The sequence below is a fragment of the Peromyscus californicus genome, unplaced genomic scaffold (genome assembly GCF_007827085.1).
Source record: "Peromyscus californicus insignis strain IS unplaced genomic scaffold, ASM782708v3 Scaffold_19__1_contigs__length_69161282, whole genome shotgun sequence".
NCBI lineage: Eukaryota > Metazoa > Chordata > Mammalia > Rodentia > Cricetidae > Peromyscus > Peromyscus californicus.
Window position 1 is genome coordinate 65140137 of NW_026294491.1, and position 288358 is coordinate 65428494.

The following is a 288358-nucleotide window of genomic DNA, read 5'->3' on the forward strand; positions in this document are numbered from 1 at the left end:
TGTGTCTCTGTGTGTGTGTGTCTGTGTGTCTCTGTGTGTGTGTGTGTGTGGTATTAGAAGGAAACAGTGATATGAGGGGAGTGGGAAAAATGGGGGACTTTAAGTGGGAATGAGAGAGGAACGTGTACAAGGAGAGAGAGGGAGGAGGGAAGAACAGCTCTAGGGATGTTTTAAAAAGTCAAAAGGAATGATATTCTTGTTTATCTAACTAAAATTACATACAATACAATTAGTCTATGTGCATAAGTATTTTTAATGAAGCTATGTCATTTAGACTGACAATACTCCTAAGAGCCATATACACTCCACCAAAACCGCAATTACCAAACACGAAAGACACTCTTTGAAGCTGGTGGTCAGGGGAGTCCAGGAGACTCACAAAATAACATCAGCGGCTGCTGCTGCCTTCGGCTGCTCCCAGGTGTTGAAGGGAGGTTCCCACTGTTAGAGACACGATGCACTCTGGATATGGGACTCGGAGATCTCAGTGGGGTCAGACCCCACAGCCTCATCTCCGAGAAGGTGCTGTGTAAACTGCCAAGCGAGAGGGGCGACCGATAATCCTACCCAGCTGTGACACCTATGACCACACCAATGACCGGCCCTGCACGGTGCTCCCAGAAGGGGCAGCAGTGGCATTCATCTTGGTGGTAACCAACAGCATTCTAACCACACTTAACATCCACTCAACAGGAGGGAAAACATGCCTGGTGCTGGAAACGTAGCCAACTACCCAGGGCTGCTGAGGTCATCTTGGAAGAGAACCTACCACTGCCGCTTTACTAGGACAACATAATTCTCAACTGCAGTCTAAATTCTTATCCTCATACCCACAGGTCAGTGCAGCTCAACATAATTCTCAACTGCATTCTAAATTCTTATCCTCCTACCCACAAGTCAGTGCAGCTCAACATAATTCTCAACTGCAGTCTAAATTCTTATCCTCATACCCACAGGTCAGTGCAGCTCAACATAATTCTCAACTGCATTCTAAATTCTTATCCTCCTACCCACAGGTCAGTGCAGCTCAACATAATTCTCAACTGCAGTCTAAATTCTTATCCTCCTACCCACAAGTCAGTGCAGCTCAACATAATTCTCAACTGCAGTCTAAATTCTTATCCTCCTACCCACAAGTCAGTGCAGCTCAACATAATTCTCAACTGCAGTCTAAATTCTTATCCTCCTACCCACAGGTCAGTGCAGCTCAACATAATTCTCAACTGCAGTCTAAATTCTTATCCTCATACCCACAAGTCAGTGCAGCTCAACATAATTCTCAACTGCATTCTAAATTCTTATCCTCCTACCCACAGGTCAGTGCAGCTCAACATAATTCTCAACTGCAGTCTAAATTCTTATCCTCATACCCACAAGTCAGTGCAGCTCAACATAATTCTCAACTGCATTCTAAATTCTTATCCTCCTACCCACAGGTCAGTGCAGCTCAACATAATTCTCAACTGCAGTCTAAATTCTTATCCTCCTACCCACAAGTCAGTGCAGCTCAACATAATTCTCAACTGCAGTCTAAATTCTTATCCTCCTACCCACAAGTCAGTGCAGCTCAACATAATTCTCAACTGCAGTCTAAATTCTTATCCTCATACCCACAAGTCAGTGCAGCTCAACATAATTCTCAACTGCAGTCTAAATTCTTATCCTCCTACCCATAGGTCAGTGCAGCTCAACATAATTCTCAACTGCAGTCTAAATTCTTATCCTCCTACCCACAAGTCAGTGCAGCTCAACATAATTCTCAACTGCATTCTAAATTCTTAGCCTCATACCCACAAGTCAGTGCAGCTCAACATAATTCTCAACTGCAGTCTAAATACTTATCCTCCTACCCACAAGTCAGTGCAGCTCAACATAATTCTCAACTGCATTCTAAATTCTTATCCTCATACCCACAAGTCAGTGCAGCTCAACATAATTCTCAACTGCAGTCTAAATACTTATCCTCCTACCCATAGGTCAGTGCAGCTCTCAGCCCTCATCAAAGATGTTTCTCTTTGAAGTAGATAGAGGCCATTACAGAAAACCACAACTGGTCAAAATGCAGAGAATGAGTAATGGTGGGGTTCTCAGGCCTAGTGGACACCTCTGCAAGAGGTTCCTGCACCTAGCAGTCAGGGAGAAGAGAGGACAAGATAGGAAGAGCCAGAGGACAGCTGCTGAGACTGTGCCTCCTAGAAATGCCAGGGAAGTTTCACCCACAAAACTGCAAGGCCGTGGCTGCCGACACGAGACCTGCACAAGGAACACCAAGAGAGACACTGACCTTGCAAGGGGAAACCTCACGAGCCCACCCCTAGACAAAGAACTATAGGAAACTAGGGGCTGCTGAGAAGGAGAGTTCGTCTTCCCCAGGTATGAGCTCCCAGGTTAGTTACCAATACCAAGTGGCCAGCCCTGAAATCATACATACATGTAATCGCAAGTAAACTCAGCAGGTAGGTTTCACATGTGGGTTTGTATACATGTAGCAATAACAATTTTATTTCTTTTAATTTTTTAATTTTTTTTTTGTTTTTTTGAGACAGGGTTTCTCTGTGTAGCTTTGCGCCTTTCCTGGAACTCGCTTTGTAGACCAGGCTGGCCTCAAACTCACAGAGATCCGCCTGTCTCTGCCTCCTGTGTGCTGGGATTAAAGGTGTGCGCCATCACCTCCTGGCTAACAATAACAATTTTAAAAGCAGTGCATGGATTTGAAAGGGAGTGTGGGGGACATGTGGGTAGGGTTGGGGGGAGGAAAGGGAAAGTGAAGAATGATGTAACTATATTTTTAAAAAAAGATTATGGAAGCAAACTTGATAAATTTATTTTCACGTGTGATTAAAGGTTTTAAAACTTTCTATAATTCTGAATTAATAAACTTAGAAATGTTCTGTGCAGAAAAAATGAAGAAAGAAAAGGAACCCAGATGATTTTAATTACATTAGACATGGAGTCAATAGATGAGACAGGATGATACTGCATCTTGTTTTTCAATATCACCACATTTTAGTGACACTGGACTATGTACTGATATTCATGTACAAAACATAATGCGTTTATATGGTTTTTGTTAATTGCGCCTGTTTTTCCAAAGTACAGCTAGTTTGAGAACTTCCATGATACCGTGACACCTGCCAGAATCAACAGGGTACAAGGGAGAAGAAAAAACACAAAACCCTGAAGATAGCCCAGTATTATCTGTTAGCCTGATACTGGAACAGTATCCCTAAAGAATTCAAAAGTGTCCCCCCCCCCCCCCCCCCCCCGCAGTAAATAAAACATCAATGTTACTTATTGAAACATGTACCCAAAACCAAAACCCTCCAGCCTCAGAGGCTCCCAACCATCTGTAACTCTAGTTCCAGGCATCTGACACCCTTTTCTGGCCTCAGCAAGTTTCAGACATGCAACTGGTGCGCGCGCAGCGCGCGCGCGCGCACACACACACACACACACACACACACACACACAAAATACCCAGACACATAAAGTTAAAAAGAGATCTCTGCACAAGGCTTTACAGACTTTATTTTAATAAACTTGGAAATGAAAAAGGTTTTCCTCATTAAATAACTTACTTGACACCTTAGAAATCACACTTCTGAATCAACGCTGTTGTTAAAGGAGTTTGATCACAACTCACTTGTGCTCTCTTGCTCACCTGGTGGCGTCTGAATTCACTTTGCACGTCTTTTTAAGCAAAGCCCGAAACCCCAGTGTGCTTCGGTGACTCGGCTGTTTGCCACAGCCCACCACACTGCCAGGAGTAGAAAACGCGACGGTGACCAGGGCATGAGGGTGGAGTTCTTCTACACCAGGCCAGGGCCTCTGACAAGGTAAATACTTCTCACCACATACTGAACTCAGAGGGTTTATTGCTTTAAGTAACTAAACAAGAAAGAGACAGGCTGTTTCCACCGAGACAACGGTATTCTCTCTCCAAGGTTTGCCAGATGCGTCTACTTAAAGCCTTAACAACACTTTATGAACAGTAAAAACAAGTGACAGGCACAGCACACAACTCAATGACACATGAACCAAAACAGCACACAAGGGCACCCAATATCAACCGCCCAAAACAACAGAATGTATTCATAGAAGTGGAATACAAAATTTAAAAACAACATTTTTTGGCATTAATATCAATACAGAATACTTTCTTGAACATCCTGCAAGAGCAGGAGTGTAAAGAATTACCTGTTTGTTTCCAGATCACCAGTATCTATAGAACTACTGTGGGGAAGACAGGAGGCTTGGGCACCTCCCCTTCCCCAACATCATCACCTTCCAAAACAGCAGGGTCTCCAGGGTTCAGGTGGAGAAGGGCAGCTTGCAGAGCTGCAGGGTTAAAGTTACTAAGTACTCGCCCAGAGCAGCAGCATGTAGGAGTGAGCGAAAACCTTGGTTTATAGCGAAGGATGTCCCAGAAGTTGACCCAGATGTGCCCTGGAGCCCTGTGGGGCAGTCTAAGTACTGTATGGTCCATGCCCTCCCTCGGGGAAGTGGTGGGACCAGGCCTCCAACCCTGAGGTCTAGAAGGAACAGCCCAACTTTGCACTCTAACGTCAGTGGATCATTAAGACAGCTTTCCAGTGGATGTTCAGAAAACACCACCATTGGACACCAGCCCTCCCAGGGCCCGCTGGGCTAACAATGGGTCAAGCCAAAGGATAACACAGAACGAACCAGCTGCTAGCAAGCTCCCCAAGGTTTGCCATCACATTGCAGGCCTCGCACAAATCACGGACTCAATTTGCCTCTGCTGGAGCGGGCTCTGCAGCAAGGTCATCTTCCAGGGTGGGGTCTGAGCGCCTGGGGGCCTCCGAGTCCCTGCTGTGGCCAGCAGGGCCATTCTGCACAGCCCCCAAGCCCTGCCTTTGCTCCCTGACCTCAGAGGCTCTGCCTGACTGCTGTGTCCCCAGCACACAGTTTCCCACATCCCCAGCCTTGGGAAACTGGTCTTCTAGATTCTTCTCATTCTCCTCTGCTTGCTGCTTGTCTCTGGCGCTGCGTTTACCTTTGGATTTCCTCATCTGCCTGCTGCGTGTCTCTTCCCGGGAGAATCGCCACTGGAACTAGAAAGCGGAGAGGGTGGAGATGAGTAACCAGGTTCTGGGAGTCATCTCATCTCTTACATTTCTCACCTCCAAACCCAGCAGTTCCCAGATTCCCAGACACCACCAAGCCAAGATCAATTCCAAGCCATCTTCCCCATCCCCAGCGCCTGTTTAACACCTTCCATGTGTACGCTCTAGATTTGCGGGAACTGTGGAGGGAGGAGGCTGCGTGGGTCCCATGGCAAAGGAGGCAAGTGCTCCTGAAGTGGTATCATCTGGAGCTTAAAAACAGAAGATGGGAAGCTGCCCTCTCCAGACATCAGGCCTACAGTCCCATTGGGACAGTGAGTACTGGGCAGACATTCTCTCCCCAGTTTCCATGAGTTAGCCAGAGGCACATGGCTCAGGTGCTCTGCTGCAGACCCCAGACATTCCTGCAGGACTTGTGGGCTCCTTCCCACAGCTTCAGGGGTGATGCCCTCTCTGACAAGCTGACGAAGGTGCCCAAACAACCTGCAAACCTATGACTCATCTGGGTGGTTCCTAACAACACAACTTTCCAACTGAAAATCTGCCCAGCTCCCTGTGCCCTGGAGATGGAGCCCAGCTTCTCCCTCTGCCCTTCCCACTGGGGTGCTGTCTCTGAGAGCCCCCTCCACCCAAATCCATCCTCCACCTGCTCCACAGACAGTTCTGCAACTAAGATTTGCTCATGTGAAAGGAAACCAACAGAGACTCAGAGTCCTAAGGTCGTGTACCCAGTGACAGCGCCAGCAAGAGCTTTGATCTTACGGTAGTTTCTGGAAAGGGACTCACTGGCCAGATTGCTTACCCTCTTTTGTGATCCAAGAGACATACAGGGACCTTAGCTTTTAAGTTCTCACTAGTCTCCTTCTTCCATTTCAGTTGTACCACAGTAGTTATGCCAAATATGCACTTAAGTATTAAAGAAAATAAGCTAGGAGTGTGTCTGTGTTGCCCCAGTATTCAGGAGGCCAAGCTGTCTTACTTTTCTACTGTTGGGATGGGATCAGACACCATGACTAAGTCAACTTACAAAAAAAAGCACTGAGTTTGAGTTTAATTTGGGGGCTCACAGTTTCGGAGGGTTAGAGTCCGTGCCATCACGGTGGGGAGCTTGGCACCAGCAGATAGGCATGGCACCGGAGCAGTAGCTGAGAGCTCACATCTGATCCACAAACACAAGGCAGAGAGAGAGAGAGAGAGAGAGAGAGAGAGAGAGAGAGAGAGAGAGAGAGAGAGAGGAGAGAGAGAGCGAGCTAACTGGAAATGGCATGGGCTTTTTAAACCTCAAAGCCCATTCCAATGACATACCTCCTCCAACAAGGCCACACCTCCTAATCCTTCCCAAACAAATGGTTCCACCAACTGGGGACCAAGTAAAATGAAAAGAAAAAACACACAGTCTTTTGTTTTTAGAATGTCCTAAACATTGACTCTCACACTTCTGGACACCATGCTTCTCTGGTTTGATCCCCACCCAAATGGATGTTCCCAATCAGAGCCTCCTGACATTTTCCATACTTTTGTAAGAAGTTGCTTATGCTAGCCTGTATTTTATCCCTGGAGCTGCCGGCTGTTGGGGGACTCAGAGGAAGTTGTACTTTTGCCAAAAGAATAGCAAGATTGTCTTGGCTAAGAGGCTTGCCATCAGACACACCAAAGCACTTCCAGGTTGCTGAGCCCACGTCCTGGCTCCGGCGGCACCGGGTGGCTGTCATTTTCTGAGCAAGCTCACATCTGTTTGATACTCCTCTCACAGTCGTCCCTGTCCCCATACACTGTAGCTAATGTGAACAGGGTCTTCTGTGGACACATGGTGTCCTATCAAGGACAGTTCTGCCAGCCTTGAGATGTGCCACTTTCTACCACGAGCCCAGATTTTCTCAGCATCTGCCTGTGCCAAATACACCAGAAAATGTCCACAGTCTTTGTGAAAGCCTGGTCATGAAGTGTCTTGTAGAAGGCCATATTTTGTTGACCCAAAAAAGATAGGAGCTTATAGATAACAAGGTGGGCATCACAGTTGCTTTCTCTAGCACCCTTTCAGGGTCACTGGAAGGCTTGGCCTGTCACTGTGAGCTAGGTAAAATCCTTTTCAGTCACTTTCTGTCCTTCTGGGTCATCACAGAGGGATCTACCCAGCCAGATAGGGCCTTCTAGGACTATACTGCTTCCTGTGTCCTCATATGGGTTTGGGAATTAACTCAGGACTTCTGCTGCTGTCTGGACCCCCCAGCAGAAACAGAACCAGATTCCTAGGGAGGTATGGGTCAGGCCTTGCCACTTTCTTTTTGGCAGGGGAAGTAGTTGGAAACTGTGTAAGGAACAGTGGCCCACATTCAAAACTTTAACAGGCAGGCTGCCTGAGAATATGGGGACCTATGTCTCATGCTTGATAGGAGTTCACATTTCCCTGAATTCCCCAAGTAAAACCATAAGCATTATTAATGCTATTTTACACACAATACCAAGAAATTTAAAGAAGATGGCTAACGTGTCCCAAATCACACAGCTTGAAAGCTACAGGGCCGAAGGTCAGCCACCTTCCCAGCCTTTCTTTCCCGGCAAAAACAAAGGACAAAAACAAACAAAAACAAAACACAAAACAACCTTGTTCTGGAGGATCAGGGCAGCCGCACCTTTGGCTCAGCTCTGAGCATAAGCGCCTTGGCCTCCAGGCTTTCGGAGGTCAGGATGAACCTGTCAGGTCAGTTGGACCATGCTACAAGTCACAGGAAAATATAATAGAATTCAGCTACTATCACAAAAGATACTACTTGGAAAAGTCAAGGATTTTTCTGAAGGTCAACCATGGCTTAAAAAGTCTTGGTGATATTTTAGCTTTTGTATGTATATTAGCTGGTTCCTACAGTGATTTTCTTGTAATGTTATGAGTGCTTCCAAGAACTCCTAACAGTGTATTTATCTAAAATACCTACCAAGCATCCAAGGCCAAATGATCTCCTGAACTAAGGTAACACCCCTGTGGAAAATGCCTGTTCCCTAGGTCAGGCGGATAGCTTTATTTCTTGTGCTACCTGAGACCCTCCTTTTCTATTACTAACATTATAGACTCCTAACTTCTTACCTAAGTACTTCCAGGAATGTAGACTGAGCACACAAATCCCCTTCCTGATATACTAACCCATCATTAGCTCTCTATTGACCTCCTCTTTTACCACTCCCCTTTTGGATTGTAAAAGAAAGCCTGGTGGTCACTGCCTGAGGAAAATTCTTACCTGCCTATGACCCCATAAGAATTCAAGTCTGGTGACCATGCTCTGCCAGAGGATTGCTATTGCTTGGGTTTATAACTGGATTCCTGAGAGACTTAGAGAGAACTGAGAGAATAAGGAGACTGAGAGGAGGAGAGAGAGAGAGGGAAAAAGAGAACAGAAGAACTAGATGGGTAAGAACTGGAGAGGAACAGACTACATGGGAAGAGCTAGATTGAAGGGCTAAAAGAGAGTACTAGAGGAACGAGATGGAAGATGAGGAAGAGCTAGATGGGGAAGAACAAGATGAGAAAGGAGGAGATGGGAGAGGAGCTGATATGGGAAGGAACTAGATGAATGAGAACCTAGATGGGGCAGAACCAAGATGAAGGAATTAAGATAGAACCTAGAGGGGACAGCAGATAAATGTAGAGAGAAATCAGGCAAGAAAGAAGCTAAAAATGAGAGCAGAACTGAAGCTGTGTAGAGAGAGAACTGACTCAGAAGAATAAAGTATAAGGACTAAAGAATTTTGTGTATGTAGATTCATTTCCTATCATCAAAGATTAATTATCAGCTGGTTGTAGATTCTTCCTGGACCCTGGGAGGGGATTATCGAGGGGCTGGACCCCTTTAGTCCTTAGGACCATTACACCCATTTACCAGCTAATGGAAGTCCAGACTCAATGGCAATGAATGATGCTTTGGTTTGGCTTATTAAAAACAAAGAGCTTTGCAGGTGGTGGTGGCACATGCCTTTAATTTAATCCCAGCACTTGGGAGGTAGATGTAGGAAGATCTCTGAGTTCGAGGTCAACCTAGTCTACAGAGTAAGTTCCAGGACAGTCAGGGCTACACAGATAAACACTGTCTTGAAAAAATATTTTTTTTAAATTAAAGACAGACAGAGCTTCCTGTTTTAAGGCTCCCTGACATCAATTATGAGAAAATATGAGTGAAGGCTCACCGGTCCTTGGTCCCAAGCAAGCATCGGCATCACTGAGGGCTCCATAAAACACAACTATTCCAGAGCACCCCACTGAGTGGGCAAGAGGATGGGGACCGACTTGGCACTTTGAACAACCTCTCAAGTTTGCTGTGGCTGCTGGTGGTTTTCAGACCACATCCTGAGACCTGCTTGCCCAGAAAACACCTGGAAGAACTTCAGTAGTAGAGAACCATCTGAGAAGAAAGATCAGCTTCCTCAGCCTCTCACCCCCGCACCTCACACTTGTCTCAGGCAGGCCTCCTTATAGAAATGGAGTCACCACATAATGAACAGCACCAGCAGCTTCAGATCCCAAGACTCCAAAAGGAAACACACAGAAGCAGGGGGTGAGGCCAGGAGCACAGCCTCAGGTCAGCCTCACACCTCCTCAGCGTGAGGAGTGGCAGGAGTCTCACAGGCTACATAGAGCCAGGGTCCTTCTCAGCCACCACATCTGTGGCACTGGGACTGCTCAATCCAGCTAGACTACCCAACTCAGCATTGCGTGTGTGTGTGTGTGTGTGTGTGTGTGTGTGTGTGTGTGTGTGTGTGTGTGTGATGAGGAGGAGGATGCTGGGCCTGGTGGAGCACGTCTGTAACCCCAGCCACCAGGGAGGTGAAGGAAATCACAAGCTTAAGGCCTTCCTGGGCTACAGAGTGAGTTCAGGTCCAGCTTGGGCAACCTACTTATACCTTGTCTCAAAAAATATAAAGAAGGCTGGGGGTGGAGCTCACTTGACTGGCATACATAAGAGCCTAGGTTTAACCCTAGTAGTTGGAAAAGGGAAAGAATGGATGGACAGATGACTGTGGGAAGGACAGAAAGCCTTCACTTTGTGGTTCAGTTGTGTCAACTGAGGTGGGTGGGTCTAAGGGAACCCTTTAGAAACTTGTCCAAGTTAACTGCACGAAGCAGAGTAAAGGGAAGGAGGATGGCTCTGGAAGTCTGCTTCCTAGCACCCCTGTCAGGGTGCTCACAGTTATCTCTAAATCCAGCCCCTGGGGCATCTGATCTCCCTGGTCTCCATGGGCACTGCACTCACATGCACAGATCCACACTCAGACATGGAATTAAAATAAAATCTTAGAAAGGAAGGAAGGAGTTTAGGTGGAAGGAAGACTCCTCCAGGGCAGTGAAATCACCTGCCCGCTTTGAAGTTCAGTATTTCTTTGACAGTCACACCCACAGAAGTGGCAGCACTCAGAAGAGGCCAAGAGGTCTCGACTTGAGAATCTCGTCTGCATTGCGGACTGACCAGACCGACAAGGTCACATCTTTGGTGTACCAATTCTGCAGTTCTATCCTTTCAATTCTGATGCATGGTATGTGTTCTGGGCTCAGAAGTTGATTAATCAGTCAGCAACTCAGCAGGTATCTCCTGAGCATCACCTACCATCCAGGCACCATGAGAACAATAATCAGAGGGAGACGTGCTTACTCTGAGGACGTAGGCAGGCCACAATACAGGGATCACAGGCAATGAGAGCCAGGCAGAGGTCCGCGAGGGGAGGCTGGGGTTCTCTCCCAGTGTGGCACTGGGATGGTTAGACCTAAGGGGTCTCCCCCCAAAAGCTCCTCAGTCTCCAGATGGGGAACTATTGAGGGGTGACCAGAGAGTGAGAGCCTTCATTAATGGGTTCGTCCATTGATGGTTTGTAGTACCACGCCATTAACCAGGAGGTGGTAGGGAACTGGGTGATGGGGCCTAGCTGGAGGAAGTAGGTCAACGGAAATCCCCTGCCCTTTCTGGGCTCAACCTCTGCTTCCTGGCTGCCACATGCTGAAGACTCTCCTCAGCCTCAGGTCCCCAAGACCATATTCTGCCATGTCCCTGGCCCTGAACAACAGGGCCAGCTGAGCCTGGGCTGAAACCTTGAGCCAAGAGCCTTCCCTCCTTTAACTGTCTGTCCTGGGAATTTGTCACAGCAACACAGAGATGACTCATGTGCTCGGCCTCAGTGGGAGAGCACTGCCCTGGGCAAGGAGGCTGGGTGGAGAGAGAATGGAGAGGAGAACCCAAGCAGGGGTGCAGCCCAAAGCAGGGGTGCAGCCCAAAGCAGGCCCTGGGGCAGAGGCAGTGGAGGACCACGGAGGCCGGTGACTCTGGTGTGTGGAGGAGGGCCTGTGGTCACAGGACAGATCTCCATCTTTACGATGACAAAGCTGACTGTCGTAACCATGGGTGACACGGTCCTGCTGCTGCTCACGTTTACTTTCCTTGTAATTTCTTCTTGTGAGCACAGGTCTCATGTAGTCCCAGCTGGCCTCAGACTTGCCTCTTATCAAGGATGACCTTGAATTTACTATCCTGCTTCTACCTTCTAAGAGACTAGATTACAGGCATGAGCAACTGTGCCAGCCTCAAGGCTAGAACCCCAGTGCCTAACACCGCATTGCTAGTCTTGGTGTGATACAGGACATGGAAAGGGAGAGCATCCCAGCCAAGCCAATCAGGGTCAGCTGACTGACTAGGAAAAAAAGGGCTTCTATCTTTTCCCTGAGGAAAGTCAGTTCTACCTTCATTTAAAAAAAAAAAAATCTACCCCTCAAATCAGGTTACCACTGCCATGTCCCCTCTGTGGGATGCCAAAGAGAGCCAAGGTGCCCCACAGGGAGACACCTGGCAAGGGATTCGAGAGCCATTTCTATCAAGGTGCTAAAGCCCAGTCTCCCCCGTGTCTAGGAGTGGATCTTGTATGTTGCTCATCGAATGTCACTTTCCGTGGCGGGTGACATCCTGAGAGCCTGTGACTGAGCACTTCCTGATATCAGTCTCCGGCCATCCATCTTCCAGGTGGTGGCTGACTGCTCCAGGTGGTTAACGGTGACTGGCAGCTGCTTCCTGGTCCACCTCTGTTGTCACTTGTCACGTTACTACCTCAGAGCCTGCAGAGTGGCTGTCCTCTGCACCCCAGCCCATCTGGCTTCTCGTCCTCACCACCTTGGCATTCCTTCAATGAATGGGCAACCCACAGGGTTCGTTGGCTGGTGAGGGCTACTGCAATCTGTTCAGTGGCTAGATGCTCCTGCCTGGACTCTGGGTCCAAGGAACACTAGGGACAAAGCATGGGAATGTGGGGGTGGTGCCAACTGTGGAGGGCTAAACAGGCTGCCAACTTTTGCCTGAGTGTGGCTGTGGCCTTCAAAGTGGAGCACAGCGGGTCCAGGGGACACCAAAAGGAGCTTGGGACTCGCTCAACATGCTGGCCTCTTCCTGAGAAGCTAATAGACACGTCTACAGCATGCTAATCCATGTTCTTCTGCAGTAATAAAATAAGGTCAATGTAAGGAGGCTGGAGGGAGAGATGGCTCAGCCCTTGGTGCTCTTGCAGAGGACCCAGGTTCAATTCCCGGCACCCACAACAAGCAGCTCACAACCTCCTGGAACTGATCCTAGGGATCCAATGCCTTCTTCTGGCCTCCACAGGCACTGACATGCAAGTGATATGTGTAGGCATATGACACATGAAACAAAAATAAAGAACTTTGAAAGACAGTCAAGCGAAAAGAAGGGAAGGTCTAGCTTGGCTAACAGTTCAGGGGATCTGGTCTGTCCTTAGTTGGCTCCTTTGCCTTTGAGTCTGTGGTGAGACAGCACAGGATGGTAGGGCGTGGGCGGTGGAGGCTGTCTGCCGATGGCGACATGGAAACAAACCCCCTTCAAGAGCAGACCCTCCACGGCCTGGCTTCTCGCCACTCTGCCCCAGCCCGTAAACATCTGACCACACTTCATAACAGTATCACCAGGTAGAGACCAAGCCAGGAACCTTTGAGGACATTACAGATCCAAACTGCAGCACACAGGAGAAGCTCCCACATCAAAGACAGCGGGCAGAGGATCTGAATCACCCAGCAGATGCTAGGCTGTTTCAGGGGACACAGAGAGAACCCCGAGAAGCGCCAGCGTCCCTCTGTGATGACGTGCCCAGGCTAGGTAAGAGTACAGCAAGGAGAAAAGTGCCTGGCGACCCTCCAGCACAGACTGACCTGGGGACAAACTGCCGCAGGCTATATCGGCATCCGTCTACATCACCAACTGCCAGTCAAAGACCTTTGGCTCAGGTCCCAGCAAGAAGAGGCTGGCAGTTCCTCTGCTGAGATTAGCAAACTTCTGGTTATGTTTTAAAGCAAAGCCTCCTACATAGCAGAGGTTGGCCTCAAATTTATCTTCCTGTCTCCACTTCCCTAACACAGGGATTACAGACACACACTATCACACCAGGCCAGGACCAGTGAACGCCAACGTCCTAAGGTGTCTGTCTAATAGGCAGGCCAGAGCTCCAGCCAGCTTGTTTGAGATCAGGAAGGGCATCTGACCATGAGCTCAGGCCATCCCAGGCCTCTGTCAAACTGCAGCTGATGTTGTCTCCTAATTTTAGCCTTGTGGGATTCTCTAGCACAGGCTGGCAAGCAGAAGTCTATGTCGTTTGCCCAGATGGTCAGGCCAGCAGGAAGCCTGAGGACCAGCTCCTCAATGGTGCATTCCAGCATCCTCTTCTATGACTCAATGTGGTCCCGTGTCTTCACTCGGCCCCAAGAGCCTTTGGAATGGGAGAGGCCCAGCTCACACAGACCCAACTGAAGCCGAGACGCTCAGGGAACAGGGAGGGTGGGGTAGGGAAGTCTCATGTCTCTTACCTTAGATTCCCTCTTCTTGGTTTTCTGAGGTAGACATGGTCTCTGAAGAAACACAATCTGCTTGGTGGACACGTTCCCTTCCCTACAACACAGGAGCTGAGGATGAGCATGGGCCCCCTGGAGATACAACCTACCTCACCCCACAGGTACAATCCTGAACCTCCTTTAAGTGAAGGAAGGTTGCTGCCGACGGGGACGTCAGAGCTCCCCTTCTCTACATTCCCACCCCTACGCCAGGGCTACCTCAGATGCCAACCTACGCTGCCTGGCTATCCCTGGCTTCCTGGCTACAAATTTCCCTACCCTTGATGGGCAGCGGCAGCTGATGCCTTGGCTGAGTGAGGGTACGCTAGCGCTTAAGGAGCCCCAATAAGAACAGAGTGTCTTCCAGTTCTGTCTTTGGTACGTATGGTATGGCTGAGAATAAAGATGGGTGGTGAGGGCCGGGTGGTGGTGGCGCACGCCTTTAATCCCAGCACTTGGGAGGCAGAGCCAGGCGGATCTCTGTGAGTTCGAGGCCAGCCTGGTCTCCAAAGCGAGTTCCAGGAAAGGCGCAAAGCTACACAGAGAAACCCTGTCTCGAAAAACCAAAAAAAAAAAAAAAAAGATGGGTGGTGAGCTTAGCCCGCCAGTGTGACGTGAAGGCGGTAGAGGGGAGAGCCGATAAACAGGTCAGCGGCTGTGTAGCTCCTACAGGCATGCTGAGGTCAGGAGTGCCAGGCTAGCAGTGAGATGGCACATGGTAACCAGTCCAACCCACTGATGGAACAAGTGATAGCTAGCTTATATGCTATGAGTCCGAGAAGGCAGGACGCCATGCTGTACCTTGACCGAAATATCAAAGGTAACCATGGTTCTCTCCCCATCTACCCTTTGTTCACCTTGTTTTATTTTATGTGCACTGGTATTTTGCCTGCATGTATGTCTGTGTGAGGGGGTCAGATCCCTGGAACAGGAGTTACAGACAGCTGTGAGCTGCCATGTGGGTGCTGGGAATCGAACCTGGGTCCTCTGGAAGAGTAGCCGGTGCTCTTAACCACTGAGCCATCTCTCCAGCCCCTTGTTTACCTTCTTCCCTCCCGCCCCCCCCCCCCCCATGTTTCGAGACAGAGTGTCTCTGTGTAGCCCTGGCTCTCTTGGAACTTGCTCTGTAGACGCGGCTGGCCTCGAACTCAGTTTGCCAGAGGCTGGACTGGTGATTTCATATCTATGGGCTCATTTCAGACTCAGCACCCTGCTGCGGAGCACCCCACTACCACTTTGACAGACCACAAGCTCAGCTCAGCTCATGAGTACCCTCAGGTTCACACAGGGAGGGTCAGATAGGCCTGCTCAGTCCCAGGAGCCGAGATTCACCAGCACTGAGATGTTTAAGGAGTACGTGTGTGTTTCTGAGACAGACAGACAGCCCTGTGAACCCCTGGCTTCACATCTCTCAGAGCACTGGGTCTTCCTGTCCAATCTCATTCCCATCACGGTTGTGTCCTCTGGAAAGTAACTAGGAAACGGACTCAGATAAGCTGCAGGGCTTGGCCAGGACGATGGAGGCAGCAAATGGCAGACTTGGGGTGTTTCCTGCTCTACTGCATCAGCCAGTGCCAGGGAAGTTCTGGTCTTCAAAAGAGCACATCGTTCCCAGTGGCCAAGCCAAATGTTGCCACAGACAGGCAGGGATGCTGAGGACCCAGGGGTGCCAGAGGAGGGGCCCAGGAAGGCCACGGGCTGTCACGGTCCTTTCTCCACGGTCAGCCAGCCCAGGCCATCAGTCTTGCTAGCTGCTGTCGCCTTGCAGTGTGAACTGTGCAGTGAGTTCAGTAAAGCAGAAGCCCAAGGGCCAGTGGGTAGGGAGATGAGAGAGGGACTCAGTACAGGTCAACAGAGAGGCAGCCAGCTGCGGCACAGGGGTTTGACACTCCATACGGAGGTCCTAGGCCTTGTTTCTGCTACCTACTGCCCACTGGGCCTCAGGCCCGTGACAGACCTACTTGAGTCAGCTTCACCATGAAATGGGAAATGCAGCTATACAATATAATTATAATATATATAATTATAGCCCCAAGGAAAGTCAGGAGGGCCCAGAAGAGAGATAGGAGGTCTTTTGGGGTTGGTCTCACAAGGCTCAAGGACAATGGAGAAGCATCCATGAACCTGAACTTGTGAAGAATACCACAAGTAAGGCCTAGGACTCTGGGTCTGCATATCTGCCTCACAAGGGCATTGATGAGCACTGCGGTCTTGGGTAAATCCCTTATTCCAGGGCACACTTTCCTTGACTGAAAAATGGATTTAAAATAATAATATTAATAGCGGGGCGGTGGTGGCGCACACCTTTAATTCCAGCACTTGGGAGGCAGAGCCAGGTGGAACTTTGAGTTCGAGGCCAGCCTGGTCTACAGAGTGAGATCCAGGACAGGCACCAAAACTACACAGAGAAACCCTGTCTCGAAAAACAAAACAAAACAAAAAATAATAATATTAATAAATCAGCTGGGTATGGTGGCACATGTTTATCATCCAGGAGGCTAAGGCTGGAGGAGTGTAGGTTCAAGGCCAGCCTGGGATAGAGGGAGATCCTATCTCAAAGGCAAAAATCTACCTCACAGGTCTTAATCTCAGTCTCTCTGAGTCCCTCCCTCCCTCCCTCCCTCCCTCCCTCCCTCCCTCCCTCCTTCCCTCCCTCCTTCTCTACCTCTTCTTCCCCTCTCCTTTTCTCTTCCCCCTGACTCCCTCTCTTATTTCTGAGGTTCTATGCACACAGAACTACCAAGCCCAGAGCCTGGAGTAGGTATTGAACCGCATTACATCTGTTGGTACAGTGTCCCGCCAGCCCAGGTCCCGCTAACCTCAGTCCCCCAGGGCAACCCTGACTCGCTGGTCAAGGCTCTTCCATGTGAGGAAGGGGAAAGGAGAGTAAGGAGAACCCTGGCCCTGGCAGCCCAAGCCAGAGAGGTGCAGTGCCGGCCCACAGGCCTGTCACAGGACTAAAGAGATGACCCACAGATCGGGAACACGACAGCAGTCATCACAGTTACCATTCCTGTTACCTGGTAGTCTTGAGTACGGGAGTTGGCAGCACACAGGTGAGCTGCCATCCGTAGGCCGCCAGGGAGTTCAGCAGGGGCATGTAGTCCGTCTGCACCTCCGCACCCTGCAGGGAAAGGCCACCATGAGCACTGTTGCCGCCACTGGAATCAATCCTCCCATCGATCCAACCAAACACAGCAGAGCAGGGTCTCTGAGGACACGAGCTGAAGACTGGAGAATGTGGAGCCAGTTTCTTCCTAGGCCAACGTGGGCCATGCAGTCGGTAAGGAATTAGAGCCCAAATATGAATTTGTTGTGTTTTATTCTTGTCTGGACAAATAGTCTCCAGTGAGTTTCACTGAAGAAGCACATTACCTTCCTCCAAGCCCCATACCTAGCATATGCTAGCAGAGAGGCTCTGGTGTCCTGGGGAGTTAGATTACATTTGACAAATGATTAAGTCATTTACATCCAGGTACTGCAGCTACACACAGAGCAGCCTTGCCGGGTTCTGAGCCCTGTCACTCAGGGGTAAATGAATTCCGGTTGTGCTTTACTTCTAATTAGGGCCTGAGGACAAATATTTGTTTTACAATTTGAAAATACAGCCCCTCTGTTACAAAGGCACTGGGAATCATCATGGGGACATCTTGACCTCACAGGTCTTGCTTCTAACTCTGGGTTCCTCACCAAGAATGAAAGTGTGGCCCCCAGTCCTGCCCTGGGCATGCACTGGACTCCCCATCTCAATTAAGTGGCTTAGGAAAATGACATCTATCCCAGTTCCTTCACCCTTAGCTGTGAACAGAACTCCTGAAAGGAAGCTGTGTCTGCTGAGGCTGACTGGCCAATTAGAACTCCAGTACTGTAGTGGGTAGCTGTTCCAGCTTTGACCTGGAAGTACTACCCCTTGTGAGGCTTCCGGTAACCGCCACGCCTACTACCCCTGGGGCAGGTCCCAGATGGGAGCCCTTAAGACCCAGGTTCCGGATGTGCCAGCTCTCTGGGTTCCTTGTGATCCTGGATGCTAGATGGTAGACCACACAGAGTTCTCCAGAGAACCCTGCTGGACTGCACCGCAACTCTCCCGGATCCTGTAACCAACCCCCTTACTGGCTGTAAGTTACCCCAAAATAAACCTCCTTTTAACTACGTGTAGTTGCCTTAATAAATCCCCCAATACAGTACTGTAGAAAGGTTGGAATGTCGCAAGTCTCGGGCTAATTACCTTATCTTGGGTTAGGTCCAGCCCTCTGGAATAGCCATTCCTTGCCCATCACTGTGTCTGAACTAACATCTTGTGATAAATAGATAGAAACCTTTTGTCATCTATTAACTTAGTAGGTCACTAGCTTCCACCAACCCAAAAGCTAAGGATATCATCACACAGCATCTTGGGCCTATAGACTAGCTTCTTTATCTTCTGTAGCACCTGTCTGGTGTCCCCACCAACGTGTTTTAAACTTGCCTTGATTTATGACTTTCTTTGTTCTGTAAAACTCCTCTATGTTGAAACCTGGAATTTGGGCTAACTGAAATCTGTATTACAAGGTCATGGTCACTCAAAATAGCTCCAGAATAAACTATTCCCTTAAGATGAGGGCTGTGGTTTTTGAATCGACAGGACCCTCAAGATCCATTCCCTTTGTTACATGGGAGCTATATGCAGAAGAAGGTAAACTGAGGCTCCTTCCTGCCTCTGGAGTTCACAGCACCCAACATGCATGCACGTACACTGGCCTGCTGGTAGGCCACAGTAACTCTGAGTGTCAGCAGGAAAGCAAGGAACACAGGCCCTGGTCAAAACAGGCCTGGACAGGTACACAACGGCAGTGTTGTGGAGGGCTTCACATGGAGATACGCACTCCTCAAGATGGAGGAGGGCATGACAAGGCCTCCTGCAGGGTGGGTTAGGGGGTCCTGCTGGTGGATCTGGCTGCCCTGGACTAGGGAACTAGGAGAGAGGCTGAGGAAATAATGCACCACCTTTTCAAATGGCTTTGAAGGCTCCTAGAACTGGCCACCAGTCCCACCCTGGCTACCAAGTCCACTGAGTCCCTGGTAACTAATCCATTCGTGGTGCTCTAAACTGTGAAGTCCGGGCCCATGCTGTGACTCTTAGACCTTGGTCAGCCACCTGTTGGGACCTTGGGGAAATATAGGTTCTCAGCCCTGGCCCTGCCGAGCGAGGACTTCCGGGAGCACTCCAGAATTTATAAAGAGCCACCATAGTCCCTGTGTCAATGAGCAGGAGATGGCCACCTAGACAAATGCTTAGGTTCCCTCTGAAGAAAATGAAAACTGTCTATTCTTTTGGAGCCAGAACCCACCAGCTGTCATTTTCAATTGATCTCATATGGATGAGAAGAAGTTGACGGCTTCCCGAGGACCTGCTGTACCCGTGAGAAATGCTGCCAGCGGCACGAGGAAAGGACAAAGGGAAGAATGGAAAATCAGGAAAGGCAGCTGAAGTTAAGGGACTGAGAAGAAACAACCTAATCCGTTTATAAGACAGGTCAGGAGAGGGTCTCTGCAGCCCCTCTCAAAGGCACAAACATGCCAGCCATGGCTGAGCGGGTGGCCAGCAGCATGAGCCCCATTTCTGCTGGCCCTCAAGACATATGGACACTTTCCTTCCAGACTAGTACAAGCTTCCTTAGCTGAAAGAAAAGCCCTGTGGCTGCTGTAGCTAAGATCCCCTAACCCCACCCCCTGCACTCCCAGCTTAAAGACAGGAGGGAAAAAAAACAATTTAAATCCACATACTCAGGCTTTGCAAGGTTCTGATTACTTGGGCCCATCATGGATAACCTTCCCACTTTATCAAGCACTGTGACAAGCTACCACAATCAGACAGTAACTATAGCAACCATGTCAAGCTTTGGCGCCTTCACAAAGCCCTGCAAGGCTAAATGCAGCCTTTTCATTGGTGGTTGTAGCCAGGCCAGGTTTTTCTCTGCAGGAGTCCAGAACTGCAAGACAATGACCAACCCCTGCTAGCAGCCTGACCTGCCAGCTCAGACAGGCCTCACCAGGACCACTTCTATTTCACTCCATCTTATTTCACTTTGTCACTATCTTGAAGAGAAAAACAGCAGGAATTCTCCCAAACATGCCCTCCCTGGCCCCTGCGAAGGTAGGAAATGTCAGCCATGGGGTACTGAATCATAATGACCAAAAGGAACAGGGAATATACAGTAAATCTACAGAGCTTGGGGCATTCACGCTCAAGTGCTAATTTCCGGCTGTCAATCAGAGTTGACGAATAAACTACAGAGCGGAGGGGAGGGTGCACCTGCCAAGCTCTGCCACTTGGACCTTTCGGGCTGGTTTCTATTTAATTCATATTAAATATGGTTTTCCATAAGCACCTATGGGTGCCATTTCACTTGTTATCCATACAGTGAGGTGTCATTTCTAAAGTCAGATGAGCCCCACACCACAGGCAGAAGACACTCTAACTCCATTAGCTGGGAATGGTGGCGGGGAACAGATCCAGGGGAAGGCTGCTTTGATCTGCTTTTCTGTGACTCTTCTGTGAAGGAGAAGAAAGCACCTAAGCACTCAAGAGCCATCCCTGTATCAAAGGAAACGACATTTCTTCCTGTAAGCCGGAACAAAAACTTTAATTAACTCTCCTCTCCGTGTGGATACCTAATCACACCTGGAGTGTTAAAAAAAAAAAGAAGTGGAACATGTCCTGCGTTTTTGTTTTGTTTTTTTCAACTTAAATAAAAGGAATTCATTTGTGTTTATGGCCCTTTCCCCCTTTCATCCCTATTAGCATCCCCAGTAGCTGCAAAGCAACTAAAGAAACAGACATCCAACATCACCTTACCCCACCCTCCAAAGATCACGACAACAGCAAGGGTAGTTTACTAAGAAATACGTGTGACTTGGGATCATTTTTAAAGATCCTCTCTGCAGGGAAAGAATGGGGAGACCACATACTGGTCAGTGAGAAACTCTGTAATCTGGGAGTCGATGTTTCTTCTTCTTTCTTTCTTGTCTATAATTTCTATTAGATAATTTTAATTAAATCAAAAGTCAGAGTGTGTTTGGTTATAGCTTAATAAAAACTGCTCAGTGCTGGGCTTGTAATGGGCCTGAAAGAAATAAAAATATTCTAAGGAGACACATCTGTCTCTCAATCTTAAAGGAAATCCACACCCCAAAACCAGGGCCATAAAACAGGCCCAAGACTTCAGGAAACCTGCTCCCTGCACATGCCCATGGAATTCTGGGACTCAGGCAATCCCCATCATACACACATCTAGGAGCCCTGAGGAAGCAAGAACGGGCAAATCCCTGACCCTGCAGTTTCCAAAGGCAGTTTATGGGCCTGATCCAGGCCCCTAGCTTCTGTATTCAATACTACAAAAACTGACCCTCAGCCTTGCAGGGAGTGGTCTCTGTATTCTCCAGCATAGAGCCTGAGGCACAGGGTTTGGGGACACCAACCTCTCAGACCGATACAGCTCTGCTCTTGCTGTTCTGATGTCCAACCGTCTGTTCTTTTACTTCTGTCCTCTGATTTATTTCATACATATGGTGCTGAAAACCAGGAAGAGCTTCCCAATGGGTGCAGACAGATGGGACCCTTTCTTCTCCGGTCCCCACCTCCCATTCTCATCTTTTCTTAACCTTCCAAGGACCACAGCACCTTCCAAGCTCTCTATGGCTAAACCACAGCCAGCAGGTGTCCCAGAGACTTCACTCATGGTTCCTTTCTTACACTAGCCAAGTGAGCAGAGAGAGTTTGGTCTTAACTCAGTTGGCAGGAACTGTGACTCATTCTTTGTCTCTTTGTCTTAGCCTCTAAACCAACCTCCAGCACTCAAGAGGGCCATCTTTACCATTTCTGGAGCCCACAAACAACACTGGCCATAGGTAAGGGCCATGTAGACACCCGTGGAACGCTGAGACTTCAACTCTGTTTCAGAGCCCAGACACTGGCAGTCTTTTGCTCTTCTCTAGGAAGCCCGCTTGGGAAACTTTTGGGAACTGGTTTTGGTGACGTTTCCAAACTGAGGATGTTTCATGTAGGAAACTAGCCCCAGCCTGTTTATACCTATATCATGGGCATGGACCCTCTGCTAAAAAAAAAAAAAAAAAAAAAAAGGCTCAAGTCAGATGTATATCTGGCCTCATTATGCCCATGACAACCAAAACTACTGGCCTAAATCTGGTATGTAAAACCTGCCATCTTGCCAGACCTTGACAAAGTTCCTAAGGTGAAATGGCAATGGGTCAGGAGCTCGCCACATTCAAGTCCTTTCGTCTCCACTCAGGTCCTTCCTTGGTTCCTTCACTTCTGCATGTCTGGTTTTATTAGCTTGAACTTGTAAACTTAATTCCCAGACTCTCTCTGGTTTTGACCAGTCTCCTGAGCCCCTCCCTAGCAAGCTTTTCTCCTGCTCTGCCTCTCTACACACATCTCTGCTGTGGGATGGTCTGTATGTCAAATGTGTTGCTGATTGGTCAATAAATAAATCACTGATTGGCCTGTGGCCAGGCAGGAAGTATAGGCGGGACAAGGAGGAGAATAGAGCTGGGAAGTGGAAGGCTGAGTCAGAGAGACACTGCCAGCCGCCACGATGACAAACAGCATATAAAGATGCCGGTAAGCCACGAGCCATGTGGCAAGGTATAGATTAATGGAAATGGATTAATTTAAGCTGTAAGAACAGTTAGCAAGAAGCCTGCCACGGCCATACAGTTTGTAACTAATATAAGTCTCTGTGTTTACTTGGTTGGGTCTGAGTGGCTGTGGGACTGGAAGGTGAGAGAGATTTGTCCTGACTGTGGACCAGGCAGGAAAACTCTAGCTACAAATGGCGCCCAACGTGGGGCAAGAGTTTCCACCTAAAACCTGAGAAAAGATTCTAAAACGGAGCTAAAAACAGTTCCTAGTTGTCTCTCTCAAATGAGCGGCAGCTGCCGGTTTGAGCTACTGGCGGGTTCCTAGCGTGCGTGCATGCTCAACCTGCAGTATGATGGAATGAGGCCTCTGCAAGTGGCACATTAAGCTGCGTGGTGGATTTAGACTTTGCTAGTACAAAACAAAAAAAGCGGTTTCTGGGCTACATGCTGCTTGGATAAAAGCATAGACCCACGATAGCTCCCAGAGCTGGCGGAAAACGTACCACCGCCATGTTGGGAAGCTGAGGTGGGCGGAGCCAGCAGCCACAGCTGCTGCAGCTTAAAGCAATAGATTCACAATAAGACAGATTCAGATGTAATAGTTTACAATGTGTGTAAAAGATACGTAGGCTTGAAAGAGACAAAAAAGGTGATATATACAGTTATATAAACAAATACATAGTTTTAAAAAATAAAGTCTTTAAAGAGACAGTAAAATTAATATAAAAAATAAGCCACGTGAAGATGAATATTACACAGAGAATCTGGATTGTGTTGTCTTTGGGATTTTTAACTGCAGAAAAACATTTGATCGTAAAAGATGTTGAGTTAAAACCAGTGTGTATATTTTAAAGGTACCTTGACTTCAAAATTTGGATATAAGGATATGTTGCTTTGGAAAGGAGACTCTGCTTTTGTTCCCACAGAAAGCCAGAGGCTATGGATTTGCTCCAGATTAAGATACATCAGGTTTGACCAGCCAAGACCCCCTGAAAGGTCTCTGATGACACCATGGGCCCAGACAATCCAACATCCAGAACCGTTTCAAGGCAACTGGCTCAGACGATACACCCTCATGGACTACTCCATAATCCTAAAATATTCTTTGTGTCCCCATAAGATACAGCGCCCCCCTCCAGCAGGAAGTAGTAAGAGAAGCTACGCCCAAATTCCCAAATATACCAAGCTGACTTTGGAGATGTGTAAAAGTTAAAACCTTCCTTTTTAAGAAAAGAAAAAGGGAAGTGCTGTGGGATGGTCTGTATGTCAAATGTGTTGCTGATTGGTCAATAAATAAATCACTGATTGGCCTGTGGCCAGGCAGGAAGTATAGGCGGGACAAGGAGGAGAATAGAGCTGGGAAGTGGAAGGCTGAGTCAGAGAGACACTGCCAGCCGCCACGATGACAAACAGCATATAAAGATGCCGGTAAGCCACGAGCCATGTGGCAAGGTATAGATTAATGGAAATGGATTAATTTTAAGCTGTAAGAACAGTTAGCAAGAAGCCTGCCACGGCCATACAGTTTGTAACTAATATAAGTCTCTGTGTTTACTTGGTTGGGTCTGAGTGGCTGTGGGACTGGCAGGTGAGAGAGATTTGTCCTGACTGTGGACCAGGCAGGAAAACTCTAGCTACACATCTCCTCTATGGTACCTTTGTCTCCACTATCTACTCACTACCACCCTCTTCCTCTCCATGGACCCTGTAGCTTGCCCTCTCTCTGCCCCAGGGACACACTGCTGACCTACAGATCTCTTCTTCGACACAAAGGGCCCAATTGAGATCTGAGGCTTCTTCCCTCCTGGGGACCCCCTAAATCCTGCCCAGAACATAAAGAGTTCTGGTCCACACGGCTGCTGGTGGTTTTAACTGTCCTGGGTGTGCCCCGATGAAATCCTATCTGCTATGGTGTCGGATGGTGCTAAAGCAGGAGCAATGGCAGCAGAGGCGGAGTAGCCCCGGCAGAGTCCCCAGCAGAGTTGGAGTAGCCCCAGCAGAGGCAGAGTAGCCCCAGCAGAGGCGGAGTAGCCCCGGCAGAGGCAGAGTAGCCCCAGCAGAGGCAGAGTAGCCCCAGCAGAGTTGGAGTAGCCCCGGCAGAGGCAGAGTAGCCCCAGCAGAGGCAGAGTAGCCCCAGCAGAGGCGGAGTAGCCCTGGTGTAGAGACTGCGATGGCACGTTGTCCTATGCTGCTTATGCTCACTGAGGAGCCAGCTCTGGAGATGGGATTCAGCCCTCCCTCTTCAGACGCAATCATGTTTGTCTCAGGATGTCCTCCCAAGCCTGTCCTGGGCCAGGCTGGCCCCCTCATTCTCCAACAAGGAAAAGCAGAAAGAAACAGCCTAAGATTAAAGGTGTTGAACCCTTAAGGACAGCTACTGGACAAACTACTTTCAATACAGGTTACTGTTATAAATATAGTAAAATCAGCTAATGGGATGCTTGTCCATGGAGAGAGAGGCTTTCTGTCTGTAAGTCTATCAACCAGGAATTCTAACACAAACAGTCCTGAGGGGCCCTCCTCAGCTGACTTCTAGGGGTATTGTTAATGTTCTGCTCTGTGTCTGCAGCTTTGTACCTGCTACATATACCCATTCAAGGACCAAACATTGTAATGCTCCATGTACAGATAAGGACTGTCTTGTGTTTTCTATAAGGGCTACGTAGGGAATGTTAATTTAGTACATTTACCCTGTGCATGGAGTTTGGATTTAGCTTTCTTTTATTACGATGGTGCTTCACAGCACTATCTTCTAAGCCCCCACAACTGCCATCATCCTAAGACCCACTGTGGCTGCTTATGACATCTGGTGCATTGAGTACAGGTGTTCTCTCATAAAAGGAGGGAGCAAAGATCACCTGACCCTTACCCTGGGATAAATGTGACTGTTCATATTTTAATCTGTGAGACATGGGGGGTCCCATGGGCACCCATGCTATGGGAGATGGGGCTTTCGTTACCATGTAGCTGAGCTCACCATAAGCAAAAAGCAACCACGTGGTCTGCCACCTGGAAATGACATCCTGGAAAGAGCAAACACCATGTGACTTCACCACCATCTTGGTTAATGTAAACCCACATTGGCATGAACCCAAAAGGAGGTGTCCATCAAACGTTCCAGTCCCACTAACTCCCTAAGGGGGATGATCACCCCTCCTGACTAGACAAGGAGGGTAACGCCAGGCCCCTAAGGTGTGGCTTTATTTTGGGTGTTCTGTTTTGTTTATTTTTGACAATTTATTTAGATTCTCCATGATATGTTTACTAGCTCCTAAGGAAGACTTAAGAGTTTTCCTCTAACACTGGCCTACTAACAAAAGGGGCTAGCACTTTCAGATTCACAGTGGCCCAAAGCTGTTCACTTCCTCTACTAAGGGCGAAACTGCCTCTGCTGTTCAAGCAAGCTCTCAGTGAGAACTGTAGTAATATCCCCAACAGTCTCACTTTGTGTCTGCTATGGATGCCACCTCATCAGCACAGCACGCTTCAAGGACGCACGCTGCCACCAAAGCTGCCTTAGGCCTCTGGATCTTTGCCACCTGTTAGGCCACTGACCCTCCTCTGAGGCTATTCTTTCACTTTCTTCCACTGACTTATTTCTTACAAAATCTATCAGGGTACTGAAACAATGGACCCCAAAGAAAGGGAACTTGCTCAGAAAGGCCCTCATCACAGGGGAACTCGTCAGTTAGACTTCCCAGAGTTCTAACAACTTGTCAGACCCCTGACAGCAGAAGACTGAATGAAAACTCCCGAAAAGCAGCTCTGTCTGCAGAGACTGATTAGATGTCAGTGAGATGGAGGAGGTTCGGATGTCCTCACGAGGCCAATTACTTTATCTTGGGTTGGCTTTGTCCCATGAACAGTCTTTCCCCTGCCCACTTCTATGTCAGAGCTAACATTGGTGACTATAGTTACAAACCTTTTAGAATCTATTAACAGAACAGACCTCGAGCTTCCACCCACCCCAAGGCCAAGAACATCATCGGACAGCATCTGAGGCTCCAGGAGTGCTCCCCCATGTTGCTGTAACTGCCTCTCTGGGGTTTCCACCAAGGTATCTTTAAACTAACGAATTTATGATTTTTCATTGTTGGGCTTCTGTGAAACTTCATGAGACTGCTTCCATGTGAGAACACAGTACCTGCGGTACCCTAGCTCTGTGTTTTCCTGGGCCATGGCCATCCAACTTTGGCTCCAGAATAAATCATCTCTCACTCTCTTTGAAGCCCAGACAATGAGGGGTCAATGGTGAGCAGGACCACACCTTGCCCAGGACTTATTTCCACATATCTTTGGCCCTGAATTTAAACTCATTTCAAGACCGTGAAGAGGTCTTGGGGTTCACTGGATCTTCTGACCATCTTCCCAACAGGAGCAGATTGAATAATCTCTCTTTTTTCTGCTCTTGACTATTTTTAATTGGCTTGTTGAGAATGGGAGGTCAAACACAGCTCAGGGAACAGACTGTGAGCCCAAAGTTCAATAACAGGCTGAGTTATATTGTGACCATGCCTTCTTTTTATGTTATGCTTTATTTTCCCCAGTATTTGACCATACCACCCCCATCTCCCTAACAGTCACAGGAACTCATAATTAATTTACTCTGTGTGCTACAATCTAATTTATATCATCATTCATCATGTCTTTCACTGGAAGTCACCATTTCTGGAGCTCTCTAAATCCTTCATCCTGTCTAGTCCGGCTGCTTTCCATGCCCCTGTTCTCTCTATTCAGAGCTTCTGACTTGTGGGTTCTTGTTTTTCGTTTCCTTCTCCTTTGCTGGAACATATCCTTTAGTGGCTCTCTAAGAAACAGTGCCTGGAAATCATTTGGATCCCTACATGTCTTTGCCTTCATCTTTAATTGACAATTTGGAAACAGAATCCTGGACTGACATCTGTTTTCCATTTAAAAATTTACAAGTATTGCTTCTAGATATTAGCTATTGCAATTGATCTGTGGGTCATATGATCCTCACTCTACAATAACATGGACTTATGACAACAACGCCATTTTTAATATAGTGGTCTACGGAAAGGGACACCATCATAGAGAAAAGGCAAACATGTCTCGCTAGCTAATTTGGTGGGAGGCAGTTGTTTTTACAGTTCCTGACCTGGAGAAACCCCCGCCTTCCTTCCCCATAGGCCAGAACTTTAAAGATTCACAATCTAGCATGGCTCCCTTCCTAAATCCCCGTTCTATAGGGTTAGGACGCAAACAAGGGCTTACCTAATGAATAACTCAGAGCTGAGACAGTCCCCTCTCAGATCACAGACTCAGTCACCTAGCAGACTGCCTGTAACTCTCCAACTCTCAGACTTCGAATACAGACTGGTCCCAGCCACCAGGGAGGGCAGAGAGGGGCCCAGCGCCTCCTGCTCATCTGTAACTGTTAAGTGAACTCTAAGCACACCCCATGCTGAAATGAACCATAACACTTTATTTCTTACAGCTAAATATATATTATTAAATATTATTTTATCCTGAGTGTAGCCTGTTGCTTGCTTTGGAAATTTTAGGATACGTAAATAGCACGACATTTTGCTTTAATGTGAGCATTTTATTCAAGACTGCATGCTTAACAGGCATTCACTTTGTGGGTTCCTGTCCTTCCGTTTTCAAAGGTAATCTCTTTCACAAAGTCATTGTTGGCTGCCTCCCCACTTGGTCTTCTGTCTTCCTGGGCCAACGGTTAGTCAAAATCATTGTTTTAATTTCATTACCTTGTTACTCCCAAGTTCATAAATTCTTTTTATTTTATCTACAAGGGATTTCTTCACTTTACCTTCCAGCCTTTTTTTATGCTTTGAAGATTCTGCATCCTCACTTAACACCCAAAGCTCTTTCGTCATCCAAGTCTTCCTTTCTTTTCTAGAGCAGCTGTCTGTGTGTCGTGGACACTTGGACATAATCTCTGATCCCTGACTCACCATTACCGGTGATTTGAGAGAGACAGGGTTGTGTGGCTTATCACGCCATACTGTAACTTTACGCCATGCCCTGGGTTTCAGTTCTATAGATAGCTGCTCCTTCTGTTCCCTCAAGCTTTTGTCTTGAAGACTAATCTTTTTCTTCTCATTTAGGCCACAGCTTCTTCCACTTGTCAGATAATTTACATTCCCCCACCTGTAACTTTCACCAGCACTCACCTTATTCTCTAGGATAGCTAGAATTCACTATGTATAGACCAGGCTAGCCCAGTGCTAGTATTCGTGGAGAATGCCACCATGCCAGTCTCTCTTCTAATCTTAGTGTTCTTGCTAGGATCTATCCATTTATAGTAACTCTTGGTAAATATGTTCTATGAGGACATCGAGTTAGTGAAACAGCCATTTTTCCTAAGGGAAACGCAGAGTTAGGTGGTAGTGTTTGTATTTTTGTTACCAACCAACATGTATCCTTGTTTGTGTTTGTACTGTTTAAAGTCTTCATTTGCTGTGTCTTGCTGATTTCTGAACTCTCAGCCAGCATCATGAGACTGAATACCTTCATCCAACCCTTGCCTTTACTCTGAAAAGCACACCACCCCCATGCTTGGGAACCTCAGCCCTGTTCTCGGGGGCTGTTTTTAATAATGAAATCATCAGAGATGCCTGACAGGGTGGCACATGCCTAATCCTAGCACTCAGGAGGCAGAGGTAGGTAGATTTCTGTGACTTTGAGGCCAGCCTGGTCTGTATAGAGAGTTCCAGACCAGCCAATGCCACATAATGAGACAGTATTAAAAAAAAAAAATCCCCAGGGAAAAGCAGGAAAATGTGACACAAGCAGCCCATGAAAAAGACATTTGTTTATGAAATCATAAGCTCCAAACAGTGAGGCGGAGCACGGCTTTGTTTATGACATCATAAGCGCCAAACAGTGAGGCAGAGCACGGCTGTGTTTATGACATCATAAGCTCCAAACAGTGAGGCAGAGCACGGCTGTGTTTAGCCCCGGCTGGAACAAAGAACATTGGGTGATTCAATGCTGTGCTATTGGGCATATATTTGCAAATGACCATGAGTCTACCATGTCAGGGGTTGATTCCAGAACAAATTTAGTGGGCAGGAGAATTCAGTGATACTGGATCTATGACTATGAGCACCAACCTGATCTATTTCTCATCTACATCATTCCTTTAGTGCCACTTCTCTGGGATTCTTCAGAAAACACAAATTCTCATATCCAACTACTCCCATTTAGAAAAGTTTTATTAATTTAATGTTTAAAGAACCCACGGGATACTCCTTCTAAAGAACAAACCCCAGAAGAAAAAAAAAAATAGTACATTAGATTACATAAAAATCCACCTGCACAACAAAACCCATGATATGTAAATTCAAAAGACAAAATGGCAAAACCTTAGCTCCTATCACAGAATTTTTAAAACTGACAAGAAAAATGATCTAAATTTTCAGAGGGACAAGGACATGGCAGTGAGAGAAAGAAAAACATTAAATAGCCATTAAATACACCAAAACACTAACCATCTCGTAACAAAATAAATGCAAATTAAGCTACCCGAGACACTGCTTGTTACACATCCAACCTTCAAGTGTGACAACCTACTCCGTTTACCAGGCTGTCAGGAAACAGGCGTGCGCGCACACTGTCGATGGGGGTGCAAATAGGGTCAACCCTCTCAGAGAACAACTTGACAGCATCTCCCAGAGTCACAAACACACCTACCACTTACCCTCTGACCAACAGTCTAAGTTCGGGGAACTCGTTCTGTGTGTAAGATGGGGTGGGGGTGCAGAGCTACTCTGCAGAACTGTCCGTAGGAGTGAGACCTGCCAGCTGCTGCCTTCCTGCCAACCCTGGACTCGCCAAGCACAGTTTCATCCCTACAGTGCAGAGGCTCAGGTGCTGAATCAGGGCAAACAGGACAAGGAGGGACACTCTACTCTAGGACAGAAGGTAAGGACCCTGTAGAAACACCCAGAAAGGTACTAAATGAAAAGGTGTATGGTACACACCATAATGCACCCCTAAAGACGTCTATGTCCCGGTGCCCAAGATTGTGAATGAATTCCCTTACACGGTTATAACATCTGGAATATATTATTAAGGATCCCAGAGCTGATAGTTTATCCTAAACTATTTGGGAGGGACCAGTATTAAAAAGGGTCCTTATAAGGAAGAGGCAGGGAAGGTCAAGACTCAGAGAAGGGAAGGTGAGGACAGAGGCAGAGATGGAGTGGTACAGGGAAGGGCCCCAGAGCCAAAGGACTGAGGGGACCTGTAGAGGCCTGGAAGGTAAGAGACAGATTATCTTCTACACTCTCCAGAAAGTGTGATGTGGGGCTAAAACTTGGCTTCAGCCTCCTGAGATCTGCTATGGTTTGAAGGTGAAATATATCCGATACGCTTTTATTCTGAATGCTCAGTCCCTAACGAGAGCAGTATGTAGAGAGGCTGTGGAGCCTTCAAAGGATGGGGCCTAGCTGGAGGAAGTAGGTTACTAGGAGTGAACCTCTGAGTCTGTACTTGATTTTAACTACCCTCTGCTTCCTGGCCTGCAAGGTGTGCACAGTCTATACGGCACATGCTCCCACCACCATGCCTCCCTGTGGTGACGGGTGAAAACCCTCAGAGGGCATGAGTTAAAGCAAACCTCTCTCGCTGAGCCACATCTGTCAGGTATTTTGGTCACAACAATGCACAGTTAACTAATACAATGTTAATTTCTGTCTTCTGAGAGCTGGAGGGGTTGGCCAAGGCAGGGTGGGAGGAAATGCAGGAGGAAATGAAGCTGGGAACTGGGCTCCCTGGTGAACAGAGGGGGACTCAGGACAAACAGGGGTCATATTCTTAGGTGAGGAAGCCCAAAGGCAAGGCAGGAGGAGGATGCCATGGTGGGAAAGGGAACATTTCACCTCCACTATCAACAGAAAGTAGAGGGACAGTCAAAAAATGCTAGTCTGTCCCTTAGAATCTCAGAGGGTAAGGCCATGCCAGTACCACAGTTATTTTATGAATCTCCAGTTAGTCAAACTGGCTCACTCTGGGCACTTGAAAGCAAAGCTGTAGAGTCCAGACTACGGAGATACAGATATGATAGGATGAAAGGGTAGATCATTGAATCTACTTTTAAAGAGCAACAACTTGTTTAGACTGTTTTCCAATGCTATGGATTTTAGTTTATTGATACAAATTTAAAGTTAATTTTGTTATCCTGTATGTATATTTCTACCCTTGTTTAAAGTATGTTTGTGCAGCTCATTTGAAATTTTAATGTATAATTAATAAATACAGATTAATAGTTAATCATCTGTGATGATAAAACTTATAATCATATTAGTTGTTTTTTTAGGTATACAAAGATATATTTCAGATAGGTAGGTAATCTTCAAACACTTCAAAGACCTACAGAATATGGCATTTAAAATGTTTTAAAAACTTAGACTTTTCTGAACAGTGAGACAGACATCTCTGCTCCTGGCAGCACCAATTTACTTCAGAGAGGAGGATGGGCATCGAAGACTCTCCATATGGAGTTTATCTTCTTCCTGGCAAAAATAGCCATTTGGGAAAGAGGCTGCTCTTGCCTGGACTGCTGATAATATGTTGTATAACCTGGACATGCAGGACCCATAGGAAAATGACCACTGAATTTGCCAAAATGGGGTGAAATGGTTCTTCAGATTCCTGCTTCACAGAGGAGACTGTCAAACATTCTACAGGACACAGGAGAAGTGACTAAAAAACTCTAGGCCTATAGGCTGAAGATGGATGTCTCAACATTGCAGAGGAACTTTGGGTGACTGTATTGGCAGCCAGTTGTCTCTGTCATTTCCAGAATTTTGGAAGTTGCTTACAATGCATTTCCTGTTTACTTAGGTAATATTATATCTTTCTGGGGTCTTTGATATAGTTGAAGACTAGATAGTTATAATTATATTTTCATTAGTCATGATAAAAGATAAATTAGATATGAAACTTTAGACTCACAAATATAGAATAGACAGAATATTTTCTTTAATTTTGCCAAATACCAATAGACTAGATATTGTAACTGTAATTCTTGCTTAATAACTGTTCTATTACATGTAATTTTACTATGCTAAAGTTAAAACCTTTCTTTTTGATTAGACAGAAAAGGGGAAGTGCTGTGGGATGTCTTTCTGCATGCTGTGAATATATGTTGCTCTGATTGGTTGATAAATAAAGATGTTTGGCCTACGGCAAGTCAGGTTATAGCTAGGCAGGAAATTGAAGAGAGAGACAGGAAGAAGAAAAGCAGAGAGGAGGGAGACACCAGCACCACCAGGAGAAGCAAGATGTGGAATTACTGGTAAGCCACGGCCACGTGGCAACTTATAGATTAATAGAAATGGGTAAGAGCTAGCTAGTGAGAATCCTGCCATAGGCCATGCAACTGGTAATTAATATTAAGCCTCTGAATGATTATTTTATAAGTGGCTGTGGGACCTTGGGGCTGGGCGAGACCAAAGAAACCTTCCAATGACACCACGGTGAGCAGGCATATGGGTTGGAGCTCATGGACTATGTGGGAGCCGGAAAGAGAAGGAACAAGTTGACGACCCCCCCCCCCCCCCCCCCCCCCCCCCCCCCCCCCGCCTCTCTGAAGCCGACACACAGCAGCCCTGCTATCTACTCTCCCTCAGGCCTCCCATCACCCAGGACAGAGCATCTGCCAATCAGAGGGAGGGACAGACAGGCTGGCTGGCTGGAGATGTTGTTTTCCTCTTTGTTTTATGCACAATGCCCCAGAAAAACATTTTGCTGATATGTAATTAGGCTAACATAATAGAGTCTCAGAGAACAGTCATTTCATTTTAGACAACTTTGGCTCAAAGGGAATAAGCGTGTTTTTTTGTTTGTTTGTTTTATTTTTTTCTGTTTGTGTTTTTTTGTGGGGTTGTTTGTTTGTTTGGTTTTTTGGAAAGGGGACAGATGAACATATATGTAATATGTGGAAAACTCCAGTTCCGACTCCTCAGCAGCCAGGGCTGGTGAATTCACATCTCTGCCTGATTGTCTCCACCACACAACAATGACAGCAAGCAGCCGCCTTTCAGGAGCTCAGTACAATAGCAGATAATAGATGGTGTCATTATGTGAAGCACATTGTTTACAAAATGGTCTCCATTGTGACCTCCCTGTCCAGGCCCCCTTACAATATGACTGCAGCTCCCCTGCTTAGAGGGAGCATCCATTTTCCTACCTCTTGAATCCAGGATGCTCCCAGAGCTAACTCTGACCAACAGAACCTGGCAGCTGTGACCAGAGAATTCTAACCTAGGCCTCAGAGGGCCTTCTTGCACATACCTTCTCTCCCAGAACTGTGCCTATTTGGTAAGGACAAGCCTAGGCTAGGCTGCTGGATAATGACAGGTAAGCAGCCCAGCCAGACAGCAGACAGGTGCAAGATGCCATCTTGGACCAGCCAGAAGCCAGTTAATGCCTCAGAGCCTTCAGACTATCTCAGCAGGGTTAGCAAGGGCCAGGAAGCAAAATCAAACATCCCTATTTGAATTCCCTAAACTTTGGGGTGCTTTACCAAGAGGCAGAAGCTAACTGGTGCATTATCATTATTCTAGCAAGAGCACAAATATTCAAGCAAATCCCTCACAGGAAAAGAATCGTAGTGAGAGTCACCTTGTTCGCCTGGAAAGGAATAACTGTAAGCTAGTACTCGGGGTGGGAGGGCTCAGCGCTGCTCGTTTTTTACCATCAAGGCTGGCATACGCAGGCCTCACATCCTTCGTGCCAGGTACATTGTGACCTTGCATTTCCTCTGGAGCCATGATGTCTAATTTATGGTAACCTACATGAAGCCAACAGCATCACCGGCATACTCTGGGAGGGAGAGATAAAAATTCAGAATGAGGAAGAACATCCCAGCTCCTGCCGTTGCCTGGCATCTCCTGCAGAACCATGCCTAGCTGGCAGGAAAGCCAAGCCTGCATGTGGGAGATAACACTTGTCTGGATTCTGGGTATCCAGCTTGCTGGCTGCTGTGTGTGCTTTCTCTGAAGTCACACTCTGGAGTTGGGCAAGGGAACAGGGCATAGGATGAAGGGCAGGAGGCAGCCTGCCGTACCTGTGATCCACGCTACCTGCTCCTACGCACTTGAACCGACAGAATTAACACCAGGCAAGGAGCGTTCAGCAGGCAAGGCTCCCAAAGCATCTGAAAGCTAATGAGGCCGGACGTTTGGAGGTCAAGAGCATGATGGCTGGGGCAGAGCCTGCCCATTAGTAAGGGCAGATGCTGAAGTTCTCAAAGCTGCTACACACTGTCAGCCAGGCATGCCAAGGGACCACATGCTGTGGCGGCACAGCCCCAGCCTCAGAAGCTGACATCTTCCCCGGGCTGAATGCAGAGGGCAAGTGTCCCCTCTGCACAGGCTCAGAAGCAGCCTTGCTTGATAACAATTAAACAAGAAACATTTTCTCCATCCAGGGACTTGCCAAGTCCCTACTGCTCACTTCAAAGGGTTAGAAGAAATTATATTTTCTGGGAATAAATAAAATGTATCTATTTCTTTATCTTTAGACAAACTGACTGGAGTGTTTCTAACCCCTTTTTGCATTTGTTACTTTCTCTGTTAGAAAAGAGAAAGAGAAAGGGGGTTTTCCTAACATACAGGATTAATTAAAAGGTATTTACTTTAGAGTGGAGGGCTTGGGAAGGGAGCCAGTTTATCTACAAAGATTCTAAGACTTAATGCTCTGTCACCTTTACAGACTGGGTTTACCAGTAATCACAAAATGCTAACCCAGAAGCCATCTATGAACCACAATTAGTACAGTCTTAATAGGAGAAGAAGTAGAAATTACGGGTCAGCCCACTGGGTAGCCAGCAAGGACTGAACCACAGAGCATCTGTGATTTTCCTCACCCTGGTAGCCTCAAGGTACCACTTTCCCCATCAGTGTTGGGGCAATCAGTCAGTCAATATTCTCTTTTGTGGTGACCCAACTGTCAGTATCATGTTGCTATGGTTACAGCATTTCAGCTCCTCTCTCCCTTCTTTTCCAACTAAATTACACTGCTAATCCCCCAGCACGTCTTCAGAATGTACCAGCTCCTGGTACAGTCATGTCTATTAGTGCTTCTGAGGTACCCAGAAGCTTCAGATGAAATATCCAGCCTCCAGGACATGTCAGACCCTTGACCGTTCACTCTCGGGCCCCCTCCTCAGAGAGAAATCCACCAGAACCTCTGCAGCAGATGTGCTACTGGGCTCCCATCAGCATCTGGATTGTGACCCACAAAAGGGTGAGCTAATGAAGAAAACATAACCAAAGTCAAGAAAATTGGAACATCTTCCCATAATCCTCTATTCCTGCCTCACTGGGCTAGCTGACGAACCACTGAACACATCCGACGTTCCTTTCTGTGCCCTCCTGCATTACAACATTGTTTCCATGAAGGCAGGGAGTTTAACTTGCTCCTGGGGAATCCTCACGTAGGGCAGTGTCTTCTCCACACATCACTGCTGAGTAGAAGAGTCTTAGCCACTTGGAGGGTGGGTTCTGCCACCATTTCTTATATTCTCAGAGTTTAATCAAATGACCATGGGTCACACATAACAATAACAATGAATCTGTCACAGACAAGGCAAATTGGACACTCCCCCTGTTTTTCTTGGCATTCTGTATGTGGAAGTTGTAAATGTACTCACTACAAAAATCAAAGATGGAGAGCCATGTCCTTACTCTTCACAAAGCACTCAGGACCATTGCGTACTTCTGTAAAATGACTGAGGAACTGAACTGGCCACATGTAAATCTGTCCTTTTCCTGCTGTGTCACTGGGAAGTGTGCTGGTGAGCCATCTTATGAGAAGACACTCATCATATGCTCTTAGGAAAATGGAAATTAAAAGGAGAGACCTCCCACACGTTAGGATGGTGAATCTAAAACACCAGCCACCGAAGTCTAGGCTAGGAAATGAAATGACAGGAACTCTCAGCCACTGCTGCTGGGGCTGCAAAATGGCATGCCCACTTCAGAAGACAGTTTGGCAACGCCTTACATACTAGATATGCTGGTATCATGACCCAGCAGTCACATCCCTCGTTTTCACAAGTGAGCTGAAAGCATCTGTCCACATGAAAACCTGCACATGGATGTTTACAACAGTTTTATTAAAAAAATTCAGACCCAAGATGTTCTTCAATAGATAATGGATGGATAAGACTAGTATCTCAGATAACAGAACATCATTTGGCACTAAGGATAAATGAGCTATCATTAATAACCAGTCAAAATGCACATCTGGAATGATTCCGTGGAACTCAGGAGCACTCCCATGCTTCAGACCCTCGTGGCCATACCACACAGCCCATGGCCTGTCACTATTTGTGTGTCTCACAGATTTCAACACAAGCATCTGAGGAAGACAAGAAACAGAACAAGGCACAGGGGGACATCGTGGGACCATGAAGAAAGACCTCCTTCCATTACAGTACACCCTTGCGAGTACAGCAGGGTGTGCTCCATCCGCACGCCCTTACCTTTTCCGTGACTAACCAAGGGTTCCTCGGAATTACCAAGCACTGCACATGCCAGGTAAGTATTCCACTGCTGAGCTATAACTCCAGGTCTCCTTTTATTTTTACTAAAATTCTTGACTTGGGTTGGGTACCTATGATCCCAGTGTTTGGGAAATGGAGGCAGGGGGATTACTGTGAGCTTGAGGCCTCAGCTACAGAAGGAGATTGTTTCAAACCAATACATGTTTATTGGTCAAATTATCTTGCAAGGAGTGACAATGAGTAAACCCTTGACTACGTTAATGCTCCTCTGCCCCAGTTCACCTAGTGTACTTCAGGTTGCTTTGGAGACCTATCTGCCCTGCCTTTCCCTGCGTGGTTCAAACTGTCCATATTTTAGGAAGAAACTAGACCAGTTTCTGTTGCTATGACAAAAGACTTGAGACTGGGTATTCTCATGAGAAGTGGTTTATTATTTATTTATTTATTACTCTTTTTAAATCAAAGGGACTCTTGTTTCCCAAACCTTCCCCCCTCTTCTTTGTATTGAGTAGCCAACCATAGCAGATTGTGAAGTCGGTTCCCACCAACGGAATGAGACAATCACCACCTGCCTCTGGGATATGTCTGTGCACTACATGTATGTCTGTGCACTACATGTATGCTTGGTGCCCAAAGAGGTCAGAGAGATCATTGGATCCCTTGGAACCAGAATAACAGCTAGTTGTGAGCTGCTTGGGTACTGGAAACGGAACTTGGGTCCTCTGAAGGAGCAGCCAGTGCTCTTTCTTAACCACTATCTCTCCAGCCCTGAAGTTGTTTTTTAGCTCATACTTTTGGATCCTGACAGTTCAAAATCAGACAGCTTTGTTTAAGCCTCTAGTGAGGACCACACTGGAACTCGTCACATGCAGACAATAGCCATGTGTATATGGAGTGACCTCACTTAATAATAACCTCCTCCCATCAAGAACTAACTCTCTTGGTGAGATCACCGTTAGTCTCCTCGAGTCAGGAAGATAGAGACAGACAGGTATGACTATAAGTCATAGGAAGACTAACTCTGAGACCCAGCAACCAAGAAAAGTCCCTTGAACTGCCCCTGACCATGGGTTGTACAACTTTCCTCCAAGAGACAAAGAAAGATCCACCCATTTCAGGGAAACTTACTCTTTCAGTCTGTAACATAAAATCCCCTGGAATCCCCCTAAAAAAATCCAGGGTCTCTTGCGCCACATGTTTGCTGGAGTTCACTCCCAATCTGTGGAGCTCACTCAAGGTTCTCACTTCTCTTTTAAATAAATGTATACTTTACTCCTCTGAATCTTGCTCAATTCTTTTCCAAGACACAACCTGAAGATCATATCACAGAGAGCCTAGAAAGTCCCCCCAGTAACACCTCCTAAGAATCAGACAGTAGTCTCCATTGTTTAGTAGCTGGTCAGATGTCACCAGCCTTGGGGGTTGTGGATGGACCCCTCCTTCATAATCAGCAGCCTGTGAAACCAGAAACTGAAACTTCAGATTGATGACTACTCTGAAGAATGGGATCTCCAGTCTCCAGGCCTGGGTGGAGACGTGATGTTCTGAACTGCCCAGAAGGTCCTAAGATTATTATCTAGCAGGAGGAAACTTTCTGGTAAAGAACAAAAACATGAAGTGTGCCCTGCCCATAATGGATTTATCAATCACCTAGACAGACAGACAGACAGACAGACAGACAGACAGACAGACACACACACACACACACACACACACACACACACACACACACAAAAGCCTTTCAGGAAAAGCAGCCTGTTCTAGAACTTAGAAATACAAAACTTGCATAAGGTACATGACGGTGCAATGGTCTCTCTGGCCACTGCTCACTCTCAAGCTTTAAGAGTGCCTCGCTTCACTATACAGCAGTACCTGCCACCTATACTAAGCCAGGGTCTCATCTGAATTCCGTCAGTGGAGAGCAGAAGGACCAGGGAACTGAGAGGAGGCCAGAGATCGATCCCAGTGACACATGGCTACCTTGCAGTAGGTCCACTTCTTAACAATAGAGCCGTCTCTCCACACTGTCACCCTGGGGATCAAGCTTCCAGTGCATGGCTTTTTGGAGGACAAGCTGCATCCAAACCACACTATGGCCACAGGACTAGCAAAGGCCATATCCAGGGTGACAGCTAGTGAGGAAAGCAGTCAGTCCCATGCACAGGGCCAAACTTACAGTGAGCTTCTGAATGTAATCTTCCCCAAGGCCTCTAATAAAGCACGGGGTCCTGCTGGGATCTGACTGCAGCCTTGCGAGGCCCTAAGTGGAGAACTCAGCTGAAGAAACTCTGTGTGTGTGTGTGTGTGTGTGTGTGTGTGTGTGTGAGAGAGAGAGAGAGAGAGAGAGAGAGAGAGAGAGAGAGAGAGAGAGAGAGGGCCTGCCTGCCTGCCTGCCTGCCTGCCTCATGTTTAAGGACCGGACAGAAGGCTGGCATGGCGGCTCAGTGGGTAAAAGGTGCTTGCTGCTCAGCCCGACAACCCGAGTTTGATCCATGGAACATAAAGAGAATTGACTCCTACAAGTTGTTCTCTGACTTCCACAGGTGTGCTACAGCATGTGTGCACCCACACATACACAAACACAAGGGCGTACACACATACACATAAAATAAATGTTAAAAAATGAAAATCAGGATCTTATAGAATCATTTCCTACTTTTCTAATCCCATCCTATTACACCCTGTGTTGACAGATGGTGATGACAGAATCCTTCCACCTGCCTGCTGGAACTACAACATCCACCCTCTGCAGCTACAGCGGCTGGTTCTCAGGGCCTGGGCCTGGACCACCCATCATTCTGGGGCTCTGAACCTCACCACTGGCTCCCTGAATTGCCATTCTCTAGAGTACAGGATTTAAGTGTGTGCTGGCTTGAGCCAAGGCCTTACAATAAACCCCATGGTAGGTGTGGGTGTGTATACCATCTACTTTAGTTCTGCTTCCCCAGAAAACCTGATATCCCACCTTCCAATCACTCCAAAGCATACATAATATGTTCTGTTTAAGGGTTTTGTTTTGTTTTTAAGTGTACATGTTTGTGTATGTATGGCAGGGGGATGTACAAGTTCTTGTGGAGGCCAGAGGAGAATGCTGGATCCCCTGGAGCTGGATTTAGAGGCAGCTGTAAGCTGCCTGACATGGGTGCTGAGAAGTGAACTTAGGTCCTCTTCAAAAGCAGTCTGTGCTCTTAACCACTGAGCCATTTCTCCAACTCCCAATAATAGTTTTTAAAAGTATATTTGCTATGGGATGGTCTCTCTGTATGCTGTGAATGTGTTGTTACCATTGATTATACAGAAGCTGCTCTGGCCTATGGCACGACAGGTTATAACCAGGTGGTAAATCTAAGAAAAGACACAGGGAGAAGAAAGGCGGAGTCAGAGCAGACACCAGCCCGCTGTCCAGGGAGCAACGTGCCAGCAGACTGGTAACACCATGGCTATGTGGCAAAATATAGATTAATAGAAATGGGTTAATTTAAGATGTTAGAGCTAGCTAGCAATAAGCTTGAGCCAATAGACCAGTTTGTAATTAATATTAAGCCTCTGAGTGATTATTTTATAAGCAGTTGTGGGACCATGGGACTGAGAGGGACAGAGAAAAGGCTCCAGCTACATTTGGTACCAACTGTCGGGCACTGATCCACATAGACCTGAGAGAGCTTAGAGATTCTGAAAGCACAGAAGCGGAGCCACGCTGAGCTTCCTGGTCTCACAGTCTCATGTCAGCAGCAGTGCAGAGACGCGTCTCCCAACAACTTTCTACAAGATGGAGCTGGCCACCAGCTGCCATGAGCTAAGCATCATGGTGGATTTCCACAGTCTCTCCCACAGGCCGTGGTACAGAGAGACTTCTTCCAGCTGATGCCTGTGCACTTGGGAGCACAGCTGGGGGCTTAAAAACACAGCTCCATACTACTTAATACTGCTTCCCAGAATTGGGGTGGTAAGCGTGACTCATTGGTACCTGTGCCATGTTGGAAAGCTGAGCGGGGTGGAGCCAGCAGCCAAAGCCAGACTTTTGTCCTAGCCTGCAGCTTAATAGTTTAAAAACTCCTCTGGTCAGAAAAGGATTAAAAATATACAATAAAGACAGATTCAGATGAAAAAGACCTCTAAACAAGTTACAAGATGTTTAAAAATATATGTAGGCTTGAGAGAGAAAAGAAAAGCATACAGAAAGCTCTTAAAAAAGAAATAGAGTAAAAAAAGAAAGCCACGAAAAGATGGAAAATACACAGAGAGTTTGGTACTGTATATTATTGTGTTGTCTTTGGAATTTTTAACTGCTATGAGACATTTGATTATAAAGGCTGCTAGATTAAACCAACCTATATATTTTAAAAATATCTTGATTCTAAGGTTTAAGTCAGAAGATATGCTGCTTTGGAAGAGGTTCTGCTTTTGTGTTCACAGAATGAGAAGCTGTGGACTCCTTCCAGGTTAATATGGTTCCATCGAGGAAGACCCCCTGAGAGGTCACCAAAGGGCTCTATGGCCCAGATGATCCAACATCCAGAACATTTTCAAGGCAACTGGCTGAGATGATGCAGCCTCACAGACTACTATAGCCAAGATTTAACCATAATTCTAAATTTCACAGGAGCCCCATAAGACTGCCAGTACCCCCAATCAGCAGGGCATAGTATGAAAAGCTATGCCCAAATTCCCAAAATACTGTTTATGAATGTTTGTTTTTATTTAAAGGGGGTTGATTATATATGGTTATATTCAATCTCTTTCTTTTTTTTTTTTTTTGTTTTTTTGTTTTTGTTTTTTCGAGACAGGGTTTCTCTGTGTAGCTTTGCGCCTTTCCTGGAACTCGCTTTGGAGACCAGGCTGGCCTCGAACTCACAGAGATCCGCCTGGCTCTGCCTCCCGAGTGCTGGGATTAAAGGCGTGCGCCACCACCGCCCAGCTTTCAATCTCTTTCTAAAGAAAAAAGGGGGATATGATATAGAAATGATGAACAGAAGACAGATTATTGAATCTACTTTAAAAAACAACTGTTAATCTCAAAATACTTTACACTGGTATGGATTTTGGTTTATTAAAACAAATTTAAGGCAAATTTTGTTATACTATATGTATATTTATACTCTTATTTAAGGTATTATGTTTATGTAGCTCATTTAAAACTGTAATATATAGTTAAGAAATACCAATCAATAGTCACCTATAATAGTCAAACTTATAGTGATGTTAGTTAGGTTTTCGAGATATGCAGAGATATATTTCAGATGGATAGGTAATCTTTAGATACTTCAAAGACCTACAGAATATGGCATTTAAAGTGTTTTAAGAACTTAGACTTTTCTGGACAGTGAGACATGTCTGCTCCTGGCAGCACCAATTACTTCAAAGGAGATGATGGGCATCAAAAAAACTTGTAATGGAATTTTCTTACAATATGGAAAAGGATAGACATTTGGGCAAGAAACTGCTCTTGCCTGGACTGCTTGATAAACTGGACATGCAGAGCCCATAGGAAAGTGACCACTAAACTTTGACAAAACAAATTGAGATGGTACTTCAGGTTCCTGCTTCACAGAAGAAACTGCCAGACATTCTGTGGGACACAGAGGAAAGTGACTGGTGAACTTTGCCAATAGATGGAACAGTCCTTCAGATGTCCTGCTTCACTGAAAAGAATGCCAGAGACTCTAGGCCTATAGGCTGAAGATGGAACTTTGGGTGACTGTCCAGGTAGCCAGATGTCTCTGTCATTTCCAGAATTTTGGAAGTTGCTTACAATGCACTTCCTGTTTACTCAGGTAATATTACATCCTTCTGGGGTCTTTGATGGAGCTGAAGACTAAATAGTTATAATTATAATTTTCCTTAGTTATAATAAAATATAAATTAGATGTAAAACTTTAGACTCACAAAGACAGGATAGATGATAGGGTATTTTCTTTAATTTTGCCAAATACAAATAGACTAGATATTTTAACTGTAATTCTTGCTTGGTAACTATTTTGTTACATGTAATTTTACTATGTTAAAATGAAAACCTTCCTCTTTGATTAGACAGAAAAGGGGAAGTGCTGTGGGATGGTCTTTCTGTATGCTGTGAATATGTGTTGCTACAGTTGGTTAATAAAAAAGCTGCTCTGGCCTATGGCAAGGCAGGTTATAGCCAGAGAAATCCAAGAGAGATACAAGGAGAAGAAAGATGGAGTCAGAGCAGATGCCATCCAGCTGCAAAGGAGCAAGATGCCAGCAGATCGGTAATGCCATGGCCATGTAGCAAAATATAGATGAATAGAAATGGGTTAATTTAAGATGTTAGAGCTAGCTACAAATAAGCCTGAGTCATAGACCAAATAGTCTGTAATTAGTATTAAGCCCCTTAGTGATTATTTTATAAAAACAGCTGCTGCCCAGGTGGGACAGAAAAAAGGCTCTGGCTATATATATTTGTGAGACTGGAGTGATCACTTGCAGGTAAAAGTGCTTGCTGGGCAAACATGAAGACTGAGTTTGAATCCCCAGAACCCAAATAAAAGCCAGATACCTAAGACAAGCATCTGTACAATCCCCATGCTCCTACAGGAAGACGGGAGCAGAGAAAAGCCAGCATGCTGGTGTATACGGTGGGGAAACAACAGAGAGCCCCTTTCCCAAACAAGGTGACCTGTGAGATCACCTCCTCAGGTTGTTCTCTGCCCTCCACACAGGTGCTGCGGCATGCACAGGACTGCGGCATGCACAGGACTGCATTATCACACACAAACATACTCTGTGCACACAGACCCCACCACTGCATTTGTTACAGGATTTGAACTGGAGATCACTTCTTCCATCTGTTCTTCCTCTGTGATGGGACTCTAAATGCACTTTGCCCCTAACTCCACCACAGTGGCATGCCTGCCTCTTCCCCCATCAGCATTAAAAGGCTCCTGCGACTTAGGGTCTTTCACCCCACAGGGAGCTTGACAAGGATGAGAAATTATTGATGGATATGGAAAGGCCAGGAGGTGAGAAGCCATTTTTAATGCCCACATTCCTTCTCTTCAGTTAAAGGGAATCAATCCTTCCTGCCTGAATTTCCTCCATCCATCATTCTCATGCTTGCTGACACACAATAGGAATTCAGCATTTACTTGTTGGATGAATTTTTCAAACAATCTCACTGCTCATATCTGGAGGAAAACACGGATATGTCAGATACAACAAAATGGAGTTTATAAAAGAAATATGTAGCCGGGCGGTGGTGGCGCACGCCTTTAATCCCAGCACTTGGGAGGCAGAGCCAGGCAGATCTCTGTGAGTTCGAGGCCAGTCTGGGCTACCACGTGAGTCCCAGGAAAGGCGCAAAGCTACACAGAGAAACCCTGTCTCGAAAAACCAAAAAAAAAAAAAAAAAAAAAAAAAAAAAGAAATATGTAGACAGATTAAAAGTCATACTCTTCTTCTGCCACCCTATGACGCAAGCTGTCACCTTAGTGAGACCTTTCTTATTAAATACCTCCCTTGAAGTCACCATAGGAGAACCATGTGCCTCTCAGTGTTGAATACTCCTGTTCCAGCTAATACCCTCCTCAGTCCCAGATAACTGACTCCTGAAAGTGATGTGAGTCAGTAACTCAGCTCAGCCAAAAACAGCTGAGAGAACCTTGGCTGGGGCTTCCGACAAAGGCTTTGACTTGTGATAAGGATGGACACAAGAAGAGAAGGAATCATTCCTGTTGATGCCTAGTCACCTTGTGACTAGGATCCTAAGGGGAGACCTGGCAGTTGGGTTCCAACCGTCGTGAGATCCACAAACTGTTGAAAAGACTGACTTTGCGACCCCTCCTTACCACACTCCTAGCTTGTTGCTCTGGCTCATAAAGTGAAACCCCACTCCTGTCAAAACCACTTCTAGCTGGCTCTCTTCCGTCAGCAGCAGAAGACACCCTAGTGGACACCCAGGGGCATGGCCCTTGTTCTCATCTTGGAACTTCAGCCCCAGGCTCTGTTGGCCTCTCCTTTCCCCATTCCAATCCATCTCCCCAAGCCACATAATGTCAGGAACAACTGTTTTGAGATCAGACTCTGATGAAATCTCCAACCCACAGCTCCCTGCTCTTGCCTCAGCTATCAGGTTTCCCACAGACTCTTCCTATGTAAACACACTGACAATTTCACTCTATACAGCAGCCTTGGAGACACAATCATGCATGATATGCCCATTTCCCGGGGCTGCTGAATGGTAGAGCATGTGCCCATTACACACGAAGCCCCGAGTTCAAATCCAGCACCATGAAGTAAACTAATTAAGCCTATGAAAATGGTGATGTTTCCCTCACTGGTGGCATCATACTACACAGAGCTGAGTTAGTTAGAGTTCTCCTGAGATGACCAACAGGGTGTCCACAGCCACATTGAGACCTATTTCTGGATAACTGGCTCCCGTGATTATGGAGGCTGGCAAATGCAAAATATGCAGAATAGGTTGCACATTCCAAGACCAGACATGGCAAACTAGAATTTGAAGGCAGTAATGGAAACAGGATCCCTTCTGAAGAAGTCAGTCTCTTAAGGCCTTCAACTGATCGGGCGAGGATCAGTAATACTCAGAACGGCATCACACTTTCTAGCTCCCTGACGTGCGTGCAGCTATATCAAAACACGCCTTTGCATAGTATCTAGCTGTTTGGACAACAACCAGGTAGCAGAGCTAACACACCAATGCCAAACAGTAGCAGGACAGCTTCTGCGACTGTCCCTTTAACACTTCCGGGATCCCTTCTTTGTCAGTGTGGGTAGAGTGATGCAAGGTGAAGACTGGTGGGGACATGGGCACTGAGGCTGCTGTCTCTTCTTTCCCCACCACTAACTGCGGAGGCCACACCCCTTCTGTACCTTATGAACACCGGTATTTGCTTCTCTGGGAGAGACAAATGTGAGAAAACATTATTCACACTCTGTAAAGTTCCTCCATTTTGGTTGAACAATGACACTTCCCTAAACTATAGTACTTTAGTCCATATAACTATTGTAACTTGTTTTTCTAAATGCCTGCCCTCCTCACTACTGGTCCCCCAGGAATGCCTGGCCAAGAGAGATGTTTACGGTCCCGATCACCTGGCATTCTTTAACACATTCACTGTATCTTTGGCAACTGATACTTACAGACCAAAAAAAAGGGCGGGGGGACTTTGCCCTTCCTGGGTTGTTTCTAGACTCCAGACCTCCTCTACTAGATCTACCCCACCCCAGCCTGAGCTGTCTGTCCTTCAGTTGCTCGTTCCCTTGCCTGTCTTTCCATTTTGAAGAATTTGGAAATGGGAGAGACAGAACTGCTAAGTTGGCAGTGGGTACTTTAAAGTTAATAGATACTGCCTCCCAAGGCGTCCTGAGCATTAGAGATGAGCCCATTGTCCAGGAAAGGTGTGCAGCTGTATGATCCAAGACACTGGAGCGCCATGGTCAAGGTGGGGGTGGTGGTGGTGCAGGATTGGATAAAAGCCACTGCACGGAGAAGGCTGCCCACATAGACCTGGGGTTCGGAGAACTCTGCCCAAACCCCCCGCATGCTATGACTTGCTCTGGAGTGGGACAGGATGGAGTTACCACTGGGGAGAGATTGCGTCTTGCTTCCTGGTCCTTCCATAGGAATGATGATTCATGGAAAATCATCTGAATTACAGGTAAAAGGTATAGATCTCTTGACTGTGGCATGAAAAAAACTATGATTTAAAACCAAAGCAGTTTTCTTGGAGAAATCATGGCAAAAAAAATGTTCCAGATGGTTTGAGTGAATAAATATTGGGTCCTTTGTCAGAGCAGAAAATGGTAAATTTTAGATGCCACAGAATGGAAGTTACACTCTGGCAAATCCATGTAGTGAATCCTCGAATGAATACTTAAAGAGATGGTTGGGAGCCTTTACAAACAGGACTGATGCCCAGAACCCCGCAGAAGGTCATGGAGAATGGGTGAGAGCTGTGACTCGTCACAGGGGTTCCTAGATGGAGATTCAGTGACGGGAACAGCATGTCACCTGGTCTCTCACGACAGCCTGGAATAGGATGGAGAGCTTCACGGTGGGACGAAAAGCCTGTCTGGACCACTGCACAGGTTGTTCCTCCCAGGAGACTGGAGAAGTCTCTGAGGTGTGTCAGGCATAATCCAGCCTTTCAACGCTGGGTCAACACTGGAATCATGTGGCAGCCAACCTGCTCACGAAACCTTCTGAGATCGTAAAGCTAGGTGACCTTCCAAATGTGGGCTGCCATAACCACAACTTGAAATGTCTCAACAGAAGCTGGGTGTGATGGTGCAGGCCTGAGGTTCCAGCACAAACATCACAAGTTCAAGGCCAGCCTGGACCACAAAAGGAAACCTGGTCTTGAAAACTAAGGGATGGGAATGAAGGTCAATAGCAGAGTGTTGAGTTAGGCCGTTTCATTTTCTAAACCACTGAACAAACAAACCGATAAACTGCCAAAAAACCGCTCTTTTTCAGAGAACTCAGGTGAGTCTTTTGAAGGCTAAACTCCTTTCTCAGAAATGAAGTTGAATCCTTTTTGAAGTCTAAACAATTTAGAATATAAACTGGAAGTCTAGAAGAAATCATGAAAATCCAGGACGCGGCCTTCAGCTCTCTCTCTACGGTCTGAAGAAGCTAGTATTGCCCCTGCTTCGTGCTTCACACACGGCAAGGTGGGATTCCATCCAAGAGACCCCAATTTAAAAGCACCGGCTAACAGATGTGCATTTGGTTTTCACCCCTTCACTTTAGCCGACCTTTCCAATAAACCTACTAGCCACACTGGAATATGGAACTTGGGGTAACTCAAATCTGTGTTCCCAGGTCATGGCCCCTCAAAACGGCTCCAGAATAAACTCTCTTGTTCCCTTTAAGGTGAGAGCTGTGGTTTTGCTTTGACAATGGCATCTAGATTCCTCTGGGCTGTCACGTCCAGACACACGGACTCGGAGACTTTTGGTCCATCCATCTGTCTCTTTCCCTCTGTCTTGCTCTGCACTTGCTCTTTCCAACTGATTACCCTTTCTACTCAGACTCTAGATTGAAAATCCCCCACACGAATGTCCTCCAGGGGCTCCTCTTATCTTCCTCCCAGGTACCTGGCACTTTAGGCTATGGATTTACAACTAAGGTAACACAACTATTTCCTTTCTTATTAATCAATTTATTTATTTATCTTATGTGCATTGGTGTTTTTGCTTGCATGGATATCTGTGTGAGGGTGTCAGATACTCTGGAAATGAAATACAGACATTGTGAGCTGCCATGTGGGTGCTGGGAACTGAACTCAGGACCTCTGGAAGAGCAGCCAGTGCTCTTAACCACTGAGCCATGTCTCCAGCTCCCCACAACTATTTTCTTTTTCTTTCTTTGAGACCTGGTTTTAGTTTATAACCTGGCACCACCACCCCTGGCAATTGCTGTATTTGTCCTCACACACTCCCTAGCCAAAATTCCTTTGAGACTAAGACCAAGGCAGCAGGGGGAGAATCGTGTCGTGAGTGACAGCAGGCAGTGGGTGTGGTGGGCTCCTGTTTAGAGCGGCTCTGTGTGCCAGGGCCTACAGTCACGGTTTTCAATTTACTTTCTCCTTGGGGTTGGGGATTAAAATAGTGTCGTACCATGTAGTCCAGCCTGGCACTGAGCTCTGGGCAATCCTCACGTCTCACTCCCCAGAGCTGGAATTATAGGTCCAGGTCACCAGACCAGACTAGAGTCTCTTCTTTAATTTGTTCTAGCTCTGAGACATCGTTGCTGGCAACCCCTGAGAACACTGAGAATGGAAAGAGGGAGGGAGTGGGTTTCCTCTCTACACTGAGGGGCTGGGCTGGGAACTGGAGGGCCACGTCTGCACAGGTTCCTAGTCCGCTTCCTGCTCTCACAGTGTTGTATTGTCTAAGGGCTGAGAACAGCGGGCCAGGCTCTCTCTCTGGTGAAAGTGTGTGTGTGTGTGTGTGTGTGTGTGTGTGTGTGTGTGTGTGTGTGTGTGTGTAAAAAGGGGAGCGAAAACACAGTGACAGAATTGGACCAGGGCTGAAAGCAGGGCCAGGAATGAAGGGGCAGGTCAGCTCTCACCAGTGAGAAAGGAGAAAATGCAGACAATAGCATCTCACACTCCTGAAGCAGGCCTGGCAGAAACGGGGGTATCTAAAGAAACATTTTTGTCTCTCAATCAGACCACCGAAACAATGGACCCCAAAGAAACAGGAATTCTCCCAGGAATCCCACGCTGGGAAGGAAAAGGCCCCAGCCAGAGAGGAGCTTGTCTCCCAAAAAGAGACTTCACACAACTCTAACTTACCACACCACCTTCCAGGACAAGACTGAAGGCCAGGCAGTGATAGGCAAGGTGGGTGGGACCACACGTTGCACAGAATGGATTAAACATTGTCTTAGTGGCTTCCGATGGCTGTGATAATGACCACGAGCAAAAGCATGGTGTGGAGGGAAGGGTTTATCTGACTTCACAGCTTACAGTCTTGCATTGGGGAAGTTGAGGCAGGAAGCCAGGGCAGGAGCTGAAGCAGAGGCATGAAGGAGTGCTGCTAACTGGCTTGCTCCCCATGGCCTGCTTAGCGAGTTTCTTACATCCTAGGACCCACATGCCCAGTGACGGGCACCGCCCACAGTTGGCTGGGTCCGTCCACACATCAATTAAGAAGATGCCCCATGGGCTTGCCTACGGCCAATCTGACAGGAGCGGCTTTTCTCAGCTGAGGCTCCCTCTTCTCAGATGACTAACTTCTGCCAAGTTGACAAAAACTAACCATCGCAGATGCTAAACTTCAATCTCTCCAGGACCATCAAGATGAACTTAGAGTCACTTGATCTCTCTGCCCCTTGTTCCAATGTGGCCACATTGAATACATCTCTCCTTTTCACACTATCAAATCTAACTCTTGTAATTATCTTATTGAGAGGACAGGTGTCCAAACCTGGATTTGGGCATAGGTTGTGACCTCAACTTTGATACTATCCAGAGCCCAGGAGGTTAGAGGCTAGCCTGGGAGGGAACTGCTTGTCATGAAAACAGGGTCGAGTGGAAGCTAAGAGGAACTGTAATGTTTGGGTGGGGACAACCGGGTCACAGCCACCTGCAGCAGCCTCCCTCAGAGGGAGGAAATGGCGAGCCCCAGGGGAGAGCCGTGTGACTCTCTGTAACCCTCTAATGGACTTCAGGATTCTAGGAGAAATGGCACCCTACTTCCCATTTCCCCAAGGAAGTTTACAGGCTTCAGCCACCTTCAGATATCTTGATATCTAAAGGCTACCAGTGGCACCCCCCCCACACACACACACACACAACGAATCTAATGGGTAAGCTTAAGTAAGTGGGCCCCTCCTCCCCACTAAGTCACTCACCAGCAAGATCATGTCCTCCCGTCCTGGCAGTGAAATACCCCCACCCCACTCCTGCCCAGGAAGGAAAGTCTGACTGCAAGTCCGTACTATGGCATCTCAACTGCGACCATATGACATGAGACCTCCCCCTTCTCCAACCTGTATGGAGGGAGCCCACTCCGTGGCATGGGCCTGAACTCTCAGAGCCCTGCTATGCTGTCCATCTCTGGCCTGAGTGTCTAGGGTGTCAATGGCTATTCCAACAAAGCTCTTATCCAACAGGATGATCTGCTTCAGTGTGTGCCCTCAAACTCCAAACCCATTTTCAGGTACCTGCCCAGGCGTAAGGGGAAAAAAGCATTTTATAGGCCAAATGGTGGAGAAGAGAAGATGTAGTTGGACTCAGGGCAGCATGAATAGGTTCAAACACACCCATGTGTCCCAGAGATGGGCTGGCTATGGGTCAGAATGAGTATTCAATGGAGCCTCTTCAGAGGGTCAAGCCTTCTGCAAACCTGTCCCCAGCTGATAACTGTAGTGGGTAGCCATTCCAGCTTTGATCTGGAAGTTCCAACCCCCATTGAGACTTCGGCAATGTCACGCCTACAAGGCGGGGCCAAGGGAGGCGCCTGGGGACCCGAGAGCTGGATCGGCGAGCGCTCGCTCTGTTGCGGGACCCTGGACTGGAGAGGTGGACTGAGCAGAGCTCCAGAGAACACCGCTGGACTGTGATACACCTTCCCCAGACTCCGCGACCTACCTATTCCTTAATTTGTAAGTTACGCCATTAAATAAATCTCCTTTTAACTACGTGGAGTGGCCTTAATAATTTCACCAATAGATAACGAACTCAAAGGGTAGAGATTCTCAGAGTTTCATCTTTCAACCACCAGCAGCAACTCATTTAACAGGGTGTTTTAAATACGAAATTCTTGGGACTGGTCTCAGAGTTACTGTTAGAGACTGATTATTTTGTGTTCTAACTAAATTTACCCTCAGTGCAGAGATGGGCCTCTAAGGAAGCAAATATGGTTAAATAAGGTCACAAGAGTGGGTCCCTGATCCATTAGGATTAATGTCCTAAGAGACACCAGAGAGCTCACTGGCTCTGGCCCATAAGCATACTCTGAGTGAGTAGCTGTCTACAAGCCAGATCAGAGCCTTGAACAGAAACCAGCTGAGGGAGGGGAACCCTGACCTTGGACTTTCCAGTCTCCTGAATGGTACAAAATCAGGTCTGTGGCATTTTGTTATTAGTGGTCTGGGCTGAAAGTACATTTCCAGGGTGGGTCCCAAATAGCTATGCTTGAGAAATTCTGCGTGTGACTTAGACAAAAGTCATTCTTGAGAAAAGCTGGTCTAGTCATGGGCTGAGACTGTCTTAAAACACGCATGCTTCATGGCTGGAGAAAATCCGGGGACTCTTATAGGGAAGACAGGTATTTCAAAGACACGGGACTTGGGTTGCTTTCTCCTACCCAGAGCTATGTAGTGGTCTTCACGGTCATCACTTCTCAAATACGTCCTGCAGCGCTTGGTGTGGAGCCTCAGACAAGAGACCCTAATCATGAAAACAGCATTTACCTCTTTGCTCACTGACAGAGCGCTCCTGTTCATTTCTTCCAAGGATGGCTTACAGGAGCTGGCCAGATTCTACCTCTGAAAACTATGTGGCTCTTACTGTTACAGTATTATGAACATGCATCTGTACATCAATTGTGTTAACAGTGATATGCAAATTAACCAAAGGCAACTCTTTGCATCCGCTGGTCTGACATATGCAAAGATACATGTCTTTTCTTGTAGAAAGAGATGTGGAGTCCATCCCAGCCTGGGGGGAGGGTATAAGAGAATCAAGAGGGTCCTCACAGGGTTAACCCAGGTGAGCCCCCATCAGAAGAAAGGCACAGCTGGGCAGCAGCCTCACAGTCAGCTGGAGCAAGTCATGAAACCATCTCTCCCCAGACAAAAGCAGCGATGAGGCAAGGCAGTACTACACTTACTTCCAGGACCGTCCATTGTTCCACAACAATAGCGTCATAGCCCTGTGTGGTTTTGCTATCTTCTGTGGAAACAGCTTCAAAGATGAATACTCCATCTGTCAGGCCATAGAAAGAGTCTGTGGAAACAACAACAACAAAAAAAACAGTTGAGGGGGGGTGTGTGTGTCTAAGCTGTCTGTGGCAGAAGTCTTACAAACAGCAAGAATTTTCAACTGCATTCATTAATAATCCCAATCAGAACATCTTTTCAGAATGTTAATTAAAGATGGCATACACAGCCGCAGAGTCTAGCCCCATCAGGATGAATGAGAGTAATTTACCTCACACTTTTGAATAATATCCTTGATTTTATGAGCCCAAATTTCATCATCGGTAATCACCATCAGCTTCACGTGCTTACCTTCCTGTTCATGATCCAGTGTCAGGATGCACTGGGAAGAGCTTACCCAGGGCAAAACACAGATTTTAGAGGAAAATTGTATTTAAGCAAAAGGGATTTTTTTTTAAAAGACAGGATAGATTCAACATGCCAAATCTAAGCTTGTCAGTTGTGCTCTGGATGTGTTAATTCTGGGGCGTTGGGGGTGCAATGTGGTCATGTACCAAGGATGTGTCTGGCAGCCCTTGTCAAGAGCTGCGGTTTGGGAGGGAGCTTCCCAAATGATTTGCCACTGGAAATGTTCCTGGGTACTGTCAGTCAAGACAGTGGCTCCTGCATACTGTACAGTCCGACAAGCCGACTGGGGATGGGCAGCATCACCTGAGAATGTCTAGTGACGAGGTCTGAAGGAACAGGGCCGAGTCTGCCGTGCAGAACACATGCCTGTGCCTTCTTTTGGGCCCTGGTGCAGTTCATCCTGGATTCATTTAGATGAGACAATGAGAAAGAAGACCGGTTGAGATGCTGGTGGCCCAACTCCAAGCAAGGGTCCCGTCGAGTGACTTGTCTACTCATCTGTGAAACAATCTACTCTGCAAACACTGCTCAGTCTCAATGAACTGCTGACCAACCAGCCAGATTCCAGCTCAATCTCTGGGAGGGAAGGAGTCCCATGATGCTTTGCTGCTTTGCTTGCTCCTCCTACTCCCACGTGTGCAAAGAGGGAGAGCGAGGCAGGAAGAGAGTTCGAGCTGGAGTCAGAACTTGCTGGCTCTTGGGTCACGGGCTTCCAGCCTCAATAAATGGGGGAAGTAGATGTCTACTGACTGAAGCCCCCCGCCCTGTCGACTTACAAACACACACCACTCAGGGCCTCATATTTGCACAACAACTTCACCTACCAAACTTTCTCTAGCCCCTTCCTTTAGCTTTTGTCTTGTTTTGCTTTGCTTTTACATAATTTTACAAGAAATACTCTTGAGAGCACTGATCATTGTTAGGGCAGACTAAAAGAAGTAAGATGGGGTGTCAGGATGGGCTTTCCGGGGTAGCCACTTCAGACCTTCCTAAATTGCTCTCTAGGAAGTTGTGCAGCTAAAATTCTTCTCAACACCACCAGTGTTCCTCCATCCCACACCTCTGCAGGCTCTGAACAGTTCCTTTTCAAAATTTGCCAATCTGATACACAGGAGATTTTTTTTCAACATTTATTAGTCATAGAGAATTAATGTCTAGTTTGTGTTTTTTGCTCATTTTTATTGGGATTTTAGATTTTTAGGTATTTATAAAATTTTTATACATAAAGAATAGTAAGTGTAGCCTTCTATTTATCGTTATTGTTGCAATAACTTTCTCCTATTGATGTCTTTTAAATTTTATTTGTGGAGAACACAAAAGCTGCAGATGCTATGTGTTGAGAGTTTTCTTAACAGGAAAGGACATGAAGACACACACAAGGGCACTAAGCAAGCAGGTGATGTGGATCTGCAAGGTTTTGAGTTCTTGGCAGAAAGGGGACAGCCTGCGGGCAAGCACAGTGGGGCGGGGCAGCCAGTGACCCACGAACTGCAGAGTCCTAAGAAGAGACCTGAGACTCAGGTGACCGGTGGGGAAAGGGACAGTAAGAAGACTTCTCCAAGGTAATAGCAGGCAAGATGCAGAGCCTGAAACCATGCGTGGGGTTGAATCTGACCTCCGATGTCTCTGTTACCACTTTGGAAGGACATGCCCCATATAGTCAGCTGGATCCAGGAAGATGAAAGACACATGGAGTGGAGCTGCCCTAGTGGACCAGATGGGAACAGCTCACCAACAGACTGTGCAGGAGCTTGGTAGGGATCACAACAGAGCTCCAGCCAACCAGAAAACCCAGCGGAATAAACTGCTACTCTTAAGCCAAGGAGTTTGGGGATGGTTTGTTACATGGCATTCCTGTGTCAATAACGAACTGATTGACAATGCTCAACCTCGATGAAGCATCATGAAGCCAGTGTACTTGCTCAGTGATTCCTGGAGCACCAGCAGCCTTGACCTCACTCCATTTTCATTACGTTCCCCCAAGTGAGCCAACTGCACACTTTGGCTTCTTTTTAACCTCCCCCGGCCCCCTCCACCGCCCTCTGTCTGGGACTCTACCATGCACCAGCCTCTGCAAGCTCGTGTCTCTCCAGTGCTCAGTGAGAGTGCCCTGAGTGTTAGTTTGCTGGTCTCCAAAGGACAAGTAACACAGACGACCAGGGAGAAGTGCCCCTCAGTTGAACAGCCTCATGTGTACCCTGGGGCCCAGGACAAGCACAGTCCAAAGTCCGGCTCAGCTTTAAGTGCTCAGTAACACTGCCAGGGGAGAGTCCCTGCCACAGGAGAGCCACCTAAGATGCTGAAGGAAAGCTTCCTCAGTCCTGACCTATGGCTGTTCAACACTGGAAGACACACAGTAGCTTCTCAAGGATCTTACAGCACAGTACACAGTTACTCTAGACCTCTAGAAAATTCAGAAGTGGCCCTCTGCCTCTACAGGGTCCATTTCTATGGAGTCGACAAACAGCATAGAGGAAAACACGAAAATCTGTGTTAAGCAAGAACACCCTTTTCTTTGCCATCATTTATTCAGCATCTCCTCTGGGTTAAATATTATAGGTCATCCTGTGGTGACTTAAAGTGCCCAGGAGGCTATACAGAGTCAGTAGGCCATTTTATACAAGGGGATGAGCATCTGCAGATCCGAACACCGGAGTTCCTTGGACCAAACCCTTTGGATACTGAGGGATGACAGCCATCCAACTTCCAAAGCCCCTCCCTACATCTCCTCAAGGAAACCCCCAGCCCTCTAAAGGCATCTGCTGGGCTGTAAGTACTAACATGCCCATTTCTACACAAACATGACGGCTTTAGTCTTGTCAACGGTGCGGTGAGGCAGAGTTGAGACCCCCAGGTAGAGGGGGCGAATGTGGGCCCTCCCAATGTCCTTCCCACTGTGTCCGGCTCCCGCCCCTTCCTCCTCAGCCACGGCCTGTCTTCCCCACCCCATGCCCGCTGCTCTGCTTTGCCCTCCTGAGTACAGAAGGCTGAATCACCTACTTGTCTACAACAAAGCAGTTTCAGAACAGCTGTCAAAACTTGGTCATCTGTAACGGCAGACGTCAATGAACTCCGGAGGACAGACGGCTGGGCTTTTAAGGAGCCGTTGCTTTGATGGACTTGTCTGCTCTCCTTCTCATTCCCTCTACTGCTCAGCCTCCCTGAAGTGTGTGACAACCTGGGTGTAAATAGGTCCATTTCAGAGTAAAGACTCCTGATGTAAAAAGGTTAAACCATCCTCCACTTATGGAAAGCATTCTGTCGTCACTGTATTTTTTATTAAAGATGCTTCCCTACAGTGCACAAAGAGCTATGTGCTGGGGTGCTACATAAATATTTGATGCTGGTCTTTTGGCAAAAGGCCACCTTAACATTCCAAGCTTGTGATTTACAAGAAGGACATGGGAAAAAAAAATCTAGCACACCATTTCAAGAGGTAAATTCTATGCTCAATTCTCTTCTGTAGATATTAAGTGTCAAGTTCACTTCCAAGCTTAGACTGTGGTACTGGCTGGTAAAGTATCTGGAATGCGCACACCAGGCCAAGTGCTCAATCAGCTTGTCTAGTCTCTGCAGGTTTATAAACGAATGTTATTTGATGGTTCTTTGAACAAACTAGGGTAGGACTTGACTGTCCACACAGAAGTGGACAGTTAAGTTCTGTGGATTTTCAGAGGGCCCTATTCTCCACTGGAAGCTTTATCTTGATTCCAGGAATAGCCCCAGCCAACTCTATAACTAACTTAATAACCATAACTGCATGGGTAGTCATACTGTCAGGCAATCTCCTGAGAACATAATCACTGGTTAACCAAGCCCAGATCATCTTCTCTTCCACACTGAGCCCTTCCTGCTGCCCTGGGCCTGCCTACCTCCCTGCATTCTTCCTCTGACCTCTAGTAAAGGAATCACTCCTCTTCTGTCAGCAGGGATCAGCCTTGCAAGGTCAACGCCTTGCCGCCCAGGTGGGGAAGTGGCTGAATCCCTGTCCTGCTATAAGGAAACACACCATCAAGAGCAGTTTAAGGAAGAGGGCTTACTTGGCTTAAGGCTCAATGTTAGAGTCTATACCAACACGTCACCTAGAACATATTGTAGCCAAGTCCTCCTTAGCCAGCTTGTAGAACTACCTTCAAATTTATAGGAAACAGTGACTAGACAAACAGGCAAAAAGACACCAAGAGGCGTTGCTGAGGGAGTCACACTGGGGGCCCTTCCGTGGCCATGAAGCTGTGTTCCCTTCTAGCAGCAGCCAGGAAGAAAAGCTCCTCTAGGCAAAAGTGCAGATGGCGTTGTCCTGGCCAGTGCGTTGCTGGACTGGATTCTGGGTCTAATAGCCAGTGGTAAGGATATTTTTGAAACAAAGGGAGTAATGACTGCCAGGGAAGGAAAGGGCAAGGTCAGGATGGGGATGAGACAAACACAGGGCACGTGGAGGAGAGGGAGGGTACAGAGAGAATGCCAGGGGGTTACAGGAGGAGAGTACCACAAACAAGTAAGACAAATGGAGGCCAGCAAGGACCACAGGACCGTGAAGGCAAAGTGAGCCCCAAAAGAAGTGACTGTACAGAGTGGGGGCCACTGGCAGTGGCAGGGAGATGACAGAGTCATGGGTAAGAGATCGGCCACCTAGAGTGTCTTCAGGTGTAAACGTCCAGCTACCCCGATCTTGCCCTTGGCTCTCGGAAGCCACTCAACACCCCATGCAGCCAGTCAGCACAAGGCCTTCCCTTCTCCCCCTCCAGAAACAGACTCACTGTGGCCCGCCTGCACTGCAAGGCAGCCCGGGCTCATCTCTGCGGTTCTCTCTGGTGACTTTGGGGCCTTCCTCTCCACACCCCAAGAATCACCAAAATGCATTTGGAGGACAGTTTCCCACGATGATCCCCACCACCTCCAGCTCCTCTCCCGTTCTTTCTCCTTCCCACTTTCTTGACACTTCCTAGCTGTCCCATGAAGAAGACAACAGCCCCTAGCTCACAGGTCTGCCTCCAGGACTAGAAAGGGCCATCACCCCCAGGTTTCCCTCCTGTGCCACATGCCCGAGGGACTTGGAGTTAGACAGGTCCCTAATAGATAGCAAGTGTTCCTCTTCCCCACACTCCTGACCCGAGACAAAGGCCCAGCTTACCTGTCCTGCCTCCACACCAGCCTGACAAGGTCAAGGTCTCATAAGGCCATGATTACCTCAAAGTTGTGGCCCATCAGCTTCCCTGTCTTTGTTCAAACTGACTGACCTTAAATTAGGGGATGAGGACATCTCAAAGACCATCAAAACCTCCAGCCCTCAAGGAAAGACTAGATCTTGGGTTCCTGCTCTGCAGGAGGGTCTTCCTGTGTGCCTTGTTCTGTGTGTGTTTCCTCATCCCTAATAAAAAAGCCCCTCCTCTGCTCCTTTCAAACAGTTAATTCTGTCAGCTATGTAGGAGATTTTCCCCGCTGCTACCTGTTGTTCCTTAAATTCCTTCCCTTTAAGTCTTTAAGAGGCCCAGAATAGGAACCCGATCAAATCCGAGGTGGCATCATGTCCATTCGGGTATTAATAAAAAAAACCCAGGACAGGAACCCAAATCTTGGCATTGAATGAAGCCTTCTATATCCTGGGAAGGTAAAAATAGATGCTGGAGTCACCGGGTGTCTCAGACTGAGGCCTTACCTTATTTGCAGGACAAAGTTTTTACTAATTTTATAGCTCTGTGGAAAATATTTTTGAACAGCAATGTAAATACCCATTTAGAAGTCATGACAGATAGACGGGTTCTCCCCGCCAGGCTATTGGCAAGGATCTCAGCACGGCTTTCCTTTTGAATTCTGGGAAAGGTCAGGTGCCGATTTCTTCCCTGGCCAGTGGGGACCCTCGGCCCCCTTAGAGCAGAGCCACCCTCACCACTGAGCTCCCAAGGCTCTGCTGTCTCCGCGGAAAGACACAGGTGAAGCACAGGTTTCATGCCTGGCTTCCGCTCCAGAGAGTCCTGCTCCCAGGTTTTCACGGCACTGCCTGGCAGTCCCCACTGCAGTGGTGTGGGCCACAGGGACTGTGGTCACAGTGGATTCTTCACAATGGGTCCTCAAAGATGAAAGGCTGGTTTGATGCCGCTAAGGCCAGAGGAGGCTGTGACAGCATTTGACATGGCTGAAGCCGATCTAAAGCCCCGGCAAATCCGTGCACTTTGCGACGCAGGCATGGCCAGTGAAGTGAGGGAAGAGCCCAGAGGCTGGCTGGGCTTCCGTCTTTTGAGCCGTCATCATGGTACAATCGGTGGCTTTGGAGGGCTCAGATGATGGGGCTGAAGACACCCCTTTCAATACCCCGCTTTTGCTAAGATGAGAAAAACAATTACCCAGTGGCCTCCCGAGTAGCTGCTACCAGCTGTGCATCCTTCAGATGTCAGTAAATTAGCCACAGGTTTGCTAAGACACATAGCTATTCAAATTGAAATTAATGAAAGTGAAATAAACTGTAAAATTCAGTTTCTATGTCATAGGTACCCAAGATGGCGGGTGGCTACCATGTGGGATAGAACAATCCAGAACATTCTACCATCACAGAAAGTTCTACTGGACAGCATTGTTCTAATGCTTTTCTGAGTCACTCAGTCATTTAACGTCATTCACCCATTCACCATGCCTGCTGCTGCTGTAACGACCTGTTGACCACATCTCTGATAGACAAACAGAAATAAGCAAGGACCCTGCATCCAAAATTAAGACCTGTCTGTGCTTTATCATCGTTCCAGGCTTTGAATCATCCAGAGCCCACACATTCACGACAATAGGATCTCTATTCTAAGAATGCTTGCTTGGCACTGCACAGATAATACAGGATCCAAACTCCGTTCCCCACCCTCAGACCTGTCCATGCTGCCCCACACCCCAAACTGCTTCCTTGTCTTCGAAGGTGACTCAACTCACCATCATGTTAACCCCAAATCCTTTCTTGGCTCAAAACCTTTCCCCACTGTGGACAGACTTTCCTTCTGCCTCAGAAGCTGAAATCTATACTACTATTTCATGCAGCAAAGCCCCATAGACGAGCACACTTCTGGGGCAGAGTACTGGGCACTTGAGATTCAGGAGGCTTGTGTCCCAGCAACAGCTCACGGGAGCCAGGTGCTGCCATTATTTCCTACCCTAGACTGTAATAGTGTCTACAAACAATTTGCACTTCTGGAGTGGCATGATGTGAGGGGGTAATTAACAGTCCCAGGCAGTTGTATTCCCAAAGTGACAAAGATGGAAACTACCATCAGTAAGACAAAGCAACCACCTTCATCCGAGAAGACACCAGGTCGCTTCCCAGAGGGTCTAGCCTTTATGAGATCAGCTTGAGATATGTTAATTAGAAATCAAATGCTGTGTGTTTATTGGCCGTGCAGCTTTCAGGATGGAAAGAGCCAAGATCACAGAACAAGAGGGTGGTAAGGCATTCCGTACCGTTGGCCATGCCGAGGTGGAAGACGGCGTTCACCAGCACACCGCCTTTCCGGAAATGGTCACTCATGTGCTCCAGCCAGCTGGCGTCCAGACTGCTCACTGTCTGGCCATTCCTGGAGACCTGCAGGGGGATGGTGACGGGATAGTACTGCCGACCCTTTTGCTGGCTCTTCGGTCTGTTGAAAAAGGTGAAGATCTCCATTTCTGTGGGAATTTGTAAAAAGGATGGAGAGAGAAAAGGTTAGCCCACAGAACAAGTCTGCTAAACTGGGTTCAGTGGAATCTCCCTGGAGCCTGAGAAATGGTATCAGCTGTGAATCCCTGAGGCCACATTCTTGCCAGATAACAAAACTCCATTTCCAGCAGCAACTGAAGTTGCTTCCAGAGAAGAAGACCTCAAAAGTTGCACTTTGGATGGGGGCTGCAGTGTGTTTTGTTTTGAGATGGGGTTGCATGCACCCCAGGCTGGACTCAAACTGATTTTAGGATCCTCCTGCCTCTACTTACTAGGTGCATGAATTACAGGAGTATGTCACCACACTCAGTGTGGTGGTTCTGGAGACTGAGTCCACCTCATGCATCTTAGGCAAATACTCTACATCCCTAGCTGGGAGTAGGTTTTGAATCTGGAATATAATAGATGACTGTTACTTGGAATTAATTTGCATTGTTAAGCATTTGGAAGAAGTATATTTCTAGAAATGCAAACATAAGTGTTTGCAAAGTAAATGTAATAGTCTTAAAAACAAAAGCAAACAACAAAAAAAGGAGATTCATAAAAAGAAAAACACTTCTCTAATTCCAGGAATCTTTTTACATCCCTGGACTTGCTATTTATAAACTGCGGGAGAGTTTCCTGGGGCCAAACCCATAATACTCAATCAAGTGCATCAAGTACATTGATATGTAAAAATAAATATGTTCCTGTAAATGGGGGTTCCTGCCTGGAGTAGCAGGTCAGCTCAATCAGCTAGGCAGACCCTGGGTGTGAAGCCAGAAGCTCTCTGTTCTTTCATTTATAGCCCAGAAATCAATAATCACTCCCCTACTCTCCCCCACCCCCCATCCTGCTACTGATTTGCACCCGCTGTTCCTGCTGCCAGCCACGGTTAGCGGGAACCACTGCCAGGAGCAGATACCTGGGATTTCAATCTACACTGGAGAGCCTGTTTTTGTACCATTCATTTACTCAGGCCATCAGAGCTGGCCCAGCTTAGAAAGCTTTGCTTCCACAGGCTGGCTGGGAATATGCACTGGCTGCTAAAGACATCGTTTGAGGTGATATGGAAATCCCGCCACCTCTCACACAGAAAACACAAAGGTCATAAAGAACAGTAGGCATTAGGGAGAAGGACAAATCATACATGTGCTCTGACATGGGACACCTGCACGACTCTGGGATGTAGGCTCTCAAATTTCGGGATTGTGACATTTGGGTGGTATCTAAGTACTAGCTGGTGTGTGTGTGTGTGTGTGTGTGTGTGTGTGTACACTCACATGCACGTTGCACGTGTGCATGCATAACGTCAGGTGTCGCCTTTGTTGCTTCTGCCGATTGCCTGGAGATGCTGTCTCTCGCTAAGCCTGCCACTCAGGCTAGACTGCATGAGCAGTGCACTCCAGGCTCTGCCTCCTCCACCCTGGGTGGTGGCTTTACAGGCATGCGCAGCCACCCCGGCTTTTTACTTGGGTTCTGAGGATCCAAACTCAAGCTGTCACGCTTGCACAGCAAGCACTCTTACCCAGGGATCCAACCCCACATTCGTTTTCTTTAAACTGGCTCGCTTTCCTTTACTTAAATAAAAGGATTTAAAAAGAGAGATTGATTCTTGACCACAGAGACAAAGCACTCCTGCCTGCTATACTGCCATGCCGGGCCAGGAGGTAATACCCCAAAAGTTTCTCATGTCGGAGATGCATTCTAGAACAAAGGGAATCCCCCAGCCCCATCTGGTCAAGCACTGGTAAGGTTCCTGAGTCATGAGACCTGTTGTCATCAACAGCTAAAGTGACCGAGAGTTCCATCAAGCTATTCCATCCAACAGAACCAGTGCCTATCTTTGGAAACTGCCACCTGGAGTGTATGCAAAAACTGCCAGACCAGTCACTAAACCCAACCATCTTTTCAGTCCACCTGCCTGACCCAAGGCGCTGTATCTATCCTAGAAATGATTTCAAACAGGAAACTAGGTACTGGTGCATGCAGATCCAATCACTAGACTGTTCCAGGATGACGGAAGAATGGGGTGACACAAGGCAGCTGGAGATGTGAGAAAAGAAGCTGGGGACTGAGGCTAAGGCAGGAATAAGCTGGGTGACCAGGTGTCTTCTAGTCCTTCATACCCGAAGTTCAATAAAAGCAGCAGCTGCTAAGAATAGCCTGATATGGTGGGTCAAGCTTTCCCCATAGGAGTAGTTGATACTATTGTAATATATCTCCTATGTAATATGTAACATATTGTCACGGGTTGTTTGAGCTCACAGAGAAGCCAGCTCTTGAGGTGGGTCTGCCTGCCCCTATTTCAAACCCAAGCATGCCTGTGTCCGGTGTCCTCCAAGAACACTTGTCTGGTAAGGGCTCTCCTCTCAACTGAGTGAGTGACGGGGAGGAGAGAACAGGAATACAGAGAGTGAAAACACTGTCCTTGAGAAGAGCCAGAATGCAAACTCAGCAGATGTTACTATTGTTTATCCCGTGACAGGAAAATGCCCACAGCAGGAACGAGGGCCAGTTCAGCCACGGGAGGAAGCTCAGGCAGAACTCTAGCCACCTGCCTCGACTTCCTCCACCGATTTCGGCTGGATGTTGTAAGCACCTGGCTTAATGGTGTTTTGTTGTCTGTCTGTCTGTCTGTTTACCTACCTACCCTCCATTAGCTATTTATTACTTTACTTTGGCTTGCTGCATACCTAATAATTCACTCATTCAAACCCCCGAATATGGCTATCACAGAACATTCCGCACACCCTACAGAAGTGCTGCAAGAGATAAGGACGGGGTGGGAATGAGATGAACACATGGAGGCCATATTAAAGAGCGGGCTAGCACAGGGCAGCTGGGGCCTCATCAGGGACCCAGGGCCACTGGCGGACCTCACCTCAGACACATCCACTAAGGACAAGACAACCGAGGTACCCATCTGCTTGGACTGAAAGTCACTCCTGAAACACTACTGGCCAGAACCGTACTCAGGTTTGGTCCAGAGCACAGACCCTGTAGGTAGTTACCACTAAGCACAATGCAGTATGAGCAAGAACTCAGAGCTGCTGCACTGGGAGAGGTGAGTGGGAATTTGGTTGTGGCCACACCTGGTAGTACTTGAACACAGAAGGATCGTCCCCACGTACATGTGCAATAAAAATACCACTCTCCGCAATGCATAATGAAACAGAAAGGGAGCGAAGCTGAAATGAGAAATGAGAAGGCCGGGGTGGTGGAGGAGGGGAGCACTCCAGACAAGGTGGGCATGAGAAGGCCGGGGTGGTGGAGGAGGGGAGCACTCCAGACAAGGTGGGCATGTGAAGGCCGGGGTGGTGGAGGAGGGGAGCACTCCAGACAAGGTGGGCATGTGAAGGCCGGGGTGGTGGAAGAGGGAGCACTCCAGACAAGGTGGGCATGTGAAGGCCGGGGTGGTGGAGGAGGGAGCACTCCAGACAAGGTGGGCATGTGAAGGCCGGGGTGGTAGAAGAGGGAGCACTCCAGACAAGGTGGGCATGTGAAGGCCGCGGTGGTGGAGGAGGGAGCACTCCAGACAAGGTGGGCATGTGAAGGCCGGGGTGGTGGAAGAGGGAGCACTCCAGACAAGGTGGGCATGTGAAGGCCGGGGTGGTGGAGGAGGGAGCACTCCAGACAAGGTGGGAAGGGCCTGCAGCATCTAAGCTTTCCAGGCTCCATCCTCCCTGGGAGGCAGGACTGAAGGTAGAAACAGGAATCCATTTTTCAGAAGGAGAGGGAAATGTCGTGTGAGGAGGGCCACAGAAGCGTTGCAGTGAGGAGACTGGGCGAGACCTGATCTCAGACACACAGCTCCTCCATCCCATGGAAACTGATGTGCTTGATGTTCTCCTGCCCCCCAAACTCCAGCCCACTTCTTATGTGAACAGGGACCAAGGATTCCGAAGAGGAGCCCCAAGTTGGTTTAAATTTTCTCAGCTGCTCTATAACTCTACCATGGCCCCAGCTGGAAGCTTTTTCCAGATGTGGGAGAGTCCCAAAGGAAGGCATTGTTTCTGAGAACGGCTGAAGGCCTACGCTAGCAGAGAACCCAAGAGCAGCAGACTATCTTCCCGTGCTCCTGTGCTGTGGGGCCTCATCACATTTCATTTACAATTCTTACACTCTCCACGGTCCCTGTACCATGGGAGGCGCCTCACGTTTGTGACTGACCTGAACGGGTAAGTGGAGGACATGGAGACCCGTGCTGGGACTGGCCAAGCACAGCTAGGCAGATGGTCCTTGCCATGCTGTAGGAAGCGGGCAAAGGAAAGGCACGCAGCTCCGGGTCCCACCCCTGGGCCTGAGTGCTGAACTACATAGTTCCGATGGAAGCCTGCAGCTTGCTTGTCTGCAGTTATGGAACCAGAGAGCCGGATCATGTGAAAGAGCCACAGGGGCTGGTGGGATTTCAGTTTCCAAGGAGAGCTCTAGTTTGGAGGAAATAGAATTGAGAACTGAATCTGAATTGTGGTCATCAGAAGGCAGACTTGGAGGAGTCAGCTGAACTGGGAGAACCAGGCACAGCTGGGGGGACTGCGGGCTGCTCAGGTCATGGGCAGGGGGAACTAGGGTGAAACCCTTCTACTGAGGCAGGGCTGTTGTGTGTGGTGGGAGGACCCCACCAAGGCTGCGTCACACTTCCGGGCTAGCGTGAGGCCACCCGAGATGACAGCAGAGGACAGAGACCAGTGCACACAAAGCAACAGCCAATGGTAATGAAGTCACAAGCGCTGAGGCAGATCCAGACACAGGTACCACAGCAAGGCGTGACCTCCCACCACACCCCACTCTCTCAGCTTCCACAGGAAGTTCTAGGCCTGACAGGGCCGGCTGCACCTCTCAGAATCCCAGCCAGTGAGCAGCAGAGTCCAGAGGTTTTCACGCCTCTCAAACCCTCGTCTCATGCCCAAATCTAGTAAGAGGTTAGTTTACTAGAACAAAGTAGAAGCTGGTGGCCGCAGGTGGGGACATCAGGAGGAGTGCCTAAGAGGCCACTGAACAGAGCCCTCTCAGCCAGAAAGGTGATTGGCACCTCACCCCCACTCTGGCTGACACCTCACCCCCACACTGGCTGGCACCTCACCCCACTCTGGCTGGCACCTCACCCCCACACTGGCTGGCACCTCACCCCACACTGGCTGGCACCTCACCCCCACACTGGCTGGCACCTCACCCCCACACTGGCTGGCACCTCACCCCCACACTGGCTGGCACCTCACCCCACACGGGCTGGCACCTCACCCCACACTGGCTGGCACCTCACCCCACACTGGCTGGCACCTCACCCCCACACACACACTGGCTGGCACCTCACCCCCACTCTGGCTGGCTCCTCACCCCACAATGGCTGGCACCTCACCCCACACTGGCTGGCACCTCACCCCACTCTGGCTGGCACCTCACCCCCACACTGGCTGGCACCTCACCCCCCCACACACACTGGCTGGCACCTCACCCCCACTCTGACTGGCACCTCACCCCACACTGGCTGGCACCTCACCCCACACTGGCTGGCACCTCACCCCCCCACACACACTGGCTGGCACCTCACCCCACACTGGCTGGCACCTCACCCCACTCTGGCTGGCACCTCACCCCCACACTGGCTGGCACATCCAGGCAGTTCTTGCTTCTTGAGCAAAGGTGTTGCAAGGGGTACTGGGGCTGCATTGCACAGGGATCTCATATCAACAGGAAGCTCCCAGACGAGAAATCCAAGTCAATGAGCAAGAAGGGTACAATTCCTGGACCACAACGCAGGGATGGGGTCAGCCTACCTGCTCTCCCTATAACTCCTGGACCACAACGCAGGGATGGGGTCAGCCTACCTGCTCTCCCTATAACTCCTGGACCACAACGCAGGGATGGGGTCAGCCTACCTGCTCTCCCTACAGCCCCTGAAAATCCACTGTGAACTGTCCCCAACCAGATCCACGCCTAGCTGTTTCCTACACAGGAAACAGATTAACAGAGGAGGGCTAGGAGGGAGGCAGCCTCTGGATACTTTTTCAATTGTCTTGCTGTGGTTGTCCACCTGGCAGAAACAGTTCAGCCTCCTTAGGAGGTTTGGGGGGCGGGGCTGACAGAAAGTCAAGAGGAGAGCTGAGGAGGGGTATGGACGGCAGGCTGGAGTTGGGTGTTTCCAGGGCAGGGCAGTGAGCAGATACCTCAGGGAAGGAATCAGCTAAACTCCACAGGAAAAGGCTCAGGAGACGGGCTGGAGGTCAAGTGAGGGCTGTGACCTGTGGAGAAAGAGCCCTCGGATGTCCAGCCTTCAGGAAGGCAACTTGCCTTATCTGTGGCATCTCCTGTCACAGTTGTGGTGAGGAGTAATTGAGATAACTCCTGGGGAAAACTGGACCAGTGCCCTCCACTAGTCACTCATGTTTACCAGATAATCAAATACGCCAGCGAGGGCCGAGAGGGCCTGTGAGCTGTTTGCAAGGCAGGGCCTGGGTTGTATGTGCAGAGGGAGGTAGCTGTCTACCTGAGGAAACTAAAGGACTTTGAGGCCCAAAGCCCCTGCCTCTCACCAGCAGGAAATCCCACTTCCCACTCACAGCTGGGCTCCAGGACACATTAATTAGCCCACCATTTCCCAAAGGACTTGAGTTTGCAGAAGAGGACATGGTCCTGAGGAAATGGAGCTGCAGGCCGAGGTGCTTTAGGTGTTAGGTTCCAACATTCAGCCACAGGAGATCCTGGGCCCGGAGGGAGGCAAGGAGCCACAGGGCAGAAACAGGGTATTGGGTATCTGAGAAGAGTCTTAGGAGAGGCCTCCGAGGGTCAAGGGTCAACCCCAGAAAGCAAAAAGTCCTGAGGTCTAGGAGCAAGATGGGATATCCACACTCCGGACAGACTCTCAGGATTAATGGCCTCCTTTCTCCTTAGAGTCTGATTCTGTGAGGGGTGGCACTGTGGAGCCAGGGTCCTGAAGAACAGCTCACACAGGAAGTCCTTAGCACCAAACACACATTGAGCCTTTTCACAGGAAGCTATAGTCCTTTATAGAGCAGGGTAGGGCATGTGTCTGGTCCTAGCTAGAAGGGGCACACAGACATTGGTTTCTTATCAATGGTGCTGTTTGCCTCCTGCCCCTTGCTCCCGGAAGTCACATGTTCCCCTCATGTTCCCCACGGTTCCAGACACCCTTCCTCTCTCTCAGAATTCAGCATGCACAGTCTCCAGCCCCAAGATGGAGCTTCTCAGGAGCCTCACATCAGATCTAAATCTGAGTTACCATCAGGGTGAGGGATAAGTCTACCTCAGTGGGGTGGAAAATCATAGGAACAGCTCTAAACCAAGGATCAATGTCTTGAATACATGATAGCTCCAGTACATCTCAGCACTGAGGCAGCCCCAGTCTCTTCTTTGGAGCAGCCCTGCAATTAGATCTCAGAACTGACTGTCCAGTAATTTTCTTCTCATGAAGTTCTGATGTAGCCAAAGAAACCATTTCCCTGTTTCCTACTCTCCAAGCACCCTTGGCACTTGTAAGAGGTCAATTTTAAGCACTAGTTAATACAGCAGCACGGTCACTGGGGACATGATGCAGAAAGGTCTAAACAGATGCCCTCATGAGGCTTTCTGAGTATTCTACTGTCAGGCAATTCATGGCCACCTTCCAAAGCCGAAGAGGCCCCCATTGCTAACAGAAGGACCTCACTCAATGGATGTGATTTCAAGGCAAATAGAGAAAAGGAAACTACAAAAACTACAGAAAGATTCAGGCAATCCTATTATTCTATTATCACACAGGAAAGACCAAGTAGAGCGGTATCATGGACGGATGTCACCCCACCTGTAGTCCTATGCCAGGTGGGCCAGCCGGAAGTGGTAAGAGAACTCATCTGAATCGTAAGACTGGCACAGAGCCTGGTAATCAGGAAGTACCAATAAATGCCAGCTGTTGTGGCTGTGCTGCTATGTGACGTCATCAACGCACTGGCCATCACCACTGAGAAAGAAATCCCTCACTGGTAGCCTCTGCCTGGTGGAGCATTTTCCCCATGGTGCACTCCCTGCAATCAGGGTGTTTCCATCCTCACAAGCAGAACACTGCTCTTGCACGGTATGCCCGCCACAGCTTTCTGACACCCTCGTTTTAGGCAGACACTCAGAAGTGGAATGTCCAAGCTCATTGGAGAGTGCCTCACAAACATTGCCTCTGTGAGGGGGAGAGAAGTGCCTGGCAACACAGGAGCTCGGAATGAGACTATTTCATCTGGAAGCACTTCGGGAGTCCCTGGTCCATTTCACTGGGCTCTGTCCCTCCCACAATCCACAGCCACAGCAGGTAAACAAACAGCTGTGAGGCCCAGACAGCCGCTTGATAAACTTTTGCTTGTTCGATGTACTGCCGTGTCTACATACTAATTCCGTTTCTCTTTCCTAAGAGGCCCTGGGTGGGGGGGCACTAAAAAGCGGTTAGCCTCTCTTTAAGCAGCTCAGAACTCCTAGTGCTGACACTTACTCCTTGAGTGCAGCCCTTCATGTCCATTTGAGGGGTCATCCTCTGGCCCATCCAGTGTTGGGCTCAACTCCCGCCGTGGAAGCTCGCCAGCCCCCGACTCTTCTGAGGGAGCAGGAATGCCAGGCTGCTGAGCACTAGGCACCTCCCCTGTGGAGCCCTGGCTGGGATCTGGTCTTCGGTTCTGGTCTGCAGTGGCAGCATCCGTATCTGCAGCCTCTGGGGTATCGTTTTCCAAGGATGCATGGTCCCCAAAGGTGTATTTCACATCCCTGGCATCCGCAGCACTGTTGGCAATGGGCACTGAACCGCTGCTGCCTGCCGAGTGCACAGAGGACTGGTACTGAGGGACCACACTGATGAACTTCAAGCCCCGGCTCGCAGCCTCCTGTACCTGGGAGACAAAGAAAAGGAAGGAAGTGTTGTAAATGGGGCATGGGCATGGTCAGGCACTGAGGCCTCTGTGCATTCCTAGTGTAAACATAAGGGACATCGGGCTGGAGGGGCTGGAGGGACATGTCAGGCCTGGTGGGTTTCACTGTTAGAAAAACTTAAGCATTTGGTTATTGAAGATCTCTCTCTCTCTCTCTCTCTCTCTCTCTCTCTCTCTGTGTGTGTGTGTGTGTGTGCCGTGTTACACATAGCTGTGAGTTGCCTGACACAGACAGGTGCTGGGTTCTCTGCAAGAACAGCAAGTGGTCATGCTGCTCTGCCCTCTCTTACGTTTTTAGTTTTGAGACAGGGTGTGTCACTATGTAGTCTTGGCTGGCCTTGGGCTACAGATCCCCCTGAGCCTGCTTCTCCAGTACTGGCATTACAGGAAGGAGCCACTGGCTCCCCCCCCCCCTTTATTTGGTGGAGGCATATGAACATGTGGATGCCAACACACATGTGAGCATGTGAGTCTAGAGGCCAGAGGTCAGCATCGAGCGTCCTCCTGGATTGCTTGCCACCTTTAGGTTTTGAGACAGAGTCTCTCAATGAGACTCATCTGTCTGTCCAGGCCGACAGACCAAGGAGCTGGCCACTGACTGACCAGGGATCCACAGCTCCAGAGACCCACCCCTGTCTCTCCCCAGTGCTGCAGCGGTAGAAGGACAGCGTGTGTTGCCATTTTCAGTTTTTAACCTGAGTTCTGAGAGGAGCCAAACTCAGCTCCTCATGCTTTTGTGGGGGGTACTGCACCAGCTGATCAGCTCCCCAAACCTTTCATTTTCATTTTTTAAGAGGCTGGAAAAAGGATCTGAAAGAATAAGCTCAGACAAACAGAATGTGAAAGAGGAAGTTCACGTGACGGTTTATATCTTTCTACTCCATCACCTGCCTCCCTCCCATGAGGCTGGAGTACAAACTCCCACACCGCACCGCATCCCCTCACGGCCTGGTGGCAGCACACGTCCGAAGAGCCTCCTTCTGCAGACAGTAATCTGATGGGCATCCTTCCCAGTGCTGCCCTCAGGCCTGAAGGAAGCCACGGTACCCCCAGGCCACCCCAGTTCCACAGCTAAAAGCAAGCCCGTGGCTCCCCAAGCCCTAGTGCATGCCATCTCAAGCAAGGAACCAGGAAGCTATTCTCCCTCACTCCCTGAGGCCAAAAGAGGAGCCTGAACATCTATCTACAAGGCCTCTTGTGCCACGTGACCTCTCCATGAAAACAGCCCCAAACAGTTGAATTTAGTAGTAAGAACACGGAAAGAGAAACTGAAAGTAACAGTATAAGGAAATCAAGCAAATCAGCCAGTCTGGAGATCCCCCACCCTCCAAGCTCAAGCAGAGGGACCAATGAGCAAAGAGGACTGCCTCAGAGCCACTGAAGTGTTAGTCTCTGACCGCTAAACGGATGATCTCAGAAATCCTGAGGATTCTGCAGTGATCAACTATAATCTGGAATCAGCAACAGGTACTGGCATGGAGCTCCCAGAGGAGTGACCCCCCAGCCCTCCTCAGTCCAACAATCCTGTGTTACACGGGGTCATCTTGGTTCCACACAGACAAGTCTAGAAAAATTCTAGAGCAGTTGCAGATGTACATGCCAGTTTTTTGTTTTGTTTTGAATAAAGTGTAGCCTGTGCCAGACAGAGCAGTAACGGCAGTAGGCCTACTGTGGACCTGCTGTGTGCTGGGCCCTGCACTGGCATTTACATGGCTGTTTTGGTTGTCTCCATTTTAGATGAGGACAATGAGGCTGAGGGGTAGAGTCATAAGTGTGCAGTGCAGAGTCAGAGTTCAAAGCCAGACCTGGGCCAGAGCAGACCTGAGGCCCAGTGGGCGCCTCTCAGGCTTTCAATCCGTACATGTCTGTGCTCCATGTGCTCACTTAATCAGCTTTGTTACTAGAAGCAAGAACCTGAGGGGACCAACTTCAGGAAGAAAGTCAACTTGATCCTGGCTGAGGGGCTGAGGTTCTAGTCCTTTGTGGGAGGGTAGGACAGCCCACATCCCAGTGGCTAGGGCGTGGCGGGAGGGGCGCCTGGACTCACTAGCTTTATCCTCCCTTATTCTACCCAGGCCCCAGCCTATCCCATGGTGTTACCCACACTCAGTGTTAGCTGTTCTGGAAAGATGCCCCTTTACACACACACACACACACACACACACACACACAGAGAGAGAGAGAGAGAGAGAAAGAGAGATGCATTCTATCATCAGCTCCTCAGTTCAATCAAGAACACCATCACTGCTAGGTATGTGCCTACCCACAGGCCCATGACTGGCTCAAAATCCTCTTCAAAGGCCATGAAGAAACGGGGGGGGGGACCCCAAAGTCCCTCTTCTTAATCATGAATACATGATATTCACCTAGTTTTGAAATTATTTTAAAAAGCTTCTGAAAGATAACACAGATAACCAAGTTTTAAAAGAAAAGAGTGAGGTGGTAATTGTATTAAAGGCCCTTCAGCTGAGAAAAGCCACTGCTCACAAAGCATAGCTCTGAGCTTCCCAACAAAACAGGCAAAAAGAGAAAGTCCTCCCATGGAAGTGAACGAACAGCTCCTGGGCCTACTGCTCAGCCACAGAGAAAAGGGCCTCTTCCTAACCGAAGGTTACCCTGTAGCCATGGCAACAGCTCGGCTTGAAGTCCGAGTCCGAGCAGGGGGCCCCGGACCTGTCTATAAACGGGAGAACCAGGAGTTCCTCACGGCAGACCGCATGTGTGCATGCACAGATCAGGGCATAGCACTGGTGTCCACCATGATTGCCGGGCTGTCTTCTGCTAGTCTGGGGCTTTGGCGGCCATCCAGACACTGCTGGGGTCATCGGGTAGAAAGGGAGAGGGTTCTGCACTCAGTTCCTGCTCACCCCAGACTCCTGTGCCCTGAAGTACTCTGTGCTGAACTTACCCTCTCAGCCAGTGTTATCAAAGCCAGGTCCCTAAGCACCAGAGGGAACTTGTGAGCAATGTGGATTCTCAGACCGAGTCAGCCATTTGGAGGTGAGCCCTGTAGCCCAAATCGTGGCCCAGGGCCGCCTTGTCTCTGCATGCTGTAAGGCCTTCTGCACTAGGCTTGTGGTATTCTGTACTGTTGTGTTCACAGTGAAGGAGTGACAGTCTGATGGGTAGCCATGTTTAATGTGTACCTGTAGGTATGTGAACACCTGTAATGCATGCATGTGTATGCCCTTCCTCCTGGAGTGGGCTCTCTACGATTGAGATGGTGGTGGATTACATTTCCTGTTCTAGAATTCAACAACCCATCTACTTGTTCTCTCTACTGGCCCAGATCAGCACACTGTGATCAGCATAGGGAGCCTGAGGCAGGAGGATTACAAGTTTGAGGCCAACCTGGGTTACACAGAGTTTTTAAGGCTAGCCTGGGAAACATAGTGAGATACTGTCTCCAACACACACACACACACACACACACACACACACACACACACACACACACACACACAGTGTAGAAGGAAGGAAAGGAGGGAAAAAAATCAGGACTGTAAGCATCGGGCTGTCATTATAAAACAGAATAGGACTGAGGTATGGATTGCTGCAGAACTGAAGAATGTATTCTTGAAAGTATTAAAATATGGGTTTTTTTTACAATATTATGCTTCACATAACCTACTCGAGGGCTTTGGAAGGAAAGGGTAGAATCTGGGGGCAGGGAGTACAAGATTTCTTCAAATTCATCTTTTATTTCAAACATCAGTGTGAATTTAATGTACCATTTCATGGTACTGCAAGCACGTGCCCCTTTCAAGAGCTGCTGAGGTAAAATGTGCCCTCCATCCCAAGCCTTCCAGGAATTCACCTCCTGGGACGAGGAAGCATCTCTTCATGTAACTGTCGCAGCTCAGTGTCTGTCCTACGGGCGGGTTCCTTGCGGAACAATGAGGCTGAGGAACACTGACTTTTCAAGAACTCAGCACAGGCTGCCCAGAAAGAGCAAGCCATCTTGCAGAAGACTGCATTTCTTTTTCATAAAGATCAATATTTGGGGACCAGAGAGATGGCTCAGTGGTTAAGAGCATGTGCTGCTCTTGCAGAGGACCCAGGCTCAGTTCCCAGCACACACGTCTGATAATTTACAACAGACTATAACTCCAGCTTCAGGGATCTTCTGGCCTTCACAGGCACATGCACTCATCCACACATACCCACACACATGACACATAACTAAAAATAAAATATTTTATTTAAAAAAAGATGGTATTTGTCTAGATCCTAGGAGCCCCATCTCCTGCTGTCCAGCCTCCCCTAGTGCAGACACTTTCATTTCTCTTTCTCAGAAAGTCATCTGACCAAGTCTAAGGCTAATCAGGGTCCTGTCTGTGTCTCATTCACTTGTTTATTCAATACCTTTACAGAACAAGTCTCAAATGCATACTAATGCCAGGTATGGTTGGGATTGATCTGTGTTCATCCAGGGCCACCAGCTCTCCTCGGCCTCACTCTCTTCTGGGTGACTCGAACCTGTAGTTTCAACACTGATCAGGCTAATTATTCCCACATTTGTGCCTTTAGTCCTGGCTGTCCTTTCAAGTTCTGAGCAGTACGACCGATGAGCTCAGCTGCTGGACCACCCACCCACCGTGCCTCTGAATCTGGAGACATGGGTCTCTCCTTCCTCAGTTCTTCCCTCTCCTACCTACACATACATTCACCCACATCCCTCCAGACCTGTCCCTCCCCTGCTGCATACAGCCAAGGTCATCTTACTCCAACTACAGCTGGACATCATGAGAACTTCATGCCTTGCTACAGTCTCCAAGCGCCTGAGATCAAATCAGTACAAAGTCTTAAGTAACCTGGTCACCTCAGCTGTGGAGTTTCCAGACTATCACATGCACAATCACAATCATAATGAGGCAAAACAGCAATTAACACTGTATAACTCATCTGCAAAGCGCGTCTGCATGCATTTTATTAGGCCTCCAAACAACCCCTTATAGCAGAGGAAGCCTGTCAAATTTCCCAGAGCTCAGAAGCAATGCCGTACTCATCCTGAACACCTTAAACCTGGACTGAAGGTCTTTCCCTCACACCACAGGGCCTCTGCTGAGATGCCCATGCGATGCCAGTCTAACTCCACATACACTCGCACCACACTAGGAACTTCCAGGTAGGTATGGAGAGCTAAGTACTGTCATTTGGACTGAGCCAAGACTCAATCCAACACTTCCTATCATGTTAGAACAAACTCCATGGTAATGGAGTCAGGATGTCAGAGAAAAGGTGTCTTTTGAAATTTAATTATGTAAGAGTCTCAATTGCAAAAAAAAAAACCAAAACAAACAAAAAAAACACTTTGGTTACATTGTCAAGGAATCACTTTTATTACACACACACACACACACACACACACACACACACACACACACACACGACATTCCCAAAACATCTAAGATGGACTAGTTACTTCCATTTTAGAATGGGTATCTGTATTTTAGAGTACATATACCAGCCACAGTGAAACCACTGAGAACTGGGACACGGGTCAGGTTTACTTCTTAAGTCCTAACAGCTATGGGTAATGTGGGAGAGAGAGAAAAGTCTGTTACAGATGGGAACAGACAGTTTCAAGGCTGCCATCTGAACTCAACAAGGGAGTTGCCATAGCTAATTTTGTATCACCCTATCTATACTATGGTGATCACTTGTCTGGTAAAATACTATGCTAACCTAAATATTGCTAAAAGGGTAATTTAAAGGTGTGATTGACACCTACAATCAGCTGACTTTCCATAAAGTAAGTCAGTTCTACAATGCAGTGGGCCTCAACCTATCAGCTGAAGGACTGATGGCCATGTGCCCTATCCACTGACTCCAGAACCTAGGGAGGGGCTGGGTGAGGACAGAGGGATTTGGTGCTTACTCCTGCCTGGCTAACAGATTCCCCACTATGTGTTGAGAAGGTCTCCATACAGACCAAAGAAAGTTACAGCTAGAGTTAGTGAACTTACTTTCGACAAATTATTGGAGTATCTATCTTTATGACAAGCTTGATGAATGCCTGTAAATCATCAGCTAATTAACACTGAAAATCAATACTCACTGCATAAAAAAATTTAAAAGAGCTGTTTTATCCAATATAATAGCTCCTAACCATGCATGGCTATAAAATTAATTCAAATAAAAATCTTCAATTCTCCAGTCATCCCTAGTGACTACCCTACTGGATTGTGCATATCTAGAAGATTTCTGTAATGACTAAAAGTTCCATCTGGTAGAGCTGCTATGGAGCATGATACAGCATATAAAATGGCAAATGATGGGGGCTGGAGACAAGGCTCGGTGGGTAAGGGCATGCACTGCTCTTAGAGATGACTGGAGTTTGGTTCCCAGTACCCGCACCTGAAACAACAGCTCCAGATGAGCAGTGTGCTCTTCTGGCATCGGCAGGTACCTACACTCATGTACACACCCACACAGACACATATCCATACACATAGTTTTTAAATTTAAAAGTACAGAATGATGGAAAGCATTTGAGGCCTATAATACACTCCAAATACTCCTTAGGTCAGAACTACTGTCCGCTCTAACCCTCCTCATAATTCATGGCCCCTGCTGGGGGCCTTGGCATACACCAGAAGTCTGCAAACAGAACTATGAACTATGTATGTCAGGACTGGCACAAAAACTGCTGTTCTGGGTTGCACGGTTTACATGAGTCTTTACGGTGAATATTTTATCACGTACACAAAACCCTTCCCATTTTTGTCACCTCAACTGATGTAGCTTTCTAAAAAGATAGTCTCAAAATAACATGCTCTTGTGCTCACATGTGAAGCCTGCCTGCAGGGATGTGTTAACACTTAGCTTCCAGAACAGGGTGCTTTGTAGGCAATTACTGTGTGTGCATGAGCAGTGGTGGTGGTGGTGGTGGTGGTGGTGGTGGTGGTGGTGGTGGTGGTGGTGGTGGTGGTGCTGGTGTTTTCTCCAGTGACCCAACTTTCAGGAATGAATCTTGGACAAGCAGCCTGAAGACCCAAAGCTTTGGACCCAGCTCTGCATCTTGCTACTTACTTTACTCGTCAAAGTGTCATCTATAACATGGGAATATAATACTCATTTAGCCATCATGTAATAATCTTGTAACTACCCACTATAATGGATGGGACTAGGTTCTGGGGAAACAGAAAAATGGCATTACTCTGCCATCCTGAATGCCATATCATCTGAGAGGCCCTAAAAAGCTAACTTTTTCATTTGTCTTGAACTGCCTAACTCAATTTGAGATGCCTCTCTCTAGCCCTGAGCTCTCTGGTGGGCTGCAGATGAGGGGAGGGGGAGCTTCTGATTCTCTGCTGTTAAGGGTGAGCTGGGAGAGAGCATGAGCTGTGATGTAGTATAGTTCATCAGGACAAATCTCCTTAAAACAAACGGAAGGGCTAGAGAGATTGGTTAGCAGTCAAAAGTGCTTACTCCTCTTAGAACCCAGGTTTGGTTCACATGCCCACATGGCAGCTCATAACTGTAACTGTAGTTACAGGAGATCCAAAACCATCTTCCAGCTTCCACAGGCACTAAGCAAGCAGGCAAAACATTCACAAACATACGAGTGTGTGTGTGTGTGTGTGTGTGTGTGTGTGTGTGTGTGTGTGTGTGTGTGTAAAATAAAACATCAAAAAAGAAGAGCTAGGCCCAGAGCTCCAGTTTCACACTACACAGAGAGTGGAGTGCATGTGGGGCTACAAGTCAGTATGAGTTGAGGGGCAGTGGTATTGAACTCCCAACCATCAAAGATTTTCCACCAGCTTTTGGGGAACCAAACCCAGTAGAAGATACCAGCTCCATTTCAAAAGTCTAAATGAAAAACACAAAAAGAGGTGAAGACAAAAAGGAATTCCTGTAAGGAGGACCTCATGGTTTCAGAGCTTCCACACCATGTAGCGGGGCAGGGCAAGAGCTGGACTCAGAGCTGGACCAGGCACCTCCAGCCTTGCCAGGAAATGTCCTCCACCCAACCCCACCACCCACTTCTATTTGTTGGCATCATTCTTCTTATCTATGGTGACGTTCCTTCACAGCACAAGAACATGACCATTGCCAACTTGCCACTTTTCCTGCCAATTGCTTAGACACCGGAGACAGAAACTGTAAACTTCCTGGTACCCACAAGGAAATATTCCAGGGACTGGGCCTACTTGGTACATCTACAACACAACCCTTACACCCAAGGTTCTAAGAAACATGCAAAGGCCAGATCAAGACACTTGCCACTAGACAGTGTCCTCTCGACATGGCAGAGATACCACATATAAACTCAGCAATATGGTTGCCTAATTATGACCTGCATAATACCAACACTAGTCAACATGCGATGCAAATGGGGAAATCTGACAAGCCTCCACCTCAGGATGAAGAGCTGCTGAGAGAGGAGACTCAGTCTTCTCCAGGGTGAGCGCCCTGACAGGTTATCCAGTCCCCAATGGTCAACCCTAAATGTATATGTTTGTATGAGTAACACTAAATAGGTGCATTAGGGTATGAGGGGGAGAGAGAGAGAGAGGGAGAGAGAGAGAGAGAGAGAGAGAGAGAGAGAGAGAGAGAGAGAGAGAGAGAGAGAGAGAAACAATAATAATTATAGAAGAGGTCATAAACTTGAGAGAGTAGGAGGAACATGGGAAGGAGGGTTAAGGTAGTATAAATGATATACAATATTCATGAATGAAATTATCAAAAATTAAAATTTTAAATTAAAAACAAAAGATTTCAGGGAACAACTTTGATTGGCTCAGCTTAGGTCAGGTGTCCACCTCTCAGCCAATCAGTGCTGGCCTGAGTGCAGGGTGGTTCCCAAGGAAATCACACAGCTGAATGATGTGATTTTCAAGAATTATTGTTTCAAGGCAGACAAAATAAGCTCAAATATTTTTCACGTTACATTTTTGTTCATGCCTCCTTGTACCAACAGGAGCATAAGGGACGATGATGGCGAAGGCTACAGCAGACAAGTGACACCCAGGGCTAGCAAAGCTACGTAGTTAGATTTGTATCCAGCACACTCATGTATTTTTGGTCAAAACTGTTTCTGCTCCCTTGCTCTAGGGGTTCTGTCTAGCATAGACACAGCATTTATCTGCTTCGCAGAGAATGTGTGACCCCCACCAGGTCTATGCAAGACTATCCATTGAAACACTGTCTGGAACCAAGCTCCTCCCAGTCTACTCGGCAGCCACCTCTGACTCACCCCTCAGAGCTTGCCATCTGTAGCACGAGCACACACCTGAGCACACACCTGAGCACACATGTGCTGCATATGCTCAGACCAGGATCCTGAAGCAAAGCAAAGACCCCAGCTCAACAAAACCTCCGTCCTTCAGATTAGAGCACCTAGGAAAACAGTGGGCAGGGAAAAGCCTCCTCCCACTGACAGAAGATCCCTGTCTTTGTGACATCCTGGTATATATGGGGTGGGGGAGGAGAGAGGCTGGGGCCAGAAGTCACAGTTCAGTACCTTCTCCTTAGAGCCGTGTTCATCAAGGGAAAATGTGCAAGAACTACCTGGAGGACCAGAAGGAGAGGCAGGTGTCTGCTAACCAGGAGATACAGCTCTGGACTCCGATAGGTTAAAGAGCTGCTCACCATTGCCTAAAGCAATTAATCTGCTAGGACTGAGACTGGAGAGATGACTGAGGAGTTAAAAGCACTTGTTGCTCTTGCAGAGGACCTGGGGTCAGTTCCCAGAACTCATGTGATGGTTTAGAACCATCTGTAAGTCCAGTGCCTTCTTTTGGGCACCAGACGTATGCTGCATATATACATACACACACACACACACACACACACACACACACACACACACACACACACATGTGCATGTATGTATATGTATATTAGTGTGTGTATATGTATATATACAGGCAAAACACTCTAAAAAGATTTTTAAATGATGCTAGGATGACAGGAATGTGCAAGCAAACTGTCATGGGGTTAAACACCACCAGAGGGAAGATCCAGGAAGCTGTTTTGAAAGGTACACGGATGACTGAGTTTCTCATCCCTGCCTAGCACACCGCCACGTTCCTGCTGTGACATCCTTTTCTCTTTTCCCTGGGTCCCTCCAACATTGGTCACATCCCATCCACCCAGGGCCATAAAAGGCCAAGGCCTTCCATCTACGATATGGACAGGTCTGTAGACAGGCACTGGACTTCCCCTTTCCTCAACACGTCTGCCACCCTCATAGCCAGATGACATCCAAGCCAGCCACGGTGACCTAGCCATCCCTAAGGACTTCCCTCTTCTCGGCTCCCCGCATCAGGGTGTCCTGGCCTAGGCCTTGGCCACTTGTGAACTCACCTCCCCGATGGCCACTTTCCTCTTTCCTAACTAGCTCTTCCCACCTAACGTCCAGTTAAGTTCAGGCCCTCACTAAAAGTGTCTGGTTAGAGCACAAGCACTTTCCTCACACTGTTGAGGCCCCAGGCTCCATCCTCAAAACAGGAACATAACAACGGACAGAAGAAAGGAAACCAACCAAGGCAGCAGCCGGAAGTAGGCCTTCTCCACCCCGCAATGAGTATCCCTTGAAGGCTTGACTGGGCTGGCTTTGCTTCCAAGCCTGAAACCTACCCACAGCCATCCTGTGACTTCCACATTGCCAACCCCAGGGGCCTTCTCGGGTCCTATTCTCATCCACCACCTCTCTGACATGCAACTTTCCCCGGAAGTACTCCCCAGCTCCACAGACCTCTGCTCGTTTATTCCTCTACACATCTGTTCATGGTACTCACACCAGCTACCCTGGTCTGTTGGGGTGGGGGGCAGGGGGCTTGCTATTACCTCTCCAACAGACTCTAATTCTTAACTCCACTCTGCAGACCTCATCCCTGTGACCCTCCTGAACTGGGGCTTGTCCCTCTCTCAGGCCATGTCCCAGCCTTGTTCTCTCCTAATCACCTTCATGAACCCTAGTTTTTCTGCCTTTCATAGCCTATTCCTCTTGGAGGGTGCTGAGCACTTGAAGATCCCTCCATCTTGGATGCTGTTCCCCTGTGGGGACAGCAGCTTGCTCTGCTGTGTCCTTTGCTACGTGCCAGCAACTGAACTTGCGTTGCATATGTAACACGTACTTGTACATTTGCGTGAGGAATAGAGGAGAAAGCTTTATCTCACAATTCCAGGTTACGGCCCATCAGTAAGGGGAAGTCAAGGCAGGAACTTAAGCAGCCAGTCACATCACAGACACGGTCAAGAGCAGAGAAAAATAAGGCATGCAGGCTACCTGCTAACTTGCTCTCATTGGCTTTCTCCTCAGAATATTCATGGGCCCCACCCAAGGACTGGAGCCACCCACAGTGGGCTGGGTCTTCAATTAACATTCAAGACAACCTTCTACAGACAAACTCAGGAACCAGCCTGATCTGGATAATTCCCAATGAAGGATCTCTTCCCAGGCGATTCTATGTTGTGCCTATGTTGACAATTAAAGCTAATCATCATAGGGACTGGCTGGTTAGATTTTTGTCAACTGGACACGGCTAGGGTTATCTGGGAAGAAAAAGACCTCAACTGAGAAAATAGCTTCCATCAGATGGCCTGCAAGCAAGTCTTTGGGGGACGTTTTCTTGATTAATGATTGGAGTGGGTGGTCGCACCCCTGGGCAGGGTGGTCCTGGGCTGAATGAAAAAGCAAGCTGACTGAGCCATGGAGAGTAAGCAGTGTTCCTTCATGGCCTCTGTTTCAGTTCCTGCCCTGAGAGCTTCTTCATGACGGACTGGGATTGGGACATGTAAATCAAAGAGACCCTTTCCTCCCCTACGCTGGTCTTAGTCAACATTTATCACAGTAATAGAAAGCAACCCGGAATAAGCGCAGTCATTTTGAAAATATGTTCATTTGAGATTTTGAAAACCTACATGTTATCGGTTATTCCTAGCATCTTTCTTTGTCTTTTTTATTTGTTTGTAAACAAAGTCTTTCTCTGTAGAGCAGGCTGGCCTAGAATTCACTAAGTAGTCCAGGCTAGGCTTGAACTCAAAATCCTCCTACCTCTGCTTCCCCAGTACTGGGGTTACAGGTGTGCACCACCACCCCAGGCTCTCTCTATCATCTTCATAGCAAAGGAAACTCAGACCTAGATTAATTAAGGAAGTCTCCAGGCTCAGGGTTACAGCTCAAGAAAGTGTTACTAGGAATATGAAGCACCACGTGGGTTTCTAATCATCTTTGAACAACTCAGGTCAGTCTTCCCTTAAGAAGAAGAAAGTGGCAGCATGTTAACCTGAGTACTCATCGTCAGGGTAAGCCCCAGCCTGAGACGTTTTGTAGATGAGGTAACACATTTCCTCAGATCATCCCCATCCTCGCCTCCAACAGCCATCCACCCAACCCCCATTTTATACTTTAGTAACACCAGTGACCCTGAAATGACAGGCTGGGGGGGGGGGGGGACTCTGAACATCAGGGGCTTATTAGAACTCCAGGGAATTTTCTAGAAATCTGTCTTTAAAGTCTTCATGGAACTCAAACCTCAGCAGTACGTTAAATGAGTGAGGCAAGGAAACCAGTTTTAAGAGTGTAACCGGAAGCAGATGTCTGCCTTTACACCTCACTGCTTTAATATCCAGCATTCCCACCGCTCCCTGATTTACACAGGCTTCCCTGACATACTGAAAGACACTTTAACAAACTGTTGAGACGCTGCAATTGGGCACCATTATGCTTGGTTTAACCCTTGGTTTAAAAAACTATTAAAAAAAAAAAGTTTCCTTGAATCCAAACTAATAAAAATACAACCTGGCCTTAATTGTGCTTCAAAGTTCCAGGGTAAATGCCACCGTTAAAACTAGGAACTTGGAGCTGGTTTCTACTCCAATGTGCTGAAAAAAAAATGGATGTTTTATTCTTCCTCTGTAAATACCCTGGGGAACATGGGATGGTTTGTGGGAGATGGAAATGACTTGGGAGAGTTTTATAAACCATGAAGATAGAGATCCCTTTGTGTAACAACAGGTAATTTGGGGAAGGAGAGGACATCTGGGGATGAACACAGGTAAAAGATTACTGTTGATATCTAACAGCATTTACATCTAATACTCCACTTATTTTTAAATTGAAATACAATGACTTCATTTCCTCCCGTCCCCTCCCCACCTTTCACGTCACCCTCTCTGTTCCCTCTTACATTCATGGCCCTTTCCTCTAATTACCATCATCACATATTTGTATGAACGACAGGTACATAAACACAACTTGCTAAACCACTCAGTGTTGCTCGTATGTATATGATTCCAGGGGTGACCACTGGAAACTAGATAACCAATCTGGGGGCTCATCCATGGGGTGACTATTTCTCCCTTGCTCAGAAGTTGTTAGAATACTCAATTTATTGACTTTGATTTTGTTCTTCTATGTACTCTATTTTACCCTGCATGGCCTCAGAGTTCTCTTCTAGTAGAATGGACCGAATAGGAACTCACTGCATCTGAACCCATGTGTGTGACAAACTGTTTTCTCCAAGATGGTCACAATTATTTCTCTCAACCCATGAGGTGAACCAGAATTCTGTCACTCCCACACCAAGAGATGGAGTCTTCCAGAGGTGTCCTGTATTGGAGTCAGTGTGGGTGTCTGGGATACTTCTCCCCATGAGTGAGGTGGAAGATCATGTGACATTTGAGGCAGATTGTACAATTTCCATGAACTTCCACCTTGTTTCTTTAGAGTCTGGCTGTCATGATTTCAGGAAGTCCAAGGAGGCAGAGGCCAAGAACTAGATGTCATGAGAGGACAGGGCCCTGAAAAGAGATCACCGCCACCACACCACCCAGTGGGAACACAGGGGGTCGCCTCTGCCAAGTTCTGCCCTGCTTGAAGACTTGATTATTATTGTGGTAAGCCAACATTCTCAGGTGACAGATATATAATAATAGAGTTCTCTGTGTCTCTCTTACTTCCCTCTGCATCCCTCCCTCCCTGGTTTTCTAAGGCAGTTTCTCACTGGTAGGACAGCCTCCTGAGTGGTGGGATCACAGGCATGAGTTACTATACCCCACTTAACATCTTTTGAAATATAATGATCCTCACTAGCTCATATTCCTAAGTGATTCCAGACTGTAATGACTTCTTTGAGATTGAGTTAGCAGTACCTCCAAATATGCAGAAATCTAAAAGAAAAGGATGCAGACGTTCCTCAGGAGTGGACCTGCAGGGGTCAGAGCGACAGTCCTTAGCCTCTCAGGTTGTGATAGTGTGTCCAAACTGCGGACGTAGGCTATGCTCTTGAGATGAGCACACACTTGCTGCCCCGAGGCTTACACTATGAACAGGCTCAGCAAACCTGTAGGCAAACTCAGGCTTGCTTCTTGTTTATCACAAGTTACAAATGTGCAGAGCATGAATTAATGATGATCTTGTACTATTCCAGAGTGACAGAATGATGTAACTATACCTACCTTCCCAGGCACACGAGGAAAAGAAAGCGTCACAGAGCAGCACAAGGAGAAAGGTCCACCACCCCCTGGGGAGTGTCTCAGAAGTTAGAGCTGCTGCCACCTCCTATTCAAAATGGGAAGTCACAGAAAGTGAAGTTGCTACAGCAACCGAGCAGAGGACAGCTCCATCAAAACACCGTTTCTACCAGGAACACATCTAAACATTTTCCTTTCAAGGTTTTCTATCTGTTTACATAGTTTAACTGTGACTTCTACTTCCCACAGCCGGCATCAAATCTTTTTCACCCCTAGAAGAGCATCCCTGTCATCTAAACCATGCTTATTCCCATCCCACCTTTGCAATGTGGGACGCAGCCTCAGGCTGCCACTCAAGTGAGAAGTGAGTTACATGGAGCTTCATTCTGTTTTCTGTTCCTCAGGCACATGCATAATATCCGTGATTTGGATTCTTTGGCCTTCCACACATCACAGCGCCACCCCCACAGTGACAATCTTCCTTAGCTTTCATTCTTTCAAACATTGAAGTCAAAAGTGATCCAAGTTTAGATTTTTCTCACAACAGATCTGGTGCATTGTAACGACAGAAGGCAGTGCTTATTTTTAACCTTAATGAAAAAAAAAGGAAAGAAAAAAAGGGAAATAAAGTAATAACCCATATATTGAAATCTGATGGTTTCTGTTAGTTAAGGGGGAGATGAAGAAAAATGGTAAGTTAAAAAAAATCAATCAACACATATTGGTGGGCTGTAGGAAGAGCAGAAAGAAGATGAAGATGAGTGTCTATGGTATGGAGACCCAGCCGGCCACCATCCCAATCCTCCACCTCTTTATAACAGGAGGAACAACTTAAAAACTGGATCGACCACAGCATCGTAGAACTATCAGAAATCCTAGGGATCATCACCTCAGAGACCACGAACGGCTTTACCTCAGTGGATGCTGTGGAAGTCACTAGCAGAGACATTCTCTTGATTCCTTTATGGGAATCAAGAGAAAATTCTAGAATTGAGTTTTCAAAACCCCAGATTTCCCCTGGAGAAGGCTGGGTGGCTTCAGAAAACATGTTTCCTGCTCACACTTTCTCTCCACACCCACCTGGCCCTTCTGGCCATCTTCAACACCACCAGACTGGATACTCATAGGATTCTCCCCTCAAAGGTAAAAAAGAAAAAAGAAAAACAGAAAGAAGGAAGGAAGGAAGGAAGGAAGGAAGGAAGGAAGGAAGGAAGGAAGGAAGGAAGGAAGGAAGGAGATAACCTGGTTGAAATTCTGTTGTTCAAGCTCTCAAAACCACCAGAGTCAACAGTAGCAAGAGCTCATGCTTCTAGTGCTGGGAGGCAGCAGCAGGAGCCAAGGCCCTTGAGGATCAACCCCCAGGAAGAGCAGACAGCCCACCTACTCAACTCACTCCTCCACTTCTCTCTCGGATGGCAAGTGCCTGGCAGACGGGAGCTTCACAGAGTGGGTGTCAGCACCACTGTGGACCCTCGGCTCCCACGTGCACTCCCTGGTGGTGCATAATTAGCAGTCAACACAGGACCCATCTTATCAAAAGTCCACATACACACTGAGGTAAGTGATCTGTAACTGTCACCTCCCTGCTCCCAGTGGTGGCAACAGCAGACTCCACACTGGTGACCAGCCTGCTGCAAAGTAGCAAGTGGAAACGTGTGACATGTAACCCCAGCCACTTCCAGGGAGGGTTCACCCACTAGAGAGGCTGTGGGTTACAGGACAAAGATGCTGACTGTCCTCACCTTCCACCCAGTCCTACCCACGGAGGAGGCCCAGCCTGGGAAATGCATGGCTGTCACTTCTGCCCCTCCCCCACTCACCGAGTCCCTTGCTGTCAGCACAGGGAAGAGAGGCACAGGCAAGGAGCCCAGTCAGCAAAACTAGTAAAATGTCTCAAGAGCCCACAGGGAAACTGGAGCTACACAGAGTGATGTATACGCCTGGGATCCCCAGCACTTGGGAGGCTGAGGCAGGAGGATCACAGCAAGTTCAAAGCCAGCCTGGTCTGCAGAGCCAGTTCCAGGAAGCCTGAACCACAGAGTGAGAACCTGTCTCAAATAAATGAATGAATGAATGAATGAATGAATGAATGAGACATAAGAAGTAAAAAGCAATCAGAGACACTGGAGTAAACAGAGGCAGGAAAAGCTGCTCTCTAAGACATGAGTGGGGGTGGCACCCCTTCGGTCCTCCGGAGAGGCCCCAGCAGTTGGTGCAGATGAAAGTCTTCCCCCACCCCCCAACACCGTACATGCCCCCAGCTACGAAGATGCCCAACAAAGATGTCTGCTTGGCCTCAAGAGTGGTAAAAGAGGAGCCTTGGATGAGAGAAAGAGGTTGTCAAACGTCTCCTGCTGCCAATGAAGCCAAAACAGGGGACAGATCAGTCTTCACGCTGAAAGAGCAAATAAAAGGGAAGGGGCCGGGCCAATGGCCACAGTGGTCGCCCTAGGGACAGAGATGGACCACAGAACTCAGGGACACTGGAAAAGAAGCTGGGCTGGCCTCCTGAGGAGCAGACCCATCCACCCACACAGCTGCTGCCCTTCCTGGGAAGTCCACGGTGTTATTACCTGTGGATTCTTTTGTAAATTTGGGTTTTTAACAGCTCTAGACACATTTCTTTCAAAGAGGGAAATTGCACCCTCGTCCCCTTTTTAAAATGAGAATGATGATTTCTTTAAGGAGGTGAAATCATTATTTTATGTTTTTTTTTTTTTATAAACAGAAAGTAGTGAGCCATTGCGTCGTGGCGGGTAGTGGCTGTCTACATCCCACAGCGGGAGGCTGGCTTTTGTGTGGGCATGATGTGGTGGTCTGAGTGAGGTGACCCCACAGGCTCAGATCTGAACACTTGGTTCCCAGTTTGTGGTGCTGTTTGGGAAGGTTTAGGAGATGTGGTTTCCATTGAGGAAGTCAGTCAAGAGGGGCAGGCTTTGGGGCTGCAAAAGCTATGAGACATGCCAAGTTCTCTCTCTGCTTGCTTCTGTGACTGGAGAGGTGAGCTCTCAGCTGCCCTAGCCACCATGCCTGTCGGCTGCCACACATCCTTACCATGACGGTGATAGACTCCTATCCCTCTGGAACTGTAAGCCCAAATAAACCCTTCCTTCTGCAGGTCATGGCCTTTTACCACAGCAACAGAAAGGTAACACACATGTTAAGTAGCAATGGAAAGTCAAAACACTCATTTAACAGTCTTTAATATTTTCATTTACTTCCAGCCTATGTGGTTTTTAGTGGAACTGTTTCCTAAACAAAACGTCTCCTTGATCCCGACCCTGTCAGATCCGGGTGTTCCCCCAAAGACCTCTGCCTGTGGTGGTTCGGTTTCCCTAATAATCCTATTACTGTTCTGTGAAGATTAAAAAAACAAAATAGAGCTGGGGCTAGGACCCTATGGGTGAGAGTGCTTGCATGGGGACCCGAGTTCAAATCCCTAGGACCCATGTAAACGCTGGCACAGCACTGCAGATCTTTGGAGATGGCTGGTTCACTGGGAGACCCTGTCTGAAGTCAGGCTGAGGCAGAACATGATAGAGCACAACACTCAACGTCCTCCTCCAGGCTCCACACATACAGGCATGAATTACACCACCCCCGGGGACTGTCAGCATCTGAAGACATCGGTACACGCGATCCTCTTCGGGAAAACCCGACTTAGTCTTGAAGTAGGAGGGCCACTGAAACGAGTCTTTAAGAAACACAACGCATGGCTTCTTAAGTTTCTGAGGTGTGTTACAAATAATTACAAACAAGTTGAAATGTCTGTGCACTGATTCCCAGTGCAACCAATTATAATCTCAGTAACAGGAGGAAAAAAAACAGTGGATACACACACACACACACACACACACACACACACACACACACACACACACACACACATACACACTGAAGGCAGAGACAGGTGCACTGACTTCAAGGTCAGCCTAAGACCTTGGCTAAATGAGTAAACAGAGGAGGCCAGGAGGACTTGAAAAAAGACTTGCAAGAAATGTAAGAGTCGGCCAAGTAGGTATCTGAGAGGGGCGATAAAAATGACCTCCACTGCCAAGAGTTAGACCAATAGCAAGTAATTCTCACAGGCTGGCACAACTAACTGTGAGCAAGAAGGCATATACATAGTATACACACACACACACACACACACACACACACACACACACACACACACACACACATACACACACACACACACACCAGAGCCTGCACAGACCTGGCTGGTTTTAGCCCAGAGATTCCAAAATCTGACCTCTCAGAGAGTGGCATGGGCTTTACCCACCAGAGTTCCCAGCATCTCTCATAGCATAAGGGCTCTGTGCTACCTGAACTGCAACCTCAAATCACTTGTTGGGAAGAACATGTTAATCAAAGAAGCTTGAGTTAATTTAATTTAATGAGTGGCTTGAGAGACAACACATATGAGAATACATTTAATAAAAGTTAAAAATTCCTACAGCATAAAATTCATAAAGCATCAAGCGGAGGCTAAACAGGCCTTTCTCTTCAGCTAGCTTTTACAAAGGTATAAATGCAAAAGACCCACTGTGACCTGGCGACTGCCGGGCATGGAGCAAGCAGAAGATGCACATGGGGGGGGGGGGGCAGAGGTGCTTGTGTGGTGCCTGGAGGCGGCCTGTCCTTTCTGCTCTGTCCTTTCTATGTGCTTCTTTGTGTTGTAGTGTTTTGTTTGTCCATTTTGAACATAGTCCCCCTATTAACCAAGGCTGACCTGAAAGGATTCTCCAGCCTCAGCCTTCTGAGAGCAGGAATTGCAGGTGCACACCATGGCCAGCCCAGATCGTTTGTGCTAACTCTTCCACAGTTATACTATTCCACACACCCTTCCACAGTTATACTATTCCACACTCTTCCACAGTCATACTATTCCACACTCTTCCACATTCATATTATTCCACACACCCTTCCACAGTTATACTATTCCACACTCTTCCACAGTCATACTATTCCACACTCTTCCACAGTCATACTATTCCACACTCTTCCACAGTCATACTATTCCACACTCTTCCACAGTCATACTATTGCACACTCTTCCACAGTCATACTATTCCACACTCTTCCACAGTCATACTATTCCACACTCTTCCACAGTCATACTATTCCACACTCTTCCACAGTCATACTATTCCACACTCTTCCACAGTTATACTATTCCACACACTCTTCCATAATTATACTATTCCACACTCTTCCACAGTTATACTATTCCACACACTTCCACATTCATACTATTCCACACTCTTCCACAGTTATATTGACTCAATAAAAGGGACTTTCCACTTTTTCTTGTCTGTAAAGATCAACACAGAGCACAGGGTTCCTTATGGAGATTTCAAATTCATGTAAGAGCAGGTGAGGACAAACATCGGGCGAGTATTAAATGAACATGCACATGTGACTTAGCCTGTCCCTGCTGCCACCATCATGTGTGAACTGCAAAAATGCCAGTTCCAAATGATCTGGATGACAGTAAGCAAGATGAATGTGAAGCCTGCACTAGATGCCCCTGAAATCTCTTGGATTAAAATGTCACAAAACACAATGATGCACTAAGGAGGCACAGAATAAAACTGCATCATGAAGTAAACATGGAAAAAACACTAGTTCCAAATTCATATAATTACGTGTAGCTAGACTAATAACTAATACTAAGCAGAAATGTAGTTGTTGGAAACGTATTCCTAAAAGGCTATATGTTAAATGGGGTGTGTTGGCACACACCTGTAATCCCAGTATTTAGAAGGATGAAGCAGGAGGATGAAGAGTTTGAGGCCAGCCTAAACCACATATGCTGTGGGATGTTCTGTATGGCAAATGTTTTGCTCTGATTGGTTAGTAAATAAAACACTGATTGGCCAGTAGCCAGGCAGGAGGAAGTATAGGTGGGACAAGGAGGAGAAGAATTCTGGGAAGTAGAAGGCTGAGGGAGACACTGCCAGCCGCCACCATGACAAGCAGCATGGGAAGATGCTGGTAAGCCACGAGTCACGTGGCAAGGTATAGATTAATGGAAATGGATTAATTTAAGATGCAAGAACTAGATAGCTAGAAGCCTGAGCCATTAGGCCAAACAGTTTAAACAATATAAGTCTCTGTGTTTACTTGGTTGGGTCTGAGCGGCTATGGGACTGCCGGGTGAGAGAGATTTGTCCTGACTGTGGGCCAGGCAGGAAAACTCTAGCTACACACATACCAAGATCCTGTCTCAAAAATTAGTTATGGAATGAGAGATGGTTCCATGGTTTGCTGCACATGGATGAAGACCTAAGCTCAGTTCTTCCGAAGCTATGTAAAAACCAGTTATGGCAGTGTGTACCTATAATCCCAGTGCTGGTGTCTTAATCAGTGTTCTATTGCTGAGAAGAGACACCATAACCATGGCAACTCTTATAAAGGAAAACATTTAATTGGTGGTGGCTTACAGTTCAGAGGTTCAGTCCATTATCATCATGGCAGGACATGGCAGCATGCAGGCAGACATGGTCCTGGAGAAGTAGCTGAGAGTCCTACATCTCACAGGCAACAGGAAGTGGTCAGAGACACTGGGCAGTATCTTGAGCATATATGAGACCTCCAAGATCACCTCCACAGTGACACACTTCCTCCTAATAGTGCCATTCCCTTTGGGGGCATTTTCTTTCACACCACCACAGCTGGGGGAAAGGAGACAGGAGGCCCCCAGGCTTGCTGGGGCAGCCATTCTGGATGAAATGGTGGGCTCCAGGTTCAGTGAGCAACCCCTCTCAAGAAGGAAGGTGGAGAGCCATAGAGGAAGACATCTGATGTCTACTTCCAGCGTCCACGAGTGCACACCCAGACACCTGCACCCACACCCACTCCCTCAAGTTACATGTCAAAGGTGACCCCAAATCAATTCATTTTCATGAGGAAAAGAGTGAACTTTCTTCCCTCATTTTTGATCTAGACATACATGCTCTGACTGCTCTAAGCTTCACCTCCGTATGACAGACACTCAAAGCCACAAACAATCCATTTCAATTCACAGAGCAATGACAGATGTGTCCATGAGTACAAGTAGCTAAATTCTTAATATTTTTAATTTTAATTTATTAATTTAATTTAGGTGAAGTAGTAAAAAGTATTTTTCTGCTAAACACAGTATTTTGTGGGATATTTCATTTTTACTAAAAATTTAGCATCTAAACTGACATGAAATACATATGATATCAGATTCTGAAGAGTTCATTTGTTTAAAACAAAAGAATGTACAAGATCTCATTATTTGTTGGAAAGATAATATTTGGCAATACTGTTACATGAAATATATTACTGAAAGAATATATTTCACTTTTAACATTTAACTTTTAACATTTATTGTGCATGTGAGTGTATGCACACACATGCTCACACCATGGCCTGAGTATGAACGCCAAGGAACAAGTTGATTCTTCTTCTTCTACAATATGGGACCAAGAGATCAAACACATCCTCAAGCTTGGCAGCAAGCACCTTTACCCACTGAGCCGTCTTGCTGGCCCACACTTTTGAACAGGGCTATTAGACACTGGTGGTCCAGCTGTCATTTCTACGGTTGGGACTAGCTGAGGAAGTGAACACCATTGCTCATCAAAGACCTGGGGGAGCGGTGGGCACCAAAGCTGGAAGAGCTGATATATCTGAAGATCTGATGGGCAGCAACGGCTTGTACTGGGCACCTGTCACTCTTGACTGCTCAGCAGACACCAGGGCATACAGCTCTGTGACACCAAGATGGCATCTGTTTGTCGTCTGGCTTGGTCCCGGTGCCTCTGACCTGCCCTGCTATGCTCTCGCCCTTCACTCTCTTTCAGCCACAGTGTCCCCAGTTAGACTGGAGATTCTGTGGGATGAGGGTGGACCCTGCTACCCAGCAGGCCCTCACAGACCTGCTCCACTCACCAATACTGCACCATACCGAGGAAGACGGTTAGATGAGGACTGGATCCCCCTTTTGGAGAAATGAGCAAGCTCATAACCTCCTCCCCTACTGTGGGTGCCAAGGGACTTCAATGACCTCTGGACAGAACAGGGAGGTCACAGCCAATAAAAATAGGTCAGAGCCGCAGGGGAGGCTGGGTGGGAGAGGATTCCATTCTGGGATTCCATCTTTTTCTCTCCTCCCCCAAACTCCAAACCCTCCCTTTTTTCACCTTTTAAAAATGCCACAGATCTCATGGTTGGGGAACAACAGGGCGTGCAGTCAGGGCGGGAAAGCCTTCCAAACAGATTCGCTTTTCACTCTGAGTCTTGTGCCAATTAAAGTCAGACTCAGGGTCTGGGGAGACGCTGTGTGGTTAGGAGTACCGGCTGCGGGCATTTATTTTTGTTGTGTTTACTCTCTGTTGCTGTGACACACACCAAAAACAGCTTGGGGAGGGACTGCTTCGTTTGGCCTACATGTCCTGATTATAGTCAACCACTGAAGGATGTCAAGGCAGAACTCAACCACAGGACCCACAGAAGAAATCTGCTCACTGGCCTGCGCCCTCTGGCTTGTTCAGCTACATTTTATACAGCCTGGGCCACCTGCCGAGGAATGGCACTGCCAACCGTGGGCTGGGCCCCTGCGTCACCGGACAACTAAGAAAATGCCTCACAGACAATTCCCCAACTGAGGCTCCCTCTTCCTGGGCATCTCCAGGTTTGTGACAAGCTGAGGAGTGAAACTGTAACAGATTCCCAGGTCTCACATCTGGCAGCTCACAAGGGACCAGACAGCTTCTCTGGCCACTGAGGGTACCTGCTTACACACAGTGTGCCTACATGTCCTCAGACACAAACACAAAATACATCTTGAAGAAAGTAAAGTTAGGCTCTGACTCTGCTTGCAGGAGGGGCCTGGATATTCAACAAGCCCTTGGGAGGTAAGCGCTGAGCCATCCTGCCACAGGCAAAGCATCAGTCCTGGGGTTCTGTTCAGTGTTCCCCCACATCTTCAAAACTATCACGTTCCCGGAACCCTTAGCAGGCATCAGCAGTGGCCTTTGTCAAAGGTAGTTCAATGAATGTCTCATCATGTGTTCTCTTCCACTGGGCGAAGCCCAAGGACTGCCCTGGTCTCTCCCCACAGTTTTCCTCATTCAGTGTAACACTTGTCTAGTTCATGAAATGGTCCTGTAGGTCTCAGGCTCCATCATCAGGGAGTGAGTCTGAGGGCAAAGGTCACCTAAACAGGGAAAGGGAGTGTGGCCTCCTCTACAGACAGGGTGAGGGAGCTCTTACCCGGGAAGCTGGGCATGGTGGCTTCACCCACCTAGCCACTCTCAAACCTATCTATCCACAAAACTAGACTTGTGAGGAAGGGAAGGAGAGAGAGAGAAGGAAGGACGAGACACTGATTTCTCTTTTTCTTCTTGTGCTGTTGGGAACTGGGTTCAGGGTCTTGAATGTGCTAGGCAAATGCTCTACCACTGAGACAGTCTCACAGTGTAGCCCAGGCTAGACTGATCCTCCTGCCTTATCTTCCTGGGTGCTGGGATTACTGATCTCACCACTGACCTCCTGCTGAGGCTCCCTGCTGTTTCCAGCATCCTCACAGGCAACCCCCACTGAACCGGCTAGAGCAAGACTTTTCCATGTGATCAACAAAGCCCTGTCCCAGGAAGAAGAGACACCATTCTCTATATCTCTACCCACACGAAGACAGAACCTGGCCTTGGATCTTTGGTTCCCACAGGAACGGCACGGTCCCCCTCCCCCGCCCACCTCATCTGACGGAACCTTCAGTGCACACCACTCCTGCCAAGACCTCCCCACGTAACCCCGGTGCCTCTTTGCCTCGGAAGGATAAATCCGGGCCCCATTCAGCAATCCCAGGTCTAGGCAAGGCCTTTGCCCTGCCAGCTCAGGGTCTTCTCTGAAGATCTGGTAGAAGTAGGTATCAGATGATACATGAAGCGACCCTGAAAGGTTCAAAGAGCCTTCCACACTCAATTCTCATTTACACATGTGTGCCAGTGACACTCGTAGGTCACTGTTCACTTCGGGTAAGAGGAAGCCGTGGCACTGGCTCCAGCCTCCTGAGTCATCACTTTAAAGCTGGGCCAATATTTTGGGAGCAATAATGGTCCTGCTCCTCTGGCTTTCCCAAAAGGTCCAGAGAGGGTAGAGAGGTCTGAACATTCTTATGAACGAACATTCAGGCCCTTCGCTATAAGGCTTGGCCTCCTTCACTCTCCTCTGGGAACAGGATGTGCCAGAGGGCCTCACAGACAGCCCCCTGGACCCTAGGGACAACAGCTGAGGCCTTGCCCCCAGGGAACGCAGCTGAATGTCACCCCCACAGTCTGCTTCGCCCACTTGGCTCTAGGCCCTGGAAGCAGTCCTGCTAAGCCGGCCCACACTCTGCAGTTGAACTGTTCTGTGGTCCACAGTTAATAGTTTACACACCGGCCAGCTGGCTGACGTACTGCAGGATATGAGAGGGGAACTGGAATGCAGGAACCCAGATTTAACCACACCAGAAAGGCACTCAGAGAACGTCAAGGGGCCCATGGTGGGAAGGTTCCTCTTTGCACAGCTCTCTTGACCGCTGTATAAGGAGCACTGTGTGGAGGAGGGCGTAAATTAGAGCATCTTCAGCAAAGTCTACATGACACAGAGACTGTGACTTTATTTCCCCAATTGTGTAGTCCCCCTTCTGGTCACACTTTCTAGCCAAAGGTTCCACTAATTTAAAACATTTGGTGGGAAAATAATGTTGGGACATTGTTCTTAAGGGAGAAAATCTGCTCGGTTTGAATTCAACTCTAACATGCAGAGAAGAATATGAGCTTACGTCACAAGGCAGGATAACGACAAACGGGCTAATTACCATCTTATCTGAAGACAAATCTACTCGGCACGGGAGCAGGAGCCATTATTTCACAGAAATAATGACCCAGACATAAAGTAATGACAGCCAGCCATGGGAGCCAGGGCATGCCTTCATCTCAGCCTACCTTCACAGCAAAGAACAAGGATACCAACTCCCCTTCCCCTAGTAGTCATTAACTGTCAATAAGGCCCAGAATTCTTATTAAACATACAGAATGAGCAGGTGTCAATTACACCCAATTATTGAATGAATCCTCAGACAGTGGTGCCTGTACACTCTAATATATAAAAACAATGCTGGGGTAAGAGAAGTTAAAAGTTAACTAAAACATGGCGAACGTCCCCCAGGGCTTAGACCCTACACAGGTGTTGCATCAAGGAAGCACAGCAGCCAAGCAGCCCACAAAACAGAGTACCACTTCCTGAACACTGATGCAATGGGTCTACCACACAGTGGTTTGGTCTAGTCAGAGACAAGGCACCTAGAATTAGTTTTCGAATGAGCATACTGGAGATGGTGTACAGAGCCTCTCTCCCACAGCTTCCCCATGCACCCCTCAGCTATCCCAAGCAACAGAGCTGCAATCATATGTCATCAAATGATTTCAGCCTCTAGGATGTTCTTATCCAATTTTATTAGAGAATTATTTGCAAAGATGATGGTCCTGCTGATATACGCCACTTACATGACTTAGAAAAACACTGTTCTTGCATCTGTACATATGTAAATATAGACAAAGCCACCTCCATTTCTAAATAATCGCCTACATTCCACCAGAGTCAGAACCCCCCCCCCCCCCCCCCGAATGCTAGTAAAATTAGCCGGCTCTGAACCTCAGAGCTCATCTGACCCCTAGTCTAGGGCTCCTGGCTCTTTCCACTGTGAGTGGTTAATCCCGGGGCCTGGGAGCCTGAACACTCAGGGAAGGGAGAAAACAGACACCCCTTAACGGACTTGCTCCAGCCTTCTGCAGAATCCCTCACCATGTCTCCTGTAGCAGTCTCAGCTGACGGCGGACTCTCTGGCCTTTCCTATGCCTGCCCCGCTTCATGTGGCCTCTGTATATAATTATTTTGGTCCCCACTGCTCCCCACTGCCTCAGTCTCTCACAGATGCTCGTCCCTGTGTTTGGAGACTCTGCGACCTGGCCCAGCACAGCCATATCACCACATACTCCTCCCCTCCCACCTCAGCACCCTACCGCTGCACCACACAGGCAGCCTGTGGGTCAGCTCCCTACCCCTGCACCACACAGGCAGCCTGTGGGTCAGCTCCCTACCCCTGCACCACACAGGCGGCCTGTGGGTCAGCTCCCTACCCCTGCACCACACAGGCGGCCTGTGGGTCAGCTCCCTACCCCTGCACCACACAGGCGGCCTGTGGGTCAGCTCCCTACCCCTGCACCACACAGGCGGCCTGTGGGTCAGCTCCCTACCCCTGCACCACACAGGCGGCCTGTGGGTCAGCTCCCTACCCCTGCACCACACAGGCGGCCTGTGGGTCAGCTCCCTACCCCTGCACCACACAGGCGGCCTGTGGGTCAGCTCGGCTGCTCTCTCCTGGCAGTGTGTGTCCACTGTGCCCACCCATCGGTCATCGCCACAGTGAGTCTGTTCTCTGTGTCCCAGAACTAGTTCTATTCCTGGCTCAAAGTTGACGATCAACAAGATTTACTAGCAAGTTCAATAACTGGCTGCTTGGACCTGGGCAGGTCAATTACAATCAAGTTCCTTGTGATGTCAAAATGGGCTTCAGGGACCACTGTGGCGCCATGAGATGATAAAGGCACTATAAAATCCCTGTTACCCAGTGACGTCAAAGCCACCACAGTGTCACTGTAAAATACATCACTCACAGGCCTACGGTGGTGTAAGCAAACTTACCATATTTTTTAACCAGTCACAAGAAAGTGCAGCACCTGTAAGTGCACAGAAGTAAGATTCATGACCATAACTATTACTGGCCAACGTGTCTAATATACCATGCTCTTTCATCTTTCATTTAGAAGGTACCATCTACCCTCCCTCTCTGTACACACACACACACACACACACACACACACACACACACACACACACACACAATTTAATATAAAACACAAGACAGCAAGATCTGTAACTCAGTTTGACAAAATGCTTACCTAAAATGACCAAGATTCTCAGTTCAACCCCCCAGTGCCACATAACCCAGACATGGTGATACAGACCCATAATCCCAGTACTCTGGAAACAAAGGGAAAGAGAATTAGAAGTTCACAGCCATTCTTGGCTACACTTTGAGGCTGGCTTAGACCACACAAACAAAACAGGCAGGCTATTCCAGGACTGCCACAGTGCACTGAAATGTTGTACAATGCCCTATGCATGTAGGTCAGGATCAGTACTCTCTGGACATTGGCCAGGGCTCATGGCAGCACATGGGAGACTACACACACAGAACATATATGAAAGACTACATACAAGAGAACTTGGTGCACATGAAGACAGAACTCAGCCCCCGTCTGGAGTGCAGACATTCCTTCTGTTGCAAACGCCATGTAGAATTCAAATAGTGCCTGTGACCACCTCCAACACAGAACAAGTTCAATGCCAAGCACAAGTCTTGGTAGTAGGCAGTCCCTGCAGGTAGGTAGTCGCCTGGTACAATAGCATGCCTGTCACCTCAGGAAAGAAAGGGGCTTGTAGCAACACAGACCTCCCAGGACAAGGGGGAGATGGCATCTGGGAGTCAGGCCCTTTGAGGGTTTAAGTTATCTCCAGCCCTACAAGACAAGACACAAGGTCGCCCCAGGCTGGGCAGAAGAGCCATAGTGTTCCAGAGTCATCCCCAGCTGTCCTCTGGGATGTGGCCGACCCATCGACCTGCTCTCCAGCCCATCCACTCAGGAGCCTGATGTTTCTCTGTTTCATTGTGGTCTTACCTTCTTAATGAACTCTGGGACGAGTTTCTGGTCTGCCAGGTGTTCTGAGGAGGAGCAGTAATCCAGTTCCAAGATATAGTCTTCATTGTGAAGCTCGGTCTTCTGAGACCTGAAGAGAGAATTAAAGAGTGAAATTCTACAGTCTTTGTTTATAAAACGAACCTAACCACTGGCTAATGAAGCCCCCAAATCTTTCCTGAATGTAACTGACAAAAATAGCACTGCTGGCAGACAATTTATGGTAAATAACTGCACACACACACACACACACACACACACACATGCACATACATGCTCACGTGTGCTCACGTGCATATGTATGTATGTATGTATGTATCTCCATGCCTCTGAAAGATCTCCAAGAAGGTTGAGCGTGTTCTCAGTACTTGGGAGGCTAACCCTGGAGGATTGAGGCTTTGCAGCCAGCCTGCGATCTCAAAGAAAAGACAGAGAAAGAAATGGGGACCAGGAAGAAGGAGAGGAGAGGAGGGATGAAGGGGACCATGAGGGAGAGAGGAAGAGAAGGATCAGCTTCAGTCGCTCTCCATTGGTTTCCATCTACTAGGAAAAGAGTTGGCAAGAGACACACACAGCCAATCACAGTGGTGGCCTCTGGCTGGGGAGGCCGGCGGGGAGGGGGACAGGGACTTGGGGCAGCAGTGTGAGGGTGATTAAAAGTGATGCTAGCTGTAACTCTGAAGTTTCCATTTTTTAATGAAGAAAACAATATTCATATATGACTTCGAAAATTAATTTGCAAGGCCTTTAAAGGGTTCAACTCCTACAGAGGAGAAGCTGGCAAAAAATCTACCAAAATGAACGATAAAGCAAGGACAGTCTGTTTTGGGCCACTGAAAGGCTCAGAGGTAAAATCACGTGCTGCCACGTCTGATGGCCTGAGTGCATCGCTGAGAGCCACGTGGCAGGAGGAGGAAACAGGCTCCCACAGGCTGTCTTCTGATTTCTACATATGTATACAAGAGCATGTTCACACACACACACACACACACACACACACATACACACACACACACACGTAATAAAAAATTTTAAAAAGACTATGAGGCAACTGTGAACAGAAATTCTGGAGAAGCAGAGTATAATGAAGGGCGGTCAGAGGTACAAGTCTTGGGTTTTGGCGTGACCACAGAGGCTTGCCAGCATGCCCGGTTCACCCCACCTACCGACGGCTGAGTTGCACGCCCCCCAACAGACCCACTCTGATACTGTACACAGCTGGGTCATCAGGAGAAGCATGAGCAGATGGCCACCAGAGAGGAAGTCCACAGTCATCTCTCTGTGGACTTCTGTGTGGCAACAGCAAGGGCCTGGAGAACCCTGGAAGCTGCAGGTGTCAGAAGTGGAGGGAGTTTTCTAGGCCCAGCAGGCCTGAGGTAACATGAGGTACAATGAATGATCAACACAGGATGTTGTCTATCCTAGGTGGCTGGTCACAGGGCTCCTACCACATGCCCAGATGCTCTGCACCAGCTGAGGAGTGAGGTGGCCCTCCTGGGCACAATGAGGAGTCTCTACCAGAGGCCTAGTCATAAAATCCCTAAAGTGTACTCTTTAAACACACACACACACACACACACACACACACACACACCCTTCAAATACCACACACACTTACACTATATCACATACCATATGTACACACACACCACACACTCAAACACGACACACATATCACACACACTCACACATCCCACACACACCACACACACACAACAAATAGTATAGTACATATGAATGCATCTTTGTTATGATAGTGTAAAAATGAATCTCCAAGGTTTCCACATACGGTGAAAAGCAATTTATGCTTCTATTAACCATCTGGGTATGATTTACATAAAATTTAAAGAGAAAAAAATTAAAGAGGAGTTGGTATTCCCCAGGTGTGAGACTGTGGTTCATTAAGCAAACCTCAACAGGTTATTTTTATTTTGCTGTTTCCTGTAGCATATCCTTTCTGAGGTGGCATAATGTTTGAGACATCAAAGAATAAGCTGACTCCAAATTAGTCCATTTGGAATAAACTAATTCTAACAATTAACTGGCTCAGAACTGAGCCTTCTTGTTTCAATGCTTGGTCAGAGATTTAGTCATGTTCTTACTTCTTCCCTTAGAAAAACTAAGACAGAAGGCTCCAGACCTTTGAACGAGGTTTGGTCAGGATGTATTGTCATATATCTCAACTGGTAAAACTAAGATGGGGAGGAGAGCCCTAAGAGAGGCCTGAGGAACGGCCCTGAGCTCAATCCCAAGACCCTTGTAAAAATCCAGGCCTGGCAGGGTTTATGATAACAGCACTGGGGGCAGTGGGGGGGAGGACACAGGTGAACCCCCGGCCGGGCATCCTGCCTAGCCTAATCATCATTGAACTCCAGGTCCCAGTGAGAGACCTATGCCAAAAAGCAAGAGAGACAGTACTTTGAACAATACCTAATGTTGACCTCATGTGTGTACACGTGTGTGTGTGTGTGTGTGTGTGTGTGTGTGTGTGTGTGTGTGTGTGTATGCACATGTGAGTACATGCTGCTGTGAGCTACCAAGTGTGTCATCACGGAGCACGAAAACCATTTCAGTCCCCAAAGAGGAAGACATGGGAACAGCCTTTTCAGAAAAGGCCTCTCAGAGGACAGGCCTAGGTCCGGTAAGGCAGCTGAGAGCAGAGACAGATGACAGCAGGTATACCGTGACTCTGGAAACTAGGGACAGAGACGTGGACAGCTCCTGATAGGAGCCTCCCGGAGCCAGGCTCTGGCCATCCAGTGAATCACGGGGTAAGGGAACAGGTATTTGCTACAGTCCACTGCTGAGGAAGACGCAGTGACCAGAGTCTCCTGGCTGAGTCACCACTTGCCACCCTCCTGTGGGTGAGGGAAAGGCCATGCCATTGTGTGGCCTTAGAATGGGACGTGGGAACATCAACTTCCCTGAGCTCAGATGACATTACTTCTGGAATGGATGAAGAGATGTGGATTTAAACAAAAGGAAAACAGAGGGTCACAACATGGTCCTTTAGGGATGGGGGAAACTGACTAGCAGAAAAAAAAAACCTCTCTGGTTGTCTTGTTTGTGAATTAACAGTACATACTTCAAAGCCTGTGGAGGATTGGGGTGCACTACAACATGCCCTTATTATCCTCCAAGCCAAGCTTCAGAGGCTGAGGGATCTAGAGCTAGCTGGAAAGATGTCACATCTACATAAGCTGTGAGATACTGTCTCCAAACTTCCTAGGCCTCGGTGCTTTCATGGCAGGTAGAAGAGTGGTGAGTAACTGTTTATGAGAGAACCCGTGGGGACAGAGCAAACAGAGCCTTAATCAAAAGCACAGAGGAAGTCTTTGAAGGGCACTGAACACAGATGTGACATGGCTTGATCATTTTAAAAGGATCCTTCCCTTCCAGCTTCAAGGGCAGCTGGGAGACTGTCTCCGTGGTCCAGACAACAGATGCTGGTATTCCAAGTGGGGTAGCTATGGTGAGAAGTAATGGGTTCTGTTTTTGAGGCAGAATCTTCATGATATCCAAGGGACAGGTTGTAGGGCACCAAAGGAAGAAATTAGACGAGATGACGCCAAGAATTACTTTCTTTGCAGTTAGGGGAATGTATGAAATTGCCACAGTCATGATGGGGAATAGTTCGGTTGGCACAGGTTTGGCAGGGCAAGAGAAAATGACAATTCAGTTTCATCTACGTTAAATGTGGCATATCCAGCTGACATCAATGTAGACATATCTGTTACATAGTTGAAAATACATTCAAATCTGAGGTGGGGCTGTAACTCAGTAGACTGCCTGCCTAGCATTTGCAAAGCCCTTGGCTTAATCCCCACTGCTACATGAACCAGGCATGATCCACCTGAACTCCCAGCACTCAGGAGGTAGAGGTGGGAAAACCAGATGTTCAAGGCCATACTCGACTATGTTACATGTTCATGGGCAGCCTGGGCTACACAAAGCTCTGTCTCAAACAGAAAAGGGAGAGAGGGAGGGAGAGGAGGGAGGGAGGGAGGGAAGGGGAGAAGGGAAGGGAAGGGAAGGGAAGGGGAGGAGAGGGAGGAAGAGAGAAAAGTAGGGAGAGAGGAAGGAAGGAAGAATATACACAGTCTCAAGTCAGGTAGCTGGAGATGTAACGTAAAGATCATTGGCATCCACACGGTATTTAAAGCCTGGGGCCAGCTGAGCTCCTCACAAACTCTCAAGACTCTTCACGATAAGAACTCAGAGAGGCAAGGAGGAGATTAATTCTAAACCAGCAGCTATCTGAGGAGACTGGTTTCTGGAAGTCAATTAAGGAAGCTTGTCGCTGAGGACGGTAGAAGTTACCCTGTCAGTTGCTTACACGAACAAGCTCATCTTCTTCTCTCTAATTTACATATTCTTTTGAAATCCCAAGAGGGATCCATCCTAGGAAACAGGTCTGAAGGTATCTGCATGCCTTAATAGCTGAGCATCCTGTTAAACTGGCCGACTGTCAACTTACTCAACCGGCTCAGTTCAGGACACCTGAGGTCCTCTGCAGAAAATATCATGCTTCTGAGCTGCTTCCTAGAAGCAACCTTGGGGAAATTGAAGGGAGTGCTCTGGTCTCTCACTGCATGGACCTCCCCTGTGTTTGTGGCACTGGACAGGCTAAGTTCAGCCATTCCAAAGGAGTCACCATGGCCTGGGAATGACCCTCTCTAAGCCATTAAAAATACACACTTCTAAGTAAATCCTGCTACCACATGTTGCATTAAACATTTGAAATGATTTCAAGCAAAATAGTGAATCCCTGAACTTCCTACAAAGTAAGAATAACTTGTGAGCTGAGCTCATTTGGGTCTTTGGGGGCAGATTTAATTTAAAGCTACTTTAAAAATATTAAAAATTATCAACCATTCCTTTAAGTAAAAAACACATGGCAGAGAACTATGACACAGCGACTTTTAAGTAATAAACACATAACAGATCTCACTTGGTCTAAGTCATAGAAGTCATAACCTAAGTCATTTCAAAGTTTAGGTGACTCCCTTTTCCTAAGCTAGGAGGCAGAGCTAAAATTTCAGTCAAAAAAAGACCGAGAGGTAGTGTAGCTCCTCAGCAGGGAGGGCCATTTTTTGCTCTTTTTAGAGATAATTGTAAGAAGCAGAGACAAGAACCAACTTAGATTGGGGCACTTCTCCAGCCAGATAAAAAGTTACTAAATGTCAGTTGTCAAAAACAAATTCTTAACTCTGGGAAACAGGAAGAGAGGTTAAGACCCACCCAGCCCAGCCAATCCTATTTTTTTTTCCTCTTCCAAAATAACACCAGGTTCAATGAGAATGACCAGAATAGCTGTTTTTGTTTTTAAAAAATAGTCGGGAAAGAAATGAGCCAGCTGTAAGTCTGTATGCTGGTTGGCCGTCTGTCAGCTTGACACAGCTAGGATCATCTTAAGGAGGGAACCTCAACTGAGAAAATGCCTCCAGCAGATTGGCCTGCAGGCAGCATGGCCATGGCCGGGGCGTTTTCTTGATTAATGATTGATGTGGGAGCACTCAGCCCACTGAGGGAAGTGTGCCACCCATGGGTTTGTGGGCTGGGACTGTATAAGAAACAGGCTGAGTAAGCAACATGTGACTGGTGGCACCAAGTCAAATCCTGCCCTTAAGAAGAGTCTGAAGGGTGGAGGGATAGCTCACAGTTGAGAACATTCCTGCTCCTGTAGAAGACCTGGGTTCAGTACCAGCACCCACATCTGGATGGCTCACAGTTGAGAGCATTCCTGCTCCTGTAGAAGACCTGGGTTCAGTCCCAGCACCCACCCACATCTGGATGGCTCACAGTTGAGAGCATTCCTGCTCCTACAGAAGACTTGGGTTCAGTTCCTAGCAACCACATCTGGATGGCTCAGCAGGTGAGGGCATCCCTGCTCCTTATAAACCATGATGTTCCTATGGTGCTTCCAGAATAATGAGGAAAAGGGATTTTCTATGATTTGTATACTCTATCTTTGCAAAACAAACAGACGGACAACAATGAAATAAGAGTGCTGGAGTTCAAAGTTTCCCCTAATTCTGAAGGGTTAAAAAACACCTGAGAGAGAAAAATGGAAAAAAGGGAGAAATCCCTGTGGATCTTTACTGACTGCAGCTACTATAATACAGATCATCAGCAGAGCTCAGGAGGAAGAGAAAAGGAGGACGAGCCCGCCAGGCTGCTGCCCCTTCTGATCCCCCCCCACCCCAGGCCTCTGCCACCACCTTAGTCAAAAAGGGTTTGCTATCTACAGGAACAATTCTGGAAATGATGACACTGTCACCACATACTCTCAAGGAGCTGTGTGCTGCCCAGTGGGTGCCTGTTACAGGGCAACATCAACTTACTACACCGTTACTTATATTAGAGACAATCTTGCCACATCCTGTCTCAGCGCTTACAGTCAGTGCTGGCTCTTTGCTAGATAAACCACCCAACACCTAACACAAGGCCTTTCTGTTCGCCTTGAAGGCCATGTGTAAATGAAGGTCCTTTCTGTCAGTGCTCTGGGCTACAGGAAGAGGGGAACAGCCATAGGAAGAGCCCTGCTCTCTTGGACTCCTGCAGACTCTCATGAAACACGCACACCAATCATAGCAAAAGCTAATATTCATAATAATGCATAATTAACAACTTTTTTTATCAGGAACAGAACACTGAGTAAAATCAAATATTCCTGACATTTGCTGGTTCAGAAAATGTCGCACATCTGCACACAGAAGTAACAAGGATAGCTGCCCATGAGTGGGTCTCGAGCGATGTGTGGGCCACAGCCAGCCGAGTGACAGGAAGTCTCGGTTTGCACAGTTACAGGTTTCAAGTTCAAGTCTGCTGCTATTTCTGCTCCTCTAGTTCCTACCTGCACACTGCCTGCCTCGGATGGGGCATAGGACCGCCATGCTCTGCATCTGCAGCATCCAAGGACGTCACCACAGAAATGTGCCCAGCACAACTCAAGAGAGTGAACCTTCCATTTTAAAGTTTCCCGTCAGTTCCAGGGCCGGAGAGATGCTCAGGTGTTAAGAGCACTTGTTGCTCTTGCAGAGGACCTGGGTTCCCAGTTCCCAACACCCACATGGTAGCTTTCAGCCTCCCACAACCCCAGTTCCAGGGGATCCAGCACCTTCCTCTGGACTCCACAGGCCCGGCATATAAATGTAGAGTACACACACACACACACACACACACACACACACACACACACACACACACACACACGGAGGCTGAACACTCATACACATAAAGATACATTGTTTTCTAGAATTAAGCTTTGATTCACATGTGTCCGTGTTAGGAAGACACGGCTTAGCTCTGTCCTTACACCTGAATGCACCCAGAGCCCATTTGGAATCTCCTAAAATGCAGATTCTGATTCTACATCAGAGCAGGGGACCTGAGAACCTGAAATTTCTCAGGAACTCCCAGGAGATGCTAACACTACTGGTCCATGAACCACATTTGAGCCGCAAACGTCTTCCTCAGGAACCATGAGTCTGACCCTGGGGCTTCCTTTGGGTTCACTGTCTACATGATTTTACCCACACCTCCCTCTACGGAAAAGCTTGTGTGACTACACTAATGTCTCACATATGCCATAAAGCACACAAACAAGTTGTCAGAACACTGAGAAGAGGAGAAACAAGCAGATGAGCATCATCCTTGGATGACCACCGGAAGCCTGGATTATCAGAAGCTGGCATCTCAAGGCAGAAATGTGTACTTGAAATGAGACTCCTTGTTAAATATAACCGAAGGCCATGTATGTTTCAAACCGTCTTTTTGGTAACTGCAAGTTTCTTCAAGTTAGATCTCAATAGGTCTGGCAATTTAACCTCACTCTGTGCCCAACAAAGTTCTTCTGAACAGTAAGAGCAGAGGTAGTCATTTCTAGTGTGTCTGGGAACAGGTGGTGGGAGCAGTACTATTATCCTGAGTCTGAAATCACTTCACAGGGTTTCTAAAGACCTGTATATTTTATGAGTTATCTGGCATTTTAGTACATATGTATCATTGTACTTTGCTCATATTTTCCCCATACTCCTTCATTCCCCCATCTATTTCCCCACTTCCTCCTGCTGGCCTCTTTAATCTCAATCTCTCTCTCTCTCTCTCTCTCTCTCTCTCTCTCTCTCTCACACACACACACACACACACACACTACTGACATACATACATACATATATATATACATACATACACATGCATTCTTTACACAAGAGAACACAATGGAGCTGGACAGATGGCTCAGTGGTTAAGAGTATGTACTGCTCTTATAGAGGATCCAAGTTCAGGTCCCAACATCCACATCAGATGGTTGTAACTCCAGCTTCAGGGACTCTAACACCTCTATCCTATGTACCCACACACAAATAACGATACACACAGGTACCCACACCTAAGCACCCATACACAAATAAACATACACACAGGTATCCACACCTATGCACCCATACACAAATACAGATGCACTCAGGTATCCACACCTATGCACCCATACACAAATACAGATATACAAAGGTACCCACAACTACGCACCCATACACAAATAGATACACATAGGTAACCACACCTATGAACCCATATACAAATACAGATACACACACAATTAAATTGTTGCTATTAATTATACATTTTAATAATAAAATATATCTTTTATAAAAAGAGAAAATGAGATATTTTGTCTTCCTTCCCTCCCTTTACTAAAAAAGCTACCTTAGTTAAAATGTAAATAATTCACAAATCCACTTTGTGAGGTCTTAGCCGATCTCCTCTGAACCGAGCCATTTCCAGAGACCCTTCCTGCTCCATACACGATAGGCAGGTAGCCTCTGACATGCACACCAAGCCAGGACACCTTCAACCTAAATATTACTCAAATATCAGTGGTTAGTGACTTCGTTTCTCTCCTAAAGTTCCACTGAAAATAACTATAAGAAACAGTCTCCATTCTCCCTTTGCGCTGGGTGTGTCTCTTCCATTCACGTCATGAACTACTAACCCAGCACAGTAAACAGACTTCTCAAAATGACTTCAAAGCTCTAAGCAATTTACTTCTAACAATAATATTGAACCCTGTGTTCTTGAAAATACAAGGTGAAAATTAATCTCAAATTACTATGTTAATGTAATTACAGTTTCAACAGGTTTTACGGTGAACTGTAGAAAATTACTTTAGGCTTCATACAGAAAAATAACTGCATAAAAGTGACCATGATCCTGAAGGATAGTTTTCTTATTACCATACACACTACAAATTTATTGTAATAATTTATATGATATAGGGGTTGGGGACATAAGTCAGTTGGTACAGCATATGTTTAGCAAGTGTGAGGCCCTCAGTCTGATCCCCAGCAAAGGAAAAAAGATGATGCAAAACCCAATAAATAAAGCAAAAAAAAAAAAACAAAAAAAAAAAAAACCAAGGAAGAATCATAGAGCTAGAAAGATGGCTCAGGGGTTACGAGAACTTGCTGCTCTTTCAGAAGACGTAAATTCAGTTCCCAGCACTCCAGTTCCCAGTACTCATATTGGGAGCTCACAGCCACCTGGAACCAGTTCCAAGGAATCTGATGCCCTCTTCTGACCTCCACAGGCACCTGCACTTGCACACACACACACCTAAACATGAATCTTTTTTAAAAATCAGGAACAAATTAAGGCATATATGGAAAGCCTAGTCATAATAAACATGTCATTTCATTTGGTGGCAAAATCAGGTTAGTATAATAAATGTTTTTGGTAACATTGGCTTTCTAGAAAAGAGTAAAGTTAGAGGCCTGCCTTGCACACTAACTCTAATTCAGACAGTCTCGACTGGAAGCAGTTTTACTCATTGGTGAATGTTTGGCCGTGCCGGGAGGCATTTGTGATTTCCATAAGTACGAGATGGGAAAGTCATCACTAGTATGTAAGTACCGAGAATGTGCAGTGAGGTACTCTTCATAGTCTTCACCCAGGCTTCAAAAATAAAGACAGTGGGTACCATGATGCAATGTGCAAGGACTTCATAATAAGTAAACTGCTATTGTGATAATTGCCAAAGACGGTTAAGTCATATCAAGAAGCTCCTCCAAACACTAGGAAAATAGGTTTTTCTTTTCTAGTAAGATCTAGGTTAATGGGCACAGCAATTGGGGGACTTAAGCAACATTGAGTTTAAGAACAACCACGCCAAGGACATGAGTATGTTGTCAACTTCCCTCTGTAGAGATGATCTCATCTCTTCTCTAAAAGAAGGCTGCCACTTCAGAAGCCACAGAAGGCACCTCATGAACACATTTTCATTTTGAGAGAGTGGAGAGAAAATGATGTACTTATGACCTCAGAACAATCTCATGCAGAAAGTGACCAGACCCTGGAAGCCAGAAAAATAGAGCATCATAGAGCTCCAAAGAGTCTGTATCCATAGTTCTGTGTGTGTACCAGCCTGGGGACAAGTGTGACCTCTGCTCTCACAGTCCCTCCACAGAGACAAATGATGCTATAAACCCGGGAGTGTTCCTGTGATGCTCTGACACACCCATAAGCTCCAGGGCCTATGAGGCCAAACGGAGGTGTATTTCTACACCAGGAGTTTTAGGTACTCTCCCCACATGACCTCCACCCATGTCACTTCAGTTCTAAAAGGAATTAGTAAGTGCTGCTTCACTTTTCTGGAATATAAAGTGGGAAGTTGGTAATTAGAGAAAATAATAGTGTCTTTCTGCTAGAAATGGGGTAAGTATGAAACCTCAGCTGAACACACAACAATGTCTTCAACCAATACTACAACAAAAATAACCATCATGAGGACATCGTGAGAATTAATTATGATACTTAATACATACAGGAATGCGGCAGAGGACTCGCAGACTCAGAAACAGGTGTTGTATGAATACGAGTTCCTAATTTGGATTTTAAGTCTTTGTAGCAGTGTTAAGTTCCAGCTCATGGTGGATGAATAGGAAGCAAATGAAATGATGAATCTCACTAGATCATATTTATAGCATTTATGTCTATGTAAAAAATGGTTTTATCTTTCAACCATTGAAAGTATTATCGAAAACACTTGCATAGATTAGAGAGATAATCATTACATCAAGATCTACAGAACATGGAAACACTAATAATGTCCTCATATGCGTCTCAAAGTTATTTCTCACCTGCATCTTACTGTACTCTTATTGAAAATGTAAAATTTAATTAGTACTGGTGTTTTCTAGGTCCTACCGCTGGTAATGTCCACCCGACAGGCAAAGAGGAGGAAAGATTCAGGAAAAAAATATGCCAGGAAGATTTAAAGTAAGATCATCTGAATTCTTATATTTAGTACAGATAAGACATATAAATCCCCAAATCTAACACTTTAATAGAATTATCTGCAACTGAATTACCTGTTCTGTATGCATACAGCCTTCAGAATTATGTCTCAGTATCCCCCATTCCCACCCCCTGGACCCATTACGATGCCACAGAATAAATCTCCCTCCTAGAGAATCCATTGTTTGAAGAGTGCATGCCTGTGTAGGAAGGGGCCTTATTTTATTTAAAAACAAACACAGATACTTCAGGGTACTGTGGTATTCATATATATTTTAACATCAACAGGAAACTCAAAGAAATGCAGCCCTCACTGCGTCCGTGCGGAATCTGCCTGCCTACTGTTTTCTGCCATTCTGGAATACTTGTGGGGAAAGACTGGAAACCACTCAAATGTTAATTTGACAAAAATAAAAATAAGAAATATTGGGAAAGACACAGGCGATCAGAGCCAGCTCAGGGACCAGGGAAATGAGTCTCCACACACACCAAGCACGTTTCTTCTATTTTCTCTACTTGGACAAAGGCCGCCACTTCGGAGCAAGAGAATGAAAAAGTGAGGCAAGATGTTTAGGAGTGTGGATTGGAAAAAATTCTTTCCCCCGGAGAATATGGCTTGATGCTGGCATGTTAGGGAAAGTGCAAACACAATAATTAACAAGGAACCCTGTGACTTCAACACACCAGAAAGGGTGTCGGCCCCTGAGGGAACCGGGAAATAAGAAGAATAAATTAGAGTAGGCTGGGTGACACTGAACAGCTCCTGGGGGTCGTGAAGGGGCAACGGAGAGTTAATCAGGTCTGACACCCACCTTGGGGATCTGGGGAAGCAGTGGGCACCCTTCCTATTTCTGAATCCACAATAATGAACTCCACACTGAACAGACAGCTGCTTAGTTATTCTCTGCTCAGATTCAAGAAGCAAGCTTCTGGTCTACCTTTCTGGGCGTCTTTGGAAACAAGCCTGCTGCTGTGGCTCCCCATCACAGTAACACATGTCAATCACCCGCAAGCCCACTGTTCCTCTTTCTTCCCTGTGTGATTCCAACAATCAGCTAGCTCCAGGCTGATGCCCAGCATTAAGTGTGAACATTTTCTAGGGCACACTTTCGTAGGTGATTTCACCCTCTGTGCATTTCCCTTAATTATGAAGCCTCTTTCTAGAAGTCCTATAATTTTCCCAAGAGTTAAAGTAATTGGTAAAAATTAGAGATGAAGAGATATGAGTCCACTTAAAGGGGACACTTGCAACTATAATTTTTAAAAGAATTTTCCTTTTAGTTCCAATATAATTCTGCACTTTTCCAATTTCGCCCTTTTCAAATGCCAAAGAAAATGTTCCTGTTATCTTGTGGGCCATAAAAAAGGCAACGTAATGCATTCATGCTTCACTTAAGGTCCACAAAGAGTTCCCTTCTACTGAAGGGCATCCTTTAGATGTTTCTTTTAAAAGAGACAAAAATAACATACAAACACTCTTGTGGCAAATCACTGTTATTCTTGCCCATGAAAGGTGTGTGTGTGTGTGTGTGTGTGTGTGTGTGTGTGTGTGTGTGTGTGTGTGCCCGTACGTGCGCATGTGCGTGGGTGCATGCAAGTGTATATTCCATTATTTTCAGTCCATGCTGTCTGGCTTTATATCAAGATGTCATCCCACTATTGGTAAATTAATAAGCCAACCATTGGTAAATTAATAAGCCAACCACAAAGCCATTTCTAATGAACTTACGATACTTTAGTGAGTAATTATAGCTAAATTCCAGGGCATGATTTTAATATTTGAATCTTTTTAAAATTATTTATTATATTTTTATTTTACGTACTTGAGTGTTTTTCTTGCATGTATGTAAGTGCACTATGCACAAGCCTGGTGCCAAAGGAGGGTGCTGGATCCCAGGGGAAGCTGGGAACTGAACCTGGGTCTCCTATTAGCTGCTGAGTCATCACTCCAGCCCCATCTTGTTGTTCTTTAAACAACAAGAGCAAAAAAGATTTATTTTTCAATTTTTATTTAAGTGTGTGTGTGTAAGTGTATGCCACATGTGTGCAGGTATCAGTGGAAGTCAGAAGAGGACACTGGATTGAATCCCCCGGAACTGGAGTTCCAGGTGGTTGTAGATCACTCAGCATGGGTGCTGGGAAGAACACCAAGTGGTCCTAACCACTGAGCCACCTCACTAGCCCTGTAGGCATAGTTTTATTTGACTCTACTTAATGAACGCCACTGGGCTATGCTTGCTATCACTCCAAGATGTGATGAGACTCCAAAGATGGGGGAAGATTCAATAAGGAAGAAGGGAGGCAGCCACCAGGTGAAACACACACAAGTCTGAGAAACCCAAAGTCCACTACCTGTGAAAGAGAGAACAGGTCCACAGAAGGTACATGATCAACAAACACACCCCAGTCACACAGCACAAATACCTCTGTGGACCCAAGATGGCAGCCAGAAGCATGGGTTAAAGGCAACATTTGAAAAAGGAAGGTTTCACATAAAACCCCAAACTTCTGGATTTTCTTGGAAAAAGGAAGTGCCCAAGAAATGGCAAAGTAAGGCACCAGGTCTCTAGTTCCTCTAGTCTTCACTCAGAGGAGCTGGTCCCTAGAGGCATCTGCATGGGCAAGCCTTGTCTTAGATGGAAGGAGGGGCTGCCAGAATCTTAGACTCCGCCCCCAGAGGAGAAACTAGGAGTAAGGCCTAAGCTGAGATGTGCTTTCCTGGAAACTGAGCAACAAAAAGCCAAAAGAAAGGCCTTTCTCAGTGTCACTTGACACGGTGACTAGAATTGACTCATTCAGGAATGTGTGCTACTTCTTAAGTACTTGGAAGGACAGCTTGCTGATGGGGACTGTCTTAGTTAGAGTTTCTATTGCTACAGCAAAACACCATGACCAAAAAGCAAGTTGCGGAGGAAAGGGTTTATTTGGCTTACACTTCCATGTTGCTGTTGATTATTGAACGGTTAGGACAGGAACTCAAACAGGATAGAATCCTGGAGGCAGGAGTTGATGCAGAAGCCACAAGGGGTGCTGCTTACTGGCTTGCTTCCCCTGGCTTGATCAGCCTGCTTTCATATAGAACCCAGGACTATCTGTCCAGGGATGGCACCACCCACCATGTGCTGGGCCCTCCCCCATCAATCACTAATTAAGAAAATGACTTAGAGCTGGATATTATGGAGGTGTTTCCTCAACTGAGGCTCTTTCCTCTCTGATGACTCTAGCTTGTGTAAAGTTCACACACACACACACACACACACACACACACAAGCCAGTACTGAGTCTGTGAGGAAAAATGTCTCAGATTCCATTACATGGTTGATTTAGAATGAAATCGCTTGCTATAGATCTTAGCAACCAACCACACCTCTTCAAAAGGCTCGTTGGAGCAATCTGGTGGAGCAAGGGCATGGCGGCCTTGGCTGGGCCAGCAGATGGAGCAGGACCCAGTCCTCATGGATCCTGTGGCAGCTTCCTAGGAGCCTCCCTCAGCCTTGTTCCAGCTCCAGTCTCCAGACCCTCCCAAATTTGCTCTGTGGTCCAAACTGCTTTCTCAGGCTTCAGGCTGTCTTGGGCTAGACTCCATGCCTGGAAGGCCCGAACCACTGTGACTCTCCCTGTTCAAATCTACCCATCTCTCTAGACACAGAGCTAATGAACAGCTCTGGGTCTCCATTTCAAGGGCTCCCCCCTTGACAAATTCCACTAAAGATGCAAACCAAGACCTAAGTACTTGTTTGACCTCACCAAAACTGTCTGCACAGTTCACAGACAGTGAATGGGAAGTTTCTTAAGACCTAGGTGGTCATCTTTGTACAGTAAAATTACACAACACACATTTATCTTAGAAATTCAATTGCTAAGGACATTTGTTACATAAAACAATCTCAATTATCTTAGTCAATAGGCAGATGAGCCACAGAAGACCTCCAAAAGGAAGAAGGGAGTCCTGGTCCCCAGTCTTAGTTCCCACTGACAAGCATCTCACCATCCTAGAGAGAACTGCACTGTAAAACGAAACCTTTCAGGTTTACTGAGGGCTTCAGTGCAGCAGGGAAACAGTAGTCCAATCTCAGCAGTATTGCATTTCATGGAAACTTGAGAAGATTGCCAAGGGCAACTTTGGTTAGATGCATGTTGTGTTGTCTGCAACAGCTTTATTTCTGAGTCTCATTCCCTAGGCCAAAAGACACCTACCCAGCAGGACCAGTCCCTGGCCGGGTCAGGCATCACTCTAGGAGACCTGGGTCCAAGGAGCTTTCACCCATCAGTGATAAAAACCCTCTCAGTACAATGACCTAGCTCAAAACTTGCTCTTCTATGAACAATTCAGGGTCTGGGAACTGGGGCATCATAGTGCATCTCTCCATCTACAACTGTAAAACCACCTAGAATTAAATCCACACTCATGAAACATCAGATATGACATTTTAATAACTGACTCCTCTTAGCCTTGAAATTTTAAGATTTTGGGGAATTTTAAGATTCATTCTAAAGAAAACTGCACAGGAAAAAAAAAAGGTAATTTAACTACACTTAGAAGCCAGACAAAATGCAACTATACTGTGTGTTAAAAATCACTAAGTGGTCGTAAGAAAGAAGTAAGTCTTTCCACTTACTCAAGATTACATGTTCCTGCTGGAGTCACTTTTCCAAGGAACTGACTTTGAATTCACACTAGCTGAAGAACAATCAACACATGGAGGCAGTTTGACCTGCCACCTTGAAATGTAACAGCAATTAACATGACTTTCAAAAGAAAAGATCTGATAGTGTTTTGTGGATTTAAGTGAAATTTGTCAAATGGTGGGCTTCAAAGGCATTGTCACTACTGACTACTGCCTTTGGGGGGACTTGGTATCGATGCTCCCCAGTTACCCAAACAGCACTGCAGAGCATTTCCTTCTAAGACTTACATAAACTCTTCCCACCTCATGCTCAGTATTCCTATGTGTGCCCAAAGAAGTAAAGCCCAGGTGCTGTAAGGTGGCTCAGGAGGGAAAGGCTGCGAAGCCTGGTGGCCTGAATTTGAGTCCTGGGACCCACATGGTGGAAGGACAGAACCAACTCCTTCAAGCCGTCTTCTGGCCTCCACATGTGCATATTCACAGATGTGCACACAAAATACAAAGACAAAATTTAAAAACATCTAAGAAGATAAGGCCCAGGTTAAAATCTAATTTCTCTTTCAGTAGAAGGGTGACATGACAGACATGTCACGAGAAATTTCTCCGCCAGACAGTTGCTCCCTGGAAAGCAAGTGCTATTATATCCAACTGAGCCCTCTACCTTCCCCCAGGCACAGCTCCTGGAACAATGTCTCAAGAAGCCCCTGGGACCTTTGTTTTATCATGCTTTGCAGGTAATCCATGGTTTACAAATCCAGAGGTTTGTGGCAACTATACTGAGCCCATCTACTGACATCATTTTCCTAACAGCTTATATAATCATTAGCATTGTTTTGCAATAAACTACTTTTTAAATTGAGGTGTGTGCATTTAAAAAAACATAATGCTACTTCATACTTAATAAGATATAGTATAATGTATAGATAGTTGCTATATGCACTGGGAAACAAAGAAAAATTCTGACTTGCTTTATTTGTAATGTCTGCTTGTCATGATGGTTTAGAAATAAACAACACCTATGATATTCTTGCAACCTTAGTAGGTGTTTGTAGATGGATGGGGGGATGGATGAATGGGGGAATGGATGGATGGATGGATGGATGGATGGATGGATGGATGGATGGATAGATGGATGGGTGGATGGATAGTGGATGGATGGATGGATAGATGGATGGGGGAATGGATGGATGGATAGATGAATGGATGGGGGATGGATTGGTGGATGGGGATATGCATGGGGTATAGATGGGGGTATGGATGGATATAAGCTTGGGTTTTTGTTTGTTTTGTTTTGTTTTGTCCTGTTTTGTTTATATTGTTGCATATCCACCCCCCAAAGTCCAGTTAGTTGCCAAAACTTTGTATTCACCTCTCAAATGCTTCAGGTTTACCAAGTTTCAACTAGCTGTTCAGTGGTATTTTTGCCAGTACGTTTCATTTGGGTGCAGAGTAAAGCAGACAGTTTCCCTAAATCTGTCAGTGTGCCCTACTTGGAAAATATTAACTAGGCACTCACTCCCTTTTCCAGAGCTAAATAATTTCACTTAACAGTATTTATGGTGTCAGACATTGGCAGTCTTTGCTAAAAGTGTTGCTTTATCTGTTCATGTTAAAAATTAATCATGTAAGCTTTCGTCTGTTTTTATTTCCTCAATGACCTGCTGATACAGAGCTTCGAGGGTTTTTTGTTTGTTTGCTTGCAGTTGTGTGGTGGTGGTGTGTGTGGAGGTCCCCGATGCAGAAACATACAATTATTGCATTGCCCAGGAGAGAAAAGCACCTTTAAGAGTACTTCTTAGGACGCTGCTTCAGCCACCACCTCCTCCTGCCCAACACCGTTTGGGATGGAAACAGGGAGACCCTCTGGCCAGGTTCCTTTGTTTCACTTGGTGCATTGTCAGATTTTTTGCAGCTTTCTTAAAAAAAAAAAAAAAGAATCGGTTCCAAAAACTCATCACAAAGTTAATGTTTCTCTGTACCAGCTTACCCAGGAGATGGACTGTGCATTAGAGCCAATGAGACAGTGGACTGGGCATCCTGGGGCAGAGAACAAGCTCTAAGAGAGGGCACCGGCACCGCTGGAAAAAGGCTCCCACACACCAGTGTCTTCATCTTAAGAACTTTATTTTCTTCTTCCCTGTATAACCCCCGGCTGTCCTGGCTGGATTGTAAGGGACGAAATGGAGATGAGGTTTGCTCTTAAACAGTGGCATCATAGTCCAGCTCATCTGATCATGTGACTGAACACACCTGGAAAATCATCTGTTATAAACCTCTCACTGTGTTAAGTATACAGTGATTCCACTGATACTCCCCAGCAATCCCTTGCCAGAGAACCACATGCAACCCGGAACATGGGCCCTCCAACCAGGAGTCTTGGGTCCTTCTTTACTTTTCTCTGTACCTAAAGCTGCCCCAGAGAGAAGAGCAGTAAGCCCTAACAGTGTGAGTGATAGATAAGAATGAGTCAGGTCCTCTCCACCCTTGCTACTCAAAGTGTGGTCCATGGAGCAGCCATGTCAGCATCATTTGGGACCCCACTGGAGTGGGACCACACGGAAAATGCGGCATCTCAGGCCTGACTTCAGACATGCTGAACCAGAATGTTATTTAACAGCATCCCCAGGAGATCTGGAGACAAATTAGCTTGGGAGTGCTACTCCAGGTGTAGAAAGAGGAAGAGACATGTCTTCATATTTGCGTCAGTGCATTTGTAATACACATACTTCATCCAGGTCCTGGGCTATCATCACCTCCTACAGCAGAGCACACAGAAGACCCCAGGGTCTTGTCTCTTCTAAACGCCAAGACAAACAGACCCAGCCTAATAAACAGCAGCCTTGAGCGGTGCTTTATGCAACACATAGTGAGGCTGTTTTGTTTATTCCCTTTCAAAATTTTGTTTTCTCTGAAGGCTGATGAGTAAAATGGGAGGGTAGTGGGGATGAAAGACCCTCCCCTAAGATCGTCTAGAGCTAAGAATGTAGGCATGGGAGTTGGTGTCCTCATGTGACAGGGCAAAGCTTGCTCTATCTTGTCTCAGCTGGAAAGATCTTTGGTTTAAGCTGAAACTGAGCCATCCTTTTTCTACCCGCCCCCCTGCTGTGAAAACTCCCCACTTTTCCTACTCTTGCTGTGAAGGTGACCAACTTTGTTCTAGAAACTCTGGGTCAAAACGCCCCAGCTAACTGCGTATTTTTGGCTTCTGTTAAACTGCTTGCTTGCCTGCTTTACTTTCCCCTCCAACTGCCAACCAGGATGCAGATTTCCTCCATTCTTTGCCTTTAAAAGGTCCCTGTAAAATGTATCCAAGGCTGCTGTGTGAGAAGAGTTTCTCTCCAGGCAGTTGCTGGCAGCTTAATACGGACTCTCAATTTGGACTGTGGTCATGCTGCATGGTCTCAGGGTCTCTACCCTATAAAACTTGGAGCAAGCCAGGGTTCCCATTTCATGAGCCAGTGACGCAGAAAAAATTATAGTTATCACATGTAGCACACAATGAAGGCTCAGTTAACATAAGCTGTTGACATTATATATACATCCTGTGTGTCTGTGTAAATTAAATCCACCATGGTCCCCAGAATCATTTCCTCATGTGATTACACCAGATATTGATCCAATGGACACAAAGAAACAAGTGTAAAACACAGACACTGCACAGTGTCACCTCACAAACAACACAGTGGCCCAGGGCTGTCACAAAAAAAGCTCTACCTCAGGGTCCAGAGCCTGATAAGCTGCTATGAAATAGAGAGAAGTCCATCTTGGCATGTCACCTCATGCCCCACATGCTCCCTTGTGACTATGCTAGGCCAATGTGGTGTCTGCCGCAAAGTGACTTTTACAAAGAGAACATGACTCACCTACACCCTTTCCTTTAAAACACGAGCCTTGTTGCCCATTCCTTCCAAGACAGTTGGCCAGAGGGTAAGTTCAATTTCCTTTCTCAAACTTCAATTTATTTACTCACGTATTCACTAAGCTGGAGTCCCTTGTAATAGAGACTGGCCTGGGACTCACTGTGTAGCTGAGGCTAGACCTTTAACTCCTGACCTTCCTGCTTTCACCTTCTAAGTGATGGGATCACAGTGTCCACCGCCACACCAAGCTTCAAATTTTACAATGATAAAAGCAGCTAGACTTACTGTACTTTCTGCTTTTATCATTATTTTTAAACATTTAAAACGAGTTTTGCTCCTTTTGAAAGACCAAGCCCATCTCTTTTCCCACTGAGGCACAAGTCAAATGTGAAAGTATTCCTCAACTAAACCAACCAACCTGAAAACATCCTCAAAACATCCGGCAAGTTAAGATCAGGACCAGCTCAGGACAGTATGGGGTGTGGGGTGGGAGGGGGGCAGTGTGGAGTGGGAGGTGTGGGGTAGGAGGTGGAGGTGTGGGGTGTGGGTGTGGGGTGTGGGGTGTGGGTTGGAAGGCAGGGACATGGGGTGAGAGGTGGGAGGTAGGGGGTGGGAGGTAGGAGGTAGGGGGTGTGGGGCGGGAGATAGGGGGTGTGGGGTGGGAGGTAGTGGGCATGGGGTGGAAGGTGGGGGTGGGAGAGAAGATATATTCTTCAGAGGTAATCAACAGATTACCTCTGTTGAAAAATTTGGTGAATTCAAATTTTTGAAGTAGTTCTAAACTTTGGAGGGAAACATTGAGTCTGTATAAAACCTTTAATAAAATGTTGTTTCCAACTGTGGCTTTTCAGATTTATGGTTTTATTATATTTTTGAAGACTGTGTGATTCTGGGAGCATGCTTCTGCAGAGAAGACATTGTTCTAGCTGAGTTTCACCCATAAATTAAAGGAGATAACAACTTGAATTCTACTTGCAGTCAGACATGACACTTGTTTCTTGCCACAAGGTGCCATGGTTTTGGCTTACCTGTCAGAAGGCAGGGCCCTGGGGACAGCATACAAACCTATTCCATCCTCCTTTCCTCTATATTCAGATGCCTTAGTCTCCACAGGACATGGGGCTAAGTGCTGGGTCCTTACCTGTTGGTTTTCCTGACCAGGATGGCCCTAAAGATGTGCTCGAGGAACATCTTCTCTTGCCTGTTCGTGGGCTGCACAAAGGGGTGCAGGGCAGCCAGCGAGAAGCCTTGCTGGTACAGCTCCAGGAGCTGGGCAGGCAGGTCCCGAAGAGAGGCTAACCTCACCGCCGAGGACCTCGGCAGCTCCGCTAGAGTGGGGAGAAAAGAAGCTGATCAGAGGCCCGTCCTCCAAACCCTAAGTCCCTCTCCCTCTGCCCTGCTGAGGACCTTCTGGGTCACGTCTTCCCAGATAAGCCTTCCACAGACTTTACAAACAGCTGCCTTCTTCCCCCTCATCTGAAGACATCAATAAAAGAATGCTCTCTAAACTGCCGAGCCTTCTCTCTAGCCCATTTAATAATATGAGCAGGGTAGACAAGGTCTAAAAGTCAAATGGTGAGAACTTGTACGCAGTGGAAAGGCTACATCCAAGCCCTCTGCCTCACTTTTTCCATAGAAGCAGAGGCTATGATTATTATTAGATATGCACTGACAATTGCTAATTCGTCCACGATAGGCCTGCCTATCTATCCCCTTCTATACAAACACCAGAACAACCTGAGACACCCGCCATACACTGTTCTGTGCTATTACCAAGTGATCCATAAGAAAAGCACCTTGTTAGGCTGGGCATGGGGTTCTTACTATGCCATTTGTAGCTTCTCTTACAAAACACTTCATATTTAAATTGTGTATATCCTTTTCTATGAGCTGTGGGTGCTCTGCCCAGTTTTTATTGGATTACTGATCAATTTTCCTACTGGACCATGGGAACTATTATATATTAGGTGACTTAGTCACCAACACAGGTTGGAAGTGTCTCTCATCAATTCATCATTTGCCTTTTGACTTTGCAAAAATGGGTTTTCACAGTTTCTTATGTTGCTACGGCAGAAAGGCCTTGGAATATATAACAACTTTTCTGTTAATGCTTTATAATACATCACATTTTTGCATGTAAATCTTAAATATATTTCAGATTTATCTTGTGCAAAACATACACTATGAATTCAAGACCCCCAAAGTTACCTATTTTTTTCTCATTGATTTAAGAGGTGACTTTTGTCATTAATGAATATATTTGTTTGTTATTATAATAATTTAACTTATTTGTGTGCTGCACTATTTTTTATCACATTAGTTTCTTAAGTATGTTTTGGCTCTGTTTCCTGAATTTTTCTGTCTCCCTGTTTATTTTCTAAACCTTGTTTAATTTCATTTTCAAAATCATTTTTAATCAGCTACCCAAATTCCCCTTAGCCCCCTAAAAAGTATTGATATTTTTATTGAATTGTATTCAAACTATAGCTTAACTGAGAGTGGACATTTTTCACCATGTTGCAGGTTCCTATCCACACACAGCTCAGCACCACCTTTACCTGAGTTGTATTTTTGGTCCCTCTGGATGATATTAAAGTTTTGTCACATGGATATTATATATTTATCAAGTTTATTCCTATTCATTTTATATTTTTACTTCTATTAGAGTAATAGAGTCTGGTTTCACTTCCATAATGCCCCTGCTGTCGAAGCAGACAGGGTTATCACAGCTGATGGAGTGACTCTCACAAGAGGGTAAAGTGTCTTTAATCCCCTAGTGCACAGACACTCGGTCCAGGATCTCTATCACTTGTAGAACTCCTAGGACTGGACATACAGAAGGAGCAGATGAGCCACAACCACACAGCGGGGCTAAGATGGTCACCAAGTCATCCCAGTAGCAAGTAGCACAGAGCCACCCTCAATGGGGGGCCAGTCTCTCACTGTAGAGGCGTCTACATGAGTTGACATGGCTACCCTGCAAGATACCATCTTTGACTTTCCAGATTCCTCCTCAGGGTCATCCTGGATGTCTTGGCTTCCTCCTCCCTCTGCATGGCACCTCCAGGGCATGGCACTTGAACAGCACGGGCCAACCAACAGCCCTTACACCTTGCATCCCTACTCCAGCAACCAACCTCCCTTGGCTTGTTTTCTCGATTCCTAATCTACCATGACAAACTTGAGCAGCTCACAACAGCCGGGGGCTTCACCTCATACCCTACTCTTTAACAAGACCCCGGCTGGAGTAAACAATTCAGAGTGTGAGCAGGCAGCTTGGAAGATGAGACAAAGCCGAAAATACTGATGAAGTTCAGTCAACAAATGATGATATATAAAACAAACACTCTCACCTTGGAAAATACATATCAAGATACGCACAAATAAAGTGTGGGTGGCTTACAGCTATTTTAAAATCCACAAACAAGGCTGGGAGTGGAACCCACAGGAACCCAGCTAAACCTATTGGACCTGGTGATGGAACTATATATGATAGCCCCCATGCCATGCTTTCTTCCTTTTTTATAAAGAATTGAACTTTTTTTAAAATAAAATAAGAAATAGTGCAGAAAATTAACCATTAAAAAGTGGATTTATAGGCAAAGCTATTTCCAATAATGTCATTCTAAAAGCAAGAACTTGGAGCCAAAGAGTTCTTCACTGAGGACTAGTTAATGTCTGACATCCAAGTGATGAAGCCCATAAGGAGTCAAAGGTGAAGAAGTCTGTCACATACTGATGAGAATGTGTCCACAGTGCACTGCTATGTTAAAAAACAAAGGTGCCCGTTACTGTGTGGTTACTCTTACATTAAAAACATAGATGGATGGATAGAGATGAATAATATTTCTTCAGATGTTAACAGTGGAGACAGATTATAATAAGAGCAGGGTAGTAGGGCTGAGGTATTTATGACACTTTCAGAACTACTGTGATCAGCACAGACCATTTCAGGGAGGATTAATAAGCATCTGCACTGTCCTCTTTACACAAAATGAAATACTACTTTAAAAGTTTTAATGACTTTTTAAATTAATGTTTTATGTTACCCAGGGTTAGAACCCAGGGCCTTGTGCATGCTAGGCAAGCACTTTTAGCTGAATGCACTTTTTTAGCACTTTTAACAGCCCAGTCCTCTAATTTATTACTTCAAAAACAAGTGGTTAAAAATGAGTCTCAACAGTCATAGTACAATACAAAAGGCTTATACTATAAATATGATTAAAGATCTTAATTTCATGTTTCTATTTGAACCTTACCCTACAGATACAAAAGCAGAATTCTTGGTTCTCGTGGCTGGAGAGATGGCTCATTGGTTAAGAGCCCATATTGTTCTCACAGAGGACTGGAGTTCAATTCCCACATCAAGAGGCTGAAGCCCCAGAGGATCTGATGCCCTCTTATGGTTGTCATGGGTACCTGCACTCAAGGGCACATACACACACACAATCCTACACACATACACATAAACAAAAATAATAAAATAAATTTTGAAAAAGCCTAGTCCTTATAAAGCTGCCAGTCCCCCAATGTTATTACTGGAAAAACTGGAAAAATATAACTATTAAATATTATTAGAAAAATAAGGAATGGTTGATCTGTTCGGATGGACATAGAGATTACAGCTGCTGGACTGTTTCTACCCAGGCAATCAGAGTAATCTCCCTAGTATTCTGTTTTGTAACAACTGCCTGGTTTTATTGCTGATTATATAACCTTGGATAAACGACAGAACTCCCTCCTCATCTCATGGGTCCTTTCCTATGAAATGAAGATCTTGGATAGGCATTTGGGAAAGGAATTTCTAACTCTAATAAAGCGATTTTATTATCTCCAGCTGAAAACTAAGGGATATTTTTTAGCTAAAAAGTAGCATCGGATAGAATAATAAATGTTTTCAAAGTGAATGGGAAGAGTTTGTCAAAGCCACAGTCAACCTGGGAATAAGGACTGACTCTATATGGTGGGTAGAGAGGGCAGAGGGGCAGGGCTCCACCCACCGCTGCTCACCTGGCCACATCCTGCTTACAGCATGGTCCTGCAGAGAACTCTGAAGCTCTCACTGTCACCTAGGAGCACAGGAGACTCCCAGGAGACTCCCAGGGAATAGAGAGACCAGAGCAGAACATGGGAGAGAAAGTGAGGACGATCCCTGGATGACAAATCCCACATGTGTGAGGCTGCCACGTGTTAACACATTGGATTCCTGACCTCTGATCAGGACCCCAACTCTGGAACTGGACTCATAGGCCACTACATTGCAAGGTGGCATGCTGTGGGATGGTCTGTATGTCAAATGTGTTGCTGATTGGTCAATGAATAAATCACTGATAGGTCAGTGGCCAGGCAGGAAGTATAGGCGGGACTAACAGAGAGGAGAATTGAGAGAACAGGAAGCTGGGTGAGAGAGACACTGCCAGCCGCCATCAGGACAAGGAAGATGTAAAGTACCGGTAAGCCACAAGCCACGTGGCAAGGTATAGATTAATAGAAATGGATTAATTTAAGCTGTAAGAACAGTTAGCAAGAAGCCTGCCACGGCCATACAGTTTGTAACCAATATAAGTCTCTGTGTTTACTTGGTTGGGTCTGACGGCTGTGGGACTGGCGGGTGAGAGAGATTTGTCCTGACTGTGGGCCAGGCAGGAAAACTCTAGCTACAGTGGCACTTCTTGGTACACTGTCTGTCACATGCTGAGGACAAGGGGCTGATAAGGCTGTGCCAACCACTGCTTCTCTCCAGCAAGAGGACATGCCACCTGCACAGGGAGGGCAGCACCCTGCGGAGGGTCACAGCCCCCTTCCTCTTTCTAAGCCACCTCACTCCTCAGTCACTCCTACAGTGATCAGACCTCAGGCCTCACCTAGACTGGACACCCATGCCTGCCACCGACGCCCTCTCATCTGGGCCGCCCCACGCATGGCAGAGCTGACTCTTGCTGGCTTCCCATCTGCAGGAGCAGAGCCTCAGCTACAGGATCTTAACATGCACTACAAAAATCCTGCACTGTGTGACCCAAGCTGGCCTCAAACTGTAGCCCAGGCTAACGGTGAATTCATGGTGATCCTCCTGTCTCGGCTTCTCAAGTGCTGGGTTGCAGAAGTGAGTCACCATTACATAGACGGTCTGGTACAGAACCCAAGGGGGCCTCGGGGTCCAGACAGTAAACAGAGGTCAGGAGAAGAGTGATGGAGTCAAAGCCTGGACCCAGGGGACTGTGCCCTGTCCTTCAGGCCTGAGTACTCCCGATGGGCATGTGGGCCCACTGGCACAAAAGTTTCAAAGTTAATTGGTTGGTTATCATACAAAGCACTGTTTCCCCATGACATTTTCATATATGTGTATCACTATACTTGGTTCTTAATCACCCCCACACTGCCCTCCTTCATCCCCCCTCTCCCTGGTCCTCTTCCATTCCCCTAATATTTCCTTCTATCTGTCCCTCTTGTTCCCCTGCTCCCTTCCTTTGGACTCTGCCTCCTCCTCTCATGGTCCCTTTTTTATTTTCATGTAAAATGTAAAATACACACACACACACACACACACACACACACACACACACACACACACACACCCCTTCCAGATTCCACTTCTGAGAAAATATATAATGTTTGTATGAGTCCTGGTGAGTTTGCTTGTTAATATAAAGATGCCTGAGTTCCAGTTGCATCCATTTCCCCCAGAACTTCTAATTATTTTGAGAAGTGAGAAATCATAATACTAACCTTTGAATTTTCAACCCCTTATGTCTCAAACCAAGACCTGGTAGACTTCCGAGTGGGCTGGGGCATTTGACAGTGTGGAATATGGACCCCTCCTCTATCCTTGCCTCTGACCTCACCCTGCTGTCACTCAGCATGGGCATCAGCCAGGACTCTAGAGAGGCAAGGGTGCTGAGCAGGGAGCCCACCTGCCTAATCTTCCTGAGCCCCCACTGCTTTAAGGTCGTTGCTGTGGAACTGATGACATCTGTCCCCCGATTCCTCTCCCCCACACCACTCCTGAATCAGGAGGAAGAGAGTTTAGAACCTCATAATTATATCTGAATCCCTTTGGAAATCTGGTGTTTCCCTGACTGATTTACCAACAGTAGTCTTTTCTAACATCACGTCTCTGCCGAAAAGCACTTGGGGTTGCTCGATGGCCGGAAAATCTCTTAAAGTAAGCAATGTTTTCCTTATAAATAAATTACCATTGTCCCAAGAGTTAAGAGAAAGATAAAGAATGAAAACATGTGGAATCCTAACCCACAAAGCCAAATATTTCTCAACACTCCTGGGACATAGTTGGTTCTGTTTTTATTATGACTATGTTTTTGTTTAGCCAAACATTCTGCAGCACACTTCCCCCATGGAAATGAAGCTCTTCAGGCATTTTCAGAGGAACTTAAGCAATGCCTGGCTGTTCTGAACTCGATTCTAGATAACTGCTAACCTCCCTAACACAGAAGAGACATCTCAGCACACAGCCATGCTCGCTTCCCTCAGCTCCATCACGGAGCAGCAATAATGACACCTATTATTCTGTCCAGCAATCATTTGTGACTTTAACCTAATTATTCCAAGTCCGATTCTGCTTTTCTAATTACACTCGCTAATGGATCTGTCAATACCAAAGAGCCTGGTGTGAGGGAGACGCCACCTCCCTGGGTAAGTTCTCTCACAGGTGAAGCTGATAATCACACTGTTCACCCAAAGCTTTTTAAAATATATAAGTTCCTTTAAGACTGCTGTTTCTATAACATCAATCTGCCGAGCTTTGTAGTAGATCCAATTTAGTGAAACACTAAAATCAATCATTTCTCAATGTGAAGCTTTTCAATGTACACAGAAGGAATAGGAATTCGATTTTTTTAACATTGTTTGCAGCCCTTGGCTGCAATAGGTGTCATTTTGAAATTTCTGGAGCAAGTTAAAACTTTCATTAGAAGGTTTTTAAAATTCAGACTTCCATCATCTTACCACTTAAAAATCCAAGCTTCTAAAAATGAAGAGAGGGAAGGCAGGAGGGAGGGAAGGCATTAGGGAGGGGGGAAGAAGGGAAGGCATGGTGTACTAGCCAAGCCTGAACTTCCCAAGCATGGTTTTCATTCTCACGTCCTCACAATACCTGGCCCATCAACACGAGAAAGGCTGGGGCCAGAGAAGCTTTTTATGTTACAGACTAACCGTTACACAGAAAGTCTGAGAAGCTGGATCATAGCTCCGCCTGATATCTAATAAGGACTGAGAAAGTCATGGCTCAGTGATTCATGTGTGTCCAGTTCTACAAACCCCTACTGCTACATCCGGGCCCTAGTAGCATAGAGATGGTACAGAAGACTCGGAGTAAGTCAGGCCTCAGAGGCTGGGCTGGGCAAGGGACAACTAACTGCTTCTAAAATTCATTTCAAGGCTTCATTTCAAAGTGACAAAGATAATGCTAACGAAATACACACAGGCACACACATATACAACACACACACACACACACACACACACACACACACACACACACACACACACACGTAACACACCATTATTAAGGTTTTTGCCGGCTAGCATCAGGACTAGGAACATATTCTTAAATTTCATGTGCTTAAAAGAAATTTGGGAGTGGGGATTGAAAAAGTGGTAAGAGACTCACAAGTTACATCACTGAATTATTATGAGATACAGCAACTCCTCATCCATTCTCTCTCTCTCTTTCTCTCTCTTCTCATTCTCTATCTGTACAGTTCAAAACAGTAGCCATTAGCCCCGTATAGCTAAGATATAAAGATACACCCTGACTCCAGAGTGCTCGCCCACCATATGCAGGATTCTAGGCTCAATCATCAGCAGAAAGAAAGGGGTGTGGGTGGAGAGGAGATGGGAGAGGGAGGGAAGAGAAGGAGAAAGAAATTAAATTTGGGCTTGTAAGATTCTCTGTGGACAAAGGCACCCATTGTCAAATGTGGTGACCTGAGTTCAATTCCTGGGACCTACATGGTTGAAGAAGAGAACCAACTCCCACAAATTGTCCTCTGACCTCCACACATGTACCATAACATGCCACACATGTACCATAACATGCCCATGCCCATACACATACAAAAACAAATTAAATACATTAATTAAAATATAATAAAAAGGAATAATACATTTTAAAGATACATGATTCCAAAGACTTATTATGAAATTAGAAGACAAAACTTAAGTAAAAAATATTTATACAGATAACTAAAATGATAATATTTTAAGTATGTTACGATTAGATAAAATGTTAATTTATCTGATTACTTTAATTTTTAAAAATGAAAGCCTGAATTTGCACATGAACTTGTGTGGTTCCCAGTGCGGTACTCACCATGACTCACCAGCCACTTACTTATAGCACGCGTCACAATACAAATTGTTCATTGACTTTCCTACCCAGTAAATTCCACCACACCAGGAGCTGTGCCAGGCTAGTTCACCCACAAGCAGGGCAACCCACAGTGCTGATCAGGCTCACTGCCAGCTGTCATGACAGTAAGGTCACGGCACACACCTGCAGTCACTCTGGCATGAACTCTGGGCCCCAAGGAGATGAGCCATGAGGCTAAGAAGGAAAATCCATAACTGGCCTTGCAACACTATCAGCAATTCAACTTGGGGGAAGCTTAGGAACTTTATAATGTGTAGTAAAATATGCACTAACAGAAACTACCATTTTTAATGTTGGCATTAAGAGTCTTCACACTGTCGTGAAGCCGCCACCATCCATCTCAGGAAACCTCTCCATCCCCACCACCCTCACTGCTCCGCTCCCACACTGGACCCCCACATGGAAATGAGACAGCAGCAAGAGCAAACGCTGAGTCAGAACGGGGAAGCCGTTGGGAATTGGAATCCTTCACAGAGCATCATGGGAAAAGCAGAGGCTGGTATCACCACAAAGGCAGAGGAAGAGTGTAAAACTTCATAGAAATACCAGGGCTGCACACAGTAGCTGGGAATCTTCACACCACACAGCAGAACATGGAAACAGGAATTGTCCTAGGAAGAGATGTCCAGGGGCTCAGTCCCTCCAGGAGCGCAGCAACAGGAGCGCAGAACGCTGAGCAACTGCCCATTGTGTCTAAAAGGTCTCCAGGGAATTTTTTACTTCTGAATATAAATATACATAATATAAACAACGGAAGTGAAATCTCACTGAGTACACAGCTAGTTTAAAGAGGTTTATGACAGAGTAAAATCCATTCTCTGTGGGATTACAATTTCTACCCACAGATGAAGCCCGTTTGTGAGCTACATTGGTAAATTCTGTCAATCCTTCACACACCGAGCCTATGAGAAAAGGGAATCTCAGCCGAGGAAGTGCCTGTGGTGATGTCTATGGGCATTTTCTCCGTTGTTTATTGATGTGAGAGAGCCTGGGTCATTGTGGTCAGTGCCGTCTCTAGGCAGGTGGCCTGGACCACAGCGTTCCATCGCCTCTGCTTCAGTTCCTGCCTCCAGGTCCCTGGCCTGAGCTTGTGCCCCGGTTCCCTGGATGGTGGTCAGCAACTGTAAGCTGAAATAAAAAGCCTTTATTCCTCAAGTTAGTGTTGGCCATGACGTTTATCACAGTAACAAATGGCAGTTGTCCGGATGAGCTTTCCAGACATCCAGCAAACATCTACCCATCAGACCTCCTTCTCTTTCCTGTAAAGACACAGCTTATGTCCTGTGATGCATCTCCTCACATGTAAACAGCATGCTTCCATGTAAATATCATTGAAGACACTGCCAAACTTAGTCAAGTGTGAACAGAACCAGAGTTCTCATGATCCAAAAAAGGCACCTTCAGCTTTGCGTGAATGTTCACATACAGATTCACTCCGTGCACAGAAACAGCAGACCGTACATACCTGAGTACCTAACCAAAAAACTGCCATCAGCACACACAGACCATTTGTTTTTCACAGATGCAGAGGTGGCATCTCGGAAGTCTCAGCAGACTGCTCGTTAGTCACTTCAGCCTTGCTGTTAAAAGGGGCCCTTAATGGTCTAGGTTCCTCCCTGATGCCTTGACCTCTTAAAAAAAGAAGAAGCCATGAGATGAGTTCAAGTAGAACGCTGTGGTGAGAAGAATGGTCCAGAGAGATGCTTTTCACAGTGATAAGACAAGAAACCCGGTGAAAATAATAATCTCTTTTTAAAAATTTTATTCTCTAACAAAAAGGGTTTTTTAAAAAAATGTTTTATGTATGTGAATGTATCTGTGTCTATGTGAGTATAAGACATGTGTGTAGGTGTCTATGGAAGCCAGAAGAGGGCGTTGCATCCTCTGGAGTTGGTGTAGCCATTTCTGAATTTCCTGATACAGGGGCTGGGACTGAATTGGGTCCTCTACAAGAGCAGCAGAGCAAGGACTCATGGCTGAGACATGTATAGCTGCAGAAAAACATTTCTATTCACACCCCAAATGCAACCTATCAACACCTGTCCCAGAAAGAGAAGGCTGCATTGTCACCAGGCAGAGGACGGGGCCTGCTAGCCGGCTGGCAGCGCTTGCTCCTGGTGGGGAGTTCTACCTTGGAGACTGCCTGTGACTGGGCGAGGCATCGTTCTGCTTAGGAGGGATCCTGAGGTCTTCCTCAGCATTGCCTGTCCTCTGCTCCTCCCCTACATCCTAGTGCTCACCAGCCATATGTGGCTTATGTGAACCATGAGATGCCAAAATCACAAAATACAAACAGTAGTTCAGAGTTTAGTACAAAAAAAATATAAATTGTAAAATGTCTAATTTGACATCAGGACACATGAAATGACAAGTTTTAATGTGCTGGGCTAAATAAAACATATCATCAATTTGTATATTTTCCTTTTTTAAGGTTAGGGTCTAATGTAGCCCAGGCTAGCTTTGAATTTTCCCTGTAGCCAAGGCTAGCCTTGAATTTCTGAACCTCCTCCCTCTGAGTATAGAGTGCTGGAATTACGAGTGTGTGCTACCATACATGGCATATTTTCCTTTTTTAATGTAGCTACTAGAAGATGTGAACTGGCATTCATGGTTCACGGTCACAGAATAGGTCTCTTCTGGATCCTGTTTTGTTTTACATGGATGTATTTAATCGTGATCCAAAAAAAAAAAAAAAACCCACTATTCCCTTTTTTGACTTTTTTTTATGGCAACAATTTAATTCCTTATTAAGCATCCTTTAGCTACAGCTTCAAGGAAGGTCACACTCATTTTTCCCAAAATAAACCCATAACACCATGGAATGGGGGAAAGCTGCCAAAATCTTCACCGGATGGGCCAGAATCCGAAACTCCCAAGTGTATTCAGTCTTGGCTTCTCACTAGCTGTCCCATCCCAAAGTGGGGGAGAAAGGCGAAACTTCACGAGGGACTCTCATTGTTTTGCACCTCGAACGCTGTAAGTATCTGCTCTTCGAGAACTGCTTACAGAGCTCCCCTTTCCAGCCTATCCTTATCCCCTGGAGACTCAGCCTCCTGGTGCAGACCCAGGGTCCCTAGTCCTTCTTTGCTGCCTTCCTCAGCCAAAGCCCCAGGCCGTCTCCATTCCTTTGTGACTCCCCACATACTGCTCCCCATCAGGGACCCAGGGAGGCTGCCTTCCCCTCCTTCCACTCCTCCATTCTACTCAGGAAGCCAGTAAAATGAACCCTAAGTCCAGCTATGGCTACACACCTCAGCCGACCCTTCCAATCTATCTCCATTCCCTTGGGCCTCACCAGCTGTAATGGCTAATCTCGGATGTCACCTTGACCACATCTGGAATCAACTAAAACCCAAGTAGCTAGGCATGGCCGAGAGGGTTAAGTCTTGGCTGGATCAATTGATCTGAGGTTGGAAGGCCCGCCCTAAGCCCATCAGGATCATTTGATGTCAGAAGACCCAACCTGAATCTAGGCCACACCTTCTGATAATAGGACTTTTGTTTTTGCCTGTTTATCTGCATTCTCACTGGCAGGTTTATCTATCCTGCTTCTGAGGTATTTCTCTGTTGATATTAGAACGTACTTATTAGGGATTCCAATGCACACTGATGACCAGCTGAGACATCCAGCCCTGTGGACTGAACAACTGTTGGGTCCTTGGCCTTTCCACTGGGAGACAGCCATTGTTGGACTAGCTGGCCCACAGCCTGTAAGCCATTCTAACAAACACTGTTAATATATAGAGATTCATTCTATCAGTTCTGCTCCTCTAGAGAACACTGACTAATCCCCCGGCATTCATGGCCAGAGACAGGGTACCACTACTTCTTCCCCTGCCACCCTCACGGAGCTGGAATAAGTACTACTTAGACCTCCAGAGTCAGTCCCCTTTACCACAAGCTAGACTATCTTAAATCCCACCCAACTGCAACAATCTGGACAGCTGGGAGTATGGACTCAGAATTGCAACCAGAACTTCAATTTGGGACCAGTCAGAATCTGAATCCTAAAACCTAGAGTGGTTACAAGACTGAAGACCACAACTCCTTCTGCTCATCCACAACCTGTCAGGCTGGGCTGACAACCACCAAAGAACCAACACCCACCCAGCAGAGATATTTACTCCAAGAAACACCACAAATGCCGAACTCCAGATAACTAGTCCCATCGAAAACACAAACATGAAGAACCAACTGCCTTCTCCAGAAGCCAGCAACCACCACCGCAACAGACCCCGGGGAAAGCCACTTAGCTGAAGCACAAGACAAGGACTTCAAAACAGCAATTATAAAATATGTTCAAGGGCCTTAAGGAGGATATGAATAAATGCCTTAATGAAGTCCTTGAAAATACAAACAGCTGAGTGAAATAATGCAAACATTTCAAGACTTGAAAGGAGAATTGAATGAAGAAATGGAGTCACTGAAGAAGAGCCATGCTGGAGTAAGACTGAGAATCTGAGGTCAAACAAAAAGCCAGGGGAAGCCTCACCAGCAGACTGACATAGAAGAGAGACTCCAAGCTCTGAAGCAAGGTAGAAGAAATGGATAGCTCAGGAAAAAAAAATCTAAATAAAGTCCAGGCACAAAACTTCCAGGAAACCTAGGGCACTATGACAAGACCGCACCTATGAACAACAGGTAAAGAGAAGAAGAAACCTAGGTCCAAGTCATAGAAAATATTTTAAACAAAATCTTAGAGGAAAATTTCTCCAATCTAAGGAAAAAGATGCCTAATTCCTATCAAGGTATAAGAGGCCTACAGTATAGACCCTCCAAAACATATAATAATCAAAACACTAAATGGACAGAATAAAGTAAGGATACGAATAGCTGCAAGGGAAAAAGATGAAGTCACATACAAAGCAGATCCATTGGACTAACGCCTGATTTCTCAACAGGGCCTGAAAGCCAGAAGGTCCTACACAGATGTTCTACAAACTCCAAAAGAACACACATTCTAGCCCAGACTACCATCGCCAGGAAAACTATCAGTCACAAAAGCAAAGGAGAAAGACAGACAGCTCATGATAAAAGCAAAGTTAAGCAGTTTGTGTTCACCAATCCAGCTCTACAGAAGGTCCTGGAAGCAAACCTTCAGGCTGAAGATAAGGTTATCTGCACCCAAGAAGAAATCTTCCCAGAACAGGACATCAGAAGTAGTTGGCCAGCCCATAAAGAGCCCTGTGTGCTGTGGTCTTGCATGAGCAGTGATTGCATTTTGAATATGCTGGCGCAGATCTGACGACATGAGGAATGGAAATCTAGAAGTGCCTGGAGTGCCCGCTTCAGTAACTCCTGTCTCACGAGGTGTTAAAAGAGTCAAGTGAGGTCCCGGCCACACAGGACCGGGCCTGAAGCCGAGGCTGCTCTCTACGTGGACGCCACGAAAGTCATCTGTGTCGCTGCTATTAATAGCCCTAGCGGCTTCACCAATTATCACGAGGTCAGACAGAGTCCTGAGTCCACGTGCTGTTCCCTCTGTCTAAAGTCAGCCCAGAGCTAATCAACATGTTCAGTCCACACACAAGTCTTTCACTCCTCAGTTGAGGCCCCGGCTGTCTGCTCTGAAACTCTTTTTTTTTTTTTTTAAATGCTGGAGTAGGGCCAGTGAGATGGCTCAGCAGGTCCAGGAGCTTGCTGCCAAGACTGATGACCTGAGCCCAAGGCCACATGGTGGAAGGAGAAAACTCCTTCAAGTTGTCCTCTGGCCGCCACACAAGAACCAAGACATGAATGTGCACACATACAAATGAATAAAAATGTAATTAAAATGTTTTGAGTGCTAAAGTAACTTTCTCTCTAAGATGAGCCAAAAATGGGCCTAGATCTTCAGGACTGAATAATAAACTCTGAAAAGGCATGCTGAGGGACAGCAGCTCCTTTGCCAGGGGCCAGACTGCTGTGGATATCGTTCCGTATAAATAAAATGCTGATTGGCCAGTAGTCAGGCAGGAAGTATAGGCGGGACAAGGAGAGAGGAGAATTCTGGGAAGTGGAAGGCTGAGGCACAGAGACACTGCCAGCCACCCGCCATGAGAAGATGTTAAGATACCGGTAAGCCACGAGCCATGTGGCAACTTATAGATTAATAGAAATGGGTTAATTTAAGATATAAGAACAGCTAGCAAGAAGTCTGAGCCATTAGGCCAAACAGTTTAAGTAATATAAGTCTCTGTGTGTTTACTTGGTTGGGTCTGAGCAGCTGTGGGACTAGAGGGTGAGAGAGATTTGTCCTGACTCTGGGCCAGGCAGGACCAGGAAAACTCTAGCTACACCAGACTCTGCTAACTTAGGGCTTCTGCAATACTTAAGACAGGGGCTTGCAGAGGAAGATGACCAGCCCCTCTTCAAACAGAATCCAGGAGAGAGTGAGCTAGATCCAGAAAATGGTACTGTCCCCCCAGAGGAACCCAAAAAGTGGCAGCGAGAGGCCGGTGTATAAAGACGTTAAACCATGATGAAAATGCACTTAGGACCCTACAGACAGGAACAACGTAGGAGAGATGGGATGCCCAGGATGGGGGTGTCAGGCAGATGTGTCAGGTGGCTGGCTCATCCACGTCTATATCTCAATCCACCCATGTCTATCTCAAACCACCCCATGTCTATCTCAATCCACCCCATGTCTATCTCAAACTCAGCCCAAATTTGTAAAATTAAATATGCAAAGAGGAAGCGTCAAGTGTGTCCTGTCTGCTCCCTCACCCAGTAACTCCACTCCTCTACGGACCACCACTGAGGCTGGCTTACCTCCTAAGTGCTCCTCTCACCTCAGGCCTACCGCGGGCAGCATCTCCCGAGAGCCCTTATGCAAACGTTTTGAGTGAAAGAATAAGCCTGTCTTCAGCTGTGGCCATCAGCAGCAGCTTGGGCATGGATGTCACTATGGCCCCAGGTGGCAACTGTAGGCCTCTCAGATTGGCATGGGCCCAGGAGCAACATGATCCCTGCACTCCAACCTGGACCCAGGTGGCAGCCCAGACCCTGGACATCCTCACAGCCTTCAATGGTAAAAGGAGCCATCAACACAGATCCTGACTGTGGTAGGGTCATAGACCCAGACATGGCCTTAGGCAGCAGCTCAGCCAGGATGACACCATGGTCCTGGGTGGCAGTGCAGGACACTCAGATTGGCATGATCCCAGCAGCTGGCATATCCCTCAGACCCCCAACACGGCCACAGGTGGTGGCCTAGAACCTGGGCAACCTTGTGGCTTTTGGTGGCAACATGGGCCATGGATATCAACACAGACCCTGGGTGCAGTAGGACCACAGCCCAGACATGGCTCTTGGCAGCAGCCCTGGCACAGACATGACCATGGCCCTGGGTGGCAAGCCTGTTCATCAATGCTGTCACCTCTTCGTATCTGCCTCTCTCCACAGGACATGAACCACTCTGTCTCTCTATCTCTCTCCCATACCCCACTGTACATAGCTCACCACAGTGGGGCCCGGTGGGCCTGTGGTTTCTTCTACACAGGGCAATGAAGAAATGGTTTATTCCGGTGTACACTTGGGGGATAGTCCACCATGGTGAGAAGGCCCGGCAGGCAGAGGTGGAAGGCAGCTGTCACACTGCGTCTACAGTCAGGGATGGGCAGAGACAATGCTGTGCCTGGCTTGGTTTCTGCTTTTCTTGTCGTCAGAGACCCCAGCCACAGAATGAGCCACTTATGTTAAAGGGGGGTCTTCTAGTTCCTTACAATCAAAAGAAGCCATCACGCCAAGCTGAGCTGTGTGTGTGTGTGTGCGTGTGTGCACGCATGCAAGGGGGCAGGGGGTGTCATGTAACTCAGGCTTGCCTCAGTTTCCTCATGTAGCTTAGGATGGCCTTGTGACCTTGACTTCTGCTTCAAACTCACAGAGATCCACCTGCCTCTGCCTCGAAAGTTCTGGGATTGCGTACCTGTGCCATAGGACTAGCCTGGCCTTGAATTTTTGATCTTTGGCTATTTTTCTTCACATAGTTCCATAGGGACCCAGAACTGGTACATAACAAGGACTAAGGGGGGTCCAGGCCCTCAATAGTCCCCTCCCAGGGTCCAGGAAGAATCTACAACCAGCTGATAATTTAATTTTTGATATTAAATGAATTTATGTACACGATTACTCTTTAATCCATACACTTTATTATTCTGAGTAGTTCTCTCTCTACACAGTTTATATTCTGCTCTCATGTCTAGTTCCTTTCTTGCCTGATTTCTCCCTACAATAATCTGCTGTCCCCTCTAAGACTATCTTAATTCCTTCATCTTAGTTCTGCCCCATCTATGTACGCTTGCGCGTGCGCGCACACACACACACACTGGTGTGCCCCTACATCTCACACACATAATAATAAACACAATTTTTTTGAGGATGGAAGCCCGAGGCTTCCACCCAGCCCAGCATCTGTGCTAGCATCTGATGGGGACTTCCAGTCATGAAAGGAGTCAGATCCTACTGGGATCAGCAAGCAGCAGAGTGACAGCTGTCTGTGACCCTCTGAGTTCATTCAGTGGTATGTGTTTGTCAGAGTGTCTTGTTCTGTGGAGTTTTTCTTTACGTCTTACTTGGAGAAATGGTGTTGGGAGCAAGCAGGTACAAGGACTTCCATGGCAAGTGAACTCAATCTAGGCCCCTCTACTTTGCAAATATGTGTGAAAATCTTCACCCTAGGTACCCAGAGTTCTCAAACCCACTGGGAAGAGACTCTACAAACACAATGGGGACAGGAAAACAAAGACCCCAGGATGACAAGTGTACAAATTAACCCTGGAAGTAGGAAAGGAAGGGATATTAACAGACAGGAAACAATGGAGCTGGCTGTAAGCAGAGATTAGAAATATTGTGAACATGCTCCCCAAACGTCATTGTAGTAGAGAACATGAAATCCCATCACTTACGGCTCTCAAAGCCCAGGAGGGTAGCACTGGGAAGGTCCAGTGTCTGCCACATGCAAACAACATAGGCACTAAAATTCAAAACTCACAGAGGACCCTTCTCCTCCAAAATCACCGCTCCAGCTCTCCAATAATCAACTAAGAGAGTTAAATGATCTCACCCTGGAGTAATGAATGCCCACAGCAAGAACACCCTAGTTCAACAGAATTAGGCAGCAGCCATCCTATCAATGATGAAACAATTTGTGAGACTGTGTTGCCAAGAAGGAGCACTATGGCCTGGGCTCCCCATCCCTCCGGGAAACAAGATTCTAATCAATCAGCCAGCACCCCCACCCCCTCCACCGTCTCTGCATTATCTGCCCTCTTCACAAAGGTTCCTGGGAAGCCACTTACCACTCTGTGATCACAGATGGGAAATGGAAAATCAAGTCCTCTGTGGAATGTGGCAGAAACTCCACATTGTGATTCAAGACAGTCTGATTAAGGACACTTAATCTACACACAGCTAATTCCTAAGACTGAGAAGCAGAGTGGATGTGAGGCAAGGAGTGTGCTTCGTTCTAATCACACCGAAATGGATCCCGGCACTCATTCTCAGGCAGCCTCATTAACAATTACAGGGACATTACAGGGACACGGCTGCTCTTTTCAAATGGATGCTCTTTGGCTACACTCTCCCTGAACACAGGGTTTGGGAACATCATATAAGATGCCCCAAAAGGGAATGGTCTGCCTTCTGGATTAGTCACTTGTCTCTCTGCTGTGACAAAATATCCAACCAAAGCAACTCCAGAGAGGAAGGTTCCCATCAGTGCGCAGTTCAAGCAGACAGTCCATCGCGGCAGGGAAGCCGCAGAGGCAGGAGCAGAGGCGGCTCTGCATCCACTGTCAGGAAGCAGAGGGCATGGGCCATGGTGCATGCCATAACCAGCACTTGGGAGGTGGAGGCAGGAGGATTAGAAGTTCAAAGTCATCCTCAGCCAATAGGGAGTTGGGGAACAGCCTGCAATGTAAGACAACTTACCCCAAAACAAAAACAAAAACAGAAAACAAAGGTTTGGCAATTCCCCAAGAGTTTGTTTGTGTGAGTTAGAACTTCCGGTATTTATATTAGAAAAACCTAAACCTTCTTCAAATAAGAATATTCAAGCAGGAATTAATTAGTGGCAAAGCAGCCATATGTCATGAACCCTCTGGAAAAGTCCAGAGCAACAGTGTAAGGGCAACAAAGATTTTAGTACCACCTTGAAAACAGTTCGGACCTTGGGTGCTTCTAACTGTCCCCATACCACACCAAGAACCCCAGGTCTAAAGATGTGGCTGGTGGCCACAGGGGTGAGAGTGTGTGTGTGTGTGTGTGTGTGTGTGTGTGTGTGTGCGCGCGCTCAAGCATGTGCTTGGTGTGTGTTGTTACTTGGTTGGTCTGGTTCTTGTTGAATGTTTTGTTTTATAGCTCAGGTTGTCCTCACATCCACAATCCTGCCTCAGCTGCCAAAATGCTGGCATTTCAGCCACTACACCTGGCTCCAAGGACCGTTTCTGTTCTAACAATCACTGTGGGAACTGGAGAGAGAACCCGGTGGTCAGGAGCACTTGCTGCTCTTGCAGAGGACCCAGTCCCTGATTCCTGACTTCTCATAGTGCTCACAACCATCCACGGTTCCATGGGAGCCTTCACTGGGACCAGGCACTTGTGTGGTGCACATGCATGTATGTAGACAAACACTAACACACATAACATAAAAACAGAGAAATCTAAAAGACCTCTGTATGCAGTACTTGTTGATAAAAACATTGAAAATGGCAGGAGCCAGCTCTGTAAGAAACTTCAGCAAGTGTATGTGGAGCTTTCTAGGAGCTGACAGAAAACTGGCTCTGACCTTTTATGGCTCACCACACTTGTTTTACAGTCTCAGCAAGTGCCCAGAGTACACTCAGATTCCAAGGACAGATGTGTTCCCTTCCACACGGGCTGCAGCTTAGCTCAGTGGCTCAGGCCCCGGTGAACACTTGCTCACGGGCCTTGGGTAGGCTGCCTAGTCTCTCATAGCATTGTTTCCCCCAAGTTCGTCAGAAGAGAACAACAGTCCTTTCCCGGCAGCACCCCTATAAGCCTCAGAACAGATGCCTAGGAACGCCGAGTCCCCAGGAAGGGCAGTTATTATACTCTGTCCATACTGTGTGATGTAGTCACAAAGTCTCAATAGAGTTTTATGCCCAAACTTCAAAATAATCACTGTCATTGTACTTAGGAAACCACTTACTTCATTTGGTGAACTTTGTGTTATTTGTCTTTAAATTTTATCTGCTTATTTTTTTTCATGTGTATACGCATGTATGCCTGTTTGTGTGTTCACATGTGGGGGTACCAGGCATCTTCCTTCATCATTCTCCACTGTATTTACTGAAGCAGGGGCTCTTGCTGAACCCAGAGCTCAGCAATTCAGCTATTCTATCTATCTAGCTTGCCCTGAAAATGCCCTGCCTCTGTCTCCTGTGTAGTAGGACAACAAGGCTAGTCTTTAAACTTGGCCAGCCCTCATGTGGGTTTTAGAGATTGGAATGGCAGTCCACACGTTTGTGAAGCAAACACTTTATCCAGGGAGCCATTTCCCCAGCCCCTAGTTCAGTGAATCTGAACATATCCCTGCATCAATTAATGAAAAATATACATTCTGAGAAATGTGTCAAGTGCCTGCCTTGTGTGGACATCAGAGTGAGCCTATACAGAGCAAGATAGGTACCACGTCACTCAGAAAAGTCAGCTCACAAGACTGTCCTCTATCCTGTACACTGTTGACAAAATCATGAATGTGCAGCACACAGAAATAACAGAACTTAGTTCTGGTTCAACCCTTACTGACTATGGCGCATGCCATCTGAGGAAAAGAAGACCGCAATCAGTCTCACACGAGGGGAGGGCGAGCTGGATGGGTAATCTTACTGTCGGCCTGACCGGACTCTGGATTGCCATGGAAACATACCTATGTTTATGAAGACATTTCTAGAAAGGTTTCCTGAAGATGGAAAATGCAGCCTGAATGTGGGCAGTATCATCCCATGGCCTGGAGTCCCAGGCTGAATCAAAACGAGAAAGCAAGCAGAGCGCTAGCATCCATCTTTCTGTGATCTGACAATGGATTCGAGGCTGCCAGCCGCGTCACACACCTGCTACCAGACTCCCCTGCCTTGACGGACCATATCCTCAAACTGAGCCAAGTAAAGTCTCCTTCCTCAAGCTGCTCCTGCCAAGTGTTCTAGTCCGCCAACAAGAACAGTGACCAATGTAACGAGCCTACAAATAATTCTTACACAGAAAAATATTTGCTGCCAGGAAGACTCAGTTCAATAAGTGAGGCCATGGTCCCAGTGTGGGCCCCAAAATTCACACGCTGGATACTCAACCCTACATGTGACAGTGTTGGGAGCCCGAGTCTTTTTAGAAGTGATTAAATTACCAGGATTCAGCTTTCATGAGTGAGTCAATGCCATCACGAAAGGGGCTTGATGGCGGGGTGTTTACCCTTCTGCCTTCTGCCATGTGAGGATGCAGCGTTTCTTCCCTGTGGAGATACAGCAATCGGACACCATCATGGAGTCGCAGACCAGACACAGGTAGTGATTAGACATCCAATCTCAGGTGCTTTGTTCTTGGGCTGTCCAGCCTCCAGACTCCATAAGACCAATCTCTGCTATTTACAAACTACCTCCTCTGATACTTTGCTATAGCATCACAAAGCAGAAAGACATTTATGGAGTACCTACTATGTGACAAGCTAGTGCCAGGTTAAAGGGTGATAAAAAGAAAACAGATGGTAACCGGCCAAGAGTCACAGGGGCAGACGTGACCTAGACTGACCTAGCATGTGCCTGGCTGTTTAATAAGGTTGAGGTATGCTCAGGATCCTGGGGCCTCAGGCAGTGTGGACCTTCCCATAGGCCCTAGCAGGCAGAAGGGGGGAAAGTAATGTACTTGTTGTCATGTGAAAAGTGTTTTCCCTGACGCCAAAGCCAACCTTTCTTCTCCCTTCCACTAACTCTAGCCTCACAAGAAGTCCATTTCTCTGCTTCCCTTTGGTATTCTCATGATGGGCTCTTCACTGAGCTTTCCTCTCTCTGTAAGCCATAAATTGTCCTTTCAACCACAATGACAAGCACTTCAACCAACATACTCTATGTGCACATCATAGCAACCGCCTCTTATTTAGATGTCAAATTTCAGAAACTGTGATCTCAGAGACACACAGGACAAGAAGCCAAAAGAATTCTCAAAGCCCAAACACATTCTATAAACTTCAGTCCCCTTCCGAGAGTCCCTCGGGCCATAGCTGTTCCTGTTCGGGACACATAATAAAAAGAGTTGTTTTGTCTGCTTCTCTGGCAGATTAGAAGTATAATAATCAGAAGGGCGCTTTGAAAACACAATCCTTGGCTCCATAAGGTCCTTTAAAGTCACAAACCACAACTCGGGGGGTTTTCTCAGTGATATTAATCTTAAGAGAACCAGAGAGGATTAAGTTATATACAGAAAGTATTTCCAACATCGTAATTCCTACATGAAGAGTCCTTTCTTCAAAATCACATTTATTATCATGTATTTATTTGTGTGTGTGTGTGTGTGTGTGTGTGTGTGTGTGTGTGTGTGTGTGTGTGTGTTTGGGGGGGGGCACGGACATGTGCAGAGGTCAAAGGACAAGTTCTGTGAGTTTGTTCTCTCTCTTTACCACATGGGTTCTGGGGACTGAACTCTGGCCGTGCCCGTTACAATACCACTGGCTTTACTATGTGTTGATATGCTGGAGAAAATAGGCCCTCAAGAGTTACATGCCTCGGGTTTGAATGAGGGTTAATAGTTTGGTTTCTATAACTTTTGGCTATCTGAAGGCTACAGACTAAAAAGAGAAACAAGAGAAAAAGATTTCCCTTAAACAAATGAAGTCAAGAGGCTCTTGAGAACAGCCCTTTTCCAAGTGACTGACTTAGTTCCACATTTTGTGTGGACATGCTTTGTTCTGGGTTCTGATGAGTTTTCGGGTGGATCTGAGAGTGATGTGTGAGCATGATGTAAGATCAGATCAGTTAGACAGAACAAGATACCACAGAAGGAGTTAATTCTGTGACTAACCCAGGCCTGTGAAATACCCACACTTCTCCTCTCTTTTCTAGGGTGCTTTTATTTATGGTGCTGTCCTGGTGTTTGTACACTTATGGGGGCTGGCAGAATGAGCTGCCAGTGGGGAGGCTTGTCTATTAACTGAATTTGGCTTTCATTTGAAGAACAAATTCCCCTTTCCCTTCTTCCTTCCTTCCCCTGAGGCACAAGAGACTCATAAATAAAGCCAGAGCCTGGAGAGGAGACAGAGAAAAGTGCAAGTAGACGGGTCATCTCAGTTTCCCATGCCTAGTTTATCTGAGCATCCTTCATTCTCCCTGGACCACATCTGGACAAGGGAGGGAAGTGGGGATAGGAGTAATCAGATGAGTAATGTCAATCATCTCTCCCATGGTCCACGACCAAAGCCGTGCAGTGGAGCCAGGGCCTGGGTTGGGAGGATATTTTCTTAACCTGAATTATCTTCTCAATTTTCTCCCTTTTTGGCTAGGGGAGAAATATGGAAGAGGCCTATTACACAGATAACTAATGTGAGCAGGCATCTCTTGAGCCTCATTTTCCAAGCTGAAATTCAGGATTTAAGGTCTAAAACCCATGGAGGGCATTTCAGAGCCAGGCAGTTCCAGAAAATCTGAGACCTGTGGCTGGCTGCCATGGCTCCCCACCACTCCCCCGGCCCTTGCTCTAGCCAGACAACAAGGCAAGCCTGGCCCCAGGAAGTGTGAGGCCACAGGCCCTGGGGCAGCAGTGATGCAGGGACAAGGCCACCAGGAGGGATCACCCAGTCCTTTTGCATTTAAAATGTGCACCTACACGAATTCCCATGTCAGTATGCATTTCCCTCTACAAACCCAAGCCGGGCACCCAGAGTCTGAGTGATAACCTATCATGCGGTCTCACTATTGCCCAACGGCCAGGCCCCAGACACAGGAGAGGCTTGAAGAGAGGACAGTGCCCTCCCAGACAATTATACAATGATACAATATGGCCGTGTTTACATTATCAAAGGGAGGCGGACCAAATTACCTAGCTACTTCAAGTTAATAACCCCATTTATGTCAATTACCTGGCAGGCAGGGTCTAAACAATCTGAGTAATTACCTCAACTCTCTCAGACAGTAGGACTTTGGCCGGCATGTCCAGCTGTAATTTTTCCTTCCACAACCCTTCCACCCTCATCAAATATCAAGACGCACAACAGCAGGGGGACATCAGTCTATAGGCAGTAGAACCAAATCCTCTCCGTTACCGGGCAGACTAAGGTGCAGCAGACTCTCAATTAATCAGGTTTAAAGTCAGGGCTTCTGTTCTGTTTGGTTTGTTTGTTTCTAACGAAATCTTGTAAGATGCATTTACACACTACAAAGTACTGACCAGAGCCCAAGCAGAGTCCTGTTCACAGGGACTTGGGAGATGACTTCCAGGTAAAGTGCTTACCGTGGAAGCATTTGGACCGGAGCTGTAACTCCCCAGCACCCACACTTGTAGCACCCTGGACCACCAGCCCAGGGCTGGCACCACCCACAGTGGGCTGGGCCCTCCCACATCAATCATCAATCAAGAAAATGCACCACAGACTTACCTATAGGCCAATCTGGTAAGAGGAAGTTTTCTTAATTGAAAGTCCACTTTACATCTCTAGCTTGTGTCAAATTTACAAAAAAAAAAAAAAATCCAGACAAACAAAAATACTAGTCAACTCTCAAAACACGTATGTCCATGTCCTGATCCCCAAAACCTGTAATAGATACCTTATAGATAGATGCCTTATAGATACAAAAATGTGGATAAACGAAGGACCTTAGGAAGGAGAAAATGCCCCTCAGCAACATCACACTCATCTCCATAACAGGCTGAAGCAGTTAAGAGACAGACACACAGGACAGACAGCCCAGGCCCAGGGCCGATGCTGGAAGAAGCAGAGTAGATTCATCTTCTTGAGGCCACAGAAGGAGCGGCTTCCTGCAGAACCTTGACTTCAGACTTCCGGCCTCCAGAGCCATGACACAACACAGTCGCTGCTTTATCTGTCATTATTTGTTTTGTAGCCCGAGATGACCTCCAAGATGACTTCTGGTTCTGAATGTAGCTGGGGAAGACTGTGAACTTCTCCCCTCCCCAAGTACTGCATTACGGTCATGCTCTATCCCACCTGATTTAAGCAGTGCTGGGGACTGAACCCAGGACCTCCTGCACGACAGACTGAGCTACACCCTCAGCCATGTCTGTCAGCCTCAGAGCTTCCTTAAGCCTGAAACTCTGTCTTGATGACGTCAGCAAGAGCAAAGCTTAGACTCCAAGGGAAGGTGTCTGGAAACACTGAAGGCTAGTGCTACAACCTCAACTGGAAAAACTCAAGAGGCAGACAAGGAGGTGACAAGGAGCAGACTCTGGTTAGAGGAAAGCTCCTGCGAGACGGTCGTCAGAGCTTGAGGCGGGAGGCTCCTCCTGAAATGACTTTTGACCACCAGCTACAGAGACCTACAGTCTCTGTTTTCAGAGAACACTGTCTATCCGGCACTTCTTGTTTTCTCTTGTGCTTTGATTGTAGCTTGCACAACTTCTGGCGTCTGTGGGTTAATACTCACGTGAGTTTTGGGAAATTCCTAGCCATCTTCCTTCCAATTCCACCTCAGGTCCCCCCTCTTCCCTACAGTCACTGATGTGTGATCAAAGCATCAATCGGGTCCATTTCTCGTATTCTCTTCTATGTGCCATTTCCCCCTCAGAGCCTCAGCTTGAAAGTTCACCACCTATGGAATTCTTAACTTCAGATTCTTCTTCTTAGTAACAGAATGCTCATTGGAATGCCCTGCTGAAATTTCTCATATTTGCATCTGTTTTCTCTACTTCTAAGTTTTATTCTTTTTGTTTGCTTCTTTGTTTTTTGTTCTCTTTCGAGACAGGGTTTCTCTGTGTAGTTTTGGTGCCTGTCCTGGAACTAACTCTGTAGCCCAGGCTGGCCTCGAACCTACAGAGATCCGCCTGCCTCTGCCTCCAGAGTGCTGGGATTAGAGGCGTGTGCCACCACCACCCGGCCTAAGTTTTAGTCTTGAACATATTGATTATAGCTATTTTAGACGTTCCCTCCCTTTTTTCTTTTCTTTCTCTCTTTATGTATTTATTTACTGCTAGATCCAATTCTTTATAGCCTGATTACCTATGAGTCTGTTTATATTTTGGCTTTTATCATTGTAGGGGGGCTTTCTGACATGCTAGTCATTTTTGATGGAATCACTGACATATAAAGAACTAGAGAGATTTCTGATCATGTTACTTCCTCAGAAATGGCTTTCCCTCTCTTCTTCCAGGCAGATAGAGCTGGGTTTACCCAGGCCCACTGGGTCCTGTTTCAAGACAGATTCCTGGCATACCTACAGCTAGGACTCATCCCTGTCCTGTGGGACTTTGAGCTTTCTGGTGTGTGCACCAAGCCCTAGCCACTCCCTGCCTACCTCCTGGGAAGATCATAAATTCGAATCCTTATTATTCCAGCAAATTAGACCCCTGAAAAGCCTACTCCATTTTCTAGGCTTCCCCTAAAACTCGGAATCTCCTGTCCCCTGCAGCTGCGGATGTTAGTAGTGCCTTGTGTATTTGTATCTCTTAGTATGCCTCTAATACACTCCTGTGAGACCAACCAAAGCTGATTGTTCTGGCCAAGGCTGGCCAAGGTGCCCAGGCTTGTGCTAACACTGGAATTAAAAGGTCTTGAGATGAAATAGCTGGGACCACCAACTCACCTCTCTCCAGTTTCCCCTGCTCAGAGTCTCAGTCTTCCTCCAACTCACCTCTCTCCAGTTCCCCCTGCTCAGAGTCTCAGCCTTCCTCCAACTCACCTCTCTCCAGTTCCCCCTGCTCAGAGTCTCAGCCTTCCTCCAACTCATTCCTTCCCCTGGAGTCTAAGCTCCCAAGCCCTCATTCCTTCGGCATTTCTCAGATGCTTTTGAATTCTGTGTATGTATGTTTTGTACTTTCTTGATGTTTGAGAATCATTAGTTTGCTTCAAACTATAGAATCCTAACCCCAAAACATAAATCTCTTCCTTATATTTTTAAAGCACTTTCATTATAATATTTAATTTCTACTTTTAAACTTATAGGAAAAGCAAGACAGCAGTATTTTTCACTCTGATAATTTAGATCAGGGATGGGCAAACTACAGTGAGTCCAGCCCACTGTTGTTGTTTATAAATAAAGTTTTATTAGAACACAGCAGATCTGTTCATTTTATATATTAACCACGGCTACATTGGCACTAGGAAAGCTTTTATACAGTAGTTGTTACAGAGATCATAGTGCCCACAAAGCCCACAGTTTTCATTTTCTTTCTCTCTACAGGAAAAAAACAACAAAGCCAACCATCTCATTATCACACAAACTAAAGCTGGGGCATATTCAGTGAGCTGTAAGATAACTTTGGGAGGATGGCAGCATCCAAGAGCCCTGATTCTTAGCTAGCTCCCACTTTTAATTTTCTTATCACAATGATTTATTATAATCATTTTTTAAGATTAACACAGCAGTGGCGGGGGGTGAACTGAAGCAGACAGTCTTGGTAGGGGAAGAGGAAGCAGGTCAGGCCAGAGCTAAAGGCCTTTCATTGTGTGTTTGGGGATTTTTTTTCCTTTTTCGGGGGGTGGGAGGGTTGGAGGGAATTTTGACATTCACCTTGGATATCTGCTAAAACAGTAACTGGAAACTATTCAAGGCTGCACTCCAGGCTAAGAAAGTCCTAATATTTCACAGGGGGTTTTTGTTGCTGTTGCTCAAAATCTGAGCGTGTAAGGAAAAACAATGAAAAGCATCCTAAGAACGTGTTTAATTTTCATCCATCTGACTGCCAAAAGCCTTCATTAAGATGATTCTCTGAGCTGCAGGGAAAACAGCCACAAAAGGACAATAGTAGCCCAGAGAGCTGCACGTGCACACATGCACGCATGCACACATGCACACGTGCACACCCTCTGTCCTGATTAATTAAACAAAACATTTTCTTAAATCTGATACAGTTCCAAAGTTAATAATGACTTCAAAGAATGGCCAGCTGTTCCATCTTCCTTCTTCCCTCCTCTGCCGAGACACGGGCGTGATGATTTGTTCTTTCAGCAAGACTGTTCCATCTGAGGAGTGCTGCAGCGCAGGGTCGCTCGGCGTAATGTGGTGGACGCTATTCCACGCACTTAAGCACAGACACACACACACACACACACACACACACACACACACACAGAGGCAGAGACAGACAGAGACAGAGAGATAGAGATTGACAGACACTGACTTTCCCGGGGCAGCCGGTCTCCGAGGTCTCACACAGAAGGCCGCACAGGTCAGATCTACACCCTACCCGCTATAGAGCACCATCTTGCTTGGAGCCCAAGGAAGGTTACAAAGACCAAGTTATAGGCAGAGGAGTCCTGACCTAATGAAGGAAGCAAACTCTCCTAGGAGCAGGTCAAGACAAGGTTCCCAAGGCCTCCAGGACAAGAGCCCGCGGTTGTTTCTCTGAGGACAGAAAGACAAAGGGACAGTCTAGCTCACCGTTCTGTGGAGCAGCCATTCAATGCCCCTCACCCTCTGCATCCTTCAGTGGCTCCCTGGCACCCAGTCCTGGAATCCAGGCCCCCGACACAACACACACAGCGTTCCACATCTTGCTCCTCTGCTCACACTCTGCTCAGCCGCTCTCCACCCTGGATGGCCTGGCCCGGACACTTTCAAAGGCAACATTCAAAGTCCAGCTTGCAACAGAACAAGGCTGCACCTGACTACATGCGTACTTCAGAATTTTACACTGAGCGACAGGACTGGCTGCTCTTCCAGAGATTCCCAGCACCTACCAGGGGCTTACAACTGTCTGCAGCTCCACTCTCGGGTGCCCTCTTCTAGTGCCTCCAAAACACGGACATACATTAACTAACTAACTAACTAACTAACTAACTAACTAAACAAACAAACATTATTGCTTTTCTAAAACCTTTTATTAAGGGGCCGGGTAGGTGGCTGAGTGGGTGGAGTGCGTGAGCACGAGGACCCGAGTTCAGATCCTGGCACCCACATAAAGAGCTGGGAGCAGCAGCATCTGTGTGTGACTTAACGCCGGGAGGCGGTGAGGCAAACACTCCAGGGGCTCACTGAGTAGCCAGTCTAGCCAATCAGTGAGTTTCAGGTTTCATGAGAGATTTATCTCAAAAATTAAGGTGGAGAGAATCACAGGAAGACACCCCAAATCAACCTTTGGCCTGCACACACATGCACATTCACGCAGGCACACCCACACTCACACACAAAGATATTGGAAATCAAATTTTAAAACACTAAAGTTCCACCATGTTAATTAACAGAGAAATGCTCCCCTGGGGAGGAAATGGTTCAGGGACACAGGGACTTCTGTGGCCTACTAAAAGGAAGAGTAATCTCTAGCATGCCCAATTTTACAGAGGATAGCTCAGAAACAGGCTTGTCCTCCTCCTTCCAGTGGGTCTTTCTGGAACACAGTAACATCCATCAAAACTCTAGGAAGAGGTATTAAAACATATCTCTGTTTCTGTAGCAACAACTGGTATTGTTGGCATATCTAGCTGTAAAATTAGTCAATAGCATCTGGATCTGTGTGCCCTCCATCTGGATCCTGTGTGCCCTCCATCTGGGATCCTGTGTGCCCTCCATCTGGGATCCTGTGGACCCTCCCATCTGGGATCTTGTGTCCCCTCCCATCTGGGATCCTGTGTCCCCTCCCATCTGGGATCCTGTGTGCCCTCCCATTTGGGATCCTGTGTGCCCTCCCATCTGGGATCCTGTGGCCCCTCCCATCTGGGATCCTGTGGCCCCTCCCATCTGGGATCCTGTGGTCCCTCCCATCTGGGATCCTGTGGCCCCTCTCATGTGGGATCCTGTGGTCCCTCCCATCGGGGATCCTGTCCCCTCCCATCTGGGATCCTGTGTTCCCTCACATCTGGGATCCTGTGTTCCCTCACATCTGGGATCCTGTGGCCCCTCTCATCTGGGATCCTGTGGCCCCTCCCACCTGGGATCCTTTGTGCCCTCCCATCTGGATCTGTGGCCCCTCCCACCTGGGATCCTGTGTCCCTTCTGTTGACTATGGGCTGCGACTTTTCTTGACCAATGGGATGTGGCCAAAGAGATGTTGCATTATTTCCAGGCCCAGAAGCATGGCAGTATCTACTTTTACTGTTTGGGACCCGACTTAGAACAAATTATGAGACGTGAAGCAAGGGGAGAAGTCGTCTGGAGGAGCACTGGTCAGCACTCAGCACCAGCTGCATGTCCACTGAGCGATCCTAGAATCTCTCAGCCCATCTACCAGCTAACGCAGCCCCATGAGTGGTCTGGACTGACACCTCACAGAGCAGAAGAACCACCCTGCTGAGCCCAGCCAACTATGGCAAGGCACTGTCTTAAGCCACCAGCTTCCGGTGGTTTGTGACATAAAAAGGTAACCGAAGCATGTGCCAAGTCCTTCCTAGATCATAAGTGACTGACAAAGTAAAGACACAGCGATCATGCTTCCAGGAAAGCGGGGTGGGGTTCAAGGACACAAAGAGTCACAGACTGAAGGGGTATGTCAATAGGAGCCTGCACACATGGCTAGGCAAAGCAAAGGACCGACTGAAAGGTCAACTCTGACTTTTGATGACATGGAGAAGAACATTTCAAGAGGCATTTAGCAGAACAGTGTGTGTGGGATGAATAAACCAAGAAAAGGGGAAGAGACCTTGATGCAGAAGGAGGTCACTGGTACAACCCACTGAGGCTAACAGCTTGAGTTGGGAAGGTAAACTCCAAGAGGGAACAGAAAGGCCCTATGAAAAAAGAACCTAGTGGATATGACAGCATTTGAAACAATGGTGATGCTTTTTCAGTCTGTAGAAACAGAGGGACAATAGGTCAGCAGCAGCTCCCTTATGGTTATGTAGTTCACAGACCCAGCCACCCAGAATGTCACTGTCCCCCCTGCCACTCAAAATAAAGCCACACTCCTGTCGGCCCTGTCTGCACACACAGTATGGAGTCTGTCCCCTCTGACCTCAAGGCCACCACTGCTGCCCTTATCGACCAGATACAGATGCCTGACTCCTTAGGTGGGGAGCAACTCACACCCCAGGATGAACTTCTCTAGGGCAGCCCTAAGTCTCAGCAGCACCCAGCACTAAGGGCATGGCCAAGAAATCCCCAAGATGAATCACTAAGAGACAGAGGACACAGGACAGGATAGCACAGAAGGAAAGATGTACAGGCGAGAGGCAGAAGCTTGGGGAACACCAAAGCCTCAGCTAGGTTGGAGGGAATGAAAACCACATTCAGATGAAGCCAGGAGGGAGGGAACCCCCAAGGGAAGGAGGGCCAGCTTGTCTCTCACCCCGCCCTGTGCATCTCAGCCACACTATGGCACATCACACTTGTAGGAAAGAGGCTGGAAAACATGGGCTGGCTCCCATGACCGCCCCTAAGCAGTCCTTTCCCTATTCATTATTGTCATCTTTTTTTCCGTAAATCAAGTCTTCCCAACTCAAAAACTGCAGTATCCACAAAATGCTGACTCAAGACACCAGCATCAATATGAAGAAAAGGGACTGTCGTGGGGTGATGTGTATTTATTTATCACAGTTGGTGACACCTCCCCACACTCTCCACGTTCCAGAAATCCTGTCAGCTTTAATTTATGTGGCTCATAGCTCATTCCCTTCTAGGTGACAGGCTTTTTGTCTTCTTCATTTGGAAACTTATCTTTAGGGTTGTCCAAATCCTCACTCTCGTTAACTTTTTATATGCCTCATTCCATCTTGAGTCCCTCACATGTGAGGGAGCTCCCTTAGAGGCTGGCTACACCCTCACCATTGTCGGACATGTCTCCATCCTGTGACCCACAGAACAAGTGGCTGGAATTTTCTCTCCCAAGCCCCTGATATACTGGAGGATGTTCTCCCATGTTTTTCCTATCTTTAGAAAAGTCAGTAGAGTGAAGGGCATTTCCTCACACACAAGTCAGAATCGGGGTTTTTAAATAATAAAAATAGGAACACTTTATTTAGAGAAAAGTTAAGCTAAAATCAAATCACAGATCAAAAGTGCTGAGGAAACTGTGCCGGGCTGAAGCCAGCTGAACTGAGTCAATTATCACCAATCATAAAACACGACTTAGAAGAGGCCCTGCGCCCCAGGACAATGGTGCAATTAAATCTTTACAACTGCAACAAGATACGCTACATAATTAGGTGAAGCCACAAGAGGGTCCGCACATTTCCCTTTCCTGTGGCTGACCCGGGAGGGCAGGCGTGCAGCCATTTCTGTGCTGGGAAAAGGCCTCCTGGGCCCCCAGCACTCGGCGTGCCTGAACCACATCCGGCACCAGGCCGCTGAGGTGGAGTTTCCTTTGGCAATAGGCCACCAACAATCTTTGAGTTCCTCATCAACCTTGGGCCCAAACAAGTACAAGAACACCAGTCCCTGCCCCACAGGTTACCACCAAACGCATGCCCCTATCTAATGAAACAGATGCAGCTGTCTAAGGAGGCTGCAGAGGGCGGAGCTTCTAGAGAGTGCCAAGGGCTGTGTTATGCACCTATGTATCAGCAGTGTTCACATCTGGAACACGTGTCTAAGCAGTGCATGTGAGTTGTATGGTCACTGTCTTGGGGACTTGGAGTGTTAAGTGGCAGATTAAGAATCCATGGCTGAGCATAACAAATGCTAAGTCATAACAAATCTAAGTCAGCTGTTGTTGATGGTGATTTTTAAAATTTGCTTTATTTATGTATGTATGTATTATTTATTTATTTATTCTTTGTGTGTTTGCACGCACACGAAAGTGCATGTGTGTTTATGTCTGTGCACGTGTGTCTGTGTGTCTGTTTCTGTGAATGTGTCTGTGTGTGCTCATTTCTGTATGTGTGTCTCTTTCTCTCCCTGTGTGTGTATCTATGTGAGTGTGTCTGTATGTATGTGTTTGTTTCTCTGTGTGTGCATAATACTGTACATGTATAAAGTCACGACAACCTGGGGGATACAGTTCTCTCTTTCTGCCATGTGGATTTCGAGGGTCACACTTAGGTTGTTAGGCCTAGCGACTCCTTTACCTGTGTGGCCATCTTGTTCATTTTTTAAAAGACACTATTATTAATTATTTTCCGATACTGCCATTATTTTTAAAGACTGCACAATAGTATACATTACCATCAGCAGCCAATTAGACTTTCTGTTATTACTATCAATTTTTAAATTATTATTAGCATATTTCCTCTTTAGTATTAAGTTTATACTTGCAAGAATCACCATCAGTAGCCTGCTACAAAACTGTGATAATTATCTAGCAGGACAAATTTAGGGCACTGGCATTAGGAATGAGAGGAAAAATCCCGTTCCCAGAGCCACTGCAGAGAGAGGTATGTGGCCTTCGACAAGAGCCTCATGCAGGTGAGAACTGGAGGTGTGGCGTGGAACTGGAGGTGTGGCAGGGAACTGGAGGAGTGGCGTGGAACTGGAGGTGTGGCGTGAACTGGAGGTGTGGCGTGGAACTGGAGGTGTGGCGTGGAACTGGAGATGTGGCAGGGAACTGGAGGAGTGGCGTGGAACTGGAGGTGTGGCGTGGAACTGGAGGTGTGGCAGGGAACTGGAGGTGTGGCGTGGAACTGGAGGTGTGGCGTGGAACTGGAGGTGTGGCGTGGAACTGGAGGTGTGGCAGGGAACTGGAGGTGTGGTGTGGAACTGGAGGTGTGGCAGGGAACTGGAGGTGTGGTGTGGAACTGGAGGTGTGGCGTGGAACTGGAGGTGTGGTGTGGAACTGGAGATGTGGCAGGGAACTGGAGGAGTGGCGTGGAACTGGAGGTGTGGTGTGGAACTGGAGATGTGGCAGGGAACTGGAGGAGTGGCATGGAACTGGAGGTGTGGCAGGGAACTGGAGGTGTGGTGTGGAACTGGAGGTGTGGCGTGGAACTGGAGGTGTGGCGTGGAACTGGAGGTGTGGTGTGGAACTGGAGGTGTGGTGTGGAACTGGAGATGTGGCAGGGAACTGGAGATGTGACATGGGACAGGAGGTGTGGCGTGGAACTAGAGGTGTAGCAGGGAACTGGAGGTGTGGCAGGGAACTGGAGATGTGGCAGGGAACTGGAGATGTGACGTGGAACTAGAGGTGCCACAGCAGGTAGAATGGGAAGGTGTGACTTCGGGGAGAATTAGAAAGACAGAAGATACTCAGGTCTAAGGCCCGGGAGGAGGTCCATGGCCCTGCAGATACTTGCCCACCATGAATATGAAGATTCTTCTATTTCCCCTTTTTAACTCACTAGAGACAACCAAGGTCACGGGAAGAGAGCTTAAAGGACCAAATATCCTGGGGACTTTCTGTTGACAGAGGTGGTCCCGCCTAGTTACCTCATTTTACCCTATGACACAGAGGGCCAGAAAGGTCAAATATCTCACTGGAAAACGTGGGTTAGCAATAAGCAGATGTTGGAACCTGACCTGGAATACTAATTCAAGGAAGAGAGGCCTGTGATGTCTTCCTAAGAATTTTCAGGAACAGGGACCTCTGGTGTATTGTTAGCAACCTTCGAGTGGGAAGGAAATTGCCCCTGGAAACGACTAATGGTAACCTGCAAGAGTGGGAAGCAGATGGGCAGCAACAGTGATGGACACGGGCAAGAACCAGGCTACAAAGCAGGAGCATGGGTCCTGCCATCACTAAGAGCTCAGAGGTGCTATCCTGGAACACCCATCCAAGAGCATGGTTACAGCAGGGGCCAGGAAGATAGTGAGTAAATGCTGGCCACACCGGCATGAGGACCTGATTCTGATTCCCTGGACCGCTTTGAGAGGAGCCAGGCACTGTGTTGTGCACTTGTAATCCCAGTTCTGGCAAAGACAGTCAGGTTCACTGGCCAGCTAGCCTAGCCTAGTTGGCAAACTCCAGTCTGGTGAACCTTATCTCCAAAAGAAGGTGGGCAGCAACCATGGGACAGCACCAGAGGCTTCCCTTCTGCTCCACATCCGCACACACACACACACACACACACACACACACACACACACACACACACACGGGTGATGATGGTATTTGTGCTTCTAGATCGTTCCTTAGTCAGATGACTAAGGAAGCTCCCCTCAGACCAACTTTCCTACAGATAGAAATATAACTCTGGATGAAAAAAGATCAAAGAAAGAATTTCATGAGTGGCAAGGCAGAGGGGCAGAGGGCAGAGGGCAGAGGGGCAGAGGGCATGGGAGGGAAGTGAAAGCTGTACCAGGGGAGATTTGGTGATGACTGTTAGCCTAAGATGGACCTCAGTCTGTGAACACAAAGCCAAGCAAAACTTCAGACAAACATACAGTTTCCCTGGCTTCAAGAAGCAGAGGGGGAAACAGCTCTGGCTGTTTCAGACGCTGAAACAGGGAATCTGAGAAAGGAGAGACCCAGAGAAGGGAAACCCCTGAATTCTGTGTAGAAACCCTGCTCAAAGTTCTGGCCAATCCCTAAACCACCACATGCGGCACTCCACATACACAGGGCACTGTCCGAGCGCCCCGCCCACAGCTGAGAGAACACACAGGCTGCTACCTCTCAAGAGCAGAGTTTGCAGCAGGGATCCAATGGCTTCTTGGCAAAAACAAAACCAGCACTCATGAGAAGAATATAACAGAAGCTAGACTGTCCACAACATAATCACAACGTCCGCTGTATGATCCAAATGACTGCAGAAACTGTGGCTGTCTCTCAAGAAAAATGACGGCTCAGGAGGACCCGCCCCAAGTCACCTTGGAGATAATTTTCGAACACTGATTTTAAAGCGGTTGTAACTACTCCCATTACCATTCCTGATTCGTTTTTCTGTCAGAGTGACACAAGCTAAAGCCATTCAGGAAGAAGGAGCTTCACCTGAGGAACTGCCTCCATCAGACTGGCCGATAGGCGAGCCTCTGACGCATTTTCTTAATGTTTTATGTATGCGGGCCCAGCCAAGGGTGGACAGTTTCCACCCCTAGGCAGGTTTCCTGGGTTGTATAAGAAAGCAGACCGAACAGGCCAGGAAGCAGCGATCCACCTCTAGGTTTCTGCCCTGAATTCTCAGGGTTGCAGTGTGACCTGAAAGTGGTAGGGGTACTGAGCCCTTTTCCTCCTCAGATTTATTTTGGTCTTGGTATTTTACAGGAGTTTGTACCGGGGGTGTGAGGTTTGCTGGATGGACCAATCATGTTACTGGGAGATGAATGACTGGGGAAGCATTTGGAACTCTGGTCTGAAAATGCTCAGAGCTCAATGAGCCACTGTTATGAAAGCATGGAGGATAGGAGCGTGGAGGGACATGCAGACAACAGAGGCCTGTGAACTTCAGAGGGGAGAGGAGGCTCTATCAGGGTCCTGCATGTAATATTTCGAATTAAAAAATCTGTGGTTGCTGATCATCTGGGGCCGAAGAATGAGCTGTGGTTAATAAGAGACCAGCATTACTGAGGTGAAATCTTCTGGAAAGTATTTCCTTAGTCAGCACACAGCAGCTGTCATCCAGAGCTGGGCCAAGTCTGCATCTCCAGCTGGGAGTCAAACTGTCGTGTGTAAGACACTCTCACGTGATACTGGTTTTGAAAGCATGAAGGGATAGATCCTAGGGAGCAGCTGAGTCTTGGCACTATGTGGCAGGGTTCATCTGTGGAGAGAGGCCACTGATGAAAGTGCAGCCTCAACTGCATTGGAAACCCCAAGATTTAAGAGGTCATGGAGAATAACTGAGGCTTGGTACCATGAGGGAGGGTCAGAGTTCCTAAGGAGCCGCCAGGAGGCCATTGGTGAAGGTGCAACCTCAGTTGCAGTGGAGACCTGAGGAGATGAGGGCCGAAGGACAGCCCCAACACCAGCAGCAGACACAGAGTGGAGCCAGCTGAGACTCCAGGACAAGTAGGTGTGCTATGGATAGCAGAGCTGGAAAGGTGAAGCTGCCCAGGCCCTTCGGAGCCCTGACGGTCCTGAGTGAAGTCCAATGCTGGGAATTGTGGGACTTGACTTACACAGCTGGATGATGGGTTTGCTTTGATCTAATGGCAACTATGTTCTGGTTCTTCCCTTTTGGAGTGAGAAGTAAGTAACTTGATTTTATTTTACAGATCACAGTTGGGAGACTTTAGACTTTTAAAGAGATGTTGGATATGTTAAAGAGAATTTGAACTTTTAAAGTGTGGATATTTTAAAGACTGTGGGACTTATAAAGTCATAGTATTTTTATATTAGGATATTAATATGAGATCTTGGAAATCAATACAAAAGGGAAGGTTGTGGTTTAATAGTGATATATTTGTACATCACACTGGAAAGGGCTCAATTATGCATGTTTTGTCAACTTGACACAAGCTGGAGTCATTTGTGAAGAGGGAACCTCAATTCAGGAACTGTCTCTGGAAGTCTGGCCTGCAGGAAAGTCTGTGGAGCATTTTCTTGGTTAAAGAGGAGTGTGGGAGTGCCCAGCCCACCGTGGGTGGTGCCACCCTTGGGCAGGTGGTCCTGGGGTGTATAAGAAAGCAAACTGAGCATGTCATGGACAGCAAGCCAATAAGCAGTGTTCCTCCATGCTTCCTGCTTCAGTTCCTGCCTAAGCTTCCACCAAAGACAGACATAATTTGCAAGCTGAAATAAATCTTTTCCTCTCCAAAACATCTTTGGTCAATGTTTTATCACAGAAACAGAAACCAAACTAAAATAGTATTCATTCAACATGTAACATGAAGTTATTCAAAGCTAAAATACACTCAAGCAAGCAAAGTTTCACATATACTCCAGCTGCCGAATTAAAATCCAAGTGGGGGCTAGAGACAAGGCCCAGCAGTTAAGAGTGCCTGCTGCCCATGCAGAGGATTGAGATTCAGTACCCAGCTCCCTCATGGTGGCTCACAGCTACCTGTTCCAGTTCCAGGGAATCTAACACCTTCTGAACTCCACAGGCACAAGGTCTGCACATACATACAGGCAAAACACTCACACACATAAAGTAAAATTGAATAAAGGATTTTTGAAATGTAAATGGTCACAACTTTCTACATGTGTTCTCGAAGTTGCTCAATACAGCAGATTATTTTAATATGTACGTCTTCTTTTAGGAACAAGTGAAACTCAAGGACCAAGTTTCTGATCAAAACTCCATTTTTAAATAAGTCACAAAGACACATAACAGTGTGTTATTGCAAATCAAAGCTGATAATATTTATATAGCACCACAAGTCTTTTTTTAAGCAAAAAAAAAAAAAAAAAAGAGCCACAAGGCTTAACCAGGTGTCTGTACTGGCAAGGGAAAGTATGCACTACGCTTACCATCACAGGCCTTGAGGTCAGACAGCTGAGGCTCAAATCCCAGTGAGTTATTCTGCCCCTCTGCACCTCAGGTGCCGTACAGAAAATGCCAAGAGGCACAGGACCCATTCCTTCACAGGGCCTGGGAAGCAGCTCAGTGCATATGCAAGCAAATCAGAAGCTACTAGAAATGGGGTGGAGGAGAGGAGGAAGCCAAGAGCAGAAACTGGTCCATTACTCCTTCTTAAACTACTGGCAGGGTTAGAGCACCTGCCGAGAACGTGCAAAGCACCACCACACCATGGCCATCGTCGTTGTCATCGTCGTCGACTTTCCAGGCACCCACACAGGGCCTGGAAACTTACTCCACACACAAACTTCACGCTCCCAGAGCTCACTGCGGTGTTCACAGAGACAGGGCCGTGAGCCTCCTGAACAAGATTCCTACATTCCCTGCTCTTCTTTTTTCTCCTAACAGATCTGGCACTAATGAAGTTTAAGTGGCAGATTAAAACTTAAAACTTGCCTGAGAAGTATAGGAGAGAAAGTCACACTGTGAGCAGGGGTGTCACTGCTTATAAAATTTGGGACTTGCCTTAAAAAAAAAACAAAAACAGATGTTAGGACAGGAAGCCATCAAGAGAGGCAACGTGTCCTTCCCCACATAGCTCTTCCTCCCTGAAACTGAGCCTAAGGAATGAAACGTATCTGCTAATTAAGCACTGAATATGAGGAAGCAGGAGACATGTCTAAATAAGTGTGCACAAGTCAGAGCCAGGAGCTCTGGTCCAGTCATCATCTGAACCTTCAAAATGCCTCCTCAGAATGAGACCCCATTTCAACAATTGAGGCCAGGAAGCAGAGAGGAACAGAGAAACCACCAGCACTCCAGGAATTTCTGGCTGGTATGTGCCAGGCCAGGAGGTGCATGTGAGAACTCAGCTGGAACATTCTCAAACACAAGAGATATGGAAACTGCAGAGACCATGGCTCCTTGTGTGAACTAGAGGTAGGCTTTGTCCTAGCACATGATGGTTTACACAGGCCTGCATTCTGGTCTCCTCACACAAGCATGACAGCTCTGGAAACTGAGGCAGGGTAATCCCAGGCTAAATGATCAAAGCTAGGGAGACAGTCTACTCAGGGCGGGCAATCTAGATTCTTCTGGCAGTTTGGCCAGTAAGACCCACCTTATCAAGTTCTTTTCTACCAACGGCCTCAGTGTCTTCATCTGCACAGTGTCAAGTATCCGACTTGACTGGGAGGAGGGGAGTTTTAGGGTCCTTTCCTGGAAATCGCTCCTATCCATAAATGTCCTCATCAAGAACAACCCATTTTCCATTTGGATTTCCTGAGGAAGTGGTGTGAACACCCATCAAAACACCCACGTGTAAACACACAAATGACAATCTCAGACTACCATCCCCTGCCGCTTTCTTTAGCACAATGCAACACAGTTGGCCAAAGCATACGACTTCCATCCCCAAGTCTGGCAAGACACCATAATACTAGGTTCCTGGGGAATGCCATCCAGAGCCAAACTTCCAGAACTCATCTGCTTCCTATCATATATACTGATAAATAAAGCAAGCGTCAAAGTTTCTTATAATTGCATAATTAAATGAGATGAGGCTGGCCAGAGTACTCTGGATCCCTGAGCACTCTGAGCAAGCACTCTGTGAGCACTATATGAGCACTCCGTGACTGAGTATTCCTATGGCTCTCCCCTCAGACAGTGAGCTTTTCCCCAAGCTGCCCTGCCCAGCTCCCCTGGTAGACACCTCTCAATCACTCTTGACTAACCAGGTTTTAATAGTTTCCTCAGAAACTGAAACATTCCGTCCTGTAGGGAAGCTCTTTTGTTTTTTTTTTTTTTTTTTTTTTGGTTTTTCGAGACAGGGTTTCTCTGTGTAGCTTTGCGCCTTTCCTGGAACTCACTTGGTAGCCCAGGCTGGCCTCGAACTCACAGAGATCCGCCTAGGCTCTGCCTCCCGAGTGCTGGGATTAAAGGCGTGCGCCACCACCGCCCGGCATGTAGGGAAGCTCTTTAAGAAGGAGGGTGAACAACTCAAAATAGCTTCAGGAAGTCCTTGAAACTGACCAGATCTACTAGGCCCCTCCTTGCCAGAGTAAACAATAAAAACTTGGAGAACCTCTCAGAAAAGTGAAGCCAAGCTACCAAGGAGACTCTCAGACCAGCTTCCTAGGAGAAACAGAAACCAGCTGCGCTACCTGGAGAGGTTTAGAACAGTCACTTGGAAAGGACACTCCACAACCTTTCAAGCTGTCTGCAGGCTGTGCAGTGTGCTCCAGGTTCTGAGCTTTTGTGAGCTGTCACCATGCTGGGGTGGGCCTTGGTGATGTGGCTGCCTGTGAGTCATTTCTGCCCCTGTGAGTGACTCCTCACCCGTATCCCAATAAAGCCCACCGGTGCACAAAGCCGGACTTCGGTCTGTCGTGGGATCCCCATCTGGGGTGAGTAGATGTGTGTGTTGTGTCGCCTCCCCAGGAAAAGTTCTGTCTCACAACACCTGGTCACGCCTGTCTTCTGTTCTGCCAGTGCCCATCACCACACCCTCCACATTGCCCTGCTGCAGTGTTGGCCATACCCAATGATACAGCACCATCCTAGGTAAACTGGGCCCCAGGAAGAGCAGATTCAGACACCCTCGTTTTGTGAAAGGAAGAAAGGGCTAGAGAACCTTCTCCATCCTTTCTGTTAGGGCAGGAAACTGCGTGCTCAGGGCTGCACGTCTCTAGATCTGAGACAACGAAACAGCACCTTCACTGAGCATCACCTCAGGGCCCAGACTCCACCAAAGGTACCACAGAGGAACCAGGCAGCTCTCCGGAGGGAAGGTCACAGACAGACGAGCCAGGACCTCACCAGGCCTGTGCCACACCAGGCTATGGCTTCTATCACGATACCAGCTCTACTCCGACACAGCACGAAAGACTAATAACGTGCTGACTAAGCCGTCAAGGCTGCTGTTCACCTCCCTCCCGTAGGAGAAGCACGGACTGACTGCCTAGGCTCTGGTGACAGGTGGTGATGCGAACAAGGGACTGTGGTCGATGGGAAACCACTCAAGTAGGCAAATGAAAAACAAACCAACAAAACAGGCCGCACGCCTTTAACCCCAGCCCTCGGGAGGCAGAGCCAGGCGGATCTCCGTGAGTTCGAGGCCAGCCTGGTCTACAGAGAGAGATCCAGAACAGGCTATTACACAGAGAAACCCTGTCTTAATAAAAACAGGCTTCCACCAATGACCTTTAAACTGCTTCTCATGCAGCGTGGTGCTAAAGTCAAAAGTGCCTCAGCCACCGCCATGTTCCCAAAATTCTGCATGTTTGCTGTTGTTTACTAAAGAACCACGTATCAGTGCGACATTGCCTGGGAAGTCAGTTGTGCGGCCACGTCCCAAGAAGGCAGAGCGTACACATTCAGGACAGGAACATAAACCACACTGACTATTTCTCCTGCAGCCAAAATATGCAAGTCAACACCGCAGGGGGGCAGATGGGTCAGCTCAGCCCCTCCCTCCCGGCACTGGGCACTTAGGATGTTGCTTCTTGGCCCCATGAGTTTGGAACCTGCCAGTCTGGAGGCATCGGTCTGTTGTGCTGTGTTGTGTGTGTGTGTGTGTGTGTGTGTGTGTGTAGTGTGTGTGTGTACATGAGTGTGTGTGTGTACATAAGTGTGTATGTACCAGACATAGCAATGGTTTTAAGGCCCTGTGTGCATGTGCGTGTGCGTGTGCATGTGTGTGTGTGTGTGTGTGTGTGTGTGTGTGTGTGTGTGTGTACACCAGACACAGCTATGGTTTTAGGGTCCAAGATACTGAGACTGATCTGTGAGCATTCTGTGTTACCAATGCTGCAGAAACATAAAGAGAGTGACTGTCACACTGGTTGAGGGGAAGAAGCTGATCCCAGTGTCCAAGGGGAAACTGGATTCCTGCCATGGGTTGGGGAGTGGGGAAAGGCCTGGCTGCCCCAGGAGTTCCCCAAGTGTCTCCTTACTTCTTTTGTATCTAAAAGTAAAAGAATGAAAGAGCTAGACGGCAAGCCCAATCCATCTGAGCAAGGCCAATCACCCTGCCACCTCCCAATCCATTGGAAACCTGCTTCAGACTAAGCCAGGAAGATGATCCAGGCCACCCAGGGACCACACTGGCTGGGACTTTGTTCTCACTCATGAGAATGGCAGTGTTTAAAGCCTCTGCAGAAGGTGAGAGGGCCAGGCCAGTATCATGACAGCTTGATAACTCAGTTAAGAACTAGGCCTCGGTCCCTGCTTTTTGGAAATGGGCAGGCAATTTCTGAGGAGGAACCACAAACAAGGGACAACCTTAAACTCTAACATCCCCAACAGCAAGGACAAGGAGGCCTGGTACATACAGTCCAAGCCTGAGCCATAAACAGCTCAATAAGGATGAAGCCTGGGACTTGTCCAGGCCTGCCAAAAAATAGAGAGCTGTAGCCCTCCCCAGTCCCTGACTAGCCCTGGCCAATTAAGATGCACTAATATGACTGCCACTTACTTGAGCCAATCATATCTAAAAATGACTTAACTGCCTTAGGACCTCCCCTTGGCTATGCTTAAAAGGAGCCCATACATCCCCCTCAGGGTCATGACCATTTTGCCTTTGTGTGGGATGGATGGCCCTAGCATGCTAGAAGCTTTCTGGAGATAATAAATGCTCTTGTTGATTGCATACATGGATGGTGGAACTTCTCCAAGATGCTAACAAAGGGAGGGTAGAGGATGCGCATCTGGGGGCCAGCTAGGCGGGCCAAGCTCCAGCTCCAGATGCCACTCCTGGTTCTCATATGCAAGTAGGTGGGGGCCATGTCACCTACATCTTCCCTTTGCCAGCTGAGCCCTGAGGCTCTTAAAATAGGGAAGGGGGAGATAGAAGAAGGTCCTCATCCTCTGTTTCAGACATCACCCTGGTGTTCACAGGCCCTCTAGCACCAGCTCCATGATATTATAGATGCTGAAGACGGAGCAGTCAGTGAGACAGAAAAGGTTCCTGGTGCCAGGTACTTTGAGTCCAATAAGGAAAATGATGCCGAATACATAAGGAACTGTTCATCCTGGGCTTCAGGGCCCAATCCAAAGCTCCAGCCTGGGACTCAGTCAGTGGGGGTGGTTTCAGTCTGAGACCTCTGGCCACTGGCACAAACATATCAGGATAATGTCACCAAACAACAGTTGGAGGATCAACTGAGACCGTGTTACCTACTTGACAGTAACACACTTTCAAAGAAGGCTTTAAAATTAATCGCCATTATGGATATTTTGTATTAATCACTCATTCAGTCACTCAAAGTCTCAACACAGAGGCTCTAAGGACTTGGCCGGGACCTTGGCAGTCATGGAGCTTATATTATGGATGGGAGACCCCATAAATAACAGCTGGAGGATAAAACAGTAAGACTGAAGATGATGAAGCTCCATACATCAGACAAAGCAGGACGTGGAAGGTGGGTGAGGGCACTGAGCATGCTCCAAGCAGGTGGGAAGAGACTGTAGCTGGAGCACATTCTGAGGCTGGGCAGGGAAGGGCCCTGGGAAGGCCTGGGTCTCCAGAGAGGCACCCGGGATTTCCGACATAGATGTGCTTGGGGCAGTGCTAGTCAGAGGTGAACCCGTCTCAGGGAAGCTCTGCTTGCTTATTCCCAGCAACCCTCCAGTTAGCCCTGGCCCCGCTGCTCCCTACAAGGTTATTTTTCTTTACTTTCAATTTGCATTGCAAGCTGGAGAGAAATGAATTACATCCCCCGGGTTTCTCTGTTCCATACAATTAAGAAAAGCTATTTCTTAGTCACAAGGCAGTCGAGGACAGGAAGATGTCCCATTTTCTCTCAGCAGGGAAGCTGTCGTCACTCAATATTAATTGATCCTACTTTTCATCCATAAAGCAGGGCTTGAAGCAAATTTTTGGTCACAAAAATGGCAACTATTACACTATTAAGGTGAATTATTAATGGCGTCCCCATTAACGCACACTTGTGTTCATGCAGGGCCGGCTGCCTCCACGTGTGCAGTGTTGCTCTAATAGGGAGAATGCGTAAATTATTATAGTCCTCGCTGATTCTACATGAATCACCAGCACCTAGCTTGTTAGAGGTCTGCTGGAGGTTTTCCACCATTTCATCACAAGGAACACACAGAAACTGTGTAATGCGGCTTGGCACCCAGCAGGATGGCATGTCAATCGAATGCAATCTTATTTTTCTGCTGGAGAGCTGATAAAGTGAAGACAGAAAGACTCAAGTGACTCAGACGCTGAGGAGACCAGCTGCTGCTTTGGGGGAGGAGGGTGTTTATTTTAGCATGGGCAAAAAAAAAAAAAAAAAAAAAAAGCTTTCTCTAGAGCAGAACTGAATAGAGGAACCCGGGGATACAAGGGAAAAGGAGGAGAGGGAAGGGGGGAGGAACTGGAAGGGAGGGAGGGAAGAGGACAGGAGAAAAGGTCTAGTTGTATGTGAGACATGTACACAATCCACAATCCACAAGGAGCCAAGCTGAGGACTGGAAGACCCTCATCCACTCCTGGTGCCCCTGTCATCCCTGCTGGCACCCCTAAAGGGCAGGACTCCAAGGGGGCCTCTGTTGCCCAACCCTGCCAACTCCTTAGTCATTTGTTTTTTAATGCTGAGTCTTCCAGAAAGCTAACCCCAAGCAGGGCATTTGCATTTTGTCAATAAGCTTAAATGTCACAAGTCTTGACTCCTCTGGCTAGAAATCAGGCCCCAGTAACTCAGAAGCCAGCTGTTGAAAGCCACAATCCAAGCAGAAGTCTTTTCTTAAGCATATGATTGAGTTTAGAGATGAGTTCTGCTCTCCAAGCCTGTGATGTGAGTTACAGATGCAATGGGTGTGGCCCCGAGGAAATGATAAAGATGGAAAATTGCACACCGTGATCATTTGCTTCTGGCCTAGCTCACAACACTGTTGAGATCATTCTTGTTAACAGCCTTTAAGAATGCAGGCAGCCACCCCCCAGGTATTGGCTGCACAGGCCTCACAGTTGCCCCTCCAGCTGGATACCTGCCCTCAGACAGACAGAAACCACCTGGTGGGGGTATTTATGCAGTTCACCAGAGTCTCAAAAGATGACTAGTGATGCCCTTTCTTTCTGCTCACAGTAGCAGAGTGTGGACTATGGCAGTTAGAACCCACACCCTCCCCTTTTTTAGCTAGTCTTCCCAGAACACAGATGTTGAAAGCTAAAAACTCTATTTCCCATCCACAGTGGGGAAACAGGCACACAGTAGTCAGGTGACTTTCCCAAGACCACACAACCAGTAAGTGGAAAAGGCAGAATTTTGAAGCCAGGCAGGTTTAGTTTAAGACCCTGTATTCTCACTACTCCATGAGCAGCCTCTGCCAGGGAGAGATATCCATTTAACTAAGCTGCATGTGCTATACATAGTGAGATACAATGAGTTATCACCAAGCTTACATCTACGGCCTGCCAGTTTCAGTGGGTCAGGAGCCCAGCTGCAGCTTAGCTGGGAACCTTGGGTTCACTCCCTCAGGAGGCTGCCTCAGGTGGCCGCCATGGCTCAAGCCACCTTAAGACTCCACCAAAGAAAGTTCACTCCCCAAATCACACACATGGTTGGAGGCAGGAGTCAGTTCCTATGCAGTCAGTCTGTAGGCCCACTTCCTCTTTTGCTGTTATCTGTGGGCCCCCTCAGGTCCTTGCCATGTGAGTCTTTCAACAGGACAGCTCACAGCATGTCTTCCCTCAGAGGGAATATGTGAGAGAGTTCAACAGCAGCCAGGCTTTTTATAACTCAGTCTCAGAAATGGAAGCCATTGCTCTCCTGAAGCCTGTTTACAAGCAGTAGGCCAGCAGGTCCCGTTCACATCCCAGGGAAAGGCATTGAAGGATATGTCTCTTAATGGAGCCACTAAGGTCACACAATAATAAACAGAGATGCTAACTTTAAAGTTGCCTTTTCCTCAGTTCCTTTGTTCCCATGTCCAAGTTCAGTCTGGTCCTTGGCATTCCTCTCAGTTAGAGGGTTTATAAAACATGGTGAGGTTACCTTTCTGGGATACTGGCTTCTAGCACTTACCTCAACGACAAGTTCTCTTGGATTTGAGTTATTTTGATCTAACTTGTTGACTGAATTCCACAGTAAGAAACCACGGTAAGACAGTCCATAGACCCCCAAACATTGCAAACTACTGTCAGCAGTTTCTGGTAAGATCATATTGCTTAAGAAACTCACATACTTGAGTTACAGGACATGGAAAAAGAACTAGTACCAACCTGGAAGCTTCAGCCCTACTTGATAGCTTCCATGGCACTAGAAGTTTCTATGTACAGTATCAAGAGAGAAAGATACTCAGCAATCATACTCAGGTGTGCACCCTGAAGCCACAATAGCAACTGACCTGGGGATATGTGTCACTGGGGAAACAGTGGCACAGACACTTCAGGGGTGACCAACCACTTTCTGCTTAAATTTAAAGTGTGCTCCAAAAGAATTCACACCTGGTATTGAGCTCCCATTCTCACCCCCCACAAAAAATTCTGTGACTGGCTAGGTTATAGGTGCTAAGGAAGAGCCTAATACTGCCATCCATTAAATGGACAAAGTAGTAAGCTGCCCGCAAGGTCTCATCTTCTTTAAACACTGATTAGTGCCTCTCTCAACCCTCATGGGAGAAGCTACCTTCTGTAGTACATGGCACACATTGACATGGCAGAGAAGATATTATGAACTACTCAGCTCTACATGAGACATCTGTATCATACCCTCCTACCCCAGGGCGCGGGCGAAGAAAAACTCCCAGAGCCAGAGTAAGGAGGTGTCTGTAGAGAAGCATGATTTGCTCGACACAATAGGGCTATGGCACACATCAGCTTACAGTAGCGGTGATGGCATGGACAAGAGCCGCACGGTTAGGACAGCTGACCCCCAGCACGGATGGGAAGGGCCCAGCACGGATGGGAAGGGCTCATGAAGCACCACCCCTAACTACTGACAGCTGATGGCTCTTCAAGGAGAATCAGTTTTCTTCAGGGATATGGGACCCCGAGAGGTTACCCTTGCTTTAGTAGATGGCAGCCTCAGCAGGATTTTAAAAAAGTAGCACATGAAGCTGGGAGGGAAAAATGGTCATGGCAGAGGGAAGGGACTGTGGGTAGGTGGGCTCAATCAAAACACCTTATATGTATTATGAAATTCTTAAAAAATAAGAATTATCACAAAAAAGAAACCATAGTGGAATAGGAATAAACCCTTGTCATTATTTAAAGATTAGCAAGAATTGGTAACAAGAAGGGAAGCAGTTAGGAAAGCCATTTGGAGGATAAAGCAAAGCATCCAGGAAGCCCCTGTCCTTCCATCAACTCCCGGCATCCTTCTGGCCTTCTTATCCACCCAGGCTAGTAGACACAGCAGCAATAACTTTTCTTTCACAAGCTTCATCTGGCTCTGGCTAACCAGATTGCTTCTCACCAGAAAGCCCTAACAGACTGAAGACCCAGAAGTATGTCCCCAGAGTACATTCTGCACACCCATTAAGCCCAGCTTAGAAGCACAGATCGCTGGCTTGAGTGAAGCCCGGGGGTATTCTAAGCTGCAGTTGAATGGGCCCAAAGATTCCACTTGGTATGGGATTAACAGGGCCTTTTTGTAGTTACCAACAACAGACAAATATCCAAGCAATCAGAGATTGACCAGGTCACAATAAGTAAAGGCTGGTACTTCTCCAAAAGGACATGGACTGCTTCTATCTTTAAGGAAAGCCGCCAACCCCACCCTTACCCAACAAGCAGAAATATGTGACAAGTCTCCTGTCACATGCAGCATTCATTCTTCAAACCCCATGAGTTCCACGCTTCTAGACTAATGTTGAATTTATACCCATGAGAGTCCCCCGAAATAGTCCCCTCCTCTTAACAGGGGCTGATGAACCAGTCAACAACTGACACCCCACAAATCCATGCATGCCCCTAAGACCATGCTCCTACCACAAAATGGGAGAGAAGCTAGGCTAGAGTAAGTTCAAGAAGCATGCCTTGCCTACCTCACTTTACTTATCAGGATATCTGACCTATGACATAAGGGCAAGTATCTGAAACACACTGCAAAGAAAGTGACTTTCTAGGCTTAGTCACAGGGACATGAACCCTGTCACTCACTTACCTTCTCACGCCAATGAAAAACGATCTCACAGATAAAATCTACAGGTCTCTTTTCTTCTAGAACTCAACAACCAGTGAAATCTGATTAAACTTAGGATAATACTGAGGTAGGGGGAAGTATAGGGTGGAAAGGCATGGTCTACCTATAGGACAATGTGATGATCAAAACCATCATTTTGCATAGTTAATGTAAACTAACAAAAATGAGACAGGACCACAGTAAAACTGGGTAAAGCCTCTTGAATCCTTTAAAGTCATATTGATAAGAATTAGTACGTGTGGTGGTTTGAATGGGAATGGTCCCCACAGACATGTGTTTGAGTGCTTGGTCCACAGGGAGTAGCACTATTAGGAGGTGTGGCCTTGTTGGAGTAGGTGTGGCCTTGTTGGAGGAGGTGTGTCACTGTGGCAATGGGCTTTGAGGTCTCATATATGCTCAAGCTAGGCCCAGTGTGCCACACAGCCTCCTTCTGCTGCCTGAAGATCCAGATGTAGAACTCTCAGCTCCTTCTCCAGCACCATGCTTCCCTCCATGATGATAATGAACTACATCTCTGAACTGTAAGCCAGTACAAATTAAATAGTTTCCTTTATAAGAGTTGCCGTGGTCAAGGTATCTCTTCACAGCAAGAGAAACCCAAACTAAGACAGTAGGCTACATAAAACATTAACTTGTTTTCTGTTCCACTTCATTTTTAATTTTTTTGTAATGTATATATACACACAAATACATATATAGTTTATTAAATTTTTTACATTTATTTATCTGTTTACTTATGATGTGTGGGTGCATGCATGGCATGACGTACACATGGAGGTCAGAGGACAAATTGCAAGAGTAGGCTCTCTTCTACCAATACATAGGTCCTGGGGATTGAACTTGCATCAAAAGGCTTAGCAGCAAGTGCCTCTACCTACTGAGCCATCTTGCTGGTCCTTCTGTTCCATTTTAGTTAAAATAAATAAAAATTATGACAGGCTGCTATTATTATGAACTCCTATAGAAAAAAATAACAATTTGGTTTTGCTTTAACAGATAACAGTCATCACTAAGGCATTCATCCTACTGAGAAGAGTCCTGAGTTCCTGAATCTGACTGCTCGAGTCACACTCACCCGAGTCCATGAGCACACAAGACTGCGTGTTGTGTCTTGATCTAGATTTACAGTGGCTGGGACCAGAGTACCTAAAGTTTTACTTTAAGAAAGGAATGTTGAGAATGCCCAGCCCCCTTTGGTCTAACTTCATCACCCCCATTAGTATGAGTGGAACAACACATTAGTACCAAGAAGATCTCAAACTGCGAGGTGGGTGTGATGGGAACCAGCTTCCTTATGGGAGCACACTTTGCATATTCTGTTTAAAAACAGGGTCTGTTTCTAGCACACCTCCCAGCTGGGACCTATGCTTGCTAGTCACGCCACTGACCTCCTCATGTGAGTCTTCAAAATAGAAACCAACCCTTAGCAATTACAGAAACCAGACCAGACCCCAAACCAGGTAGGAATAAATAACTTCACAATACCCAACAGCTGCTTTTCCCCAAACTGAAATGAAATATTTACACACATTCCACCTAACCCTTTATTGATGAAATAGAACCTAAAAATGGGTCAGAAAACTGATCTGAAAATTGTACCGTTGGGAGCAGATGGTTTCACAGAGGCCGATGCTCCCTGGAACCGTACTGCAGATTTCTAGCAAAGAAAATGTCTCTCTGGACTCCTGTGTGCACCTCTCTGCAAAGGAGGAGTCTATTTTCTATGAGCTTGGTGTGTTTCCAAAGTTCAGGCCAGGCCTCCTGAAGCTGAGCTAGGGGTCACACTTAGCCCTACTTTAAAACGAGTAGCAAAGGAAAGCCAGAGCTGTGCTCCAGGGGCCTCTCAGCTAACATTCACATTCTCTGTAAGAAAAGTGTTCTCCCAAAGCAGAGAGTGGTGTATGGCTGTAATCCCGGCCCTGAGGAGACAGAATGAAGGCTCCAGCTCACTGGTCAACCCTTGAGTTCTAGGCCAGAAAGAGACCTTGTCAAAAAAAAAAAAAATTCCTGAGGACCACCACCAGAGATTGTCTGTCCTCTGATCTACACACACACACACACACACACACACACACACACACACGATCTCCAACAGGTGATGAGCAGTGTGCACTGAAGCACCTTCCAGCCCTAAGAGACCATCACTGTAGAGTGAAACAGCCTCCCCAGAGCTGCAGAGATGAACTGATCTCCACATGGGACCCTGCTGAAACACAACCTGGGTAGCTGCTCACATCCCCACTAGCTATGACTCACCAAAGCACATGGTGAGTTCTCCATAGAGCAGGACACAATAAAGGGATGGCGGCCTGCACTGGTCTTCAATGCCAGATCTGAGCCAGCCCAAACCTCAAGGCTGGGCTACACTTTCACTCCCACCCACATTGCTTAAGACCAGGGTAACTTCACTGATCTCCTCAAGAGGATTAAAGCCACATAAAGCAGGGTGTGTGGTGCCTTGCCTGTCGCTGCTGTTAACATCATCATCACTGTCCTTGTCACCCCCACCTGTGGCTCCTGTCACAGTGGGTGATCTACAAGGATTCACCAGCAAAGCCAAAATGCGGAGGACTGACAGCTGTGTGCCATTATGGGCTGTGAACAGGAGAATCAGCTCTAGCTCTGGATGTGGTGATATATTTTGTACCCTAATAAAGCTTGCCTTGAGGATCAGAGGACAGAGCCAGCCACCAAATTAGACACAGAGGTCAGGCAGAGGTGGCACACACCCTTAATCCTATCACTAGGAGGCAGATATCAGTCTGGATCTCTGTGAGTTCAAGGCCACACTGGGAACAGAGCCAGGCGTGGTGGCACACACCTTTAATCCCAGCACTTGCGATCTCATGTCTTTGCTTGGGAAAGACACACACCTTTAATCCCAGGAAGTAACATGGCAGGACACCAAAAGGTATCTGAGGCCTGAGGAAACAGGAACTCATGCTGTTGAGGTTGAGGATTTCTTAGAGGTAAGAAAGTGTGGCTGGCTTGTTCTATTTTCTCTGATCTTTCAGCTTTTACCCCAATATTTGGCTCTGTTTTTATTATTATTATTATTAATAAGACTGTTTAAGATTTATGTTACATCTGAAGGATGTAAAAAGTGAAACCCCGGCTCAAATGCCAGGCTCCAAGCTTTCCTCTCAAAGGATGCTCTGGCCTCCTGTATCAATCCACCTTCCCCCACCCACAGCCACTGATGTTTTGTTTCAAGGTTTGTTTTTACCTGTAAAAAATGTGCATCAGTGACTTGCTCAGCTCCTCTGAAAAGCAGCAAGGATTAGAGTCTGTTCCCTTACAAAGCTGTAGGTATCATGTTTAGAGAGAGGTAAATGCCTCATTCATGAGTGTCAAAACAAACACTTCAGGGTCCTCCAGGCTCTAGCTAAAGGAACCCCGGGGTGAAAGTCTCTCTCACTAAGAACCCTCAGGTAATGCACATAAGTCTTACCCATGCTTGCCCTTCCTTTCCATAGCTTCCAGGTCAGGGGCAGCCTTGTACATCTTGACAGACATTAACCCCAGAAATGCCTGATGGGACAAGTCAAGTCCATTAATGCTAATTGTGGATCCCAGGCAATTTCTGTGGTTCTTAGCCTGTCAGGGAATAAGGAAAGAGGTGAGGGAACAGAGGCAGTTGATACCTATCAAGGCAAAGGCTCCCAGAGATGATCTGAGGCCATGGCCCCCAGGCTGCCTCTAAGTGAGCAATTAGTTTGAAATGTGAAAGCCACAGTACTGTAAAAGGAGGCCTGGCTAGATGTCAGATGTGACCGGGCAGTAGACTGCCCATGCTGAGCAGGGCCCTGAGCTCTGGACCTCAGCCCTGAATGAGGGTGACAGTTCAGATATTCACTTTCTCCAAGGCTCCTGAGTCAAGAGCAAGCTGCCAGAAGACCCAGCACATTGGCTAAAAGGTCAACAGAAACCCGTTCCTTGCACGTCCCATGCTCTACCTTCAGCTGGACCCCATAGCCTCCTCGCCAACCCTTAGTCTCATCCACGCTGGTGCACACAACTCAAATCGCTCTTCTGTGCAGTTCCCCGGTGCACCCCTCCACTGTAGTTGGAAGAACCTCTGGCCCAGTTGTTCTCAAACTTCAGCAGCATCCACTGGATTGTCATATAGGGACTATTTTATGTCTCACGGCATCTGGAGCGGGGACCAAGACTTTGCATTTCTACAAGATGAGGGATCAGACCTGGAGAACTGCTGGGCCCCCATTCTGGCTGCATGTGAAACCCAGCTGTACCTGTGCATACTCCATCTCCCCAAGGCACCTTAGGGTCTGAAGTGGCCTTGACATCAGGAAAGCCAGCACCCCCTCACTTCACTCACCCTCTTCTCCCAGTAGCACCCCAGGGCCAGAAAACAGAACTTTCTTCCTGACCCTTTACACCCCTGCTCCTTCCCATCATGGAACCAGCCCTGTATACCACGTCAAGGCATATCCGGGTCCACTCGCTCCTTCAACTCAGCACAAGCTTCCTCCTTTCTTAGGGGCTTCCTGAAAGCTCAGCCCGGAGGGAGACTCCTTGAACCCTGGTGAACTTGTACCTTCACAGCACTACCTGCTTACTAGAAAGCCCCAGCCTACGCTACACACCATGGCTCAGGAAAAGACCGGAAACAGAGACAATTGCAGGAGACTCAAGCAGCCCTGGGGGCCGAGGAAAGAAAGACTCTGCACACTGTCACCCACTGAAGCATCATCTGTTAGGATGTCCACACATATCGCTAGGTATGCCTTCCTGCTCAACTCCAGCCTCAGTTGCATCCCTTGCAGCTTCAATGGGACCAAGGCCTGGGCCCTTTCCAGGATGAACTGAGTAGATATGGAGCTGCATCCTTTGCAGCTTCAGTGGGACCAAGGCTGGGCCCTTTCTAGGATGAACTGAGTAGATCTGGCACACAGCAGGGGTATGGCAAGTTTTTAAACCAAGTTTAAAAATAATTGTACTGGGTTGGAGATGGTATGGCATGTCTTTAATCCCAGCACTCAAGAGGCAGAGGCAGGTAGATTTCTGGAAGCCAGCCTGGTCTACATAGTGAGTTACAGGCCAACCAGGACTATATCATGTGGCCTTGTCTCAAAAATAAAGAAATAAATTAATTGGGGCCAATGACTCAGCAGATAAGGGTGCATGCTGACCCAGTGACCCAAGTTTAATCCCTGGGATCCATGTGGTGAGAGAGAAAAAACAGCTCCCACAGTTGTCTTTGAACTCCAACACACACACCATGGCCTGTGTGCACCCATACCACCCATACACACACACTCACTAATAAATGGAATAAAAACATTTTAAAAGAATAATTGCATTGATTGTCTTATGTCCTCCCAAATATAAGTCACTTAAGGAAATAAAGTATATGATGGCTTATGTCTAGGTGGATTAGTAATTACTGGACATATTTTTTATCTTAACAAGCTCGCACCAACACTGCCACTGGCACCACCTCCACTCAGAAAGTTCTCAGCTGGGGTCCTTGGCCAGTAGCCTTTCCCTACCTGAAACTTGTTAAATGAAGGTTCAAAGGTCCTGGGGATCAGGGCCCAACCAGCCTGGACAACTCCCAGGCGGCCTTGCTTGCAGAGCAGGGCTCTGTACCTCCACCCCTCACCAGTAACATAAAAACTCAAGGCCAAGCAACAACAATACTGATGATAAATTAATTTCCAGAGTGTGATAAAAAAACTGTGGCGCATCCTCCAGGATCAGTCTTTCTCCAAACGGTGAGGGGAATGCAGTCTGGTGAGAGGACAAATTCCAGGGCACTGGTGTTTGGGCTAAAGCTGGCCGCATCAGAAGCTAAATGACAGAGGACCCGTCTATGATTCATTGCACAGCATGCATGTTTTGAACAACAAATGTCCCCTGTGTTCCTATCACAACCAAACAAAATTCACACACAGCATTTAAGGACGGGAGACAGCAAACATCAAGTATAAGTCTGGTCAGCATAAAGTGAGAGGAAAATTCCCAAAGCCAGCTCTTATGGAGCCCTTGGCAGGAAAACCACAGGCAGGGGAATTTTAAAATGTGGTCATGGGGCCTGCTGTGGGAATTGTGCTGTGTGTCATGGGGACGGTTTCCAGGAACAGAAGGGGAAAAGGAGACAAGCTTGAAGGTGTGCCCGGGCAGTGGGGCAGAAAGGACGTCAGAGCCTTAGGTCAGAGCTTTCGATTTAGTTCACACTTGCCATAGAAGGCGAGAGAGTCGGGGATCCAGGAAGCCCAGAGTGGGGTGGGGGCATTATGGCACCATTCAGAACACAGGCACCATTCCAGCAACCTTTGACAGCTTGGGGACCAACAGCTGATTACTTTCATTGACTCTGCTAGCTCCATTTCTGTCTACTTTTCATTTTGATGAAAGAAGCCAAGTCTGCCTTACATGGGTGCTGTTTCTCTGTTCAAAAGAGTCATCATAATAATAAAAACACGAATTAGAGATGTGGGTCAGCTGGCCGAGTGCTCACCTAGCAGGCACAAAGCCCTGGGCTCCCCCTCTGGGATCACACAGGCATGATGTGACGCATGCCTGCAATCCCAGCACTTAGGAAGCTAAGGCAGAAGGACTGCTACGTGGATGAGCCCAGCCCAGATGACCTAGCAAACTCCAGGCCAGCTGGGGCGACTCTGTCTTAGACAGAGAAAAAGAGACAGAGACAGAGAAACAGAGAAAGACAGAGAAAGAGACAGAGACAGAGACAGACAGAAACAGAGAGACAGAGACAGAGAGACAGAGAAAGAGAAAGAGAGAAAGACCAGAGACAGACAGAAACAGAGAGACAGAGAGACAGAATAACACACCACCAGATCCAGAGTCAGTGTCTAACTGATGTAAAGAAGTAAGCCAGCCATTCCCACTGTCACTGCTGGGAATGTGCAAAGGTTCAAACACTCCGGGAAGCAGTGAGGCAGCATCTTAAGAGCTTGTATATGTTAACATCCTAACAACTCCACACCTGGCATACTTATTTCATAATCTACACACTCTCTCTCTCTCTCACACATACACACACTGTCTCTCACACGCTCACACACATACACACGCTAGACCTGTTCACGTATGTTCACAGCAACATTTTCCTCTAACAGCCCCCAAATGGACCTAGTCCAGTGTTCGACAGAAGGATGGAGGGATGACAGTGCATGCTGGGTAGCAAAGGACCAGGCTCTCGCATAACAGCAGCATGGGGTCTCAGAGGGCCAGGTGAAAGGAGCAGACCCCACAGCTGGCACACTGGAGAGTGCCATTACATGTCACTCAGAAGGGAAGAGTGGAAATGGAGCAAAGCAAATACAAGGGGCAAAAGAAGGTCGTAGTTGTCTGGGGCCTCGAACCCAGAACCCTCATGCATCATTGGTGGCATGCCAGGGTATAAGGACCGCCACACCTGTGGAAAGTTCCCTGTCCTGAATGTGGTAGCAGCTTGGAAGATGTTTCCATTTATCAACACTGCATGCTTAATGTGGGTGTGTTTTGTTGTATACAGAGGGGTCCCAGCAAGATTGCTCAAGTCACTGAAACAGTATGCACTGCTGTGGGTATCGCTCTGTATAAGTAAAATGCTGATTGGCCAGTAGCCAGGCAGGAAGTATAGGCGGGACAAGGAAAGAGGAGAATTCTGGGAACAGGAAGGCTGAGGCAGAGAGACGCTGCCAGGCGCCACCATGACAAGTGAGATGTAAGGTACCAGTAAGCCACGAGCCATGTGGCAACTTATAGACTAATAGAAATGGGTTAATTTAAGATAGAAGAACTAGATAACAAGAAGCCTGCCACGGCCATACAGTTTGTAAGCAATATAAGCCTCTGTGTGTTTACTTGGTTGGGTCTGAGCAGCTGTGGGACAGGCGGGTGAGAGAGATTTGTCCTGACTGTGGACCAGGCAGGACCAGAAAATTCTAGTTACAATGGACAGTGTACAATAGGGCTCCCAGGCTAGTCGTGTGCCCGCTGTCCCGTGCCACGGGCAAAGCCCACACAACAGCTGAACCACGTGCTTCAGCTCTCACATCCTACTTACTGCCTGTCAAGGCAATCACAACTTCTGAAAAAAACGAGCAAATGAAGATGGATGTAAGGAGAAGTCATCCCTTTCCCAACTCTCGGTGCTCCAGATGATGGATGCCCAAGGCATGGTCAGAGCGCCCACTCTGTAACCTCATGCCATTGCCCAGGTGCTTGGCAATCCTAGGACTGTTCCTGACTTCTTACGCACCCCCATATTTCTCTTGGTTCTGGGGATCAAACTCGGATCCTGTGCTTACACAGCAAACACTTTACTGACTGAGCCATCTTACCATATAACTGCCACCTACTGCTCCCAGAGGCCATGCTCCAACCCAGCCGGACCACCTGCAGCTGCCCACGCAGACAGTGGTACCTCTGGGTTTTGTCTGCTGACTCCGTCCTCCATACCCTCTTGTGATCATGGTCTGCCTGGCTGACTCAACCACACTGGTAGGTCTAGAGGAAAGACTTTTCAGCTCACAGGATCGGAGGCCTCAGTCCTTCATGGAACAACGGTGTGGAGGAACGAAGCGGCTCACGTTCTGGCAGCCAGGATGCACAGGGAGAGAATGCCTGCCCTCCCCGACCCCTCCCAGCCCTCGGGATGAGACCATGCACATTCAGAGCAGGTCTCAGACTGTTAGCATCCTCCTGCTGGGGTGACCAGTGTGAGCAACCACTTTCTTAATATGAAAGAAACACGACTAAGTTGCAAAAGCTACAAGAGAGAGGAAAAGAATTTCCCTCAGACTCAGTCAGCGGCAGAAGTTGCTCATCTCACGGTGGTCAGGACTCTGAGCAGGGATGGGACCAGGTGTGACCTTTTGAGGCGTGCTCCCATTAACCACTGTCTCAGTCAGGCCCCACTTCCTGCTGTCCCCAACACCTCCCCACACAGTGCCACCAGCTGGGGACCAAGTGTACTGTTGGGGTAACGCCCGCGCCACCACCACCCGTTCACCATGTCCGAGCCAGGGGCTGTGGATCAAAACAACAGAGACAAGACAGAATGCCGAATGCCGTTTATTGAAGGAGGGAGGAGACCACAGGTTTACAGCACAGTGGGAGAACCCCGGAGGGCAGAAGTTCGCTACCGATGTTCTACATTCTTGCATCTAAGCTGTTAACGCCCAATATGCAGGATACACAAACAAGGAACCTCCAGTGAGCGTTCAGGAAGAAGGAAACCCGCAGGGAATCAGCATAGGGAGGACATCTGGTCAAGGTCAGCAAGCAAGGCAACAGCTACCCAAAACAGGGGGCCAGGGCCCAACAGTGTACAACAAATGGGGATGGGCGCTGCAAGTCTGAACCCTGACAGTGAGAACATCAGATGGGTCTGAACAGGATGAGGATGAACGGGAACTGGGTGAGAAGAAGCCATTGGCACAAGTTACCAAGGTTGGTCTACCTGTGCGAGGCGGAGGTGCCAACATTAATTTAAAGGGCATGAGAAGGAAGCAAGTGGGGGCAGAAGTTTGGGTGTGGTGATGTGGAAGGGGCACAGGTGCCCCTGTGAAGATGCCTAGCTGTTTACGTCCCTTGAAGATCCAGAAGCGCTGGGCCTTAGACCAGGGAGCAGCAGCAAGAAGAGATGTGAGGAGGAGGGAAGAGAAGGAGAGAGGAGAAGGACGGGGTGAGGAAGATACCAAACAGCCCTCACTGTGTGCCAGAGTTTGTGCAGAAAGTGAGAACACTTCATTCTAATCATCATACCTTCCTGTGACAGGAACACACTGCCCTGTGACAGGGACACACCACCCAACCCTGTGACAGGGATACACCATCCAGCCCTGTGACAGGGACACACCATCCAGCCCTGTGACAGGGACACACCACTCAGCCCTGTGACAGGGACACACCGCCCAGCCCTGTGACAGGGACACACCGCCCAGCCCTGTGACAGGGACACACCGCCCAGCCCTGTGACAGGGACACACCGCCCAGCCCTGTGACAGGGATACACCGCCCAGCCCTGTGACAGGGACACACCGCCCAGCCCTGTGACAGGGACACACCGCCCAGCCCTGTGACAGGGACACACCGCCCAGCCCTGTGACAGGGACACACTGCCCAGCCCTGTGACAGGGACACACCGCCCAGCCCTGTGACAGGGACACACTGCCCAGTAAAGTCCATTTTATGCACTGGGACTGACCCTACAGATGAAGAGGCCTGGTGATTTACCACTCTCAAACAGCCCTTGGATCAGCCTTCCCAGGGAGGGCTCTTCCCCGTCTCCTTCCTATGCACAGAAGCTTAAAGTATTCCTCAGGCACCCAAGGAAAGAATATCTCAAGACACATTCAGGGAAAGTGCTGGCCCATGCTCCTAGTTTTCTGAGACCCCAAAGGAAGAGCGAGTCTCTTCCATTTTACACACCATTCCATCCACAAGTGGACCTACTGAGCTCTTTATACAAGTCCTCTATCTACCAGAATAACCTCCTGCATTTCCCAGCCGCAGACCGACTGCACACAGTAGGTGCTGAACACTAGGTAGCTCGGATGTACTCTGCCGTGGTAACTTGAGCATCCCTCACCGGTTATCCCATATTCTGTCCTCTCAGACCTGGGACACCGGTTGTGGGAGATGACCCAGCCCACTCTGTCAGCCAGGGCAAAGTTTGGCCCAGACTGACATGAGAGAAATGGTAGTGACATGAACTTGGGGGGGTGGAGGACACACAGATTAACACAGAGGAAACTTCCTTCTACAGGGGTGACTAACACACAGTCTACATAGTCCCTGGCCCGCGGGCTGAGTTCAGCCCATCCATATGGATTGCTTGCTGACTCATAGCTTTACTTTGTAATTGACTGACTGGTTTGTTTATTTCTTTGAGATCATGTCTTGCCATGCGGTCCAGATCCTTCTGTCTCAGCCTCCCGAACGCTAAAATGACTGGTGTGGACCACCTCACTCCAGTGTTGTTACTGTAACCAGCCACTCTCTGGTAAAGATGGATATAGAAGCTCAGATCTCTAAACTGTCCTCTTAGGCTGTGGGACAGGCCTCATCCTACACTGTGTCCCGGCCAGCCTCCCTCCTGGGCCTTGTACTCACCTGCAGTCAGCGTGGTGAACTCCAGGAAGCGGTATTCATAGGTCACATCTATCTTCGTCTCCACCTGAGGTCTCTTCAGAGTTGAGTAAATGTTCCCAGGCCGCTTCTCTTCGTGTTTCTCCAACTTGTTCAAACTACAACCCATTTCGACAGCTGACCACAAAACAAAAGCAGAGGGAAGATAGAGTGTTTTATCAATCATTTTGAAACACAATAGCATAAAAGACCCCCAATTTTCTGGAGGAGTACATCAAAGACCTCAGTGCCCAGGAAATCACACGTGATTTAATACAGCCCTGAACACAGGGAGCAAGCCACCTCTCTTCCTATGAGGAAGCCATTACCAGCCATCCTGGGAGATCCGGGTGACCCCCAAAGTGTCCCTGCTTTGTGTCTTTTCTCCTCTATCTGAGGAAAATAATACCTCAGAGCAGCTTCTTCACTGTCATCTGTACACATGATTAAAAAAATAGGGCCTAAAAAGCAATAGCATGCATTATGTTGTCAGGCCATCTGCTGAAACACAAGACGCGTGTCACCTTCCACACGGTTGCTAAGGGAGAATAATAAGTTGTTGTTACAGTCTCTAAACTCTGGCATCCTTTCTCCCCTCAACAGCAATTATTTAGACAGGAATTGATATTCAAACATCTCAAAAAGTGGATGTTGGTGTTTTTTATGGGCCTTGTCTGATAGTCCCCTTCTCTTCTTTTTCAGCGCAAACAGCAGGAATAACCGTCAGCTCCCCCACCTCCAGTCATTTCAGACTAAAATGAAAAGTGACGGGCATAACAGGGCCAGCGAGACATCAAGCAGCAGCCGCCCGTGTCAAAAATCAGTGGCCGCAGTGCGCATGGGCAGCGGGGAAATGGGGAACAGTGAACAGAGAGTGGGGATCCCTCGTTCTCTGACGGAAGCCAGCGAAGGTTCTGTTCATCCAGACAGAATGGCATGTACACAGCGACTTTGTGGGGAGGTAGGCTCCTTTCACAGCCTAGGCACTAACTGCTGCTCCTCTCTGGGACACTCACCTGCCACGGAAAATGTTTCCCTAAAATACAAACTGGCCAAGAGTAACACACACACACACACACACACACACACACACACACACACACACACACACACACACACACACATGCACACGGACTGCTTCCTCCAAAGACAAGGATTTCCTTCACTGATCCATTCACAGGGTTCCCAGCTTCCTAAAGCAATTTGGCAAGTTCCAGAAAAACAAACTGCACTTCAAAAAAAAGCAGTAAGGGCATGGACGGGAGAGTGGAAGCAGACAAGTGGCACAGCCGTGACCAGCCTCTACTTTGTAGTAATTAAAAAAGAAGTCAGAGAGAATGGATAGGGGCCGGAAGGCTGACTTATGCCTTAATAAGGGAGCATTAGTGTCCAAGAACTGGAGCACACATGATTTATGTGTCGTCTGTGTGAACTGATAACCTGGGAACTACTTGGTCATTCCGCACACGAAACAGTTGATGTGTGAGGGGGCTGCTGGAGGAACCGTGCAAAGCAAGCTCCTGCCATGTGCGGGGGGATCAGAAAGCAATGGAAGGAGACTCCTGAGTGCTGGGACCAGCACCCTGGCCATGTGGATCCGGGAGCACCAGGACAGGACTACAAGAGCCCATGAGTGCACAGCGTCCTTCACTACTGCCCGTTTCCAAGAGCCAAGCATGGTGGGAAGGGAAGGGTTGTGGAAGCCCAGCACAAGGCTCGCAGGAACTTGGAGGAGCTAAAGTGAGCTCTGCTACACAGATTTGGGCATGCAGAGTTGACAGAGAGCCTGCAAGAGTAAAGGATGAGGCAGAAGGGGAGGGGCGGGCTGTGGAATCTGTCATCCTAGGCCTAACAGGTCAGAAAAACAGAGTCATCACTCACCCAAAGTGCCTTTGTGAGATGCACAAGATGGTGGGTACCTCGTCCTCCAAGGAATGCAGTCCTGCCCTAGCTGTGGCTTAGGGAGTAGAGGCTAGACCTAAGCCCCCACTTAACCCCTTGTGAGCAACCTTCACAACTGGGCGTGGCAGTGCTACATCAGTGGGGAAAAGACAAGCCAAGTGGATGGCGTCCCAGTTGGCCATGATTGGCCTACAGAGTCCTGCAGAGAAGTGTGGAGGGGGCAGGCAAGAGAAGACCTAAACACAAAAGGAGTCAGGAGAGAGGGCACAGATTCAGGTTAAAGCTGTCTGTTCTTCACAGCACATTCAGAGTGTGGAGGGGTCCAGAGACTGGCCGAGCTGTCTGCAGAGCACTGGTACACTGTGCAGGCCAAGCAGCTCCGACTCACTACGTAGACACTTGGACCGCACTGAACAAAGCTTATGCTACCACCATGCTCACCAAAGCAGAGCCAGGAGGGGATGCTGCTATCGTCTCTCTCCAGCTAATGGGGGTCAGTTCTTACACCACCGTGCTCTGCAGAGTGAATTCATACAAACTCTACCTCAGATCAGCAAGGAAAAGACAGAATACAGCAGTGATCTTCAGACACCCTCAATGAGCATGGTACAGTGTGGATGCACACAGATGATCAAGGAACCGATGAAAAACTCCAGTCTCCTTCTCACCAGCGGAATGGCAGGAGGGCCACAGGGAGAGAGTGGAGGCTAGACCAGCCACCTGTACAGGTTAGCCATCCCCTGAAACCTTTTGAGAGTTGATGTTGAAAAAGTTTGGATTTCAGAGCATTTCAGACTTTGGAATTTCAGATGAGGGGGCTCAACTGGTAAAGTCTATGCAAATATCTCCAAATCCAAGACTCTGAAATCTGAAATGCTTCTGTCTCAAAGCATAAGGGATCTTCAGTCCGTGCCAAGTTCTGGTGAGGGTACAGAGCTGCTCAAGATTTGATTCAACCTTTCTGTTTGCTTTAAATATTTACTTATTTTGAATTTTATGTATATAAGTATTTGCCTGCATGTATGTCTGTGCACCATGTGTGTGCCTGGTCCCATGGAGGCCAGAAGAGGGGCTGAGACCCTCTGGAACTTGGATTATAAGCAGTTGTGAGCTGCCATGTGGGTGCTAAGTCCTCTGCAAGAGTAGCAAGTGCTCTGAACTGCTGAACCATCTCTCCAGGCCCCAATTTTATATTTTAATTATCTGGTTTATAATTCAGAATATGCTAGTTTTTGCATAAAATTTCCCTAATAAATATCTCTTATATTAATAAATGCTACCAAATCAGGTCACCAATGTTTTCACATCTTCAAATTGTAAAAACTAAAACCAGAGCAAATGGAGTTCTCCTGCTCATCCTGTCAGTGAGATAGTCTGGGAATATGGCAATGTGTGGGGAGGCTACATACACACCTGTCTTGGGATCTAGTGAATCCTCCTAGATCTGTACCAACAAAAATGTGTGCATGTGGGCATCCCAAGGCACAGGAATGCCCATGGTCCCACTACTCAGAACTACCTGATGACCTTGCAGGGGGTTCTGTACATTGGAATACACTCATGCATTGAAGAATCAGAAATCAAGGGAAATGCAGGAACTAAAGAGTGCATATGACAGCATGGTGACTGTCTTAGTCAATGCTCTGTTGCTGTGAAGAGACACCATGATCACAGCAACTCTTATAAAAGAAAGCACTTAAGTGGGGGCTTGCTTACACTTTCAGAGGGTTAGTCTGTTAGTACCACGGCAGGGAGCATGGTGGCACACAAGCAGAAATGGTGCTCGAGAAGTAGCTGAGAGTCCTACATCTCGATCCGCAGACAGTGGAATAGAGAGTGACAGTGGGCCTGGCTTGGGCTTCTGAAACCTCAAAGCCTTCCCCCAGGGACACTTCCTCCAACAAGGCCACACCTTCTGGTCCTTCTCAAGTAGTGCCACTCCCCAATGACTCAGCATTCAAATACATGAGCCTACAGGGGCCATTCTTATTTAACCCACTACAGTGACTGAAACAAAAGAAACAAGGCAAGAAAGTAGGTGACAAATAAACACGCATGCACACGCATACATGCATGCATTCGCACGTAAATACACACACACACACACACACACACACACACACACACACACACACACACACACCAAAAACAAACAAACAAAAAAACACATATTAGAGTCCCTCGACAGAAAATCCATGCTCCAGTGTCACAAGCTGAAACTGGCCATCTTAGGAGCATGAAGGGCTTCTGGGTGTGTTCAGTGAGCAGCCTAAATTATTAAATTGTGTTTCTTCCCCTGCCTAAATTTCACTAAAAGTTCAAAACTACATAAAATGATTTTTTAAATGCACACAACATGTGCAACATCCCCACAACATTAGGCAAAACACGGTGTTGCTCCCCAGTGGTGCCAAGTCTTCCAGAGTGAAGAGCAAAAGCATTGTTTAGAGCAGGCCTGGTCATCAGGTGCCAGCGTCTCCCCCAGGGTACCATGTGTACAACAGAGCTCAGAACAGGAAGGGCTGCTCTCCACACTGGACACAGCTGTGTCCTTCGGGCACAGCCCAGGACTTACGGGCACAGGATGAGAACAAAGAAGGCCAGCAAAGAAAAGTCACCCGATAACAAGACGTGAAGAAGGGCTCTCCATGCCACCAAGTGCTCTCTACCAACCACTGAAGCCCCAGCAGGCTCCTCCTCGGATATCAGAACTGCTGTGCATGCGTGTGCCTGTGTGTTCATGTGGGTGTATAGACACGTCACATGTACATGCAGAGGCCAGAGGTTACCATCAGGTGACAGGAGCCCTCTACCACCCTCCACGTTATTTTCTGTGACAAGATCTCTCACTGAACCGGGAGCTCTCTACTTGGCTAGAATGGTGATTGCCTAGCATGGCTGGCCGACAAGCAGCAGGGATCTGCCTGTCTCTACCTGTCCCTCAGCCAACTTTCCGTATGTGTGCTGGGGATGTGGACTCAGGTCCTCTTGCTTGCACGACAGACACTTTACTGACTTACACCCCAGCTCTAGAACTATCTAGAAAACCACAAATACATCTTCATGGGAAGGATACTGAATGAAATTCCTGGCAGCCACTATCATTTATTATGACTTAGTTTCATCTATAATTTTCTATTCAAACTTCCAAATCACAACTGATTTTAAGGTTTCTATCTGATGGTTGCTAACTTGAAGTCTCTGAACAAAACTTCCCCAAAGGACTGTGTTTGGGGTCAGGTGACTCTGCCTCAATCATTCACCTCTTTAAACACAGAGAGGATAGAATCCCAGCCAGCAGCAAACCTGTCACTTCTGGATCTTTGGAGTCTCAAACCTAGAAGATTCACTTCTTGGAGTGTGTGCACCTGCTTTTGAGGAACAACTCTCCTCTCTGTATTCAGGGTCCTTACTTGTCCCTCAGGGCACAACTCTGTGTTTTCTCTTTCCTTCCTGCGCTCACAACTCCCACCTCTGTCAAAACAAGGCAGGCTTCCTGCTATGCCCAAGCAGCTCAGAAAAGCCTTGCTTTGGGGAGGAAGGTCAACCATGACCCAGACAGCTTAGAGCTTTGTGAACTTTCCAGGCAGCCAAAGGTGTTCCTACCAGAATCCTCAAGGGACAGCGGGGGCACAGGGAGAAGTCTGGGGAGTGGTACAAATTCAAACAAAAGAGTCCACGCCTGCATGCCGTGACCACACTCCTCTGTGGGACTGGGCAGGGAGGCTCACTTGAAACCTGTCTCCCATGGGGTAAGATCTCCAGGAAGCCTGACTCCAAAATCTGATGACACTCCTGAAATGGACAGTGGGGTGTCTGCTGCCTCCCAGAGTCCTAGCCCTGTGACTGCTTGGGCACCAATTCCCAGACCCACACCTTAAGACACTGGTAGCATAGATTTCATCTCACAGTACCTGCGAGCCCAGGCCACGCCAGAGCCACATCCAAGCTTTCTAGATTGAAAACAAAGGCAGTATTTACAGCAGGCATGTCTGTCTGGAGCTAACCTGTGAGCTGTGGCCAGAAATCAGAGGTCACAGATCATGCTTGAAGAAAATCGACTATGTTTCCAGGGGTAGCTGATTATAAACAGTAATGAGAGGCCTGCTGTGAAGAGAGTCTTCATCCACCTAGGGCTGACACCCCTGGAGCGGCTGTGGGTGGCAGACGGCCATGTTGATGGCCAAAGCTTTCCTTACACAAGCAGGGAGGCCAGCTCTCACAGAGCAACCCCTGGGAGACCAGCAGCCAGACCCACCAGTGGGAAGCCCTGTCACACCAGGTGGCTCAGGAGTGGCTGACTCTCCTGGTTTCCAAAGAGGACACAGGCTAGCCAGGTGGAATCCCAGCACTTGAGAGGCTGAGGCAGGAGGATTGTTGTGAGCTCAAGGCCAGCCTGGACTACAAAGTGAGTACCAGAGGATCCAGAGCCACACAGTTACAAATCACTCGTTTCTGAGGAGGACTCTTCAGTGCTTCCTGGCTCAGGGAATCCCCGAGCTTTGCCCTTCCAGGTTTCGTGGATAGTCATTCAGGGGTCTCCTTCCTTGTCCATGTCTCAGAAGACATCCCTGTGACTACGTGTAAGCTCTCCCTAGCAGTGGGACCAAGAAGACTTTCCATGAGGCCTTCTAAGCAAGAGAGAGAGAGGGGGGCTCTCTCCCCACTCCTGTGGTGAAACAAGGAAAACAGCCCAAAGTGATCCAGTTCCCCAAAGGAGCCAGAAGCATTCCGGGAGCAATGAGGCTCTGTGTCCCTTACTGCAGGGGGATGCCGGGGACCTCAGGTGACGACATTCTACAAAGTCAACTCTTTTGTGATCAAGGCTACATCAGGGTTACTGTGGTAACCAATGGACCAGCTTTGCCCAAGAGCTATGGGCTCCTGAGGGAAGGAATTCGGGTTCTAACTCTGTCCAACCTCCCACCAACCCAACACACCTTTCACGTTGGGTCAGTCTACTAGCACACACAGAACTAGCGGGGCCAGGCCTGTAGGTAGAGTTTTCCTGCCTGGCCCACAGTCAGGACAAATCTCTCTCACCTGCCAGTCCCACAGCCTTTCAAACCCAACCAAGTAAACACAGAGGCTTATTTTGCTTACAAACTGTATGGCCGTGGCAGGCTTCTTGCTAACTGTTCTTACAGCTTAAATTAACCCATTTCTATTAATCTATACCTTGCCACGTGGCTCGTGGCTTACCGGTATCTTCACATGCTGTTTCTCATCGTGGCAGCTGGCAGTGTCTCTCTGACTCAGCCTTCCACTTCCCAGCTTTATTCTCCTCCTTGCCCCGCCTACACTTCCTGCCTAGCCAACGGCCAATCAGTGTTTTATTTATTGACTAATTAGCAACACATTTGCCATACAGAACATCCCACAGCACTTCCCCCCTTTTTTTTTTCAAAAAGGAAGGTTTTAACCTTAACAAAGTAAAATTACATATAATTTGGGAATTTGGGCGTAGCTTCTCTTACTACTTCCTGCTGGAGGGGGGCGCTGTATCTTATGGGGAAACAAAGAAAATTTTAGGATTATGGAATAGTCCATGAGGCTGTATCGTCTGAGCCAGATGCCTTCAAACCGTTCTGGATGTTGGATCATCTGGGCCATGGTGTCATCGGAGACCTTTCAGGGGGTCTTGGCTGGTCAAACCTGATGTGTCTTAATCTGGAACAAATCAATAGCCTCTGGCTTTCTGTGGAAACAAAAGCAGAGTCTCCTTTCCAAAGTAACATATCCTTATATCCAAATTTTGAAGTCAAGGTACCTTTAAAATATACATTTTGGCATAACTCAACAGTTTTTACAATCAAATGTTTTTCTGCAGTTAAAAGTCCCAAAGACAACACAATGCAGATTCTCTGTGTAATATCCATTTTTACGTGGCTTATTTTTTATACTACCTTTACTGTCTCTTTAAAGACTTTATTTTTTTAAAACTATGTATTTGTTTCTATAACTCTATATATCATCTTTTTTGTCTCTTTCAAGCCTACGTATCTTTTACACACATTGCAAACTATTACATCTGAATCTGTCTTATTGTGAATCTCTTGCTTTAAACTGCAGCAGCTGTGGCTGCTGGCTCCGCCCACCTCAGCTTCCCAACATGGCAGTGGTTTACCGCCAGCTCTGGGAGCTATCGTGGGTCTATGCTTTTATCCAAGCAGCAAGTAGCCCAGAAACCCTTTTTTGTTTTGCACTAGCAAAGGCTAAATCCACCATGCAGCTTAATGTGCCACTTGCAGAGGCCTCATTCCCGCCATACTGCAGGTCGAGCACGCACTCTAGGAACCCACCAGTAGCTCAAACAGGCAGCTGCCGCTCATTTGAGAGAGACAATTAGGAAGCTGTTTTTAGCTCCGTTTTAGAATCTTTTTTTCTCAGTTTTTAGGTGGAAACTCTTGCCACCACGTTGGGCGCCATTTGTAGGTAGAGTTTTCCTGCCTGGCCCACAGTCAGGACAAATCTCTCTCACCTGCCAGTCCCACAGCCTTTCAAACCCAACCAAGTAAACACAGAGGCTTATTTTGCTTACAAACTGTATGGCCGTGGCAGGCTTCTTGCTAACTGTTCTTACAGCTTAAATTAACCCATTTCTATTAATCTATACCTTGCCACGTGGCTCGTGGCTTACCGGTATCTTCACATGCTGTTTCTCATCGTGGCAGCTGGCAGTGTCTCTCTGACTCAGCCTTCCACTTCCCAGCTTTATTCTCCTCCTTGCCCCGCCTACACTTCCTGCCTAGCCAACGGCCAATCAGTGTTTTATTTATTGACTAATTAGCAACACATTTGCCATACAGAACATCCCACAGCACAGGCCTGCTCTTTCAGAGGTCATCTACGAAAGGAGGAGCCAGGCAGTGAGACAGGCATGTAAAGAACACAGGGCACTGGAGTAACCAGAGCAAGTGCCACAGACCTGACTCCCCAGCCGCAATAGGGTTGAATGACGCTTGTTATTCAGTGTTGGAATCGCTACTTTACAAGCATGTCTGACTGGTTTCTGATGTGTTCCCAAGATGCCTGGGGGTGACTAGAGCCCATTTCAGAAGGATGGCTTCTTAAAAGTCCCCCAGCTGCTGCCACCAGGCTTGCTGCTCCTATTAACTACCACTATGCATGCCCCCACTTAAAGAATGGAACAATCATCGCAGTTACATTTTCAAATACAAACCAGAATCATTAACAGCGAATTCTCATTTGCCAAGTTGCTACCAATCCAAGACAACTTGTAAAGCTAACTTTAACAAATGGTAAATGACACACTGACAGAGGTGGGCCATTCCAGGCTGCTGCTGCTGCTGAGACGTGAGTGTTCATGGCATCCTTCAGTCACTCAAAGTAAGAACAGAGGATACTAATGAAGAAACCCTTACAGGATAGCATCTCTTTCAACCAAAAAATAGCAATGGAAACTTGAAACCTCAGTCACCTATCCCAGTGGTGTGATTGTTGGTGCCTGGAAAACAGTCTAAGAGAGCAAAGGAAGATGAAACTACCTACTGTGGGCACTCATGATCCACGGCCAAAGGCAAAAACAATCATGACGGTATGATTATGTGGCACCAGTACTTGAGGTACCTCCATGTTTATTTGTATGTAAGATCCACATTCTCTCTCTACGTAGATCACGTTATTAGAACATTCCTTTGGGGCATTCAATCATGAGTGAGTTTCAGGTATTCTGTATTGAGCATACATTTTTCTTCCCAACAGGACATCACAACCAGCCTCCGAGTCAGCCCTCAGTGACTCTCCTGTTGGCTCCCTTCTAACCTGGCATACAGCTGCCCCCTTGAACCCATTGGGTAATGCAGATATAACAGCACATGCATTGTGAGGCTGGGCTGTGGAACCTGGGTGGCATCTTGCTCTCTAGTCATTCACTATGAGTATAGCCCAGCTGTCATGCTGTCATGTAGAATGTCCCTATGACAGGGAACTGAGAGACCCCTCCCCACAGCCAGCATCAGCTCAGTGTCATGCAGAGGTATGCTCTTGGGTACTGGGGGTGGAACCAGGACACTCTGCCATCCAGGAAGTATTCTACCACTGAGCTACACTCTAGCTCCCTGTCCCCAACCTCACAACAGACCCTGAGTCAGTCACCTGGTAAGTCCCTTCTGGAGTCCATTCATAGACCCTGTGAGATAATAGTGTTCATTCTTTCAAGCCTGAGTTTGAGAACAATTTGCTACACATTCCTAGATGGCTGATCCAGGAAGTTTAATGGAAAGCCCCGCTCCTGTATGACAGGCTGCCCAATGGAACACCAGGGCTGCCAAGGTTTGGGAGCAACTGGTTACACAACAAAAGTTAACTAATGCCAGGGTGTTCCTATTAAAAAAGAAAACCCACACTTCTGGCCTTGCACCACGCCAATGTGTCACCTACCACCTCAGCTCTGCGGCTGCCTCCACCTCAGCCAGCCCCACCAAGAACAGCTCCTCTGGGAAGGGCTGACTACTCAAACAGCAGTCCTTCACCCAGCATGCCAGCATCCCCAGGGAGCACTCCAGAAATGCAGCATTGCAAGCCCCACTCAGGGCCTGTGAATCAGATTCAGGATCCTAAAGACCTGAGATACAGTGACATTTGTGAAGCTCCAGCTGCAACAAGGCTCTCAACCTGTTCAAGAGAAAGCTGTTAAATGCTGGCATCCAGAGGTCTAGGAGTGGTTCCATTCCCAGCACCTCAAGAAAAACAACAAAATAGATGTTGGCTAGGCAGAAGGTGATTGTGTTCTGTCTCAGTTGGGGTTTCTACTGCTGTGATGAAACACCATGCCTGACCAAAAACCAAGTTGGGGAAGAAAGGGTTTATTTGGCTTACACTTCCATACTGCTGTTCATTATTGAAGGAAGTTAGGACAGGAATTCAAACAGGGCAGGATCCTGGAGGCAGGAACTGATGCAGAGGCCATGGAGGGGTGCTGCTTACCGGCTTGCTTCCCATGGCTTGCTCAGCCTGCTTTCATATAGAACCAGGACCACCAGCCCGGGGATGGCACCCACCATGGGCTGGGCCCTCCCCCCATTAATTACTACATGAGAAAATGCCTTACAGCTGGATCTCATGGAGGCATGTCCTCAGCTGAGGATCCTTCTTCTCTGATGACTCTAGCTCGTGTCAAGTTGACACAAAACCAGCCAGTGCATGTACGGAAAGGGACCATCCCTCTACATGACACTCAGCTGATGCTGGCTGTGGGGAGGCGCCCAGGTCCCTGCCATGGGGACATGCTACAGGCTCAGGGTGTGTCTTTACAGCTGACTGTGCTCAGAGTGAATGACTTGAGAGCAAGATGGACCCCACTGGTGCCCACAGCCCAACCTCACAATGCACGAGCTGTTATTCCTGCAGTACCTGATGGGCTCCAAGGGCCAGCTGTTGATTTAGCATGCCTCCAGGTTAGGAATCAATACTGTGGGGGCAAAGTGAGTCCTCCTCCACCTTGCAACCCACTCTAACTCCTTAACAGTGGGACCCAGGAGGCCCAGGTCTCCCCTGAGCCTTCCGCCCAGGCCTGAGAAGCAGCCCAGAGGACAGCTCTTGCTCTCCACTTCTAATCTCTTGAACCTCCCTGCCTCAGACACCCTTCCTGGTCTCTTCTGCCACCCTCCCAAATGTATCACACCCCTATCCAGGAATTGCTATTCTGGGCCCTCCTCCTGTCTCACTCTCCTCGAATTATTCTAATTATACACCACTTGGAACATATGGAAAGCACAGACAGCTCCCCTGTGCCCCCACCTGGGCTCAGCAAGGGCAGGCCTTTCACCTCACTTGCTTCCCACGTTTCAATTTTTTGCAGAGATGTAACGTTTGGGACACAGCCTCTATGCCCTTGCCATCTCTCTGTCCTGTGGTCCCTACTTTTCTTTCACCCTACATGTCACACCCACAGCAGCAGACAGCAGAGATTCTAGCTTCCTCGGTGCAGGCGGGGGAGTGTCCTTAGTGTTTCTCTGTGTTTTGAGTGGCAGCCCGAGGCTAAAGCATTCCTAACAGTACATTTGCTAACTGCTAGAAACTCAAACAACTTAATGTGTCTAGCCTCATAACTAGACCCTTTGGGAATATAGTACATCTATACTGAAAGAAAAGAAATCTGTCCCTTCCTAAGTAATGCCAATTACTTACTGACTCTTCCTAAAAGCCAGACACCACCCAGCTTCCCAAACATCAAAGCCACACTGGAGATCACCATCCTAATTTTCTGTTCCACAGTGATTGTCTTAACAACCGCCCCAGAGTTCAATGTGGATGTGATGTCAAGTGAACAGCCTCAAGCCAGGAAGATATCTCACAGATATAGTTAGGTTCCCTTAAAAATGTAAAACTATACTTCGTCCTCCCACCCTGTGAGTAAATTCACTGTTGCTGGGGCATAAAATCTGGAGTCCCAATAAATAGTTCTGCTGCATGTGACCAAAAATATACATGCATACCACCATCTCCCTCTTAGCAACCATACCTTCTTGCCATAAATGAACCTACTTGGGAAAATCTCACCTGTTACTCCCAGAGAGTTGTCTCCAAATCCAGAAGACATTCTGTGACCTGGAGCTGTAGATCCATTCTCTGATCCTACACTGTAGAATGCAGTCCAAAGAGAAAGAGAAGCTTGCCCACTCAGCCTGCCCTTCCTCAGCATCTGTGGTGGCCCCACTGGCCTGGAAGCAGCCAGGCTCAACCCACAGGGCCCACCTGTCTTGCACCACACTCAATCACATCTGGCCTTGGGGCCAAAACTGAATGGTGCTCTATCTCACTAACTCACCAGGCAAGCCCCTTGCCATTCCACAAACAGCCAGAACTTTGTGGGAAGCAACCTTCTCGCCCTCTGTCTTCCATCACCAGGCTCTGTAGACTGTGCTCCAGTACCAGAGAGGAGACTCGGAAATGATCAGACCCAGCCTGGAGGCCTGGAGGCCTGAAGGCCTTCCCCACTCCAGTCCTGCCTCTCACTGTGGACCACGACCTCAAGGTAGGTAAGGTTAAGCCACAACTTGCTGCTGTACACACCAGAGCCCTCCTACCACAGATCCTCTGTGCACTGAAACACCACTTGTAACCCTTCCTTTCCACCGAGACCTTCAGACAGAGCCAGCATTCTCAGAGGGAAAATCAGTAGGCTACGGGATGTGGAGACGTGTGTGTGTGTGTGTGTGTGTGTGTGTGTGTGTGTGTGTGTGTGTGTGTGTAGGGGGAGAGAGGGGGAGAGAGGGAGAGAGACTCGTTTTAAGGAGCTGGCTCACTGGCTTGTGGGAGCCAACAAGTCCAAACATTCCAGGATAAGCTGGGAGGCCAGAGCTCCGAAAAGAGCTAACGCTGCCGCCCTCCATCCCTAACATAAGCCATCAGTACGTCCCCAGCCCTCTTCCGATTTTAACTTCCTCTCAGACAGGGCACTAACAACAGATCAAGTAACCACTCCACCAGTCCTGGTGCTTTTGCCTTACCAGAGAGAGGGAGAGGTCTGAGAAGCAGATGCAAGGGGAAACGGCAGGAGAAGCCCGGGCGGGCGGATAGGACATGGCATGGGAGGGCACCGGGCTGCCTGAATGACAGAGCCAGAGGTGAGTGACTGACTCAGGCCGCTGCGACTGCACATTTGGGGGCCGGGTGCGCAGCTGTTGTGGGGAGATCGCAATGGGAACAGCCCCTGTCGGTGACCCCCGCAGCGGTGGTAAAGTGGTAGCTTTAAAAGCCACAGCTACGTATCGGATGCCAGATAAAGCATTCACCTTAATTGTTCTAGTATTAATAAAAACTCGGGAGTCAGAAATTGAGATAAAACCCTGAGAAATCCAAAGAACAGTGGAGGACCGTTCTGCTGACCCTACTCTCCACGTTGCCAAGACCGAAAAGCCTGCAGTGAATCTCTCCAGGCCCTTCCTTCTTCCTCTCTGTGTCCCTCTATCTTCCTCTGAGTCCGCCAGAAAACTCTGTGGTCCATTCTGGCCAGCTGAACGTGAACTCCGCCTTCGGAACCAAGGTCCAACTCCATCAGTGGTCTTGGAGGGACAACACAAACAAATCTCCTACTACACTGGACCCACATGGTGGAAAGAGAGAACCAATTCCTGCAATTATCCTTTGACCCCCACATGCATGCTGTGGCACATGCCACCCTCCAGTGAATAAAATGTAAGAATAATAATATAATTAATAATAATAATACAAAAGGTAAAGTGAACTTGAGAGCCACAGGGCCATATTTCAAAGTTTCTTTCTGTCCTTTGGTATCTCTGTGGTTTTCTTATCATGGCTGAGCTGCTGTTAACTGTGATCTTCTAGAGTTGGCCTTGGATGGTAGAAAAGAGATTGCAGGATGCACATGTGGATCATTTTGGGTCCAGAGCTTGACCATATTCCGACTATTTTACCTTTTCTGCATTCTCCCACAGGAATTCTTATGCAGAGAGAAGAAAATATTTTAGAATGGATATTTTGCCACACGGAGCAAAAAAAATAAAGACCTATGTAGAAAAGGTTTCTGAATTAATTCTGAAAGGAAAATTAGGTCTTTGTCAATTAGCAGGAATAGACCCAGCAGAAATTGTAGTACCTTTTACTAATGCTGAAATTGCCCCATTATGGACAGGAAATGAACTAGCAAAGAGCTTGCAGTAATATTTTTGGAAGATATTAGCAACAAATATTCCAAAAGCAAGAGACTTCAGTTTATAAGGAGAATTAATTGGATCCTTCCTCACATTGTATGGGGAACACCAATTTCTGGAGGCCCTACATTCCATACTGATGCAAATAAATCAGGGAAGGCAAGTTATAAGTCAGGAATTTTAAGTAAAGTGGCCCAAAGCCCTTATGATTCTGTTCAAAAGTGAGAATTATATGTTATTCTCATGGTATCATTAGATTTTCCAGAAAATCTTAATATAGTTACTGACTATCAATATGCAGAAAGAGTTGCTTTACATATTAAAACCACTGAACTTATTCCAGATGATTCAGAATTAACTTTGTTATTTATTCAATTACAAGAAATTATCAGAAAGCGAAATCATCCCTTGTATGTAACACACATCAGATCCCATACGGGTCTACCAGGCCCTTTGGCACAAGGTAATGATGCAATCAATCAGCTATTGGCAGGAAACGTATTAGAAGCTTCAGAATTTCCTAAGAAAAAACATGTTAATAGCAAAGGTTTGAAGAAAGATTTTTCTATCACATGGCAGCAAGCCAAGGAAGTTATAAGGAAATGTCCTACTTGTTCTTTGTATAACCAAACTCCATTACCTGCAGGAAGTAACCCAAAAGGTACTCAAAGAAATGACACTGGGCAAATGGATGTGTTTCATTTTTCAGAGTTTGGAAAATTAAAGTATGTGCACCATACCATAGGTACATATTTAGGATTTCAATGGGAAACTGCTTTGAGTTCTGAAAAGGCTGACTCTGTAATTACACATTTATTATAAGGTGTGGTCATTATTGGAATACACATACAAATTAAGATTGACAATCTCCAGTGTATGTCTCTAGTAAAATAGAACAGTTTTTATATATTATGACATAAAGCATATTATAGGCATACCACACAATCCTACAGGACAAGAAGTTATAGAAAGATCTATTTGCACATTAAAATATATGCTTAATAATAGAAATGAGTAATAAAGACCCCAGAGATAGATTACACAATGCTCTATTAACTTTGAATTTTCTCAGTGCTAATGAGAAAAGAACAGCAGCTGCAGAGAGACACAGGATAATAGAAAAGACTACAGAGTTAAATCACCCTGTACACTTTAAGGATGTGCTGACCTCAGAATGCAAACCAGGATATGTGTTCTGTTGGGGAAGAGGTTTTGCTTTTGTTTCCACAGGAGAAGAAAAGCTATGGATACCCTCAAAATGAATAATGATTTGATTTGAATACGAGAGACCTCTTGATTAGGAAAGGAGATGATAGTTCATCTAACAGTGAGGTCATCCAATCTAAACTAACTTACAAGATGTCAAAAAGGGAAACTCCCCAAAGTTAGGGTTGGGACAGGGTTTTTTTTTGTCTTTCCAGGAGAATAAAAGCATCCAACTAAGGAATCTGAAGACCACTGGACAAATGAGACATCTGAAGGAGAAGGGGAAATCATCTAGAGAAAATGTCCCCAAAAAAGAGTAAATTGGCCTAATGGTATACATTTCCAATAGGATAAAAATCTCATAAGTCTTCCAATGTTTTTTTCTGCTGTTCTCTACAGACATATAAGGTGATGGTCTTTTTGCAGTCCCAATTCAACTGAAAATTAAAGCTGGCTTTTGATTGAAGCATGACTCTCTCCTTCTCTAAACCCAATTATGCTTGTTAAAGGAAAATCCAAAATCTATCTCATGTCAGAAGAGCCACCTGGTATGGGTCCAAAAAAAGCGGGGTGTCTAATCTATTGCCACTAATCTCATAATCCTTTGGTTTTATTTTGACTCTTTAACACTTTTCTTAAGGTATAACTATTATCTCAAAATCTATCTATCTGTCACATATATACACATACATATATATACATATATATATATATATGTATATATAAACTTTCTGCCATGATATTAATGGACATATAGAGTACTAACTAATTCTAGAAATAGGCTTCTTCTAGATTCCTATATGTGATTTCAAGCTTGAGTCTGAAGCAGGTAACTAGGAACTAAATTTGTGTGCCTTGGATGTATTTAATAGATTGTGGTCCTTAAACCTCTCCAAGATCTGCTGCATATAACATTTAAAATGTCAGTTTTCTGCAGTGAATCATGACCATTCCTAACAGTGACCTCTGAAGTCTCCAAAAGGATGACGGGGCCCCACAAAGATGGTTCTACCTAAATTGTGGTAACGCCACTAAGATGACAAACACCAACTAAAGATCAGCTTTGGACTACAAACTGCTCAGGAGAATTTCAAGGTGGTTAGCTGAGATGGTCCAGCTTCATAGACCGGAACTTCATATAAGCCCTGCAATTTCCCATCACACCAACACTGGACAACTGCTAGTTCTCCCAGGAGTTGACCACTACCTCCATTTTCTGAGGGTCCCCTAAAGATGCCATCGACCCTAGACAATAGGAAGTAATTTTAAGAACACAACGCCCATCTTCCCAAGAGGTGGGGGTGAGTGGTTTTTGGTCATTCCGTGGATTATGAATATTTATCATCATTTTGAGGGGTTGGTTGCAAGTTGTTATTGGTCATAGGCAGGAAACTAAGCAAAGGAGATTAGATTCAGGGATTTCATTCTAAAAAGAAAAGGGGGATGGTATAGGAATGATAGGATAAAAGGGTAGATTATTGAATCTACTTTTAAACTAAAAAGCAACTACTAGTCTCAGATATTTTACATTGGTAGGGATTTTTGTATATTGATACAAATTCAAATTATTTTTGTTATACTGTATATATGCTTCTACTCTTGTTTAAATATTTTTGTATACTTGAGGGAGCCCACAGAGGCTATCTAGTGAGATCTTACTCAGGGTCAGAGAATCTGAGCTTGCTTTATCCAGCAAGGCTGCATAATGGGATGATTTGACCATGGGTGTGGTTACCAGGTGTTTGGAAGGGTCTACATTTGACTGCACATTATTGCTTTGATCTTGTAAGGGAGAGGTCTTTTGCCTCTCCCCTTGGTGTTATTTAAAAAGCCCCTTTGAATAAACAAGGCAGTGACTGGGTATTGATCCAGGGCCCTCCTGAAGCTATCCTGTGTCTCTGTCTTTCTCCTCATTGTCTAGGTCTATCTTTCTACCCACTATTTCCTAATTCCTCTTTCCTCCACCCAAGAACCCTTCAAAAGGTGGGAGCAGGTCAGAGCTGGACTCCCACATATATTGATACAAATATGAGGTTATTTTTGTTATATTGTACATATGTTTCTATTCTTGCTTAAGTATTGTACCTATGCAGCTCATTTGAAAATTTAACGTAAAGTTCTAGTCCTTGAAAGATAATTAGGATAATAAAGAAATAAAGGTTAGTAGTTAGTCATATATAATAATCAAACTTTTAGTCATGTTAGGTATCTTTACAAGGTCAAACAGATATATTTTAAATAGACAAATGGTCTTCAAACACTTCAGAGACCTACAGAATATGACATTTAAAATGTTTTAATAACATAAGGCTTTTCATGACAGTGAGACATGCCTGCTCCTGGCAGCACCAATCTATTTCAAAAGAAAGGATGATGGGCATCAAAGAACTTCCATATGGAGTTTGCTTTCATTTGTGACAAAGTTAGCCACTGGGCAAGAAACTTCCCTTGCCTCGACTGCTGACAGCATGTACAAACTGGACAAGCAGGACACAAAAGAAGGCAACTGCCAAACTTTGCTAAGACAAGGTAGGACAGTCCTTCAAAATTTCCTACTTCACAGAAAAATCTGTCAGGTATTCTAGGCCTATAGGCCAAAGATGGATGCCCCAATGTTGCAGAGGAATCTTGGGGTAACTGTCCAGGCAACCAGCTGTCTCTGTCATTTCTATAGTTTTGGGAGTTGCTTGCTCTGTTTACCCAAATAATATTATATCCTTCTCAGGTCTCTGATGGGGTTGAAGATTAGATAGTTGATAGTTACAGTTTTCCTTAGCTATGATAGAAAGTAAACTTTGTATAAAACTTTGGACCCACCAAGAGAGGACAGATAATGAAGTATGTTCTTTAAATTTTCCAAATACAAATGGACTGGGCATTGTGAGTGTATTTCTTACTTGATAATTGTTCTTATTGTATATAGTTTCATTTTGTTAAAGTTAACACCTTTCCTTTTTATCCTGACAATTGTTCTTGTTGTATACAGTTTTACTATGTCAGAGCTAAAATCTCTCCTTTTATTTAGACAAAAGGGGGGAAATGTTGCAGGATATGTGTTTGTGCTGTCACTCTGAGACCACCAATGGAGGTGGACCTTGGTGTGGAGGGCAGAGTTCATGTTCAGCTGGCCAGAATGAACCACAGAGTTTTCTGGCAGACTCAGAAGAAGATAGAGGGACACAGAGAGGAAGAAGGAAGGGCTTGGAGAAATTCACCTCAGGCATCTTGATTTGGAAACGTGGTCAGCCAATCATTCCTCCATTGTTCTTTGGATTTCTCAGGGTTTTATCTCAATTTCTGACTCTCAATTCACTAACACTTGAACAGTTAAGGCAAACGCTTTAGTCCTGGGAGTCTAACCCAGGTCATCAGGCTTACAAACAGGTGTTTCTACCCAGTGAGCCATCTCTGCGGCCTAAGTTCAATTCCTGAACAGTCTAGCCCAGGGCTTGGGTTCACAGGCCCAGGTGCCCCCTGCTTCCCAGGTATGCCTCCAAGGAAGCCCTGGAATCCTTTTTTTAAATCTGTAAATAGAACAAATGCAACATCTACTTGTACAGTGACGGCTACATCAAGACAGGCAGTACTGGACACAGGTTAGGACGCCTCAGCAGGCAGAACGAGGAGCGTAACATTACCCAGGGGCACTGGGGCCATGGCTCAGTGGCAGAGCACTGGCCTCTCATACAGAAGGCCCTGAGTACCCAACACCATGAGGTAGACAGACACGTGTTAACCATTCAGTACTACTGTTTGTGATCCATTATAAAGAGTCCTTGTAACCTGGCATGGGTTGTCACAGCACACTGAAAAGGGTACTTATAAGGTGTCAGAAGATATGTGCACACACATAACCCACACCCCCTTTTTTTTCAAGACATGGTCCCTCTGTGTAGTCCTGGCTTCCCTGGAACTCACTCTGTAGAATAGGCTGGCCTCGAACTCAGAGATCCACCTGCCTCTCTCTGACTCCTGAGTCTTAGGATCAAAGGCTTGACCCACCACCACCTGGCAACACAAACCCTTTCTAAACTGAGAAAGGATTCAAATGAATAGATCTGTACTTTACATTTCTGAAATTTGAAAATTCGCGGAGTTGACACATTCCATTAACCATTCTGTGACCACCCAAATCTCTTCACACCCAACTTCATGGACAACAGCAATCGCAGCACCCTCACATCCAAACACTGAGAGCTAGTGTGACAGTTTCCTCAGCACAAGGTGAGGTAGGAAGCAGGTGCTTTCCACACACAAGCACAACAACAGCAGCCGAGCACCCTCTGCAAAGCTCCCATGCTGACTCTGAGCAGATTTAGGGCAACAAAATAGGGCACTTCATGTGAAGAAGCCAGAGAAAGTTGTCAGTTCCTGACTGAAAGTGTGGAAACCTTTGATCTAGGATTATGAAGCAGATGAGCTGGTCAGCTTCTTACACAGTGACAAGCACAGTTTGTTTGAATCTGGCCATGAGCAGCGGGGACCATCTTCCCTTCTCCTTTGATGCCTAAGTAAGAGGTAAGAGCCACTGAACAGTGGGGACAACTGGAGTCCCTTGCCCTCTCCATCACCCCTGCTCTCCCGAGGCAGCTCAGACTCAAGGGAGGCCCTCCCAGACAATGTCTCTGCCTCAGCCCTGGCAGGTAGCCATCCCCGGAGAATGTGACCTGATTTCCTAGCTCTTTGGTCTGGCCCACTGAGAGCGATTTCCCTCTCTGAATTCAGCCCAGGTAAGGCGTAATTCACACAAATGCATATTTAAAAGCTGGACCAGATTCTTATTTGGAGAGCAGGGAATTTAGAGGACTCAAGCAGGGATTCTGAACTGCCTGCCATACTGATCCTTCATGAAAATACATCTTGATAAAATATGCAATGATAATAATGAAAAGCCCCTTTGGGGGCCCAGGAGAAAAGAGAAACTGGAATCTATGTCAAAAAATGAATGTGACTGGGAGGAAAGTTATCACGCATATCCCTAAAAAATCCTCCAAAGGGTAAACATAAAAGGAACGCCTGCCACAACGCATCTCTGTCAGTGGAAAGGAAAGCGCCCCGGCCGTTACCACCCCTGGATCCAGTTCTCAACTGAAAGGTAAGGAAATATGCACACCACCACGTGACTGCCCCACAGAGCTCACAGCAGTGGCAGACACGGCTCCAGTGGCCACGCATGGCTCGAGATACTTGAACTGTGGCTAGCATTTAGTTTTATCCAACTTTGGCTCATTTAAACACACATTCTGACAGCTACATGTGGCTAGTGGCTACTGTATTTCAGTCACTCAATAAAATCACAACCCCAACTGACCAGTACCTTTCACTTTTTAAAAACAAAAGCCAGGTGTGGAGGTGCACACCTTTTACTCCAGCACTCAGGAGGCGGAGGCAGGTGGATCTCTGAGTACAAGGACAGCCTGGTCTACAGAGAGAGTTACCCTGTCTCCAAAAAACAAAACAAAACAACAACAACAAAAAGTGTGTGTGTGTGTGTGTGTGTGTGTGTGTGTGTGTGTGTGTGTTATAGCCACATGTACACTTAAGCCAGGGTATGCTCGGGTCAGAGGACAACATTCAGGAGTCAGTTCTTTCCTGCCCTGAGCTCTGGGAACTGAACTCATGTCAAAAGGCTTTCGAGACAAGCCCCTTTGCCTGCTGAGCCATCTTGCTGGCCCGTATTTTACTTTTTGAGTCAGGGGCTCTTTTCTGTAGCCCAGGCTGGCCTTGAACTCTCCTTCTTCCAGCCTACAGCTCCTAAATGCTAAGATTACAGATTTGTGTCACCATGCCAACCTCCAAAGTCAGAGCTCTACAAGCCCCAACCGTGCCAAAACTCTATGCCTGTGAGACAACAGTACACAGAATACTGAAGGAGGTGACTCCAGAGTGTCATTTCCTGTCATCTTGTTCTCACTACCCCAGTGACACTTCTATTATACTCTGTCTTCACGTATTATGAACTGTGCTTCCAGAAGATTCTGCAGCCACTAAACCTGAGTGCCACAGTCTCTCCCCTAAAGGTTTCAGAAACACTGCAAGGTAAACCCGGGGCTTGGGGACCACCGAGCTTCACTGTCCTCCAGGCTGATGACTCAGGTAACACCTAATATTTTGTTAATGCTGACGGTACAATCGGTGATGAAATAGAACGGTGCTGCTACAAGGAAGTTCGTGTCGGCAAAGTTGCTCTGGGTCCAAGTAGTTAATACCCATCCCCCACGCTGGGGTGAACCACCTGCTGACAGTTGGGACCGTGACCTCTTAGCACCCACTGTCACCCTCCCAAGACACAATCAGGCAGACGGGCAGCTCAGTCCTCTCGTGGATGTCTGCTGTGTCCTTTCCTTGTGGTCCGCACCACACAATCTTTCCTGCAGTTCCATACGTGACAGAGCCCAGACCCTTTCCAACGTCTCAAGACCGCACCTGAGTCATCTGTCCCCGAGACACTCGGTCAGCACTGAGACAGCTTGAGGGACGTGGAAACATTTCACCCTCTGTTATACACCAGAGAGCCACACTTCCTGCCTCCTGGATCGCACTAGGTCGGGTCCCACAGAGGGGCCACGGTGGAAGGGCCTCGGAGAGGCCACAGCCCTTTTCTCAGTAATAAGATGGGTGTGCAAGACTGTGTTTCTCACAAAAAAAAAAAAAGGTAAATCACATTCTCAGAAAAGCTGCTCTGCACTCACCCCTCCAACTCTGCCCTGCCTCCCAAAGACAATGCCCATATTCTCGAAATCCAAAGGGCACCTCCACCAAGTTTACATTAGCACACCAATAGCCCAGAATCCCCCAGGCATATCTAGGCAGAAGTTCAGTGGGGTTCTGCAGAACTTGGGGGTTGTTTTTTTCTTTTATAGCAAGCACCCACCCAATCTTTCACAACCTAGGGTCTATTCCCTATGGAAACCCCTTCTGTGAAGCTCTGAAGACACGGCATCCATCTTAGCACTGGCAGGAATCTAAGTCTAAATCCACCTACGGGCTGGAGAGATGGCTCAGGAAGAAAAGCATTTGCTGGGCACGAATGAGGACAACACATCACACACACACACACACACACACACACACACACACACACATCACACACATCACATACACACACACACCACACACATCACATACACACACACACACACCACACATCACATACACACACACACACCACACACACATCATACACACACCATACACACAAAAAATTAAAATTAAACCCATTAAGTGACAGCGCTAAGATCTGCATCTTATAGTCCCTTCTACCTATGAAAACATGTCCATGAGTGTCCCAGGGGAACACTGATCTAACTAATCATCCTGATTTAGAGCTAGGGAAATGGGATTAGGATGTGAGCTCCAGAATCACATTTGTACTCTTTCTAGGAGTGAGAAATGGAATCTCTACCTAGAAAAAGCCTAGCAATCTCCCCTATACACTATACACACCCCTTCTGTGACACGGGTATTTATTCATGAGAATGGGAACTATGTCCCCAGGAACTCTGTGAGCAAATGCACAAACATTCATATCACTGTCTTTCACAATAACCAGCAACTAACAAGAAAGCTGGGCTGTAACCCACGTACCCAGGAACAGGGGGATACGCAAACAAACTGGCACACACACACACACACACACACACACACACACACACACACACACACGCCTCCTGAACATAACTTATCAGTAACAAAATGGAATTACTGAGTGAAAAAGAAACTTTATTCAGAACTGTAGAAATCCGTGTAAGACGTTCAGAAAACAGGCTAAACTGACCCGTGCTGAAACAGAGCAGTGGTTGCCCCTGGGAAGTTAGGGGCTGGACCTGACTAGTGGTGGCCATGAAGAAACCCAGGTTGATGCTCTATTATCCGTCTTGATAAAGACTGTTTACACAGTGCAAATGTCAAAACAATGTGCAGGCGTATTTCACTGTCATGCATGTGTTACCCTAAGAACACATGAACACATGTTGAACACTAATGAAATGTGAGTTGAAAAGTCTACAAGTAACCCTGTACCAAGATGTAACTTAATTTAAAACATGTGAAGCAACACACTGGATAGACAGATGGCTGGCTAGACGTGTAAGAACGCCAACAGAGCAAAATGTTAGAAAAGCTACCTATGGGTCTTTGTTTTTGTAGCCCAGGCTGGCCTCCAACTCCAACTTCTCCAGCCTCCTCTACCTTCTGAATTCTGAGATCACACAAGCATGCCCCTGGGCCCAGCTAGGTATTTTCATGGTCACCGTGGCAACTTTACTAAATGGTAATTTTTGTTTGTTTGTCTGTTTTAATGGGGGCTGGCTGTGCTGGTGCATGTCATAATTCCAGCACTTGGAAGAAGGATCGCTGCAAGTGTGAGGCCAGCCTGGTCTACATAGTGAGAGATCCAGACCAGCCAGGGCTACACAGGAAATCCTTGGTAAGGCAGCCACGGCCACCAAGCCATGGGACCACACAGCTTCAGCTCTGATGTAAGTGAAGCGTGGAGGGACACAAGCAGCTTTACAAAACTCCCATCACGCAGGCCTGTTTCCCTGCAGACAAAGCAATTACTTGAAATCAAGCCAAAAATTCCCATTTCAGAGGGAGAGAAAGAACTGACTTGTTGCCCCAATTTATTCTATTTCAATCCCCGCACCAAATCCATTGGCTGATCACACAGTCCACTTCATTTGCCCCTTGTCCATGATGTTAGAAAGACAAAGACAAAACAAGCCGGTGGCCTGCCCCACAAATGTGAGCACAGGGAGGTTCCCAGCTCGGGGCTGGAATCGCTCAGGCCTCATGAAACCGTACAGATGGCAGAAGAGTATGCCAGCTCACTCTAGGGTTACACGGATTCACTGAGGTTAGAGAGCACACACCATACAGCTTGTTGCTTAACCTCTGAAGGTGGGAGGCTGGTGACGTGTGTGTCACCTGAACTTCCCCAGAATTCAGCTGATCTGAAGGTAAAATTAGGAATCCTGGCGGCCACGGGTATATTGGGTTCAGTAGCTCTACCCACAGACTTGCAGGCCACTCACATTACACCCGGGCTTCCTTCCTGGAAAAGGCTTATCCTGAGATGACACCCCATGGTAGGGGTTGGGAGACACCTGTTCTGACCACTCGCCCAGCATCTGAAAACGGCTGTGTGGAGAAGAAGCGGCGACTGCTGGGCATCTGGGCAGCCACTCACATACAAAGATCTGTGCCAGACTCTTTAAAAAAACAAGTAGTTTTTGTCTGTAAACCCCTAAACAAACTCACTGACACCACCCACCGCCCACAGGGGGCAGCTGAGAGCCAGCAGCCAAGAGGCAGCAGGGAGCACGCGCAGGGCTAACCTTGCCCTTGCGCGATTCTGGCCTCCAAAGATAGCGGTGCCACAGCGGACCCCGAGCACTAGCCTGACAGACAGGCTTCCTCTCGGCCCAGAACCCATGCCCATCCTGACCTGTCCCGTGCCTAGTTAAGTGCGTTACGACAAGGCAAGAAAAATCCATTTCAGTAGGGGAAAAAAAAACGTTTCTGGTGCCAGGGACTCGGCTCCCGGAATCTCCACCGAGTCTCCGCGCGTGGCCCGTCTGCTTTCAAGAGTCGCACACCTCTGCCCTGGGTCAGCCCACCTCTCCGGGAGCACGTGGGTGGTGGCAGCTCCCATCTGTCCCGGGCCGGGTACCCACTAGTCTCTGGTCCTAACCCACCTGTAGCCTCCGAGCTTCCCTCCGCGTCCTCCCAGTAGTTCCTGCGCCTGCGGAGCCCATGACCGCCCCCACCCCAACCCCGCGCAGACGACCTGACCCTCTGTCTCCCCAACGCACTCGCGTGTTTTTTGTTTTTTCTCTTCATTCTAAAAAAAAAAAAAAAAAGTTGGCCCAGAACCTGGCGTCCCATCGATCGATCCCCAACCCCACGCGACCTGGACCAGGGGGCTCGCCTGGCAGCTCCGGAGCCCTGAGGTGCCAAGAGGAGCTGTCGCCCTGCTCACCAGGATCGGAAGCGGCGGAGCCAGCGGCCTCTGCGCGCCACCTCGCCGCACGCCCACCTACCTCTGGGGACCAGTGGCGGCGACCGTGGCGCGGGCTCCCGGAGACAGCGTGCTGCGTCCCGGGATGAAAGTTTGTGCCATGCAGAGCAGGGCGGCGCGCGGACGACGGGGCCCCGGGGGTGGGGGCAGAGCGCGGGGCGCGGCCGCTCGCGTGTCGTAGGTCCCTCGGGCGCTGGCCGCGCGGGTACCTCCCCGGAGCCAGTGGCCGCCGCGCTCCCGCTCGCTGCGCCCTGCGCCCTGCGCGCTCCGACTCGAGCCCCGCCGCCCCCACCCCACCCACCCCACCCCGCGCCGCCGCCGCCGCCGCCGCGCGTCCGCCTGCTACACTTCCTCTTCCTCTGAACTCATGTGCAAAATATGCTGCGCTGCATCTTCTTGGGGGAAGCCCAGCGGCCCCTGGCAGTCGGGCGCGAGAGACCCGTCAGCCCTGTGCGCCGCCAGCGCTCCGCAACCCCCGGCCCTCCCCCAGTCTGCCTTTCCCAGTCCCGGGCTCTGGAACCCGCTTAGGAGAGCACCGAGATTCCAGACAAGCTTCTGGGAAGGCGACCGCCATCAACATGCTGATGGCCAGGGTGGGGTGGAAAGCTGGATAAAGGTCCATTCTGGACCCATTCCACAGGTGGGAACGTCCCCAAGCAGCGCGCATGCTGCCGGGTTTATCTCTGGGCAAGTAGTGCTCAAGGAGAGAAATAATGCCACTGGCCTCAGCCTCTCTTCCCCCACCTTATCCAGGCATCCAAAGGTTTAAAATCTTGAGGGGACTGGGTTATCTTAGCCTAGCAAGATGGGTTCCTCAAGGAGAAAATTGCATAAACCAAAGTGAAGATGTGAATAGTGTCTCCTTGAGGCCAGTAAAACAAAACAGAATTGCCATGCAGGGCTTGAGAGCAGGAACCCTAGAGACAAATGGTCAGGATGGATTCCTGCCTTCTGTCCTTACTTCAAGTGGCACTTCCTCGTGCATTATTAAATGGGAAAAGCTTGGGAGCACTCTGTAACTCGGCCATTATCGTTATTATCATCATTACCATAAGGGGCTGAGATCTAATTGATTACCCTGTTCTGGTTGGGCAAAGAAGGGTCCTTAGGCAGTGGAGCAGCGCGGTGGAGGGCTGATCTAGGCCCTGTGTTTTAATGAGGTCTGTCTGGTACTAATAACACCCGCCAGGGGGAGGAAGCACTGTCTTATTTGCAGGGACTCCTCTGGTGAGAATGCTCCGGGATTTTCTTTCCTGTATCCATCTGTCTTCCCTTCCCACCACCATTCCACCCGACTCGTGCTCTTCTCCACCTTCGCCTCTCCACTCCCACTTCCTGGCACACCTCCCCACCTCGGCCCACATTTCCCCACCCCACTTCCCATCCCCACTGCCCCACTGGGAGAAAAGAGTAAGCCAGGACAAGGGTCCGAGCACCCCTACTGAACACTTATTTGTGAAGTCAAAGGCAGGTTTCCGCTAAAGAGCTGCCTGAGACCCGAAAATCGGGGCTCTCACTGTCCAGAGCCCCGGATGCCCAGGACGTAAGGAAGGCAGCCCCCGACAGTGGTCAGTCACTGACCACTGAAAGGAGGGCCAGAGAAGAGAGACTATTTTTAAGCAAATTCTTTCTGATGATAAATTTTGTGTAATTTTATTTTAGTATGTGGTTTGGGTTTTTTGTTTTGTAAACACTGGGTCCTTGGGGTTAATAAGATAGTCTGGCATTTTTCCATTTTCCTCCACTCAGTATTGTCCTTGGTGCTTTGTATTCACATGTCTTCAATGAATTCTTTCACCGCCTGGTTCGTCATTTTTTAGTTTTAGTTTTGTTTTGTTTTGCTTTTTCTTGACCTGTCTTTCTATACATCCTGATGCTTCCTACTTGGTACACAGTTTTCGATAAACATGTATGTAATGAACTGAGCTCTTTACACCCAGCTCTTTGAAAGCTCCGTGTGGCCTATATTCAACAATTACCGACAGTGTTCCGATTCTCTTTTGCCTGTGATGCCTGATAAGTAGCTGAGCCTTGGGTTCACTTATGTCGTAGAGAAAGCAGCCTGGACTGCTGTGGACCCGCTCGTTAGGGGACAGACCCTGGGCAGCTGGGCCTTACCTCTAACTGACCTCATCTACCCAGCCTCAACCCCAGAGATGCTGGAGCTGTATCCTGGTGGGTTACCTTGGCAACCTCACAGTGTCGTCTGTTAGAATGTCCTAGGGCGGCAGCTCTTAATTCTATCACAGCAGTCTCTTCAGGGGGTTGTGTAATAGTGCTGTTTTTCTTCTGCTCACACTTCCTTCCCCTATGATTTCACACTAAGTACTTGTGAAGGGAGCCGAACACGAGAAAAACCAAGCTATTACCGAACAACAGGTCACAGATGCTCCCCGAACTGGGATCCTGCCTGCTGGAAGCTGCTATAACACAGGCCTGAGTTAATGGGGAAGCTGGTTCTCCTCATATCCTCTGGGAAAAGGAGGAAATAACCCATGCTAGGCAAGTATAGGAAGGTAAACCCACCTCAGCTCAAGGGAAGGAGTGTCCTAGCTGGAGCAGTTTCACCCTGGCCTTGATGCACTCCCCATCTGGTGATAATCCAGCTACAGGTACCAGCAGCTGGAGCAATTTTGCAGCCCTCTAACTATGCTGATCCCAAGGCATCCCAGGTATCCCAGGACAGCCTCCTACCCTGCCCACCTTTCCCCACACAGCCCCCAAACCACAATTCCACCCGAGTTAGGCCCACCCTGTTCCTAACTTATCCCCGACTAACTCCACTTCCCCTGACTCTGAAGACGGAAGGAACAACGTGGGACAGAAGGTAGGCCTGGCGAAAGCACACGACATGAAAGACTGTTGCCTCAATTATTTATTCATAAGACCTGGAAACCCAGAGCTTATGCCCATCCCATGAATGGCACTCGGGGCTGGAGGGAGACATAAGTCACCTATGACCCGTGAGATAGCGTGGTGATGTTTTGTGTGTACTCTAACAAATAAAGCTTGCCTGAAGATCAGAGGACAGAGCCAGCCACTAGTTATCCACAGAGGCAGGCAGTGGTGGCACACACATTTAATCCCAGAACTTGGGATCTCCTGCCTTTGCTCCCAGTACTTGGGAGGCACACATGCTTTTAATCCCAGCAGTAGGGAGGTTGAGACAGGAAGGGATATGGCTGGGCAGAGAAAGGAATATAAGGCAGGAGGAGACAGGAGCTCTTTTCTTTTCGGCTGAGGAGTTGGTGAGGTGAGAAGTGGCTGTGGCTTGTTCCTTTGTCTCTCTGGTCTTTCAACATTTATCCTGATATCTCGCTCCGGGTTTTTATTAAGACCAGTTAGGATTTGTGTTACAAGACAGTCATCACTACAGTGACTACTGGACAGTGAGGTCACTCTGGCAGGTGCTCCATAGTCCATGGTTATGGGAAGATGGTTCCATGCATGGTGGCTGTGACTCCTGCCATAGACAAGGTGGTAGAGGCCCCAGGGCTATGGCTCCTGTGTAGTCCCTGCCCTTTGTTCCCCATAATGGAGTGGCTATGGCAAACTGGTTCCTCCTGGTGATGCTGGAACAGAGTACGCTTCAGACAGTGTGGCAAACCTGAGTCTGTCTTGGGTGTGAGAATGTGAACTAGGTGGGGGCAGGGAGTTTGTATCTTTGCATATGTATTGATCTGCATAGGCCAGCAACGTTTGTCCAAAGGATTCAAACCAGTATTTTTGAAAAAGCCATCCACAGGCGTCACCAACTGGAGGAAGTGTTGGATGAGAGCCAAATATCCCATTCACCCCCACGCAGAAGACAAAGTACTGTTATTCTGACCTGAGTCTGCTCCCCTTTTATCTCTGAATTCCCAGTCTGTGTGACAGGCAGTTCAGGGGACAGAGGCCCTCCTGTGGCTGAAACAGAATTTGCTCCCTAGAGCAAAGAGCCATTAGAGAGACTGGATCTCAGGAATAATGTGAAACACTCTGCTGTTTACATCTTGTTCCCTCACACAGCCTGAGGAACTGCCTGGCTTTGCCAGTACCATCCACATCCCAGAGATGACAGCAGAAGCATCCACTCCCTTCAGGATGTTGGTTTATATTAGTGAATAAGTTATATTGCCAGAGATTCGATATATATGCATGATGGCCAGCGTGTGTGTGTGTGTGTGTGTGTGTGTGTGTGTGTGTGTGTGTGTGTGTGTGTGTCCTCTACGTTCCCCAGATATACAGAGGGTGTGGGAATCATCACCAGTGCCTGCATCAGCACCTCTCATCACTGATGGAGTGCCTGAAGGTGGCGGGCACCTAAGGGAAGGAGGATTTAGAGCAGGTTCAGGAGATGCAGTCCATCAAGGTGGGGAAGCCATGGTGGAGGGCGCTTGCTCACATCCGAGGCCAACAGAAAGCAGAGAGAATGCGTGAAGCAGGAGCTGATTACAAATTTCAAGGCCCGCCCCGTGCCCCACTTCTTCCAAATAGGCCCCACCCCTAAAGTTCCACCCCCACCAAAAAAAAAAAATTACTATCAGTAGGAGACCAAAAGGCATGGGTCTGTGGGGGTATCTCACATTGAACCATAACAGTACGTGGACGTTAAGAAATTATCTGTATACAGCAATTGCTACAATTTTCCTTCCATCCCCTTCCCTCTCCATCCCCGCTGTTCTTGGCTACACGGAACTAACTCTTGCCATCAGTTTAGACGTAAAGAAAAACATAGCTTTTACGAGGGAGAGTTAGTACAATAACAACCAAAAAAAATCTTAGTTTTTTTTTAGTTTCCAAAGACAAGGTCTAAATATAAAATGAAAAGGTAGAAAAAAAGAAGGAAATCATACAGAACCATCACCCAGTGTATTATCTTATTCCTACACTATTGTTACTGCCTGGGGGTCTGGATCAGGTTTGTTTTCTCTGCCAGTTAAAGAATTAAACGGTAAGAAAAGTCTGAGCACAAAGGTAGCAGCAGGGAAAAATCTCAGACGCAGCAGACAGCAGCAGCCAACCAGTGAAGAAAGACATTCATTAAGGGTGAGGAAACACCACAGAAAGGCCCTCAAGAAGGCAGAGCCTGCCCGCCCCGGAGGGCTGAGGTTTTAAGGGGCTTTTGAGGGGGGCTTCGTTCCCTAATTTAGGGTTGGCCAGTTTGTACAAAGACGGGGAAATGGACAGGCCCACAATGTTAGGTAAATGTGTCCCGGCCTTGAACTTGTCAGGACAGACCTGCCCGTTGTATTGACTGCAGGAAAAGCCCACAAGGCCTTTGTCTCAAGCTGCCAGGCCTTTGTCTCTGGTCAGGAGGGAAAGGGAGAAGGCAGAAAATTTCCACCATTATTATCTAGCTGTGGCCCCTTTTCTCATCTGTCTGCCTATCAGGGATCTGTCAAATGCCTAGTCCCTCGCTCTCGCTGTTCCTGCCATACACACACACCTGCCAGGAGCCCATGGAAGCCTCCAGAGGAGAAAGGGGAAGCAGGGAAGAGGGTATGTCAAAAGGGGGTGAGGGACAGCTCCAGGTCTGACTGGAGGCAGAATTCACAGTGCATGGCCCTGCTGGCAAATGCTTGGGAACTCTGCACTGCTGCTCTGTGTTAGGGAGTATTATTTTAAGGTGTGTTACTTTTGTTTATGTTGCATTTGTTTAACTGTATGAAGCTGTGTTACTGTGCTTGTCTAAAACACCTGATGGTCTAATAAAGAGCTGAACTGCCAATAGTGAGGCAGGAGAAAGGATAGGTGGGGCTGACAGGCAGTGAGAATAAATAGAAGGAGAAATACTGGGAAGAAAAGTAGAAAGAAGTAGCCAGAGAAGGAGGAATGAGAGGAAGGGGGAGGACTTCAGGGGCCAGCCACTCAGCCACCCAGCCACCCAGCCAGACACAAAGTAAGAAGGAAAGAAAAAGCATACAGGAATAGAGAAAGATAAAAGCCCCAAGGCCAAAGATAGGTGGGATAATTTTGAGTTAAGGAAAGCTGGCTAGAAACAAGCCAAGCTAAGGCTAGGAGTTCATAATTAAGAATAAGCCTCTGTGTGTGATTTATTTGGGAGCGGGGTGGCGGGCCCCCTAAAAGAGTAACAACAGCTCTGCCCTTAGAGTCTCGGAAGAATCTGTGCCGGGAACACTAGACCTTCATCAGGGAGACAGGCTATGTGTTGTCCACCCCCAGTGGCACTGACAGTGAACTCCATCAGCAACAAGGACAGCAACCTGGGCAGCACCCAGAGACTAGCGGCCACTCCAGATTCAGCCTTCGCAACTTCATTGTTTCCATCAGCTCGTCTTGGGGTTTCTGTTGCTGTGATGAAAACCATGACCAAAAGCGACTCGGGGAAGAAACAGGTTAGTCAGCTCACAGCTGTAGTCCAGCATGAAAGGAAGTCTGGAAAGGAACCCAAGGCAGGAACCTGGAGGCAGGAGCTGATGCAAAAGTCGAGGAGGAGGGCTTGCTCCTCGCGGCTTGCTCAGCCTGCTTTCTTACACAACTCAGAACCACCCGTGCTGAGCAACAGCTCAGAGTTCATATCTCGATCCACAAGCACAAGGCAGAGAAAGCCATCTGGGAATGGCACGGGCTTTTGAGACCTCAAAGTTTTCCCCAGAGGCACACCTCCTCCAGCAAGACCACACTTCCCAATCCTTTCCCAACAGCTCCACCAACTCTGGACCAAAGAGTCAAACTGTGAGCCTACAGGGCCATCCTCATTCAAACCGCCACCAGATGTGCCCAGGTCCCTGTCAAGTTGACGAACCAGTACAACCTGACGAAAGCACCTCAGGGAAGGAAGAGTTTGTGCTGGCTTGGAGTCTGAGAACACGGACACCATGGCATGGGAGACATGGGTCAACAGCTCTACCTGTGGAGGCAGGAGAATGAGGTGACCGCTCACCCTGGGTCCCAAGTCAGGAAGCAGGAGGGAGGAACGCCTAGGCGCGGTTTGCTTTTCTTTTCTCCTTTTATCCATTTCAGGACTCCCGCCCACAGGATGGGTCTTCCCTCCTCAGTCAGTCCTCACTGGAAACATCCAGAGGTGTGTCTCCTGGATGCTCCCAAGTCCAGTCACGGTGGCATGAAGACGAACTGTCACAGTCTTCATTTAGCCTATGGCGGCAGAAGACCTTGGAGCAGAGGGTAAGGTGTGATCTCCGAGCGGCCTCGGGAAAGTTGCTCACATCTCTGTCCACAGTCTGCACCTAGAAGAGCCTTTGGGGACCAGCTCAGAGTCCCTGTTACAAGGCAGCAGTGTAGCCATCGTGTTCCTGTTTGTCCCATTTTGGCCCACGGTGTTGGGAGAGGCCGTGGTGAATTATGAACACAAGTGGGATTAGTATTGGAGGTAAAATCCTCCCACTTCTCTCATGCCGAAGCAGGGCCACTGGTGACATTCTGAACAATGGCTGCTGGCCAGTCCAGGCTTCCTGACTGACTGAGGTGCTGCCCTTAACTGACCTGTACTGACCACGACTGAAAAACGGCTTGCCGGCCAGCAGGTGACAGACCTGGCTGCAGGATGCACCACCACTGCCACCACCCACTGGATTCTGTTCCCCCGAGACCCACTCCACCTCCCAAACCTACTCACCTCATCATCCTCCCCACAGCCAGCCCTCCCCGCAACTCCAGCAGACCTCACAGGCACAGGCACAGCCCACACCAGTCAGAAGAACCAGAGGATACCCTAGATCTAGGCACACAAACCCCCACAAACCTCACCTGAGACAACCCTACTGGACCTGAGGACCAGTCAACCACCAGAACCCTTGGCCATTCAGGCCAAAAGACAATAAAAAAAAAAAGATAATAAAGGAATAAAACACCCATTCAAAAAAGACAACACAAGAATCAACACCCATACCTATAATCATCCTAAACCCAGATGTGAAAACGCCAGTGTAAGAATACGTTCAACAACATAAAGAGCAATATGGCACCACCAGAACCTAGTGATCCTACAACAGCAAGACCTGAACATCCCAACGCAGATGAAGCAGAAGAAAATGACCCTAAAAAATAACTTTTTGAAGATGATATAGGCCCTTAAAGAGGAATAAAAAACTCCCTTAAAGAAATCGAGGAAAAGACAAACAAAAAATTGGGGGGGAAATCAATAAATCCCTTAAAGAAAGCCAAGAAAAAACAATCAAACAGGTGAAGGAACCAGTTCAAGGCTTGAAACTTGAAATAGAGACAATAAAACACAAGCTGAGGAAATTCTGGAAATGGAAAAGCTGGGAACATGAACAGAAGCTGCAGATGCAGCATAACCAACATAATACACAAGATGGAAGAGAGACTCTCAGGCACTGAAGATATGAAAGAGGAAACAGATTCATCAGTCAAAGAAAATGTTCAGTCCAAAAAATTCCTAGGCTGGGCAGCGGTGGTGCACACCTTTAATCCCAGCACTTGAGAGGCAGAGCCAGGCAGATCTCTGTGAGTTTGAGGCCAGCCTGGTCTACAGAGCGAGATCCAGCACAGGCAACAAAACTACACAGAGAAACCCTGTCTAGAAAAAAACAAGCAAACAAAAAATTCCTAACACAAAACATTCAGGAAATCTGGGACATCACAATCACCAAACACAAGAATAATAGGGATAGAAGGAGGAGAAAAATCCCAGCCCAAAACACACAGAAAATATATTAAACAAAATCATAGAAGGAACTTTCCTGACCTAAAGAAGGACATGTCTATAAACGTACAAGAAGCTTACAGAACTCCAAATAGGCTGGACCAAAAATAAAGTCCCCTCAACACATGATAATCAAAATGTACAGAACAAAAAAAGAGTATTAAGAGCTGCAAAGGAAAAAAGCCAAGTAACATATAAAGGCAGACCTATCAGAATTATACCCAACTTCTCAATGGAGACTCTAAAAGCCAGAAGGTCCTGCACAGATGTTCCACAGACATTAAGAGACCACAGATGCCAGCCCAGACTACTATACTCAGTAAAACTTTCAATCACTATAGATGGAGAAAACAAGATATTCTATGACAAAACCAGATTTAAACAACACCTATCTACAAATTCAGTCCTACAGAAAGTACTAGTCCAACCCAAGGGTTAGCTGCACCCACAAAAACACAGGCAATAAATAATCTCACGCCAGCAAAACCCTAAGAAGGGACACACACACACACACACACACACACACACACACACACACACACACACACACACACACTACCACCACCACTACCACCAAAAACAAAAAATTACAGATATTAACAATCACTGGTCATTAACATCTCTCTCTCTCTCTTTTTTTTTTTTTTTTTGGTTTTTCGAGACAGGGTTTCTCTTTGTAGCTTTGTGCCTTTCCTGGAACTCACTCGGTAGCCCAGGCTGGCCTCGAACTCACAAAGATCTACCTGGCTCTGCCTCCCGAGTGCTGGGATTAAAGGCGTGCTCCACCACCGCCCGGCCTTCTCTTAATATCAATGGACTCAATTTGCCAATAAAAAGACACAGGTTAACAGAATGGATATAAAAACAGGATCCATACTTCTGCTGCACACAAGAAACACCTCAGCTTCAAAGACAGACATTACCTCAGAGTTAAGGACTGGGAAAAGATTTTCCAATCAAATAGACCTAAGAAGCAAGCCATTATAGCTATCCTAATACAAAGCATTAAGCTAATTCATCTTTATCAATAAAAATTTGGGAGTCAAATATTGGGGAAAGAACCTGAAAGATCAGAGAACATGGAGCAGCCATCAACTGCTTCCTAGATCTTTCATTCCTCTCTCCAAAAGGGCTGAGATCCTTTCAGCCCTGCCTTACTACTTCCTGTATCCTCTCTATCTGTAATTCTACAAACCTCTATGGTCAGCTAGTGGGTAGCTCTGCCCTCTGACTCCAAGCAAGTTTATTTGTCAGATCAAAATATCACACAACATTTCCCCCTTTTTGTCCAAATAAAAAGCAAAGGTTTTAGCTAACATAGTAAAATTATATACAGTAAGTACAATAACTATATACAAATATATACAAGCAAGAATTACATTAATAATGTCTAGTCCATTTGCATTTGACATATTCAGAGAAAATACTTCATTATCTATCCTATCTTGGTGAGTCCAAAGAGTTGTACCTAATTCACTTTCTATCTTAACTTGCATTACCAACCCCAAACTATCTTTTTTATGTAAAAAGTCAGGGAAGGTTTCTTTTGGGCCATGTATAACTTTAGTAAATGACTCAGTTCTCTTTTCCAACTTCTTCAACTCTGTCCCAAGCATTCAAAGCTGCTGCATGGTATAGAGCAAGGTATGGTCATTATATTCAGACTGTCTTTGTACATCAGCATAATTGCCCTTTCCAAAAAGTTGCTCTTGGGAAATTTCAATACCTCTAGCCCTACTTCGTTGTTCAATGGTCCTAGCCTCATCTTTCCATTGAAGATCAGGTTCCAATACTGCTGTAACCAAGTCTCTCCAGTCTTGTGGAATAATTCTGTTACTAGTTGACCATGATTTTAATATCTGCCTCACAAAAGATGAATGCATACCATATGAGACTATTGCTTCCTTAAATCTCCTCAAATCTAACATTTCCACAGGAATCCAGTCAGCTCTTACACAGCCTTAGGGTTACCTGTCATGTGGCAGTTGTTCCTGAATGATGACTGGATAAATTAAGGCTGATTGTCTGATAACCTTGGACTGTTCCTTTCTAATTTCATAATGTGAGGTTGGTTCTCCCTTAAATTCCTCTGTCTTTGAATATTTCTATTATCTGTTTTAATAAGTTTTCCTAGGACTTCAAACTTACCAGTCAAAATTGCATTATTTTCTTTAATAATTAGTTGTAGGGCTTGCATATTATCAATTTCTCATATTTGGCATTGGTATCTATAAGGAACACATGTAAGGCCTAGGGTGAACAACCCTGGTCAGGAGTGATAAGCAATAGAATGATGTAAGTAAACCACAAATGGAGTAGTGATAAGCTATAAGCTATGTGTGGAAGTAGGGATAAGACTAGAAACCTAGCCAGGAAAGAATATAAAAGATGAAGCTTCAGACCCGACCAACAGAGCTCGTCAGGCCCTCGCGCGAGACGACTCTCCTCTGCCAGAGACGTGAGATCCTGTCCCCAGTGCAGACGTGGCTGACCTGAGGAAGGCTGACCCAAGATCCAGAGGAACAGACGTGGCGAGTCCGGACATGTACACCCAGAGAGGTACTCCTACTTCTATTTGGAAGACAGGATGAATATTGCTTGTAATCTTACTGTGTGAATAAATGAGTGTTATACCAAGTCTAAATCAAGAGTGATTATTCCTCCCCCATAACTGGGGTATGTGCTCGCTACAGTATCAATCAACTTTTTCAGAGATAAAACAAGAATTACCGAACTGATAATGATTATATCTAACCTTATGTAAATCACATTTAAGTTAATTATCCCTAATTTAATTGTTCCATTTTTAAACCATCCATTGAGGAATCATACAGAGACCTAACTCCCTCCATCATAATATGGTTTCCCATTTTTTAATGTGGGAAATTCTCTCTCTCTCTCTCTCTCTCTCTCTCTCTCTCTCTCTCTCTCTCTCTCTCCCTCTCTCTCTCTCAACTAATTCCCCCTTTAAGAATTCCCAGTTGTCTCCAGTTGTCTCCCCAAATCTGCTGATGATGACAGTGAAGTATGAGGCTGGCTGCCGCTATGTGACATGTCTGGGCAGAGAACACAGGCAGTGCATGGCCTGGCTGAGGACAGCTGCTGCTGATCTTGTGTCAGCAGCTGATGAGGGGGTCCAGGGGAAGCCCACAACCCATGGGGAAAAGGAGCCAAAGAGCCAGCTTTCTGAAAGGCGGACACCGGGGAACATGCAAAAACAGTACCTGTGATGGGCGGGAAGTGAAAGCACAGAGCTGCCTGAGGCAGACTGGCCAGTGGTGAGGGGCTGACTCCAGTGGCATTTGGAACCAGGTACCTGTGGAGTTTGGGGCTTGTGGAGATTGTTATGGAGAGGCTGCAACAAGTAAATCCCAGACTCACCCAGAGGGTCGGCCTGCAGCGCAGTGACTTAGAGGGGGTGGGGTGCAGCTCCTATGTGCAGCTCTGGCGGGTGCCTGTGGCTTGCAGCAGTTATTTTGTGAATGTGTGCCCCAAATGCTGGATGCCAGATGAAGCATTAATCTAATTAATCTTTATCAATAAAAAATCAGGAGTCAAATATTAGGAAAAGAACCTAGAAGATCAGAGAACAGGCAGCAGCTACCAGTTGCTTCCTACCTCTTCTGTTCCTCCATTCAAAAGAGGCAAGATCCGCTCTCAGCCCTGCTTTACTACTTTCTGTCTCCTCTTTGTCTACAGTCCTCCAAACCTCTATGGTCAGCTAGTGGATAGTTCTGCCTTCTGACTCCAAGCAAGCTTTATTTTTCAGAACACAATCAAAATATCACACAACACTAATATTTAACAAAAGAGACTTCAAACTAAAATTAATCGAAAGAGATTGTAGCGGTTAGCTGTTCCAGCTTTGACCTGGAAGTACTGCCCCTAGTGAGGCTTCTGGTAACTGCCACGCCTACCTATGACCTACCCCAGGGTGGGGCCGAGATGGGAGCCTTTAAGACCCAAGATCCAGATGTGCCAGCCCTCTTGGTTCCTGGCGATCCTGAATGCTGGAAGACAGACCAAGTCAGGGTTCTCCAGAGCCGGGGAGCACCTCTGGGAGAGTCTGGTTCCATTCCTGACACAAGGGAGCAGCTGAGTCTAGTTCCGGTTCCCCCAGCAAGCTTAGCCCCCAGACTGGGAGAGCCGCCATGAGTGAGCCCCTGCCACCATGCCCCCACCCCCCCCAGTGCTGGCTCCCGCCTGAGCTCCCAACCAAGCCCAAGGCTTCTCATCGACTCTCCTGGAAGCTGCTCAGAGGCTGCCTGGTTAAAAAAGATGCCCCTGGGCTGGCTCCCCAAGGGTGCTGCTCCCATGGCTGCAGAGACCCTGAGAGGGGCTCGGAGCTGTGGCTGCTGGCCATCATCCTTGCCGCCTGGAGTTCTCCATTCCCTGAGCTCAGGCCGCTCAACCTGACACACTGGCCTCTAGGCTGAGGGGAGGGCACTGATGGGCCAAGCAGGCCATGAAAGCCAAGCTGGGCCCTGAAGCTCCAGGGAGTCGCAGGAAGAGCCACGGCTACCTGCAGCTCCTTCACACATGCACACGGGACACTCCACTCCCGCCCACAGCTGCTGTCAGCCAAAGCCTCCAGTGGGACCTGCTTTGGTGCTACACCAGCGACACCTGCTGGCAGAAAAGCACTACTACACCCCCCAAAAAATCACAAGGATGGTAAGACAAGCAAACCAGTGTTTTATTTCAGGTAAGAGGACTTGATACTTTTACACCTTGAAACTGACTAACAAATTTTGAATATTTCTTATTATATGGCTGAATACATTACTTCACAAGAATTTTAAAACTTTTTTGCCTGTATGATGAATGACGTTTTCTTGGAAATATACAACCTTCCTAAGGTATATCTGGCCTATACCACTTTGGCATTTACCATAATAATTCCACAGCATTCAAATACTGGTTTAATAATAATTGTAGATGTACCCAACCGTCTTATTAAATAAGAAACACAGAGCCGATTCAGAGAAGAAAGCCAAGAGGTCAGAGCTAAGAGCCTCACCCTTCCTGATTCAGGGATCCTCCTCAGCCCAGAGAGCTCTCATGTGTATATGTCTTTATATAGTCTAGCTGTTCTGCCTTCTCATTGGTTGTAAACCCAAACATGTGACTGCCTTGTCACTGCCTGTATATACCACCCTCCAGGTCCTTAAAGGCGTGCGCCACCACCGACACGCACTTGCTATGACTCTAATAGCTCTGACCCCCAGACAACTTTATTTATTAACAAATAATAGCAAAGATGAGTCATTATTGGGACTGATACAGGCTATAAAAGATAGCAATGAAAGCTTACATAAAGAGATTCTTTCTCTGGAACCTGCTAACCAGGATTTACAAGATAGTAATAAAAATTTACAAAACAGACTCCTTAGTTGGAATCTGCTAACTTATTACAACAACTTCAGTCCATTAATAATAAATGTACAGATTTGATTTTATTGATAATAAATATGAATACTTAATGGAGAGAACAATAACTCTCCAAGGTGAAGTTGTCACTACTCAGACACTTTATAAAGAAGAAAGATTATTATTAATGGATAACATAAGGTCTATGGAATCATGTGTTTCAGAAGAACATAAAAGGTTGCATGATTCCATCAGAAATCTGGAATCCTTTGCAAGGGAGGAGGTTCAATCCCCAGAACAGAACCTAGGTGCTTGTTTGTAAGCCCTGGAAGAAACTCTCAGTAAACATGACAAGGGACCTAATAAGCAGAAGGACAAGACCATATAGGTCATAACATCTCCAGATGGTTCTCATACAATCGCTTATCCTGTCATCATCCGTGAGAGGCCAGCAGATGACACACACCCTGAGCCATATGTGACATATACATTATAACTGATTTGGATGAGGGATTTTAAAAACATGAAGGAAGGGATAGTCACATATGGAATACACTCAACATATGTAAGACAGATGTTAAATTTGTGGTCTACCTCACATAGAATCATTCCAGATGACTGGAATCAGTTAATTTCAGCTGTTCTAGAACATAGCCAGCAGTTACAATGGAAAAGCTGGTTGAGAGAAGAGGCAAGAAATTTAGAGCAACAAGGTAAACTCAGAGGTTTTGAGATCTCCCAAGATCAAATACTGGGTGAGGGACATTTCGGTGACAGGAATGTACAAGCCAGTTATGATGAGCATACACTATCCCTATGCCATGCAGCAGCTCTAAATGCTTGGGAAAAAAAATTCCAGAACCTGGAAAACCAACTGAGGTATACACAAAGATATTTCAGGGACTGCAAGAACCTTTCACTGATTTTTTTTTTTTACAAAGGCTGATCACAGTTATAATGAAAGCTGTGTCAGATAAAGGATTAAGACAAGACTGAGTCCTTGGTGTTCGACAATGCTAATACAGAACCATATTTGTTGTAATGTACAAATATTTCTACTCTTATTTGAAATGTTTGTATATTGATATAAATGTAAAATTATATTTGTCATACTGTATGTATGTTCTACCTCTGTTTAGGATATTTGGTATATTGATACATATTTAGGATTATTGTTATATTGCATATTGTAATATACATTCTTACCTCTGCTTTAGCTATTTTGTGTACCATCACAATTTCGAGGTCCTTGTCCTTTTACTGTACATTTGCTTACAGACTGTTTACCCTGTTTACGTGAAGCCTTAGTCCTTAGGTTATCTAGGTAGATAAGACTTACAGATTTATAGTCACCTATGCTTGTCATCTCTATAGTTATGTTAGTTAGGTTCTCCAGACTTACAGAAACATATGTCAGATGGATAGGTAATCTTCAAACACTTCATAGACCTGGGAAATATGGCATTTAAATGTTTTGTTAACTTGGAATTCTGTTAATGTGAGACACAATTGTTCCTGGCAGCACCAATCTGATCCCAATGGAATATTGGGCTTCTGAGACATTTCCATTTGGAAGTTTGTGTTCACCTTGGCACAAAATGGCCTACTGGGCAAAGAACTGCCCTTGCCTGGACTGCTGACAGTAAAATGGTCTGTCAGATACTCTAGACCTGTAGCCAATTTGAACGCACCAACGATGCTAAGAAACTTTAGGTGACTGTCCAGGTTGCCAGCTGTCTCTGTCTACTCTTGCAAGACTCCCGAAAGTTGCTTGTGTCCTTCTCCCATTTCTCAAGTATTATTATATTCCTTCTCAGGTCTTTGATGGGATGGAAGACTAACAGTTATAGTTACAATCTTCCTGTATCTTAGCTAGAACATTATTAAGTATTAGATTTAGGTTCTTTAGGAAGGACACCTTTTGGGATGATCTTTGTAACATGCCATTTACCTATGCTCCAGACATCTCTGGATTTTAGTATGTCTTTTGTTTGATATTGTTCATGTTGTTCCATCTTGTCTAGGTCATTATCCCTTACGCCTCCTAGACAATATCTGATAACCATTCCTATTGTATATAATCTTGTATTAGGTTAGAACTTTCTTATTTAGACAAAAGGGGGAGATGTAGTGGGTAGTGTAGATGTAACCAACGGTCTTATAAAATAAGAAACACAGAGCCAATTCAGAGAAGAAAGCCAAGAGGTCAGAGCTAAGAGCCTCACCCTTCCTGATTCAGGGATCCTCTCCAGCCAAGAGAGCTCTCCGAAAAGACCTACTTCCTGTGTGTATGTCTTTTTAAAGTCTTCCTGTTCTGCCTTCTCATTGGTTGTAAACCCAAACATGTGACTGCCTCGTCACTGCCTGAATGTACCGCCCTCCAGGTCCTTAAAGGCGTACACCACTTGCTATGGCTCTGATAGCTCTGACCCCCAGGCAACTTTATTTATTAACATACAATTAAAATCACATTTCAGTATAAGTAAAATACCACCACATTTCCCCTTTTCTATTTTAATAAAAAGGAAAAAAAAGAAAAAGGTTATAACTAACAAAAGAAAAACTATATACAAAAGTACAATGACTATATACAATATATACAAGTAATAAATGTCTAAACAATGTCTAGTCCATTTGTATTTGACAAATTCAGAGAAAATAATTTCATTATCTATCCTATTTTGTTAAGTCCAAAATGTATCTAATTCACTTTCTATCCTAATTAATCTTCAACTATAACTAACTAACCTTCAACTATAACTAACTAATCTTCAACTCCCTCAGAGACCCAAGAAGGAAATAATATTAGCTAACAAAAATAAAAACAGAAAGTGCATGCAAGCAACTTCCAAAAAATTTGTGAGTTGACAGAAACAGCCAGCTGCCTGGACAGTCACCTGAGGTTTCTCCACAGTGTTGGGGCATCATCTTCAGCCTATAGGTTTAGCATATCTGACAGACTCATTTGTGAAGTAGGATGTACACAAGGTCAACAGTTCAACCTCACATTGAGTGAGAGCAGTCCATGTACCAGAAACACCTGAATTCCACTAGTGTCATGTCATGATTCAGGATTTTAAATTCTGGAAATTGTTGATGGTTTTTTAATTCAGCTGTCCATTCTTCTTGGCTGTGTATATATGGCTTCATCTTAGCATCCCGTTCTTCTCCACATCCCTCTGTCAAATGCCAGTCTACTATTGCGAGGCGTGAGCTTAGTTACTCTTCAAGAATAACTGTTTCAGCTGCTGTTCCATTGCACATCAGAAGCCATCGGCCCACTGCCTGTTCAGCTGCCTTTGAAGAAAAGGGCACTGTACCTTTTCTGAATTGCGAAGGCCACTTCAGGGATGGTGCCATATTGTCCTGGCCTCAGAAGATGCCTTTTGATAAAGCCATAACCACACTTGTTTTGGCAAGAATCAGTAGTCCTTTGTTTCATGTCCTGTCTGTCCATTTTGTCAGCAGTTGATTCAAGGATACTTTGTTGTCCAGTGGCTAACTTTTGCCACAATGAAAGTTAACTCCATACACAGTTTCTTCAATGCCCATATTTTCTCTGAAGTAGATTGGTACTGCCAGGAGCCGACATGTCTCATAATCATAACAAAAAAGAAAAATTTTCTAAGTTATTAAAACATTTGAAATGCCATATTCTGTAGATCTCTGAAGGGTTTGAAGATGACCTGTCTAAAATATATCTGCTCAATTTTTAAAACATATCTAATATGACTACAAGTTCTATTGTAATGTCTAACTACTAACTTTCATTTCTTTATATCCTAATAGTTGGTAATAATAACATTTAAGGATCAGAAAATTGCATTGTTAAATGAATGGTATAAGTACAATTAGAGATATACATATAGCATTTTCTAACAATATCAATTTCAATATATATAATTTGTATACAATACAAAACAATCCAATCCAATGTAAAGTATTTAAAACTAGTAATTGTCTTTTTCTTCTTCTTTCTTTCTCTTTTTTTTTAAACAAGAACCTTAAATCTAATCTCTTTTGCTTAGCCTTTTTCCTAACCCTTGACAACAACTTGTAACCAACTCCCCTAAACAATGAAAATTATCCCAGACCCAAAACCCATTAAAAAGACCAAAAAACCACCCGCCCCACACCACCTCTTTGGGAATGTGGGCGTCGTATTCTTAAAATTGCTTCCTGCTGGGTATGGGCGAAGTTATCTTTATCCTGAAAGAAAAATTTTAGGTTAATTGTCAAATTCTAGGAAAGGTAACCATATCCTTCATTATCCAGTCTGTGTATAATGCCAAAGTTCAGGGTTTATCTCAAGTCTTTATTCAAGTAGTCTTTGAGACTGGATCATCTCAGCTAGTCATCTCAAAATTGCTCTGAGCACCTTGTAGTTCAAAGCTGATCTGTAGATGATGTTTGTCAGCTTAATGATGTTATTATTGTCCACGTGGAATTGTTGTTGTTGTGGGGCCCCAACTTCTTCCTGGAGACTTCAGTTGATGTTAGGCCTGGCCGTGATTTCCTGCAGAAAACTGATAAGAGACTCGAACACAAAGACATATATATGCAGCTAATTGAAGCCTTTTTTCTAGAATTAATTAATACTCTATATGACCATTCATATCTTAACAAAGGTTAAAATGTATATATATCTATATATCTATATATATATTAATCTTGTAAATTTTGATATAAAATTTATACTTTAAGAAAAGTTTTAAAGAATCAGAATAGAATCAAAGAGTTGAGATTAGTAATAGAATAGTCCCTTAGTTAATTTGGCTTTTCTCCTGTCCCATAGCAGAAGATGGCTCTTTTATTCTGGCATGATACAGGGGGTTTGCATTTTCCTTTTAACAACATGCTTGAGTTTAAAGAAGGAGAGAGCCATTCTCCAACTCTAAAGTCAGCTTTAAATTTTAATTGAACTGGGACTATTAGAAGACCAATAGTGTTAAATTTTTAGAGAAAAGCAGAAACAAACATTTAGGAAGACATAAAATTTTTTAGATAATATATACCCATACGCCGTTTCACTCTGTTTCCTGGGATAGATGAATTGTCCCTTTTCTTCAGTTGTCTCATTTGTCCAGTGTCCTTCAGATTCCTTAACCTTCATTCTCCTAAAAGACAAAAACAAAAACCTTTCCCCAAGACTAATTTTGGGGATGTCCCTTTTTGGCAAGTTATTATCTGATTAAATGAAAAGACATGTGTTACTGGTATAAGTTAGTTTAAATTGGATGTTCATGCTGGTTGAAGAACTATCACCTCCTCTAATTAAGAGGTTTCTCTTGTTCAAAACGAACCTTTATCAATTTTGATGGTACCCACAACTTATCTTCTCCTGTAGAAACAAAAGCAAAACCTCGTCCCCAACGTAACACATACCCTGGTTTCCATTCTGAGGTCAGCACATCCTTAAAGTATATAGGCTGATTTAATTCTGTAGTTTTTTCTATTATCCAATGTCTCTCTGCAGCTGTTGTTCCTTTCTCATTGGCATTAAGAAAATTCAAAGTTAATAGAGCATTATGCAGTCTGTTTCTGGGGGTCTTTGTTACCCCTTTCTGTTTATTTAGCATATCCTTTAGAGTTCTGTTTGATCTTTCTATAACTGCTTGACCTGTAGGATTATGTGGTATGCCTGTAATATGCTTTATATTGTAATAAGCAAAAAACTGTTTCATTTTAACAGAGACATATGATGGAGCATTATCAGTTTTGATTTGTGCAGGTATACCCATGATGGCCATAACTTCGAGCAAATGAGTGATTACAGAATCAGCTTTTTCAGAACTCAAAGCAGTTGCCCACTGAAATCCTGAATAAGTATCGATAGTGTGGTGTACATATTTCAGTTTTCCAAATTCTGCAAAGTGAAACACGTCCATCTGCCAGATTTCATTCCTTTGAGTACCTTTTGGGTTACATCCAGCTGGTAATGGCGTTTGATTGTAGAAGGAACAAGTAGGACATTTCTTTACTATTTCTTTGGCTTGTTGCCAGGTTATGGAAAAATCCTTTTTTAAACCTTTACTATTGACATGATGTTTTTTATGAAATTCTGAGGCCTCCAGCACATTTCCTATCAATAATTTATCAATCTCATCATTGCCTTGTGCTAGAGGGCCTGGCAGACCAGTATGGGATCGAATGTGAGTTATATATAAAGGATGACTCCTTTTCCTGATTGTATCTTGTAATTGAATAAATAGTGAAGTTAATTCTGAAGCATCAGGGATAAATTCTGCAGTTTCAATATGTAATACTACTCTTTCAGCATACTGAGAGTCAGTTACTATGTTGAGAGGTTCTGAAAAATCCATTAATACCAACAGAATAGCATACAATTCTGATTTTTGAACTGAATTATAAGGACTTTGAACCACTTTACTTAAATTTTCTGATTTGTAACCTGCCTTTCCTTGTTTGTTGGCATCTGTATAAAATGTACGAACTCCAGATATAGGTTTTTCCCGTACAATTCGAGGCAAGATCCAATCAGCTCTCTTTATAAGATCAATTCTATCGCTTTTGGGATATTTGCTGTTAATTTCTCCCAAAAAATTACTGCAAGCTCTTTGCCAAGGTTCACTTTCTGTCCATAATTTTTCAATATCCTCCTTAGTTAAAGGTACGACAATTTCTGCTGGGTCTATTCCTGCTAATTGACGAAGTCTCAATTTTCCTTTCCAAATCAAGTCAGAGATTTTTTCCACATAAGTTTTTAATTTTTTATTTGGTTTATTTGGTAAAAATATCCATTCTAATATAATATCTTCCCTCTGCATTAATATTCCTGTAGGAGAATGTCTAGAAGGTAAAATAACCAAAATGCAATCCAGCTTTGGATCAATACGATCCACGTGTCCTTCATGTACTTTCTTTACTATCAAGGCCAATTCTTTCTCAGCTTCAGGTGATAATTCTCTTGGACTATTTAAGTCCTTGTCACCTTCTAAGGTTTTGAACAAATTATGCAGTTCATCATTTTTTACCCCAACAATAGTTCTTAGATGAGAAATATCTCCAAATAATCTTTGAAAGTCATTAAGAGTCTGTAGTTTATCTCTCCTAATTTGCACCTTTTGGGGTCTAATTTTTTGTAGCTCTATTTTATATCCTAAGTAATTAATAGAATCTCCTCTTTGTATCTTTTCAGGAGCAATTTGTAATCCCCAGCAAGGCAAAATTTTCTTTACTTCTTCAAACATTCTTTCTAAAGTATCTGCATTTGAGTCAGCTAGTAAAATATCATCCATATAATGATAAATTATAGATTTAGGAAATTTTTTACGTATCACTTCCAATGGCTGTTGTACAAAATATTGGCACAGAGTTGGGCTATTCAACATTCCTTGTGGGAGGACTCTCCATTGAAATCTTTTAACCGGTTGAGAATTATTGTAAGTAGGCACTGTGAAAGCAAATCTTTCTCTGTCTTTTTCTTGTAAGGGTATTGAAAAGAAACAGTCTTTTAAATCAATAACTATGAGAGGCCATCCTTTTGGTAACAGAGTAGGCAAAGGAATTCCAGATTGTAGAGAGCCCATTGGCTGAATTACTTTGTTAATTGCTCTAAGGTCTGTTACCAATTTCCATTTACCAGATTTCTTCTTAATAACAAATACAGGAGAATTCCAAGGGCTGGTTGATTCTTCAATATGCTGAGCATTTAACTGTTCTTCTACCAGCTCTTCTAAAGCCTGGAGTTTCTCTGTTGTTAAAGGCCATTGCTGGACCCATACAGGCTTGTCTGTCAACCATTTTAAAGGTAGAGCTGTTGATGTCTTTGGAAGATCATCAGTTGTTGTGCCCTGTTCTTGTATAATATGGATGGCTGGTGACCACTCAGAATAATTCCTTCTAATATTTCTCTCAGAAACATGTGCTAGTTTAAGATTTGTTTCTGAGATTGGAGGGATGTTAATCTGAGTATTCCATTGTTGTAACAAGTCTCGACCCCACAGGTTCATAGCTATGTTAGCCACATATGGTTTTAATTTTGCCCTCTGTCCTTCTGGACCTATACATTCGAGCCATCTTGCACTCTGTTTCACCTGAGATAATGTCCCAATTCCTAACAGTTGAATGTTTACCTCCTGAAGAGGCCAAGTTGGATGCCAAAATTCTGGTGCAATTATGGTAACGTCCGCACCTGTGTCTACCAGACCAGACAACAAAACACCATTTATTTTTATCGATAATTTTGGTCTTTGTTCATTAATAGAAGTTTGCCAAAAAATTTTCTTTATGTTTTCTCCTGAATTTTCTATTCTCTCTGTTTCATCATCCTGACCAGCATGACTTATTCCAATAGGCATTTGGTTATTTAATTGCTCTGAGTTGGGGTTTCCTCTACGACTGCAGGAAAGGTTTGAACTGGATTTGCTATTGGGGCCTGCATGAGGCCCCTCTGGGAGTTTCCCGAAGACTGAGGCAAAGGATTACCCTGTCTGTCCCTTGTTGATCTACACTCGTTGGTCCAGTGTTTTCCCTTACCACACCTTCTGCATACTCCAGAAGGAAGGGGCAGTCTGTTGCCATTGTTCCTTGAAGAAACATTGTTTCTAGGAATGACCTGTTTACAGTCCCTTTTCAAATGTCCTTGCTTTCCACATCCAAAACATCTAACATTCCTCAAACCTCTTGAAATTGCTTCTCCTACCCACGTATCATCATGCTCATGAGCTTCAACATTAACCGTGTCTCTAATCCAATCTTCCAAAGGTGCAGATCTTGCCTTTAATGGCCTGATTATTGTTTTGCATGCTGCATTCGCATTCTCAAAGGCCAAAGTTTCAATTATTATCTTACTAGCTTCTGAATCCGGGACCATTCTCTTTACTGCTGAAGCCAGTCTTTGTAAAAAATCTGTGAAAGATTCTTTTGGGCCTTGTACAACCTTTGTAAATGACTCAGTTTTTTTTCCTGGTTCCTCAACTCTGTCCCATGCATTCAAGGCTGCTGTTCGACATAAAATCAGGGTTTGGACATCATATAAACATTGTGCTTGTGCTGAAGCATATTGACCTTCTCCAATAAGCTGATCCTGGCAGACTTGTATTCCTTTATCCCTCCACTGTTTTTCTATGTTTTTAGCTTCATCCTTGAACCAAGTTAGCCACTGAAGCCTTTGACTGGGTTCAAGAACAGCTTGTGCCAGCTCCCGCCAATCCTGTGGTACAATCCTATTATATGTTGACCAAGAGTTTAACATTTGCTTTACATACGGGGAATGCATGCCATAAGATACTATTGCCTCCTTAAACCTTCGTAAATCTAACATTTCAATTGGAGCCCAAATATTTTGTGTAGTCATTTGATCAGGCAACTGCTGTATAGTTACTGGACAAACCTAAGGGTGACTGTGTGAAAACAGGCTTTCTTTCTGTAACCCTATGATCCAATCTTGAAGCAACTTCACTGTTAGTTTCTTCTGTCTGAGTTTTTACAGGTTTATCAAGTTTTTCTAAAGCTGTCATCAGGGCACTTAAATTGACTATCTTTTTAAATAGTAAAATGAGAATAAGCATAGTAATAAAAAGCATAATTCGGTCAACAGTAATCTTCTCATATAGCTGTTCCATTGTCAGACTGTCTAAAATTGCAAACAAAGCCCAATTTTCTTCCAATGAACACAGAAAACCCATTTTTTTTAAATGTGGAAAAAATTTCTCTTTTAAATAGTTTCCTTTAAAATATTCGATATGTTAAATGACTTACCAAGTCCTCGTAGAACAGTACCAATCCAAGGGAATTTCAAAACAGCCTCCTAGTGTCCGAGGTGTGAATCCAGAGAGAGAGAGAGAGAGAGAGAGAGAGAGAGAGAGAGAGAGAGAACACGCAAGAACCGTAGCCACAAGTTCTGCCTAAGAACTTGAATCCAGCCACGTGTTCCCGCTTGAGCCTAGTCAAGCCTTGGCTCTGGCTACCTTAAGCTCCAACCACGTGTGTTGGCTTTACAGGCAGGGGCCCTGTTCGGCAGGGCAGGCCTGAATTGTCTGTAGCACCGGCTTTAAGCAAGTAGCTCAAAGTTAGTCCAGCCTGAGGCCAAGCTGACCTGGGCCCGGGCTAGGGAGCCAGCTGCCCTGGCGGAAAACGGGACCTGCCGGCCGCCCTGGCGGGAGACCGGACCTGCCAGCCGCCCTGGCGGGAGACAGGACCTGCCGCCAAGCCAAGTTAAGCGGTTTTTAATGGATTCTTGTCACGTTGGGCGCCAAATGTAGATGTAACCAACGGTCTTATAAAATAAGAAACACAGAGCCAATTCAGAGAAGAAAGCCAAGAGGTCAGAGCTAAGAGCCTCACCCTTCCTGATTCAGGGATCCTCTCCAGCCAAGAGAGCTCTCCGAAAAGACCTACTTCCTGTGTGTATGTCTTTTTAAAGTCTTCCTGTTCTGCCTTCTCATTGGTTGTAAACCCAAACATGTGACTGCCTCGTCACTGCCTGAATGTACCACCCTCCAGGTCCTTAAAGGCGTACACCACTTGCTATGGCTCTGATAGCTCTGACCCCCAGGCAACTTTATTTATTAACATACAATTAAAATCACATTTCAGTATAAGTAAAATACCACCACAGGGTAGCTGTTCCAGCTTTGACCTGGAAGTACTGCCCCTCGTGAGGCTTCTGGTAACTGCCATGCCTACCTATGACCTATGTGGAGTTGCCTTGATAAATCCCCACAATAAGAGATAGAGAAGGACATTTCATAATCATCAAAGGAAAAATCCATTAAGATGAAGTCTCAGTTCTGAACATTTATGACCCAAATACAAGGATCATAATGTTTGTACCCACATTTGTAAAATAAACATTACTAAAGTTTAAATCATAATCAATAGTGGGAGACTTCAATACCCCACACTCACCACCAGACAGGTCTGTCAGACAGAAACTTAACAGAGAAATAAGAGAACTAATAGATATTATGACTCAAATGGACTTAGTAGACAAGTACTCCCACAACCACATAATAATCAAAATACTAAACATGCAGAATAAAGAAAGAATACTAAAAGTTGCAAGGTAAAAGGCCAACTAACATTTGAAGGCAGACTTATTAGAATTACATCCAACTTTTTAATGGAGACTCTAAAAGCCAGAAGGGCCTGGATAGATGTCTTGCAGACTCTCAGAGACCACAGATGCCAGTCCAGACTACTATACCCAGCAAAACTTTCAATCACTGTAGATGAAGAAAATAAGATATTCCACAATAAAGTCAAATTTAAACATTACCCGTCTACAAATCCAGCCCTAGAGAAGGTGCTAAAAGGAAAACTCCAACCTAAGGAGGTTAACTATCCCCATACACAGGAAATAATCTCACAACACCAAAATCAAAAGAAGGAAAACACACACATACACACACACACACACACACACACACACACACACACACACACACACACATTGCTGCCGCCACTGCCACCACCGCCACCACCACCACCACTACCACCAAAATAACAGAGAGTAAGAATCATTGGTCACTAATATCCCTCAATATCAATGGACTCAATTCCCAATAAAAAGACACAGGCTAACAGAATGGATACAAAAACAGGGATCCATCCTTCTGCTGCATACAAGAAACATACCTTAACATCAGAGATGGACATTACCTCAGATTAAAGGGTTGGAAAAAGATTTTCCAGCAAATGACCCAAGAAGCAAGCTGGTGTAGCCATTGTAATATTTAACAAAATAGACTTCCAACCAAAATCAGAAGGACATTTCATACTCAGTCAAAGGAAAAATAGACCAAGATGACATTTAAGTTCTGAATATCTATGTTCCAAATGCAAGGGGACCCACATTTGTAAAAGAAGCATTACTAAAGCTTAAACCACACATTGAACCTCATACGTTAATAGTGGGAGATCTCAACACCTCATTCTCATCCATGGACAGGTCATCCAGACAGAAACTAAACAGAGAAATTATGGAGCTAACAGACATGATTCAAATGGACCTGTAAGATATCTACAGAACATTTCACCCAAACACAAAAGAATACACCTTCTTCTCAGCACCTCACAGAACCTTCTCTAAAACTGACCACACACTTGGTCACAAAGCAAGTCACAGTAGATATAAAAAATTGGAATAACCCCTTGTATCTTATCAGATCATCATAAATTAAAACTGAATTTCAACAACAGAAACAACAGAAAACCTACAAACCTGTGGAAACTGAACAACTCTCTACTGAATGACCACTGGGTCAAGGAAGAAATAAAGACAGAAATGAAAGACTTTCAAGAATTCAATGAAAATAATTGCACAACATACCCAAATTTATGAGACACAATGAAAGCAGTGCTAAGTGGAAAGTTCACAGCACTAAATATCTACATAAAGAAATTAGGAAGGTCTCATACTAGCAACTTAACAGCACACCTGAAAGCTCTAGAACAAAGAAGCAAATTCACCCAGGAGTAGATGGCTAGAAATAATCAACTCTAGGCTGAAATCAATAAAATAAAAACCAAGAGAACAATACAAAGAATCAACGAAACATAGAGTTGGTTCTTTGAGAAAATCAGCAAGACAGACAAACCCTTATCCAAACGAACCAAAAAGCAGAGAAAGAATATCCAAATTTACAAAATCAGACACAAAAAGGGGCACATAACAGCAGATACTGAGGAAATCCAGAGAAACATTAAGTCATATTTCAAAGACCTGAATTATACAAAATTGGAAAATCTAAAAGAAATGGACAATTTTCTTGATAGGTACCACATACTGAAATTAAATCAAGACCAGATAAACAATTTAAATAGACCTATAACCAGTAAGTAAATAGAAGCAATTATTAAAAGTCTCCCAACAAAAAAAGCCCAGAGTCAGATGGTTTCAGCACAGAATTCTACCAGACCTTCAAAGAAGAGCTAATATCAACACTCCTCAAATTGTTCCACACAATAGAAACAGAAGGAACATTGCCAAGTTCTTTTTATGAGTCTATGGTTAGCCTGATACCCAAACCACACAAATATGCAACTAAGAAAGAGAATTATAGACCAATCTCCCTCATAAACATTGATGCAAAAATATTCAATAAAATACTAGCAAACCAAATACAAGAACACATCAAAAAAAAATCATCCGCCATGATCAAGTAGGCTTCACACCAGAGATTCAGGGATGGTTCAACATACAAAAATCTTTTCAATGTAATCCACCATATAAACAAACTGAAAGAAAAAAAAACCACACATGAACATCTCCTTAGATCCTAAAAAAAAATCTTTGACAAAATCTAACACCCCTTCATGATAAAGGTCTTGGAGAGATCAGGGATACAAAGAACATTCCTAAACATAATAAAAAGCAATATACAGCAAGCCTACAGCCAACATCAAATTAAACGGAGAGAAACTCAAAGCAATTCCACTAAAATCAGGAACAAGATAAGGCTGTCCACTCTACTCTCTCTATATCTATTCATTATAATACTCGAGGTTCTAGCTAGACAACTAAAAGACAACAAAAAGAGATCAAGGGGATACAAATTGGAAAAGAAGAATTCAAACTTTTACTATTTGCGATGATATGATAGTATATATAAGTGACCCCAAATTCTACCAGGGAACTCCTACAGCTGACAAACTTTTTCAGTAATGTGGCTAGATACAAGATTAACTAAAAAAAAAATCAGTAGCCCTCCTATATACAAATGATAAACGGGCTGAGAAAGAAATCAGAGAAACAACACCCTTCACAATAGCCACAAATAATATTAAATATCTTGGGGTAACTCTAGCCAAACAAGTGAAAGACCTGTATGACAAGAACCTTAAGTCTCTGAAGAAAGAAATTGGAGAAGATATCAGAAAATGGAAAGATCGCCCATGATCTTGGATCAGTAGGATTAACGTAGTAAAAATGGCAATGTTACTAAGAGCAATCTACAGATTCAATGCAATCCCCATCAAAACTCCAAGAAAATTCTTCACAGACCTCGAAAGAACGATACTCAACTTCATATGGAAAAACAAAAAACCCAAGATAGATAAAAACAATCCTTTACAATAAAGGAACTTCCTCAAGACCCAGCTATACCACTCTTGGGCATATACCCAAGGAATGTTCAATCATACCACAAGGACACTTGCTCAACTATGTTCATAGCAGCATTAGTCATAATAGTCAGAACCTAGAATCAATCTAGATGCCCCTCAACCAAAGAATGGATAAGGAAAATGTAATACATATACACAATGGAGTACTACTCAGCAGTAAAAAACAATGACATCATGAAATCTGCAGGCAAATGATGGAACTAGAAAATATCATTCTGAGTGTGATAACCCAGACTCAGAAAGACAAATACTGTATGTACTCACTCCTAAGTGGATATTAGGTGTGAAGTAAAAGAAGAACAGGCTACAATCCACAGCCCCAGAGAGTATAAGTAACAAGGAGAGCCCAAAGAAGATGCATGGATTTCCCTGGGAATGGGAAATAGAAGAGAGATACTGGGTAAACTGGGAGTGGAGGGCATGGGGGGATCAGAGCATGAGGGATTGGGTTGGGTGGGCTGGGGGCAGGATGGAGAGGGAGAGTAATGAAAGATGTCTTGATGGGGGGCATTTCTAGGTTAGGTAGAAACCTAGCGCCAGGGAATCTACCAGAAATGCACGAGGATGACCTCAGCTAAAACTCATAGCAATAGAGGAGAGGGTGCCTGAACTGACCTTCTCCTGTAATCAGATTGGTGACTACCCTAATTGTCATCAGAGAGCATTTATCCAGTAACTGATGGAAGCTGATGCAGAGATCCACAGCACTGGGCCGAGCTCAGGGAGTTCTGTTGAAGTGAAGCAGGAGGGATTGTACGAGCCAGGGAGGTCAAGGTCATGACAGGGTAACCCACTGAGACATCTGACCTGTGCCCTCTGTATGTGTGTGACAATTGTGTAGCTTGGTCTGTTTGTCGGGCTCCCAGGCGTGGGATCAAGACCCATCCCTGGTGCCTGAACTGGCTTTTGGGAACCTATTCCTATGCTGGGATGCCTTGTCCAGCATTGATGCAGGAGAGGAGTTTGGTCCTGCCTCAGTTTGGTGTGCCATGCTTTGTTAATGCCTATAGGAGGCCTGCCCCTTTCTAAACTGAGAATGAGAAGTGGATGAGGGGGTGTAGATGGGAGGTGGGGGGGGGACAGGAGGATGGAGGGGAAACTGTGGTCGGTATGTAAAATAAATGAGAAAATTTTATTTAATTTAAAAAAAAAGAAGTGGCTTGCTCTGAAGACACCAAGACTACATGCTGCTGGTTTCTCCGATATAACCTTGCCCATCCTGCCCAAATCTGCACAGCTTAGAGACTGACCAACCTGGAACAGTAGAAAATGAAGAAATGACAGACACAAATGCAGAAAAGGTGAGATGAGGTAGGCTGATGAGAGATTCGTCAGCAGCACCTGGAAACTCAGAGCATTTGCTACAGACAGCACCAGTAAGGAGGAGGGGCTGTCTTAGCCAATCTCAGTGGCAGGTCTCTGTAGGGGAGCTGCCTCAGTCTGGGGCTGCAGTCATCCAGGGGGAGGAAGCTGGGGTTGGTAGTTTCTGCACACACTGGTCCTAGCTAAAGGTCAGCCCTTTGCCATACTCTGATTGGAGAGGGCCTTACCATTCCTCTAAGCCTGACCCGAGGAAGGCCTGGCCATTCCCATGGGTCTGAGGCATTGGGGTCCTTCACATAGCTGTGCTCATGTCAACAGTACATATTCACTCAGGACTTTATCCGCTCCCCACATTATCCTGACTGGCGCACCCAGCTAGAACCCATCACACGTTATGGAAGGTGATCTAGTTTCATTTCCAGTTGCTATGATAAAATATCCGGATAAAGAGCAGATTTGTTTTAGCTCACAGATCCAGACGGATGGAGTCCACCACAAAGAGAAGACAGGCAGCAGGCTGGAAAGGCATGGCAGCATAATGCCAGAAGGAAGCTGGCCCAACATATCGCATCCACACTCAGAAATCAGGGGCGTGGGGGATGACACAGAGACAGAGACCACAAAATAGGACAATAAAATCACAGAGCCCAGGACCAGTGACTTCAGCAGGGCTCCACCTCCCAAAGGTCCATAACCTCCCACATGGAGCCACCAGCTGAGAACCCAGTGTTCAAACACAGGTGCCCATGGGAAACTTCATCTTCAAACCACAAAAGGCATCATGGACATACGATAGAACTGGAAAGCTGAAGGCAGAGGTCTCAGAAGAGCATCTCTCACATGAGCCTGGGATCCACATTATCCTCCATTCTTCTCAGTGTCCCATAACCTGAAACACAGTAAAAACATAGAAGGTGTTGTAGAATATTATTTTAAAATGTGTTACATTTGTTTATGTTGCATTTGTCTAACTCTGTGAAGCCGTTACTTTGCCTGTCTAAAACACCTGAAGATCTAACAAAGATCTGAACGGGGCCAGGCGGTGGTGGCGCACGCCTTTAATCCCAGCACTTGGGAGGCAGAGCCAGGAGGATCTCTGTGAGTTCGAGGCCAGCCTGGTCTACAGAGTGAGATCCAGGACAGGCACCAAAACAACACAGAGAAACCTTGTCTTGAAAAAAAAAAATCTGAATGGGCCAATAGCAAGGCAGGAGAAAGGATAGGCAGGGCTGGCAGGCCAAGAGAGAATATATAGAAGGAGAATTCTGGGAGGAGAGATCAAGGAGCCAGAGAAGGAGGAGGACTCCAGGGACCAGCCAACCAACTACACAGTAAGCCATGGAGTAAGAGTAAGATTTACAGAACTAAGAGAATGGGAAAAGCCCCGAGGCCAAAGATAGATTGGATGATTTAAAGTTAAGAAAAGTTGGAAAGGAACAAGCCAAGCTAAGGTCAGGCCAGGCATTTATAATTAAGATAAGCCTCTGTGTGTGATTTATTTGGGGGCTGGGTGGTGGCCCCCACAAAAGAGTAAAGCCAAACAACAACATATTAGCATCCAACATGGGGCTCAAATATCCATCTAGAGCCTGAGAAAGCTGAACAAGAACAATAAAAAGGGATATGGCTCCTTTAAGAGTTTCAGTCAGACAGTTTTTGCCGATCACTGAGCCCTTGAGCAGCTAGTACATTAAGTAGAAACAAACAAAAAAAAAATAACCTAAGTAAAAATGCCTGCTACAGTGTAAGCATCGGCATTCAAGAGCTCTAGGAAGGTTGAATGCAGTTCCTGGTCAGACGAACCTCCGACTGGAAGCTAGTTTTGTGTCTGGTTTTCACAACCCAAGAAGCAGGCAGAGCCAGCTGAGAGCCACATACGGAGGATCCAGCTATAGGTTAGCAGTTTAAAGGTTTGCTCATACAGTCAAAAAAGGCTGAAAATATGCAATAAAAGAGGTACAGATGGAAAAACCTCTAAACAGGTTACAGTGTGTTTAACAATGTGTGTAGGCTTAAGAAAAGAAAAAGGGTATAGTCATAGAAAGAAAGAAATAGTTTAAAAATGAAGTCTTTAAAAAAGTAATAGAAAAAGAACAAGCCATATAGAGATGGGAAATACACAGGGAGTCTGGATCCTGTATGTTATTGTGTTGATTTTGAATTTTTTGAATGGTAATGACCAAATGACAGCTGCTGGCAGACATGGGCTTGTGAACAGGACTGTAAAATTGAACCATCTGAGGTACTTTAGGGCTACCTTAACTTTAAAAAAGAAGTAAAGGCCAGGCGGTGGTGGCGCATGCCTTTAATCCCAGCACTCGGGAGGCAGAGCCAGGCGGATCTCTGTGAGTTTGAGGCCAGCCTGGGCTACCAAGTGAGTTCCAGGACAGGTGCAAAGGTACACAGAGAAACCCTGTCTCGAAAAACCAAAAAAAAAATGCTTTGAAGTTTTGTTCCCACAGGAGATAAGAGGCTATGGATTCCTTCAGGGTTAATATGGATCAGGTGTGATCAAGGGAGACCCCTTGAAACTTGACAGGTAATATCTATCAGCAAAGGTTACTGCTGGTCTTCCCAGGACTTGGTGATTATCTCAAAATTTTCTCACGGACCCTAAAGATACTTCATCCATATTCAGCAGGAAGTAGTCTAAAGAACTATGTCCAAATTCCCAAAATATTAGTTATAAATGTTTGTTTTCATCTAAAGGGGGTTGGTTATAAAAAACATAGAGTATATTATTGAATCTACTATGAACTAAGAGACAACTGATCTCAAATATTTTGTATTTGTAAGGACTTTTGTATATTGATACAAATTTAAGGTAATTTTTGTTGCAACACACTATGTGTGTTTCTGTTCTTGTTTGGGGGATTTTTGTATATTGATAAAAATTTAAGGTTATTTTTGTTACAACATATTGTATGCATGTTTCTATTTTTGTTTTGGTATTGTGCCTATGCAGTTCACTTGGAAATGTAGGGTGAAGATCTAGTTTTTGAAAGCTATTATTATAAACTATATAGAATAATCAGAAAACCTAGGTTAGTGGTTAGTCATTTATAACAATCAAAATTATAGATATGTTCAGTATGCTTTCCAGGTCATATAGAAATATATTTTAGATAGAAAGATGGTCTTCAAAAAAAGAAATCCCTAACTGTGCTATGCCTGATCCAAACAACTTTTGAAATATTAATTGCTGTTGTGCACTCAGTATTCCCTATTATTTCCTGTTACTCTCCTTCCCCGCTCCCCAGCTAAATGATTTGGCTACATATTCCAGGAGTTACTTTTTTAGTAGAAAGGCCACGAAAAATCTTGGAGGCTATGAAAGTTTCAAATATCTCAAAGCATGCAACAGCACATGAGCCCCTGAGGAAAGGGGAGCCAATACTGTCCCTGTGGTTTATTCAGAAAGAAAGACAGAAGCTGGCACAATGGTGCATGCCTACAATCCCGGCACCCAAGAGGGTAAGGCAGGAGAATTGCCAGTTCCAGGCCATCTGTCTGGGCTACATAGCAAGACCCTGTCTACCCCTCACCTTCAGAAAATGTTTCTGTCACCCAAGTTTGACCCAGTTCTGAAGACTGTGGAAACAATGCAGATGTGACATGCAGAGGCAAAGCTTGGAAAACAGGCATTGGTTGGAGCACCGCCCACTTTTTCTTGCTTTTCTTCTGAATGAGCCTTCTTAGACCCCCAGGACAGAAGCACACAGTCCTCTGAGCCAAAGAGTCAAGACTGAGCTCTGACAGAGCCAGGTGGGTGAGGCAAGTGGCCAAGAAAGCCCAAGTTCCCTCAGCTGTGGCACACATGGAAGACACAGAGTGAGCCCACCCCACGCAACTGAAGCGAGCACAGAGGTGGCAGAGTGCTGTGAGCAGCCCACAAAGATCCTCTCCATCTTTGAAAGGACCAAAGGCACAAGGAAAGTCCTGCAAGCAGCAAGTGACTCAGCGGAGACCTGACCTGGCAGGAGCTGGGGATGGACCGTGGGCAGAACATAGCAGAGGGCAACTGAGGGACAGGCAAAGGCCCTCGGCCTCCCTCCCAGATGTGGTGACTGATCAGGGACAGCCAAACTTGTCCGTCCCTTGGCCCAGGACTTAGCACAGTGAGAGGGTACTGAACCAGTCCTGGAGTGGCTGGGAGGAAGCTGCTGCATCCTCCGCTCTGCAGCTATGGGAGCAGCCAAGCGTTGGCCTCAGCTCATCACCTGTGCGCTAAATGGAGATAAGCAAGTGTGTCGGGAACCAAGCCGAGGTCAGACAGTTGCAGGTTGACTGGGATAAGGAGCGAATCTAAGTGCCACCTCCCTGCCCTCCTGGAGGACCTCGGGACTCAACCCCGAATCTTCTCTGAACTCTCAATGTGCAACTCAGGCTCCACCTGTGAGCAGAGTCCTCCCTGTTGCCAGCGGCTCACAGGCAGGCTTTATTAACTGAGATCTGGCCACAGGAGGGCCCCCGTTAGTGCTTTCTCTATTAATCAGATGAACGGATGAAGGAAGGAGGAGAACAAACATGTAGGAGAATACTACTCACACCAGAGCTCAGGCCCTTCTTCTGAATGGTTTTCAGAAAGCCTGCTCTGCGTCCTTCCCACTCCTTCAACCAGCCCTCTGCAGGCACATAGCAGGTAGCACCATCATAGCCATCGGCCTACCCTCATCTCTTCCCTCACCTTGCTGGCTTTCTGCTCAGCTGAAATGGGGATCTTGGAAGAGAGGACTCTGTCAATCACCAGGCCCACACGCAGAGGATGCCGACAGCCCTGGAGTCAGGGAACACACATGAACAACTTCTTCCCAGATCTTATTTCCTGTTTTTGGCTCCCACTCTCAGCTGAGAAACAGCTGGACAACAGTGGGCCATCTCCAGCCATTGGCATCAAGCTTGGCCTGATGCTGGTACAGGGGACTATCAACACTCTACAAGTGTTACCACTTCCAGGGGACGGAGGAGATACCTGATTAAGTCGCACAGGACAGGACCTCAGTGCTCAGGACATAACATGGCAAGGGCTCACTCTCACTTCCTCTTTCCTCTCAAGGTCACCAGACTAATTTTCTTAAGGAGGAAATCTTTACATTCAAACCCCATATGTCCCCATGTCCTTTCTCTCACACAGTTCAAGCCAATGGCCCCAGCACTAAGGAGACAGAGTCTGGAGGGTCAAGGCTAGCCTGGGCTACATATGATTTCAGCGCCAGCTCAGACTACCTAAAAAAGTGGATTGTTCGTTTGTTACACTGGACCCAGTTCTCAGGGTCACACTAGGCACTGCAACAAAGCACAAGCTACAGCCTCCCTCCTCTGCTGTGCACACCTCCTGGGGATCCCTCAGACCATCTCCCCCGGCCTCCACTTCCCCCAGCCTCTCACCAGCAAGCATCCCCCCAGCCCCACCCCCATGAACTCACCAGCCAAGCAGACCAGTAAAACGAGCAACACACCCAAACATGCTGAAAATCCAGAGAGGAAACAGAAAACAAGAAACAAAACTCCCACCCAGCCGAGACAAACCCAGAAATTGGCACTAGAACTATAATCACCCCAAACCCAGATGCCTGGATGCCAACATAAGAACATAACAACAGTCAGGGAAATATGACTCCACTAGAGCTCAGCTGTCCTACCACAGCAGGCCCTGAATATTCCAACATAGCTAGAGTGCAAGAAAAATACCTTACACCAACTATATGAAGATGATAGAAGTCCTTAAAGGGGAAATGAATAAATTCGCAAAGAAATCCAGGAAAACACAAACAAACATTTGGAGGAAATGAATAAATCCCTTAAAGACAGCTAAGAACAAACAAACAAATGAAGGAAACACATAAAACTGTTCAAGACCTGAAGACGGAAGTGGAAGCAATAAAGAAAACACAAAATGAGGGAATCCGGGAATGAAAAAATTAGGAATGAGAACAGGAAGTAAGACAAGCTTCACCAACAGATTACAAGAGATGGAAGAGAGAATCTTGGGCACCAAAGATACGTAGAAGAAATGGATACATCAGTCAAAGAAAATGTTAAATCTAAAAAATCCCAACATAAAACATCCAGGAAATCTGAGGTATTATGAAAAGGCCAAACCCAAGAATATTAGGAATAGAGAAAGGGGAACAGCAGATCAAAGGCCCAGAAGACATTTTCAACAAAATCATAGGAGAAAAATTGCCTAACCTAAAGAAGAAGATGACTATAAGAAAAGGTACAAGAAGTATGCAAAGCACCAAATAGATTGGACCAGAAAAAAGTTCCCTCACCACATAATAATCAAAATACTAAACATATAGAGTAAAGAAAGAATATTAAATGCTGAAAAGGAAAAAGACCAAGTAACATATAAAGGCAGACCTATTAGAATTACACCTAACTTTTCAATAGAGACTCCAAAAACCAGAAGGTCCTGGACAGACATGCTGCAGACTCTAAGAGAACACAGATGCCACCCAGACTACTATACCCAGCAAAACTTTCAGTCATCCTAGATGGAGAAAATAAGATATTCCATGATAAAGACAAATTTAGGCAATATCTATCCACAAATCCAGCCCTACAGAAAGTGCTAGAAGGAATGTAATCCAAACCAATGTTAACTACACACATGAAAACACAAATAATAAATAATCTCACACCAGCAACACCAAAAGAAGGGAACCCCCCCCACACTCACACACACCACCACCACCACCACCACCAATAACAACAACAACACAACAGGAGCAACAATCATTGTTCACTGATTTCTCTCAATATCAATGGCCTCAATTCCCCAGTTAAAAAATAAGATTAAAATAATAGATATGAAAACAGGACCTATCCTTCTGCTGCATACAAGAAACACATCTCAACATCAAGGATAGGTATTACCTTAGTGTACAGAGTTGGAAAATATATTTCAAGCAAATGGCCATAAGAAACAAGCTGGTATAGCCATTTTAATATCTAACAAAATAGTCTTCAAACCACAATTAATCAAAGAGATGGGGAAGGATGCTATATATTAATCAAAGGAAAAATCCACCAAGATGATATTTCAATTCTTAATCTATGCCCCAAACACAAGGGCACCCACTTAGTAAAATAAACACTACACAGCTTAAATCACACACTGACTCTCACACACTGATAGTGGGAGACTACAATACCCCACTCTCACCAATGGACAGGTCATCCAGACAATAACTAAACAGGGAAATACTGGAGATAACAGACATTATAAACCAAATGAACCTAAAATATTTACATAATACTCCATCCAAAAACAAAAGAATATAACTTCTTCTCAGTACCTCATGGAACTTTCTCTAAAATTGATAACATACTTGGACACAAAGCAAGTCTCAACTGATACAAGAAAATTGAAATAATCCCCTGGATCCTATCAGACCCCAATGTGCAGCTAGACATCAACAATAACAGAAGCAACACAAAGCTTACAAACTCATGGAAACTGAACAAGTCTCTACTCAATAAAAAAATGTATCAAGATAGAACTAAAAAAATCAAGACTTTCTAGAATTCAATGAAAGTGAATATACAAGATACTCTAACTTATGAGACACAATAAAAGTAGTCCTAAAAGAAAAGTTCATGGCACTAAGTGCCTACTTAAAAAAATTGGAGAGTTCTCATACTATCAACTTAACAGCACACCTGAAAGCTCTAGAACAAAAAGAAGTAAGCACATCCAAAATGAGTGGGTGGCAAGTCAGGGCTGAAATCAATAAACAGAACAAATAAAAACAAACAGAATACCAAGAACCAGTGAAACAAAGAGTTGGTTCTTTGAGAAAATTAACAAGATAGATAAACCCTTATCTGAACTAACTAAAAGACAAAGAGAGAATATCTAAATTAATAAAATAAGAAAATAAAAGGAGGACATAACAACAGACACTGAAGAAATCCAAATAATCATAAGGACATACTTTTTAAAACCTGTATTCCACCCGATTGGAAAATCTAAAAGAAATAGACAATTTTCTGGATAGGTATCACATACCAAAATTAAATCAAGACCGGATAAACAGTTTAAAAAGAACTATAGCCCCTAGTGAAATAGAAGCAGTCATTAAAAGTCTCCCAAACAAAAATTAAAAAAAAACCCAAGGCTAGATGGTTTTAGCAAAGAATTCTACCCAACTTTCAAAGAAGAGTTAACACCAATACTCCTCAAATTATTCACAAAACAGAAACAGAAGGAATATTGCCCAATTAACTTTATGATACCATTTACCCTGATACCCAAACTACATGAAGACTCAACAAAGGAAGAGAATTACAGACCAATTTCCCTTAAGAATATAGATGTACAATAACTCAATAAAATACTTGAAAACTGAATCCAAGAACACATAAAAAAATCATCCATCACAATTAAGGTTTCATCCCAGAAATGTAGGGATGGTTCAACATACAAAAATCAGGAAATGTAATGCACCATAGGAAGAAAAAAAACACATGATCATCTCATTAGATGCCGAGAAAGCCTTTGACAAAATCCAATACCACCTCATGATTAAAGTCCTGGAGAGATTAGGGAAACTACGGACATACCTAATCATAACAAAGGCAATTTACAGAAAACCTATAGCAAACACCAAATTAAATGAAGAGAAAAATCAAAGCAATTCCACTAAAATCAGGAATAAGACAAGGCTGTCCACTCTCTCCATATCTATTCAATATAATATTTGAAGTTTTAGCTAGAGCAATAAGACAACTGAAGAAAATTGGAAAGGAAGATGTCAAAGTATCTTTGTTTATAGATGATGTAATTAATATGCATAAGTGACCCTAAATATTCTACTAGGGAACTTCTACAGTTGATAAACACTTTCAGCAAAGTGGCTGGATACAAGATTGACTCAAAAAAATTAGTAGCCCTGCTGTGGAATAATCCTTCTGTATACTGTGAATATGTATTACTTTCATTGGTTCATAAAAAGCTGACAGGCCGGTAGCCAGGCAGGAAGTTAGGTGGAAAAGCCAAACTGAGAATGATGGAAAGGAGAAGGGCAGAGTCAGAGAAGACACCAACAGGTGAAGAGGGAGCAAGACATGCTGAAGGACAGGTAAAGCCATAAACCACATAGATTAACAGAAATGAGTTAATTTAACTTGTAAGAGCTAGTTAGTAACAAGCCTGAGCTATTGGCTGAGCATTTATAATTAATATTAAACTCAATGTGGCTATTTGGAAACTTCTGCCTATATAGCCCTCCTATACACAAATGACAAATGGACTGAGGAAGAAATCAGGGAAGCAGCACCTTTCACAATAGCCTCAAATAATATAAAATATTTTGGGGTAATTCTAACCAAGCAAGTGAAAGACTTACATGATTAAAAACTTCAAGTCTTTGAGGAAAGAAATTGAAGAAGATATCAGAAGATGGGAAGATCTCCCATGCTCATGGATCATTAGGATTAACATAGTTAAAATGGCCATCTTACCAAAAGCAATCTACAGATTCAATGTAATCCCAATAAAAATTCTAACACAATTCTTTATAGACTTTGAAAGAACAATACTCAACTTCATATGAAAAAAACAAAAACTCAGGATAGCTAGGAAAATCCTGTGTAATAAAGGAACTGTCAGAGGTCCCTGATTTCAAGCTATACTACAGAACTGTAGTAATAAAAACCACATGGTATTGGCATATAGGCAAAGCAGATAGGTGAATAAATGGAATCGAATTGAAGACCCAGACATAAATCCACATACTTATGGACACTTCATTTTTAATTTAAAAAAAAGCCAGAAATACATAATGGAAAAAAGAAAGCATCTTCAACAAATGGTGCTGGTCAAACTGGATGTCAGCATGTAGAAGAGTGCAAATAGATCCCTATTTATCACCCTGCACAAAACTCAAGTCCAAGTGGATCAAAGACCTCAACATTAAACCAGACACACTGAACCTAACAGAAGAGAAAGTGAGAATAACCTTGAACACATTGTCACAGGAGACAACTTCCTGAATAGAACACTGATAGCACAGACACTAAGATCAAGAATTAATAAATGGGACCTCATGAAAATGAGATGCTTCTGTAAGACAAAGGACACTGTCAATAGGATAAAATGGCAGCCTATAGAATGGGAAAAGATTTTCACCAACTCCACATCTGACTGGGGGCTAGTATCCAATATATATCAAGAACTCAAGAAATTAAGCATCAACAAACCAAACAATCCAATTTAAAAATGGGATACAAATCTAAATAGAGAATTCTCAATAGAGGAATCTCAAATGGCTGAGAAACATTCAAAAATGTTCAACATCCTTAGCCATCAGAAAAATGCAAATCAAAACAACTCTGAGATTCCATCTTATACCTATCAGAATGGCTAAAATCAATAACACAAGTGACAGCTCATGATGGCAATAACGTGGAGCAAGAGAAATACTCCTCCATTGCTAGTGGGAGTGCAAACTTGTACAGCCACTTTGGAAATCAATATGGTGGTTCCTCAGTAAATTGGGAATTGATCTATCTCAAGACTCAGCTATATCATTCTTGGGCATATATGCAAAGGACACTCCATCCTACCAAAAGGACACTTGCTCAACTATGTTTAATGCAGCTTTATTTGTAATAGCCAGAAACTGGAAACAACTTAGATGTCCCTGAACCAAAGAATGGTTAGAGAAAATGTGGTACATTTACACAATGGGGTATTACTCGTGTGTGTGTGTGTGTGTGTGTGTGTGTGTGAGAGAGAGAGAGAGAGAGAGAGAGAGAGAGAGAGAGAGAGAGAGAGAGAGAGAGAGAGAGAGAGAGATCCTGAGATTTTCAGACAAATGGACAGGACTAGAAGAAAATCATCCCAAGTGCAGTATACCCAGACTCAGAAAGACAAATACAGTATTATTCACTTACAAGTGGATATTAGCTGTTAAGTAAATGATAATCTACAATTTACAGACACAGAGAGGTTAGGTAAAGAGGAGGGCTATATGGGGGAAGCATGGGTCTCCCTGGAAAGGGGAAATAGAATAGATTCTGTGGGTAGATTGGAGTTGAGTGGGGATGAGACCAGGAGGTTGGGGAATGAAGGGAGAGAGTTCAGGGAGAGATACCTGGAATTGGTGGAAATCTGGGTGGGGGACAGTGGAAACCTAGTGCATTGGAAACTCCCTGGGACCTATGAGGGTGACCATAGTGAGAACTCCCAGTAATGGAGGATATAGAGTCTGAACTGGCCATCTTTTGTAGCCAGGGAAGGGTTCCAGTGGTGGGACTGGGTTACATTCCAATGAGCTGTTGTCCATGGATATCCCTAAACAACCCAGGTTGATGCTAGGACAGAAGTTCACCCTCTGAAAACTGACAGTGGGGCCCCATTGCTGAGGACACTTCCACACAGGTCATTGAATGCAAAGAGGTTTTTAACTGATGAGGACTTGAAGCCTCCACCCCTACGTTCTAGTGTCTTTGGCACAACTGCCCTGCAGGCTGTGGAAAGAGAAACCTGGACACCAACCCAGTCACAAACCCTCAGTCCACAACCTGTCCTGCCCTCAAGGTGCTGGAGCAATGGAGGCACAGAACTTGTGGGAGTGGTCAACCAATGACTGGTCTGTCTTGGAACCCACACTACAAGAGGAGGAAATCCATGTAGGGACTCTGCCTGGATGGCCAGGAGCCAGAGACTGGACAGCCCAGAGACATAGGGTAGAACCAAACACAACTGGCAAAAAAAAAATCAATGATATGATTCCTAATTCCTAATATTCTGCTATACTCATAGATCATTGTCTTGTCCAGTCGTTATCAGAGAGGATTACTTCTGCAGCAGATAGGAGTGGGTGCAGAGACCCACAGCCAGAGTGATTCTAAATTGGAGGTCTCCATTGGGTCCTTCCCTTCAGCGATTGGGGAATCCCACAGAAGAGGGGGAGGAAAGACTGCAGGAGTCAGAGGGGATGGAGGACACCAGAAGAGCGTGACCCACTCAGTCAACTAAGCAGGGCTCACAGAGACTGAAGCAGCAAACATGGATCCTGCATGGCTCTGCTCCAGGTCCTCCGTGTATGGTACAGCTGTTAGCTTGGTGTTTTGTGAGACGGTGGGAGAGGATGTATCTCTGACTCTTTATACTGCTCTTGGGACTCTTTCCCTCCTATTGGGTTGCCCTGACAAGCCTCGGTATGAGGGCTTTTTGCCTTGTCTTGTTGTATCTGATTTAATCCTGTTTGGCTGTCGTCTCTTAGAGGCCTGCTCTTTTCTGAAGTGGAAATGGATGGAGAGTGGATCTGGGGGAGGGGAGGGTCTGTGGGGGAGCAAGGAGGAGTGGAGGGAGAGGAAACTGTGGTTGGGATGTACTGTATGAGAGAAGAATCTATTTTTAGTTAAAAGAGAGACAGAGAAAGAGAGAGAAGTGGATTGTTAAAATAGGACATTTTTGCTTGCTTGTTTACCTTCACTAGCAAACACACACACACACACACACACACACACACACACACACACAGTTTTAAATTAATCAAAATGTTGGTAGAATTATGCAAGAAAAATAAGAATCCACAAGCAGCAGGAAAAGAGAGAGACACTGGGCCTGTTGAGCATTTGAAACCGCAAAGGCCACCTCCAGTGACACACTTCCTCCATCAAGGCCACACCTCCTAATCCCTGTCAAGGAACACCACCCCCTAATGACCAAGCATTCACCTATGCATGAACCTATGGGGCCATTCCTATTCAAACTGCAAGGGGCACCGGACAGGAACATGGAAGGTGATCAAGACTCAGGATCCTTTTCTTAAGTCATGTTTCTGATGTTATCACTGACTAGCAGGTCACTCCAACTGTAGAGTCCTTCAAGTGAATACCATCAGATGGCAGCTACTGCTGCTGTCCTGAGACTAGAACAGCCAGGACTGATCAAGTCTATCAATCCATTCATCTATCTGTCCATCTGTCCATCTATCCATCCACCCACCCATCCATCCATCCATCCATCCACCCATCCATCCACCCATCCATCCATCCATCCATCCATCCATCCACCCACCCACCCACCCATCCATCCACCCACCCACCCATCCATCCACCCACCCACCCATCCATTCATCCACCCACCCATCCACCCATCCACCCATCCACCCATCCACCCATCCATCCACCCATCCATCCATCCACCCACCCATCCATCCATCCATCCATCCATCCATCCATCCATCCATCCATCCATCCATATTAGTTACATCTGTGTCTCTGTGACCAGACACAACCTCAGAGAGAAGGGATGTCTTGGCTCACAGTTTCAGAAGGGCCAGGAACTTAGAACATGATGGCAGCAGGAATGTGTGGTGAAGGTTGCTGTTCATTTCTTCAGACACAAAGCTGGGAAACAGGAGGAAAGTGGAGATTCCACATAACAACATGTTACTATGGGGTTTGCTTCCAGGGTGGCCCCACAACCTGAGGTCTCCAACACCTCCCCAAACAGCTCTGCCAGCCGGGGACAAGAGCCTATAGGGGAAATTTCATATGCAACCCATAATACTATCTATCTACATACCTACTAACTAACCTATCTTCCCTCCAGGCCCCTCTGGGCAGTCTTTCCCTTTTTTTTTAATTACTGTTTACTCATTGGGGTAGGGGGCACAGCAAGAGTTCTGAGGTCAGAGGACAACTTGTAGTAGTCAGTTCTCTCCTTCCACCACGTGGGTGCCAGAGACCAAACTCAGGTCGTTAGATTTGTTAGTAAGAGCCTGCACCCACTGAGCCACCTGGCCAGCCCTCCAAACAGTCTTTACTATATTAATAAAGCACAAAGAGGCTTTGTGCTCCATAAATACCTCACGGAAAACACCCCTGCGAGCAGGGCAGAAGCTCCATTCCTTCTTACAACCTACCCTTGGACTACCATAGTAACCCTTGGACCTCACTCTGCTGGCAGAATCCCAAGACCACCCAGATTCAACGACAGAGACACCCACCCATCAGGAGGAGGAGCATTAGGAGAATATGGAGAATTGCGGCTACCATATTTGAGTTGCCACAGGCTAAGCTCCCCAGAAGATAAAGTTGAACTGGGGAGTCATTTGTGAAGGAAGAGGGAAGAGGAAGGAGGGTGTGATTTGAGGTGACATCTCCCCAGCTCAGGTCTTCACTGGGAGCCTGCCCAAGGGACCCTGGCCAGCCCAAGCATGGGCAAGCATGGGCAAGCAAGCATGGCTCTGGAGGCCCTGCCCTTCTCCCCGCGCCCTCTGCCTTGCTAAAAACTCTTAGATTACATCCCTAAAGCCGGCCACCAAGGTCTACTCCCTCATTTGGCCACTTCCTCCTCCTGAGGCTGACTACCAAAGTCCAGCAATCAAAAGTCCCCTTTGGCTCACCTAATCAATGTGTCCAATAAAGTTAAACACCTCATCCTTACATGGGGTTTCCCATTTTACCTTTAACCGCCATTTTCCTATGTGACACTTTTGTCCCCCCTCTATCCAGAGGCAGTCCTTTGTCCCTGCAGGACAAATACCCCTGCCCCCTCTCCCTTTTACCCTTCCCCTTCTCCCTCATCCCATATCTCCTTTACCACAGCATCCCAGCCCATTCTAACACAAACCCCACCCCCACCCCACCTTCTCCTCCTCTTAAAAACTACACCTGCAAGGTCATCTGCTGCTGTTTTCTGTGTGAGTCAGAAAGCAGCCACTTTAACTTTTCTTCCCTGCGTAATAAAGGATCTCTCTGTGAAAGCAGGTGTTTGAGTGTGCCTAACCCAGGATCTGGGAGGGATCCCTCGCCATGCTGGAGCCCCTTCATTGGTGCCAAAACCGAGGATTGGCCAATAAACCCCCAACCCTTTTTCACATGTTCCAGTCCTCCTGGTGCCTGATCCCCTCATCAACAGCAGCTGATTGGTAAGTCCCCATCCCTGGCTGTCCTAAACAGTCCCCAGATTATCGGGTGACAGCAGTGGGATGGCCAGTGTTCCCACTCTGTCCTGTGGGATTGGGGAGACTGCACCCTGCCACAACCTCCACTGCTTACAGCAGCAGACTCCCAAGGACTGGCTGCTAGCGGGGCACATTCCGTGCAGTCTGGTTTGGTAGGAGCTTCCCCCTTTACTTTTGATGACTTCACTGCTGAAATCCGGTGTCTGCTCTGTACTGTCTGGAAATCCTGTCAACAGGTCCCGGACTTCCCTGACCCGTGGTCTGGACCCACTTGGGTCCCTCTGCTGGTAACAGAGCCTGGGTGAGGACTCCCTCTCTCCCAGAGATTCTGTCCTGGGCCTCTCAAAATACAGGGGACACCTGGCCTCTCTACCTTGGCCCACTGGTCATCCACCACTGCTGATGGGTTCCTCACCCTCCATTCCAACTGACTCACTCGCCTTTGGGATGTCTCCCCCAGAATATCAAACTGCTACAACACTCAGACATCAAATCTCCTAGCCCATTCCCTGTAGTACACAAGCCTGGCCTCTATATGCACCAAATAACCAATCTAAATGTCCCCTACCATCTAGATTGGATCCTAACATTATTCAGGATCTTTACACCTTTTGTGAGTGCACAGGAAAATGGAAAGAGATCATTCATGCCTCTGCTTTCCTTCTGTCTGCCCCAAGTCCTCTGTGTGACTCCTGTGCTCTCTAAACTTTCCCGAACTCCACTGTAAGCCTTTGGGCTGGTTCATGTCCTATTGAACCCTCTGCCCGCTGCAGGAATACTGACTGCCAGGCACTCTGTGCCCGCCAGCTCTGCTCTGCCCATGCAGCTAGCACCCGCCTCCATCCTCCTCATGGTTAGCTGCCTTCCAAACAATCTCCTTTGTCAGTCACCCTCCCTACCCCTGTTAGCATTCAGGCATTTACAGGGGCCTGCCCTGGGGACCTAGCAGGATACAGCAGCAGCAGCCAGGATGTGACACTGTGACTGCTACAGCCACAGAGTAGAGCACTACGTCCCCTTATACAAAGCAAGCCCTTCTCTCCCCCCCCTCCCACTTTGCTCTCATTCAGAGGCTGCCTCTGCATCCCCCTCCCCAGTAAACCTCCCATTTGACTTTGTGGTGCCCTTTGCCTCCAACCTGCCAAGGTTACCTTCCTCTGTTAAACTATTACATTGGTGCTGTGACTGTGGCAGTCTGAGACACACCAGGACCCTATACCCAGCCCACCTACAACAGGCTGGCTTTCCGACTAACCAATCGCTGGACACTTCACCCAACACCAGCAGCAACTAGTAAGTCCTCCTTCTCCCGGTAGGCAAAAATGCTTCCCCGGGTCTGAGGGAGTGACTGTTGAGAATCTGGCACCCCTCTGGTATTCTTAAGGGCAGAGGAACCCCCACCATGGTCTTTAAGGCCATGGTTGACCCTCCTCGCTGACACCCACCTCTGGACATTTCCCATGAGTAAGGCTTAATCTCTTGAACATGGTCTTTTGCCCTTTGGCCTTGTTCACGAACCCTGGTACCAGGCGGCCATGTCTTGTTTGGGCTCTTAGCCCTTGGGCCCTGCTCAGTTCGTGATGACTCAGTGGACAGCTTGTACCAACATAATCTGATCCTCCCTGGATGCCTGGGATGCCAAGACATTCAGGCTTTGGATCTTCTTCCTCTACCTCACTCATGGGAACTGAATCCTCGACCATACCTCCAAGCTCCCTGCTAGGATACCTTTTGGAAAACCTCAGACCTCTACACCTAGCACCCAATGTTGTTCCCTGGGCGCGAGACCCCCGAAGAGACCACCAGAGACATGAACTCACCAAAATGCAAAAGCAAGGTTTATTTCAATTCAAGCCGCGGCAAGGACCTCAATCGAGCACCCCGGCACAGAGGAGGCTAGAGGAGGTGCCCGCTCCGCTGCAAGCTCAGTTTTTAAAGGCAAAAACCATAAGGTTACATCATTTAGGGGTACTACAAACTTTATAGATTACCTCCGGCATTGGGGCATTCTGCGGTTAATCAATTGTTACCAGATAGTCCTTCAAACATCCTGACTTTGTACTTTGACCATCTCCAGCTTTGGGGTATTCTATGGTTAATCAGTTGCTACCAGATGGCTCTTCAAACATCCTGACTTTGTCCTGGGACCTATGTCAGCAGTTCTGAGAATCTTGAAACTCAGGCCTATTTCAAGCTAGGGTGAGGGGCTTGCTTGAAATGGGGGTGCTTTGGTTCTTCACCTAACTTCAGTGCTTCTAAATGTATCTGCCTTTGCAGTCCAATCTGGTCCCAATACCCCTTAGATAATCAATCCAAGTGACCATCTACCAACACCCTAGATCCCAATATTTTACCAGACCTTTGCAACTTTTGCCAGTGATTGGGGAGATATAAGGAGGTTCCCTATGTCCAAGCTTTCTCTTCTTCGCTCCAAGCCCTCCCTCTGTTCTTCCTGTCCCCCCACTCAGCTCCTGGTAGCTATGAAGTCTGAACTAGAGGAACCCTCCACTAATCTTGACCCTGCTAACGAGCCTCCACCTTACCAACCTCACAGCACATGCAGTCGGGGCTGAGATGGTCCCCAACTGGGATCCCATTGGGACTGCAATACTCCAGGTGGCATTCTAGCTAGAGATCAGTTCACAGCTTGCCTCCTGGCCAGTCTCCATAAGGCTGTCCTTAAACAAGTAAACTATGAGAAACTCCAAGAGGTCATCCGGGACAAACACGAAAACCTGTCTCAGTTCCTAGAATTCCTTGCAGAGGCCCTTTGCCAGTATAGCAATCTAAACCCCAAAAACCCAGAGGGTAAACAATTCCTTATAACCTTTTCCATGACATTAGGGCCAAACTTAAGCATCTGGAGAGAGGACCCCTAACCCCACAGACTTAAGCCTTAGTGCTGGCCTTCAAGGTGAACCATTGGAGAGATGAAAAAGCCCATAAACAGATACCAAATGTTGGCCAAGGCCATTCAACAAGCTTCGGTAACTGCCCGGGCTCCCTTGCCTCCTAAGCCTTGAGGACCACTGGGTCCTTGCCTCAAATGTGGTCAGGAGGGTCACAAGGCCCAGGCTTGCCCTAATGACCACAGGCCACCCTGGCCACATCCAAGGTGCCATCAAGAGGGACACTGGGCTGATGACTGTCCCCATGTCTCTCGTGTAGTGGAGACCTCAAGCCCAGACCACTCTTCAGCCAACCTTTTAGGTCTGGCCATGGACACCTGAAGGGCCCAGGCTCCTTGGCCTGACCACTGTCATCTCCTACAGGGAACCCCAGGTAGTCATTACGGTATCAGGGTGGTCCGTCCCCTTCCTCTTGGACACTGGGGCCACTTATTCAATTCTGAGGGAGTTCTGGGGTCCCACCTCTCCTTCTTGTTTCCCTACTGTCAGGGCAGGGGGACAGCCTTACCTACCTCACCAGACCCCACCACTCAATTACATTTTCAGGGGATTTTCTCTCACTCATTCCTTCCTGATGGTGCCATCTTGTCCTGTCCCCTTACTGGGAAGGGATCTCCTAGCTAAAGTGGGAGCATCTATTTCTTTTGCTCCCTCTTTCGCCTGACCCCAAGCTGGCCAGCAGCCTCTCTCCTCCTCCTCCTAGTCATCCACCCTACTGGTTGCAACACATCATTTCCTTTGCCAGCCTCCCAGGGGGACCCCCAAGTCTGGGATACCCAAGACCCCTCTATTGCTAAACACCATTCCCCATCACCATCTAATTACAGGCCCCTAGCTGGTGTATCACTCCAGAGTCTCAGAGGACTTAAGCCTGTCATCTCTGACCTCCTAAGAAAAAAACTGCTTCATCCCACACCTTCCCCTTTAACCCTTCTATACCTGCAGTTAAAAAGCCCAGTGGGACCTACTGCCTGGCTCAAGACCCCCAGCTCATTAATTCTGCAGTGGTCCTGCTCCACCCTGTGGTGCCCAACCCTTACACACTCCTTCCCACTACCCCCTCAGGGACCTCCCATTTCTCATTCCTGGGTCTCATGGATGCCTTCTTCTCTATCCCTCTTGACACTCAGTCACAAAACATTTTTGCTTTCACCTGGACTGACCCTGACACCCACCTCTCCACAGCACACTTGGACTGTCCTACCCCAGGGGTTCCCAGATAGCCCACAACTATTTGGCCAGGCCTTAGCCTCTGATCTACTTTGTCTTTCCCCAAATCTAAACTCATATAGTATGTAGGTGACCTTCTCCTCTGCAGTCCATCCCTACAAATTAGCCAAAAAACCCATATGGAAGTGGATACTTCCCTTTCCTGATCTCTCTCCTCATTCTCCTGTCTCTACTAATCACATTTTGTTTTATCAATTTCTTCTCTACATTTCTCCAGTGACATATTCAAAAATCTCTAATCAAACAATTAACCAGCTATTTTTTTTCAAGACTACCAACCATTAGCTGTGGTGATATTCTGTTTGTGCTCTAACAAATAAAGCTTGCCTGAAGATCAGAGGGTGGAACTAGCCACTAGTTAACCATAGAGGCCAGGCAGTGGTGGCACACACCTTTGATTCTAGCATTTGGGATCTCATGCCTTTGAACCCAGTACTTGAGAAGCACATACCTTTGATCCTAGCATTTGGGATCTCATGCCTTTGAACCCAGTACTTGAGAAGCACACACCTTTGATCCTAGCACTAGGGAGGTGGAGACAGGAATATAAGGCAGGTGAAGACAGAATCTCGCCCCCTTCAGTCTGAGGATTCCTAGAGGTAAGAAGTCTTCCTAGTGGCTGCTGCTCTGCCTCTCTGATCTTTCAGCTTTCACCCTGATATCTGACTCCAGGTTTTTAATATTAAAACCAATTAGAATTCATGCTACAGTTAGCCACAGAGCTGGAAGTACATGACTACCAAATTAGCCCAGATGATGAGAACCAACAGCACCCCAGAGTTATCTACACCCCAGACAACAGGAAGCAGTCTAAAAGAGCACAATGCCGCCATCCCTGCCTCACCACCCCCTTCCTAGTTTCTCTCATCTTTTTGATAAACCAAAGGGAGGAATGTTGTCATTCAGGCGTTTACACTGACCTGCCCTCAGGGACCTCACAGGACACATCAGCAGCAGCAACCAAGATGTGACACTGTGACTACTGCCACCATAGAGTAGAGCACTCTCCCTATGCACATGTGCTACATCCCTTATCAAAAGCCAAGTCCCCTGGCCCCTCTTCCTACTGCTCTCACTTAGTGGCCACTTTTGCATCCCCACCTCCACAATAAACCTCCCACATGAGCTCAGTTGCGCCGTGTGGCTTTGTGGTGCCCCTCGGTTTCAACCCGCCAAGGTCACCTTCCACCATCAGACTACGACACCTTACTTTAGACCGCCTTGCCCATCTCTGCTCCTTATCTCCACCCTCCACAAAACTGAACTGCTTTCCTTTTGGGAAATGGCCAATCTCCTCTGCTCATAGGCCCCTAAATACTCACTCCTAATACACTCCCTATACCTGGCCACTCCTATACCTCCCCCTTCTGCCCATCCACAAACAATTCCTTCAGCTTAAAACATTCCCCATTCAGCTCCAGCCCTCTGCCTCCCAGATCCATACAAACTTTCCCATCCTTAGACTTCCAAAATACATAAACATTTTCAAGGATCAACCTTTGCCCCTGTTGCCTATGTCCCCTACACCACCAGACCCTGCTTTCAGGGGACAGTTGTTCCCCAATTAACCTTATACAGCCCATCTAAATTCTCCTGGCTTCTCTTAAGAACTCTCAACCAAACTCCACACAGGCACTCCTGTCAACCAGAAGCCTGAGTTTGCTGCCTATTCCTAAGGGTGGGATTCTCCCCATCCCCCTGGTGCTCTCCCCATTTCCCTAATCTTAGGACTCCTCTTCCCAACTACCAGAACCATGAACCTAACCATTTCAAATGTACATCCAACAGAAAAGAATTTTATTTTCTAAACTCCTTAACTTCACCTCTGTCCCTAGTCTATCTGTTCCAACAGATTTCAAATCAACTGCTCAAGCAACTCCAGTGCCAGCCCCAGTTATTTCCTGGGAATCTACGTCCTGGTCAAGCCTCACAGAGTTCCCTAGCCTCCAAAGGTCCCCTCAGAACCTGGATATCAACTGACACAGCCTGCTCTTCCTGACCTTGACCAACAACACAGCTTCCTTGGGTCCCTAATAATGACACCCCAATGTCAGCAGGAAGCAGCCAAAGAGAATGACACCCATTTACCCAACACCCAGCCACCCACTAATAAAACAATGAAGGGACCCTGGCCAGCCCAAGCATGGGCAAGCATGGGCAAGCATGGCTCTGGCAGGCCCTGCCCTTCTCCCCGCACCCTCTGCCTTGCTAAAAACTGTTAGGTTATATCCCTAAAGCCGGCCACCAAGGTCTACTCCCTCATTTGGCCACTTCCTCCTCCTGAGGCTGACTACCAAAGTCCAGCAATCAAAAGTCCCCTTTGGCTCACCTAATCAATGTGCCCAACTAAAGTTAAACACCTCATCCTTACATGGGGTTTCCTATTTTACCTTTAACCGCCATTTTCCTATGTAACACTTCTGTCCCCTTTCTATCCAGAGGCAGTCCTTTGTCCTGCAAGACAAATACCCCTGCCCCCTCTCCCTTTTACCCTTCCCCTTCTCCCTCATCCCATATCTCCTTTACCACAGCATCCCAGCCCATTCTAACACAAATCCCACCCCCATCCCACCTTCTCCTCCTCTTAAAAACTACACCTGCAAGGTCATCTGCTGCTATTTTTCTATCAGAGTCAGAAATCAGCCACTTTAACTTTTCTTCCCTGCTTAAGAAAGGATCTCTCTGTGAAAACCAGAGTTTGGTTGTGGTTTGGACCTAATCTGGGATGAGAGAGGGAGCCCCCTCTGCGGGAGTCCCCTTCACCCACTGCATCTGGCCCTCCAGGAGGCCCACATCAGCCAACTTCCAGCTAGGGAAGCCCCAGGTACCTCACAGAGAGTTAAGTCCAATTCCTTGAGAACATTACTGAGGAAAGGTTTGCAGCGTGGGTCTTCAGCAGCAGTCGGTGGAAAAGGCCCCTGGAAGGCTGAGTGTGACCCCAAAGCCTCTACTACAGTAGGAAATAGGGCATACTCATGAGCTCTTGACCAAGAGGAAAGACAAGGTCCATTATAAGCAAGGGAGGTCAGTCCTCAAGCTGTGAGGTGTTGAAGACATGAGCTGAAATCACATGCCTGATGCATCCAAAGTGACTATTCCTATAGATCTGGGAACTGATTAGTTAGCCTCCTCATCACTGTGACCGTACAAAGGGACAACGTGCTCATTCTGCCTCAGAGTTTCAGAAGGTTTGAGTACTTCCACATAACATCATGACAGCAGGATCATGTATCAGAGGACAATCCTTAGCCAGACAGGAAGCAGAGAGGAGGCATGCCACCCAGTTCCTCTCCTTGTGTTCCATCCAGGTTCTCAACCCATGGAATGGTGCCATTCAAATTCTGGGTGGCTCTTCCCTGAGTTTCTTCACAGACATACCAGTGGTGTCCCTCACCAGTTTCCTAGGTGATTCTAAATCCAGACGAGGTGACAAGGACTAACTCTCATGGAAACCCAAGCAGAGGACACTTAGAGCTAGATCTAGAGGCTCATGCTTGTGATCCCAGTCCTTGGGGGCTGCGGAGGATTGCTGTGACCCTGAGGGCTACATAGTGAGCCTGGGGCCAGCCTGAACTAAGTAAGACCCTGTCAAGGACAGGAGGGAGGGGGAGGAGCGAAAGAGAGAGGAGAGGTGAGAGAGGAAGGGGAAGGCAAAGAGAAAGGAAAGATCCTGGAAGGGAGCGAGACGGGGCAGAGAATCCACTTAAGTGAACATAAGTAAAAACTAAATGCATTGATCCATAAATGAGTCAGGAGAAGCTGCTGGTCCAGGCTGGTCATGGCTCAATTTTCCTTCAAATTCTCCTCCCCTTCCTCCCCCCCTTTTTTTTAAAGTGTGTGTGTGTGTGTGTGTGTGTGTGTGTGTGTGTGTGTACTCTGCTCACAGGAGCGCACCCTCTCAGGAGCTCACCCTCTCAGACTTCTGGTTCAATAGTAAAAGCACAGGCAGCAAGGGCAGACTCTTTCCTCTCACGCATCTGGCGGGAAGAGGCTATTTAGTCCCAGCCAACCTTAGAAAAGCCCTGTCACTGATTATCTTCAACTCCAATTGGCCAGACTAGTCACGTGGCTGTTCCTGAGCCAATCACTGTATCCAATGAAGTGTGATGTTCTGATTGGCCAGGCATCAGTCACATGTCCATCCTGAAGCTGAAATTAATTTCTTTAGAACCTCAAAGGTTGAGAGTAAAGGCCAAGCAAGTGACAGGAAAAGAATGGCCGTCATCAGATGTGGGAGCAGACCAGCTTCCTGCTGAAGAAGGAAGCGACCTCAGGACACCAGTCACGGGGACAGAAGGACAGATTGAGTTGTCATGCTGTTCACACCAACTCCAGTGGGGAGACTGACCCAAGCTGCTTCCAGTCCCTCTGCCCAGAGAAAACATAAATGTATCTATTTATTTTTGAAAATCTAACTTCACATGTATGGAGGTCACGGGATAACGGAGAGTCAGTTCGCTCCTGCCCTGTGGGACTCAGGGATCGAACTCAGGTCTTCACACTTGGCAGCAACCATGTATACCCACTGAGCCATCTCAGTGGCCCTGGGTAGAACCTGGCTTCCAGAATGTGCTCGTGGCTCTGCCTTGAGCTAGAGGATTTAAAAGCAGGCCACGGTTATCACAGTTTTGTTCTCTAACTAAACCGGAGGGGGTCCTTAGTGACCACACGTGGTTTAAGAACTACCCGTAGTTTTTATTTGATCAAATCTCTTGTAAAGATTAGAGGTTTGTGAAATCAGATCTGTGAAGAAAGTAAAAGGAATAGATGTTAATGGGCCCAGATGAGTAGGCTAAAACATGACAGAAATGCAAGCGGCCCTTAATGAAGTCATCTCCCAAGGAAAAGGGGGGGAAATGGTAGCAGCCATTCCTGAGCTCTGCTGAGGATGAAATAAAAAGAAAACCAGCTTAATTGAACCATCAGGGAATCAAACATGAAAAGAAATCTTTGTTCAACAATGGCCTACATTTTCATCTCTATTTAATTGTGAGGCTCCTCTGGGTAGCAGGATAGTGCGGTCTTCATCTTCTGACAGCAGAACGGATGGAGACCACAAAACTGCCGGTCCAGGACTCTAAGAACCAGCCTCCAAAGCCTTCGGGACCTTATCTATGGCTAAAAGTGGCTCCGATCGCTCTCTCCCACCGTTAGGAATATTTGGGATGCACGTACCACACACCGACTTTAGTGGTTGAAATTAATGGAGTGAGAAGGGATTGCTTTTCTTTTCTTTTCTTTTCTTTTCTCTTCTCTTCTCTTCTTTTCTTTTCTTTTCCTTTCTTTTTTTTATAGCATATCTGTCTCTTTTTTGGTGAATTTGGAAATTGCTTTTTTATTAATAAAAAACGCATTTTTCTCGAAAGGGCCTCTAAAAGGGCAGTCAATTTAAACAAGTGAATAGCCTTATAAAATTATGAAAGACAGTAACAAGAACAAATAACATCAAAATAACAAAGCCAAAACCAGAACAGCAGCAACAACAAACCCTAAACCAAAAACCAAAGAAAAATCAAGATAAGTAGCATTCTCTAGCTGCAGATTGAACAGCACAGATCTACAGCCTGTGGCTGGCCTTGGAGACATGGTAGAAGACAGTCACCAGTTGTAACAACGTTTTCAAGAGGAGTATGGCCATTCCTCTTTGGGGCTTTAAATGCCATGTTCTCCCCAAGGGTGAGGTATTTTCCTCCTTATGAGTTCACAGCTACAAAGTGGGGTCTTTTTCTGACAATGCCTAGACCCTAGGGTGATGAATGCCATGCTCTGTGGTTGCCTGTGGCTTCCTTTGGCTTCCTCAGTTCTCACAAAAGGTGTCAAGAAGGAGAGAGTCGAGACCCAGAAGCAGCCATGATGGGTCACTAGCTAGGAATACTCAAGGCTTAAATACACAATGCAAACCAAATTTGAAGAAGAAAAGGCATCCCCAGAATTCAGTAGTTGCTGGGAATGGGGCTCAGCAGGTGGCTGTAGAGCCTCCTCCTGCAAGGGGCCCTCACCCTAGGCTGTGGCCCGTTCCAGCTCAGGCTGAAGTATTTGGACTGAGTATCAAATGTATCGTTTCCTGGACAGTAGTTCTTGTTGACTGGCTCAGCACGTTTCCCTGAGGTCTCCTTTCTTTGGTAGCTCATCTGGGAGACTTCAAAGTGATGTTGCAGTTTTTCTGCCAAGTCCTTCTCTTTGGTGACCACCTCCTTCTGCTTCAGCAGGAACTGAAGTCTTTCCTTCAATCTTCTGAGCTCCTGTTGTTACTGGGTTTTGAGATCACTGGTCTCTTCCTCCTGGTCCTTACAGATCACTTTCAAGTCCTTTAAGTGCAGCTTCAGCAGGACTCAATCCTCCAGCAGTTCCCTGTTCTCCTGCCTCAGCATGTCCACCTTCTTCTCCAGCTGAGTCTGTTCCATCAGGAGCTGCCTGTGCACACTGCAATAGAAGACTGTCTCCTTGGTCAGCTCACTGAACTTCTCTGATGCCTCTGTGTTCTCATTCTTCAAGCTCTTTAGTTCTGACATGACCTGCTTATGCTCCAACTTCAGTTTCTCATAGAAAGGATTTGGCTGTGGCAGGGCCTATGGTCCACAGTTCCTTCAGTGATGAAGATCAGGTGATCATCTCACAGGTCACTTCTTTTGATGGTCACCAGCTGCAGCTCTGTGGTCAGCCTCTCCATTTCCTTCTTCAACTGTTTCTTGGTGAGGAGGATGGGTGGCATGATGGCTCCATGGCAGCCTAGCAGTGGGGCTTAGTTCAGTCCCATGCAGGGTTCTTGTTATCAGTCTAGAGTCCATGAGCTGCCCCGAGCTCGGGTCATCTGTCTTTGTGGGTTTGCCCTTCATGATCTTGACCCCTCATGCTTATATAATCCCTCCTCCCTCTCTTCAACTGAACTCTCAGAGCTCAGCCCAAGGCTTGGCTGTGGATCTCTGCATCTGCTTCCATTATTTACTGGGTAAAGTTTCTATGATGACAATTAGGGTAGTCACCAATCTGATTACAGGAGAAGGCCAATTCAGGCACCCTCTCCACTATTGCTAGGAGTCTTCACTGGGGTCATGCTTGCATATTCCTGGGAGTTTCACTGGTACCAGGTTTCTCCCTAACCCCACAATGGCCCCTCTATCCAGATATCTCTTTGCTAGTATTTTATGGAGTATTTTTACATCATTGTTCATGACAGATATTGATCTGTAATTCTCTTTCTTTGTTGTATCTTTATGTGGTTTGGATATCAGGGTAACTCTAGCCTCATAAAAAGAGTTTGGGAATATTCCTTCTGTTTCTATTGTGTGGAACAATTTAAGGAGTACTGGTATTAGCTCTTCTTTGAAAGTCTGCTAGAGTTCTGTGCTGAAACCATCTGGCCCTGGGCTTTGGTTGGGAGACTTTTAATGACTGCTTCTATTTCCTTAAGGGTTATAGGTCTATTTAATTGTTTATCTGGTCCTGATTTAATTTTGGTATGTGGTACCTATCCAGAAAATTGTCCATTTCTTTTAGATTTTCCAATTTTGTGGCATGTAGGTTTTTGAAGTATGTCCTAATGATTCTCTGGATTTCCTCAGTGTCTGTTGTTACACCCCCTTTTAATTTCTGATTTTGTTAATTTGTATGCTCTCTCTCTGCCTTTTAGTTAGTTTGGATAAGGATTTTTCTATTTGTTGATTTTATCAACGAACCAGCTCTTTTTTGTTCATTGATCCTTTGTGTTGTTCTCTTTGTTTCTATTTTATTGATTTCAGCCTTCAGTTTATTTCCTGTTGTCTACTCCTCCTGGGTGTGTTTGCTGCTTTTTGTTCTAGAGCTTTCAGGTGTGCTGTTAAGTCTCTACTGTGAGATTTCTCCAAATTTTTGTAGGTACTTAGTGTTTTGAATTTTCCTCTTAGCACTGCTTTCATAGTGTTTCATAAATTTGAGTATGTTGTGAGTTCATTTTCATTGAATTCTAGGAAGTCTTTAATTTCTTTCTATTTCTTCCTGGACCCAGTGGTGATTAGTTGAGAGCTGTTCAGTTTCCATGAATTTATAGCCCTTCTCTAGTGTGTGTTGCTGTTGAATTCTAACTTTAACCCATGGCGATCCAATGAAATACAGCAGGTTACCATTTTTTTGTATCTGTTGAGATTTGCTTTGTGACCAAGTGTGTTGTCAGTTGTAGAGAAGGTTCCATGAGATTCTGAGAAGAAGATACATTCTTTTGTGCTTGGGTAAAATGTTCTATAGATGTCTGCTAGGTCCATTTGAGTCATAACATCTGTTAGATTCCTTATTTCTCTATTAAGTTTCTGTCTGGCAGACCTGTCCATTGGTGAGTGTGGGGAGTTATGTCTCCCACTATTAGTGTGTGGGGTTTGATGTGATTTAAGCTTTAGTAATGTCTCTTTACAAGTGTGGTTGCCCTTGTATTTGGGGCATAAATGTTCAGAACTGAGACTTCATCTTGATGGATTTTTCCTGTGATGAATATGAAATGTCCTTCTCTTTTGATTGTTTTTATTTTGAAGTCTATTTTCTTAGATATTAGGATAGCTACACTAGCTTGTTTCTTAAGTCCATTTGATTGGAAAATATTTTCCCAACCCTTTACTCTGAGGTAATGCCTGTCTTTGAAGTTGAGATGTGTTTCTTCTACGCAACAGAAGGATGGATCCTGCTTTTATATCCATTCTGTTAGCCTGTGTCTTTTTATAGGCAAATTGAGTCCATTGATATTAAGAGATATTAATGACCAGTGATTGTTAATTCCTGTTATTATTTGATTTTGGTGGTGGTGGTGGTAGTGTGTGTGTGTGTGTGTGTGTGTGTGTGTGTGTGTGTGTGTGTTTCCCTTCTTTGATTTGCTGGGGTGAGATTATCTATTGTCCATGTTTTCTTGGGTTCATCTACCTTTCTTTGGTTGGAGTTTTCCTTCTAGTACTTTCTGTGTGTCTTGTTTTCTCTGTCTATAATGATTTAAATCTTTGCTGGGTATAGCAGTCTGGACTGACATCCATGGTGCCTTAGTGTCTCCAAAAGGTCTGTCCAGATCCTCTGGCTTTTAGAGTTTCCATTGAGAAGTCGGGTGTAATTCTGATGGGTCCGCCTTTTTCATTTGCAGCTCTTAATAGTCTTTGTTCTGTATGTTTAGTGTTTTGGTTATTATGTGGTGAGGAGGCATTTTTTTTGGTCCAGTATATTTGGTGTTCTGTTAGCTTTTTGTACCTTCATAGGCATGTCCTTCTTTAGGTTGTGAAAGTTTTCTTCTATGATTTTGTTGAACATATTTTATGTGCCCTTGAGCTGGAATTCTTTTCCTTCTTCTATTCTTGTTATTCTTAAGTTTGGTCTTTTCATGGTGTCCCAGATTTCCTGGATGTTTTGTGTTAAGAACTTGTTGGATTTAACATTTTCTTTGACCAATGAATCTATTTCCTCTATCCTATCTTCAATGCCTGAGAGTCTCTCTTCCATCTCTTGTATTCTGTTGGTTATGTTTACATTTGTAATTCCTGTTCATTTACCCAGACTTTCCATTTCCAGCATTCCCTCAGTTTGTGCTGTCTTTATTGCCTCAATTTCAATTTTTAAATATTGAACTGTTTCCTTCACCTGTTTGATTGGTTTTTTTTCTCGTCTTTCTTTAAGGGATTTATTGACTTCTTCCAATTTTTTGTTTGTCTTTCCCACATTTCTTTAAGGGAGTTTTTCATTTCCTCTTTAAGGGCCTCTGTCATCTTCATAAAGTTATTTTTAAAGTCATTTTCTTGTGCTTCAGCTACATTGGAATGTTCAGGTCTTGCTGTTGTAGGATCAGTAGGTTCTGGTGGTGCCATATTACTCTTTATGTTGTTGAGTGTATTCTTGCACTGACATTTACCCATCTGGGTTTGGGATAATTATAGGAGCAGGTTTTGATTCTTGTGATGTCTTTGTTTGGTAGGCCTTTTGTTCCTTTATCATCTCTTGCCCTGAATGGCCAAGGGTTCTGGTAATTGGCTGGTCATCAGGTCAAGTAGGGTTGTCTCAGCTGAGGTTTGTTGGGGGGTGAGTGCCTAGATCCAGTGTATCATTCAGTTCTGGCTGGTGTGTGTTGGTTTTAATAAGCAGCGCTGTTACCGTGCAAGAAAGGTCATGAGGCATGACAAAACCCATTATCAGAGCAGAGTTTTATTAGAAGGGAGAGGGGAGGGACAGAAGAGTGTGACCAGGCCTGTGGAAGACATGTACAGAGAGAGAGAGAGTGGGGTGGAGAAGGAGGAGGGGGGAGAGAGCAGAAGAGAGGGGAGGAGTCTGTGACTGGCTTTTTAAGGATTTCCCTGCACATGCACATGTGGGCTTATGGAGCTACACCACACATGTGCAGATTGCATGACCACACTGTGCACATTGTGCAATCATGCAGCGCACAGATTGTGCAGGATGTAAGACCCCTTACTTGGCTACTGAACTGTGCATGTGTGGTCATATAGCTGGAGCAGTGACAGGAATCCTAGCATTCCAAACTTTTTGCTTATTATAATAAAGGCGAGTGAACAGGAATAGGGGTGTTGTTTCTCCAAAAAAACTGCTTCCATCTGACTTGGTGGGCATCGGTTGGCTCTTGGGGGCGGGGGGTAAGGATGGGGGCTTCTGAGGTAGACAGGCGTCCTGAGATGGTAGGCTGTTGTCTGATACCTTGGACCTGTCCATCATCCCTCTGGGCCTGGACTCTGGCTGCTTGTGTCTGACAGGATGCTGGTGAGACAGAGAAAAGCTTAGAAAAAAATTATTTTTTTAAATTTTTTCCTTTGGGGGGCATCCCAGGGTGAGAGAGGGGGTCCCAAGACCAGGAAAGTTTGGGCTGCACCTATCTGAAGCAGATCTGACCTGTCCACATGGATTCAAGCTGGTTTCTGGAGCTTAGAAGAAATTTTAACTATATTAAGAAGCAGCCATGAGAAAATTAAAGTCTTGAGCTGGTGACCATGACATTGTAGTGTTTAGTACTCTGCTTATATTGGTTAGTGTTGAGAGAGAGAGAGAGAGAGAGAGAGAGAGAGAGAGAGAGAAATTTGGAACATGTTTTTATTTTTTTTTTTATTTTTTATTTTATTTTATTTTTTTTTGGTTTTTCAAGACAGGGTTTCTCTGTGTAGCTTTGCGCCTTTCCTGGAACTCACTTGGTAGCCCAGGCTGGCCTCAAACTCACAGAGATCCGCCTGGCTCTGCCTCCTGAGTGCTGGGATTAAAGGCGTGTGCCACCACAGCCCGGCGGAACGTGTTTTTAATTTTTACCTGAGATAAGCTTTATCAGAGACAGATTATTTTAAGGTACCTGTTTCCTTTATTAGTTTAGCATCCAGGAGACACGGGTGATTAATTGCTGAGAGCATTTAACAGTAATAGATGGTTATATTAAAGCTGTATTTTGCAGGGCCCAGACCCTTTTTGGTCTGGGGGTGTAAATACCTTTGGACTGTTACTGTTCTTTACCGCCTGGGTATATCTGATGGTCCTTGGACTCCTGCTCTATGGTGATCCTGTAACAATTAGCTGAGTAGTTCATTAGAAGAGGGAACCAGGAAGAGAAAACCTTGTGTAGTGAGAACTCATTCTTCTGGAATTGGGGACAAGGCAGTGGATCCTGGTGTCCTCTAGAACTTGAGAGAGAGACAGGCCTTGTCTGTGTCACTGTGCATGAGGAGGAGAAGAGGCACTGATGACGGGTCTGGAGTGAGGCAAATGGGGGCAGCAGATGAAATGAAAGCCCCTACCTTAGCTGGAAAATCTCCTCCCATTAGGTACCCCTGAAAATACAATTGTTGGGGGGAATTGTTGGGGTCTGGTGAGGTGGGTAAGGCTGTCCCCCTACCCTGACAATAGGGAAACGAGGAGAGGTGGGATCCCAACACTCCCTCAGGATTGAGTAAGTGGCTTAGTGTCCAAAAGGAGGAAACAGATCACCCCTTGGTGCATCCTGAGTTCCCTGTGAGCCGTGGCCAAGCCCAGGAGGTCTGCTGGAGGTCTTTGATGTCCCGATTCCACAAGGTGCACCAGGGAAATCAGTTGACCAGCATCTCTCTAGGTGGCACTTTGAACAAGGCTCAGTTGGTGGCCCAAGGAGCAGGGCACACACTAGCTTGTGTGGCCTTTTTAAGCACAGGGGTCTGGAAGCCCTTATGCAGCTGCTTGGATAGCGTGTTCCAGCATTTGGCAATTCTGTTCATGGGTTTTCTCATCTCTCCCATGGTACCTTAGATGCCACAGCTGAAACTTCCACCTTTGGGGTTAGGAGCCTTCTCTTCTGATGTCAGGAAGCTCTGGGAGACATGAGACAGATTTTATGCCGTATCTTGAATTAAGTTTTGTTTGTTTGTTTGTTTGTTTGTTTGTTTGTTTTCATAGTTTGCTGGTTTGAGGACAGCTTTAGGAAGACCCGCCAGGAGGCAGGTTGTAAACTGATCTCTGGCTAGAGAGCCATCTGGATTATTATGATCCCAATGTGGGTCCTGATCATAAACTTGTTTGCATGCATCCTAGCCTGCTTCCAGACCTGTCTGTGCTTCTCATGGCAGCTGAGAACGGGTGACAGTAAGAGTGAAAGTGGGAGCCAGAGTCGGGCAGGAGCAGACCGCCCAGTACCGGAGAAACAGAGCAGAGGTCAGAAAAGTGGAGATTCTTTGGAGTCAGAGATTCCTCAAATTCAGGTTGCACATGGGCAGGAGAGAAAGACTCAGAAAGGGAGGGTTCAGAGCTTAGGTAAAAGTGTGGGGATAAGGTAATTCTTTTCATTTGCCTGTTCGCTGGCAGAAGTTAGATAATTTCCATGAAATATTGGGGATCAAGAAGCTATTATGTAGCCATATTTCTAGGAATATTTAAGGCATTTCTCAGAGGAGGAGCACGACCAAGAGAAGGAAGCCTTTATGTCCCATGACTACAGCCAAGAGAAAAAATTAAAATAACAAACAAGATCCAAGACTCCCATCTTGGGCATCCCGGAGAATAGGTAAAGATCTGTGGACCAGCATAAATTACCAGCACAAGTTACCTGACCCTTTGTCAAGGGAGGGGTAAGGGCTGGGAGTGTATGCAGCATGAGGACCCCCTGGGAATCAGGCAGAATTCAATGCTTCATCAAGAGAGAATGTGTGGTGGCTTGCACAGCCTGAGGACCCCCCCGGGGGTCCAACAAGAGAAATATATCTCAAGCTACAGTAGTGGGAAATGGCGAGGGATTGGAAAGGCAAAACTCATCAATCTGAGCAGCCAGTGTGTTGTGCTTTGCAGTCTGGCGGCTGGGCAAATGAAAGAAGTGGGCAGCCATAGATGGAGTAAAACCTCAGTACAGGGTCCAGACACACAGTGCTGGGACAGCCTGCTGTGCACGGCACCAATGTTGGTTTTAATAGGTGGCGCTGTTACCATGCGAAAAAGGTCACAAAGCACGACGAAACCCATTATCACAGCAGTTTTATTAGAAGTGGGGGGAGATACAGAAGAGAGTGACCAGGCCTGTGGAAGGTATGTGCAGAGAGAGAGAGAGTGGGGAGGAGGAGGAGAGGGGGAGGAGGAGAGAGCAGAAGAGAGGGGAGGAGTCTGTGACCAGCTTTTTAAGGATTCCCTTGCACATGCGCATGTGGGCTTATGGAGCTACACCATGCATGTGCAGATTGTGTGACCACACTGCACATTGCGCAATCACGCAGCGCGTGGATTCTGTAGGACATAAGACCTCTTACTTGGCTACTGAACTGCACATGTGCATTCATATAGCTGGAGGAGTGGCTGGAATCCTAACAGTGTGGACTTTACTTGTGCCTATGGGCTGTGTTCTTCCAACTGGTATGTATGGTGCTTGTGCCTATAGGATCTGCTGATGCTGGAGAGGAATGTTCACTGGAGGCTGCTCTTCCTCCAGATGATGCAGGTGGTGCTTATGCATCTAGGGGCTGCTGACTTTGTGGAAGATGGTTGGCCAGAGGGAGGTGTTGAAGTCCAGCTCCAGCCTTTTGAAGAATTCTTGGGGGAAGAATAGAGGAATGAGGAAGTATTAGATAGAAATATAGGCGGAGACAATAAGAAAGACAGAGAAACGGGATAGCTTCGGGAGAGCCCTGGCTCAATACCCAGTCGCCCAGAGTTTTATTCTAATGGGCTTTTTATACACTACCAAAGGGAGAGGCAAAAGACTTCCCCTTTTCAAAATCAAAGCACAAACAAGTGACCACACCCCAGAACAAAGCATCTTGTAATTAGGCTTTGAAGTATAAGACACCTGGCAACCATGCCTTTGCACCCTATTATGCAGCCTTGGAGAGCAACATAAACTCTGACTCTCTGGCCTTGAGTCAAACCACAAGTTGAAATCTTTGTGGGCTCCCACACAGGAAGTGGGAAGGTGGTTCTGTGACAGCTTGTGGACCTGAGTTCAAGTCCTCAACACCAATGTAATGTCAAATACACTGGCTTGAGCATCTGTGATCCCAGCACTCCTACAGGAAGATGGGGAGTAGAGACAGGAGAGTCCCCGGGAGCTCACAGACCACTAGACTGTGTAGACAGTGGCCATGAGACCCTGTCTTAAAGAGGTGGAGGACAAGGACTAACACCCAAGGTTGCCCTCTGACCTCCATATGTGTGCTATGGCACACACAGCCCTAATAGTCACACATATTCCACACACATACTCTGTGTGTGTGTCGTCTCTGTCTCTGTCTCTCACACACACAGACACACAACACACACACAATACTAAGAAGCAAAGAAGCAGGGAGCAGGAAGAGGAAACATGTACTTCAGGAAACTGCCTGTCAACGTGAGCTTACGTTTCACTGGTCACCACCGTCTTCAGTGTGACTAAGGGGAAGGTGTGGGAATGAGGGCTATAGCAGTCCATTTTTTCAAATGCCCACCTGTGTACGAGGTGTGGACACATTTTTTTCCATAGTTAATGCTCTCATTCCAGGAATATCTAGACCACTTGTCTCTCTCAATTTCAGTTTTCCCAGCCCATTAACCATTCACAGTTGGCTGCTGTGCTTGTCAGTGTTCTCCAGAGGAACAGTCGGTCATAGAAGATTCACTTAACTTCAGGTTAAGTAAATGCTATTATTAATATTTTATACAATATTTTAAATACTATTATTAATACTTTAAACAATATTTTAATTGAGATTAGTATTTTATTAGTGTGTGTGTAGGTTCTGGAGATCAAACCTAGGTCTCAGGCTTGGTGGCAGGCTCTAGAAGATTTACTGGCCTGGTTAACACAAGATAGTCCAGCAGTGGCCACCTACATGTCCAGTCCAGAGGCTGGGTGCCTCAGTATTCCAGCCACTGCTGAAGATGTAGATGCTCCCTAGCACTGAGTCCACACTGAAGATGTAGACACTCCCTAGCACTGAGTCCACACTGAAGGCAGAAGGAGTTGCCATGACGTCCATGGATGATTGCTACAATGGGTGAATTCCACAGCAAAAGAAGGGGCTGGCACACCCAAGTCTTCCTGCTCCCTAATCTCCTCCCTGGGCTCCCAGCACTTTGGATGGTACCATTCACAACCAGTGTGGGTCTTCTCCCTCCAGCCACATGCCAACCCTCTCCGGAAATTCCCCTACAAACACACAAGTATGTGCGACCCATCCTAGACACTCAATCCGGCCAGGCTGAGGACCAAGCCTTCACAGCTCTGCCTGTTAGCTTGGGAAATGCTTAACCACAAAATCATGGTGGCACTGTTTTCCCCAGGGAAGAGACATCCACAGGGCTGGACACATGACCTAGAAGTCCTAGTAACCCAACAACCTGGTCCTGGTGGTGAGCCTCCAGGAAGTCAGGTGGTCCTGGCACACCAATCGGCAGGAAGTCAGGTGATCTGAGCAGGCCAATCAGCAGGAAGTCAGGCTGTCTGAGCAGGCCAATCAGCAGGAAGTCAGGTGGTCCTGGCACACCAATCGGCAGGAAGCAGGTGGTCTGAGCAGGCCAATCAGCAGGAAGTCAGTTGGTCTGAGCAGGCCAATCAGCAGGAAGTCAGGTGATCTGAGCAGGTCAATCAGCAGGAAGTCAGGTGATCTGAGCAGACCAATCAGCAGGAAGTCAGGTGATCTGAGCAGGCCAATCAGCAGGAAGTCAGGCGGTCTGGGCAGGCCAATCAGCAGGAAGTCAGGTGATCTGAGCAGGCCAATCAGCAGGAAGTCAGGTGATCTGAGCAGACCAATCAGCAGGAAGTCAGGTGATCTGAGCAGGCCAATCAGCAGGAAGTCAGTTGGTCTGAGCAGGCCAATCAGCAGGAAGTCAGGTGATCTGAGCAGGTCAATCAGCAGGAAGTCAGGTGATCTGAGCAGACCAATCAGCAGGAAGTCAGGTGATCTGAGCAGGCCAATCAACAGGAAGTCAGGTGGTCTGGGCAGGCCAATCAGCAGGAAGTCAGGTGATCTGAGCAGGCCAATCAGCAGGAAGTCAGGTGATCTGAGCAGACCAATCAGCAGGAAGTCAGGTGATCTGAGCAGACCAATCAGCAGGAAGTCAGGTGATCTGAGCAGGCCAATCAGCAGGAAGTCAGGTGATCTGAGCAGGCCAATCAGCAGGAAGTCAGGCTGTCTGAGCTGGCCAATCAGCAGGAAGTCAGACTGTCTGAACAGGCCAATCAGCAGGAAGTCAGGTGGTCTGGGCAGGCCAATCAGCAGGAAGTCAGGTGGTCTGGGCAGGCCAATCAGCATCCCTCCACAAGGCATTTGACACAGAAAAAGATCTCCCCATTTGGGGCAGAAGGAATGGAAACAGGATCTGCCGGTGGGCGTCAGCTGGTGGAGAAACAATCCTTAGAAGGGAAAATTGAGGTGGTGGTGTGTAAAGAAATGCCTCAGGTGGAGGACAGCCAATGGCAGACCACCCAGGCCAGTGTGGTGGTTCATTGAGCTTCCTATGGTTATATATGGGCACATGGAGGATGCACAGGCAGTTACAGGAGGTTTCCCTGGGTGCCATGCAGGCAGTTACACCCCTGAAGAAGTCCATTCCCCCAGCAGTTGTTTGCCTTCTATATGACCTCAGTGAAGGAGGGGCTTCACGGGTCTCTCCTCTCTCCTCAAGAGAATGTGAAATAGATCTGGTCTTCTGAGGATTTTCTTTTTAGGTTATCACCACTGCTGTGTCTTCAGATGGCAGCATTTGTGTCCAACCCAGAGGAAAACCACACGAGAGAAGCTCCTACCTTACAGACTGGAGAGTATGGGAACCATGGACAAAGCGCAAAGGCAATCTTGAATCCTATTGTGCATGGACATAATTCCTCCTTTTGCCCAGCTGGTATTAAATTGCTGCCCTCTGTGGGTAATAAGTGTCATGATTATGTCAGAATGTGTACAAACACTCCGAATGTAAATGTTACTGATGTGAGAATGAGGGGAAAGATTGTCACAGGGAAGCAGGGATTTCATACAACATCCTGGTCCAGTGCCTGGAATGGAGCCAGGAAGCAGCTCTTATCTGTGTGGTGCTGTGTGAGGACTGTGTGGACAAGTTTGAGTTGGTTGGCCCCTCTGGGTTACAGCTTTTCATCTGCTCCTTCAGAAACAGGATCTCCAAGCTTCTGAGGACCCTCTCTCCAGTACAGTTGATCACTTGGGCCTGACCATGACTTTTCCAGGAAGCCTGGGGACTTCTGAGGTCAGACAGCCTGGACACAGACTCCAGGCAACATTTCCTGACTGCCTTCTAGATGTTCTTGCCCACACAGGAAAGGGGTACTCTGCTGGATTGTTGGGACTTCCCATCTGTGGTTGCTGAAACTGTTTTCCAATCAAGAAGAATGAATCCAATTGCTACTCCAGTCCCTATACAGACCACTTTTCTGCACACCCAGGGCCACCCAGGTGGCCAATTGCAGTCTCCTGAACACAGAGGCACAAGGGGAAGCGTGTAAATATATCCTGGAGATCCACTGGGAGGATGGAGTGATGTGGAAAAAAAACGTGATGTCTATGTCCAAGGTCACCAGAAAGGAGCACACAAACTGCTCATGTGAGTGGGTGATCAGATAAGGCATGATGGCCACCTTCCTCACCCTGCCCTGCTACCAATGGATCAGGGTGGTGAGGAAGCCACCGAGCAGACTAAGTCTGGCCACTTTGTCTCCACAGCCATGGCCAGGGAGAACCACTGTGCTCCAGTGGCTAATAGTAACAGGCAAAGTTCTCAGTGTTCCCACAGACTAAGGAATTTGGGGTGTCTCTGTCTAACAGATGGAGCCTGTAGAAGCCCTTAACAAGGGTCTACAGGCCCCGAGAACATGGACAGTTGTCTGTGAGAACCGGTCACTCAGTATCAGGCTGCAGTCTAGTAAGATGTTACCTGAAAGGAGACTCAGATAGAGCATGTGAGCTAGAGTTGTGTAGCTCCAGGATCCCATGGCCTCAGTTTCCTAGCACTTTTGACCATGACCCCCCAGGAAGAACTGTTTTCACTATGACCTGATACAAATGTGGCCATATGGACAACAGGAAAGCAGACATGGAGGACACAGATTTGGCCCTGCTCTTCAGGAGGGGTGTGATGTTTTCAGCCTGTGAGATGCACCTTCCGAGTCTCATGTGAAATGAAGAGGCAGAGATCCACACTCTGAAGGCCCTGGCTCTCAGCTTGCTTCTTAGACTTCCTGCAGCTGTGGTGTCCAGTCCTTTGTTTCTCTGTGGGTCTGCAGGGGCCTGTGGGAGTATGTAGGAAGAGGAGGGTGTGCAGAAATGTGCAGGGGTGCCCAGGAGTGTGTAGGTATGGTGTGTTCAGAGATGTGCAAGGTTTTGCAGGTGTTTGCATGGTCCATAGAAATATACAGGGGCATGTGGGTGTAGGGGTTTATATAGGTGTGTGGGGGTACAAGGGTGTGGGTGGGTACAAGGGTGTGTGGAGGTGAGCAGCTATGCCTGGGTATGTGCAAAGGCGTGCAGGTCTGTGAGGGTGTGTGTGTGTGTGCAGGTGGGACATCCGGACCGGGCTAGAGAGATGGCTCAGTAATTAAGACCATTTGCTTCTCTTACAGAGGACTGGGTTTGCTTCTTAGCACTCACATGGAGTGGCTCACAACTGTCTGTAACTGCAGTTACAAGGGATCAATTTTCCTCTTTTAGCCTCCTCAGGCACCTGCATGCAATGTGGTGCACATACAGACAGGCAGACACACACATACCCACATTAAAATCAATCAATCAATAAATAAATAAATAAAACATTTTTTCAAAAGGATGAAGTTGTGTGGCTGTGTAAAAAGGTCTATAGTACGTGAGAGTGTGTACAGTTGTGAGCAGATGTGTGTGGGGGTGAGGGGCTGCAGACATGTGCAGGTAGTGCAAGGGAGTGTTTGGGTATCTGCAAGGTGTTCAAGGGTGCAGCTGTGTGCAGTGATGTGCAGGGTTGAGCAGGGGCCATATGGGGGCTGCTCTTTTGTCCTGGGGAGGAGGAAGCGCTGCTGGGCTCCCAGGCCTCCTCCTGTCACCAGGAAGCAGACAAGAAAGCAAGGCCCCGGCACAGTGACGGCACAGATAGCCACTGGAGCACCTCGGCCAGACCTGCTCCTGCCTGGGTCACTCCCTCCACACCAGGGAAGATCCTGTGAGAAACGACTACCGAATGCTGGGAAAGAACTTTCTGAGGAGATGTGTGTGGTTGTCTCTGCCCCTCCGGTGCCAGAACTGCAAGAATGCACCACAAGCACTCTTTAAAGTGCCGGTTCTGGGGAGCACACTCAGGCCCTCATGCTTCTGCGGCCAGCACTGTCAGGACTCAGCATGTCCCCAGCCCTGCAAATATGACTTCCTGTAAGTGTGATACATTTCTCTCCGCTATACTCAAAAGAAGAGCCGAGTTTGGAGTAAGCCCCTTCCTGTAGTCTGGTGGAGAGGAAGTGGTCAGCCCTGCTGAGGACCCCTTTCTGCTGCATGGTGACTGCCTGCTGAGGGAGCTAGGGCAGGCCCAACAATTTTATCCTAAAATCAGTGTTGTTTTTATACCCCCTTTCCTTTAAAAAAGGAAAACGATGACTATTGGTGAAAGTTACACTTTATCTACACAATATCCAATCCGAGGACCACATCTTCCAGTCCGGATGTGGGCACATACCGGCCCTGCCTGATGGATGGAGTTGGCAGGTTTTCTTCATCTTTTCTTGGCTCAAATTTTTGCCAACTTACATATTTTTGATGTTTCGATAGCTTTCCACCAAACCAGATGTTTCTCTAGCTTTACTATGTAGGTTCACTCTCCCTCCAGGCAAGCTTGCAGCATTTGATGAAATACTGATGCAGTTATTAGAAGATGATGCCATTGCAGACTGGGAGCTTCCAATGCTGGCTCTGGTGACTTTGCTCAAAATAGTGAACTATAGAGCATTTTCACCATTCATGGTAATTCTTTTGAATAATTTTGCCCAGTCTTAACCTGTGGGTGGCTGGGTTTCCTCCTAAGAACAATGGAAGCCATTGAATAATCTTTGGCAGTGGATAAAGTAGCCAAGTTTATGCTTTTAACAGATTTTTGGAGCTGTTGAAATGGACTTGGGAAGGGGGGTGAAACAGAGGGAGGGCCTTCAAAGTCACCGTATCAGACTTAAGGTCATTGTTAACACACTAACATGGCAGCAGTCAAGTTGATTAAACTCTGATTATCACAGATAAAGCCAAATCAAACACCAGAAGGGAGGCTAATAGCCCACGCACCAAAGGGCAGAGCCGCAATCCTAATTAGATGATTAGCGTCTTCTGCAGCATGAACTTTGAAGTTAACTGTAGTCAGTAGCTACTCCACTTCCTCTGCAGTTACCTCCACAGTTGAGAAAGTATACAGACTATGGCCCCAATTCTTGATACTTTAGACAATAGAGTTTGTCTAAAGCACACAGTGGTGAGTCTTCCAAAAATTGAAAAAGAACCCATTCTCCTCCTTCTCCATGGCAGATATATTTGAAGTTGACGTCAAACATAACATGGAGGAAGCAGCCAGATTCTGCTCCTTCCTCCAGGGTGGATGGCACCCTTCCTCAGCTAGACATTCTGGGTTAGAAAAAAATGTCATGAGGTTGAATTGCGAGAAGCTTTAGTAAAGGGACAAACTTTCTCAGAAACACATCTGCATCCTCAAAAATGTTTTCTTTCCACAGAAGAGCTCCCCTTTAGGGGTGGAAAGTTTTCCATATAATTTTTGCAGCCACACACAGATGCAGGATATGAAAAGATGACATAACGTGTCAGTTGTGAAAATACAGCTTCATTCCCTGATAAATCTTCAACTCTGGAATCTGGGTGGAAGGAGCCATGATGCCTTCTGATCCTAAAGCCCCTCCTGTTTCCTTCCTGTTCAACACACCGCGGCAGCAACTCTACAGATCAGCCCCAAGAGGAGCAGCCCTGACGAGGAACCGCTGGGCCAAGCGCCGCGTAACTCAGACGTCTGCTCACAAATACAGTTGGTTTCTGGATGTCACGAGTGAAAAGAGCAGTGAATGGGTTTTAACCCGTTTGCTGTTGCGGTGACGACACATCTGAGACTGGGCATCTGTAAGAGTGCACGTTATTTCTGGATCAGTGTGAGCTCAGTGTCAGTGGGGCAGGGTAAGGGATCTGGTGCGGTAGGTCTCTCTTCCTCCTGTGCTGCCTTATCTGCTCAACTCACGTGTGTGTGTGTGTGTGTGTGTGTGTGTGTGTGTGTGTGTGTGTGTGTGTGCCGTGGAGGTCAGAAGTTGACCTTAGGTGCATTTCTTGGTCATTTTCTGTCTTGTTTTCTGAGCAGGGACTCTCACTGAATCTAGGTCTGCTGGCTAGCCCCAGAGATCTCTGTCTCTGCCTCCTCAGTGCTGCACGCTGCTGCTCCCAAGGTTCCCGGTGGATTCTAGGGATCCGACCTCAGATCCACATGCTGGGGTGGAAGGACCCCTACTGAGTGATCATCTCCTGCCCAAGCCCTCGCTTCCTCTTCTTATAAAGCCACAAATGCCACCTCATGATCATGACCACCCATGTGATCCCACCCAGTCACCTCCCAATGGTGCCCCTCCAAATGCATCACCATACGCTTTGGGGATTAAGTTTCCAATACAGGATGTTTGGGGCGCACACTCAGACCATGCTAGAGGGACATCCAGGGTTCACTAACTTGGTCTTAGGATGGGATCCTAGAGCCAAGGGGCTTCTGAAAAGGACTGTTTTACAAGAAATACATGATGCTCCAGCTTAACCTACCCACTGCTGTCCCATGGTCCTCAAGGTCCTGAGTCTCCAGGGAATGCCATCCAAGTGGCACAGCTGTGCCCCCCACCTCCAAGGCCCTGCACAATGAAACCCCTCCCAGAGGAAACAGTGTCAGGGAAGTGGACATCATGAAGCCTCTGAATGACCAGTGCTCACCAAAGGCCACTTCTCAAAGAACTCTTTAGCTCAAGGGACCTCCTGAAGGTTCCCTGAGTCTGACAGACCTATCCAAAATAGTTATTCATTCAGAACCTACAGATTTGAAATTCGTATTGTTTACTTTTCTTCTTGCTGGAAGCCAAACCTGACAAAGCAGCGTAAGGGAGGAAGGAGTTGGTTTGAGAAGATGCAGTCCATCTGTACCTACCCATGGTGGGGTGGGTAGGCCAAGCAGGGGGCCACGGCAGCAGACATGTACATGCAGCTGAGGCTCCTTACGTTGCTAAGGAACAGAAAGTAGAGACCTGACAGGAAGCGGGCTCACTTCCTTCAGTGACCCATTTCCTCCCATGCTGCTCCACTCCTAACAGTTCCACAGTTTTCAAAGCTGCTCTGCCTGTGGGAGCCAGCGCCCCGTAGGCCAGTGGGACTCCAGCAGTGTTGTTTATAAGGGCTTACAGAAAGGACAGGAGGGACTATAATGGGGACATTGGCAAAGACACGCACAGAGTGATTTAACAAACAAAGGACACTAGTGTGTATTAGTTACTCTTCTATTGCTGTGGTAAGGCACTATGACGAGGCAGCTTAAAAAGAAAACACCGCCGGGCGGTGGTGGCACACACCTTTAATCCCAGCACTCGGGAGGCAGAGCCAGGCGGATCTCTGTGAGTTCAAGGCCAGCCTGGGCTACCAAGTGAGTCCCAGGAAAGGCGCAAAGCTACACAGAGAAACCCTGTCTCGAAAAACCAAAAAAAAAAAAAAAAAAGAAAAAGAAAACACTTACTGGGTTTATGGTTCCATAGGGTTAGAGTCCGTGATGCTGGGAGGAAGGTGTTGGTGGCAGGCACCGCCGAGCTCACATCTCAAACTGCAAGCAGGAAGTCAAGAACACACTGGGAATGGCATGAGTCCTTTAAAACCTCAAAGCCTGTCTCTAGTGACACACTTCTTCCAGCAAGGCCACAGCTCTTAATCCTTCTCAAACAGCCACTAACTGGGGACCAAGTACTCAAGAGTGTGAGACTTGGTGGGGGGACATCTCATTCAAACCCAGAAAATAGAATGGGAGATTGTTCTACCTTCACATAATTAAATGTTTGGGGACCCTGATTGACATATTAATACTCAAACCATGTGAACAGGTAAGCTGCTAAGGCTCAAATTTGACTTTGGTTGGTTGCTTTGTTTGAGACAGGGTCTTTCTGTGTAGCCCAGGGAAGACTCGGATTGCGGTCATGTGAGTGCTGGGCTTGTAGCTGTGCACCACACTTGGCAGCTCTGACAGTTTTAGCTAAAGCTTACTTTGAAGTGCCAGCCTGCTCTGTCATCTCTGAACTGCAAGTAAGAAGTCAAGTCTAGCCTTTTGTTTTAAAGATTGCTGGGGTGATAGCTCCGTCAGGGAAATCCTTGCCTTGGACATGTGACCATCTGAGTCTGAGACTCAGATTCAAGCAGCCTCGTATTTATTCCCCAATGTCCTAGAAGCTATTCAGTTTTTTTAAACACAACACATAAGGAAGTCGGCCTGGGGGCAAGTGACTGTCCCTCTTCCCAATGTGGCCACATTGGATAACTCTTTTCCTGCTTTTCACTATTAAATTAGCTTCTTGGGCTTATTGGGACCTGGTGGCCACTCCTGGGGACACAGGCTGTGACCCCTCAGTCCAGTAACAATAAGGCGTCCATGAAGGGACAAAAGACACCCTCTGTAGTGTGGGCCACCCTCAGCAAGCTGCCCCTGGATGGAGAGGAGAGATGGAAGTTCTTAGTTGCTGCTGTTCATTACCCTCCAGGGAGCGCGTCCCTCTTCCACTTCAGTGGCATCAGCTCCTTTTAAGCTCCTCCTGGTGATACAGAAATAAGTGAGGATTTGGAGAAAGTCTGACCCTGGCATTTTAACGTGGCCTCGGGTGTATCAGGGGTGACGTGATGGAAACCACGATGTCCAGGAGCCTGCCTGAGGAGTCGCTCTCCTCACACTTTGTTCTGCACCCTAAGCTTGGGGGCTGCTGTTTTCTTTGTAAATCTAAACTTCAACATTTCTGGACTTCACCTGATCTCCCGTCTGCTGTGGCCACAGCCCTTCCACCCCCTCACACTTGTCTCAGCTTCCTGCAGCCCTGGGCCCGGTGTTCTCTCTTGAGGTTTGTGAGGAGAAGGGAGAGTCCTCGGAGTCTCCATTGCACGACTCTCTTCCCTGCTTTCACGGTGTTTGCAGAACTTTGTACCCAGAGTCAACTACAGTTCCAAGTCAGTGATTTTACAAACTACATCAAGCACATGTTTCTATCTAAACAAACAATAACCATCTTGAAATGGCCACAGCTTCTTAGCAGGGGAATATGTGCAGCTGTGGGGTGGGGTGGGGCACAAATGCTAAGTCCTTCACAGCCTTTGCTGGTTTTATTCCACATTGATCTTCTTTGAAACACCTTTTGTTTTTATCGTAGTGACAAATCTGAAACCCAACTTCACAAAGACACAAGACCACAATCTCATGCTGACACCATGTCCTATTTAAAGTGTATACACTTATATCACATTTGAGAGAATTTTCTGATTTCCCTTAAGTATCTAAATCACCCCACTGTTCTCATGGATCCATCTAGCACCTTGTGGTGCCTCAGCACAGTTTCAGGAACTAATTTGTCCTGAGGCTTCACAAGCCAAGTCACCTTTCCTCTTTAGGCTCCTATCATCATACCTTAGGTATCGCGCAAGAGCAGGGAGCCTGAATCTCTTTACCAGAGAGTTCCTGGCTTCCTCTCATTGACCATTGGCCAGACTTCCCATCCTGCTTGCTTTCCTCCAGTGAGAAGCCTAGAGCGTCATGTTCCCATCCTAAAGGCTAAGGTGCAGACTCCTTGGACCCTGTATGTGCTCACTGGCAGATGGCTTATGACTTTAATTGGGTCACCCTCAAGGGGAGAACAAGCTTCCTTACATTCAAGCATGCTCCATCCCCAAACTGAGGATGATTCATTCGGTGGGTCTTAGCTATCCCGCAAAGATCCATGTGTAAAAGGTCTAGATGCCAGCTCATTACTGCTGGGAGGTGGTGTCTTAGGGTTTTATTGCTGTGAAGAGACACCTTGACCATGGCAACTCTTATAAAGGAAAACATGTATAGTTTCAGAGGTTCAGTCCAGTATTATCATGAAGGGAGCATGGCAGCAGGCAGGCAGATGTGGTGCTGGAACTGAGAGTCCTACATCTTGACTCAGAGGCAGCAGGAAGTCAACTGTCACACTGAGTGAAGCGTGAGCAAAAGACCTCAAAGCCTGCCCCCACAGTAACATACTTCCTCCAACAAGGACACACTTCCTAATAGTGCCACTCCCTCTGGGGGGGGGGCATTTTCTTTCACACCATCACAGGTGGTGAAACCTTTCAGAGGAGGGACTCACAGGGAGGCCTTGGACCTCTAGGGACATGTCCTCAATAAGGAGTGTGCAAAGCCTTTCTATTTGCGCTCTGGCCACCATGAAGTGAGTAGCTGCTCCATTTCATGTTCTTGTCACAATGTGCTGTCCCCCTGCAGGATCAAAAGCACCAACTTACCAAGGATAGAAGCCCACAAAACCATGAGCCAAAGTAAATCTTCCTCTCTCAAAAGGACATTTATTGTGTGTGTGCGTGAGCTCGTGCATGTGGTCGTGTGTGTGTGTGTGTGTGTGTGTGTGTGTGTGTGTGTGTGTGTGTGTGTGTGTATAGGTACACTCACATGTTCGTGCACATTCGAAGTCCAGAAGTTGTTCAGTATTTTCCTCTATTGCTTTTTACATTATTTTTCTGAGAAAGGGACTCTCACTGAACTTGGAACACCATCTGAGCTGTATTGACTGGCGAGTGAGCCCTCAGGTCCCCTGTTTTTCTCCCCCAGCATTGCGATTACAGGTCCAACCACCACAGCCAGCTTCCCACGTGGGCTCTGGGAACCTGAAGTCCGACCACTGTGCTGGCACAGCGCTTTGCCCGCTGAGCCGGTCCTCCGCCCAGCTTTCCCCACTTTGAGTGGAGTGACCTCAGAGCCTTTGCCACAGCAGCAAGGCTATCACAGGGAGGGGGCAGCACGCTGCGGGTCACCCCAGACTCTCCTTGGCTAAGATGTCCTATCTTAGCCTTAGGAGAGAATTTTCTGATTTCCCTTAGGGAGTGGCACTATTAGGAAGTGTGGGATAGGACATCCACCCTGCTGTGGGATGGTCTGTATGTAAAATGCTCTGATTGATCAATAAATAAAACACTGATTGGCCAGTGGCCAGGCAGGAAATATTGGCGGGACTAACAGAGAGGAGAATTGAGAGAACAGGAAGGCGGAGGGAGACACTGCCAGCTGCTGCCATGACAAGCAGCATGTGAAGATGCCGGTAAGCCACGAGCCACGTGGCAAGGTATAGATTCATAGAAATGGATTAATTTAAGATGTAAGAACAGTTAGCAAGAAGCCTGCCACGTCCATACAGTTTATAAGCAATATAAGTCTCTGTGTTTACCTGGTTGGGTCTGAGCAGCTGTGGGACTGGCGGGTGACAGAGATTTGTCCTGACTGTGAGCCAGGCAGGAAAACTCTAGCTACACCACCCTCCCCTGGAGACAGCCTAGCTAGAGGACAAACCCAGCATGTGACTCGGAGCAGATGGGGAGAATGCCCGTACTGAGTTTTGTTTCCATTTCCAACGCTTCTTCCCTGGATGACAGACACTTGGTCACAGCTTTGTGAGCTGCTAACGTCACACTGGGCAATAGCATCGCTGTGATTTGATCCTTTCTGAAATATATGTAGCTATGAATATGATATATAGACATATGGCCCAAAAGATCATTTAGAAGCTTGGGATATGATTCTGAGTAAAATGCTTGCCACAAACCCTGAGGACCTGAATTTAGACCCCAAGGACCCACAGCTGTCAGGTGTGGTGGTACACACCTTTGGTCTCAGCACTTGGGATACAGAGATCAGCATAGTGAGCCCCAGGCCAGCCAGGGTTGCAGAGTGAGACCCTGTTGAAACATAAACAAACAGTACAAGGCTGGGAGGCATCATTGCCTGTGCGGACCTGTACCCACAGCCTGGGGGGATGGGGCACAGAAATGGAAGGGTCCTTGAAGCCAGCCACTCTGTATCAAACAGCAGAGCTTCAGGTTGAGTAGGAAACACTTGCAAAAAATAAAAGGAGCAATCCAGCAAAGACTCAGGTTGTGCACACTGCTGATGTTGTACACAGCACATGCATATGCACACACACACACACACACACACACACACACACACACACACACACACACAGAGAGAGAGAGAGAGAGAGAGAGAGAGAGAGAGAGAGAGAGAGAGAACTTGGCTCTGTTGTTGAGTTCTGGTCTCAGTTCCAGGACTTGAGTTTGAGTGGTGATGGGCCAGCAGAGAAAGTGTCATGCTCTCTGGGGTCACCTGGTTTCACTCAGTCGCGTCCTGAAGATGCCATGCTTTTCTTTGAGTTTTACTGTTGGTCCATAAAGATCTTTCTGTCCTTGCTTCTGCAGGGCCACCCTGAGGCTGCCTCTTCTCCACACCAAGTTCCACAAACCCCTGGGCTGTGATCACATTGGGGAACAGAACACAGCTTCCTTTCTCAGTGAAGTTTATGAACACCTAGTCTCTTAGGTGCTACTGCCCCCACATTTGAGTGCTGTGGGACTGTCTTTCTGTACTCTGTGACTGGTTAATAAAGAAGCTGTTTTGGCCTATGGTAAGGTAGGATAAGAGCCAGGTGGGAAATCCAAGAGAGATACAGGGAGAAGAGGGCAGAGTCAGAGGATACGGGAGCCCACAGCCCAAGGAGCAACATGTCAGCAGATCGGTAATGCCACAGCCACATGGCAAAACATAGGTTAATAGAAATGGGTTCATTTAAGATGTAAGAGCTAGCTAGCAAGAAGCCTGAGCCATAGACCAAACAGTTTGTAATTAATATAAGTCTCTGTGTTTACTTGGGACTGAGCGGCTTCGGGACACAGGAAAGCTTCCGGCTACCTTTGAGGTCGAGAGGACCAGCTTCTGAAACCCCTCATCCTCCCGCCCGGGCTTCCCTGGTTGAAGTTTGCACCTGTCACTCTTGAGGACCCAGGATGTGAGAGGTGCATTGTCTCCATTCCTGGGCCTTGGCCCCCCTCCTTGAAGACAGCAGGTGATATCTCCATTAAAGTCTGAGATGAAGAAAGCCTTCGAGGGAAATAATTATGGGAATTAGTATCTGCCTGTTGTCCCTTGAGTGGCAAGGTGTCTGTCTGCCCTCTCTGCCTAGGTATTATCCAGGAACCTGGAAAGGGCACTGAACAGGGAAGCAGGGAGTCCAACCAGGTCAGAGTCCTGACTGCCTGGTTCCAAGCTGTGCACTCCTGGCCAAGTCACTTGACTTCTCTGAATATCAGCTTCCTGGGGTCCTACAGCTCATCTGACACCGTCAAAGAGACCAAGTTCATAAAAATGTACCTTCCCTCTGCTGCAGTGAAAACACAAGACTGCCTGTGTGCCTCCACCGCCGCCCCCCCCCACACACACACCCACTGCGTTTGAAGCATCCTCTGTGTTCTTCATCTAGGCCATGTCCTGCTCACTCATCTAGATGAACAAAAGACTCAGCCCCTTTCTGGCATGCCCTCCCCTGCTTAGATGTAGGGTGTGGTGACAACGTCTGTTTTCCCACTGTATTGCTATTTATTCCTGTGAGCACAGGGCCTCATGAATTGGCAATGATTTCCCTTTTGTTCATTCACCTTCCTCCCAAAGCCGGCCAGACTCCAGGGTGAATGCTTTCCCCTTTAGTTGCCAGAACAGGGCAGACCTGATACGGAGAGCAGCAGCAGAGAAAGTGTGTTTCCCAGGCCCTACCCAAGGGGGCCTGTCCTTGTGCACCTCAGCCTGGGCTGTCAGGGAGCAGAGGGGACGCCCTCTCCCCCCACCAGCCTTCCTGCCTGACTCACCAGGCTTCTTTTTGCACTTCAGACAATTCATGCCAGCTGGGGTGGCTGCAGGCAGGCTGGGGAGACCTACTGTGCAGAAATGTTGCCTTTTTGCCCTGCACTGCTGGGGGCCCCAGCCTGCCCACAACCCCCGTTTTTGAAGTGTCTCTGACTGAGGCTCTTTTAGGAAAGACATTGTAGGGAATGGGATGAAATACCAAGCAGAGGTAAGCTTTCTTTCTTTTTTTCCTTTTTAAATTGAGAATTGCACCATGCAAATCATCATCCATTCCCTCCCCATTTCATGTGCTCCTTTGTCTTAAATCCAGAGTCCACTGAGTGCTTTCTATATGTGTGGGGACGTGGGACCACCCACCGGAGCACGGGCAGCCTCTCAGGGGCCACATCCCTGCAGAAAACTGACTGTCCTGCCTCAGCAGCCATCAGCTGCTAATAGCGCCTCAGTTCAGGGTGGGACTGCTCCCCATCCACATTGGGATTTTCCACCGGCTTGATCTTGCGTAGGTCTTGTGCATACAGGCACAGCTGTGGTGAGTTCATGTGTACAAGGGCCCTGTCACACCTGGCAAACCATGTTTTCCTGGGGTTGCCACTGCTTCTTGCTCTTACACGCTTTCCACTCCCTTCTTCTAAGATGACCCCGGAAACTGGGGATGGCTCATTTAGGGCTGAGCACTCCACAGGCTCCTGTTTATACATCGACCTTTATGGGTCTCCATATTAATCACCATTTACTAAAACAGGAGTTTTTCTGATGAAAATTGAGAGATGCACGGATATGAGTCATGAGAATTCAGTTTAATACTCTATCCACTTAGCAAAATAATAGCAACACGTTCTCCCTTGTGGCCTCTGGCCTAGCCAATCACAGGGTTTTGGTCCAGTTAACAAAACGTATCAGTCATGAGTTCCATCATGTCCGGTCAGCTTTAAATCCAACCAGAAAGTAATGTGGCTGCTCCTATAACATTTGTTGCACTGGGCACATCTCGACATTTGTTATTCTAGGTCCCAGGGCTCACCACTGTGTAAGGTGGTTGAATAATCTTCTCCCCTGGTAATGCACATGGAATCTTCCAGAACTGTGAAAGCTAGCCAGTAGGGATGAGGCTTCCAGGCTGTCACCAGCCTGATTTCCCGTGTCCTGTGAATACATGGTATCTTCAGCAACAGCATTATACCATAAAGTTTTGGAGGGGAACCAAAGTGATCTCGATGGCCTCTGATGTTGGAATATTGAACACCATTGGCCAACAATTCAAAAAGACATAACTCAGTCCTGGTACTGACTTTGTTTTAAATGTATTTTGGTAGCATATGGTGTCTAGTAGGAAATTGCCTCCCATGATAGCATAACTCCATTTAAACTCCATGAGTGAGTGAGCGTGTGTGTGTGTGTGTGTGTGTGTGTGTGTGTGTGTGTGTGTTTTGAAAAGCTTCTATGTAGTAATTCCTATATTGCTTTTTCAAAAGAGGTCATTACTGTTAGTCATGTCTCCCCATATTCCCTCATCCTGTTGTAACATCCCCCAGCTCATTTATCCCTTCCTGGTCCATTGTTCCCCTCCCCCACATACCATCTGTGTCCTGCCCTCCTTCCCTTGAGTGCCCCCTGGAGCCCTTACCAGCTTCCTCTATTGAAGCACATATATCTGAAGTTCAAACCTATCACCCACATATGAGAGGGATATGCAGCGTCTGTCTTTCTGGGTCTGGGTTGCCTCATTCAGGCTGGTTATTTCTGGCTCCATCCACTCTCCTGCACGTTTCACTGAACCACATTTTCATTAGGCTGTTTCAATCTTCTGGCATTTTGAACACAGCAGCGATGAATGTGGACGAGCAAGTATCTCTGTAGTAGAATACAGAATCCTTTGGGACTGTGCCCGGGAGGGAGGCTACAGCTGGTTCATATGGTAGACCTGTTTCTAGCTTTTAAAGGAACCCCTACATTGATTTCCATAGTGCTGCACCGTTTTCATTCCACCAACAAGGAACGAGTGGTTTCCTTTCCCCAGATCCACACCAGCATTTGTTGTCTCCTTCCTTTTTAAACCTTAGCTGGAGTAAGATGACATTGCCAAACTTCTGGACAGCAAAGGACACCACTCGAATGAAGAAGCAGCCTATAGAATGAGGAAAAGTCTTTACTTGCTACACCTTTGACAGAGGGTCTAGAATATAAATAACTCAAAAATTGAATTGCAACAAAAATAACCCAATTAAAAAGAGTGAGTGGCATGGAAATAAACTAAAAGAAAAAATAGGAATGTCTGAGAAATATATATATATATATATATATATATATATATATATATATATATATATATATATATATTAAGTATTCCGCATCCTTAGCTACAGGAGAATTTCCCTTTTAATCTCCGGAAACCAAGCGGAGTTCCCCGAGTGTCCGGGCTGACCTTGGTTGTCCGCTTGAGAGATGCGGACAGGGGAGACCTCAGCGGAGGTTTGCTTTCATCAGACTTGCCTGCCAGCATGCCAGTGGGGCATTTTCTTGGGCAATGACTGCTGCAGGAGGGCCTGTCCCATGGTGGGTGGTGCCATGCCTGGGCAGATGGGCCTGGCATGAGAAACGTGCCTGAACCGGAGCCTGGGAGCAAGCCAGTAAGCAGCGCTCCTCCGCAGCCTCTGGTTCAGATCCTGCCGCCAGGTTCCCACCCTTGCTGTCCTCCATGACGGCCTGTGACTTGGGAACTGTAAGATGACGTAAACTTTTCCCTCTCCAAGTTGCTTTTGGTCAGTGTTTTATCACAGCAACAGAAACCAAACTAGAACCACAAGACAGACGGCTCTTTGGAGGACATGGGAGCGGCGTGTGCGTCTTCTGACCTGACCCGACCTTCCGAGGTGCTCTGGTGTGCGCCCTGACCCGACTCCTGTATAAACGTCCACCTGATGTCCCCTTTATTTTCAACCAAAACTTGATGTGGGAACCGAGCATGCCCAGAGGCAGGCCTGCCTGTCATTTTAACCTTGCAACCTGTCCCCATGTGAGGTGCTCAGCTTTCCTACATAAACTCCATGTTCAGGGCTCTGCTGCTGACATGGCTCCCACGCTCCTTGCCCGCTGAGGGGGGATAATTTTCTCCACTCTGTGTCTTCTCACAGGGCTGGATTTAGCTCTGTGCTCACCGCTCCTTAGTTCCATTTCTTGGAAGTGTGACCCGGAATATGTTACTTAGCCTCTATCCAGACCTCAACCTCTTCGTGTGTGAAACAGGACTAATAAGCCAGCTCACTCAGTCTCCTCATGGGTGGTTTTCAGATTCGGTGAGAAAAAAATGTAGGTCTGGTGGTTTATGATTTATAAAGCATGTGCATATATAAACATTGTATTTTTTCCTGATTTACTTTGGACTCCTGGAGGAAACCTTCACCAGGTCCAATCCAGCCCCTAGGCATGCTGGGATCTTCCTCTGCTGGGGTCTCTGAACAAGAATTCCTGGAAAGAAGCAGTGGCTGGAAAGGTTCATTGACTAATTATAACTTCATGACTTCAATTCACCTTGGGCATCGGCAGCCCCAAGGAGTCTCTTCTCGCCCACCTCTGTTTGACCTAACACCCTGTGACTGACAGATAAAAACCTCTCAGAATGTACTAACTTAGCAAAAACCTAGTTTTCACCATGGTTGACATGCCTCACTACACTGTAGCCGCCTACTCAAAGTTCCTAACAAAACCCACCTATCTCCTAGGTCAGATGGATACCTTTATTTCTTGTGCAATTTAGGGTGAGACCCTCCTTCCTTACAGTCTTACTAATAGACTCCTAATTTCTTACCTAACCACTTCTAGGGATGTAGATTGAGCACATAAATTTCATTCTTGACTAACCAATCATGTAGCACTCATTTGGGTTGTAAAAGAAAGCCTGATGGCCACTGCCTGAGGAAAATTCTTACCTGCCTTTATGACCCTTGTAAGAATTCAAGCCTGGTGACCTTGCTCTGCCAGAGGATCACTATGGCTTAGTTTCTAACTGAACACCAGAGAGACTTGGAGGAATGGAGAGGTATAAGGAAGCATAGGGGAGGATTTGAGATATGGAACTTGAGGACAAGATGGAGAAGAGAAAAGAGAATGGAAAACTAGATGGGTAAGAACTGGAGAGGGAGTCAGAACTGGAGAACTACTGAGATGGGGAAGAACTAGACTGAAGGGCTAGAAGAGAGGACTAGAGGAATGAGATGGAAGATGAGGAAGAGCCAGGTGGGGAAGAACAAGATGAGGAAAACAAGATGAGAGAGAAGGAGATGGGAGAGGAGCTAAGATGGGAAGGAACTAGATGGATGAGAACCTAGATGGGGCAGAACTAAGATGAAGGAATTAAGATAGTCTTAGAAGAGACAGCAGATTAATGTAGGGAGAAATCAGGCAAGAAAGGAACTAGACATGAGAGCAGAATATAAACTGTGTAAAGAGAGAATTACTCAGAATAATAAAGTGTATGGATTAAAGAGTATCGTGTACATAGATTCATTTAATATCATCAAAAATTAAATTATCAGCTGGTTGTAGATTCTTCCTGGGCCCTGGGAGGGGACTATTGAGGGCCTGGACCCCCCTTAGTCCTCGTTATGTACCAGTTCTGGGTCCCTATGGAACTATGTGAAGAAAAATAGCCAAAGATCAAAAATTCGAGGCCAGGCTAATCCTATGGCACAGGTACGCAATCCCAGAACTTTTGAGGCAGAGGCAGGCGGATCTCTGTGAGTTTGAAGCAGAAGTCAAGGTCACAAGGCCATCCTAAGCTACATGAGGAGACTGAGGCAAGCCTGGGTTACATGACACCCCCTGCCCCCCTTGCATGTGTGTGCACACACACACACACACACACACACACACACACACACACACACACAGCTCAGCTTGGCGTGATGGCTTCTTTTGATTGTAAGGAACTAGAAGACCCCCCTTTAACATAAGTGGCTTATTCTGTGGCTGGGGTCTCTGATGACAAGAAAAGGAGAAACCAAGCCAGGCACAGCATTGTCTCTGCCCATCCCTGACTGTAGACGCAGTGTGACAGCTGCCTTCCACCTCTGCCTGCCGGGCCTTCTCACCATGGTGGACTATCCCCCAAGTGTACACCGGAATAAACCATTTCTTCATTGCCCTGTGTAGAAGAAACCACAGGCCTACTGGGCCCCACTGTGGTGAGCTATATATGGTGGGGTATGGGAGAGAGATAGAGACAGAGTAGTTCGTGCTGTGGAGAGAGGTAGATACGAAGAGGTGACAGCATTGAGGAACAGGCTTGCCACCCAGGGCCATGGTCATGCCTGTGCCAGGGCTGCTGCCAAGAGCCATGTCTGGGCTGTGGTCCTACTGCACCCAGGGTCTGTGTTGATGTCCATGGCCCATGTTGCCACCAAAGGCCACAAGGTTCCCCAGGTTCTAGGCCACCACCTGTGGCCATGTTGGGGGTCTGAGGGATATGCCAGCTGCTGGGATCATGCCAATCTGAGTGTCCTGCACTGCCACCCAGGACCATGATGTCATCCTGGCTGAGCTGCTGCCTAAGGCCATGTCTGGGTCTGTGGCCCTACCACAGTCAGAATCTGTGTTGATGGCTCCTTTTACCATTGAAGGCCGTGAGGATGTCCAGGGTCTGGGCTGCCACCTGGGTCTAGGTTGGAGTGCAGGGATCATGTTGCTCCTGGGCCCATGCCAATCTGAGAGGCCTGCAATTGCCACCTGGGGCCATGGTAACATCCTTGCCCAAGCTGCTGCTGCCGGCCATGTCTGGGTCCATGGCCTGCTGCAGCTGGGATCTGTGTTGATGTCCATTGCCTGTGTTACCACAGGGGCCTATGAGAACTATGTGTGAACCATATGTTGAAGAACAAGGGACTTGCTGAGCTGCCCCCCACTCAGTGGAGAGCTGACTCCACCCCTCATAGGATAACTGCCCCCTACCCCCATACTTGGGAAAGCTGCCCACACCTTACCACAAACATGGGAGAGCTGGCTCTGCCCCTCACCTGGTGGGGGTGTCCCAGTGGCCTGGACTGACCAAATCAGCTACCAACCAGACACATATCCAGGGCTTTGAGTGGCCACTCTCCAACATCTACCCCATCTATGATCCACTGAAGTGCACAAAAGGACTGGCCCTGCAGAAACATAGCCACAGGATCTCCATGACTCTGGGCAACAGCAGGATATCAGAGGAGATTCCATGAGAGCCCAGCATTGGTGGTGTGCCAGAAGCCAAAGGCCTTGAAACTGACTAACAACACATTACACACTGAACATTTGCATGTAAAACTGTTTGGACAAAAGGGTCTACTGCACAATACACAGCAGCTCCCAGTCTACTAAGATGAATGAAGAGGCGATGGAGAGGCGGGAAGGACGGGGAGAGAAGTGGGTTTTGTTTGTTTGGTTGGTTTTGGGGGGGGGGGTTGTTTTGTGTTTTAGTTTGTTTTTTATCTTATTTGTTGTTGGGCCCTGCTGCCCTTATTCCTTTGGTAGCTGTTGCCTTGCTTGCTGACCTTGACCAGATGTCCTCCCTATGCTGATTCCCTGAGGGTTTCCTTTCTTCTAAACAGCTTACTGGAGGTTTCTTATTTTTGTATCCGCTTTTGGTGTAAACAGCTAGGATGCAAGGATGGAAAATATCAGTAGCGAACTTCTGCCCTCTGGGGTTCTCCCATTGTGCTGTAAGCCTGTATTTAAGGCCTCCTCCCTCCTTCAATAAACAGCATTCGGCATTCTGCTGAGAAAATGACCCGCTGTCTTGTCTCTGTTTTTAATCCTCAGCCCCTCGCTCAGACATGGTGAACGGGTAGCGCGGGCACTACAAGTGGAGGTTCCACCGAGATCCGAGAAAGAAGCGACAAGCTGATGGACACCTGAAGTAAGGCTGACCAGCATTTAAAAGGAAAAAAAGAAGGTAAGGGCAGGTGAATTGTTCACAGTTGCTCATGGAGGAACAGTTAATTGGACTGCTGAAGCAGCAGGACTCCGCCGTTAAGAGCAGAACAGCTAAAGATTTCATTCAGATCCTCCAGAATGTTAGTCCCTGGTTTCTGGTCTCTGGGGGATTTAATATACCAGATCTAAATAAATAAATAAATGAATGAATGAATAAATAAATAAATAAAAATCTTCCCAATTAAAAGAAAAAAATTGTAATAAAAAAATTTTTCTCGGTTAAAAAAAATATTAAAACTAGGCCTAAAGATTATAAAAATTTTGTTGTCTGTTTGCTTAATGTTGGTTTAAATGTTTTTTATTTTTCACTCAGAGTGGAAATAATTCAATATTTAAGATCCCTTTATGAAAAATGTTTTCTGTTTTTCCCTTATGATGGGAATAACTCATTATTAGTAGTCTCT

At 46.6% G+C, this 288358-nt stretch overlaps 1 protein-coding gene and 1 pseudogene across 2 annotated transcripts; both read right to left on the bottom strand.

Annotated features, from left to right (window-relative positions):
• Positions 1-3510: 3510 nt before the first annotated feature.
• Rftn1 (raftlin, lipid raft linker 1) lies at positions 3511-203452 on the bottom strand. Of its 2 annotated transcripts, none has more exons than XM_052745605.1 (10): positions 203210-203452; positions 177406-177558; positions 118558-118744; positions 97616-97724; positions 68996-69386; positions 60306-60509; positions 52415-52530; positions 16968-17071; positions 13924-14005; positions 3511-5075 (listed from the first exon to the last, which is right to left on the bottom strand). In XM_052745605.1, the coding sequence occupies exons 2-10, from the start codon at positions 177548-177550 to the stop codon at positions 4749-4751; spliced, it is 1665 nt and encodes a 554-aa protein (XP_052601565.1). In that variant the 5' UTR covers positions 177551-177558; positions 203210-203452; the 3' UTR covers positions 3511-4748. The 2 variants fall into 2 exon arrangements, with proteins under 2 accessions (XP_052601565.1, XP_052601567.1); XM_052745607.1 differs by lacking the exon at positions 203210-203452 and adding an exon at positions 203043-203122.
• Positions 203453-257920: 54468 nt separating this feature from the next.
• LOC128113958 (disks large homolog 5-like) lies at positions 257921-258384 on the bottom strand (annotated as a pseudogene).
• Positions 258385-288358: the final 29974 nt, after the last annotated feature.

Coding starts and splice junctions, on each gene's coding strand:
- Rftn1 (XM_052745605.1), bottom strand. CDS start 177,550: ATGGGTTGTAGTTTGAACAAGTTGGAGAAACACGAAGAGAAGCGGCCT. Junction 52,531..60,305: donor CCACCTCGGCATGGCCAACG/GTACGGAATGCC, acceptor TTGTTTCCACAG/ACTCTTTCTATGGCCTGACA. Junction 5,076..13,923: donor CCAAGAAGAGGGAATCTAAG/GTAAGAGACATG, acceptor TCCGCTTTCTAG/TTCCAGTGGCGATTCTCCCG.